This window comes from Hypomesus transpacificus, chromosome 8 (assembly GCF_021917145.1).
Source record: "Hypomesus transpacificus isolate Combined female chromosome 8, fHypTra1, whole genome shotgun sequence".
Taxonomy (NCBI): Eukaryota; Metazoa; Chordata; class Actinopteri; order Osmeriformes; family Osmeridae; genus Hypomesus; species Hypomesus transpacificus.
This window is the reverse complement of record NC_061067.1, coordinates 3413724-3666099: the sequence shown is the minus strand read 5'-3', so window position 1 is coordinate 3666099 and position 252376 is coordinate 3413724. Positions and strand designations below refer to the sequence as shown.

Here is a 252376-nt window from a genome sequence, read left to right as displayed (position 1 = left end):
CAGCTCTGTGTCAGCTGACCTTATGGCCGTGGTGGAGCTCCATCATTGCTCCACACCGGCCATGTGTGTATTTATAGCCAGAGCTCCTGTATGAGAGTCTTTAACTGTGTTCAAGCTTGATGTGAAGTGACAGCAGGAAGAGAGATATCTAACTGTGTTATTGTAGGACCCACCCCCTGTGTTCAAACCCATTAGCCCTGGTGTGTGTGCGTGTGTGTGTGCGTGCGTGTGCGTGTGTGTGTGTGTGTGTGTGTGTGTAAACTGAGGGAGAGACATAAGCAGTATGATAGAGTTAAACAATAATTGTCATGAAGGAATGAGAAGGCAGCAGCAGGATCCAAAGGAGCCCCCAGCAAAGTGTGTGTGTGTAGAATGAATGCCCCCCCAGCAAGGATTTGACTAAGACTCCGCTTTATGTCTGTATGGTGTGTGTGTGTGTGTGTGTGTGTGTGTGTGTGTGTGTGTCAGAGAGGGAGAGAGAGAACTCTAGTAGAGTAGTATCATCTATCAACATTACATTTAAACTCTATTTCTCCTGTATGCTCAGAGATAAATAAGAGCAGAGGAGGGATGGAATGAGGAGATGTGCATTTAGAAGAGGACAAATAGCGGGCTATCTCTCTTACTTTCACACACTCTCTATTCCTCCAACTCTATCTGCCTCCTATGTGTCTCTATCTTTCTCTTTCCCTTTCTCCCCTCACATCATCCTCTCCTTCATCTCTTCTGTTCTCCTCCACCTCTCTGTTATTCTCCCCTCTTCTCCTTCACCTCTCCTCCTCTCCTCCTCCTTCTCCTCCCTCCATCTAATCAGGAGTGATGTAGTGAGCAAAGTGATATTAGTGCAGCCGGCTCCATGAGGGTCGTAAGAGACTGCTGAACAAGAGCAGCCAGATTGAGCTGTCACACACACCACTGCTCTCTCTCTCTCTCTCTCTCTCTCTCTCTCTCTCTCTCTCTCCTCTCTCTCTCTCTCTCTCTCTCTCTCTCTCTCTCTCTCTCTCTCTCTCTCTCTCTCTCTCCACGCACACACACACATCAAAAGTCCACTCTTGCATACACTCTCACACACTAATGAAATATGAACCACTCTTTTCTTTGATTTATCAGAAGAGAACAGGTGGGGAAAGAGAGAGTGGCATTGAGAGACAGGTAGATGGAGATAAAGAGAGAGAGCTTGATGGGGGTGGGGGGTCCTAACACAGTTACAGGCAGAGTGTGATTGTATTATCTAGATTGACCTGTTCTGTTGAGGTGTGTTGAAGTGTTTTAGGAACAAGAACACCACCTGATCTGATGAACTTATGGAGACTGGATCAATTACCTCCCTTCTCCCTCTATCCTTCCATCTTTCCCTCCCCAAACATCCATCCCTCCCTCCCCAAACATCCATCCCTCCCTCCCCAAACATCCATCCCTCCCTCCCCAAACATCCATCCCTTCCTTCACAAACATTCGCACATGCTCAAGTCAACCCTCGGACACACACCACACCTGTGTATGAGCACCCATCAAAGCAAGGAGATGGTGGATTCTAAAGAGGAGGAGGAGGAGGAGGAGAAGGAGGAGGAGAAGGAGGAGGAGAAGGAGGAGCAGGAGGGGCAGGAGGAGCAGGAGGAGGAGTTGAATAGGTGGATGAAGAGAGGTGGTTGATAACAGAGAGGAGTGTAGAGTGAATCATTTATCGTGAGTCACATGATTTGTTGTGACCATTAGGTGAAAGGTTATTTTCCCAGAATCCTCTTCTCTCCAAACAATTTCCTCCGATTGTTGGATAGGATAACCTTTTAAGACACACACACAGACACACACACACAGGTGAGATGAGATAAGTGTCTTGGCTGGTAGCAGTAATTCAGCTGCCAGAATCCTTTCTGTACCAAACCTACTAATGTTCTGGACAGCCAATATAAGGATATGAACTAGCTGAGGGTACTGTGTGTGTGTATGTGTGGCAGTGAGTGTGTGTGGCTGTGTGTGTGTGAGAGAGCAGTCAGCCAGGAGAAACGGAATTAGGCTTCAGTAATAAAGCTGTCCAATCAGATGATCGTTAGATGGAGAGGAACAGTATTTATACACTGCAGGGCATAGAGGTGTGTCACACACACACACACAGACCTACTCCTACCAGTGTGAGTGTGCTAGGTCTAATGGCTGGAGTCCACCTTGTCATTATTCTGGCTGACTTCTCTGACACACTTTAGCAGTAATGGCATTCTGCTGTCTGTCATTAGATTAGCATAGATTAGACTCTGAGAGCAGGTGTGTGTGTGTGTGTTTCAGACAGCAGGGTATAAGTGGTGTGGTACAGACCTATTAGACATCGCTAACATGATTACAGCATGCTTCTAAGTGTTCCGGAACTCTCCTGGGGGCGTCAGGTACAATGATACTCTGTTATACAATTCCACACACACACTAACAAACGCACACCAACAAACACACACACACACACAGGTCAGAGGAGTGTAATAGTAACATATATAATCTCTGTGGTCTGCTAACACAGCCCAGCATGACGTCCTGTTCACCCTTTCTCCAATCCTTCCTATTCATCCATCTCTCCTTTATTGGGAAGGGCACAGGGGTCAAGGGTCAGGCGGGGCTAATGGGGGTCGTCCTGAATGCTGCCTGTCACAAAAGAAAGGACCCCTCGCTCAGGTGCTAGTCCTACAAGACCTACTCCCACTGCTGACACTGGAGGAGAAAACACCCACACACACACACACACACAGCTTTTCACTGAGGTCTACCTTCAGAATAATTTGCTTTGTGACCCTAAAAGCTGTATGTGTGTGTGTGTTTGTGTGATGTCTCTATTGTGTGCTAGGTCAGGGATTAGGACAAATAAATGACTCTTCCAGGTTGAAACATGAAGAGAAGACAGGAACAGAAGGGTTCTCCCCCGTCTTCAGCTCGTGTGTTGTACCTCTCAGGGCACAGTCAATACCTCCCCCTGTTGTCTCTCCCTTTCTGCCTCTATCCCTTTCTGTCTCTCCATCTTTCTCTCTTCCTTTCTAGCTCTCTCTATATGTCCTGCTTTATCTCTCCTACTGTCCCTCTCCTTCTCTCTCTCCATCTCTTTCTCTCCCCTCTCTCTCGCTCGCTCTCTCTCCCTCTTCCTTTCTCTCTCGCTCTCTCTCCCTCTTCCTCTAAAGTTTCTTAATTTGCATAGCTAATAGAGCTTTCACGTGTGTGTTGGTATGTGTGCTTTGCTGTGTGTATAAAAGTGTGTGTCTCATCCCAGAGAGAGATCCTCTTCTGGCTTCAACAAGCTGTAGCATATTCACAAGTATCTGGACACAAATTTCGAAATTGTCCACGGTCTTCTTCAATCTAAACCGTTTTTGCTCACACACAGATGCGCACAATCACACACACACACCCACCCACCCACACCCCCTCCCCCTCCTGTCTGTGTGACAGCTTGTCAGAGACCCAGAGGCCCCAGGCTCTCATTTGAATGTTCCTCCTTTATGATCAGCCATACATACAAATAGATAGCCTCCTACTCTGGAAACACACACACAGACAAACACACACACACAGACATAAACATACACACACACACAGACATAAACACATGTACACCCCAGCCTCTGCTGTACAGTAAGTTTGTCTAAAGTCAACAACACCTAATAAACTGGCTTAATACACTGTGCTACGTGTAACACAATAGATTTCACCAAGAGACACCCACACACACACACGCAGATTTCTCTCCTATTGAATAAAGATGGAGAGAGTGTTCATCTGAATAAGCGTGTCCATGCTAAAGACACGGCATGTTCTATGGTAACATGATGAATTATAGAGTCGTGTTAAACACACCAGCTATTCATGAATTATAGATCCAGGAGGATAAAACGCTCAGTGAGCAATTATCTCCTGGCTGTCATCTCTGGTCTCCTCCACCACTCTGCTCCCAGGACAGGAAACACACTCTACATACGCTCTGTACCCCAGAACCCTGATCTCAGCTCCCACCTCCTATACCATACTGTCAGTGTTACTGGGTAGCTCTCTCTGTTTGTCTGTCTGTCTGTCTCTCTGTCTCTCTCTCTGTGTCTCTGTCTGTCTCCGTCTCTCTTTGTCTCCGTCTCAGTTTCAGTCTGTCTGTCTGGACAGATAGCGCCTGCTGTAGACAGATGGACAGTCTGATTCATTGTGTTCAATGGTCCTGATAGAGGGAGGGGATGTGGGGATGGAGGTAAAGGGGTGGAGGTAGAAAGGTGGGCAGAGTGACTAGCCCGGAGGCACATCATCTCCTGCTGCTTGCTATTTTAGAGATGCAGGACACACACACACTCTAAAGGCTTTTATTTATGTGTTTGTGAAAAACAGGAAACTTTTCTCTTTTTAAAAGCCTGTCATGGTAGCAGCTCCATTCTCAGGTCCTGAGGTAACGTCTAAACGGGTGCAGATGGACCCAGCATTCACACATGAACACAGACGTAACAGAGACGGAAAAAAGATCTACCATTAGGAGGGACGGACTGAAAAAAAAGAGAGAGAAAGCAATTGTGGTCCATTGGGAGTGTGACCGATGGTGACATTAGGTATGCATGGAGCGATACAGGGATGGAGCGAGCGATGAATGTGGGGGGGGGGGGGTGGAGGGATGTGAGTGTGTGAGTGGGAGAGAGGGAGAGAGGGAGGAGGTAGGACGACACAGCAGGAACAGAGTGAGCTCCTGTGTCGTCCTGTCAGCTTCTGCTCTGTTTGCATGCTCGTGCGTGTGAGAGTGTGTGTGTGTGGAAGCGAGAGCGTGCATGCCAACAAAACTGTCACCAAGCCATCACAAACTGTCTCCCGTCTACAACTCTCTCTCTCTCTCTCTCTCTCTCTCTCTCTCTCTCTCTCTCTCTCTCTCTCTCTCTCTCTCTCTCTCTCTGTTTCCCTCTGTGCCTCGTCCCTCTGTTTCTCACTCCCAACTCTTGCACTTTTCCCTTCTTCACACACGCACACACCTGTACCCTCCCTCTCCCTGGGATGCAGAGCACGCACTACTTCCTGTTAGGATTGATGACGGCCTCCCTGTCACAAAGTGGAGACAATCTGTCGTTTGTCATCGCTCGCTCCACTGCCTCCCTCACACAGCCAGAGGCTCCCCCCCCCCTCTGCTACTCCCCTCTCTCCTCCATTATCTGTTTCCCTTTCTCTTCATTCCTCCCACCGCTCGCTCTTTCTCTCCGTCTCTTTTCTCTTTCTCTCACTCTTCTCTTCCCTTTCATCCTCAGGTCACACCAGTCGCACACTCATCGATCCATCCCCCCCGGCAACATCCCCCCCTTGTCTCTCTGACATTTGTCTTCTGATTGGACGGCTGTGAAAAGCAGTTTCACATTTAGGTTCCATTTTCCTCCTCAGACCAACCTGAAGTTGACATTTACCACAAAACAGGAAAGAAGAGTAGAGGACCCGGTCCCTCCTCTCCCCTCCTTTTCTGTCCGCTCCTCTCTCCTCTACTCCACAGACCATTAAACAGAGATTAGGCCTCCGTATTAAAGGAGGGAGAAAGGGATGAGACAGAGAGAGGGGGAGTAAGTGAAAGTGTATAAATGACATAATAAACGAGAGGAGCTGCTGCTTCCTAATAGACACTATCACAGACCTCTCTGTTTCTCTCTCTCTCCCTCTCTCTCTACCATCCTCTCTCCTTTCCTCCTTCACTTTATCTCTCTTCTTGTCTCCCACTCTCTCCTGCTGTTCCTCATATTTCCATCCATCCATCTCTTCCCCTCTCTTTGTCTCCTCCACTTGCCCCTCCTCCTCTTCCCTCCTCTTCCTCTTCTCTCCTCCTCTCCTCCCCCTCCAGCCCTTCTCCTCTTCTCAGTCACCCACTGAAATTGACAAGCTGCATTAACTGCTCCTTTCACAGCCAACAAATGTGAGGATCAGTTCAACTCTTGGGCTTCCTCCCCTCCCTCCTTCTCTCTCTCCGCTCTACGTGTTGCTCCAGCCCTCGTTCAGGGCTGACGGGGCGGCAGGTGTCATGTGGGAGGGGCCAGCGGGCACCATCAGAGGAGTAAATTGACGTGTCTCCTCCTGCAGTGCTGTTCATTAGCTCATAGACGCCTGTAAGCTAGGCACTTCGACTGCACTTGTTTTGTTATGCAACGTTTAGGGTTCACGCTGTGCCAGGGTGGAGGGAAGCAGCGGTGTGCACTGTAGAGACGGAAGACTGGACAGTAATCCCCCACCCCCTCTCCTCCTCCTAGGTACCTAACGCTGTGCTAAGTGGAGTCTGAACATTCAATCTGTCCCCTGACTGGAGAAAATCTCCTCTGCCTAGAACCCACTCTGCAGACAATCACACACACTTTGTCGCACTGGTACACATTCACAGTGTGTGTGTGTGTGTGTGTGTGCATGCGTACGCATGTGTGAGTAATCTTCCTGGTGGCTCTGAGGCTGAATTGAGACAAATGCAGATTTAGTCAACGACAACTGGCTGTAAATTGTAAAGCAGTTATTTGCAAAATGCGCACGCACAATGTGCATTTGTTGGCGTGTGTGTGTGTGCGCGGCCGGTACACCAGGATTGTGTCTTCTGGAATGTCATTACCATGGAAATCCCCCTTGTAGTAAATCAGATTGTATTAATTGAGGGTATATATTAACATCATCTTGAGATACGGCCTAATTTAAGACGGCAAACACAGCCAATAGGGGCTGAGATGGGGAGGGCTGCAGTGTTGGGTACAACCCTGGTTCATCTCATCTGGGCCTGTCAGCTTAATGAGCCTCATAAATGTGGTTACTGTCACATGAAGACAACCAGCAGCTGTGTCTACTGCTCCAGACCTCTGATAGGGCTCAGCTCAACACAAGCTGGAGCATGCACACACACACACAGACACACACACACACAGAGTTCTAGACAGAGATGTAGACGTACATGAATGTAAACGCAGCACAAGGAGGAAGAGGAGGAGGGAGGAGCCATCAGTCAGAGTAGCACAGAGTCAGCTCTCTTACCGGGGTGACAAGGTCAGCAGCCCTGTCACATCACACACACACTCACACACTCCCTCGCTCAAACACTCTCCTACACACACACACACACACACTCCCAGCCAGATAGGGAGAGGAGTGGACAGGAGTGTGTGAAAGGAGTGGTGCGTGTGTGTTATCAGGGGAGTGCAGAGCAGAGTGGAGCAGAAAGACTCTAGCAGAATGTGCCTTGCCTCAGTACAAGCCCTGGGGCTAGCACACAGAGAGATGGAGAGATGGAGAAAGAGATCCTGCATTTTCTCTTTTTTCCATTTGTAAAAAGCCAGATTGCCTGTGACCTTGAGGAGGAGGGGGGGGGGGGGGAGGAGGGAGATGATTCTCTTATTTATGTTTAATGTTGAGATGGGCAGGCAGGGTCTGTTTGGGCAGCGCCGCATCCTTTAGACCACTTAGTGGAGGATGGGGGGCAGGGGGGTTGTTTACTAGGGTATTTAGAGATGGAGGGTGGAGAGGACTCCATTAGAGTGACCTGCCTGTTCATCCAACACAGAGGTTGACAGACAAGCAGAGAGAGTGAGAGTGAGAGAGAAAGAGACAGAGACGGTCGAGGTACCGTTCCATTCAGATGTAAGCGACGCAGGATGTGTGGAGGGGGGTTCGGGACGGGTTATGCAGAGGAGCGCTGTGTCCTGCCAGGCTGCACTCTGCCTCTGCTAAAGACACACTGTCTAGTGACACACTTGACAGAGGGACTGGCCCCCTCTGTCAAACTAGCAGAGCACAAGCACACACACCAGGAGAGGAGAGGAGAGGAGAGGAGAGGAGAGAGCCTCATCAAGGTTCTTCTGTTAATGCCAGCTGGGCACCAACGCAAGCACACACACACACATGCGATTAGAAGGTACAAATGATAAATCTATCATTCACTATATGCATGAAATTTCTCTTTTACACACACACATTTACACGCACACTCACTCTTGCTCACCACACACAGATACATGCACACTCTAACACACACACACACTCTCTCTCTCTCAGGCACACCCTCACTCACCCAGTGCAGCTGCAGAGTAGAAAAAGGGCCATTGGAGAGCTTCTGAAGCACTCGTGAAGAGAGAGAGCAGAGGGAGGGCTGCTGAGAGAGACTGAGATGGAGAAAGATTGGAAAGGAGGTAGAGATGAATAGGGAGAGATGGAGAGAGAGAGAAAGAGAGAAAGAGAGGAGCTCTCCGAGCTGCTCTGATAAAACTCGGTTTCAGAGGGACAGACTGACTGACAACCACACTCACAGAATCATTTCGTACACTGCATTACTTAGTCCTCTACCATTGTCCTCCATTGCATAAGCCCTCATTGCTGTCTGACTCTCCAGCTCCTGGGAGAACAGGGGACCCGGCTGAGCTAGCCTACCCGAGTTGGGGCTCTCCTATTGGGGTAGAGCTGGCCGGGTGGCCCCGTGTCCCCTCCAGCCCTCCAGCTGGCTGCAGGCTACAGCCCTCCCAGGAGTACTCAAGCTGTCCATCAACTCAACTGCTGGCTCAGTGTTTGTGTGTGTGTGTGTGTTGCCCTTGCAGACGACAGGGGATCCCATGAGAGAACATTAGTGGAAAGAATGGAGAGCAGTAGAGGATGGAGGGAGAGATGGAGAAAGGAGAGATGAAGGGAGAGATGAAGGGAGAGATGGAGGGAAGGAAAGAAGGAAAGAAGGATGAAGAATGTTCCTGAATGGTTGTCCGCCCTTGTCACCAGGAATCTCCTTCAGTGCGGAACTGTCCTTGTGTGTGCGTGTGTGTGCGTGTGTGTGATGCATAACAGAACATGGCAGTGGAATGTACAGCCTGAATGACGAAGCGGTCTCTGCACTACAATAAGCAGGTGTCACTGCTGTCTGTCTGTCTGTCTGTCTGTCTGTCTGCCTGCCCACCTCCCTGCCTGCCTGCCTGTCTGTCTGTCACCCTGGTTCACAATGAGGGCAGGGTCCTTACTATCTGGGTGGAGTCTTATAGAACCACTATAGCAGGAATCTAGAGAATGTATAGTAGGGTCTAGCTACATCGGTAGGCCTTCCTCTTTCTCTGGAGATCATATAACCCAAACATTGTTTCTCTCCTGTGTCTGTCTGTCTGTGTGTGTGTGTGTGTGTGTGTGTGCGTGTGAAACAGGAAGCTGGCTAAGAAGCGTAAGGAGACGTTGAGCAGCACCAGGCAGGAGATGACCCTGATGGTGAACTCCCTGGATAAGAGTTACACCGAGCAGGGTACCAACTGTGACGAGGCCGTCTCCTTCATGGACACGCACAGCCACACTCTCAACGGACGCAGTAGGTTCTCAGGGATGGAGTGTGTGTGTGTGTTAATCTGGATGTAATCTGGCATTATCATGTCATCATTGTCATGTCAGGGTTTCTTCTGAGACCTGGAATCCCGCTAATCTGTCTGGTACTGAGACATGCAACATCAATACACACACAGGCAGGGTCATGTAAACATAAATACTGTTATATACAGTAAGCCTTTATGCTCATACCTTCTATCTAAATATATATATGGATTGTGGAAATAAATCATGAATTAAATTAATTGCATACTATTTATTAAGCAATCTTGTATGCATTGGTTCCCTTCCCCAGCACATACACACCTGCACAACAACTGCCCCACCCCACTCCCCCCTCCCACCCCACTCCCCCCTCCCACCCCTTACCCTAGTCAGCATGTTTTTGAGGCTGCCATCTGCCCCTCCAGGTACCGCCTTCAGGGGCTTAACACCCCACCCCCCCAAACGTATCCATATGGGGGGTATTTGTTTTTCTCAGGTTATTTCATGGCAGTTCCACAGTCTGGAGGACAGAAGGACAGAGCAAGAGAGAGAAACAGACAGACTGTCTCCTACTGTCAGTCACAGCAGTTTAGTGCAAGATTAAAACCGATTATTACAACAGCTCATTGACAGTGGTTACTATTGCAGCAGGAGGAGAGAGAGAGGAAGAGAGGGATAGAGAGAGAGGATAGGCCCCTTTGTAGAGAAGGACAGGTGTGTCACCCTGTAGACTGGTCCTGTCCTCGTTTCCCCCTTCCTCCCCCTCCCTCCTCCCCCTCCCTGTCAGTATAAATAAATAAACATACTTTTCTAACAGCCCTCACCTTACTGAACCCTCTCCACGCCCCCGTCACACATACTCACCGGTGACCTTCTCAGTTTGTCTGCCACCACAGCTCCGAGTGACAGGCAGGTCTACCCCCCCACCCCCCATCCCCATCCATAGTGCCTGACAGAGACCGCTGCTGCAGACTGACATGCTGCAGATAGATATGATGCAGATGGACAAGAAGCAGATAGACAGGAAGCAGACAATCTGTTGCCTGCCTGCCTGCTGCCTGTCTGCTGCCTGTCTGTCTGCCTGATGCGTGTCGACACGCAGCAGACAGACAGGCAGGAGGCTGGCAGGCAGCAGACAGACAGACAGCAGGCAGAAAGACAGGCAGGCAGCAGACACGCAGCAGGCAGACAGATAGCAGGCAGGCAGACAGACAGCAGGCAGAAAGACAGACAGGCAGCAGACAGACAGGCAGCAGGAAGCAGACAGACAGGCAGCAGACAGACAGGCAGCAGACAGACAGGCAGCAGGCAGCAGACAGACAGACAGACAGACAGTCAGGCAGCAGACAGACAGGCAGCAGACAGGCAGCAGAGTAGGATGTGTCAGATGTGTCTCTTGGCAGTATGAGTGTGGTGGCCAGCTCACCTCCAGCCTGACAGTGTCACAGTTCCCCCAGGGCCTGACCTTGCTCTGGGGCGGGTGGAGGAGGAGATCAGGAGGAGGAGGAGAGGAGGACTCAGGAGCTGGAGGGGCTGCTGCTCTGAGCATATAACCTCCCTCTCTGAGACTCTGAATTTCACTCCAGCGTTCCGTCCTTGGCTGCTCTGTCTCTGTGGATGAGTTACATGAGCAGCGACTTCAGGACATGTCTTTTCTACTGTAATGAAGTGACTCTCTCTTATCTATCTCTGTCTCTCTTCTTCTCTCCCACCCTCCCTCTTTAAAGCTGTCTCCTCCCCCTCGTCATTCACCATGAAGACTAACACCATCAGCACCACTGTGCCCAACTCCTACTACCCAGGTAATATACCCTACCTATTTTCTATTCTATCACTCCTACTACCCAGGTAATATACCCTACCTATTCTCTATTCTATCACTCCTACTACCCAGGTAATATACCCTACCTATTCTCTATTCTATCACTCCTACTACCCAGGTAATATACCCTACCTATTCTCTATTCTATCACTCCTACTACCCAGGTAATATACCCTACCTATTCTCTATCTACCACTCCTACTACCCAGGTAATATACCCTACCTATTCTCTATTCTACCACTCCTACTACCCAGGTAATATAGTGTCCTGCTCTGACCACAGAGTCCAGCCAAACCCCAGCCCAGGGACCTGAGTGTGAGCCTAGGGTCCTCTCGGCCTATTAGAGGCCTACTTGTACCACTGTCATATATGTCATGCTCGTTCTGTAGCCTCAGAACCCCATTCTCCTCCTCTAGCCCTTCAGAGGAACCTAGAATGCAAACACACACACACACCTGCACTTGTCTCTGTGTTTGTACAGCTAAACTGGGGGAAAGTGTCTAGATTGTGTTATTGTGAGAGCTAGCTGATTAAGGCCTCTGCCTAGCCCCTTAATGACTAATTGTTGAACTCAACTCTGCTGGGCGGTGATGCGTGTGTTATGACAGCCTGCTTCTGTATGTCTGTGTCTATGTGTGTGTTTGTGCGTTTGTCAGCGCTCTCACAACTTTTCTGTCTTCTTTAACCCTTCCCCCATGCTGCTCGTGGGCGTGGCCAGATCCCTTTGTGCCAACCGCCATCTTGGGTGAGACAACACTCCTGTTCCTCCTACACTACGACACTGTTACAGGGAGAGAGAGGGGGAGATAGGGGGAGAGAGAGACAGGGAGAGAGAGAGAGTGCAGGGAGTGATCCTGATGCCAGCTTCCATCCATATCTGCCTGCCTGCTTCTCTTCCGTTTAACAGACAAGGGTTGTTTATTGTGTTTGTTTACTAGTCCGGGCCTGGTTGTTTGTTTTGTTTACTAGTCCAGGCCTGGTTGTTAGTTTCGTTTACTAGCAGAAGATTGTTTTCTCTTTCTTAACTAGTCCAGTGTTGTTTGTTTACTAGTCCAGTGTTGTTTGTTTACTAGTCCAGAGTTGTTGTTTTGGGAGCTGAGGTGGGCTTCACTCCATATCATCACATCTCGTGCCGTGCGTGTGACGTCACGTGTGTCTGACCGAAGGCTGCTCCATGCATGGACACTGTAGACCGGGGGACCAGGACACACACACAAACACACACACTGAAAACACCCAAGCAAGCCAAGCACACTCTTACCTTAACTCACCTAACTTTTCCCATTTGGATGTAAACTCTCAGTAATGAAGACACACACACACACTCACATATAAAGAGTCAGAGCAGAGCAGGGAGAGGTAGTGGCAGGCTGGAATGTCAGCCTACATGTCAGCTATAACTCAGATTCGGCCAAACCCCACCGAAACCACAAATGGGTGCCCAACTGAGAGAGAAACTCTGGACAGGCAAACCGTTGGACAGAAACCAGATTTGGGACCATGCTAAATGCTGGATAGACTAAGACATGGGAGAAGGCCAAATGTGGGTCAGGCATTGGATTTGGGACCAGGCTATTGGCTGGTTAGACATGGGATCTGGGAGCAGGCCATTTGCTGGTGCCTTGCCCAGCTAGAGAGCATCAAACTGTACAGGTGCTAAAGGATCATGTTGCTGACACCCTGTCTCCTTTCTCTTCTCCCTCTTCTCACCAAACCCTTATGTACCTCTAATAAAGTGCCTATTAATGGTAAGTTGGCAGCTCACCTTGCTCTGCTCCAGGGGAGGAAGAGAGTGTGTGGTGTTTGTGTCTGAGTGAATGTGTGTGTGTGTGTGTGTGAGCGACTTGCAGGGGGAGGGGGAGTCCCCTGCCCCCCTTCCTCCTGTCTGTGTTGTGTGACATCATGCATGCGCCCTGTGTCCCCCCCTCCCACTATTCCTCTTCCTCCTCTTCCTCTCCTCATCCCCCCCCCCCACTCAGGCAGCCATTACCTAGCATGGCACTGTGACTCCTCTGTGAAATCGTGTGTACTACCTCATCAGTCTGTGTGCTGTGTGACATCACACACACACACTCTCCCCCCTCCATCCACCTGTGCCCATTCAGGTTTCACTGTGTTAGAACGCCTGATTGGTTGTCTCACCTGGATGTGCACCAATCTCCATCAGGCTCCATTTGTCATCCGTGCTTCCTCATCCAGTCATTGGTTGCATTGTGTGGATAGCGAGTTTCTATTGGTTGAGTTAGTGTGTGAGGACTGAGGGCTATCTATGGTAGCGTCACTAGAACTACACACAGTGCTCCACCCTCCCCCATCGCTATGGTAACACTTTTCTCCAGACCCAGGTCAGACACCTGCAGGTACCTGAGAGGATCGCGGCTGTTTGATTCCTATCTCACAGTTTGTTCTCCTGGGGCTCTTCTATTGGTCTTACTGTTGCAGGTGAACCAAATCAAATGCACCCCAAGTACCGATGGTGTTTGACCAGTGTGTGGTTGTGCAGCTCATGGTTGTGTTCTCCATGTGGTCCAGCCTGGTGTGTGTGTATGTGTGTACAGGTGACCCTCTCTCCTGGTCTCTCATTCTCTCACATCATGACCTTGTGACATCGTGACCTCGTGACCTTGTGGCCATCCATCACTGTGTTGACTGTCTGGCTGGGGGTGGAGGGGAGGGGTGGGGGGGGGGGGGGCACACTCCAACACTGACCTCTGCTTATGTGTCTCTGTTTCTGTGCGTGTCTGTTGTGTGCGTGCGCGTGTGTGTGTGTCCCTGTCCCGTCTCCCCGTCCCCCTCCCAGATGAGAACCACACCATGACCAGCGACACCAGCAGCCTGGTCCAGAGCCACAGCTATAAGAAGCGTGAGGCGGGAGAGGTGCCCTACCAGACGGGCCAGCTGCACCCGGCCATCCGCGTGGCCGACCTGCTGCAGCACATCACTCAGATGAAGTGTGCTGAGGGCTACGGCTTCAAGGAGGAGTACGAGGTAGGACGCACAGGCTACACACACACACACACTTACGTTCACACACACACACACTGAGCATGTCTTGCCTGGAACACTTTGTCTCCCTCATAACACACATTGTCCATACTTCCGGTACGCACACACCGTCTGTGTGGGTGTGCGTGCGTGTGTGTTTTGAAAGTCCTCTGGGTAATGGCATTTAGTTACCTAGCAACGCTAATCCAACCTGGTGGGAAAATTAGCATGCTGAGCTAAAGATCTTCCACACGCACACTTGCACACACACTCACGCTGGCAGAGTGAAAGGGAGAGAGGGAGAAGCACAGAAGTGAAGGGGGAGGGCAGAAAGAGACAGTTGGTGAGTGTTTAGCAAACTGAGAAAGCCAACAAGAATGTGTTTGTCTACAGATCTCTCCTATTTAAACTAACAACTGTTCCTTCACGTATGTGTCTGTCTGTGTGCATGGGTGTGTGGATCTTTGGTGTGTGTATGTGCATGTGCATGTCCCTACCCTCTTTTTCATATATTACAGGGAGAATCTACTGTTCCCAATATCTGTTTATTATTATTACCCTCCTCACCTCCTTCCTCCCCCCCTCACCTCCTTCCTCCCCCCTCACCTCCTTCCTCCCATCCTCACCCCCAACTTCCCCCCCCCGGCTATTTCAGCTGAGATCAATAATGTAGACTCTGGTGAGACTGTTTCGTGGATGGGGAGAGGGGGGGGGGGGCTAGGGGGGGGAGGGGCCTCAGGGTGATATTCATTATAGATAAACACTTAAGGCCTAGTTAGCTGCACTGCAGTCAGATACACAGCCTGCCCTCTCATATACTCCCACACGCGTTCTCTCTTTCATCCACACACATGGTCACAGTCCCACACGCTGCTCTCCAGGTTGTGGCCCTCGAGAACTCGTCACCATCCCAGTCTTTCTGTGTAACTGTTCACTGTAGATCAATGCTCTCTGTCACACGTGACTAGTCCATCACCTATCTCACCTCTCTAATCTCTAATCTCTCCCTGATCCATGCTTCTTGTTAATCCATAATGTAACTCTGGACAGATCAATGAGGTAAGAAGCCTTCTTGGTCTCCATCTCAGATGTTTCTACTAGTCTTTAGATCTGTTGTTTGTTGAAGATTTTCAGTAGACCCCACACTAGAACTACAGTAGAACCCTAACAGTAGAATCCCAATCCCAAGTACAGCCCTCACCATAGGACCCCATAGTACATCCCTGCAGTGAGGAAGCGAGGAGAAAGAATCCTAATCAAGGATGAGAACAAAGAGAAAGTACAGAGAAGAGGGATATCAAATGAGGTCTATTGGACATCTGATTGGACCTTTGTCTTTGTGATGAGAGCAGTGTGTGTGTGCGTGTGCGTGTGTGTGTGTGCGGTCGCTAGTACTAATTACTTGATCATCTGCATAATTCAATGAGCAAACGTGATTGAAATGATCAGGCTCACGGAATGTATTTCTCCTACCAATCCTATTAGGGCTTACTGGCAGGTAGTGCTGGATCCAGCCTATAGCGATGCCGGATGTTACTATGAGGAAGTGCTGAGAGATAGTGAGTCAGCCTGGGGCACCCTCTCAGCACCAGCCATGTCTGTCTCCTAACAGCCTGCCTCCATGTAAATAATACACCACCTAACCTTTCTGCCATCTTTCCTCCTCTCTCCTGCCCTGTCCTCCTCAGTCTTGCCTCCCCTCTTTCTCTCCCCTCTTTCTCTCCCCTCTTTCTCTCCCCTCTTTCTCTCCCCTCTTTCTCTCCCCTCTCTCCTGCCCTCTGTCCTCCTCAGTCTTGCCTCCCCTCTTTCTCTCCCCTCTCTCCTGCCCTCTGTCCTTCTCAGTCTTGCCTCCCCTCCTTCTCTCCCCTCTTTCTCTGTCCTCCTTCTCTCCCCTCTTTCTCTCCCCTCTCTCCTGCCCTCTGTCCTCCTCAGTCTTTCTCTCCCCTCTTTCTCTCCCCTCTTTCTCTCCCCTCTCTCCTGCCCTCTGTCCTCCTCTCACCTGGTTCATTAGAAGAGAGTGCAGAGATATCCCTTCCCTCTCAGAGTCTGAACTGTTTTCTGGGAGTGCTGCTTTTGTCTCGGGTTGCTGCCTGGTTGCAGGCTGGTCCCGGCCTGGCAGTTCTGACAGGGTACTTCCTGACACCCTCTTATCCTATCCTGCTGCTCTGACGGCTGTCTCAAACACTTAGTACCATCCTGTCATCGCTCTCTGTCTCCCTCCCTCTCTCTCTCTCCTCCCTTCTCTTTCTCCTCTCTCTCTCTTTTCCCTCGTTCTCTGTCTATCTCTCTCTCTCTCTTTGTAGCTGTCTTTCTTCTACATAAAAAGGACATCTGTCTGAAAGACTGAGTTGAAGAGCTGACTGGCTGCTTTAAAACACTAAAGAGAATTGGGGGAGGGAGAGAGGGGGGGGTAGATAAGACGGTAAGAATAGTGTCAGAACTTATCATACTGGAAGGGATTTCTCTATGTCGTCTCGTCGTCCCCCCTGCACACACACACAGATACTCCGACTTTCATCGTCACCTGGCCCCCATCAGGTCTCCTTGTCTGTAGAGCCTGGCCTCATCTCACCACTCACGCTATCATGACTGTCCTCACCCTCCTCGCATTCATACTGACACAGAGAGGAGAGGAGCGAGGGGGAGGAAGAAGGGAAACAGGGAGGAGAGGGAGGAAAGGGACAAAGCTACAGCTTCCTGAGTTAAGGAGCCTCCACTGCTAGCAATCAGGACTAATCAGATCAATTGTCTGTGTGGATGACTGGGATGGAGAGCAGAGAGAGAGAGAGAAAAGGGAAGGGAGAGAGGAGAAAAGGTGGAAAGAGAGAGAGTGTAAAGAGTGCAGACCGGAAAGAAAGACGGCCAGCCAAGCTCTGGATAACAATATATCATTATGATCTATCTGTGGCTCACCTCCTTCTGACAAGCTGGAGGGGAGAGGAGAAGGGGAGAGGAGAGGAGAGGAGAGGAGAAGGGGAGAGGAGTGGAGACGAGAAGGGGAGAGGAGAGGAGAGGAGAGGAGAGGAGAGGAGAGGAGAGGAGAGGAGAGGAGAGGAGAGGAGAGGAGAGGAGAGGAGAGGAGAGGAGAGGAGAGGAGAGGAGAGGAGAGGAGAGGAGAGGAGAGGAAAGGGGGGAGATAAGAGAAAAGAGAGTCTCAGAGCAGTATTTCCAGACAGCTGAGATTCCAACTCAGAGGTTTATTTTCATAATTAGTCCTAATTGTGTGGCGGGGCAAGATCAGAATGGCAAAACTCAAACACCCAGAATGCATTATTCATGAGGCTCTCGCTGTTCTGAACAGCGGTTTGATCAAGCTGGTGGCTGTGTGCGTGTGTGTCTGTGTGTGTTGGATGTGTTTTATTTCATCTTGTGGTAGTTCTAGTTCTCTGGAGGCTGGTTCTTCAGAGGACTGTTTTTCTGTCAGTGTAGAGGGGGCTGGGGAGAAGTGTGTGTGTGTGTGTTTGTGTGTGTGTGTGTGTAGAGGGTGGGAGATTTAGTTGACTTACTCTCCAGAGCTACTCCAGGTCTCCTTCTTGGAGCTGATCAACATGATGATGATGATGATGAAAATGGTGGTGATGATACTTGTCAATCTCAGTCCAGCTGTTCGAACTCCTGAACAGTTTATACTAAGTTCTCATGAAGCAATTTCACACGATCTTACTTTCTACCTCTCTCGGTCTCTCTTTTTCTCTCTCCAGAGTTTTTTTGAGGGTCAGTCCGCTCCATGGGACTCAGCCAAGAAGGATGAGAACAGAATGAAGAATCGCTATGGAAACATCATTGCATGTATGTACAAACAAACCAGTACAACACACACACGCACACGGTCCTAATGATTGCACATGTGTGATTATGCAAATGAGGTGTGACATAGGGACAATCTCAGTCCTCACACACACACACACACACACACACACACACACCCCACTGTCTCCCAGCTATGCCATGACAGGATGACCCGCCCCTGTCATTGGGGCTGCCATACTTCTTGTCTCTGCAAATGAGCAGCTGGCCAATTACAGCACCTTATTCAGAATGACATCCAATGAGCTAGAGGGCATGTTTGGTGTGGGCGGGGCTACATCAGTCAGGTTGAGTCAGTGTCGCCACGGTGACACACACAGACGCTGCAGACACGAGTCCTCTGTATCAGTTGCATGTTTAATTCATTACTCATATGCTTAATATGATGACACACATTGCCACTCCTATGATAACTAAAGCCCTCACACTGGAGTCATCTTGTTGTTTATTGTTGTCTGTCCAGATGACCACTCCCGCGTACGCCTGCAGCCTCAGGAAGGGGAGACCACCTCTGACTACATCAATGCCAACTATGTAGACGTAAGTACTGTGTGTGTGTGTGTGTGTGTGTGTGTGTGTGTGTGTGTGTGTGTGTGTGTGTGTGTGTGTGTGTGTGTGTGTGTGTGTGTGTGTGTGTGTGTGTATGTAATTCTCTATTCTGTCACTTCTCTCAACCCTTGATCTCTTCCCCCCTCTCTCTCTTCACCCACACCCCTCCCTTTCTCTCTCTCCATCTCCCTTCCTCCCTCTCTCTCTCCATCTCCCTTCCTCCCTCCCTTTCTCTCTCTTCATCTCCCTTCCTCCCTTTCTCTCTCTCTCTCTCCCTCTCTCTCCACCTCCCTTCCTCTCTCTCTCTCTCTCTCTCTCTCTCTCTCCATCTTCCTTCCTTTCTCCCCCTCTCTCTCCATCTCTCTTCCTTCCTTTCTCTCTCTCCCTCTCTCTCCTTCTCCTTTCCTTCCTTTCTCTCTAATCAGGATATTGAGATAAGACACTGATCCAGACTCCATGTCAGCAGATCTGCCTTTAGTTTCCAGTCCCAGACATAAATATACACCCACCCACACACACACACACTTTACCAACACCCTCATCTAACAGGCTGTCCTCCAGTCGTAGAGGGTGTTGGTGAAGTTGTTGTATTGTCCAGCCGAGCAGCGTGTTGTTGTGTTTGCGTCCAGCCTCACAGTGCTGCCCCCCGCTGGCTGGGGGCTGAACAGCCCTCTCCTCCCCCATGACCACCTGTAGGTGTGTGTCAGGAGAACAGGGACTCACTGCCTCTCTCTCTCTTCTACCACAGGGGTACCACAGACCCAACCACTACATCGCTACCCAAGGTAAGAACAGGACACACACTCACACACACTCACTCTCTCTACGTCCCAGTAGGTCTGCAGTGCTGAAGTGGCTCAAGTCTTAGAACAATTAATCAGCCCTGTTAGCAAGGGGAGGAGACTTGATTGGATAAGTGTGTGTTTACGTGTGTGTGCAGATGGTGTGTGAGAATCATTCTCCAAGGTACCTTGGGAGGAGAGATTTGATTGGTTGTTGGTTGTTTTGCTTCCTGTTTGTCCCCGCCGGGCCCTGGTGCTCCGAGATTGCTCTGCACATGCTCAGAGCAGACACACAAGCACATACACACTCTCTACTGTATTGTAATCATGTGAGGGGAACATTGCTCTGAGCAGAGAGCCCTTTGTTACATGTCCTTCCTCTCACTTTCTCTCTGTCTCTCTTTGTATCTGGTTCTCCTTTCTCTTAGTCTTTTGTCTCGTCTCTCTCTTTCTTTCTTCATCTCTCCATCCCTCTCTTTGTCTCTCCTCTGTTTACTTTATTTCTCTCTTTTTTTGTTTTTCCTGTTGTTATGCCAGTGTTTGCAATTACCTTTCAAATGAATTCCACCTGTGTGTGTGTGTGTGCATGCATGTGCGTGTGTCCAGCTGTAACAAGCTGAGACTAGCAGCAGATCCTTTGATCCTGTTCTGGGGCTAGAGGCTGTCTGTCACCATCACTCAGACAGACAGACAGACAGACAGACAGACTCTCTATTTATCTGTATTTTTCTCTTTTTTTCCTCTGTCCTCGTTCTCCGTCTTTGTCCACCCAGTCAAGACCCTTTCAGGGTCTGAGATTTTTCTTCTCTGTTCTCTTACTCCTCATCCCTCCTTTCCTCATCTCTCCTTTCCTCATTCCTCCTTTCCTCATTCCTCCTTTCCTCATCTCTCCTTTCCTCATTCCTCCTTTCCCTCATTCCTCCTTTCCTTATTCCTCCTTTCCTCATCTCTCCTTTCCTCATCTCTCCTTTCCTCATTCCTCCTTTCCCTCATTCCTCCTTTCCTTATTCCTCCTTTCCTCATCTCTCCTTTCCTCATCTCTCCTTTCCTCATCTCTCCCCTCCTCATCCCTGGTCCTCTAGTTCCAACAGCAGGTCTTCTCTCCAACTATAATTGGAGCCGCCTGACTTCCCTCCTCCACCAGCGAGACATTTACCACATCTGCCAATTACACCGTGTCACACACCCACACATGCAAACACACACACTCTCAGACTAACACACATACGCGTGTCACACACACAAACAGCCAGCCTGACTTGTTTTCTGAGACTCCAGGTTGTATAGCAGCTGTTAACACTGTCAATACTGATGACTGTTTAGCTTGGCAGACATAGAGGTGGGGGTGCTGGGGCTGGGGGTGGGGGTGCTGGGGGTGCTGGTGCTGGGGGTGCTGGTGCTGGGGGTGCTGGTGCTGGGGGTGGGGGTGGGGGTGCTGGCGGTGGGGGTGCTGGGGGGATTCTTAAAATGGAGAAAGTGAGTGTACAGACTCTGCTATTATCACCTGAATGGCAGCAACACCAAATAGAACAAGCACACGCATACATTAAAAACTCCTGTTTGCTGGTGTTCATGTTTGTGAATGCATGAAGATGGAGAGTAATGGAAGTGTATGATGTGTGTGGGCGTCTGTGTGTATATGAGTGTGTACTTGTTTGTGTGTGTCTGTGTGTGTGTGTGTGTGTGTGTGTGTGTGTGTGTGTGTGTGTGTGTTGCTCAAGGATGTAATTTGAACGTTTCAGCTCTTGAGGACACACATGGATTTGCATGAGCTAATTAGCTCGTCAAAAGTCATTTTGGAATTTGCCAGTTGATTAAAAACAATGCTAATTTGAATTAATTAAATGAGTAATTTTAAATTCCTTCCAGGTCTTCTTCATTGCGTGGTGCAATCTTAAATGAGCCTTGAATTTATAAAAGTTTGGGGGTGTTAAGTGTGTGTGTGTGTGTGTTTGTATGTGTGTCAACAGTACTTACAGAATGCCTAGTCACGCACCTTGTTCGGGGTAGAGACTGAAGCTAGTGAAGGTGTTTAAACATGTCACTAAGGATGGAAACAGGAAGCTGCATATAAACCAATCAGAGGCATGCACGAATCTGAATGAACCAATTAGAGACATACAGCATGCTGAATTAACCAATTTAGACATATGCTGGATGCTGAATCAACTAATCAGAGACATGCAGGATACTAAATTAACCAATCAGAGACATGCAGTATGCTGAATAAACCAATCAAAGACATATGCCAGATGTTATATTTGTATTATAGGTTCTCTGAACATTAAAATACAAGATGACATCAGTATTGTCAGACCTCTGTCACACCATCACATCTTCTGTCTCTCCATCCTCAGGCCCAATGCAGGAGACGGTGTATGACTTCTGGAGGATGGTCTGGCAGGAGAACACGGCAACCATTGTCATGGTGACCAACTTGGTGGAGGTCGGCAGGGTAGGTACACAAAACAGGTCTGGCTGTTCCTTTAGTCTGTGAAGCAGAGGCTAACAGACACACCACACACACACGCACACACACCCCTGTGCCATCTTCCCCAGCCCTATCAGCCATACCATCTGCTCTGCCCTCCTCCAATGATGAACTATGGGACTCCATCTCCCAGGGTGCACCTCTTCCTGCTGTCTCTGCTCCAGTCCTCTCACTACAAACAATCTGTTCCAGGGGAGGCTGGCCCTTTGTCAATGTGTGTGTGTTAGTGAGTCAATTATAGTGTGTGTGTGTGTTAGTGTTATCGAATGTTCGAATGAAGTGTGTTGGGTGGGTGTGTTCCCCCTTCGCCTCCCTCCTTCACCTCCCCCTCCTTCTCCTCCTCCACTTCCTCCTCCAGTGTAATAGCAGAGGTATCATCACTGATCTCACTGCTTAATACAGAGATGCTATCTGATTTGCCCAGCAAATTTGGTGCACACACACACACACACCCTCTAGGAGTGAGATGGTCTCTCAAGAGGAAGTGTATCATGCCCCCCAGCAGTGTCAGCATGTGGGGGAGGAGCCACAGCTCAAAGATGGAATCATCCATTAAAATGCAATTAAGTCACCAATTAGAACCCATCTAATTACCATGTTGCCACGGAGATAGCAGGGGAGGAGACAAAAAGGGGGAAATGGGCATGGAGTGCGGATCGGAAAGGAGGAGAGTGAAAAGGAGAGGGGAGAGGAGGAGAGAGGAAAGGACTGGATAGCAGAGGAGAGAAGAAGTGAGAGAAAAGGAGGAGAAATAACTGGGAAGAGGAGGAGAGGAAGAAGTAGAGAAGAGAGGTAGAGCAAAGAAAGCAAGAACAGATGGGCAGGAAGTGAGAGAGATGGAAAGATGACCCGAGGAGTCCGGAAAGCGTGATTGAGGGAGGAGACTGAAAGAGGGAGTTAAAAAAAGAGAAAGTGGCATCAGAATCAATATGATTATGAGTGAACACAAAGAGCAGAGATGGCTTGTATTGATTATCAATATGAGTCAAGCTACGGAAATAATTACACAGTCAATTATAAAGACAAACGCCTCAGAAGACAGAGTCATGAGTCACGGACGATACAATATCTATCCAGGAAGAAATGGATGAGTATGTGTCCGTGTGTTGGTGTGCGTGTGTGTCTGTTTGTGTGTGTGTGTGCGCATGTGTGTGTTGCCAGTGGGAGAAGGGGCTGGATAAGCCAGGCGATTTCCCAGAATCCCTCCTCAGGGGGCACGTCCCAAGGTGCCTCTCTTCCTGATGAGCCCAGATTCCAGGTGCATCCTGGGTAATGAGGTCAGGGACAGGAAACTGACTCAAAGGACACCTCCTATTCGGCCCCACCCCCCCCCCCCCCCCCCCCAACCCTACTCAGAACGCCAGTGACATCCCCTGTCCTGTGTGTCATACCCCTGTGCTCTGCTCTGCCCCCTGCAGGTGAAGTGCTGTAAGTACTGGCCAGATGATACTGAGATCTACAGAGACATGAAGGTGACACTGATAGAGACACAGCTGCTGTCTGAGTACGTCATCAGGACCTTCGCTGTGGAGAAGGTAAGGACACACACACACAAACTCTCCATTTGTCTTATCTTCATAGACAACCATACCACCTGTTCTTCTAGAAGTACTCCAGCTACCCTCTCTCTCTCTTTCTCTCTCTCTCTCTCTTTCTTCTTAATCCTTCTCTCTGTCTCATTCTCTCACTACTTCTCTGTATTCCCCTGGGCCCTAAAAGCTGTGAATATCACTCTACCCCATAGTGTTTGTGTGCGTGTGTGTGTGCGTGTGTGTGTGTGTGCGTGTGTGTGTGTGTGAGTGTGTGTACCCGAGGCTCTCAGACGGGTGTCCTCCCTGCGCTCAGTGTGTGTGTGAATCACCGCTCGTCCTCCTCCAGCTGTTATTCTCTTCCTCCCTCCCTCCCTCCTGCATCTATCCCCTAAGGACAGACTTTGTCTAAAGAACTAGATCAAAAAGCTTCTTTGATCAAAAAAACAACTTAAGTGATAATGAGCGAGATAGAGAGACAGACAGACAGATAGAGTAAGAAAGATGTTTGCTTTGGGTACGTAGTATTTTCTGGCCATAGTAAGCTTTGACATTCAACATTGATAGAAAGGCTGCTGTGGTGTGTTACTATAATACAGTGTGTGTGTGTGTTTGTTCCAGAGAGGAGCACATGAAATCAGGGAGATTCGTCAGTTCCACTTCACAGGCTGGCCGGACCACGGCGTTCCCTACCACGCCACCGGCCTGCTGGGCTTTGTACGCAGGGTGAAGACCAAGAGCCCTGCCAACGCTGGACCCATAGTAGTACACTGCAGGTACACACACACACAGTAGAAGACTGGAACGTTCTGGTTTCCTGTCTATTTTCTCTGGTTTACCTTGGGTTTTTGTGTGTGTGTGTGTGTGTGTCTTTAGTGCGGGGGCTGGTCGTACAGGTTGTTTCATAGTGATTGACATCATGTTGGACATGGCGGAGAGAGAGGGGGTGGTGGACATCTACAACTGTGTGAGGGAGCTGCGCTCTCGAAGGGTTAACATGGTCCAGACAGAGGTAAGCACACACACACACACGTGTCCTTGCTCACACCACCCCCACATACGTGATATGAAATTCCTGACATACACATTCCAGGACTAACTCAGACAACACATTCCATCACTAACCAATGTCAAACACACATCTATTACCCCACACAACACCCAAACCCACACACTCACACACACACACACATAATCCATAACTCAACACCCAAACACACACACATTCCATGTTTAATGACAATGACAAGAAGGCCTACAGCAAAGACACGAACACACACACACACATAATCAGACACACGCATGCCAAGACAGGCACACACACAGGAAAACACACCCTAATGCATGTGCAAACACAAACACACACTTGTTAGTTTACATTTTGTAACAGTGCTGATTAAAAACAAACATGAGCTAATCCTCCTCTGGTCGTTAGTCCCTCTGAGACCAAAGATGTGGTTCTGGGTGGGTCTGGTCAGATGGTCAGGATGGCGTGATCAGAATGACAGTGGTGGTGAGGATGTTGGTACAGTCAGGATGACTGGAAAACCTCCAGACAGTCCCAAGGACACAAGAGGCATCCTATCCCTCCATCCATACCTTCCCCTCCCTCCCCATCCCTCCAGCCCCTCAGTCCTGAGGTCTCCTGACAGTTCCAGAAGGTTTTGAAATGTCACTTCATAAATGATTTACATCACCCTGGGGGGTGGGGGGGTGGGGGGTGGGGGGGTCAGTCCTAGGGAGGGAGGAGTAGGGACCCCTCCTGGTCAGTATTGGGATGGAGGGAAGGGCAAAGAGGGGGGTTAGTTCTTCGGAGGGGGAGAGGTCAACATTAGTGTTCAGATGGAGCATGTTAACCTGACAGAATGTTGCCGTCTCTCTCAATAGGAACAGTATGTCTTCATTCATGACGCCATCTTGGAGGCGTGTCTTTGTGGAGACACCACAATTCCAGCCAATCAGCTGAGGTCTGTGTACTACGACATGAACCGCCTGGATCCCCAGACCAACTCCAGCCAGATCAAGGAGGAGTTCAGGGTACGTGTGTGGGAGGATATGTGTGTGATTGTAAGCGTGTGTGTGTGTGTGTGTCTGGGTGTGTCTGACCCTCTGCTCTCCCCCAGACCCTGAACATGGTGACCCCCACGCTGCGTGTGGAGGACTGCAGCATCGCCCTCCTCCCCAGGAACCACGAGAAGAACCGCTGCATGGACGTGCTGCCCCCAGACCGCTGCCTGCCCTTCCTCATCACCATCGACGGAGAGAGCTCCAACTACATCAACGCTGCCCTCATGGACGTAGGTGTAATACACATACACCATACACGAGATTAGACGAGGAAACTGCTTAAACGGTATTCTCAGTATCACAAAATAAACTGTCGCTCTTTTCTCCTTCCTCCTCTTCCTCCCCCTCCTCTCCTTCCTCCTCTTCCTCCCCCTCCTCCCCTTTCTCAACCTCTCTCAGAGCTACAAGCAGCCTTCAGCATTCATCGTTACCCAGCATCCTTTGCCCAACACAGTGAAGGACTTCTGGAGGCTGGTCCTGGACTACCACTGCACCTCCATTGTCATGCTCAACGATGTAGACCCTGCACAGGTAACACACAAACACACACATAGGGAGAGAGCAGGGAGGGGTGACAGAGAGGGGTGAGGGAAGGGGGAAGGGGCTGTTGCAAAAAGACTGTGAATGCTCCTGCCTGAGGCCCTGTCAAAACAACCAGACATCAAAGCTGGGCACGTGGCAGTTTCTCGCTGCTACGCACACAGAAACACACACACAGAAACACACACACAGAAACACACGCACACACACACAAAAACACACGCACAGACCCCTGTTGTGCAACTCCACCCTTCATTCAGTATTCTGACTGTAGCCAGGGAAACATCACTGTCTCTGACACCACCATCTGTCTGTCTGTCTTTCCTAATGATCTCTTACTATTTCTCTGTACAATTGCTATGTGTAGTTGTGTCCCCAGTATTGGCCAGAGAACGGGGTCCATCGCCATGGCCCCATCCAGGTGGAGTTTGTGTCAGCTGATCTGGAGGAGGACATCATCAGCAGAATATTCCGGATCTACAACGCTGCACGGGTAAGAATCAAACACACACACACACATAGACTCACGCGCACACAGACTCACACACAGACACACACACACATACACTGCCGTGAGCCTAACCCCCTCTCTTGTCGTCCCTCACCAGCCCCAGGATGGGTACCGCATGGTGCAGCAGTTCCAGTTCCTGGGCTGGCCCATGTACCGAGACACGCCCGTCTCCAAGCGCTCCTTCCTCAAGCTCATCCGGCAGGTGGACAAGTGGCAGGAGGAGTACGATGGAGGAGAGGGACGCACCGTGGTGCACTGCCTGTAAGAGCACACCTGGACACCCTACACACCTGAACACACACCCGGAAACCCTACACACCTGAACACACACACCTGGAAACCCTACACACCTGAACACACACACCTGGAAACCCTACACACCTGAACACACACCCGGAAACCCTACACACCTGAACACACACACCTGGAAACCCTACACGCCTGAACACACACACTCCTGTGGACCATATAGAGTACTGAAAACCACACACACACACATAAAACCTGTAGAGCACACACACACGCAGCACACTCTGGTTTTCGCCACAGAAACCATCCAACATGGCTTCAAAATGTCACAATGGTTCGAGTGTCACTCTCTGCCTCGCCCAATGCAACGCTGTGAAAGGTCACCAGCTCCGGGGCCCCGCCCACTTATTGTCATCAATCATAGGACCATCGCCCTAATGACAGTGGGGTGATCGCTACGGTGACAGATGACAGCAGAGCAGGCTGACACATCGGCCACTGCGGACCCTGTACGAGGGGCTAACGGTTCAGCCAAATTGCATTAGTGCAGAATGACCAGCAGAGGGCAGTGTCAGACTGATTCTCAGTGGAGATCAGAAGGGGTTTAGCATCATCTACAGCCCAGTTTGTAGAACTGCACACATACAGGAGTTAAAGACAAGGTCTCCTAACTTTCTTTGTTCCCCCCTCCCCCTCAGGAATGGTGGCGGGCGTAGCGGCTCATTCTGTGCCATCAGCATCGTGTGTGAGATGCTGCAACACCAGCGTTCTGTGGACGTGTTCCACGCAGTCAAAACACTGAGGAACAACAAACCCAACATGGTGGACCTACTGGTGAGAACCTCATCGTCACACACACACACGCTCTCACAGATACACACACACACACACGACACAAAATACACATCCCAAGCACAGTCCGACACTATCGCATTTCGGCCTTTCTAACTCTCCTCTCCTGTCTTGCTCTTGCACCTTCCTGTCCTCTCTTCTCCTCCTCCCAGGATCAGTATAAGTTCTGTTATGAAGTGGCACTGGAGTACTTGAATTCTGGTTAGCTGGGCTGAAGACACCCCACCCCCACACGGAGGCTCTGCCCCCGGCTGAATGTGATTGGAGGACACCTGGATGCCCTGCTGACCTCTGCTACAGGAGTCTGTCCAACTGTATATGAGGAGAAGGAGGAGGATGAAGAGGAGGAGTGTAGATGTCTGTTAGGAACCCTGAATTCTTTTGACTGCCCATTTGAACATGTATATTATGATGATAGCTCAGACACACACACACACACACATACTCACTTGCCCAGATAACCCTATCTGTATCCTCTCCTTTATTCAGCAGAACTTCAAACACACACACAACCGTTTGTACAGACCAATGCTGTTTCCTTCTCCCTTCTTCTCCTCCCCTGTCCTCCCTCTCTCCTCTCCCCCATCTATCTTCTTCTCCTATTTCCCTTACCATGGGAATACAATGATATAACGTAATGTTGATAAAATGTATTTTTTTTAATTTTCCATACATGTCTCAGTTTTATCTCTTGCTGGTTTTATATGATGATGTTTTGTGGATATGAACTTTGAAACAGTAAAAGATTAAATGTAGAAATGCTGAAGTAAAAGAAAATCTGGCATTAAGGAAAGATGAGAGTGATGAAATGTTAGCGGCATGGCGTTCGGCTGCTATGACTACAAGCGTGTTGGTGAGACAGAGGGCAGGAGGGCCAACGCCAGAAGTCCGGTCAGGTGGCGCCCGGCGCGACTGTCTGTTCATAGTGTAAATATTATCTGCAGATTATTTATTCCTGGAGTGTTTTTGTGAAGCACATCAAGTGACAATCATGTTTTTTTTTCGGTCATGATTTAAAAAAAATCTTGTTTCACAGACTTTTGTTGCATAATGTTGGCCAGATGTATTGTAAGCCTTTTATTTAACTTGTATGGAATTAAACAAAACAAAGTTACAAATACAGATCTATACATACCAACCTGGCTCAGACTATCATGAATCAACAACTCTAGCGCAAGGAAGCAAAATTTGGGGTAATCCAGGGGGGCAATTCAGAGCACCCGGGCCTACCATGATTGGCCCAGGCCTTTTTGATGAGTATAAATGTCCACTGTCATCTTCGATCAAAACCCGTGGCAGTAAAGCCAGTTCTTCATGAAATATACTGACTACTAAGTTGTGATGCTTAGACACATGATTTTACAATTGGAAGAGAAAATACGCACGAGAATTAGAGTTACCACAGCTGAATAAAAAAGAATAATCACGGATGTTAACACATTCGAGTAGCCAATAAACGTCGTGTTGTCATTATCTTTAGGCCAATGGCAGCGTGGGAATACGGTTACGATCCGCCTATTTACGAAAGCATGACAAATCAAAGACGCCCATTGATGAATTATTCAGATAGTTTTGCTTTGGGGAGTGACGCAGAGAATGCAGAGTACTTTTTCGTTAAATTTTTGTATTTAAACAAATCAACCAAACAAATAATTGTACAAACTGTCAACGAAAACCGTAGTTCCCAGCGTGGAACTTGAAACCTGTACTTTTCGGTCGGTCAGCGTCACCCATCGTAAAGGGCTTCCTTATGCCGATTCATGTGGTGTAGCTGCTAGGAAAAGATGCCGCAGCTGAAATCCAGAAAGATAGCCATTCTGGGATACAGATCCGTGGGTAAGTAAAAAAACTGACATGATTTCAATAACTATAGGCTACATCATCACGACTCTTTCACTCGTCGGTCGCACATTAGTGCTGGTGTACACGGTTATGAGATGGCCAAGCAACAGTAGTGAGCCCAGCTAAGATGAACTGTTATCAATGAGGCTATGTTTCTTTCCTTAAACTGCCTGTCGTCGACTTGGACTGAAACTCCTGTGATGAGCTTCAGCCTGTCGTATGCTATGGAACCATGTAGGCTACATTTGTTCATGACTAAATGTTCTTGGGGGGGATGGAAGGAAGGGTGGGCTTCCACGTATTTTAGTTCAATTGGGACAACTTGAAATTCAATTGATACTTTTCTGTACTTAAATCACTAACTAGTTGTCTAACTGGCTGGCTAGTGGAGGAGCTTAACAAGAGCGCTCATCCGTTAGGTGAGCAACACTAGGAGCAGGGGCTGAGCACGAGCGGTCCTGATGCTGCGGACAGGACGTCATGAGCGCACACGCATCATGGCAGCTCCCCTCTAGACAGCGTGTCCGCGGCCTGTGAATGATAGTCTTGACAGCTCGCTCCCTCCGGTCTGGGAGACCCATTCCAGCCATGGGCTTTCCTCCCTCCCCCTAGGAGTCTGAAAGTGGGGAGAGGGGTGCTGAATGACAGCACAGATGCTAACAGTGATATCACCCTCGCTCTCTCTCTTTCTCTCCTGTCAGGGAAGTCTTCTCTGACCATTCAGTTTGTGGAAGGACAGTTTGTAGATGCCTATGATCCCACAATTGAGAACAGTGAGTATGTACAGAACACGTATGTATGGACAGTACATGTGTCAATGAGATAACTACTATGTCTCCTCTGTTGGCAGCTGAGTACAGGGATCTGAATCAGAGCCATGTGGATGTTTGCATTCTCATCCAGTGTCCACACGCGCACACACACACACACGCATATCCATTAATGTTGTTAATTGTTGTGTGGGTGGACTGCCTCTGAGCTCCTCAGCACAGCCAGACAGGAGCTGCCAGCTCTCTCTCTCTCGCTCTCTCTCTCTCTCGCTCTGTCTCTCGCCCTCGCCCTCTTTCTCCTGCCTATAGAATATTGAATCTGATTTCTATCCCCTTTTCCCCCACCAGCGTTTACCAAGATGATCAGTGTGAACGGACAGGACTACCATCTCCAGCTGGTCGACACAGCAGGGCAGGTATGCTGTTACACCCTGCTGCTGCCGGTGTCTGTGTATTCTCTCTCCACATGCTGGTCTCTCTGGTGATGTTGTTGTCTCTCTACAGGATGAATACTCCATATTTCCTCAGACCTACTCAATAGACATCAATGGATACATCCTAATATACTCTGTCACATCTCACAAGAGGTACAACTCTCTGCCCTGCACCCCTCCTCTCCTCTTCCTTCGGTCAAACGGGTCCCAGAAGTAGAGCATGTGACTGATGGGTGTTGTGTCTGTGTTGCAGCTTTGAAGTGGTCAAGGTCATCCATGAGAAGCTACTGGATATGGTGGGAAATATACAGTAAGTATTGCACTCAGCTCCTCTTCTCCCGTACTCTCATTCTCTATTCTTCTCATTTCTGCTTCCAGACTGAATGTCTCTCTCTCTCTCTCTCTCTCTCTCTCTCTCTCTCTCTCTCCCCATTCAGAGTTCCTATCATGCTGGTGGGAAACAAGAAAGACCTACACATGGAAAGGTATGTGACCCTGGCCTGTGACCTGACCCAGCCCAAGGTCAGGACCCCCCCACCATAAAAACCCTAGTTCTCATCTTCTCTGGTGGTGGGATAAACCTATCTGCCCAGGGCTGCCAACCATGCCCTTCAAATCTTTATTTACACAGCAGATGTCCCTCAGCTGTGTGGTTCCAGGCTGGGACAGGGAATCCCTCTGGGTTTGCCTGGAAAGGTGCCAGAGTGCCTGGCCTGGCACGGCCTGGGAAACAGTCCCTCAGTCCCCTCTCACATGCACACTGTTGACCTGTCTGTGTGTGTCCGCCTGGCTCTCTACTGACCTCTCGAGCTGCTAACCTTTCTGTCTGCAGGGTAATCAGCTGTGAGGAGGGGAAGGCTCTGGCAGAGTCATGGAACGCTGCCTTCATGGAGTCCTCAGCCAAGGAGAACCAGGTGATTTCCTGTTGGGTAGAAATGCCTGTTTTATCCAGTCGACCCATCGAGAGAGAGAGAGAGAGAGAGAGAGCCCTAGGGAGAGACCCAGAAAAAGAGAGAGCTGCTAATTGAATATTTCAGCCTTACAATTTGCTTAAACCTAGCAGTCACCACCACACATCTTCACACACAGCACCCAAAGAGCATACCCTGATGGACATAGGGTTGATAGCAACTGCCGGGTCATATTGTTATCAGGCCTCTTGTAAGGTTGTAGTATGACATTAATTCTTACCTGTGGTGTGTGTGTGTGTGTGTCAGACGGCGGTGGAGGTGTTTAAGAGGACCATCGTGGAGATGGAGAAGATGGAGGGAGGAGCACCGCAGGGTCGGACATCCTGCTCCGTGATGTAGACCTGACCTCTGACCACTAAGGCCTCTAACCCACTCCCGGACTCTCTATCCCCCCCCCTCCTGTCTTCCAGACACTGGGTCATCCCTGTACTTGAACTGACTGGCTGCCTGCCATATTCCTTCTGTCAAAAATGATAAAAGAAAGAAAAGAACTTTGTTTTTCATTTTTAAACAATGTATAAAAAAAAAACATGAATATATTTGTTGTAATTGTTTTCCATTCTCCAGTCTGTTGTTTTTGGGGGGAGAGGGGGGGGGGCACTACTATGGCACTACTAACCTCAGCAGTGCGCCTTACCCTGTCCCTACCCTTCACAGTAGAACCTTCCATTTTACTTTACTACTGTTTTCATTAAAGGAGCTTATTGTTTCAGTACAGAGTTGTTGTCCTTGTGACGATGCTAGGGATGAAGTCATCCAATAAGATAACGCACAGCCTCTACCTGATGTTTTAACAGCCCTAACCCTAGCCTCTAACTCAGCCTCTACTCTAGCCTCTGACAGCATCTACCCTAGCCTCTAACATACTGTAGTAATTGCCCCAGCCTTTAACATATACTGTAGCCTCTATCCCGGTCTCTGGCACAGCCTCTATATCCTGGGTTCCGTTTTACTGCTACGTAGTATTAAGATTAAAGTATGTCCACCCCATTAAACTGCTGTGTAAATCAATCTGGTCTCTAAGTGCTGTTGCGGCATTGCCTTCTTCGGGCTCAGTAGAAGCACTAGCAGGGACAGAATCAGAATGTTTAATCGCCAAGTAAGTGGTCACAAACAAGGAATTTACTTTGGTGGGCAGATGCATACAGTAAACATTTAACCAGGTGGGTAGATTACCTGAATCTCAACATTATGTGCTACCTCCAGTTCACATATTTCATGTTCAAATATAATCACCTGCTGTCCATGAACACACATGCATACAGAGCATTTAGTCTGGCAGCTCATAGTAACTCCCAGATAGACAAAAAGTGTGAACATGTAGTATTACACCTGGTTACTATGGTTACATCACACACACCAAGCCCCCTCCATACAGTGCAGACACTAAACCATAGTAGAAGCCCCCCCCCCCCCTCTAATGCCACAAAGCCCCATCCCAGCAGATTTCTTTGTTGCTGCCGTGCTCTGTCCTGTGGGGGTCAAACCACCAGCATCAGCACTGGGCCTGAACAGAATGTGCCCACCCAGCACTCGCTTTAAGCCCTCCATTGTGGGCTCTTTGTGCCTCCTGCCTCGCGATAGCCCCATGCACGCGCTTGCCCGTATAAATTGAGGTGTCCAACTTTTTCGCTGTTACACTTTCTTACTTGTGGTTAGTTGGATAGCATCCAGGAAAATGTCGCAGTACTCTGGAAAGGTGAGTGGGTCTATATGAACACACACACACACACACACACTGCAGGCCAGTGGGACACCTGGCTCCACTAGAGTAGCCTCACTTACCTGTGGAGAAGCAGTGAAGAAATGAAAGGACAGAGGGAATGTAGTGAAAGGAGAGATGGTGTATAGGTCAGTATTGATTTATCCGACATTTATCTGCCTGTTGGACCACTGCAACACACACAGCAGAAGAGAGAAAGATAGAGGGATGTGAGCTGAAATGACCAGAGAATGGATGAGAGAGGGGAGAGAAAAGGGTCACACAAATGTATGAGTGTGATGGAAGAGTTATAAATGGAAAGACGGATGGAGCAATGATGAAATGGATGTTTTGCTTGGAGGTTCATCTGTTTTGTTTCAGAAGGGTTAAAAGAGGAAATTCTTAAAATAACATCCTTATCTTTGATTAGAGGACAGCTCTAAAAATCACATTTGAAGGAATGATACATTTAGTTTAGTCAGTTGTGAGATACTGTTGTGTCTGCTGTGTGAACAGCTAGCATTAAATCTCGGTTGCTCATGACCACTCACACAATACTGCCACCCAGGAGCAAATTGACAGCACAACACATATTTCACCTTAACCACCACACGCTAGTGTGTGGTGTGTTTGGTGTCTTTATGTGTGTGTGTTTGTGTGTGTACATTTATTCTGTTTGAACGTGAGAATTTACTAAACGTGTAAACTTAAACAAACCCTTCCATCCTCTCCCCCCTCTCCTGTCCTTCTCCTCTCCCCCATCTCCTCTCCTTCTCCCCTTCCTCTCCCCCCTCTCCTCACCTCCTCCCCCTCTCCTCTCCTCTCCTCCACCCCCTCTCCTTTCCGCCTCCTCCTACCCCTTTCCTCCTCCCCCTCTCCTCTCCCTCTCCTTCCTCTCCTCAGATCACCTTTTACGAGGGCAAATGCTTCACAGGCAGGAAGCTGGAGGTCAGAGGGGAGTGTGACAACTTCCAGGACCGTGGTTTCATGAACAGGGTCAACTCCATCCGTGTGGAGAGTGGAGCCTTCATCTGCTTTGACCACCCTGACTTCAGGGGCCAGCAGTACATCCTGGAGCATGGAGAGTACCCCGAGTTCCAGCGCTGGAACTCCCACAACGACCACATGGGCTCCTGCAAGCCTATCAGGATGGTGAGAGACATGGGGATCAGGCTGGGATGATGAGGCAGGAGTTGAAGCTGGATGGACCTCCTGAAATGACACGCACACTGTGATCCTGAATTGTTTCTTAAAAAATATATATTGTTCAAAGTAACACAAGTTGTCTCCCCCTCTCCCCTCGCTCGGTATTTGTCTGCCCGCCCACCAGCATGGAGAGCACTACAGGATGGAGCTGTTCGAGGCCTGTAACTACTCTGGCCAGTGTGTAGAGATCTGTGACGACTGTCCCTTCCTCCAGAGTCGTGGTTTCTCCAAGAACTGCATCAACTCTATCAGGGTCTACGGAGATGGAGCGTGAGTCACACACACACACACACACTGAATTATACACACACACAAACACAAGCACTGAATCATACACACATACACACAAGCACACACAAGCACTGACTCAAACACACACACACACCCAAAAACATGTACATTCATGCACACATAAAGCTCCACCAGCACGAGGTATGACAGATATGAACCATGTTACCATGTTAACTGCGTGCGTTCTCCTCTGCAGCTGGGTGATGTATGAGGAGCCTAACTTCCGTGGTCGTATGTACATTGTGGAGAGAGGAAACTACCCCAGCCACAACGAGTGGCAGGCCCAGAACCCCAACATCCAGTCCATCCGTAGGGTCGTCAACTACTTCTAAACTCTGACCTCGAACCCCCCTGCTCCCCCGCCACGGACTGTGACTTTTATCGCTATGATTTAAAATAAAATGTAAAAAAAAAAAATACTACAATGCTTTTTTTATTTATGAATGTAACATTACCCCGTGTTTGTTTCATGTGAGAGTGAGAAAGGATTGTGGGAGTGGGAGTTCTTCTGCACAGTTCTGGATGAACCACAATTGAGTTTCAAGAATTCCAAACACACCATCTCATCTTAGATCCTACTTGAGCACCTGGAAGCCCTTCAGTCTACTGGCTCAGGTGGCCGTCACAACCACACAACTCCCCAAGACTGGCTGCAAAGTCACTCAACTGTGGTGTAAAAGAAGGCTTACACATATTCCGATTAGCCAAACCAGGTTTTATTGAACATGAGAAGAATTCCACCAAACAAATGTGAATGAAATGAAAGGAAGCATGAACTATGACATCACTCATCATAATGGAACTGAAACTAAAACACAGCACAACCTCCATGAAAAACTGAAATTGTTGAAAAACACAAAAAAGCTTTAGATGTCAGGATATGATTATACAGTTTTATGAAATACCTGTATATATATATTTTTTTACTTTAATAATTTGACATTTTTTCACAGAGAACTGCAGCTGCAGAAACACAGAAGAGATCAAACCAGTTTACGGAGGGAGGGAGGGATAGGGGGAGGGATATAGGGAAGGGAGGTTTGAAGCATCTTTAAGAGTGTTCAAACAGGACCAAAGTCTGAAACAGGACAGAACAGGTGAACATTTAGATGTATTGCTAGAAGGCGGAGTCACGAGGTGTGTGTGTGTGTGTACATGTGTGTGTGTTCAGCTTCCCATCCTGTTCAGGAGGGATTTCATCTGGCCTATGAGGTCCATCTCCTCCTCCAGGGTGAGGTCCAGATAGTCCTCCTCATGTCTGGGAATGTCCTCCAGAACCTCGTTCACCAGGTCCACATCCATCAGGCTCTGTGACACACTGGTGGAGCCTGGAACACACACACAGTAGAATCCTGAACGTGCCAGGTACCTGGTGGAAGGCCTGTGTGTGTCTGTCTGACTGTCTGTCTGTCTGTTTACTCACCTGCAGAGTCAGTGGATGTGCTGGCTTCATCAGAGTGGGAGGAAGGGGGGGAGGGGGAGAGGAGCTCAGGGGGGATCACCCCGCCGTTGTCCAGCAGCAGCCTGGTGGCCTCGGGGATGTCCCCCCCCACCAGCCTTAACGCCGCCTCTAACATCTCCCTGCTGAAGCCCAGGTATTGGAGCTGGAACGGGTCGCAGGACGGGTCAAAGTCTACACAAGCACACACAGAGGAAGGTAAGGCAGAAGCTGGTTCTGAGGGGCGTGTCCTTACCTGTTCCACCAGGTCTTGACTGACAGGCTCCTCTGCGTTGTTATTCGTGGACTGGTCCGCCTGGGCGGAGTCAAGGAGAATCTGAGGGAGGAGCAGCAAGGACCAATCAGAATCATCAGGGTAAATACAGCCAATTGGCACAGAAGAAACACGACAGACACAGCAGAACAAAACACTACCGAGACACAATTGAAACACTATGCAGCCAGTGGACTGCATAGCTGTAGAGTCAGAGTAGAATCCTCTGCTGGCCTTCTAGTCATTAGAGAGGATAGAAGGCCAGTAGAAGCCAGGAGTCTGACCTGGTAGGCCTGGTCCACGTTTCCTTCTGCCTGCTGGAGGGCTACAGCTGCATCTCTCTTACAGTAGCCCAGCTCTCTCAGGGTGGAGATAGCCTCCACTCTCCTCCTCCTCTTCTCCCTCTCTTCCCTCTTCATCTCATCACGCTCCTGAGAGGTACACGGACACACACACACAAACACAAGGATGTAGTACACATCGAATAGGTGGGCCCAAAAGATAAAAGGTAGAAGAGGAAGTAGAAATGAGAGGAGGGAGAGGAGGAGCAGGAGGGAACACAGTAAGAGGAGTTGTTAGTTCTTGTAGTTCCTTGCCTACCTGTCTCCTGTTGCTGATGTGCATGGCGGCCTGGTTGACGTTGCCCTGGCAGGCCCTCAGGCCCAGGCGAGCCTCCCGCTCAGAGAAGCCAAAAGCCAGCAGCTGGGTCATCAGGTCTGGGTCCGTGACTAGACGGCTGTACAGGTCCTCCGCCTGGGGAACAACACGATCTGTGTTAGGGTGCAGTCTGGAGGGTTGGGTGTGCTAATGTGAGGTAATCCCAGTGCTTGGTAGTATGTTGTCGTGTATACCTTCTGTAGTTTGAGGGCAGCGTCTCGCTCTTGCCCATCCAGAAAGAAGAGAAGACTCTGGAGGAGGTACATCCTCAGGAACAACACGTCCTCACTTCCTGTGTTGCCCTGGAAACACACATAACCACCTCACTCATTGTGTCACTCTGCTATCCAGCATTAGGATGAATCTGAATGTGAGGGCAGGGTGTAAGGGTGAATGTGAGGGCAGGGTGTGAGGGTGAATGTGAGGGAGAGGGCAGGGTGTGAGGTTGAAGCAGAGGAATCTTCACACCTTGATTTGCAGCAGCCTCTGTTGCCGTTCTCCATAACACTTGAGGAAGCAGTCCTCTGCCCTCTGTAACCGCTGCCTGCCGTCATCCAGACAGCTCAGGGCCTCCAGCGCTCGATAGCACCACACGATGTCCAGCTGCAGTACTGCATAGTTATCCACTGTACCCAGCAGAGCGGAGCCGCACTGACTACAGAGAGAGAAGGTGAGAAAAGTAGCAGATTTTATAGCTGTAGCGACATACTACAGAGGTGACTGTAACACACAATAGCTGACTTTAACACTGGGTTGACCCAGACTGTGCATGATTGATGAATTAATAACAGAGACTTACTTAAACTGGTCATCGGCCTGCAGCAAGTGGCATAGTGCAGCTTCATACTGCTTCCTCTTCAACAGCGCTCGGCCCTTTTCATGGAATCCCATGGCCAGGATCAGAGCCTAGACACACACACACACTCCTCATAAACATTTAGCAACGGATCCTTATGCTAAACCATTCAATCGTGTGTGTGCGTGTGTGTGCGTACCTTCTTCTCGCTGTGAGGGATGTTGAGAGGGTTGCCCTTCTGGTCTGCTATCTCCAGGAAAGGTGTGGTAGCTGGGTCCTCACTGCCATCTGAGGACAGCACACCACAAGAATACTGACACACCTCCAGACACGCCCCCTAACTCAGGAGAACGCTGCTGATCTCACCTCCCACTGGGGACAAGTTAGGAGGTCGAGGTGACCCTTGTTTGGACTCACCTCTCTCCGAGAGGATTTGGAAGCCTTTCTGGGTCCTCTGAACGCTCTCGTTCTGAGTCTTTTTCTTGTCCTCCTCATCAGCCATCTGTTTCTTCTTCTGTGGTTCACTCACCCTCAGTACCATCACCTTACTGTTGTTCTTCACATTCTGCTCATTCAGATGCTTCTCTGTGGGGGTTGAGGGAAGAGAGAGAGAGAGAGATAACTTAACATTGTATTATGTATGTACATCTTCTGCAAATGCTATTAGTATAACAGTGACTTTACCCGGCAGCAGTTCCTTCCCATTTAAGATCAGCTTAATATACTGTAGGCCGTGAATCTCAGCAATCCTGCAGGGAAAACAAACCATATAGAGTAACAGAATAGCTGTGACACTGACCACACACTGAGCTGACAGTCTTCTGCTGTAACTAGGCCAGCTGTTGCTCACCTGTCCATCACAGACTGGGTCAGGACATCCAGTCTGGTCTCCAGATAGTTCTTTTTGGAATCCTGAGTAGGGGAAACATCAAATAAGTTTGGTTAGTTAGCAAGCATATGACTCTCTCACACACACACACAGAAAACGGTATCTCTCTTCAGTTTATTTTTCCCTCATCTGCAGCTGTCTTCTCCTTTTCTTTGTTTTGCTTTCTCTATCTCTCTCCCCCCCCCCCCCCCCCCCCCCTCCCCCCCCCCCCCATTGTCTCTCTTACACAAACACCCCACCACATCTTCATTCAGTTTTTCGTTTTCATTCTCTCACCTTCCTGGCATCCCTGGGTAGCTGTAGCTCCAGGGTGGCCACACAGGTCTCTCTGTAGGTTCTGTTCCCCTTCCCTCTCTTCACGGCTTGACCCCTGACGTACTCCAGAGCTTCCTCTACCTGCTCCACCGAAAAACACACAACGGGAGCATAGCGCTCGGCCAGCTCCTGGAACAGACATTTACACACACGGAAAAGACCGACACATTGAGTTAAAAATATAATAGTGCTTAATCGTATATGTTAGTCGGCAAATTTGATTAATTGAGGCCACTTCACCCGACCTTCAGGACGGATAGCTGAGGTACATGGCTAGCTACCTTTAGCGGCTGTAGTCCGGGTTTGTTGTCTTCGGAGGTGTAGGGGGGATTCCACAACTGTATTTTATCTTGCTTCAGATGGTTGATCAGCTTTGCTTGGATGTGTTGCTCCGCCATTCTCCAAACTGTGTAAGACACAAAAGAGAAACTGAAAATTAACCATGAGAAACCCGGAAATTCTGCTGACGTTGTTAATGGGAGATATAAAAAGCACCTGTTCCCACTTAACTGAAGCGTTACACTTACTAGCCTTCGTTAGCATGGAGTTAGCTAACTGGGACACTTGGTTTTCAGAAAGGACTCAAACATCATAGTCATATAGTTATATTCTAACTATTTGACATTTGCTGACAGTGATAGTTTTAACTGAACATAAGTCTAACAAAGAAGAAGGAATTGAGTACACGACGAAATGTAGCTGAATGACTGACTACATTACCTTTTGTCGGAAGAACGTGCGTCTATGACGAATGTGTTGTTTTGTTTTTGTCGCACTGACTTCTTCCGCAGTACGGCATTTCGCATGGTCCAATCTTCCTCCTACTGGGAACAAACGCTACAACATGCAGATGCGTGGTTCTAGTACAGTTCTTTTCTAGTATCTTTCTAGCACATTTCTATGGGTTTATGGATGTCTTAATTTTATTCCTGAATTGAAACAAATTATGCCCGATAAATAATGTTTGATTCCTATGTTTAAAAAATAGTTTCTCTAACCCCATAGTGAGGGTATTTTGCACGCTAGGCTGTTTGGAAAGTATACTGGTGCCTCAACTCAGTGTGAAGGATACAGAACCTATTTTCCCTCCATTATTAAAGTTGTCAATCATCTTTTCAGCCCAACAACATGATCATCATGACAACATGTTAAATCACACCTATAACAATGCAAGTTAAACAACTTCACGATAGAGGTGAAGTTGTTTAACTTGCATTGTTTAGATTAAAACGTTTAGATAAACGTTTAGTCTGGATCAGAGGTCATGATAACTTCCTCGACAAGCCAGTTGCGGCGGTACGCATTCCATCAGTCTCCATGACTACCTGTGTCTAAGGTACTACCAGATAGCATACCGCAACCTAGCAGGACACAGAACCAGGAAGTGTTATGCAACTGAAGCGGTGAAGAGTCTGACTAACAAAAGCAGTCCTACACCAGCGCTTGAACCTAGATGCAGTAATATTCATGTGGATATTTAATACAGAACAGTGTTTACAGCAGGTTACCAGTGGTGTCTGTGTGTGTAACAACATGAAGCCTGAAACCAGAAAGGTCCAGAGGTCATAGGTCACAGTTCAGTCCTTTAATGGAGGTTAAGTGTGAAACGTACAGTTGTAATACATGGATTTATTCCTATGAGAACCTGTTTGAATCATATGACAACATCCAACAAGCCTAGGTAATCACATGACACATCATAGAGACAGCTACATTGGAACCTACCAGCTACAGACAATGGCTAGTCCAATTTATATAGTATTGATCTATAGAGCAAGTGCATTCATACATATATATACCTACATTTATATACACATATATGCATACAGTTACATAAGGTGCTTCGCCACACGGTCTTCCACTGGAGTTCTCCCCTTATACGGTCTTCCCAGCAGGTAGAATTCTCTGGTGAGCGGGGCTAAAAGGAAGAGTACAATCCCAGCCTTTTAGCTGCCTCAGACTTGGTTAGTGTCTTCCTCTGTGGGAAGGGGTAATGGTGGGGGGAAGAAGAGGAGGGGCCGAGGGGGTGGGCCCCACCACCCCGAGAATGATGGCTGCCGAAGCTCAGCTGCCTGGACAGGACAGCCGGAGCAGAGGACTTCCTGCTGGATCCCCCTGACACCCCGCTGTCCAGCTCTTCGGAAGATCCAGAGGTTGAAGCCCCAGAGGGAGTCAGCTCCCCAGCCGAGCCCCGGGACTGACCCTCTGACAGGGGGGACGGGGAGGAACAGGGCGTGGAAGAGACAACGCTCGGACAGCTAGGATTGAAGGTGGTTTGTGGCATGGGGGCGTTGTTGACCAGGCAGGTCCGTCTGTGCATGCCTAGGTGTGAGTGCCAGGGGCCCTTCTCCATGTGGACAGAGGAGGGAGGCTGGGAGTCCTGGTTTGGGAGCCCCCACCTCTCAGGGGAGTCCTCCCCACTCCCGTGGCTAAAGGGGACCACACTGACCATGGAGCAACCATCTGTCTCCACTACTGGGGCTGGGGACAGGGGGAATAGAGGATGAGGGATGTGTGCAGAAGGTGGGGGCAGAGGATGATGGATGCGTGCATAAATTCAGGAGTGATGTGTGCAATGTGTGTGTGTGTGTGTGTGTGGGGGGGGTCAGACAGATTAAAAATAATTTGCATCCCAAGCTTCCTGTTTAAGACGCGAAAAGAATGACTTACACAAAAACGTAAATTTGCAAATCAATTCGACATCATTAATAATAACACAGCAGGATTTAGGCATGTCATGTCAAATTTGATCTGTGACACCTTCCTACGTTAAGAAGTTCATTTTGTCAAGAACATACATTTAAAAAATCATAAACGCGATAACTGCTTTTTGTAGCGTTTGCCCTATGCTACGCAACCTGGAAATCGACGCCCAACTTTCGGACACAACATGAAGTTGCGCACAACGTGCTAAAATCACACACTTAATTAAGTAAATACCCCGCTAACAGCAAACTTACCTTGTCTAAATAAAACCACCTGAGTTTGTCGCTTTTGCTTTTCTCTGGTGCAACGGTACTGTTCTCTGAGCAAAGCTATATCCATTCTGCTCCTCTCCTCCGTCGATTCAGTTTGGTTGTCCTCGTCCACGAGGCGTCTCACGTCCCCGGTGGCAGTTTCACCTCTAATAACATTCCGTGATCTAATAGGTTCCCAGGAACACGACGAATCTGAACAGCAGCAAGACATTATCCTGTTTGCATTGGCCCAAGTATAGATTTTATTTCACATCTGTAAAAGATAAGGCAAGTCAGTTTGCAGAATATGTTGTCTTTAGCTCTGTCTTCAGCCAGGCTCTCTTTACAGTGTGGTGTTTTGGACTGAATGATGTGCAAACATCTGAGGACAATTGAAGGTTGGCCTTTCCTGTGAAAACAGAAACGTTTACAGTTTACTCGCTAGTTTACTCTCTTGCAAGAGGTGGAAACAGTTATCTAAAGGATGGAGGGAAAATTATCAAGATATCAATAAATCTGCACCTTACCTCAGCCAGTTTTGGTATAATCCTAATGCGTGCCAGATAAAGTAATTGTATTTGTATAACCTGTGTTTAAAAGCTGTCTTACCTAAAGGCCTGTGGTTAATGTGGTTTAAAACGTGTTTGATGATTTAATATTAGAGAGGAAAAAAGACAGAATTAATTAGAGAGGGCAGACAAGAAAGAGAGAGTATACTGGTGTTGCTAGTTTGAAAGCCATATGTTGACACAGCAGGATGTTGAAGTAGAGGGTGAGTCCTGATACTAAATGTTGACAGGAGAGCAAGTGACATCACTCAGGTGTGTGTAGGCCATATCACAAGTGTATAAGGTGTATAACCGCCCTGGAACAGGTTTTATACAGGCTGTAAAACATCTGTTCTAGGTGTTTAGACCTGTAAATTATAGGTGTATCACAGCCACCTGATCCTGAATGGAAGGTATGGATAGCTGTGAAGCGTTCTGACAGTTGTTATTAAAGACGCAATAAGTAACATTATAAAATACATCAAAATATGAAAAATATGCGCCTCCAATTCTTGTCTGAACTTCAGCACTTTCCTACAGATGGAGTTTGATTGACAGTGGTTCAAGAAGCTAGCCAAGGAAGAATACCTAAAGTCAATTGGCTGGAACAGAATTGCTAGAACATAATTGGCTGGAAAGTAGGTGCTGCAAAATTAGAAATTGACATTCCAGTGTTGCTGGACAACTTTAAGAGGACATCATTACACAAACGTTTATAGGCGACCAAACTTTTCATTACAACAAATCTTACTTATTGCACTTTTAACCCTGTAAGACCCAACCCTATAATTTCAACATCACCTTTAGCGCTCCAAAAAAATACATTAGCAAATAAGATTTTTTTGGAACGACTACATTTACCAATGGGTCCTATTGTCTTGCCTTGCAATGCTATTGGATACATTTGGTCTTTCAAAAAAAAGAAATGAGCAATTAAAGAGCTAAAGGTGACATTGTAATTTTACAACAAGTGGTCTTAAAGTCCTTATGAAAATGTTATCTGATGAATCAGACTGTTTTGTATGGAAGTGTAAATCGGCAAATCCATGGGATTCCTTCATTTCCATGAATTGTTCCACGGGTTTCCTGTTGCTGCCAAGAGGCCTGTAATCTCTCTCTCAGACAGACTGACAGTCTCTCTCTATCTTTCTCCCTCTCTTTCTCGCGTTCTCTCTCTCTTTCTCTGTCAGCAGTCTAGTCTAGTCTGCTTTTCAAGCTACGGTCTCTTTAAAACTTTAACCCATCACGTCCCGTGGGGAAATCATCGCGGATTAGTTCACTGTTTTCATCGGTGTCTGCCATGGCACATAATTCGGATTCTCTGTACCTGGGATTTGACTTCAGCACTCAACAGGTAGGTGCACACTGCTGTTCACCTGCTGGGTTGATGTTGGTCAAATAGGCCACTTCACAAGCACCAAGTCGAAAATGTGCAGAGCATGCGGAAAAAGTACGAGAGGAGTCTGACTAAAAATCAGCTATGAGTCTAGCTGTATTCATTTGCTGGGTTTACACTACGTGAATTTCAGCAGTGACACTCCGTAGTACAAGGGGTGTTTTCATTAACGTTTTTTTACGGCTTCAACTTTTCCAACCCCCCCCCCCCCCCCCCCCCCCCCCCCATATTCAGCACACAGCCCAAACAAACCAGATAGTTGTTGTGTGTCTTGTAAACTAAATAAACAGACATCATTCATTTTAGGTTGCTAACCCCTATGGTGTGACTGTCTGCAGCTCAAGGTTGTGGCCATTGACGGAGGGCTGAATGTGGTGTACCAGAACAATGTGCAGTTTGACAGTGAGCTGCCCGAGTTCAGGTAATGACTAACTTGCTGCAGTTTTAAATTGATGTTGACATATTGTTTCATAACCTCCTTTCTGCCCCTCTCTCTTCCAGGACCCAAGGAGGAGTCCATGTCCAGGCTGACAGACTGACCGTCACTTCCCCAGTCCTCATGTGGGTGAAGGTAGGGTCGTGTCTTCCATAAAGTTGCCCTCCAATCTCTTGGACGCTTCATCTGTCATGACCTTTCACCTGTTACCTCAGGGCTCCTCTCCTCACAAACAGTATCTCAGACCTAAAATCGAGGTATGAGTTGGTAAAATATTAACTTTGGGATATCACCTATTTACTGTGTGTCCTGCTGCTCTGCTGTCCCAGGCCCTGGACCTGCTTCTGGAGAAGATGAGAATCTCTGGATTCCACTTCTCCCGTGTGAAGGCCCTCTCTGGGAGTGGTCAGGTCAGTGTGGGAGGTAGACCTGTATGTGCGGCCCCTTCCCCCAGGACGGCCATTTGACATCCCTTTAATGTCCCTGTGTGTGTGTGTGTGTGTGTGTGTGTGTGTGTGCGTGTGCAGCAACATGGCAGTGTGTACTGGAGGAGAGGAGCCAGCCAGGCCCTGAGACAGATGAAGCCTGGAAAGAGTCTGCATCAGCTGCTGCAGGTAGACTTCTGTCTGTCTATCTGTCTATCTGTCTATCTGTCTGTCTGTCTGTCTGTCTGTCTGTCTGTCTGTCTGTCTGTCTGTCTGTCTGTCTGTCTGTCTGTGGTCTATGTGGTGTGTAAGTGTAGAGTTATGTGTGTGAGTGTGTGTACAGTTGTATTTGTATGTGTACAGTTATGTGTTTCTGGAGTTGTGTGGGTGTGTGTGTGTTGTGTGTGCAGAGCAGCTTCTCAGTGGCAGACAGCCCAGTGTGGATGGACTCCAGCACCACACAGCAGTGTCAGTACTTGGAGGCAGCACTAGGGGGCGCTCAGAAGCTGGCTGATATCACCGGCTCCAGAGCCTATGAGGTAGGCATGCATGGAGACATGAGTGAGTGAGCATGTGAACATGTGAATGTATCGGGGTTGGATTGACAGTTTTGGAGAATCATCTTGTTCACTCATCTCTCTCTCTGTCACAGCGTTTCACAGGAAATCAGATTGCCAAGATCCACAAAACCAAGACTGACCAATACATGGCCACCGAGGTAACATTGTGACTATTGTATCTATTAAGAATGCATGAGGGCCCCTCTCATCGGTCTAAAGTGTCTTCTTCCCTCCATTATAATTCCAGAGAATTTCATTGGTCAGTAGCTTTGCTGCATCGCTGTTCCTTGGAGCCTATGCTGCAATAGATTACAGTGATGGTCAGTCCAGATAACTATGATTAACCTCCTATGACATCAGATTAGATCACATTAGATCCGACTGTGTGGAGTTGGCCAGCTAACTGGGTTTTGTGTCCAGGTTCCGGTATGAACCTGATGGACATCACTACCAGGACCTGGGCTCCACGCTGCCTGGAGGCTGTAGCACCAGGCCTGCATGACCTGCTGGGAGATCCACAGTCTTCTACTGCTGTTCTGGTACCTGGGGCTGGGGGGTGGGAGGGGCGAGGGGGTGGGGTGTTGAAGGGTTGCTTGTTGTTGCTGAGGTGTGTGTTGTCTCTGTTCAGGGCTCGGTCTCGTCCTACTACGTGTCTCGGTACGGCTTCACACAGGACTGCAGGGTGGTGGCCTTCACTGGAGACAACCCAGGTAGTAACCCTGTGGCCCTGCATGGTGTGGTCATGTCTCGGCCCATGAAAGCTATGAAAGCTGTCTTATGTCTTGTTTCCTGTTGCTCTGTCCTGTGCAGGATCCCTGGCTGGGATGAGACTAAAGGAAGGAGACGTTGCTGTAAGTCACATCCACCTGTCTGGTCTTACAATTATGTGCTGCTCCCTTTGTGATGTAATTTTCCTTTAAGTGGTCCTCTTACCCATCTAATACATATATATATGTGTGTGTGTGTGTGTAGGTGAGTCTGGGCACCAGTGACACAGTGTTTCTGTGGATCACAGAACCTCATCCAACCATTGAGGGACACATCTTCTGCAACCCTACAGACTGTCGGGCCTACATGGCCTTGATATGGTACAAACACACACGCACACAACACACACACATACTCACTCCAAGGAGTTACTCGTGGAGGCTGGTGTGTGTGTGTGTGTCTCTGTTTCCAGCTTCAAGAACGGCTCCCTGACCAGAGAACGAATCAGAAACGAGTGTGCTGGAGGATCATGGGAAGCTTTCTCCTCTGCCCTGCAGTCCTCGCCTCCGGGTAACCATGGAAACATAGGTACCGGTGATGGCATTTTGGTGTACTGTATATTGCTCGTGTGTTTTGCCATTCAGGCTGTCTAATGTGATTGATCAGTGGTGTGACATGGGGAATGTGTGGCCTGTTTTCAGGGATTTATTTTGACACCATGGAGATCACTCCATCAGCAATGGGAGTTCACAGGCTGGACAAGGACGGCAATGAGGTGGGGCGGGGGAGGGGGCGGGAGAGGAGTTATTAAGGAAGGATGAGGAGACAATAGACCAAACCATATTTCACGAGTCAGTTAAGAGCCTGTGACCCCCCCCTCTCTCTCTCCTCCGCAGGCTCTGGGGTTCCCCCCCCAGACAGAGATCAGAGCTCTCCTGGAGGGTCAGTTCCTGGCAAAGAGGCTCCATGCTGAGAGACTGGGCTACAGGATCAGTTAGTTCTGCTCTTCCTCCAATCCTTGCTCTATTCTCTCTGTCTCTCCCCCTCTCCATCTGTCTCTTTTCTCCCTGTCTACGGAAACACGTGGAGAAATGCTATGGATTTATACTACTCTCTTTCTCAGTTCCAGGTACCAGAGTTCTGGCCACGGGAGGTGCCTCCTCCAATCAGGATATCCTGCAGGTCAGTGATGTCACTTCCTTCCATCTGGACATATACTGTATCTTGGTGTACAAACACACTTTGTATTTCTCTCTCTCTGTCTCTCTGTCTCTCTGTCTCTCTCTCTGTCTCTCTCTCTGTCTCTGTCTCTCTCCCACTCCCACCCTTGGTGTATGTTACTGTCCTCCCTCCACAGGTCTTATCAGATGTTTTCAGTGCACCAGTCTACACCATTGATGTGGCCAACTCTTCCTGTCTGGGTTCTGCATACAGGGCCCTGCATGGTGAGATCTGACCTATGCATCTATCAGGAGGCTCCTCAATTTCATATAAACATTAAATTGAGGAGTATGCGTGTGTGTGTGTGTTCAGGCTTGGTAGCTGACCAGGGTGTTTCGTTCTCTGATGTGGTCCAGAAAGCTCCGGAACCCAAACTAGCTGTGACGCCCACACCTGGCTCACAAGAGGTACCGTCCACTCCTCTCTCTCTCTCTCTCTCTCTCTCTCTCTCTCTCTCTCTCACGCTCACACTCACGCTCACACTCACACTCACACACACACAGCCAGCAATCCTAGATGTGTGTGTTTCAGGTGTTCCAGCTACTGTTGAAGCGCTACGCCGAGTTGGAGAAGAAGATTCTACAGACCCTGTAGAATCGCCCCTGACCCAGCTTGACCAATCGGCTCAGCTCAATGTTCTGTCTTTGGCCTGATTGGAGATGTTGTCAAGGGAAGAACAAAACACAACAGTGTCTTTCAAGTCATTCCAACTGCCTCCTTAGATTGAAGGATGTTGTTAACTTGACTGTTTTATTGGTTGTATGATTAATTGATTGATGCAGTCTGTACATGAGTCTTGTGAGATGGACCAACTCTTGTCATTTCAGGGTTGTGTGTGTGTGTGTATGTTTTGAATGTTCTACGTCTATATGAGAACACTGATGTTCTCACCAGTGTCCATGATCCACAATTACTAGTGTTAGGATGAACCTGGTGAACCACACACCTGTATTCTGCAGCCTGGATATCCACAAACAAAACATGTATGTATAAAAGCACATTGAGCTGCAATTCTTGTATGAAATGTGCTATGTAAATAAAGTCTTATATGAGATGCACCTCCTTTCAGTAGGCTATTGCGATAGTGATATGGACGCTCATGCAAAGGTCAAAGGTGACTTGCTCTATTTAGGTGTACTTTATACCCCAGAAATGTGCCTTGTGGGAAGGTTTGAAGAGATTTATAGGTGTTGGTCTTTCTTTGCCTGTTTGTGTTGATGTGTGATTAAAATATCATAGAGTGACAGAAAGAGGCAGGAAGAAAGGGAGATGTGAGAAAAAGAGATCAGATTGCAAAGTGAAAAGTAGAGATGGACTGATGGCATACTACATCCGGTGGCAACAACATTGGATGCCATCTGCAGTTAAACACCGCCGAAGAAGAAGAAAACACGGAAGAAGGACAGGGACTCAGATGTGGGCATGGTCCACAGTCTGGAGTTTGCAAACATGTCGTCAAGCGACGACACGAACGTTGTTGGAGGAGTCCATGGGCTTCTTTTGAAGCTTTATGCTTCTCTCTCTGATAGTGACTCTAGAAATGCAGCTTTGAAATGCCATGATATTATCGGGGATTTGGGGCAGGAATGCATGTTAACACAAAGCGAGAATGAACTTGGTAAGATTTCAGCCTTACCCCGCGCGCGGGACCTAGCCTAGCTGTTTGACTGTTACCTGTCTATCTTGCGTGTTAAAATAAGTAATATTATAGCAGTTTGCAAGATGTATATCTTGAGTACCAGAAAATAGCCACTTGCCAAATAAGGTGACTAACCAGTGCTTCGTGCTAACGATAGCTGACCGATAACAACTCTAATGGTTAGCTAAATGGAACTAATCAGGCAATACAATATATATTTTTCGGAACTTTTTCACTTCAATACAGTTTCATGTGTTAATTTACAACGATAACACTGCCCTGTCATATGTGAACAGCGCCACGCTGCGTGTCATTCATTTGTCCAGAACGTAAACAAAGCATGAGTTGATCCACTTGATTCTTGCGTCACATGGCCTCGGGCATGTTCTTCAGCTGATTGCTTATTTTGGAAAGAATATCGGGTACATTACTTATGCAACGTATTTTCCTTCTAAGCTTTACAGACATCCCTGTTGCTTTCAAAAGAAGAGGGATTGCTCACTTTCCTAAAAAAATCTCTGGCATGTGACAAGGTATGCTTATGGATCCAGATATGCACCAATTTCATGATGGAACATCGCTGGCCTTTAAACTTGTATAAACCCATGCATTTTGATTTGCAGCTGGTGGACACAAGGGTAGAAATCCTCAGTCTTATTGAGAAATTCTTGCAAAGGATCACAGCAAGTGTCAAGAGCTGGAATAATACATATGCTATTGATATAAGGGTATGGTATTAAGGGTGTGATGTTGCTATTTTACATGGGCTCTTAGGAGCTTTGTAAACAGTCCTCTTAAATAACATATTTACTCAGTCAACAACATTCTTTAGAATGTGGTATTTTCAAATCTAATTGTCTGTCTTTATCATTGTTTGGCCCGTCAGGATACGTGTCTGAATGTATATACAAAGGACAAATCTGCAAAATGCAGGGTTTCATCATTGGACCTCCTTATCAAGGTTAGTCTTGGTTTAAACATAGAATTTGGGACAACATCGTCTCCTTCCACCTGAGGAAGAGTGAGAGACATATTCTGCCCAAAGGTGGCCAGCACACTTCCAGCACATTAGTTACATAACATGGGCACAAAACAAGTTATAATTGTCTACTGTAACAGCTGACTCCAGGTTCTGCTAGCTTACTTCCAGTCTTTCCACTTAAGCTTAAATTACTTCCAACAGCTACTTCAAATACATTTTTGCCAACTCATGATTACGTTATTTGATACTGTAGCAGTCTTTTTTATTCTGTCATAATAATGCTTCTTCCATTAAATCCATTTACCTGGTTTGTAGGTTCTTTATTTAACAAAGGACTCCAGCATTGCACAGGATATGAAAGTTGGTGACATATTCAACAAATTCTACAGTGAGCTGTGTCAGAAGAATAAACTTCCTGATACAGGTACAGTAACTATTACAAAATTATTTGTAATCTGACCTTCCAAGTGTTCCATTTAAGGAAAATAAATACAATCAGTTTTTGGATATGTTTTGTGATACAAGGCAAACATGGCTTAACTATGTGCCAACTCTCATGTGCCACCTTGAAAATAATTCAGACTGCGAGGGGGAAATTCATGGCTGGAATTTAATCGGCTTATTACGTTGTGATTAGCAATTTAGAACTACAGATCTTTCAGAACTTTTTGTTGTACACTGACGTAAATGTAACCCTAAGACCTGTTGTATTCATTTCAACAGTTCTTGGGAAAATCTATGAGCTGCTGGGAGTTTTAGGTGAAGTTCATCCCAGTGAAATGATCAACAACTCAGAAAAACTCTACAAAGCCTTTCTAGGAGAACTGAAAGAGCAGGTACAGACACTCAGTGTGTCAGATTACTGCATCAGCATTTAGGCCTTTAGTTATGAACAATGCTATTGATCCCGGATTGATTTGATTATTTGAGAGAAGTCTTATTTGTTGGTGGGGAGCATTTTTGTACTGTCTTAATTGAGTTCTCTTCATCTGAATTTCAGATGACCTCATTAACAAAGGAGCCAAAGCTGACAGTTGTAGCAGGATGTTTAAAAGGAATCACAGCTCTTCTGGTTAATTTCACCAAATCCACAGATGATGGTTTGTTATCATAATAACATGTTTTATATGCTGCATTTCCGGTAGCATTTTTCATCATTATAACGATGCGTACCTTTTCCTTGTTTAATAATACTTTTCTGTGTTTCTTTCTTGCTTGTGCAGACCCTAAGACATCGAAGGAAATATTTGACTATGCCATGAAGACAATTAGTCCCCAGGTACTCTTACAACAAGCCTATGCAACAAGATTTGAGATGCATGCAGTGCAACTCAGAAAGCCTTTAGTCATTTTTGCATCACAAACTGTATTCTTGTTCACCAAACTGTAACAGTAATATCTTTACATACTTCAAATGTTATTGGTTCTTTATTTTGAATATTATTTCTGTCAATCAGCTCATCCATTTAACTTTCTTGTGTTTCTCTTGTAGATGGAAATGACGCGTTATGCTGTCACCATAGGTAAGATTCATCATCATGTCAGGGTTTGAGCAAAGCAGCCATGTTTCTCCACTGACCCCTGAATTGCCTCCTTGAGGTTCATGAATGTTTGTTCACTTGTTAGCCGTTTTTGTCTTTTCTCACAGCTGGGCTCAAGCTGTTTGCCAAGCATTCTAGTCAGCTAAGTAGCAGCTTCATGGAGCATTATAAAGCTTTGTTTGAAGTCATGTCCAAGCTTTGTGGACACATCAACGCAGAAATTAAGAAGACAAGTTATTATGCCTTGGAATCCTTCCTGAAACAGGTAGGCATGGTTATTGTTGTTTTCGAATTGCACCAATGTTCAGTTTGTGTGACTTCTGGATAAATATTTTCAGGTTGCAAGCTTGGTGGCTGAGAATGTGGAACAACATAAAAGCAAACTGAAGTTCTTCATGCAGAAATTCTGTTCCATAATCAAGACAATGGATTCCTCACACAAGGAGCTCTCCATCGCTATCCGAGGATATGGTTTCTTTGCAGCTGTATGTTTGTTTTGCCTCCTAATCCTTTTTTGACTGAACTGACAACTCAAGTTGCATGGCTACCGCCACAGTCTAGTCCAATTTAGATTAAGACAATTTCCGACACAGATTCTTAATGAACGAAAATCGCTTTCTCTAACCTGTTACCTTGTCTCAGATAACTTATTTTAAGGATATAGTAGTCAGGTGGGCATTTTTTTAAATAACGTGTGTGTGTCCCCAAGTTTAATGTTGCGTTTTAGAAGTAGATGTACACTCGTTGAAATTGAGGTATGATGTATTGTTGCCTTTGCAGCCGTGTAAAGTTGTTTGTCCTCAAGACGTGGACTTGATGTATGTGGAGCTGATTCAGCGGTGCAAACAGATGTACCTCACAGAGACTGACAGGGAGGATGAGAATGTTTACCAGTTGCCCAGCTTCCTGGATTCTATTGCCAGTGTTCTCATTCACCTGGAAAAGGTATTCTAACATTCTGGCTGTTGTTTAGTAGCCTCGGATGAGGTTTCATATCATAACGATGGAAAAATATATTTCTCTTAATTTTGAGGGAGTGAATTAAAAAGATTTTATTCGTCTATTGAAAGTGAAAATGTTGGACGCACTTATCTAACAAATTGGTCGGGAACAGTAACTTGCTGTTCGTGGCCTTATTTGTTTGAACTAAAATGTTCTCACAGTGTGTCCTTGCATATAAAATGTGAAGTTATTCTAAAACCAGGTGTGTGTGAGCAGGTCCCAGAGGTGTACACGCCTGTGCTGGAGCGCCTCATGGTGGTTCAGATCGACAGCTTCCCTCAGTACAGCCCCAGGATGCAGCCCACATGTTGCCGTGCCGTCCTCAAGGTGTTTGTTGCCATGGCATCCAAGGGTCCCGTGCTCTGGAGTTTCATCAGTTCAGTGGGTGAGTGTCTGATTGGACGTCCACATCATGCTGTGTGAACATGTGGCTCTTGAATGTGTGTTGAATTCAATATGATTGTAATTTGTTTGTCTGAAATAGGAAAAAAGTAGGCTATGTTTGGGGTCTGCATAGTATATCCCTGAAAGCCTTTTTCCAAAATGTGTAAGTTCCTTTTCTTTCTCAGTGCACCAGGGCTTGATCCGGGTCTGTTCAAAGCCAGTCCATTTTCCGGAGGTGAGCTGATGTTTTGAACAAAATGTATTGAAGTTGAAGCAGGTTTTAAAACTTCAAAGGTTTTGGTTTTGGTTCTGTATCAACTTAAAATTTGTCTTAACTTTATGGGAAAACGTTATGGGAAAATATCAGTGCTTTATTATACCATTGTATTTATCAAACTGCATTATTACAAAGGTCAAAATGTGATTATACTTCATGATACCTTTAAAGAAGTAGCTGTGGGCAGATTTCAATTCCTGGTCAGTCAAAGTACAGTCAATGAACTTTTGAACTTTTGATAATGAACACTTTGTAGGAGGGCAATCTGCAGACTAGGAGTAGCAACAGTTCAACATCCTCTGATGCCCAGACCGGAAGATGGAAAGTTCCCTCTTGTTCAGACTACCTTGACCTATTCAAGGGTCTGTTAGACTGCGATCGGTTGAAGGTATGTCCTGGTGCCTGTTTGGTTGCAACAAAGTATGGCACCAATCTGCTGTCATTTAACCATTAGTTCATTTAATAATAAATGATGTCTGCTTGATGTCAAATCTGTATGAATCAGGGAAACAGACCTCATTAAATAATTGAGAGCTTTTCGTGTGTCACCTCAACCCTCACCATAGGGTTGTCCTCCTGGTGACTGTGTTGACCTTTTATTTAGTTAGCACTCTTACCTATAAATTCGAACTATATTAGTAAAAGGGGCTAAGTAAGTGCACATTGTTAATTTCTGCAAAATATAAAGACTGTCTTTTCCTTGTATTCTGATGTTTTTACTACATTTAATTGTCATATGATGTGATCATGTTTTGCTGTAGGACTCCGGGTTTCTAGATGGATCGTTTGATATCCAGAACAGTGCTCTGAAGTCTTTGAGCCGTCTCCTGTATGACGAGCTGGTGAAATCCATCCTGAAGATCGTTGAGAAGCTGGACCTCTCTTTGCAGAAAGTCAACATGGACGATGAGGTACAGGACACAGAACTGAAAGTGTACAAGGTGTACTTCATTCAAGATTCAGTTTGGTAGTTATTTACATTTGCTTTATACATTGTACGTTAATACCTGAATTTAAAAGAATCTTTCTTAAATTCTATCAAGAAACATTTAAAAAAACTTAACAGTTCCTTACAAACCACTGGTTTGTCATTATTAAATACTTAGTTTGAAGTAAACAAACAATTATTTGTAAATGTAGATTTTGTGTAGTTATTAAGTGTCACACTACATGCTTTTAAGTCTAGCTCTTTGCCTGTTTCCCAGGGTCAGAAGGATGTCAGTGGTTTGGCCTTGCCCTCTTCTGACCCCTCTGCTCACCTTCTGCCTAACAAACCCAAGGACTTTACTGCCTTCATCAATCTGGTGGACTTCTGCAGGTACAGCTGGACTGTTAATCAACCACATTATGTTCCCTTGTCAGTGTCCAAGACCCTAATGTTGATCATCTTTATATAGTTGATCATCTTGATATGGTCAGCTCTGATTGGTTCTCATACTGACTGGTCCCACCTTTCATGACTTAAGCCATAATTCTGTTATTGCAGTGAATTGCTGCTGAATAAGCACGTGGAGTATTTTGAGCAGTGGGTGTACCCATTGAGCCATGAACTCATCCTCCAGTCCATAAGATCCCCTCTTGTCAGTGGCTTTTACAAGCTTCTCTCTGTCTCCATGGTAGTGGCCAAAAAAATCCAGTATTTCCAGGTAAGAACGTCTTTGAGTCATATTGCCTTGAATCTCTGGCCTTGTTTTGTCTACCTGAAACAGATCTTCACTGGTCTGCTGTATTTTCCGTATTCTTATAGGGGGTTGGTCCCAAAACATTGAAGTCCGTCGAGATAGACCCTTTGAAATGTGGCAGTTTTGCCCTTTTCTCAAAGTTTGGAAAAGAGGTAGGATACAATTCTTTGCTTTAAAGGCAACCTTTATATCTCATTCCTTTTAGAGTGGCTGTGTTGCTACATGCGCCATCATATTGCACATCAAGTTTATAATGGTCTCTCCTCAGGTGTCTGTAAGAATGAAACAGTACAAAGATGAGCTGCTGGCATCCAGCTTGACGTTTGTTCTTTCACTTCATTATGACATTGTTGCTCTTGACATCAAAGTGTATGTCCCTGCGCTACAGGTATGTAGCTGGAGTGTGTTATGTAGCCTAAATGAGGTTCTTTGTCATTAAATTATTGAACATTGAGTAAACCATAGCTTACAACAGGTTTAATTCCTTAGGAAAGTAGATAAGATAAGATATACTTTTTATGTTATTCCCAAAACCTTTCAGAATCATTTTCAAATTATGATGGGGTATTGTGGACAAATTTAGGACACCTAAATATTGTTCTGTAAGTAATGCTAACTTAATCCATGTTTGACCTTGTAGGTAGCTCTGAAGCTTGGCCTGAGCCACACCCCTCTGGCAGATGCAGCCCTGGATGCCTTGGAGGTGTGGTCCAGACGCATCCCAGCTGAGACCATGCAGCCCTTCTACAAGGACATCCTGCCCCACCTGGATGGATACCTGAAGACCGCTGACACAAATGGTCCTTTTACCTGATCCCATTGTAATATCTGTACTTTAGCAATAATCCTATTAAGAAGTTAGTAATCTTTTAATTTAAATCTGCAAAAATGACTTGACACAGCTTTGTATGAGGTAAAGAAGGAAGTATTTAAACAGTGTAAACTATTAGACTAAATAAAAAATATTTTTGTCATTGTAGATAATGATGAACAAGGCTTGGAAAGGATGTCTCTCTCTGGAACTGGAAAAGAAAAAGGCTATGGAATCATGATGAAGAGGCTGCTGAAGATGTCCAAGAATCTTACCATGGTAACGCTGCTCCCAATCTTACTATGGTAACGCTGCTCCCAAAATCGCTTGAAGCAGTACTGGTTTGTGTGTGCTATCTGTGTAAGAAGGAAAGTATAGAATAGAATTAGGCCTTTTGACATGTATGTGTGTGTATGTGTCAGGAGGAAGATGCCCCTCTTGCGATGGTTAGGCGCAGAGTTGTGCGTCTTCTGGGACACCTTGGAGGACAGCACAACAGGAATCTGGTCACAGGTGAGATTCATGGTTCAAGTATGAAACATGTAGTTATGTTGTATTGTATATTACATGTATTCATCTAAATGCATCTTACACATTAAACAGTCATAAAATGTGAGAAAAGTGAAGCTACAGTAGGACTTCCTTTACCACTCAGTCAGATGGAGCAAATCTGTTCAATTTCATACCCAAAAAGTGCTTCTGAATTAGAAGATATTGTGTTTTTAATAGTGTACATATTAGTTACATTTTGCTTAAATGTCTTTCATATAATTCATTTTTATCCAGCAACTTCAGCCGAAGAGATGATGAAGAAGTTTGTGGCCTGGGACAGCCAGCAGAGGCTAAGCTTTGCTGTGCCTTTCACTGATATGAAGCCAGTTATCTACCTTGACCCTTTCCTACCACGCATTGCTGAACTGGCCTTGTCTACAAGTGACAGGCAAACCAAAGTATGTCAAAACACAAAGACATTGCAATATTTGGGGTGTCACAACTCGCTATTAATAATTTAACTATCAATTAAAAAAACATGCATGTTTTTGATGTAGGGGGAAATTAACAAATTCTTCGAACAGATTTGGAACCCATCTTTGAATGCTAAACCCTGAATCCACTGCACACTAATGCTGTTGTGTTTGCATGTGCACAGGTGGCAGCCTGTGAGCTGCTTCACAGCGTGGTGATCTACATGATAGGGAAGGGCTCTCAGATAGTGGAGGGGGAGAACTCACCGCCTATGTACCACCTACACAAGAGGATCTTCCCAGTGCTTCTCCGTCTAGCCTGTGATGTGGATCAGGTCAGTAATGAGGGGGTCAGATGGCTGAGCGGTTAGGGAATCGGGCTATTAATCACAAGAGCGTCTGCTAAATGATTACATGTAAATGTAATGACTATGGAGCTAGTTTGGCTTGATGAAAACTCGGGGTGAAAATCACGTGTATAGAGTTTTTATCACGTTGGCGGTCCTACATCGGTTGTTTCAGCCAACGATTTTTGATACCCTGATGTGCTATGATGCACTGCAACGGGAGACGCTAAAACGTTTTCTTAGCAGCTACTTTTCAGATGACTGCTAGACTGCTGCTGCATCGATAGGCGCTTTAACGTGAACTGCTCTGACTTCTTATGTTTTCAGGTCACAAGACAGCTCTTTGAACCACTGGTGATGCAACTCATCCACTGGTTCACTAGCAACAAGAAGTTTGAAAGTCAGGACACAGTAGCTGTTTTAGAAGCCATTCTGGTAAATGTTCCTTTTTATATTTGGCTTTTGACATTTTGCAACAATTTGTCTTAAACCATCTTGTCTGTATTAGAGCACTCATATAGATATTTATTGGTTCAGGATGGACTGATCGACTCAGTAGACAGTACTCTCAGAGACTTTTGCGGTCGCTGCATTCAAGAGTTCGTCAAATGGTCCATAAAACAGACGTCACCCAAGCAGCAAGAAAAGAGTCCAACCAACATCAAGTCTGTCTTCAAACGCATCTACAGTCTCGCCTTGCATCCGAATGGTTTCAAAAGACTTGGTGCAGCCTTGGCATTCAATAACATCTACAGACAGTTCAGGTCGGGTCTTGTCGTACTGTTAACCAGGCTTCACTATCTGTAAAATGTCATCTACAGAAAATATAAAAGATGTACTGTGGTGGGACATTTGAGTATCAGAGACACATCTGTTTGACATTTTAAACTATGGAGGAAGCTGGTAATAAACATTGTCTTGTCTTTACAGAGAGGAAACCTCCTTGGTGGAGCAGTTTGTCTTTGAAACCCTGGTCATATTTGTGGAAAGCATGACACTGGCCCATGCAGATGAGAAATCATTGGGTAACAAGATGGCCTCATAGTTCCCACTGATGTTAAAGCTACTGCTGTTATGTGGTGTTTCATACATATTCCTCTATCTCTCCAGGGACCTTGCAGCAGTGTGGGTCTTCCATTGACCACCTGAAGAGAATTATAAAAGGCAAGGCTAACAGCCTTAACCAGCACAATGCCAAGAGACGCATTCCTAGGTTAGTTCGTCTGGATGTTTCCCATTTTCTTGCTTAATTTTCATTAAAATGGTTTGAACGATATTCCCCAAACATTTCAATTTTGGAAGAAGCAAGTATAATAAATAGTTTTATCTTTCCCTCCAACAAGAGGATTTCCCAAGGATGAGCGAGTGTGCCTGTGTGACGTGGTCATGTGGCTGCTGGAGCAGTGCGGTCGGCCTCAGACTGAGTGTCGTCACAAGTGCATGGAGCTGTTTTATGAATTTGTGCCGTTACTACCAGGTGAGAGGTCCTCTGTGAAATGTTGTCTTGAATGTGCGTTTGCATACGTCTTTCCTGAAAGAGGAAAGATGTGTTGACATGTACAAGCGAGCTGTAGTATTCTCACTTCCCTATTTCCATTTTCCTGCTTTAGACGGGGTATTAGGCTTTTTGACACCTCAGCAACCAGTCGCCTGCAGGTGCACGTAACTAAGTGTGTGTTTTGTGTGTCGATGTGTTTTAATTTCAGGTAAGAAGTCTCCATCTCAGTGGCTGGAGGGTGTATTGATGAAGCAGGATGATGGATTTCTCGTGGCCAGGTTTGAGGGTGGGGGCCTCTTCTTTCAGCCCACACTTAGGGACCTCTCTGGCCCCTTCAGTGTGAGGGCCACCCTGCAATGGATGGATCTGCTGTTGGCTGCACTGGACTGCTACAACACTTTCATTGGGTTACACATCGTCAAGCCTCATCAGATACTAGGTGAGTTCAAACTGCCAAACTACATCTTCTTCTGATTTAATATACTGTATTTGTTTGTTCACCGCATGTAATTTGTTGTCTTATGTTGTTCTTAAGATGAACCTAGTTTGCGATGAGGCTGTTTCATCATAAGATTGGATGGTATTATATGGAAATGTTATGTACGAAAAAAAAGTGATGTGTTTAATCTTCTCTGTTCCAAGGTTCCAGTGAGAAGTCCAGCTTTCTGAAGGCTGTGGGCTGGTTCTTGTCTACGCTGGCCACACAGGGACTGGAAACAGCAGAGAGCTGTTTCACAGTTGGACAGAAAACTTCCTTTTTCAGTCTGAGTGAGACAGACCAGTACAACTACAGCAAATGCACCATTATTGTACGACTGTTTGAGTTTGCTGCAATGGTGTTGGCCAAATGTCAGCAGGACTTTTGGAAGGTACGGAAGACATGTTTAGAGTTATTTTTTTTACATTTATGTATTCATTTTGTCCTGTTTACAATGTGTCTAAGTAGGATCAATTCTGAACAGGATTCTGAATTTCGTCTAAAGTCCTCAGTTTTCAGATCAGACAACCACAGCTTGCTGCCTTCTGACTAGGTGCTGGAGAAGGACATTTTGAATCCCAGCTTCTTTGAGCTGGCAGCCTTGTGTGTGTGCCAACCCTCCTCTGTGGGTTTTAACATGGCTGACTTGGAGGTGATGACGCGCCTGCCTGAGGTGTGCGTGCTTCTGCTGAAGGCTGTGGTAGCCACTACCTACCGTACCAACATGGAGGACAGCATCTCTAAGAAAATATCCAACCAAAGGTTGTTTTTTTTTTTCATCCTAGATTCAAGATAATGTGATTGTTTAAGCAAAGGCAGAGGGTAATCACAGCTAAAGTACTTTCTTTTTGGAGACTATGAACTGGTTTAATTTGAATTGGCTCTATATAATTAATTGACTGTGTATGTTTTGTGTTTGTGTTCATTAGTTTGGAGAAGCTGTGCAGTGTGGACCTTTATGATCCTAATTCCCACACCAGCCATGCCGAGGTGGAGATGGTGCTGTCTGCCTGTAAGCAGATCCACAAAGCTGGCTTCCTAAGTTCGATTCTGCAAAGCCAGGTACTCCAACTTAAACTCTCTTCTTGTCTTGTTCTTTTGCCTAAACAATTAATAAAAAAATCTGTGTGTTATCGAGTGTGTTATGAGTGGAAGCAGACGACACTGAAACCATGTTATTATCCCTGCTTGAATTGATGTCAGCTACTGTAATGTAATCACCTTTTGTGGTGCGGTCCAATGAAGGATCAGAGTTACGCTAAGAGCCTTGGGTCTCGACTCCTCATGGCCGTGTACAGAGGCATCGCTCCCGGGGAAGAGAAGAGGGCTCTGCCTTCCATGGACGTGAGGAGCAGGAGGTTAGCAGATGGACTCCTGCAGCTGGCCTTCTACCTCGGTGGACAGGTTTGTACTCTCTGTGTGATTGGGAAAAAGTATTTTAGCTGGACTGAACACGTTTTTTTAATTTATATTTGTCACACAAAAAGCAGATTACAAAAGCATTCTGAAAGTGTTTGTTTAATTTCTGTCTGTTTCATGTCAATCAGATGCCAAATGTTTTTTGGTTTTTGGTTGCAGAGTGACCAGGTGGTGGACTTGTTGTTAAACACGATCATGCTATCCGTGCCGCTGTCGGAAGGCCACAATCGCAACTTCCTCAGTTTCTCCCACGGAGAGTACTTCTACAGCCTCTTTCAGATGACTGTCAACTCGGAGCTGCTGAGTAACATAGACAACACTGTGCCAAAGCTAATGAAGGCTGCCACCCACAACCCCAGCATGGTACTGGAGACACCCTCATTTATTATTTAACTTTTAATAAATGATTTGGTTGTATGCAAGTACATGATACAGGTACCAGGTATACAATATCATATACTGTATGTCAGCCAAATAGCATTTTTTCCATATTTTCTCACATGGTTTGGTGTGTGTTTGTGTCTGGCAGGTGAGCGTGCTGTTGAATGGCATGCTGGACCACAGTTAGGGTTAGGGTTACATTTTTTCCATATTTTCTCACATGGTTTGGTGTGTGTTTTTGTCTGGCAGGTGAGCGTGCTGTTGAATGGCATGCTGGACCACAGTTTCCGGGAGCGTGTGGTTAGGAAGAACCACGGAAGCAGGCTGGTTGAGCTTGTGCTGCAGAGGTGGGACTGTCTGCACCCCTGGTGGGGCACGAGCGCCTCTACTCCCGAAAGCAAGACTGCCACTCTCGTTCTCCTCTCCAAGCTTCTGCAGGTGCAGATTCACACCACTCAGCGGTTCATTCGCTTTTCCAGTTACTGTAAATGTTGTTTTAATCTCTTTTTTTTTTCTCTCCTCTCAGATCGATTCATCCGTGTGTTCGAACACAGACCATAAGGCTTTTCATGTGGTCTTCACCACTTTCACCACACTCATAGTAGACATGACACTCCCTTTGAATCTCAAAGTAAGACATCTTAATCAACATACCTAAATACATAGGGGGTGAATGATAGGTTTCAGAACGTGAATATCAGCCACGCACAGACCCAGACAACACTCAAAGCGTTCCGCATAACTACGTAGATACAAAAAGAAATCATATCATATTTGCCATGTCTGTCGTTTGTGTTGCCTGTCTGCAGAGTCAGGCCCTCATCATCCTGCCCTTCTTTACCACCCTGCCTGAGGAGCCTCTGGCTGAGCTGCAGAGGGCTCTGGAGGCCCTGGTGGCCTCTCACTTCCCCATGCAGTCAGATGAGTTCTCCAGGGGATCACTGCAGCGCAATAACTACATGGAATGTATTCGCAAGGTAGAAGGAAAGTCTTTGAACAATTGACAACTTTAATTATTTTAAATTCACTTCTTTGGCCATAGTTTGGTTAACCGTTTATAGACGTGAGCATTTTTGGTGATGGAGCGTCTTGTGTTTAGTTTCTGGATGCCTTGGAACTCTCTCAAAGTCCGCTGCTGTTGAAACTGCTGGCTGAAGTTCTGTGTCGGGACACAGTACACATCATGGAGGACCTTTTCCAAACCTGTTTCCAGAAGATAGCCAGACAGTCAGTGTCCCACAACTCTCACGATTCATACATGGAGCTACACAGTGTTGCATTGCGTGTTTTTTGTCACATTGTTGTGTTTTTACTCACTTTTACTCTTTTACGTGTGTTCCGATGTGACCAGGTCCAACCCTGAGCGGCAGGTGCTGCTCCTATGTGCTGTGTACAGAACCTTCGAGAAGGGGGACGTTCCAGTACCGTCCATGGTGCAGGCCATGCTGGATAGGGTCCTGCTGCCTCTGGCCTCTCACTGTGACCCAAAGGCCCTGGATGACTTCTTTGTCGCTAACATCTCGACCATCATGGCCTCTTTACACTTGCGCTTCACTAAGGTTAGGCACTGAGCTGGTTAGGTCTCATGTTTTGCATGGATGGATTAGAAGGGCAGATCAGCATAGCTTGACTTAGTAACCAAGGACTATGGTTCCTGGTATTTGTCCAAATGTATGTCCACGTATGTGCATGTTTAGTGTATGATAGTGTACTGTGGCTTGTGATGCACCCTCTTAGGTATGGTTCTCTAGTGATAACTAAGGAGTCTATCCACTTGCATCTGCTAAAGGGGCAAAAATGTAAATGTACCTTAGAGGAACTATTATGGTATGTTTAAAGATTCACATTTCCCCCACGTTTGTCCTTCTCCAGTCCAGTGAGGTGGTGTTTGAAGCCCAGTTGATGAAGAAGAATGGCTGCTACAAGCTAATGGAGCTGCTGTACTCGAGGCTTCCCAAAGAGCAGCTCTATTCTAAGAACTCCCAGATCAACCAGGCCTTCTGTGGCACAGCCAATACAGAGGGCAATGAGCTGTCGAAAGCACTCATCAAGTAGGTCAACTCATCAGTAGATCAGAACAGATTGTGTTTGGACAAGAAGTTGAAACAGTTTACTATATTATTATTTATTTTGCAGTTTTTCGAGTCAGAACTTTGCTTTCAAAAACAGCGGGACATATGGCAGCAGCAACTCTACATGAGAAACTTGGGGAGACACAGTGGATAAATGGTTAATTAAATTTGAATTTCCTTCAGGTCCTGCTTTGAAGCCTTCACTGAAAACATGACAGGGGAAAGCCAACTGCTGGAGCAGAGGAGGCTGTACCATTGTGCTGCATATAACTGTGCCACGGCAGTCATCAGCTGCAGTTTCAATGAGACCAAATTCTACCAAGGATTCCTCTTTACAGAAAAGCCTGAGAAGGTAAATATTAAAGTCTGAATTCAATACACAATAAGACGAGTATTTGTGGAAACAATTATAGGGCTTTCAATTGGATGAATTCAATAGCAAGACTACAATGCCATAGTTCTCCCTAAATGTGAGAGTTTCAAAATGTGCAGACAGCATACGTAACTGTAAAAGAAGACAACTACCATGCATTTACTCCTATTAACTTTTTTAAATGTATTTTTTATTCTTTTCCAGAATCAGTTTATTTTTGAGAATATCATCAATACTGAAAGGACATACAGATTCCCAATTGAAGTTGAGGTATGTTCATTTTTTATTATTACCTCCAATTAAATAATTTTAATTGGTCACTCAGAACTAGTCCTTTTCTTTGGTTTCTGTAGGTACCTCTTGAGAGAAAGAAGAAATACATAATGGTTCGGAAGGAAGTGAGTGAAGAAAACAGAGGTAAGCTTACTGTTGATCAAACCAGCCACCCGTTGCAATTACCATTTGAAGAGATACTGTTTTTGACATGGTCTATAAACATTGACCATGCTGTTCATTATTACCTTCCCTCAATTAGTTCAAGCCTCAGCAATTCTATTGTTCCCCTGCTCATGCCTGGTCAGTAGCACACTCTACTCTGCATTTTTGTACTTTGTGTTCAATCCAGAAGACCCAGTCTACCTATCCTCCCAGTCCTACATGGCTGACAGTAGCCTGAGTGAGGAGATGAGTCAGTTTGACTTCTCAACTGGAGTCCAGAGTTTCTCCTACAGTTCCCAGAGTGCTGTGGGGCAAAAGCGGACGAGTAGGAAAAGGGTAAGTAAGGCTGAAGTCCTCAACAACGTCTCGTTTCTCTTCTCAGTAACGTTGATTATGTAGAAATGGAGGGACCCCTTTGGACAATTTGCAGGACCTTCACACAGTTCAGTCTGTTGAACTTAAATGAACTGAAAATGTGTAGAACCTTTGATCATCTGAATCGATGGGATAAATACAGGAAGGTATTGACTGTGCAATTTCCCCTCATCAATCAAGTGGTCAAAAAAATGTCTGTCTATCTAAAGGAAGCAACGGAGAGAGTAGAAGATGTGGCTGTGGATCTGGAAATGGATGAGTTGAACCAGCATGAGTGCATGGCCACTATGACGGCCCTGCTGGGCCACATGCAGAGGAACAACATCACCCCCAAAGTAGAGCAGGTGAGTGTCACAGGGTGGAAGTGACATGTACTGAAACGATCAAATGGAAAGAACAGAATGAACAGGAGCATGATCATTTATGTTTTGTTAGTGACAGTGGTAACATTAAGTCAAACCATGGTATTGCAGAATGTTTACCATATATGATTTCTATTGAAACATGCAATGTGCAAAGCACAAAGGTTGTTGTTTTTTTTTCTCTGCACTAACGTCACATTATACATTTTTTGTTTGGTAGGGAAGTGTTCCCAGTGAACTCCCACCCTGGATGAAATTTCTGCATGGGAAGTTGGGGAACCCAGCAACACCACTTAACATTCAACTTTTCATTTCAAAGCTCATCATCAACGCGGAAGAGGTGAATGATCCTTCACTCTACACTTTGTCTATCCCTCCATCCAAGCATCATCCATGTTTCTATCCATACAGTGCTTCATCCATCCTTTGATGCATGAACTCCATCCTGTAGTCCATACATCATTGCTCACCAAACGTGTCAATCATGTTGAATAATCCTGCCTGAACCGTGTCTCTTTGCTCTTTATTTTTCTAGGTTTTTCGTCCATATGCCAGCTTTTGGTTGGGGCCACTATTACAACTTGTGGTGTCTGGAAATAATGGAGGTGAAGGTATTCACTTCATGGTGGTGGATATAGTGGTCACAATCCTCTCCTGGATCAGCGTAACCACTCCCAAGGTTCTTAAGCATTTTAACATCCGAAATCTACTTAAATCTACTGTCATGTTATATCACTTGGAATGGAGTTTGGGGTGTGATAAGAATGTAGAAAGATAAAATAAAAAAAGACTTATCATAGATTATGTTATTCCTTTTCCCAGGGTAACACAAGAAATGAAGTACTGGCCAATCGTTTACTTGAGTTCCTAATGAAAAACTGCTTCCACAACAAGAAGCCTGTCTTCAGGAACAACCTGGAGATCATTCGCATAGTGGTGGAATGCTGGAAAGACTGCTTGAATGTACCCTACAAGTAAGGACATTTGAGGCCAGGGGGTATGGCAATTACATTTGTGTATACGTAAACTAAGTATATTTGTTCACTATTGACCTTATGAATAAAACATTGGAGGGAAACCAGCCACTTTAAAATACCACTTTACTAGAAAGGTACAATTTTATACATGATATATTTTGTGTTCCAGCATTATTTATGAGCGCTTCCGTGGTATGGACCCAAACAGTAAGGACAACTCTGTAGGGCTTCAGCTCCTGGGGATCTTTCTTGCCAACAGCCTCCCTGCTTATGATCCAACATGTGGAATAGAGTATGACAGGTAAACAGTTGTGCGTCTCACTTGGTTAAAATTGAAATGACAATATATTTAGCTTTGATAAAGGTTTTGATCATTGTACTTTTTGCACTGAGGACTTTGAAGACTGAAATAATTTGTGTGGGGTAGTTGGATGTTTAAAGTTGGACATTGTTGACATGTATTTTCAGGTACATCCAGTCTCTTAGCAACAATATTTCCTTCACGAGGTATAAGGAAATTTATTGTGCTTCTGCTGAGATTATCGGCCTAACACTGAAGAACCTGACTGAAAGGGATGTAAGTGAAGTTTAAATTATGATCATGTCCTTTGAGTAAATGCTGTTACACATAAGGAACACTTTGAGATAGATACAATACAGAAAAAAAAAAACACAATTATGAGTAAATAATAGAATAAGTTGATGGTATAGATTTGTCTTGTAGGGAAAGTTTTCCTTTTTCTTAATACTTTATTTTGAACATGTAATTCAACCTACTGGGGAAACTCAAAATAGTAAAAAAATGTAACTGTAATAATTAAATGTAACATTTTAGTTCAACTGATTCTTAAACAGCTGGGGATTTTAGACTCATCATTCAGGTAACATTAGAGGTTTGTAAACTTCTATTTACACAGTCCCTTCATAATTTTTCTTTTAGCTCCCTCATGAATCATTGCTGGAGCTCACTGCTAGCAAGTTAGATGATCTGAAGAGAAAAAAGATGGAGGACAAATTCATTATTTGCTTGAGCAAAGTCTCAAAGCACTTTCCTCCATTCATTGACCGGTAGGAGTTTACATTTGTTTTAATTCCTTTCCTATCTTATTACATCATTTACCATACTATACTAGGAAATCTTGATGCTGAGGAGTATACTACTTACATGTTTGTATGTGATTGTGTTTTTGTATCACCAGGTTTGTAAACTCAGTGTTTTTCCTGCTGCCGAAGCTTCATGGTGCTTTGAAGACTCACTGTCTGGAGTGCATATCAAGCCGAGCAGAGGTCATCCCTGACATCTACTGTCATCTGAAGACCAAGGGCTTCACTCAGATCATGGAACAAAGGTATCTTTCACTCGGTAACGAGGGTTAGCCAACACTTTACCAGTTGTGCTGTAATTTTGTCCTATATTGTGACCCCTCCATAGCTGTTCCTTACAGGGATTTTGCATCACCAATGGCTGAAAAATCTTTAGGACATTTCGCCCTCTGTGTTCCACCCTCCCAATAATAGTAAAAGAGGAGCTGTCAATTATAGCTGGAATGGTGAAAACAACTAATGTGGTTGGAAACCTTTTTTCTTCCAGGGATGAGGCTAGGCAGAGAGTGTGTCTAGACATCTTGCACAAGATCCTGGCCCTGCTGAAGCCACAAGAGCTTCAGGAGTTCCTGGGAGGAGTCACCTCTTTTATCTCCCATCCCTCCCCTGCCTGCCGAGAGAGAATGTACGATATCTTCATGTGGATCCAGGATAACTACAGGTTGGGCTCCATCATTCATCCACTCTCAGCCTTATGAAAAACATGAAGAAAAAAAAAAAGATATATTTGTAAACGACTTTGCTTTACATTTCCTTAGCGTTGGTGTGAGTGTCTCTAGCTTTAGTCTTGTCTCCTGGTGCCTTTGAGTGCTCAGGGACGGAGGGGTTAGCAGTTGTAAATGATAATGCAGGAAATAAATATCCGATCCAATATCCGATTAGTCCGTTTATCAGCAGCACTGGTGATGAAGATATTACTGCAATAAGATGTTAAGGAAGATAACAATTTCTCTGGACGATATTACTAAAAATATAAATTGTGGCTCGAAATAAGTTTTGGACAATGTGTTTGCAGTGATGCAGAGAGTATGTCTGACAGCACCTCAGTAGAGGTGCTTAACACCGCAAAGGAAATCCTCCTTCAGGGACTTGTTGATGAAAATCAAGGCCTTCAGTAAGTATTGACATCTAACAGTCTTAGCATTTCAAAATGAATTATAATCATAATTTAACCATACCTAGAAGTTGGTTCAATTTCTAAACTCAAAATGTGTCAGTGCTGACAGTTTTGAAAATTGTATCTACTGTATGTATCACAATCAGGAATACATTATTACATCAAGAATGTGTGGGTAGTGTAATAATGTCATTTGTATTACCTTTACCAGACACATATTTTTGAAATATAGCATTGTAATGAAATCTTAACGGAAACAGAAATGTCCAATGAACAGCCGTTTGCCCCAAACTGTCTACAGACTGTATGTACCCAAACTGTCTACAGATTGTATGTGCGCAATTTCTGGTGTCATGAGAAGCGTCTGCCCACTGTCACCCTGGAGCGCATGCTGGTGCTGCTCGAGTCCCTGTACTCCAGCCGCATCGAGCGCTGCTTCTTAAGCCTGGCAACCAACTTGATGCTCGAGATGACCAGTCAGAGTCCAGACTTCACACGCAACATGTTTGAGTACCCCTTGTCCGAATGCAAATTTCAGGTAAGTATATAAATATCATATAAACCCGTTTCAGTCAGATGCTGTACCAAGTAGATTGTTACCATCAAAACACAACACTACTGCAAATACCATATGGCAAGTTTATCAAGGGCTTTCATAGAAGCAACGCATTTTAATGATTTGTGTGAGCAAGATGACTGCTGTGCTACTGAGCACCTCTTCCTCCAGTCCTTGTGCAATAACTACAATACCATTTTAAATAGAACTGAACAGTGTGTAACTGTTCTCTCTCTGAACCGCTTTTCTCCCAATCTTTTTGTATTTTATCAGGACTACGTGATCGATTCCAACTGGCGGTTCAGGAGCACTGTAATGACCCCTATGTTTGTGGATACCCAAGCTACCCAGGGCCAGGAGAGCTTGGGGTCTCAGCAGGGGGGCACACTGGGTGGCCAGCTCAGAGCCACACAGGCCTCCCTGGAGTTCAGTCAAACTCAGACTTCAGGTACAGCAACGCTCTAGCTATGAACTCTTATTTAGTTATGAAGATACGACACATAGGGTTAGGGGTTTGTGATGCATCCGATCAGGAATGCACCGGAATGAAAAGTGCTTGGCCAAAATCGAACATAATCAAACACTTGGCTGAAAGTCGCTATTGTTTCTTTGCTTTTGTTTTGTGGTGTGTTTATTGGGAATTTTAGGTCGTCGAACAGCATTTAACTGGTTGACGGGCAGCAGTGTGGACACTTTAGGAGAGTACACACAGTCGTCTGACACATCATCCTCTTTGCTGGGATTTGGAAAGAAGACTGAAAGACATTCAGCAGCTTGGAGGCAAACTGGCGAAGGCTTCGGCACCAAGCACCTCGGCGCGCCCTCAGACGAGGGCAACAGTCGCAGTAAAGGCCAGTCACTTTTCTTGTCAGTTGGAATTAGTTGCTATGGAGATTTCACATGAACTACTGCTTCTTAAGAACATCCTTCCCCAGCGTGAAGTTTCTATACCGAGTTGCGCCTGGGACTTTTAACCGATCTCTTACAGAATTGACCGTATTTGTAATTTTTTCCCCAACAGCTGAGAGTGAGCGACGTGCTGACATACTGAGACTAAGGCGCAGGTTCCTCAAGGACCAGGAAAAAGTCGGTTTACAATTTGCAAGGAAAGAAATCCGTCTACAGAAGCAAAAGCAGGTATTAATTTTGTTGTGCTGCACCTCTGAGATCCAAAACTATGTAAAGTAAAATTTGTTAAAAAAATGTCTGTTTTCACACCTGTGTGTAGGAAAGCATGGCTGAAGAGAGGTTAAAAAGGGAGTCCCAGGTGACTCTGTATCGCAGCTACAGAGTTGGAGACTTGCCGGATATCCAGATCCAGCATAGCAGCCTCATTGCCCCACTTCAAGCTTTGGCTCAGGTTAGTCTGCCTGTTTGTATCTACAATTAATCCATTACTTTTGCACTAAGTTTTTAAATTACAGTACAGTCTTACTCAATAGGGAATTAAGTATATTTTGTCCTCAAATCTACACACAGAACCTCACGATGATTAAGTAAAAACTGTCTTTTTTATGTATGGAGATTTACTTAAAATAAATACCACCAATACCCTCCGGCAGGTGCAGATTCACCATCTAACAGAATATTACCTTGTCTGAGTTCATCTTCTTTCACATGTTTCCTTAGAGAGATCCCACTCTTGCCAAACAATTGTTCAGTTCTCTGTTTGCTGGTGTCCTGCGGGAGATGGAAGACCACAGATCTACTGCTGAGAAGAAGAGGATCTATGAAAAGCTCCAGACAGATCTGAACAAGTTCCTGAGCAAGAGCATAGGCTTCTTTCCCCCTTTTGTTGCATGTGTTCAGGTTTGCCTCAACTAATTTTCATTTAAAGTATTTACAGACTTTATGGATAAGGGTATTAGTCAGTGGTAGAGCATTTGCCTGCAGATCAAAAGGTTCAAGGTTCAAATTTCCCCCTTGATGTTGTGATAGATAAAAGCTTCTGCTAAGTGAATACAAAATTATTAATATTTGTATCACACCCCTCAAGTTGAAACATCACGTTTGTTTTCAGGATATGTGCTACCAACACACCGAGTTGCTTCACATTAATCCTGCAGTCATCAGCTTCAGCTGCATTGCCAGCCTCCAGCAGCCATCAGGCATCTTGCTTCTGGAGAAAGGCTTGCTGCAGGGCTGCAGCTCCCAGGAGCCCCCTACCAAGCGGCCACGCGGACACAAACAGATCCCCCCTGACACTGAAAAGTGGATCCATCTTGCAAAGTACTAAATAATCAGAAGGATTTTATTCGCCATGAATGTTTGCACAAACAAGGAATTTACTTTGGCAGGGAGGTGCATACATTAAACATATAGGAATATTGAAACTTAAATATGTGGACTAACTATACAAAAGGAGCAAAGTCTAGCTAATACTAAGGGGGGTCTCGCTAATACTAAGGGGAATAAAAAATAAAATATAAGTAGCCCTAATTTACAATCTAACCTAAAAATACAGATAGTGCAAACGATACAATAGGAACATTAAATAATCTGATTGGTTGATTGTAATCACCTAAGGATATCAATAAATATACTATGTTTTTCCCCAGGCTCTATAGGTCTTTGGGGGACTATGATGTTGTAAGGGGTATCTTTGGTGGAAAAATTGGAACAAAGCCCATCACTTCCACAGCTGTGCAGGCAGAAGCAAGGAGTGACTATGCGGAGGCAGTGACACTTTACAATGAGGTAGGGTATTGACTAGAATGATCAATCCCTTGCATATTCTAAATGACTTGAAAAATACACAACATCGGGTATGTATACTTCCCCACATGTGGTTCTTTTCAGTGTAATATTTTGTCACCCAATATGGCAGGCTCTCAACACTGAGGATTGGGATGGTGCTGATCCCACTGACTCGGAAAAAGACTTCTGGGAGACTGCTGCTCTGGAAGCCTACAACCACCTGGGAGAGTGGAAGTCTCTGCATTACTGCTCCACCGTCAACATCGATGAGAACTCCCCAGTTAACCTGGAGAATATGTGGAATGACTCCTTCTTTCAGGTACTCTGCGCTATACTGCCTCATCACTTTTTTGTTTTACTTATTGATGTTAATTTACTTTTTGTTGAGGTGTTGTGAAATTGGGCTTGTTTATCATCAAGTTTAGATGAAGTCCATGCTTCAGAGTGCAGTAGAGGCCACAAAATCTAGTTGTATCAAAGTGCTGGAAAATGCTATTGTTGTGCACCAAAGTACAAGTAAAGAATATACTGTTAACCAGGTAAATGGGAACTGCAAAAATGACATATATTTCATAAGATACGTGTGCGTTTGACAGGAAACATACTTGAAATACATGATGCGCAGCATGCTGAAACAACTCCAGTTAGGGGAGAGGAACCAGGATCTCCTCAGTTTTGTGGACAACAGCATGAAGGTGCAAGAGCGCAAGAACCTCCTGGAGAGTCAGTACAGCCAGGAGCTCAGTCTACTATACATCCTGCAGGAGGACTATGACCGGGCCAAGTATTATGCCAATAACTGTATGCAGATCTTCATGCAGGTCAGTGCGTGAGCAATGGAAACAATGCTAATATCTTTCTTTTTTTCTCTATCTTGTTTTTATATATTATATATCTTTTTTTATATTTATCTTGTTCCTGTCAGATTGTGCACCTATAGTGACTTTATCATCTGTCCAAATGCACTGGTCTTATAGAAATTATCTGTGATTTTATTTAACTACATACTGGATTAGGCCTGGTTGCTTATTGGCATATTGTTATTCATCTAGTGTTGTTAAAGGAACTGTATGTTTTTTCACTGTTACCCAATCATTTAAATTGTACATGTTGGTGAAGCATATACATTTTCTGTCTCATGAAGGATTACTCCAGTGTTGATACTCTTTTGAACCAAAGTCGGCTGACCATTCTTCAGTCGGTTCAAGCCCTGATTGAGGTCCAGGATTTCCTTCAGTTCATCACTGGAGACGGTGAGTGGTCTTTTATTCTCAGTTTGACGAACTTTAGCCATTTCAAGGCACGACATGGAATGATGAATGACATATTTTTACATATCTCTCAGTTTCAATAAACTCCCTGAAGAACCTCATCAAGTTATGGACTGACCGATATCCGGATGTCAAAATGGATCCAATCAAAGTATGGGATGATGTCATAACATCTCGGTAAGTTATAGAAACGTATTGTTGGGTTCTATTTCTATTTAATGGGCATGAGGTGGGGAAGTACATTAAGGGAATTAGTACATTATTGACTTAAAATGACGTTGTTTGTTGCAGGTGTTTCTTCTTGGATAAGATATGCGAGAAACTAAATGGCACAGAGAGAATGGAAGTGGATGAGCCAACAGGAGACGATAACCTCAACCAACTGGTGCAGGACTGCAAGTTCACCATGAAGATTTGCATGGCTGACAGTGCATGGAAACAGGTGAAAAATCCAAAAGAAAAAATATTGTGATGATAAATGCTGAATGTAGAACCACTTGGTCTTAACTGAAACTATTGATTGGTTGTTTTTACAGAGTAACTTCCCTGTGGCCACCAAGCTGCTGAAGGAGCTCCACAGGGAAGCAAAGACGCAGAGAAGCTGGCTCATGCGTTGGGTCCACAGCTTCACTCGTTTCAGCCACAAACGTAGCCTGTCCCAGGGCCCACTGGAACAGATTAGCACCACACTCAAGACTATTCCACTACTAGGTAAGCAGAACTCTTCTTACTGCCTTCCCTGGCCAAATGTTCATCTCACTTAAGTGTCTAGTCTGGCTACATACTGCATTATCTTGTTTCTGTAGAGATTACAGAGTTTTTCCCAAATTTACACCATCATGGTTATACCATCAAGTCATTGTTTTCCATTATCATCTTCCTGTAGATGACCTAAAGGCAGATTTTCAAGCTGCTTCACCCAAAGTGTTAAGAGACCAAATTGTGCTGCTGGGAACCTCCTACCACATCCTGGCCTCTGCTGTAAGCAAGAGCTCATCTGTCCTGGAAACTATCGACAGAGAGAAACTAGAACGACTTACGCAACTTGCTGGGTCCCCCGAAATCACCAACCATCCCAAGGTATTGTAATAAAAACTTATGAACTTAATGTTACTTACGTCCTAATTATAATCAAATAACAGTAATTTACTTAAAGACTGGTCTTGTTTAACCTTGCAGATAGTTGTGGGATTGGAGCAGTCTGCGTTGAAGTGGTTCTGTGAAGCCGTGAAGGTGGCAGACCAGGAGCTGCAGTCGTACTCTCAGGACTGTGTGGACACAGATGGCATCGCAGGAGCATACATGGCTTTGTCCAACTTCTGTGACAAACAACTGCGTAAAGAGGAACAAAGCGATAAAAGTGAGTGTTTCTGAACATCATGTTATTTATTTCTAGCAGTCCACTTATAAGTACTCATATTGTATTATTATAGTTCTGATATTGTGATAGAAATACTGGAGATCAGTAAAAAACAAAAAACATTTGCAATAAAAGTTGAGTTATCAGCGAGACTTGCTAAAGTTATCCAAACGTTTTTGTGTTGCAGTAAGTGAATTTCCTGAGCTGCTGTCCTTGCCTGTGCACGTGGTTGAAAGTGGACTCAAAGCCCTAAAGATGAACTCTGAGGAGGCTCGTCTCAAATTCCCTCGTCTCCTGCAGATCATTGAGCTCTATCCAACAGAAACACTGGACCTTATGGCCAAAGAGGTTTGTGAAACAGAAACTAGAGATTCTTAGATCTTTCTCTTGGACAAAGCTGATTAACGATCAAACACAAATATAAGGAGGTTACTTTACTGTTCATTTGTTTGTAGATGGTGGATGTACCTTGCTGGCAGCTGATTGGCTGGATCAGTCAGATGTTGGCCCTCTTGGACAAACCAGAGGCTGTGGCGGTGCAGAGCGTCATTGTTCAGATCGCAGAGTGCTTCCCTCAAGCGCTCATTTACGCCTACATAATCAGCAGTGAGAGCTATGTGTTTGAGGAATCTGTTACTGGACACAAGCACCGGGAGTTTGTCGACAGGTAGTCCCTTTCCATGGACAGCTCTGAAAAGAGCAATCCAACCATTCACATTTGTTATAATTACCACACCTATGTTTAAAGTTCCTACCCTATGATTGTTTGGGTCCAGTCTCAACTGTTTCCAATAACATTTGATAAGTACTTGAGTTTAGTGTAGCATTAGAGACATTTATATTATCATTTATATTATTACTAGGCATATTATGGATATTGACTGTATTTCTTTGTGTGATTGTAAAAACTGTTTGGAATGGTGTTCGTCTGTTGGCCAGGATCAAATCTGTATTGGATGATGGAGGAGCAGTGCAGAACTTTGTTGATGCCCTGCAACAGTTGACCAACCCTGAAATGCTTTTTAAGGTACAACTTAATATTTTTTTACTTGAGCTTTCCGTAACTGTCTAGTGTTATTAATATAACTGAAAGTAATCACATTACCACAGCTTTTATTGTAAAAAAAAAATATATATATATTTTTAAGTTAATTGACAAAAAATAAAGGTAGGTTATGATGCTTCAGTCGTAGTAACCATAGATAGATACTGGTGACAGTTTAGCAATACCTGCAGTGATTGTTTTTGGTCATGGTTATGGCGGGAAAAAAAATCCAAAGTTTTCTAAGGTAATAGTAGTTGTTTAAAAGGTGGTTTGTTTTTGGACTGGAATAGGATTGGTGGGATGGTGTGAAAAACGAGTTGGAGAAACCGAGCTTTGATCAGAGGATGATGAAGAGGCTGTATGATGAACAGCATTCTGCTCTTGGAGATCAGAAGGCACAAGGAGTTGGAGCATTCCGCAGGAAGTTCATTCAGGTTAGCAACCTCAGTACTTGCTCAGTACCAATGACCATATCATATTCAATATGTAAAATAGGATAAGTATTCATCTTTACGAAACCTTAATATTTTTAAGGGTTTGGAAGGATTATTCTACTACATTCAGGGCACATTCATTCAGCATAAATTGATCTTATTTTTTCAAATAAAAGTACTCTGATAACATATACATTTTACATATGTTAAACCAAGATACCAAAGAAGCATTCTTTTGTAACACTTGCTGTACTTGACATTACTTATTTTTTGTGTTTATTTATACACACTATAGAAATTTGCCAAAGAAGTTGAGAAACTGTTTGGACCTGGTGGCTCCACACTGTGGAAAAAGAGGAAAGAAAAGAACTTCCTGATTGAGGTGGATAAGCTTGTAGACTCCATGCGTGGATTTCAAAAGGAGCCAGGAAACCTGAAGGAATACTCACCCTGGTTGAGTAACTTCAAACCGGACGCACTCCGTAATGATCTGGAAGTCCCAGGTCAGTCCTACATTCAAACCCTTTCTAGTTTCAGTATGTAGTGACAGGTGTCCTTAACCTCATCACAATCTGTCATATATACCTTTCATGAAACCAAACTAAACTAAAGAAAATGTCTTATTTTTGACGCTGTACTTTTTGTTTTATTGCAATCATTTTCTTTTTGTGCTACAGGACAATATGATGGCAGATCCAAACCATTACCAGAATACCATGCTAAAATTACAGGATTTGATGAGAGGGTGTGTGTTTCTCATCTTCCTAATGAGATTCTTTACATTTTGTTGTTGGACAGTTTTATATAAAAAATATTTTCCTCAAGGTGAAGGTCATGTGCTCTATTCGCCGACCCAAACGTGTTGTCATGCGTGGGGATGATGAGCGCGAGCACCCTTTCCTTGTGAAGGGTGGAGAAGACCTTCGTCAGGACCAGCGCATCGAACAGCTATTCATAGTGATGAACATCCTTCTCAGCCAGGACACAGTCTGTGCCCAAAAACACCTGCAACTTCGTACCTATCAGGTGGTTCCTATAACTACCAGGTACTATTGATGTAATAATGGTTTTATGATTTTGGTGATTATGCATACATTGAAATCTCCCTGGGTAATGGGGAAAAATAAGATGAATGTGCTGCATAAAGTTGAGTTGCAATTGAGAAGGTACCTGAGTGGTTTGATTAATTGGATATATGCATGTACACTTACAGAATTGGTCTGATTGAGTGGATGGAGAATACCTGTACACTGAAAGACTTCTTATTCAACACAAGGACAGAAGAAGAGCAGAAGGCAACAATGAGGTACATCAATATAACTGTGAGGCTTTTCACTAACAACATCACATACGATATATTTTGCGGAAATCTTCAGTTAAGAAGACAACATTTTGGGTGTTTACATTTTGTCTGTGCCTATTCTGAATATGATTTTATTTTAGACCCAATGAGGAATACGATAAATGGATCAGCAAAGTTTCACCATCAAGTGTGCAGGGCATTCGGAGATATGCAGAGGTTTACAAGTAAGTACATTTGTGATGGAAAAAATACAATCCTGTAAGTGTAGTACATTACATTAACATTTAGTCATTTAGCAGACGCTCTTATCCAGAGCGACTTACAGTAAGTACAGGGACATTCCCCCCGAGGCAAGTAAGGTGAAGTGCCTTGCCCAAGGACACAATGTCATTGGGAATCGATCTGGCAACCTTCAGATTACTAGTCCGATTCCCTAATCGCTCAGCCATCTGACTCCCTGTAGATCCCTATGCTGACCTCCTGATCTTTTGTAGGAAGGCCAGCCGGAGCGACACTGTCAACAACTTCATGAAGATAGAACAGCTTGTCCCAGCAGATCTTCTAAAGTAAGTTGAGAAGTCACTCCTCACCAGATCCAGATGAGAGGTTGGCCACTGTAGACCACACTTACATCTGGTCTGGTGATTTCTTTCAGGAGAGCGTTTCTGAAGATGAGCCGTACCCCAGAGGCTTTCCTGTCTCTGCGCTCTCACTTTTCTACCTCCCATGCCCTTCTGTGTGTCAGCCACTGGGTCCTGGGCATCGGGGACCGGCATCTCTCCAACTTCATGATCAATATGGAGACGGGAGGCATGATAGGCATTGACTTTGGTCATGCTTTTGGGTCAGCCACACAGGTAGGTTTACTTTTGTCTTTCTCTGTCACTTGGGATCCAGAGACAACATTCTGGTTTCAGCACATTCCTGGATTTTTCCATTCTTATCTCATTGCTATTTTACTCCTTAATCCAGACACCCAGACAATGTTTGATAGTAATGGGATACTGAGTTCATTGACCATGAGTGTACGAGTTTGATAGAGATCAGTTTGGTGTGTTGCTATATTATTATGAATATGATAACTTACTAATTTGCGTGACCAAGGAAGTCATAAAACAATTAGGTCACCTGTCCAAATGTGCTGATAAGGGAAATTTACAGTGGTACAAAGCCATTCATTTTATTTGATTCTTTTTCCACAGTTCCTTCCAGTGCCAGAGCTCATGCCTTTCCGCCTGACAAGGCAGTTTGTGAATCTAATGCAGCCCATGAAGGAGTCAGGGCTGATCCAGAGCGTCATGGTGAACACTGTACGAGCTTACAGGAATGACCCAGACTTGCTACTCAATACCATGGACATCTTTGTCAAAGAACCTTCTTTGGACTGGAAGGTAGAGTTCTAACCAAACCTAAAAATGCATGCATCGTTAGTTATAAAGGAATTTAGCAGATTCAAATTTGCACATCCTCATTTGCCAAGAAAATTTGAGCCGTAGTCTTTTGTGACATTGGTTTCCATTTTACTTCTGTTTGTGTGGTTGGTTTCACCCACAGTAGTTGTTGGAAGGTGGTTGTGTTGAACTTGTTAGGTGGGTAGGGAAACAGGCTCTGAGTATAACATAAACAACTATGCATAGTGATGAAGATATTCTATAACCCCCAGAACTTTGAAATGAAGCAACTGAAAAAGGGAGGCACCTGGACAGAAAGTGTGGACACAAAGGAAATCCACTGGTACCCTTTACAGAAGGTGAACTTTATGAGGAGAAAACTTGAAGGAGCAAATCCTGCCACTATAACCAGGTAAATCTTCCATAACAATGCATGGGAATTTGCAACTGTAAATTCAAATAAGAATATTCTTTATGACCCTTATGCTTTATTGTCTTAATACAAACCCATCTACAGTGCAAGTTTGATGAAATCAATCTAAGTTACGGTCTTTGTGTGTCCTAGTGAGGAGTTGAAGTTGGGCTTTGAGAAGGACCCTGCCTTTAAACATATGCTGTCTGTGGCTTTGGGAAGTGAAGAGCATAATGTACGTGCCAGGCTTGAACCTGAGAGCCTGTCAGTGGAGAGACAGGTGGATTGTTTGTTGGACCAAGCCATGGATCGCAACATCCTGGGAAGGGTTTGGACGGGTTGGGAGCCATGGATCTGAGCCACACTGGCTATGTGTTAGAATTAAACTGAGAAGTTGTCTGTCTGTACCAGGATTTAACACTTTAATGTCCTCCGAGGAATACAGCCTTATAATCTGATGTTGTTTTGTCAAATTAGTGTCTATGGTGAAAAGCTAAAACATTTTTCAAAAAGGACCATTGGTTTCAATCGGTTGTAGAAATTCAGTTTTCTCCTCTTGTTAATACAAGTCTTATAACCTCCTTGTGTTAAGGTAAGGAATTATAATAAAATGACAAAATAAAGAGCTTTTGTAGAGTAAGTCTGCCTTTAAGTTTTTCAATTACCTTAGGGTTGTGACCCCTAATGTATAACATCAACTTGCTGCAATTCACAGGTTTGACTGCAATCTTTAAATCAAAGAGTGATTTATAATTAGAAAGCAAACAAAACATTGACATTCGTCCATTTTTATTTGTCATATACTTTAAAACCAAACAACTGAAACAAAAGGGTTGTTCATGAAAGGGTCTGTATTCCACAACAGAAGTTTCACCCATGCCTTATTCTATCCTTAGTAGAACCCAACCAGTTACTATCATCTGTGTACTTTTCCATATTATGTAGGTCTAGATTGTAATCAAAAAGCTTGACTTTTCACTAGTCCTTCAAATTAAGTTGACAGATTTCGATAAAAGTATATTTTGTGGTCACATACTTAAGTTCCTACGGGTGAGTAAAGCACAAGGTGGCATTTGCTAAATTGTGACTACAAGGTTTAATCCAAGGGCATATTTAATTTCATACAATTTAGTGGAAATGTAATTGTGGAAAAAAGGGGCAGCTGATAATCCAATATCAGTTTCACAAAAGCATTTGTACCCGTGTTGAGGTGAATTAATTTAAATCAGTAATGCAATCAATACAACATGGTTAGTTTTGATGTAGATCATTGTTAGATAGACAATCTTGAGTTTTATTTTTCACATTTAAGTCTGAGCAAGGACTTCAGTAACCAAGCACCAAATTAATCAAGGAAAACAGATACATCAGTGATTGTTTAGAAAACCTTTGATGCACTTGGTTATTCTTTTTTTCTTCACTTAATTTTTGCATACACTTTAGTTTATGAATTACATTTTCTTAGTTGCATTTTAGGCATTCTTTGCATAAGACTGTTTTATGATTGAAAGAAAAACTTGACCAATCATCAGGTGGCAATACTTCTGAGACATCAATTTAACTATAACAATCTTTAACTTTAAAGGCAATCCGACTAAAGGAGTATTTTCTTAATACACTACTGTACATTTTTTTCACTGTGTATCAAGTTGCATATTAATATCAGTCCACCAACCTTATTTGTATAAAAGTTTCTTGTGGAAAAATAAAACTTAACAGAAAATTATGATCAGTAGGTTAAGGCAGACAAAAGGCTTGTTTCTTGCATCACAGACAATCTTTACATTGACCTAGAGCCAAACTCAGTGGTTTCACAGACAAGGATCAAGACTACTAGAGTAAACAGCTTGTTCTTTTTATAGCTATTAATATGACATTCCTAAAACTGGTCTTCATCATAAATTTGACAAACGTGTGACTATTACGTCTGAATTTACTACTTACCCAGCAACACAACAACTGGTCAGTAATCCAATTGAGGAATTTGTTTAACCAAACAGGATTGGGATGACAGGATTAGGCCCAAATGTAATCCCTGTCTGGGAAACCACATTAAAATCTAAATAGACCATTTAGAAAACAATGGCATTTTTACGTTTCTCACAATGACAAGTTAATTAGTAACTAATATTTACCCACAGGGTAATGTTTAGGACATTCTTTGTATATGGGAGAAAAGTAGATCTCATTCACAAAGATTTATTTTACATTTTTACTGAGGTCAAAAGAAGCTTCATTTTCTATGAACATGAGTGTTTATGTGGATTAAACGTGGCTTGTGGTTTCTAATAATAAATAATTGTGTCCCATTCTTAAAGTCACAATTAAATCAAAATAACTCTGAATATGATTCCTACTTTAAAAAGAGTCAATGGCAATTGTGAAACAAGTACTTGACATTTGATACCAGTGCTTGCTGCAATGGCCTGCCAATAAACTGTAGTGTACTGTATATATTAGAATCTTGTGCGATTTTCAACATCAAATATGTAACTTCAAAGTAGTTTTCAACTACGTACTATTGCCACTCTTCTTCACAGGATCTGATCACCAGATCCATGTGTATCCTTGGCAGTCCAGCCAAGACATTTGTAACAGGTGCAGCAGAATGTTTTGTTCATATTTAAATAGTATTTTTTTCTTTCATTTGTATAATAATTCTGCTTTATAGAGTTAAAGACTAAGATTGTATAAATGTAAATAATAAAACTTGGATATAGATAATCGCTATAATGTATATTATTTACATTTATGACCATCTTGCCTTTTTTTGTGGAATTTGGAAGTAGAAAGGTTGTCAAAAGTACCATTTTTCTCAAACCAGGAAAAACACATGGAAAGAGTTGTCACAGATGTGTACTAAGGCAGCAGTTATGGTCCCTAAGCTGCATTTCACTTCAGAGGTTAGGCTGCTTTATCTCTCAGAAGAGCCACTGCTTTCTGTTTACTCAGATTTACATAATAATAACAGTCATAAATGCCCTGTTCTTCCATAATGTTTGTCAATATTTAAGTCCCATTATATTTGTGTGTACCTGACATTTATTTACAGGGTATTGCAAATAGTGAGCCAGACTTTGTCATATTGCAGTCCGAAAGGTATGCAATTCCTTGCACAAAATCCCATTGCATTGTTTTAATGTATGTATCTAGTGTTGAAAATATGGTGCCAAACCTAAAGGGCTCTCCAAGTCATCAATTGATATTCCAATATCAATATTTAGCACTTGCATTACAGGAAATTAGGCTTTTTCTTGAGAGAGAACTATATCTTCGGTCTCCAACCATTGATAAACTGCATAAGTTTCTTCACTTGAAGTTTGCTTAGCTTAAAGTCCTCAGACAAAATCTCCTCAGTGAGCTGCAGGAGTAGACTGCCATCAATCTTTTCTTTGGCAAACAAAGACACAATGTCATCAGGTAGGCCAATGAATCTTAAACACTTGGACACTTCTTCAATAGAGAGACCAGACAGGTTGAGGGGAGGTTGCCAATATTCACTTGAGGCAGTGAGAGGATTGTGGGCAGAGAAGGGAAACAAGCTCTCTGTTGTAGAGTCTTCGTGTTGGGCACTGAAGTGACACTGAACAGTTTCCTTTATTGTACCTTGGTCTGCCATAGCCACTAAATCTGTACCTTTGCTTCCCTCATTTGATTTCAGTGTTCTTGGTGGTAAGACTGGACATGACAGGCTTTGTTTTGAATTCAATTCTTCTACTGACTTGTCTCTGTACATTTCTAGGTTGAAACTGGAGGATTTAGTGCAAAACTCACTCATATAGCTCTTGCATGACCTGAAGTTCTCTGCAGTTTGATTTGTGTGCTCCCTCCCATCAAAGTCATAAAGGCTGGAAGTGCAGGTTTTAGGAGTACCAGGGGGTCTTTTCCGAGGATAGCTGTAGTAACTTCGACAATGGATGGGTAAAAACTCTTCTGTGACTTCAGAATCCCCTCCGCAGACAGAGTTGGGCCAGGAAAGCCTGGAAGATATCAGTGGTGTGCTTACAGGAGACACCGTGTGGCTTTCCAGATTTGGACTGGCCTTAACCCAGTCACAGGGGTAACACACACTGCTTCGCTCTTCTTGCTCGCTGACTTCAGCCTCATCGCCTCCACTGAAGGTTTCAAAATAGAAGGCAGAATTATTATCATTAAATGTGTAAACTTGTGGGGGGTTTTCTCAGTCAACAAACTGACCCCCTCCTGTATTGATACATGCAGCATTTTTGTTTGAATTCGTGTTGGTAAGAGAGCCACTGGCATTATTAAAATGATCCCTTTTAATTCAATTTTAGAACAAATAATTAAAATTTAAGTGTGTGAAAATCTATAGAAACCTTTTCTGGCAAAATAATTTTGCTCTGATATAATTACTAAATGTGACTATGCATATTTAAAACACAAAGCAAATATATAGTTAACAATTGCAATAAGCTTAATTGCTCATGGAATACTGTATATTTAGTTTTGTTGTGATGTTATACAGTCTCAAAGTTTTTTCTTTGGCCGCATTCTCTTTCAGTAATTATGATCAACAGGCTACATGATCATTATTTTTAGTCCCCTGGCCCTGTTCTAGCTTCACTTACATGCTGTGGAGTCCTGATGAATAATAGGAGAGAGTAGGGCTTGGAGAGCGGACTTCTTGAAGTTTTGGAACCAGGAGTGCTGTAGACATTTGTTTGGAGGTGCGTGGGGGAATGGGAGGGGCATTCAGAAGACGGCATTCTTCCTTCACCTGAAAGAAACACGTTTGATAAATAAACGTAAGCCATTGTCCTTCCCATTATAATTGAAATCAATAATTGTGCAATAATTATGCATTTCTACTTACAGCTTCAGACTTTGGTGGGACTGGGGGTGGCGGAACACAGACTTCAGGGCTGAACATTGAGCCAACATGACTAGCTGGGAGTGCAAGGACTGCGGTGGCACTGGGTGCATTATTGATGCTGTTCATGCCGTCACTCAAACAGTGCCGGGGGCCTTGTGCTCTCATGTGATCTAACCACAGCTCCTCATATGGAACATCGGAACGCAGCAGGCCAGACTGACCCACGTTCTCCCACAACTCTGGGAAGAGATGTTCCGTGTCAGCCGTGTCCACTGGCGCGGCATCGGTGGGTAAAAGCGCCCAGTCTCCAGTAAGTGTCATGCAGCCCTGTAGGTTGACCTCGCTGTTACCATGTAGGTTGTTGCCATAAACGCACACTGACAATCTATGAAAGGACTGGGTCAGCTCCTCCCTGGCATACGTTAGAGAGCTAGGCACATGCATGTGAGCAGGGCACCCATTGCTGCTGCTGCTGCCATTCCCACTGCCACTACTACCACTGCTCTTCTTGGGACTCTTTCCTTCTTCGTTCCAATCAATTCGCACATCCCGCACAGCACGGGAATAGTCATCAATGTCAAACTGTTCCTGACAGAATGTGAACCAGCGATGCACCATAGTTTCCAACCACAATTCACTCTGGAGCAGACCCTCTGGGATGATCAGCTTAGGCATGGACATATGAAGGGGAAAGTGGATGGGAATGATCTTGTTGCTACGCAGAACGCAGCAAACAACAACAGTCTTGGTCTGAATGTTGACAAATTTGTAGCGATGCCCTTCACGGATGAGATGAAGATCGTGCTGGTTGCGAGGTGGACTGTTGGGCACTATCACATTCACTGGCAAACGGGTCTTCTCGACAATGTTGCGGATAGTGTGTTCTCCCTCCTGCATCTGGAGCTCCAGCGGACTGCAAGTGCTGAATCTACCTTTGCACTGAAAGGGTAGGCTGATACTCTCATTGGTGCGGTGATTCATGCAAATCAAGCACGGCATCTTACCTCTGCCTATTTTACTTATGGAGTTGAGCTTTCCAATCTTCTTGAAGATGGTATTAAGTCTGGATTTTTCTTTCGATGTCTTGGCATAGAGGATTTCAGCCTGGCCCATTAGGGTCAGTTCATCCCCAGTGCTTAATCTAATGTTGTACACCTCAGTGTCTTCATTGCTTTCCCCTGAAGCCATCTGTAAAATAACAATTTACTTCATGTTCAAATCAACATTTATATGTATAGCCCTTATTTTTAATTTTTTATATACAAGTAATGTCATTAGAGGGCTTCACATATGCCCACAGAACTGCCCCTAATCTAACTTAAACCCTCACAGAAGACGAGGAAAAACTCCCATGTAAATGGATTGAGGAAGAAATTGAAGAAACCGTGAGAAGAGTATTTCAGTGAGGGATCACCTCCTCCAGAGACAGCATGTAACTTGTAAAATTGTTTAAAATGGAAAACAAACTCTTGAAGTGTTCCATTAACATTTGTCATTGCTAAATGTATGGCTTTTTCAGCTATTAAAAACATAAATGTGACTTTGTAAAAGTATTCTGACTCCTTCAGTTTTTCCACATTTTATGTTATTGATTACATTTATAATGGATTACAATCTATTTTTTTGCCATTAATGTACTCACAATACCCCAAAGTTTTAGGACTTATTAAGAGAAGTGACTAGCACTGAACTCAGTGGCCAAGATGCCAAGCCCTACATCTGGCAAAAACCAGGCTTGCTCACCTGGATAATACCACCACTATGACAAAGTATGGTGGCAACATCATGCTATGGGGATGCTTCTCATAGGCAGGGACTGGGAGACTGGTCTCCATTAAGGGAACGATGAACCAAGCCCAAATAGAGAGGTTGTTCAAGAAAACCTGCTCTGGGCAAAGAGTCACTTTTAAGCATTAGAACGACCGGAAGCACACAGCGCTTTATTCTCTGAATGTTTTTGAATGGCCCAGCCAAAGCAAAGACTTGAAAAGAAAATGTGTGACCTGAAGATCAATTCTTCGAAGCTCCCCATCCAATCTGACAGCTTTAGAGGATCTGCAAGGAAGAATAGGAGAAACTGCCCTAATCCAGGTATGTAGGACTGATAAAGGCGTACCCTAATAGACTTGAAGCTGTAATTGCTGCCAGAGATGCTTCGACAAAGTCCGGAATAAAGGGTTTTACTACTAATGAAAAGTGGATTTATTTTATGAATTTTATGAAACATTTAAATATGTCTTTTTATGCTGTACTGTTTGTAGATTGATGGCAAACAACTACAGTATACTACATTTTGAAGTCTATAACACAAATGTGGAAAGGTGTGAATACTGGAGACTTTCCTACAATGTTGCACATGTAAATTGGGAATGGGAACACATAAAGACTGACCTTAACATTAAATGTGATTTCCTCCATGACATACACCCTTTCAGGAAATGCTTTGGCAACTTCTTCCACACTACTGAAGTACTGCACCGGTTCCTTAACATCTCTGTCTTGCTCCAGCAACTTAAATTGACCTGAAGCACATGACAGGCAAATTGCTGTGGTTAGGTCTGTATTCACAACTATCCATGTATTTTACTAATCTTAAATCAATTTAATAATCATTCGTCATTATTAATTTTTTGGGATTTGTTCCTAAATGTTTTGGCCATTACACAGCAACAAGCTTGTAAATTAACAAGACGTTCGGTTCGTTCGGTTCCAGTATAGGGGTGGGGGGAAAAATCGATTCACATTGAAAATCGGGATTCAGTCTTCTAGCGATTCACAATTTAACATTTTTATTATTATTAATGTAAGCATATATTGAATCAAAATTTCATAAGGGCAAGTTTTATATATATGGAAATAACATATATGTTATTTACATGTACGCTCACAGTTCCACTTGTTGTGGTAGACAGTGTCTGCCAACATTTCAGCAAAAACCATTTAAATAAACCAACCGTGTGGTCCTCACCTTCATAATGCACTGGGATCTCAATTTTGGGACCTATGACATAATGGCCCTCTTCTAAACTGTGTGCGGTGATGGTTGTCCATTGTCGACAGGAATGAATTAGGAGGTAGTCATTGTCTCTCAGGCCTTCAACCAACTCACCTATAGATAGAAAATACAACTTAATTGCCTTCTAATGTTGCTACCAACACCATCGAAAGCAACTTAGTCTACAATAATGGAGCTCAACTGACAGCAATTCTCATCAAACTTCTTCTACAGGCAATACACAAATACTGTTGAACAATCTCTGAAAATAAGTAAGTAAACAAATTATTCATGCATTTCTCTACGTGCATACATGCATATTTTTAACCAAGTTCCTAAAAAGGCAAGAACAACAACAGAAACCCTCTGACTAGGAATGCTTGGGAAATTAAAATGATTCTCCAAGCAGCCTTGAACATTTCAGAATCAGAAATCAGAATCAGAAATGTCATCATCATTTGTAATCATTTGATTACAATCATTTGTAATCAGAATGCTCTCTTTGACGCAAGCCAATGTTGAAGTAAAATATCAGTAATTATTTTTAATGTCAAGCCACAGCCTTTCCCACCAACCTAATAACATGAATAAGTCAGGTGAACAGTTGAGTCTGAACTGGTCCCCATGTCCCCATGTCCCCCCCCCCCCCCCCCCCCCCCCCCTTAACCATGTACACGCTTTGAGAGGTGGATTCAACCTTTCTCATACACAGCTGGGCTTGTAAACATCAAATGTGGGTTATGGATATCACAATCATGACTTCATCTCTGCATTTAAAGTCCCTAAAGAGCCTACTGCGATTTATACTCAAAACGCCAATGATTGGCATGGGTAGTTGGTACAAATAATGGGGTTGGAAGGTTATTAAGACTAAATACTTTCTATTATGTAACTTCTCAAAATGAGTGTTTTTCTTTTTAATCACAGTTTCGACTAGACAAGACTGAGAAAAGTAGGGACAAAACATGATTAATGTCTTAACACTCGATTTGCAAGTTAGGTGACCAGTCAGTTAGCTGGAGATAGCTAGCATTAGCAGCTATGTTTGTTAATGTTAGGCCCAGCTGCTATCTAGCTACTGAAGACCAACAGTGTTGGCTTGTTTTTACAGCCTCAAGCTAGACGTGAGTCATGATGTCAATCATTTCGTTATAACAAGTTAACTATCGGAGTGCTCGCACTTCCCCTTCCCCCCTAAATATGGCTGATGTTAAATGAGCGATTAGTTAGAGCTAGCTAGTTAACTACCGTCATTACACTCACAACACTGGACAAATAGTTGTTTTAGCTCCAGTTCTGTAGCTAATGCTAGATAGCCAGCAGGTTTCTGTAAAGATCATATGGAAATCTGATTAAAATAGTTTACTTACCGCTGTCCAATTTCACAATTTGCGGCAGTCTATATACACTGACTAGTCTATCTAGTGGTAAAGAAGTCGTGCTCCATGTTACATCTTTTAAATTGTTGAACAACATTGATCCAAGGTCCATGTTGTAAAAATACCCGTTAGCACTAGCTAGCTGTCTACCGATACAACAACGCAGAAAGTATTGTGATATCCTGTGGCTGAATACTTTAGCTAGCCTTTCTTGATTGTATTCATGTTGTCTCCTAGCTGGTTAAATTAAGGGTCTATTCAATATTTCTTCCTGACCAGCTACCCTGAATTCACTGTTGTTATTTTTCAAGCTAGCTAGGTAGCTAGCCAGCTGTATGGAAAGGTAACTAGCTAACTTGAGCAGAGCAAAGCCAGTCTAATTAAGGATTCCTATTTCCGGCCATTTCTTTAATGATTATTATTACTCGAGTTATACTCAAAATAAAGATCACAAGAGGTAGTGTATTCTTGGTTAGTTCTCTCTGAAAAGTACACTGCTTACTTATGTCACATAAGTATCACATAATCACTTAGACAAATAACCTAATGATGAAACTGCCATATTATTATGAATATGTAGTAAAAAATCATGTAAAAGTACAGGGAATGTAAAGAATGTAAAGAAATGTTTACATTGGTTTGCACCTTGTGTTTACAGTCTATGAGCCCAGCTTTGTATAAACAACATGTTTTATGCTCACTTGAACTTTGTTTTAACCTTTAATGTACATGTAGAATTGTTATGGGGGTTTAGATTTTTACCATAGAAATTAGGTCAAAAAAATTCAGAAGGAATTTGAATAAAAATACTGCAATGTTAAGAGGTGTTTACTCACACATCTTTGGACCTTCAAGTAGTGTGGCTAAAACTTCAGGTATACTGAGGGAACACATTATCCATAGCAATGCAATCTTAAAGAAACAGACATTTACAAACCAAACATGCTGCACATATTAAAACACAACTTGAAGCCTACTTCAACATACACCTATCAGTGTAAAGACAGTTTTTTTGTAACCTTTTTCGGTTACAAAAAAGCTACTCTATTGAAAGACTTTCACCACATTTCCTACCAAACTGTGGTGAAATGTGACAGACGGTATAAAAAGAAAGGTTTTCCTCGACTTCCTCTGTCAGCGCATAATCTGTGAATCTCACCATGTCATTTGTGGATACTCTACGACAGTGGGACAAAGCAGTAGCTTTGGTAACCAGTGGGGACTTAACAACTGCACTAACAGTTTTTATGGACATTCAGGATAAGAACTCAAAAATCTCATTTAACATTGGTTGTCTCCATTTGATCAACAATGACCTAGCCGCTGCTGAGAAGGTAGGACAGAAATGTTGCCAAATATTTATATAAACAGATGAAACATAAACAGCATTTCTCTACCATGTCTATTTTGCTTCAGATCTGGACTTTAAAAGGTGATATCACTGTATATAACATGTTACTTTCCAATACAAAAATGCAAGTCATAGCAAAAGGGGAAGCTACCCAATTTCTTGTAGAGGAAGCCAAGCTATGAGCTTTTTATAACTAATTCTATGTTTCAGGCATTTGACTGTAGCATACGCAAGGATGAACATCTTGCCATTGCCTTCTTTCAAAGAGGAATAACATTCTACAAAAATGGCAGGCAAGGCATATTCAATATTCAGATACTATACAAATTACATTATATGTTACTGTAATTGATACTACTAACAAGACATGTAGGAATTTCATGTTAGCATTATTAAATGAATTCATATTTTTCTATTTGCAGATTTGAGGAGTCTTTTGCAGATTTCCAACTTGCCTTTAAAAAGCTGAGGGGGAACCAACTCATAGATTACAAACCTCTTGGCCTTAGATACAAGTTATATGCTTGTGAGGTAAGTGTGCAAGAAGATTGTGACAGCATAGATCAGATAGATATTGTATTATCAAACAATCACTGGGAAAATATATTCTATCAGATCAATTGGATTAAGGCATAGTTGGGAGGTGGGAGACTAGTACAGGTTAGATAAATGTTCATCTTTTCAGAATATTGTCCTTCAGGCTCAATAACCACTTTTTAACTATAAGGCTGAAATAAAAAGTATCAGTTTTCCATCACACTCAATCATGTTTTTGTGAGTAGAAAATCATTTTGACATAATTCTGGTCAAGGAAATATTGCGTGGGTCCTTGTATTACCTCACTATCACTTTTTGCTGCAAATGATCTGCAATATGAAGTGTCACAGTGATGTCATACAAATGTGACATGTACTGGCTATTTTGTCCTAGGTTCTACACAACATGGCTCTGACCCATGCACATTTGGGACAGTGGGAGAAAGCTCAAGAAAACCTTGTGAGTGCACTGAATCTGAGAACAGAAGCCAAGCTCATCCACATAGACAAGGCTCTGGAATGCATACTGGTCAGTGGTCTGTCTGTTGCATTTGATTTTTGTTCATTACATGTTTTGTGTTTGTTTTTTGGGGGGGTTGTAAAAATCTGTTATTGAATAGTTCTTAGAACTCAATTTAGAAAAAAAAAAAAATGTATTTGGATTATTTCGTGTTTTTGTAATAACAAACTATCAACCGAACTGTATGTAACAACACATTGTAGTAATGTAGGGAGTCTTCTTCTTTTTTTCAGAAGCAGAAGCTTTTTCAGCCTGTTGAAGTTCCTAAGAACGTTCTCTTCAGACCCAACCAGAACTATGTTGCTGAGCTGGAAAAGAAGGACTATCTGGGCAAGGCCAAGGTCTCCCTTTAATGTCTAATTCAATGTACTGTACATATTATGGCTAGACGTTGATGTTGGGGATTACTGTTGAGTCTTGTGAGAAAAATGTGGGTTTCTTGTGTTGGCTACAAGTACTTAGTAAGCAACGTGTCACATTGTTGTGGCAAATGGTAGCTGCCTTGGCTACCCTTCCTTCACATATTTCTTGTAGTGGTTAAGGTGACACTAGCAGACTTGTGACCTTGAGGTGTAATGCAGTGTTCCTGGATGTTACTGTCTTCAGGTTGTTTCCTCCATTGTGTTTGAGGACGAGTTTTCAGGATTTGCTCCACTGCAGCCACTGGTAAAGATGGCCACCAGCAAAATTATTATTTTGACTTCAATCTTCCACTCTCTCTGTGTCTTGTTGTGTACATTTCTATTTAGCATTAATGCTCCTATAATACAAAAAAAATTGTGCTTATATGTTTGTACTTGTGTATGCATACTTTTCAACATGTTAAAACTGTTCTCTGTATTATGATATATGTATCATGTTTTACATGATCACTCTGTAAACAGGTGGAAGATGCTCCTGTTGCTCCAAAACCACCAGAGGTTCTAAGGTAAGGTTGACTAATGTTAGATTGTGTATAAACCCCACTAACCCTAACCCGACTAATTCCAACGATTGGGACTTGGTAATTGGCCTTATAAAAGCGGCTTGAATTGGTCAACAACCTGCATTCAATGTAGTTTGATCTTCCGTTTCCAAGATTCATGCACTATTTCCCTTTTCACATTGGATTCAAGACCTTTCCATCTAATACTTTTCTAAAGATTTTGATGGTAAAACTACAACTGCTACCATAGCAAATAAAAATCTACATGACTAGACCTTTGCATGTTTACCTGTTGCACCCTACAGGGCTCTGGAAGGAGAAGCCCACACTGTCTTGTTTAAGTTTGTACCTGAGACAAGTGATGAGCTAGCTGTGGTACCCGGCAACGTAGTATTTGTGCTCCAGAAAGGGGCTGATAACTGGGCCTCGGTCATTTTCAATGAGAGAGTAAGAACACCACCCCCTCAGATTAATACTATTACACATATCGACACAGAGAATATACATTTACATAATCAGTGTTAGAGTCCAAAGCATTACTAGGTGTTTTGGCTTTACTTTAACCTTGATATTTAATTTTTTCTAGCGGGGACTAGTTCCCTACAATTACCTGGAGCGTCTTGAAATGAACTTATCACCTAAACAAGCCCCGGTAAATGTCTTTTCTCCCTACTTTTCTTCACATACAGTGAATGCAACCATGGCCATGCCTATGATAAAATTACACTTTCTAATTAAGGAGTCTGGTGCAGTCATCTGCAATGTTATTTAGTATTACCTAACTAAAATCAATGAATCCATGCAAGGTTATGATGAATAAACATTGTACTTGTTGGATTTTGTTGCTATTTCCTGTTACTCTGTTATTATAGAATGGTATTGATGATCAAATCCCAGGACCTCCCAGAAGGGAACCACCAAGCAGACCTAAGAGAGAACCTGGTAAACACTATGGCTGTAATGGTTCATACATTCCAACCAAAAGGGTTGGGTACATTTTAGGTTTGGGGTCAGTTTGTGATGTGCACCAACCATATTTCTTTTCTCAGCAGAATACATGATTTTTTAAACCCAATCATTGGGTAAAACAGAATATCAATAAAACAGCTCTAGTACTCAAAATCAAGCGTTCATTCAAACATACCATAGTACATTACTTTATTTGAAAAAATCTCAATAAATAATCTTGACTGTTTCACAAAATGTACAGTAATTACAAAACTCACAGTTAATCACCCACAACATATCACCAATAAATCTCTCAGAATGACTAAATCACATGTAGTTTCCTTCTCTCTTGTGATCATTTACAGCTTCTTGGGCTCCAGAGAATCAGACTATAGATCACCCAGACTCTGAGGTATGGCATTTGACAATGACATCCCATTCATCTCTATTTGACATGTTATAACTTTTAATTTCATCCCTTGTCTTTTCTAACGTCAGGTTGGTGTGTCCCAGGAAGATGACGAGTGCACAGTGAAAGTGCACTTCACGTACACATTCACAATCAGCGTGGAACGAGGCGCGTCATACACCTCACTTGTTGAAAAAATTGCAAGCAAACTGCAACTTCCTGTAACATCCATAACCCTGAGGTATGGGGCCGACTATATCAATGTAAATCCAATTAGAAGCCATTGCTTGGCCAATTCTGCTATCCACCACACTGCATTCAGTCAGCCAAATCTGGCCCAATGTCAGTCAGTGAGTCATGTCAATAGGCAAAGGCTCATGGGTACTCAGTTTCATTGACCAAACCTCATTATTCAACCTAATCTAGCCTGCGGCAAAAATAATTAGGAAAAAATGTATTTATTGTATAATAGCACTTTCCCACTGCGCACACTTGTTGTACTAGATCGTTTGAGGCCTGTAACATCTGTACAGGTAATGTTTTAACTATCCAGGATGACTCATGGACATGTTACCATAGGTGTAACTTTTTGGCATCGTAGCCAGAACCAAGTATTAAGCCCGAAACTTACATCATGTTAAAGGCAAGCTTTGTGTTTGTTTTAAAGCTATTCCCTTATGAGAAAAAAAAGGGCAATTAGTCAGGACACACAGATGGAAGATGTTTGGAGTCAAGTCAAGGATGGTCATCTCACCCTATGGTGTACCCTCCAGGAGGTAATACATTCATGGTGCAAACACTGATGCAACAATCAAAATTGTAAAAACTGGTCCAGCAACTTCACATACTTTTTTCTAATCTTGCACGAACAACAATCAAAAACTTAGATTTTATTGTGATCATGTATATTAGCTATCAATAGACTAAAATAAAGCTGATGTTTCTCCAAAGGACATGAGTGAACATACATTGCTGGCAGCTGTTCATTCTTTTGAATCTTCAAACCCTGAAGATCTTACTTTCTATAAAGGGGACACCATCATACTTCTTGGTAAAGGTGAGTAGAAAAAACACAAATTACCTGGTTTAAGCATACATTACTAGAATAAAATAGTCCATGTAGACAGTGACCAATTAGTATTTACTTAGGATTTGGGTGATCATGGTCCTAATTTAAGTTTCAAATATGCAATATCTTGTCATTGTAGCTGCTTGAGTACATACCCAAAACTTGAGAACCCTATGTCATGTGTATGCAATTGAGCAGTCACTTTTCCTTTTTACCCTCAGTCAACGAAGACTGGTTTGAAGGGCAATGCAAAGGCAAGATAGGCATATTTCCATCAGCCTTTGTGAAAGAAGCACCTCTGAAATCAAGTCAAGGGGAGTAATCAGCTGAACCATGGGTACTAAGTTTTGCTTGAATAATAAACAATTTTTGATTCAGTGTACATTTATTAGTGTTAAAAGAATGAACCCTCAGTATGTGTGCCTGTTTTCTAACATTTAGATGATCAGAAGAATGTTTATTTGAAGTCATCTGTTGTTCCTATATTGTAGTGCAAACAGGCCAAGTCTTGCTTAAAGTGATACATCACATTAAAGAAATAACTTAACCCTGTGCTCTTGCTATTCCTCCAATTTTTATAAATGATGCAATCAGGAATTTTATATATTTTTTATAGTATGTGCATAACATATGCACACGTTTTTCACTTACAAGAAGCACGAAAGCATTGTCACCTTTCTAGTTCTTTATCTGATCTGTACAATGTAATATAAACATAACATGATAAATACATTCACGTGAAAATAATTCAAAATAGAAAATGTGATCTTGTTATAAATATACACATGCATATTTCACCTTAAGTCTCTAGTTTGATGACATTAATTATGTTGCACTTTGGCCAACCCAGTCTATATCTTCTTCATAGGCGATTGCGATACCTTTCTTCCCCTCCAGAGCCTTCGTCACTGGTGTCTTTCCCAGTTTCTGCTCCAAGCCCTGCCAGCTACGACCCACCAGGAATGAGGCTGAAATTGACACAGGCACCATCAAATGCATTTTAATGTTGGGTCATTTCACCATTTTGAATTATTTGAGGAACTCCTACTTTTTTTTCAGGTTACAATAACACATTTAATTGCATATGGACTAGTAATTTTTGCTATGAGCCCAACTAGTTTGTGATCACCTAAAAGGATTGACGTTTCTGACCAATACTCTTTGGATTGTTCTCATGCCTAAAAAGGTGGCATGCTAACCGGATTCTCTTACATATATGAGTTGATATATTCTTTTTTTCCCCCTGCAGCATTTCTTAAATATTTTTATTTCTGTTAATTCTGTTGTGTGTTAATGCTATTATGTCAGCTTTAGTTTGCTTTGCTAATGTCATTATGTTCTGTACCTTAGGGATGTATCTGCAACACTCACAGTAATTGAAAAAACAAGATGAATGCTTAAAATATTCAGTGCCTTGTTTGGAGTCATTTGTGTGTCCAGAGACTGTACTGAGAATGGTTTGTGACGTACCAGCTGTGGTAGTGTTTGCCATAGTAAGCGTCTGGTTCCTCAGCATGACAGAGGACGAGGCAGAGCTGTAGGAGGGGTGATGCATGGTGCGCATAGCTCCAGTGATGAGCGACACATCCGTCTCATCTGAGTCCTCTAGCTCTGCAGGACTGGGCAATGGAACATGACTTGCTCCACCTGAAGAGGATGGTTTAGGGCCAGGCCAAATATGTAATAAAGTGAGTAAACTTAACCCTTGTGTAATCTTCGGGTCATTCTGAACCATAAGTCATTGTGACCCACCGTCGTATTGCGACAACTTTACCGCATACAAATATTTGTTTTTGTATTGGGCAAATTGGGTAAACACAATGGTTCGTTGTGAACCTTTGGGTCATGTGACCCGAAGGCAGCACAAGGGTTAAATCAAGCATTTCAGAAAACACAACACAGTAAAGTCAAGACATAATATGCAGTGATAAAAGAGAACAATGCCATTTAGGAAAAAACACCAGATTTAAGTGATAATTCAACATTTGCACTACCCAAGTAAACTGTTATTTAAGGATAAATTAGTGACTGTGAAAACTACCTGGAAGGAGTTGATTGAAGTCTGTGACATACTGTCCCGTCCACTCCCTGTTCTTGTTGCAGGCCATCTCCATCTCATAAGGGGTCACTACAGGCTTGTAGAAATCACGCGAATCCAGCAACGAGTTCTCCGGACAGGCGATCAAAACGTAAATGTCAATCTCCATGAAGTTGGCCAATTTGGCCACATTCAGTTTTCCCATGGCAAACATGTAGCTCTTCTTCCCTGCCTTATGGATGGTCTCTTTTAGCTGCTCAATGATTGTGAGGTAGTTTGCCACGCCCAGTGTCCCAACAAGAATCCCGATGACCTTCGCATCTTTAGCCCTCTCAATGGCATAGAATCGCTTCATCAAGGCCTTGTTAATACTGATGGACTCTGACCGCCCTGACATTGTTACAGGGTCAAATGAGCAAAAAGAGCACTTGTTCCAAGTCATCATGAAATTTGTTAAAGTTGAACCTTCGTGTCCAATGAAGAACACATTGTAGTCCTCTATGCTTAGTCCATTTTTTAAGACCATTTGCCTGCCAAACTGATTAATAATTTCAGCATTGTTGTCAGCCAAGTGACTTGTGTCATTTGTTTGCTTTTGAATCTGTCCATGACCATGGCAGAGTTCACCATCTACAACAAGTGTTGAGTTCACTATGTTTGGATACTCAAGCAACAGGAGCGCTAAAAGGTTGTCTAAAGGAGAGAAAACTTCATCAGCTTTCACACTTCAAAAAACTTTAAACTTAAGTTATCATTGTTAATGGAGCTACTAAAAATGATATAATAATACTCAATAATATCACTGTTGAACTGAAATTGCTGCCGAGGGTTCAAGGTACTTACCTATGATATGGGCATAGTTAACGTCATAGAGAACAATGACATGACTCTGTCTGTCTGTGTAGAATTCTCTGAAGGATGAAGCACACTTCTTCAGGTCCAACGGTCTCCTATCAAACACGTACATTAATGGAAGCCTTTTGGAGGGACTAAGGCAAGCACTCCCGTAGTGCACGATGCAGTCTGCACCTACATGTTCTGCTGCCACTTCGTCAACACAGCAACTAGTGGACAAAGAAACAACTGTCAAAACATTGAACCTAAACTGGATAACAATGATACTTGGTAATAAGAATAATGATACAATATACATTTATGTGTCCATTTTTACAACATACAATTACACTGCATCCAAAACGTGTACAATTATCTAGTCATCAATCCTTTACCTTCCATATGATGTGTCTCCTAGTATGAACAGCTTAGATTTGGTTCTTCTCTCAATCTCTGCAGCAACTGCAACTGAATCCACTAGGAGCTCATCTGGGAACTGCAGGGCCACCTACAGACCATGTGTGATGTTGATGGATTATTGTTTTTTGCAGATTTATAGTGAACCATTGCTGCTTAACTTCAATAACTTCAAGATGAGTTTACACTTATTTCGCAATGAATCACTCCAATTAGACGGTATTTAACAACTTGAAGTTCTAATTTAAAAAAAAAAAACACTACCCCATTTCACTGTACTGTCTGACTATGAGGTGATAGGAGTAACATACCTTGGTAAAAAGGTTACTGTTTATAAATTGACAGGTTTCGTCAATCTGATAGACCTCCACAAGGTTCTCCCGATGAACGTTTCTCTCTGACGTAACATTCACGCTCTGTTGAAGAACCAACTCACAGTTGCTGCTGAATGCCTCAGTCATCCTTATCTGGGCTAGGTTGCTATATGGAAACATAAGAAAAACCCTATTATACAACTGGTCCTGACGGGCAGACTAGTCTGCTGTCTCTCTGAGAAAAATGACAGCCAAGTTGATATGTATCTTAACAGTGCAAATGCTGAGGCAAAACCTGGTCAATTACATTCTCAGACACATGTATTTATTGATCAACAACTGTATGTTTGTCAGGATTATACATCTGTAAACACAAAGCACAGCATCTTCCATAAAGTCCCAGATCGGGTCTGCACACTGCTTTCCTGTCAAAGCGGGTTGTATGGGGACATGTTTGCTAACGCCAGTTAGCTCGCTAGCTAACTTGTCTACCAAATCATTACACTGACTGGAAGCATCATGGCTGATTAGTCACAAATGCTTATTTGGCCTGTCAAACATATGCTACTTCCATTTCATATCAAGCGAACTTATTCAGTTGTTATACAACATCAATAAACACACTACATAGCTACTTACATTAGGTACACGTGAAGGAATTTCTTCTTCGCTTGAGTTGTATGGCAGATTTTAACCAAGTTTAATAAGGTGCTGCGTTACCGCCGCCTTCTGTTGTGGAGTGTGAAACCAGTGGCCGTCGCAAGACGATTCGTAGCAGTCATTGACAAAGAAAAAAGATTAAGACTATTAAGAATGTATATTAAGAAAGTATTAAGACAATGTTTATTCTGTTAAGTTTACACTTATTTCATCCATTTCAATGGTCCATTGAAATGGATGAAAATAAAGTTACAGACTCAAAACCTTTTTGATTTTTTAAAAGGTTTTATTTCTGTTGCAGGTAAGAACAGTTATTGTTCTCATAATTTAATCTGTTGAAACATTTCAATCTTAGCTTTGAACATGTTGTATGCTCTTGGTTGTGTCTTTTTTAAATTTATGTGATACTGTTACAGTTTTTACAGTCATAAAACTAAAAAGCCAAACCACCTCAGAAAAACACAATGATACATTCAATACTTTTTCCTCACATTTACATTACATTTAGTCATTTAGCAGACGCTCTTATCCAGAGCGACTTACAGTAAGTTCAATTTAACAAAATATTATTATGTACAAAGATTTTTTTCCAGCTAAATGGCTGTAGCAGTCACATGCCCAACATGCAGAATCACATCCAAAGTCGATAAAATCCAAGAACCACTGTAAGACAGGTGAAAACTGAACCTGTAGAAGAAGAGGGCACTTGTTAGCTACATACCCATTTATTTAAATTCATGTAGTTCTACATGTTTTGTATTGGAAAGTTACATATGGTTGGGAACAGAACAACCACATCAAAAGAATCTTGCAAATACTGTAAATTAGGTATATGTGAATTTATTAATATAGTACAAACTTTTCATGTTTTACCTGCAAGGTATTTGATTGTGTCAAGTTTGTGAGATACCAACATGGTTTTTAATCCTGCCACTTCTGTGTCGATTTTCATGTTGCTTTGAGTCAAATGGCGATCTTGCTCTGCATTCTACAACAGCCAAGACAAGCTGTTAGACTAAAGATACATTAACTAGGAGCTGTTTAGCCCTATCCTGTAAGATATAAAATAATAAAACAAGCAAAGCAATCTACTGGTATTACCATGATTTATTCAAGTATTCCCTTATTTTATCCAAAAGCATGTAGCTAAACTTGCTACATTTGCTAGGTAGTAGGACATGCTAGTAAACCTGCCTGAATGGTCTGCTAGCAGACAAAATATGCCGGTGTCCAACTACTACCCTTCGTACACTACTAACCATTTCCATGATATTAGTTTGGGTCTCCAGAAGCCTTTTGTCATGCTCTGCTTTCTGAAAAACAAAATATCAGAAGGATCTAAATTATTAATTTATTGACTCTATTCTTATTGGTTGGACTGAAACTATACATATTTCTTTTTTCTAAAGATACAGTAATATACCCTTTCAGTATAATTCGGGACACATTACCATTTCTTTAATTCTGCTCTTCTCCAAATGCATATTCAAGATGTTGTCTAAACGTACTTTATTCATCATGTCCTGAAAAGTTGGGGTGGAGCATCAGATAGTTCTACATTTCTGCTCTTATAAAAAGGTAATGTAAAGTGATTATAACTAACAATTATGGTTAATAACTGATTAACACTTACAGACAATTGAACTTTCAGATGCAATAGTTCTGTCTTAACTTTCTGTAAACAATAAATAAAAAAAGGTAAAACATTGTTACATGGAATTTTATATAAAATGTTCCACCAAAAGAACCAAATTTTAAGCATATCTTTTATATTTGTGTGAATAATTTGAATCATAATAATACACAATTTTTGGTCAATTAGATTCAGTATACCTTTTCAGCTTGGGAATGGGCTATGTGTGATGGCCATGCGTAAGGATGACAAATGTTTAGATAGAACCACTCACCTCATTCTCTGCCAACAAAGTAGAAAACTCACTTTTCTCAAGAATGATCATGTCTTTTTTTACAGATGCAATTTGAGACATCACCCTCTGCAACAGAATCTCCTGCCATGCCAAAGATGGGTAGATGTTTTTTTTTTTAATGACTGTTATAAGTCTATGAATGATGTGAAATAGCAAACACACAGATTCTCACCTGCTGCACTTTGGTAACTATATCATTATAGATTGTATCCATGTTGGAGTTCGTTGTCCTCACCAGGACTTTCATTATAACCTCAGCTTGCTGGGGGCTAAAGCCTGTTGATGATATGTAAACACATTAAATCCGACATTAAAACAAATCTTGATTAGATATGTGCGTGCATATGTAAAAACAACTCAACTTTTTTTTTTATCAATAGAATAATACTTCAGTTAAAGAAACAAACCATTGTCTTCAAGAAGTCGAACAACTGCATGGGTATCAAAAAATAGTTTTCGGCTACCAGACTTTGTCATGTCCGTTTTCAAATCGTACTGCAGGGTATTGATCGATGTGGTCATTCCTGTAATCAACAAAAATATCCATATAAAAACAACATCAAAGTATATCTATAAAAGTGAATTGGGTAATATTACTATTAGGAACTGGTTATTATTAAGAGGGGAGGGCAGAGCATTAGTGCCTTAAATGCTCATCATCGTTAGGTTTTTAAACAAGTAGCCTACGATGAATTGTATATAGGCTAATTTGAGATTTGAATTTAATTAGAAATAAAACTTCCATCCTGTACTTTCATTGCTATGGGCAGCTATTCTTTTTGGTTGGCATTGATAGTGTTGATGGCTATTGAAAGCATAACCTAATGAGGCTAGGTCACTGAGACAAACTTTAAAAAATAAATAAATAAATAAATCTCAGGTCACAAACCTCTTGAAAACGGGATCTTCGGGAAACACTTATTTGCTGTCAATCGTGTGATTACTTTTAACTTCCAATGTTGTTTGAAGGCGATGAAGGCAGGATCATGTCGTAAGCTAGCTACAACTTCAGGAGCTGTCCTGAACGTTTTGGATGGAAGTGCAGGTGAAGTTATATTTTTTCTACATATGCGTTGATGCTCCGAATACAATGCATATTTTGTATATATCCGCGAGTTTAACCCAAATCTGTGTTTCAGTGACATGTCAAAATTCTAACTTGCGCTATTACTAGTGTTTCCTCTTACAGCAGACAACAGTAAGTCTCAATGGCAACATTTCTTGATTATGCCTTTCGGTTACACTTACGAAAACTTCCGGGTTACGACCTAGACCAGGGGTCCCCAAACTTTTGTCTGCGAGGGCCATATAATGTTCCTTTCTTTAATGTGGGGCCGGTTCGGAACAGAAAACTACTTGGGCCGGAGTAACTACCAGTATTACTGTGGAGTTTTTATTATGATTTTAAATGTATTTATGCTAGATTAGTTTATTACTATGTTATGCACCGTAGGCCCTACATTCGTACATATCACAGCCTATTAAAAGAGCATTATTAATATTGTAAATAACTTTTTTCATATTCATTGCTATTGAAATCAAAACATCTACTTAATAAAAAATAAAAAAATACTGGCATTGTTCAGAGGGCCGGTCCAAATGCGTTGGCGGGCGGGCCGTAGTTTAGACGAATCAGAGTATTTTCCGTGTTTGTTCATAATGAACGATCGCCCAAATATTTATAAAAAAAATGTCAATGCAGGTAAACGTTGTAATTTTCAAAACCTACTGATTTAATATTCACAACAGTTAATATGCATGTTTGTATGTATACTCTAACAATTGTCCATTGTTGCTATTCAGATATTACATATATATATTGTGTTACAATTAAACGTATGTCATCTTGTGTAAACTGTACAGTGTAGTCCCCTAAGCACTCAGTTGGCTGTGTTACCCTAACACATTAAATTGTCAATGAAACCATGACTATACATAGAAAAAAGTGTTTTGCTTAGCAAAAACGTATCTACATTATTTAATATTTATGTAGATATGAGAAATGCCACTAAGTGCCAGACAGATGCGGTTTTAGAAAAGTACAGGGATACTGTAGTTTTTCTACAAAATCATATCATGAGAGAATTAAACGACTCAAGAAGCAAAGTACATACAAGTAAGCGACAAGTCTTAAGTGAAGTCATTACTCTAGAGCATTAACTCTGCAGAGGTGCAGGAGTTAGATAGGTGTCCCTCTCATTTGAGCAGCTCTAGCAGGTGGTCGATCTGGCTGACAATGTAACGTGTTACATCATCACAACAAGCATTCCTGTTGGCATGCACAATTTCAGCAGAATTGGTCGAACAGTGTGCAAAATACATTGAAAAAAGCTAAAATAGAAAAGGTTTTATGGATCGTATGCCACCCCGTGGGACTTAAGGAGTTGTTAAATTGGTGTATACAGTACGCTTTTCTATTTATGGCAGTATATGGTTCACACACACAGCCTTTTGAGGCTTATACTGTAGAAATGATGTGATCACTTTGTGATGATCCTCAGGAGAAATAGACCACGCAGACAGACAACACGGCTGCTACCACGGCGACAGCGCACAGCAACAACAATATAAAGATCTGGCTGGGCTGGCAGAGGCGCTGATGGCCAGGATCCTCTTCGTCTACAGAGAACATGGTCAGCGAGGCGCTGTCAGTGCTGACTGGGTCGGCGTACTGTGGTCCACGTGGCTCCACCGTCCAGCGAAGAACGTTGACCTTCAGCTCCATGTCCTCAATCATGAGGTCCACCTGGGATATCTCCTCCTCCAACTGGCTTTGTTCCACTTCCTCCACATTCTCAGGAACCTGGGAATCGGTTAAGTCTGGATGACTGAGTGCCCGAGCTGCCACTCCATCGGTCTCTCCTGGACAACAAGGAACAGATGCAATAAAAGCAGAAGTGAGGTCATAATCAACTCTTCATTTGGAGTTGTAAGCCGATGACAGTAGTATAGACATGTGTGATAGCATAGGGATAGCTTGAGTCAATATAGATGTGCAGACAAAAAGGAAATATGTACTACAAAATGAACATGTACAAAACCTCCTGACCTGTGTACTAAAGCTAAATCTTGACAGTTTTCGGTTATTCAATGATATTACATTCACATTTACATTTATGCTAAATGCATAAATGTAAATGTGCATTTAGTTATTTAGCAGATTTATATCATGTAGCTATGTTGATAAGTACTGGTTCTAAGGATGAACTACCAAAAACACTATGTCAGTTCATCTTCAAATACTGATAAATTGGTTAATGCTTACCTTGAAGGCCAGTCTGCACTAAGCCATTGCTTTTGGATAGGGGAAAGATGTTACCCATGTTACAGACTTTACACATGTCAGCATAGAGGAGCTCCAGACTGGAGGAGAAGGCCACCCATAACAGCTCCATCTCCATTCGCTCCTCTGGGGTCAGACCTTTGTCCCGTAGTCGTGCTGTGAGATGCTGACGGTTTGCCACACTGAGATTTTGGGCCTTCTCTCTTGTTTGCCTCAACTCCTCTCGCAGTTTCAAGTCGTCTGTGCACCCGCCCACACATGAAGCCAGGTGCCGATAACATGCCACCACCTGAAGCAGAAAAACAAACAAACAAAACAACGTGAAAAAAAATGTGGTCAAAAAGTGTAAATTAATCAAAAAGCAAAGGATTCAAGTAGATTTATTGTACTGTTAGTATAGCTTTCTAGGAGGATAAAGATTGGACATATGAACTATGATGAAAGAAAGGAAGCCTATATATCATCAGAAAATGAAATCCGATTACTGTTTTATTCATAAGGCTTCACTATATTCTCCTATGAGCTATTGTTCTTTTTTTATTTTGGCAACTCAGTTTACATGCACAATAACTGGCCATTCAGAATCAATTCATTACAAATGAACAGTCTGAAATAATCATCAATAATCTGCATTCTATTAAGACGAACATATTCATAATCATAAATAATATAGTCAATTGAGAAACATTGGGGTGATGTTTCAAACAGATCCGAATCATCACTGTTATTAATAGACCTTCAGAGCTTATAAATGACCATGTGGTTAACATGACAAATATGACTAATAATCGGATTGTCATAGATCTATATTTGGATAAGCCCAAGGACTTTGTAAGGACATTGTAATCAAATTAACCTGCAAGAGTGGGACACTTCATTGTAAGATGGATCAGAATTGGTTGCAAGCAAAAATCACGGGGAATTTAAATTAATTAACCATATACAAACTTCACACGCAAAAGCTGTTTCTTAAAAAAAAAAAAAAAAAGAAATTACAAATACAACAATGTTCCAGGTTCAATCTTGGTAAGAGTATGAAGATGCCTAATTATGATATAGCCACACTTTCTGATAAATGGGCCATTTTATACATTTATAGTCTTTATTGATGCTAATATTTATTCAAACTAAAAGGAAAATGAATGAATACTTTTGAATTAACATTAAGAATAATTCTAATTGGTTAAATTAGGACTATACCCTAACCTGAAGATACCCTTTAAATCAACAACTAAAGAAGTGAGAAAGATGACCGCCACTCTACCAGCTAACAAGCTCATACAAAGCAGCTAGTGGATACTGGACCTGATGCAATGAATCAGGTCAATTCTTTTGCGAGTGCTTTTTTTACCCACGGGGATATGTAAGTGTTTTGTGTCTGCTTTGAAATGTGTAACAGAAAAAACGTTCTGTTATTACACCGCTAGTATAAACGTGCACAACCTTTTAAATACTTACATTAACATAAGTTACATATATCTACAACAATATTGAGATATCAAAATGTAAATTATATATATCTGCAACATGGCTATGTACACCTGCACCATGTTCTCACCATCATAACACATTTTGTGAAGATACTTGGTCCCATTTCCCCATTTACATATGTCAAATCTCCCAAGTCAGATGTACAAGTAATACCACTGTTACACATGACAGTGAGACATACGGATGTTGTGAAATGGTAGTAAAAATTATTATTAGCAATGTTGTCTACAGTATGTGGTTTAATAAGAATCTGAGAGTGTCTTACCTTAATCAATGACTCAACAAGAGCCTTCCCTTCTTCCAAGGTATGTGGTGTTCTGGCAGTGCCATCGTCACCCACTTTGTTGTTTAAAAGAGGCATTTGGGCTGATTGACAAGCTCCGTCACTGCAGGGGAAAGCAAAGCCCACCTGCTCTTCAAACCACCAGTTTTCTTCTCACTACCAAGCTGGACCCCTCAGTTGTTGCTCCGTGGTCAGGACAGGGAAAAGCCCATTGCTCGTCTACTATTTGTACACTACAAGTTCTACTGCATAACTTCTCTCCAAACACTTGTAAACTCAAAGATGGCACACATGAATGTTTTCTAATAAAATCCTTTCGTAATTATTCCCACAAAAAATATGGGTGTATAAAAGATTTGAAGGTGATAAAAAAGAGTGCATGGGATACTAGAGCTAAGTCCTAAGTATGAGTGATAATCTAGCGATTGACCCCTTTGCAGTGATGCAGGCTTGCCCCAACTGCTAATCACATTATCCATGACCCTTAGGCATTGCACACGCTACTGTGCAAGAACTGGTAGCCTTACCATCACCAACATCCCTTTCAGTGAATGTTGAATGCCGATGGTGAATGTTGGAGAAAAAGCTGGTTTTGTGTCCTTACAATTTATACTATCAAAAGAGATCTGGCTGACTGAATGCAACCAGATAAAAGGACTATTGTATTTCCTTTTGCAGTGTAGAGGTTGTTATATTTCAAATATATGAACATGTTATTAACTGAAGCATGGTAATGTACAGTAAGACTACTTGTGACATCCCTCAGTAAACTAATGGACTCGCACAATAGCCTTTGTGCCATCTTTTGAGAGCATTGTCCTCAGGCTAACTTGAGGTTCATTTAAGGTTTACAGTCCATTGACCATGCATTGACCGTCAGGCACACAGTTTTGCTAGACATTTTAAATTATTATCCTTTGATGTTCTTGTGAAATTCACAGTGAAAACAAGTTATATTGCAAGCACAGAATGGCCCACCTAACCCGTTTAAAAAAGGTGAAACAGATCAGCCATTGGTCCACAGTTTAGGGTTCACTCCTAGATTCCACATGTTTACACCCCATGCACACATTTGGTATCCTTAACTGGCATTTGTACCACAAGGTCTGCTTTAGTTTGAGAGACAGAAAATTATCACAAATGATTAAATTTTATTTCAGTTCCAAGTTCAAAAAAACATTCACATCAGAAACATTAACATTTAAAAAGATAAATTCTACTGGGAGGGTTTCTTCAGCAAGGAAGTGGTCTTGGAGGATTTCCTCAGCGTCTTACAGACGGTGCTCTTCCGTGGTGACGTCACGGCGTCCTTAATGTTGGCAAGCAGTCCCCGTTTGGTTCGGATGGGAGATTTCTTGCTCGGCTTGGCCAGCTCCGCTTTTAAAAAGGCAACTTCCTCATCCTTCTCCATATTCTCTCTCCGTATCCCGTCTAGATGGTGATCCTAAAGGGGGACATAACGGGTTTCTAAAATGCGTTTGGGCAAATGAACCAATTTTCTGAAAAGTCACATCCTATCCACCACTTCACAACTGAAATTGAACTAGTCTCACTCATCCAAAATTTGACACTTTTGGAAAATACCTTCTAAGTTAAAATAAGAATAATTATTATTGATAACCACTTTCAGTCAATATAAACAGTGTGTTAATACCTGCTCCTCCAGCTTTTTCTGTAGAGCTGACGAATTTGCTATTGCCTCTTCAAATGTTTCATTCAATTCCATCAACCTCTTTTGTATAACTGAAATTAACTTGGAAACAGACATACAAAATTAATCATGAGTGATTGCAAAGGCTCAAATACAGATGGCTAAATATGAATGTAATAACCACCGAGGAGACTTATGTTTATTACTCTGTCATATGGCCAAGTACATTACCAATACTTACTTGTTCTTTCTCTTCACAGAGTTTCTCTATGGAACTTTTTTCTTCACAAAGAACTTTGTATCTCTCTGAATCTGTGAAAGTGAATTCATTAGATTGGAGTATCATTTTAAATGTTAACGGCTCTCAACTGTGAGGCACCTTTCTGTAGTACTACTGAAATGCTTGATGGTGAGCTCACCCATTTGAACATCTAGTTGTGAGGGGTCCGGTGTCTGGCAGGAGTTGTCTTGTGTTGAAACACAGGATGGCACCATTCTGGTTGCTGCCAACTTGTTCTCCATCTCAGCCATCTTGTGATTCAGCTCCTTCACAAAATGTTTTACTTGAACACATCTTTGACACCGCATTCAGCATTAAGAGAAAATGTTGACAACTTGCTGAATGTATGTTTACAGGCCATGTCAGTAGTCTACAGTAGCCGTTTAACCATAGCGAGCGTACAGTACCTCTACTTTATCCTGTTCAGCAAAGAATACAGCCAATGGGACATAGTCATCTTCCACACGAGCAAGAGCACACTGGTATGCATGCTCCTTAAGGGCATCCTTGTACATCTCAAACGTGTTTTCCATCTTCTCCTGGTAGCTCTCCTTCATCTCTGCCATCTGACGACTGAACAATTACACCCTCACAGATACCAGTTCCTATATGGGTTCACATTTAGAACATAGACATCTTACAACCTTCCAGCTAAGGAGGGTGTCCAAAGAATCAATTTAACCGTGTTGTGACTTTTCTGTGGCTCTTCTAAAACAACACCCCCCCCCCCCATTGTGTGATGTTTTCACCCCTTACTTTTGAAGTTCTTCACTCTCCATGAGTTGCTGCAACATAGCATCTCCCATCTCATTGCGAATTTCAATCTCCTGGATCAGGTTTTTTTTCCGCTCAGCCAAAAGTTTCGTCTTGAGGTTCTCAATCACATTCAATAGCTCCTGGTGTGTGGAGTACACAAAAAAAACTTTTTACCCAGTATGTGGACACATTTTACATGAAACATTTTTAAAAGGATTGGAAAACTTAACTAAAAACATTTTTCAAAAATTTAAAAATACCTATTTTCAGGTCATCACAAACCCAACTGGATTGGTCACAGCAAGCTTTCGATAATTATTTAAAAAAAAAAAACTGACAAAAGGATGGAAGAATGCATTTCATTGGAGGCCTCAGTGAGAAGTGTGGTGACAAGCTGTGGTTGTACCTCCTGGGGCAAAATGGACACATCTGCCTCCTCCTCTTCATCCAGCAGCTCATCCTCAGACAGGTAGCTCTCCAGAGCTTGGTTATCGATGACCCCATTCTTCAGTAGAAGCTTGCCATCCCATCCAACCAGTCTTGGGGCTAAAGATTCCAGGGATTTGGTTGGAATAACCTGCACCACCTAGAGGGCATTCAAAGTAAAGTACAATGCATTAATAGTTACGTTTTAGTAAAGGCAGGTTTCTTTTGTTCATGTCCGTGCTTCTGCATCTTTTGACAAGCCAACGGTGACAATTGTGCTCACAGAACGCAATGTGAAATACACAAGCAATTGTGATGTGTCACACAGCAAAGTGTCTGCCTCAGAGGGTACCAGCTAGGCAGAACTAACCTGTTTAGCAACAGCAGAGAACTTCATGACGTGGAGAGTTTCATCATAGGTAGATGCACACTGGTTTATGTTGACAATCATAGACGTTTTTCCCTTCCCACACAAAAAAGACTGAAAGAGCCTTGTTAGTTTACTCTCTCTGAATGGAATGTAGCTGGTCTTTACTCTGTCAAGAGGATGAAATGGAATTGCATAAACATATATATATATATATTTTTATACATATACATATATACACACACACTTAAAAATCAAACTAATAAGCTAGCGTCACATGATATTGCTGCTGTGATTGGGTCAAATATGCTACCTGTCACTTTGTCTGTTCTGCATGGCTGCAATGCATTTGCCAAGGATAAGCAAGGACGTGTTGATGTTTCCTGCCTCTTTCAGCCTCTCCCCAAACGTCTTGGTTTTATTGCATCTTTCAGAGCCAGCCAGGTCACAAAGAGAGAGTCTGGGGAGGTTGAATGCTTGGTAAATTGTCATTATAAAAAAAAAAAACTCTACAAGAAATGTTTGCATGTGAACTGTAACCAAACTCACTCTGAAACCGTCTGAACCTCAGTGCCATACATCTTGAGCAACTTCATCGTAAATATGCTGTGGCTTTAACAGAAAGTTGTTTTTCAATTCTCAGCAACAGAACATTTTTTGCTGTAAAAAATAGTATTCACTTATTTAAGTCTACCTTCTGCTTGAAGACTGGTTTATTTTGGTGGAAGCAGCAGATCGGTTTTTATTTCCAACTCTGAGAATCTTGCGTGCCTCCTCTGAATTCTGGACATTAATCCACTTTAAATCTGAAATGTGAACTGAGATTATTCTGCATTTCCTGCTGAATCATGGGATATTGTATGCAACTTGAGGGAAATGTAATACATTTTTGAGTAATGATGTACTGTAACGAAAATGGATGAAAAATTCCCTGTTTTTTATAATTTTTCAGCAGAAACACAGGGATAATTCCCCACCTCTAACGTAAGAGTTCCCAACACTGTCTTCACACACTCGCAAAGAAGTACGCTTCTTGTTCCTGGAAGAGGTAGGCTGGACCAGGTCAAAAATATTCTCGTTGTAGATCTCATAGAATGCCACCCACAGGGCAAACTGGCAGCCATCCCTCTCAGATGTATTTGCCAAGTCAGCTTAAGGAAAAGATTAAAACCATAGTAACAATATTATTTTCATGAGGCATATTGTAAAAAAGTGATTTGAGTGAGCAGTTAAGTGTGGATGTTATATCCAGTACCTGTGTGATTGTTCCCCCCTGAAGAGGAGTCCAGGCTTGTGGTGGAGTAAGTAAGGCTGTCTGATGAACCTGCCCTGACTCTCACAGACTCACTGTCCTGTTCGGATGTGGAGAGAGTCAGAATTAAGTTGGACCAAAAAAAAGGTGGAAATGTTTAATTGTTAAAAACAAAAACAAAAAAGTATTTTACCAATTCAGTCAAGTCATCGTGGTAAAAAACATTAGTCTATCTTAGCAAGGGTTTGTGTTGTAAAATGACTAAATGGTTCATGACCAGACTGGCTCCACCATCATAGTTTAGATCTAGGCTCACATGAGAGGGCAGACAATTCACTGATGCACCCAATTGAGCAGAACTTTGCATTTCAAAGTGAGCTACACTAGATATCACAATCAGCATAAAGACACCTCACCTCTTTAAGAAGTGCAAATATGGCTGCTTTATCGTTAATCTCTTGTTTGACCTGGTCCGGACATAAATGTTGGACATCGTTGTTGAGATATGGTTTCAAATCCAGGTCCTCATACTGTCTCCCGAGAATATGTTGGAAGATGACATTGAGTGACTGAGGCAGAATTCCAGGGTCGATCTGTGTTCCTAAAACAAGAAAACATTTTGCATATAGAATTGCTCATCATAGACTATTATGAAATGTTCCAACTTACCTTGTATTGTGTGGGTTTTGCCAGCATTGGTCACACCATAGCTAAAGATTAAGGCATTCTTGCCCTCCAGATAGTGGTACACTTGGTCTTTAATGGTACCTTCAAAGATTTCAGTTTGTTTCGACTCGGGCCCAAATATCTAAAAGGAGTTTTATAAAAAGGTTATCTGATATATCTTGATCCTTTGAGGTAGTGTCCCACATTGATTAAAATGTTCAAATTGGCAGCCTGAATTTCGGGTAACTTTCCTGTCAGTGTCTACAAAACATGCATTGCCAATGTATGTGTGTGTATGCATCTATACATGAGGCATCTATACATGAGGCATCTATACATGAGGCATCTATACATGAGGCATCTATACATGAGGCATCTATACATGAGGCATCTATACATGATGCATCTATACATGATGCATCTATACATGATGCATCTATACATGATGCATCTATACATGAGGCATCTATACATGATGCATCTATACATGATGCATCTATACATGAGGCATCTATACATGATGCATCTATACATGATGCATCTATACATGAGGCATCTATACATGATGCATCTATACATGAGGCATCTATACATGATGCATCTATACATGATGCATCTATACATGATGCATCTATACATTGAGGCACATGCTAGGGACATATTGTTAGCCGTAGCTTTATTACTACTAACATTAAAGTGTGGTGGGCGGTCAAACGCAACTTCCCAGCACATTGTTTTACATTACATACATATATTTGGTTCCCACCTGAGAGAAAGTGAATTTGTGAATGGCCTGGCCAATGCCTTTATCACTGTTCTTCATAGTGGAAGAGCCCTTAGGAGCATGCAGGGAGACAGTCTGATCATTCTCAAGCACCACACAACCCTGGAGACAAAATTTTTATGACATGCATGTTAATCCAAGCTTCTATGGGTAAATTAAGTGTACACGTGATAGCATTTTCAACTAGGCCAATACATGCCATCAGCCAACAAAAATGTAAGCAACCTTGAAATCACAAATGTACCCATCAGGTACTCAACAGCCCCATAATAACAAAGACTGCACTAAATAATCCAATAATAATCCAATATAGGGATAAAATGAGAATACTATGACTAAAGTATAGTAGAATCTATTGTAGTGTACCTGGTCCTCATTGTCAGAGATCTCATCCTTAGAGAAAGGCCTTATCCTAAGGTAGACTTTCAGCGGTTGTTGATGCCCAGCACTCTCTGCTTCCGCCATCTAAATCAGTAAACAGTCAGACATGTGAATTACATTCTACCTCTTGGTGGTGGTGGTGGTGGTGGTGGGGACACCAACATGTGGACAGCACAACCCAAAAATCCACTGCTACCTTGTTCAGGGAAAATCTAACAGACGTAACTCTCGCATTTGAGCCCAGTGAGGGTCCAGAAATACTGACTCAAGTCCTGCATAGACTAGAAATTCTGGATGAAGTTTAAACGGTGAAATTGTGGTGGTAGTAGTAGTATTATACTGATTCCCGAGAAGAAATTGCTGAAATGTGCATGCGGAGAATGGATGATGGGCTACTAGATTAGGGCAGTAAATTGTCAAAGTTTGCCAAATTTATAGAGATTTTTAACGGAAGCACTGGAAAGTCCATATCATTATTCTACAGCGTTGTTATAGATTAATTTTTCAATGAAACATTCTTGCACTTTAAGGAAATGTGGGTTGAGAAATGTTATCCAAGCTCTAGGTATCTTCATCTAGAAATAACCAATTTACTTTAAACTCATATGCCACTGCATCCTGCACATTGACCAGACGATTATGATAAAACATGTTTCGAATTCCAACGGAAATACCTCTGGGGGCAAAATTGTGGACATTGCAGAAAGTTCGGTCATCTTCTTCCTAGATTTGAATTCGATCATGTCTTGTTATCATAACTCACCGGTCACTTTATTAGGTACACCTGTTTAACTGCTCGTGACGCAAATATTTAATCAGCCAGTCACATGGCATCAACTCTACACATGTTTCTCGATCATAGGTAGATCTGCAAGGAATCAACTTTAAGGAGGTCTGTAGGGTTCTTGTCCCTTTCCTTTGGGAAACGAGTGGGAGTAAGGATAGGTGTTTATTTATTTTGAGGATTTATTGTAAAATGGCACTGGTCTGGCCTACTGACCTCACTCCTGAACAGTAGATGGCAGTGACGCACGTCAGAAAAGCAAGAAAAAAAGGGCGAGTGAGAAGACGGTCTGCTTGTTGCGTTATAGTAACTCTATGGCTTGTTGCAATCCTACACAGCTGACAAACATGTACTATATAAAGTTAAGGCAGGATTGCAATATATCGTTGGTTCAGAACTGTATTAATATTTGTTCCTATTCAAACTTAACCATTGAGCTGCAAAATAGTTAATTGAAACAGGCTATTGGAGAAATAACTGCCAGTAAGATTTTACAACCAAAGACAAACCTTAGATTAGCATTAGTTCGTTCTTTTGTGGTTTTTACAAAACTGACCCTTGTTTGAGACCATCACACAAATTAAGATTGCACATCCACACATTGTTTGTCGTGTAGAAATAGTTGCCGTTCCTTCAGAAACAATCTTTGTCAGATGTTACTGTTGCACTGGCTAATAATGTCTGGGGTCAAGTTTAATTAAAGATGCTGAATGCACTGACAGTAGGTCCCTGCTACTAGATTGACCAAATGGCTAGTGCAAACATCCATCTTTAACACTGCATGCCATTGTAAACCAAACTAACCACTGAGATATACATAACCTACTTGGGGAAGGTAATTTGATCAAAGTGGCAATTTTTACACTGTACTTATGAGTTCTCCCTTTAAGAACAAGACAAACACATACATGTCATTTCAACTTTTTATTGCAGCTGCAAAATAGTCTATGCGTCAGCGATGGTGACCTCAACCTCTACTCCAGGCTCAATGCTGATTGAAGTGATCTGCTTGACTATCTCAGATGGACTGTGCAGATCAATCAGACGCTTGTGGATCCTCATCTGGAAGCGGTCCCAGGTCTTGGATCCTTCTCCACAAGGTGTCTTCCTGGTGGTGATACGCAGGGTCTGGAAAAACAAAGTTTATTAGAAACATGCCTAAAAGTGCCCTTGTCCTGCAGTACAAGCAGGGAAAACTGACTAATGAGCAGGGAGTAGAGACAATGAACAGCAGGCTCTGATTGTACAATGTTGCTGAATTCATGTTGTGATTTTTAATGTATGTTTTAATGTACATGTGCAAACAGCTTCATCTAATACATCATGAAGATTAAAGGGTAACTACGGCGTATATACTGTCTTACTTATATATACTTATATATATATATTACTTACTAAATCTGACATTTAAAAAGCTACCTGTACATGGAGGCATCAAAACCCATAATGACCACAATACCTTGGTTGGCATGCGGACTGGTCCCTTGACCTTCAGATTCTTCTCCTTAGCACCACGGATCAGATCTGCGCACACTAAGGACACACAACAATATTAAGACGAGAAACATCACTATGATCAACAAGTGATGATTACAAATGCTTGGCTCAGAATAGCGTATTTTTAATCAATATTAATCATACAGTGTTTATCCTCATCACCAGTTACGGTTTTCAAGTAAGTTCGACAATCATGACTATTTACCTTTCTCCAGAGACTTCACGTTGCGGCTGGTCAGAGTGATGCGGATGCGATGGATCGCTACTTCAGCCTCAACGGGCGCTTTACCAGTATCCTTAAATGCCTGCGGGAAGAAAAAGTCGCGTATATTCATTATGAGCAAGACGTTTGATTCACAAAATATTTTTAAAACGTTTTAAATACAGCATTTTCAAATACACTCCCAGCATGCTTTGCGTTTGGCGTGATGTGCCGGTGCGTTAAATACACGAGTTTGGCGGTCTCTGCAAGGGACCAACAACTCATCAGTAGGCCTACGAATCTTGTGAAATGCATGTTATATTTGATGTTCAACCGATTCAAAACTGTGGCAGCTGGGGAACTCAAAATGAGATCGAGCCTGCCTTTGCGACAACTATCAAAATCTAAACGTAGCAATGTTAGCTAGCTTGCTAGCTCACAAAAATGAGTGTATACCAACATGTGCGTGACTGTTTTAGTATTACTTGGCCAGAATTGGTATAAATAAGTGTGTACTGTAATCAACCCGTCAAATAACTCTTACCATTCTTGAAAAATTCCTGACCGACTTATTCGTTAAAAAATCGTAGCGAACAGCGGTGAGCCAGGAACCTGTTATCCTCCAGCCCTATCCGGTAACAAAGAGAGATAACCATGTCCGGATTTAACGTTTATACAGTCACGAAGTCCCTCCCCTTCTACGTAATGACCCGGAAACATTACTGCTACATTACGTAATAAAAATAAATAGTTTAGTTGATTGCTAAACCTGAATTTAGCAATATACATGTTCAGATATCTATGGAAGCAAATCAGTGACCAAATGTTTTGAATTTAAAAAGACATGGAATAAAAAATTAAAGGTTTGGAAAATTCAGGTTGCTCTACGAACAGTAAAATTCAACCCCCCCCAAATACAAAAACAAATCAAGCTTTAGAAATTCAATTAGATCAAAATTCAGTCAAATAAAATTGGAATGGTTAAATTCAGATCCCAAAACTTTGAACCAAAACTATTTGAAAACAATTTTCAAATTGCAACATCCAGGATACCAAGGATAGATAAGAGAAGGGTCCACTGGATCTTTTCTGTTTTTACTACATTAAGCCCTATAATGCACCAGCATCACCATCATCAAACGTGCGCTTTTGATCACAATCACAATTTTCTTATGTATTTGTCCTATAGAACTAAAGGTAGATGTCACATTAGTCACGGTTCTTTCAGGACAGTGAAGACATATTAGATAGTAGAAGTTGAAAGTTGATAGTACCCAATTGCTCTGAAAGTGCCAATTCAATGAAAGGAATAGTTAATATGAGTTCAAGACAAGTTCAAAACAAAATCAATGTATTTATTACACAAATGTAAGGTGCAGGTGTATGTTACACTCAAGTTGAGTATCACAGTATCAAAAGACTGGACAACGAATACAAGAAATCAAAAGAGTATATGGTATCACAATATGGGAGGATACAACATGATTAACATTGCCTTTTGCAGGCACTGAAAAAGGACACAGAAGGCCAGATAGCTTTTGTTCAGGTCTTTAGATAGGGCTCCTAATATCCTAATATCGCTCCTTGTATTTTCCTCATTCAATGTTGCATGGCATTATACACTGGCAATATTGTGACCTCTTGACTTACATCAGCGACACAGGCCTTTCATAGTCCTTACAAAGACCCAATTTATGGCTATGCAAGCAGAATAAAACAGAATAATATAAGTTTATCGATGATACAAGAAACAATTAATAGTTATATTTCTCTCCTGGACATAACCAAGGGTTATGCGCTCATGAGGTTAATATTGCAAGGTATGGATCAAACATCGTTTATTATATTCAGAACATTTCAAACAGTATAGAAATAATAAACTTATCATTATCTTTAATTGTTGTTAACTGATCAGTGGTTTAACCACAGACCTCTTCAACAGGAAGAGTTATTCACCATCTGTTGGAAAAATTGAAGATGTAACACATTTATCCTGTATAAGAATGATTCTGTGTTCAGAATTCCTTGTGTGTAGGGAGAGGCCATAAAAGATGTCTGGCCTTATCTGTGTTGGGTGAATCATGTGGTCAAGCTTACAGGGGTCAAAAGGCACATACACGCACACACTCAAACCCGTACGCACACCAGGTCTACGTAAGGAGCCAATGAAGAAGAACCATGGAACATTTGCATGCCTTTGTCTTAACCAATGACTGTAAAGCTAGCACAACATACCAGCAGACAAACTTTGTAGCACAATGGCGTGTGATGTTTTTGTCTCCTTGTGGGCAATAAAGCTTTCTTAAACTTGTTCACCGACTGACAATGCTTGATAGATTAATATTTCTGACACCATCCAAGGCAGTAATAATGACCTTTGTCTAGAGATAAATGAGGTGTCTATACTATGTCATTGTACAAAGGTCAGGAAAAAACTGTATTTTGCTCACGCCTATAAAAGCCATTTACGTTTTCGTAAAGAGCCATCTCCTGCTCTTGCTCTTGTAAGTATGTTATTTTGATGATTAGAGCACAGCCTATGATCATTGATTTAGTACATTGATCAAAATGTACCTGTCAGAATAACCTGGTTCAGGAACAAGACATTATTAACTACAGGCGAATAATGATGACCTATCACAGCCTTAAACTGCAGTTTCACTGATTAGACTAACTTTTAATGCAATTTATACAGGTAGGTTGTCCAATTTTTAAATTCTCAAGATGAATTTCTTTCTGGAAACACTACAACTACTGGTCTTATCGATATACTACAATCTGGAAGCATTTCTAATGCTTTTCATTCCTTCGCGGAAAAAAAGCATAGCTGGAGAGACTATCTTGATCACAGGGGCAGGCAGTGGTCTTGGAAGACTAATGGCACTTGCATTTACATCCATGGATGTCACTTTGGTGCTGTGGGACATAAATGTGGATGGACTTAAAGAAACTGCTCGTCTGGTGAAGGAGAAGGGCACTTCCCAGGTGTACACGTACACCTGCGACTGCGGCAACAGAACGGAGGTGTACACAGTAGCTGACCAGGTATAAATTCTTTTTTGAAGTAATCTACCTAAATCATCTCGATTCTTTTAAAATCCTCCCTTTTGGGAAACATATGTTTTATCATTACTAAAGGCAACAGACAGTTACTGTTACTGCATTCTAAACATTTTCAAACTTGTTTTGATTGTCAGGTTAAAAGGGAAGTTGGAGATGTAACCATCCTCATAAACAATGCAGGAATTGTGACGGGCAGGAAATTCTTGGATGCCCCGGACAATCTCATTGAAAAGTCTGTTGAAGTGAACACTATGGCACACTTCTGGGTGAGTAGAACTAGTAGGCCTTCCTCAGAAGTCAACTTTGATAAAGTTTTACCACAGGGCTATTATTAGAATCCCTTTATATGTGTATTCAGTTTTCCCACTAAGTACTCTCGAGCTGGCTTGTTAAGTCATGAATAACCACTAAAGTCTAATATGAGATAACATGTATTGTGTAGCCTATACATAGCACACTTGTGTTAAATTGTAAAGACATGTAAATGCAAATACAAAACCAAGTTTTGTTCACGTTTCGAGTGAATCATAGCAGAATAGTGGCTTTCTTTTTTCCAACTGAATGTTGGCTTAACAGTTCAAATGCTGCTTTTTCAACTGTAGTACCAGGTTGACTGTTCATGAAACAATTTAAATATCACAAAATGTAGTTCTGTTTTCAGATTCTGCTTCCCCCATCTGCCACCTCCTTGACAATAATGATTTTCACTTTTCACTCAGACATACAAAGCATTTCTCCCAGCAATGATAGCCAATAACCATGGTCACTTGGTGAGCATCGCTAGTTCTGCTGGACTGATTGGAGTTAATGGCTTGGCAGGTTTGAAACTCTTTGTTTGCCCTACTGTATCTATCAAACTCTGTACGTTAACAATTCAGTTTGTAGGAGATACAGGAGTGACAGTTTGTAGTTTGTTCACTTTTCAACATCATCCACAACATTACAACTCATAATATTTTCTGTTTACCCAGATTACTGTTCTAGTAAGTTTGGGGCTGTAGGTTTTGCCGAGTCGGTGGCACTGGAGATGCATGCTACAGGGAAAGAGGGAGTGAAGACAACCATTGTGTGTCCCTTCTTCATCAACACAGGGATGTTTGATGGTTGCAGTACAAAGTATGTTTGTTTCCTGTCCTTCCTAAACCACATTCAAAGCATGAGCTGACCTCACTCAATTTATTGAATATACTGTATTCCAAACTTTGCTCATCTCTTTTCTTAATTGCAATTATTGTGTGAGCACAGTAGGTGTGAACTAACAAAACGAACTGTACAACTCATCCTTAAAATAAGTAATATGGGTAATGTGATTATTATGGTTTATTGCAGGTGGCCAACCTTCCTTCCCATCCTTGAGCCTAATTATGTGGTAAAAAAAATTGTTTCTGCAATCCTGACCGACCAAGTGTACCTCTACCTACCTCAGAGTTTGTACCTCATCATCTTCTTAAAAAAGTAAGGGTCAAACTAAAACAAGTCAAAGGATCAAAATAAATCATTCAGATTGGGAGTTTCACTGGGAACATACCATTGTATTGGAGTAAATGTCAGTCACTAAATGGCCCAGTTTCCCAGGCATGGATTAAGCGTAATCCTAAATAAGATAACATTTTTCTTTAGATCTCCGTTGAAAATGGTTTTAATCGGACTTTACTCGGACTAGGTTTGATCCATGTCTGGGAAACTGGTATTACAAGTCTTTGTTGTGCTTTCTTTTGACAGCATCTTACCCACCAAACTGGGAGTTCTTTTAGGAGACTACATCGGAGCATTCAATTTCATGGATTCTTTCAAAGGCCATGGGAAAAAAGACTGAGGGCATGCATTAAGTTTGGGTTCAAGTTCTTAAATGAGGGTCAGTTGTTCAGTACTTTGTGCATCAAGCATTACATTTGAGTTATTTTATGACCCATCTTATTAAACGCAGATTCAGTATATTACAGATATAATATTGTATTATATAGTTGCAATGACATCAGTATTGGTCACATATTAAATCTGTATAATATGTAGACTGATATGATATGTACTCATTGCATGTGTACATTTAATTAAGCTTGCACCTTTGTTTACTTACATGTTTGTGTTAAATACATTGTGACTTGTGCTCTGTCAAGACTTGTGACTCCAGGGATTTCAAAAGCCTAACTGAGTTTTATGGTACATCATTATTTTAGCTTGTATAGGTCTTACAGAGTGTCACAATGACTTTGTTGATGCTATACTGTCCCCCCTACCAACTGTTGGAGCTTGAAATTGGGTGATTACACCTTCATGTGGGCACACAAGAAACAGGTGGAGTAACAGAAGTAAAAGTAACTGCCTAAAGAAGGGGTAATGACTGCAAAGGCTCATCACCTGGTATGAGAGATGATGCGGTCATGGGCTGTACGCAATTTCCACCTAGAGGATGAACCAAGTACTCATCTAATCTATATATCAGGACAGGTGTACATGCAAATGTTAGCCTACAGGGGCAGAAGAACACAGATAATGTAAAGGTAACTGTCTACACTTTGATATGATCACACTGGTGTGAACACTCCAGACGGGCTCTGAAGTACCTGTTTGACCATGGGGGGCGGGAAACTATCTTGAACAAACCATGTAATCTAAGGTTATCATGCATCATATACATAGCAGTGTCACCAAGCTTTCTCAAATAACCTAGCTCAGAGTCAGCCCATGGAGTTATGTCGGCACAGCCTTGTCTGTTTTTTGCTTTCATTGTTAGTGTACTACTTGTAATAGATGTCCGCTTGGGAAAGCAAAACATCACCCTTTGCAAAAATAATGACCTTTAATGATTTAATATATATTCAAACTGCTTTTCTTCAGGGACAGCAAATTCCCCCAGGCACAGGTCACAGACATTTTTCTTCTTCTGAATTTGTAAAAAATGTTTTCAATTTTGAATTTCCACTACTACGACTTCTTATACATTGTCTTTATTTTCATATGACATGTATTATGGTCAAAGTAAATGTAGCTTAAGTTATTTTGTCAGGGTACCAGTTAAAAAATCTGGCCAGATTTTTTCCGAAACTTTCCAGAAGAAACTAGACTTGCTTGACTAACGTTGTATTGAGTCATTGAGCATCAAGAATAACTTAAAAGCTGCTTTGAGGTATGATGCTTGGTACATGTTCCACGATGGCTGCCTCGCCTCTATGTGGCACTGGTATTGAGGTGTGGTGAAAGGCAGGAGCGTGACAGTTTCCATCCATAAGAGCATGCCACAAACTGTCAAACACATCCCTGTGTTGCCTTTATCATGTGTCAGTAAGGCTTTCCCCCAATCGAAGTCAAGATCTGCTGTCGTTCCTCAGCAGTTGGCATGTCCGGTTTCACGCCACCATGTCTTCTTTCTATCATGATGTTGTGCTGGGGGCAAAACAAATGTGAAATAGGTTTAAATCAATAGAGGTGCAAGCTTTGCCCTCAATAGTTTGTTTATAAAGACTATGAAAATGCTTATTCTCTACACAAGATTGTTTTTATTTATTTCAGACAAGACTTTGGGTTGAGGACTTCGCACAACTTTATTTTAAATGGAGCATAAAAGCTATATTAAAGAATACTGAGCTGCCATTTTAGTTGTTTTCCTCTGTGGTGGGAGAGTGGGAGAACACTTACCCAGTATTTCCTGCAGTTTTTATATCTCAGGAAGTATACAGTACACATACTCTTATCATAGTTGTTGACGTCCATGCACTTCTGCGATCCATCGCTTTCCTGCAAAAGATGAATGACAAGTAAGTACATGAATACTCTAAACACCAGCGTTTCTAGTCAAATTCTCCCAGTCAATTCTATACTAGGTCCAACAAGGAGCTTAAGGCAGCACCAATATTGGAGCAAACAATATAGCTGTACAGGAAAATAGAGTGGGCTGGACTTCTTCAGGATGAAATGCTGGATGTCCAGTTGAGAGACAAGTGTCCTTAACAACCAGAATAATCTAAGACATAAGTCAGCAGAGTTTGGCATTTAATGTTTAGATCCGGTCTTATGACAGACTTTAGACAGACTTTATTTATATAGTACTTTTCATACAAGAATTGCAGCTCAAAGCGCTTTACATTAAATGAAAATTGACTTCTCAAACTCACACCTTTAGGGACAGTTATTAAAGTGACCTTTGCGTATTTGACCAAATCCAGACTCTCATCTCCAGACCTGATTGGGCAGTTACAATTTTGTACAATCTGTAATCTTACTTCAATGCATGGGTTAATGTCTTGATTCCGTACTTTGCGTGTATTTTTGTCCATTTGAATCTGTGTGAAGACAACAAATTACCTTTGAGTTCAGAATATACATATACATGCTAGTTCTCCAAAACCTTTCACTTATAAATTAACTGTTTCCATGTTGCTGTCGCAAGGCCAAATAAGGGGGCATGTACAAGTCTACCACAGCTATAATCCAGAAATCCATGTGTTGGATTAGCACAACTTCAAATTTCTGCCTGGCCTACGACATTATGGAGAGCGCTGCCAGAAAGCGTGTTGAGTGGCGTTAAATAGGTGTATCTTATCTGACAGGACATGGGGTAGAAAGTGCCCAAAGATCTAAAAAATAATAATAATAATTTGATGAACTATTATTTGCCATTCATGTTTTATAGGATACATATAATGACCACACACTCCTGACTCAACAATATGTATTGGATTATCACCCTTTGAAACCATAAATATGACTATAGCCCTACTTGTAGAGAACGTATGCTAAAGAACCATCTAATTGGTTCTACCAACGCCTTAAACATATTTTTCCATCGTTCTATTCATATCCTTACAATACATGTTTTTCCCTTTCCTCATTTTGTGACAGCTAAGTGACTTAGATAATGTCAAACTTTAATGTCGTAATGCTAAAACAACATTAGTGAAACTGTCCAATGGGTATTGGGTGCCAACATTGCATGCTTTTAGAAGCAATTGTTTTTCAATACTGTCTGAATTTAACTGTATCAAGCTTAACAGGCAGGCAACTACAACTCGCAGCAATCTAGTAAAACCGACATTGTTGACCTTCGCTTTGTGATGAGTAGTGCTAGCCATGCTTGTCTGCTAACTAGCGCAGAGCTAGTGTTCATGGCATAGGCTTCTGTACGGAAGGTTGGCTAACAATTGTTAGCTAGCTAGCTAACTAGCTAGAGCGAAATGTAACGCTTTTGACGTTTTTGATAATGCATCCCTCTTAACAATTTCATTTTCTTGTAGATAAATAAAGTAGGCAAGCTTACTGATCAGCGGGTTCCTTATTGTTTCGGTGTTGTGCACACTATATTGAATCCCTACCGTCTGGCCAACTATAATAATCTCACTCCATACTAGTATCAGACTGCCGTCATTTGACAACAACGCACAGCGACTCACACAAATATGGGCACAGCCTAGCCGTTAATAAATTGACAGCACATGTAACCAACAGGAAACGAATCAGAGAGGCAACTGCAGACGGGTTCAGTTAACCGACACCCCAATACACCAATAGAACAACGGTAATGACATCTTATAACAAGGTATTGTTATAAATGAACCTTAAGTGTAGTCATTAGGATTGACACTAGCAAGTTGGGAAATTGATCTTTATCGAAGAAGACTATAATTGACGTTGAAATATCAAAGTGACAGAACTTTGCTCAAATCAAAAAGAAAGAAGTGGGAGTATCGGTGAATGGGCGTGGCTAAATTGTAGCCTATGTTTGGTTGCATCGCAGCGCATACACAATGGCTGCTGGAAAGACTGGAAAGCAAACAATTTTCAGGCCCGCCGCGTCTAGCAAAAAACATGAGAAAAAATGATTAAAAATTCGAAAAATAGTTACAAGTCAAGAAAAACACAGTAGAAAGAATGTTAAGACACCTAGGGTAAGTTTGCCGTGAATTGAGTAAATTGTTACTCACTTCTTCAATTAAAATTTCAGGGTTATTCAAATCATGAGAGCGGGGTGAGTTGGGGGAAAGGTTTCTGTTAATCAGCACCTAGTTTGGGACTTCAGAGGAAACTAAAGATTGATAGCCTAAATATTAACAACATTCTAATATATAGTGTCATTAGTTCTAGTCACGTCAACTTTCTGCTTAGGTTATATGTCAACAACCAGTTAATAAGAGAAATCATAATAAAAGTTATGAACTAAGTTCTGAGTAAGCTATTATAACAACAGTTCAGCAAAGACAGCTGACGCGAACACACGCGCACCATCGTTTGATAAAAAATATTATTAAAATGCATGCTTTACACTTATCCTAGTTTTACTTTTGACATATGCGTGCACGAGAAAGAACTGTAAACATGACATCGATCGAAGCAAAGTTGCACTCCCTGAACGACAGGAATCACTGCCTATGGGTGCAAGATATGTTTAAATAGGACGTAGCCTACTCTATACGTTTTCGATGAGATGATGTGAAAATGAAGAAAATAACAGACAAAACAAAAACAGTAATACTAATTAGAAAAGTTCTATAAATATTTGCATGTGCATATCCCCAAAACCTTTGTCACACTTAACACACTTAATTTATGTTGTCATAAAACATGCTAAACTGCCACTGACCGAAAGGCTAGCCTAAATGTGATTTTTTTGTTTCAGCTCCATCCTACTGACAATGTGACGAAGAGACTATCGTTAGACAGTTGATTGCTGGATAGTTGTTATGTGCTCACATTAATTCACCAGATTTCCATGATGAAGTTACACAAGGCCATGTCTTTAGCTGTTGTTTTGAGGTTGCTGCATAAATTATAGCCTACATTTGCAGTGTGTGTGTGTGTGTGTGTGGGGGGGGGGGGGGGGGGGGTAACGGCAAGTTTACATAGCTGTATGCACATGTAGCCTAGACATGCAATAGCCCACTACCCAGCTGAAAATGTGTTTTGTTAGGGTTGGTAAGTGGCTGTTTTGCCTAATATAACATGCTGCATGTTACATGTTGTTAACATCAATGACATCCTCAAAAGACAAATACAAAGATTTTTTTTAATTCAAGTGTTCAGATAACTCAATTGCCAGTTACAGAATAAGTAATAAAATAAGTAATAAAAATAGATAACAAACACAATTGAATATACACAATAGCAGCAATTTACATAAAAAACAAAGTAACTAACCCTACCTAGGAATATAATGTAGAGTGAGGTCTGCACAAATATTTAAATATAATAAAAAGCTGACAGTGTGCTCTACTGTTTACGAGTTTAGCTATATAGTTATAAGACTAAGATCAATATGACGAAATCCCCTTGGAACCTCAACCCAGTGTGACCATGGCTATATCAAGAAACAAGGCCTACAATATACCTTTTTGCAATGGTTTCAATAAAGAACTTATTACTTTGTGCAAATAATAATAATACATTTCTCACCCAATTCTCATCTCTCTTCTTCTCTTTGCTTCAGGCACCTCAGTCCTGGCGGTGTTGACCACTTACAATTGAATCGAACATTTGCATCAAGACTAGTTGGGGACTGTGCCCTTATTTACCAAGCAGGTCTGCCCTAGGGTGCCATGGCCACAGGAATCCAGGGGCACCTTGACTACGTTCCAGAGAAAGTAAGGCTTGCGGTGGCCACAGGGAAGCGCAAGAGAGCTGAAGGAAAACCCAGGAAGAACTTTTCCTGCCAACTATGCGAGAAGGCCTTCAATAGTGTAGAAAAGCTGAAGGTGCACTCGTACTCACACACAGGAGAGAGACCGTACCAGTGTTCCCATCAAGACTGCACCAAGGCCTTCGTCTCCAAATACAAGCTGCTACGGTACAGACAATTGGACTTATTTAGCAAACTGTAGCATGTTGGTTCTCTCTGTACTCCACTAATAGTTAAATAAACTGATCTTTCATAGTATATTTTATAGAAATATGTTATTGAATCCTTGTTTTAAGATCACAAGATCAGTGTCTTGCACAGCATGCTAACATAGACGCAGGATTTCATTCTTCTGAAATTCATGAAAGTACTCATGAAATGTATCTGTGTTCAAAGGCATATGGCTACACACTCACCAGAGAAAACCCACAAGTGTACATACTGTGAGAAAATGTTTCATCGAAAGGATCACTTAAAGAATCACCTGCACACTCATGACCCAAACAAGGAGGCATTTTCCTGCCAGGAATGTGGTAAGAGCTACAACACTAAGCTGGGCTTCAAACGCCACCTTGCCCTCCATGCAGCAAATAGCGGAGACCTCACCTGCCAGGTGTGTCTGCAGCTATTTGCCAGCACAGGGGTTCTCCTGGAACACCTTAAAACACATGCAGGCAAGTCCTCGGGCGGGACCAAAGAGAAGAAGCACAGATGCGAGCATTGTGAGCGACGCTTTTACACCCGCAAAGATGTGCGGAGGCACATGGTGGTGCACACAGGGCGTAAGGACTTCCTGTGTCAGTACTGCGCCCAGCGCTTCGGTAGGAAGGACCACCTGACACGCCATGTGAAGAAGAGCCATGCTCGGGAGATGCTGAGGGTTAAGACAGAGCCAACCGATTCGCTGGAACCCTTTGTCAGTGACCTAGCAATGGGTGATCTGCCACCCATTCTGCCCTCGAGGCAGCTACAGCTCTATGGTTGTCCTGTCCTTGCCCTTCCAACCCCGGATACAGAACACCTTAACAGCCTTCCACACTCTTTCTCCTTAAAGTACCCTCTGGGCTCCAACTTTACCTCATATACTACCACCGTGCCAGAGAGGGAGCAACATTTGAAGGGAGACCTGGAGACATACTTGATGGAAATGCAGAGCACCATGCCCTCTTCCTCCACTCAGTTCTCTGCCTCGAAACTGGAGCTGGACCCCCAGGTGGACCCCTTGGATGAAACAACCCAGGAAATGTCCCTCTCCAAAATGTCTGCAGTGGCTGCAGCAGCAGCAGCAACAAGTGACACGCTGGCAACCTCTTCATCATTGCTTGATTTCTCACAGCTCTTTAACTTCCTGCCCTTAAATGGCCCACATTATAACCAGACAGGAGCCATGGGCAGCTTGGCAACCTCGTACCTGCCAGAGGAGACCCTTTCTCTAGTTCAGTTGTCCCCCCAACCACCTGATGCCCCGGAAGTATCTGGAAGTCCCCTCCATGGTCTCTCTTCCTCCTTCACATCTAATCTGAACACAACCACCACACTGCCCCGTTTTCACCAGGCTTTTCAGTAGTTAGTTCAGCACTAGGTCAATGCAGAGTTTATGAAATCCATTCATATATCTGAATCCAAGTTTTAGTTGAACACTCGTCTGGAGTGATTGATCATTAGGACATATAGAATGAAATTTAGTGTTAGAAATAACATATGTATTGAATATAAACACCTCATTGTTAAGGTAAATTGACTTACTACAGAATCTATACGATTGATAATATAAAGATATAGTTTGTATTGGGACATGTACTACATCGTTGAATTTTGAGCAAATAAGTCAGTAAAGAATAATCATAATAGAAATGTACAATTTTGTTATAAGAGCACAGGCCAGGGGAGTTGCAATGGGCAGTGGACCAGGCAGCCGCCTTACATGTACTATAAAAACTATAGCACACCCTGAAGTGCCTTGTTGTTACCTAAAAATGCCAGACAATTTAAAATGTTTTAACACACTAGCAATAAGCTAACTTGTTGGTTAACTAGTTGGTTAACTACCTCTAGTTAATTCCTCTACCTCTAACTAATTCTAGAATTGAAAGTATGTTAAACAGCAATTGTTTACTTAATCATCCCCACACAATTTGTCTTAGACAAACAAATATGATTCCATGCAAATGCAAATAATGTCAAAAGCTAGAAAGATTCAGGACTGACAAAAAGAAAATTGGTACAGAACTACAAGATTTCAGACTCGTTCAATAACAAACCCCAATCCAGAGTACTAAAATATATTTTTAAATAGATTTAGACGAGGTTGCAGTGTTTTTATTTTTGATTCTTAAAATATTGTGCCTTATAGTTAAAACATAGTGTGCCTATTTTACAATGTTTCATAAAGCACTTTGAACTTTAAGTGATGTTGAACATCATCACATATCTGTCTCATATCTGTGTGGGCGGAGTTCAAGCAATACAACTATACATACAGTATGTTCTCACAATTGGGAATATACCATGGAATGAAGGTTATGTAAATCCTGGATCCCTATCAAAACCAAAGCCAACCAATTATCTAGCAAGCAGTTGAGTAGCATGCTATGATGTTTAAGGTTTTATCGATGCTGCTGTTTCATCCCTGTTTTTCCCACTGAGACATACACTGTTGTTCTCTATCATCACAATAATTATATAAATTATAAATATATTTGTAATCATATATGTAATTATCTATATTTATCTATTAAGACGCATTGACACCCTAGGTTAATATGAACAAAAAAGGCTGTGAAAAGATTGTCATTGTTGTTTTCAGCTTGATCTTACTCTCAAAATATTATATTAATCTAACCTTTGAGTTACAAATGTTTGAAGAAAAATATTATACAGAAACATGCATGTCACAATTATTGGCACCTACTTTGTGTATCCCCACTTTTGAGAAATAACAGCTGTCAGACGCTGTCTCCTGTATTGTTTGAGAAGGTGGGAGAAGATTTTGGAAGGAATTTAAGACCGTGCCTCCACACAGAAACTTTACATATCCTCAGTCGTAGCTTATTGACTCTCCTTTTAAGCCCACCCCACCGGTTTTGATAGGATTTATGTCAGAGGACTATGATAGCCATTGCACAAGCTTACATCTATGGTCAGTGAACCATTTCAGTGTGGATTTGGAGGTATGCTTCAGATCATTGTCCTGCTGGAACATCTAACAACTCAGGGTTAGCCATCTGGCAGAGACAGACAGGCTTTGACCTAAACTCTCCCGGTACATGATGGAGTTTATGGTGCCACATATCCTAACAGGTTTCTAGGGCCATTGGAAGTAAAGAACAGACCCACAACATCACAAATCTGCAACCATACTTTATATTGGGGATTAGGATTTATTCTGCAATATTACGGTTCCCACCCCTGGTGTTTATTGGCAGAATAACTGATTTAAATTTAATTTACAGTGAGATTGAACTAGCTCTATCTGTTTATGTTTGTGGTTTGGTGACAGCTGAAGTTATCTTCTGGTTACCCTTGCAAATAACCCTTGTTTTCTTAGCCATTGGCTGATTTGCAAATGCATACCATAATTTGTGTGTCCTTTTCCATGTAGATAGATGACTAAGGATGCCAATGACTATGACATGCATGTTTTAAAATGAAGTTGTTATTTTGTGGTAAAATGTAGGTTAGACACATACAATATGGTTATGTTTTGAGATTACATGTTGTCTTAATTGCTTTAGTCAACTTCAGTTATTAAGGAGAAATAGCTCAATCATGTATGAGTAAGGAAAATGTCTTAACAGGAAGGGAAACATCAGCCTGGGTTTGTGTTACATTTAGACTCAACAGCAATAACTCTATTCTCAAATATTTCACTCCATTCCTTAGAAATACAGATGTATAGTAAAGACATGGTCTATGAAGGATTACACTCTATTTGAGGAGTGACAAGATCAGAATGTACCACAGTTAGATTGATTTGTCTGAACCTAAAGTACATACAAGTTTTATTGCTTGAGTCAAGCAGTGATTTAGCAAAAGATTCCCCAATATAAGTTACATTTAAATGGTATTATGGTTAATCATGTCAGACAGGGAGTGAGTCCAACCTGAAGAGCTGGTTAATAACCTTTAAATTGGTTTGAAACCTATGATAGTGAAAATGTGCCCTTTGACGGTTTTATAGCTGAACCAAGTAGCCTTGACTGAATTTCATCCATAGCGAAGTCCATTAAGAAGATTATTCAATAGATGTTTCAATGGAAGTAATGATGGCTGAATCGCTTTCAGTAGCACACCAGACACATTTATCATTTTAGAAACCATCATGTTCTCTGCTTTAGAATAAAAAAACATCCCTTTTTATATGACAATATTTGGTGACTATCTATAATGCACATTCACAATCATTTGTGTCACCTAGTTATTTCTGTGGGAAATTAGGCCTACTCAAACTAGACTGAAGGGAACTGGACTGTGGATATTAAACACATTCTAGAAAAGATGTGTTTAAAGCCATTGTCATAATTGGTTCACAACTGAGAATCACCTCCTTGGATGTGTTGCTATGAGACGTTAGGAAATGCAATTTCCTTTGTATTTTTAGGGCTTACCTTTTTATATATACAATATTTTACGTGATTAATCATAATGCTCTGAAGTGGTTGCAAAACATATTTTTCCCTTTCTGTTTTCAGTTCTGTACTGTACAATGTTAGAATGATAGAGAAATGTTGGTGATGGTAAGACAACATGATACCTGTATGGGTGCCAGTATTTATGAGCTAAGACGTGTGTCAGATGATGGGTTTTGTGTTACCTAAGTTTTTACTGCTCAATGCAATGATATAAGGAAAGACCAGAAACTCTTAAGTGGCTAAATTGACTCATATGCTAACCCTAGGAGGTGACATTCCCAGGGTTTTTCTTTGTCTGTGCAAGATGCTGTAACTGAAAGCGGTTGAATGATGCACACTTACTAGAAGAGTGTACATGGAGTGAATTGACGAGATTATTGCTATTCATTGGATTGGTAGATGCATTTGTAATTAATTCAAGAATCCCTAACTGTACCTTTCCGTGAGGTCGGATTTGCACATGCAAATGTCAAGCTTACAAGGAGAGATCTAGAAACCAGGCCTCAATATTCAACTTTCAACTTAATTTGCTGTTTGCCCACTGTTGCGCTATTTTCAGGCGTTATGTGCCGCTTGCACCAAAGAAGTTGAAGTTAATGGTACTTAATAATATGTCCTTTAACCCCCCCCCCCCCCCCCCCCCGAGAAATTGATCAGAGGCCCTTTAGAAAAGAAGACAGTGTATTTGTAACAAGGGTTGTACGATGACACTGAAATGAGGACATGAATGTTTCAAAGCATTATGAAATATATGTTTTATTGATGAACCTGAAAGGTCTTTAGTTTCACATACAATGTTTGGTAGTTGCTATATTGGGCATATTCATTTTTAAATCATAGCACTTTTAGGAAATGTAATGCTTTTGTTTCCTATACAACCGTCTTGTTTAAAAAGGAGTTTTACCTAATAGAAGAAAGTTAATGTGTAAATACAGTATCAAATGTTTTATTTTTACAGGTACAGTTTTACAGTGTTGTAGTATCAAAATGTCATTTTTGCTTTACTTGCACAAATATTCAGTGTCTCTCATAGAGGTTTAACATGTCAATGAACAATAACAGAAGATATAAATTATTGATGGAATTGATTACCAGTACAGTTTACAAAAACAGTAGATTTTGTTCTGAATCCAAGGGCAACTTTGAGGTAAAATACCCATTGCAATTTTACAACAATTTATTTATCTCCACTGGATTTTGACTTCTTTTATATTCTTTTAATCTCATCATTTGATTGACAAGCACTTAACAAAAAATGCTTTCCATAACCAATTTCATATACCTGAGACACTAATGTTCCTTTATTGAGAGACACAGAACTTTAGTATTCATGTCAACCCTTCATGTTAAGCTTCAGTGGTACCAGTGAACCATGTTGAATGTGTATGTTAGAAACACTGCAATACTGCAACTTTCTGGTATTGGATCAAGCTGCTAACAGATACTTCTGGTGCTGCAGACCTCTTTTGTAGGATTTTTATTTTATTTTGACAAAAGTATCAAACTGAGCTGAACAGTTGGCATGTGTGTTCTACATTCTAGAGCTAGGCGTGTGACTAGTTTTATATACCTTCTTTTTACTGTGACTTGCTTGTTGTTGTCCTCTTTAATGGATTTTGCTTGTCAATACTCTCCATTACTTTTGTATTGTGGTATCGGAGAACCTTTGTCAGGGTAATCATTATTGGCAAGTTTTTGAAGGGAGGAGGCTCACTCAACGTCTGACTGGGAGGCAAACGTTGATGAGGGTAGACATAAAGTCTTCCCAGGTGGAGACGCCTCTGCAAAGACGAGGATGTACAGAGGCCTCTGTTTAGAGGCAAACTGCATTCCAGCCATGTTGGTTTTGTTGTTCAGTGCATTTCAGCAGTGCCATCCTGTAGTAATAATGGACTCATGTTGCTAATCCTGTATATTTTACTTATTCTACAAACTACTGTTTTATTTGTATAAATATAGGCAAATAATTCATATATCTATTTTGCATAAAACTGAAATTAACGCAGCTTTTATCAATTATTTTTTAACATTGACATCATCCAAAGATACAGATTATTTATTGTCTGGCAGAATAACCTGATTTTTTTTCTATAAACATACCTTGCTGCTATGAGAGAGACGAGCTGCAGTCTTCAACTCCAGTGTTATTACACAATGTAATTAAAGTTTAATAAATAGAAAACAAATAATTAATGGAAGACTGTTTGTGTTTGTATGTGTGCAGGGCGTACAAGGAATATTTGTTAGGTGTCAGCTGAGGTATCTCTCTACTGTCCTATGCCTCTTACAACATGCTAATGAGATGGACCTCCTAAACCTATAAAACTACAACAGGTAGGCTAATTATAAAATACATTTGAATATCAGTAACAATAAGACAAACTGAAGCCCGCGCCAACCTGGCCTCGCCATAGGCGAAAATTGAAACAAAAAACTTGAAATTGACTTTCCACTGGCACTGAGCTGTCTTGTGTTGATAAACAACTCTCAGAAGGCCTCATCAGCTTACCCTAAATGTTTATGTAAGACAAAACTTCTTAATTTACTGAAGAAAATATTACAGATTGTACCTTTAAGGGATTCTCCTGCCTAAGGAATTGTATTCATAGCCACAATAGCCAGGCATCAGACAGTGATTTACCACATATTTACAAAGTAAATGTTCAGAACCAATTAATTGGAGTTGTTACAGTACATCATGTTTGAAGTCAGTGGCTATCATGGACATAGCTAGATATTATCCCGTGTTCATCCATCCGTTATTCTACTACAGTCTTGCTTTAGGAGAAACTCATTAATCCCATCAACAGTTATCTAGGGCCTGTTTAGACGCCTTATAGGCTACTAAATATAAGTAGCATAAGCCTAATTGCTCTGCGGCCAACAAAAACATGCCCACCAAAAAGCCTATTAGTCAATTGACTTACCTTACCATAGGCCTACTTTCAATCGTTGTTTCAGCTAGCAGCTGACGAAGCAATTAGCTCATCTAGTGACAGCCGTGTTGTAGCCTATGGCTGCAGCTCATAACTTTAGGATGAATCGCACACGAAACTAGACCTTCTAGGCATGGAAAGAGCGAACAAGGGAAATGCCTTCTCCAATACCCATGACACGCTTGTTGTCCAGGGAACTTTATCAGTGTCTTAATTTCGGGGCTTGCAGCAGTCCATTGGCAAAAAACGCTTCTATTTCAACCTTGCGAGTACCAGCTCAAAGATTACATGGAAAGATTGCAACCAGGCTTTGGTCGTCCACGATCCTGTGGAAAGAACTACATTCTATGCAATCAATTGGATCGGGCGGCTTTGGGTCCGTGTACAGGGGCGTGTACTTTGGAGAAACTGTAGCGGTCAAAAAAGTAAAGAAGCGCACCAAGAACAAGCTTGCATCCAGACAAAGCTTTTGGGCAGAGTTGAACGCTGGTCATTTGCGACATAAAAACATTGTACGCATCATAGCAGCGACAACGTGCGTGCCGGTCAATTTAGAAAACGAGGACAACATTGGAACCATTCTGATGGAATATGTTGGAAATCGAAATCTTCACCAGGTCATATACGACTGTGCAGAGGAGCTTGGAGTCGTTAGATGGACTAAGTTCTCCATTGATATTGCTCACGGGCTTGATTTTCTTCATAAGAACGACATTTTGCATTTAGATCTAAAACCTGCCAATGTATTGGTTTCGATGGAGGATGTTTGTAAAATAGTTGATTTTGGCTCTTCACTGAAACTGGATCAAAGGAGTGATATACCAGAAAATAGGCCCTTGTTGAGTCATGTTGGGGGTACGTATACTCACAGAGCACCTGAACTGTTGAAAGGAGAAGACGTATCTCCTAAAGCAGATATCTACTCCTTCGGCATAACTCTTTGGCAATTAATCACAAGAGGGCAGCCATATGTGGGTGAGCGTCAACATGTTCTATATGCAGTTGTAGCTTATGAGTTACGACCTTCCGTCAAAGACGACCCTTTCTTCGACACTCAGGAGGGTGATAGCTGCCGGTCCCTTTTGTGTCGATGCTGGGGCAGCGAGGCCAAGTTGAGACCAAGTGCACAAGAGATCATCGTTCATCTGGAAACGGTTCAATCATTTTCTGACATTTTTATATTGGAGGTGGAGGTTGACCTACCCGTCCATAATGAAGTGACCTGAGTGCAAACATAAGAGAGTATTTTAATCATTAAAATCTAACTCAGCAATTGTGCACAAGTAACCGTGTTTGGTTGCCCATACCGTTTTAGAAAAAAAGGGAATTGTGTCATCAGACATTTTGTGGAATTATACAGTAAATTTGTAAAACTTTTTACATTTAGGAAATGTTTTAGCCTACCTCTGGCCACGTAAAGTATGAATTTAAAATGTATTTGTGATTGTTTTCCAGTGTCTGAACTAAGCAATATTTAAGATATCATTAAAACATTACTATTTTAAAGTTTATTCGTTTGTTTATCTTGGGTAGCCTACACTTTGCAACCTTCTACTTTTTGCATTGGTACACTCAAAACGCTATTGTTAACACATTTACTTTTCTGGATCCCTGTTTCCACAAGTTTCATTACAACTATCATTTTGAGTGGTCTGTTGCATAGCCTATAAATGTAATTACTCTGAGAATAGAATTAAGTCATGTTCTAACAGAATTTCAACATCAAACCCTCACTGCTACTAATATTTGCTCCAGGTATGGACAACATCAGCACATTTATTACCCAAGCCAACTCCTCTAGGGAGTTACGCCTGCTGCAAAGCTTAGAAGTTTTTATTTTTACAGATGACGTAGACGGCACCACCATGGTTCAAGTGCAATACGAAATGAGAAGGGATGTATATATGATGTATAAATTAACACATTTGGTTTCAAAACATTGGTGGTACTGAAAATAGTGATCCAGTGGAATTTTGTCAGGACATAACAGCACTGGGTATCCTCCTGACTAGTGGCATCTAGAGGTTTACTTTCGATTATGTGAATAAGCCAGTAACAAGTCTCTGAGCCAACCCATGGATAACTACTGTTATCCTGTATACTGTACTGACCTCTGTTGGTTGGCCTCTGCATGCACAGAAGTCTCAATTTGTCAGTTTCTTTACTTTCCATTTACTGCGTCTCTGACTTTTCTCCATTATCTGTTCAAGGCCTTGATGTAATCATTCAGCCAGAGGCATGTAGCGATGGAGTCAATGTCCAGACAAATGTTAAAATCTTTCACTAGCTGCTTGTTTGTTGCAGGTAAAACTCCCTGCTAGGTACTGGAGCTTTTTGAAATGCCTCAATAATCTTCCTTTCAGGAGTAAAGCTACTTTGTAAGTATAGGAATGCAAGTTAGTGCACTTCGAATTGTTATAGAATGAGGCAGAAGTGCATTAAAAAGCAATAGCCTAGCTTTGTGGTCAGACATGGAGTCATCCCTTATCTGGACATGTTCAAATTTGTTTTTGACATGTGGGGGATCCCTAACAGACTGAACCTCATAAAAAGTCAGCAGGTTGGGTATGACAGAAGCAGTAGCCATGTATATGAACATCTCAGAGATCGCATTCAGGCATTCAGAGAATTCTTGGATCATTGTTTTCAAGCAAACAGAATCTAACGACAGCAGCAAAGAGGGAGTTGAAGGAATGATCAAATGAATTGTAATTTTTCTCCACAGAAACACTCATACAGAAGCACTCATAATTAGATGGCATAATTTTGTATCAGAGTTAAGCGCTTCATAACAAATCAAACATGCTACTAGGAATAATGCAGTCATACAGTATTATTCTAACAAATATTTGCCACCGTCTGCCCTGTGGATCGGGCAGATAAACAGTCGCAGTAGAAAAGTCATGACTTTTCATTTCAATAAGGAAGACAGCTACAACATGCCAAACAGCAAAGGATCAGGATCTCTCCATTCCTATGAACTAATGTGCTTCACTAGCTGTCAGGGAAAATCACCATTACAGTGTCAGTACTGTCAGACATTTGCCTCATGTAGGAGAAGCCACTCTCAGGGCAGTGACAGCCTCAAGAATAGAAATACCAGGTCCTACGTCTTTTTGACATTTCATGTTTTTTTGTAGTTCTGTGTCCTTTTACATGCCTGGGGTCAGTTTTGGCTCGTGGATACCTGATGTTATTCTTCTGCATGGCTGCTTAATAGTCTGCCACTGACGATTACATGTGTCAAATCAAGTGGGAAGGGAGTGGGTAGTGCACTTTATGTACTGGAATATATGGAGGCCTTGCCCCAACAGATAAGCAGTGAAGATCAACATAGTCTGTATGTGTAATTGAGTTTTGTGAATTGAAGAACATAAAAAAAGGGTTTAGGTTGGTTCAGTCCTCTGTGACATTGCTTGTAAAATGGCCTGTATAAGGGCAACACAAGTCATATGGATTTGCTTTGATAAAAAAAAAGATGTGTGTCCAGTATAAGCTACTGGAGAAAGTTGACCTCTGATGTCCATCAGGTGTGAATTGTTGATGGTGACCCTTCTACACATCTACTTATTTAGGGGGTAAAGGTACACGCGTTTGTATTTTGCAAGTATTTTGATGGAAAAAAGATGAACTAAAATGAACTGCAGTCCTATGACCACTGGGTGTCGCACAAGTCTTTCTGTTCATACTTCCGCAAAAAAAACAGTTTTGTACTCAAATTAGTGGCATGCATCCCGAATCCGAATAGTGCCAAATACACGCAGCCCTTCTTACCCTTTCATCTCATTAATCAGTTTGCAACAAGAAAACAGGCAGCATATAAATTGCTGGTGCACTGGAGGAAAGTCAACTCTCCAATCCCGCGAGGGATGAGCTCACAAATTCAAGTGGTTATTTAAAACAAACACATTCATCTGAGCATATAGTCTTTCTTAGTTGAGTGTTGAAGAAGCTCTGTCGTGGTTATACGTTCAGATACTTTTAGAGTAGATGGGCGTGATGGGCGTGAATCGTTTCTCTAAACGGAACCGAGAGGGGCTTCATCTGCACAGACGACCATGCGCTCTGTTCACCTGCGCTCTGATGAGTAGGCTACTGTAGGCTACACGAAAGAGATACCAGGGCTATGGATAATACAGGTACGTTGGGTGACTTTTCCATATGCATTTCTTGGAGACTGTTTTAATAGCATCTTGTAGAGTAGGACATCATGTTGTGAGTTGAACAACAAACCACTTTTTGCGACTGACATTAACAACCATCATATTTAATTTATCTTTGATTACGGGCACTATGAATGGATTTATTATAGCAAGAAAAGACCAGAGTGACCAGCTAATACCGTTCATTATGCCAATCACTCATCGTTTATCTTGAAGCCCTTCTGTTATATGCCTTTTACGCATACGACTGTTAAAAACATGTTTCGTCATCTTAAATGGTGGGCCTTTAAGGATCTGCCATAGCCTAACTCTAATTCTTATTTTGTCTCTTAAATCACCAGGATATAGAGCCTCAACTGTCTGAAGACTCCCTAAATCTACAAACAGGAGGGAGGAGAGTAAGAAAGAGAGTTTTGGTGCATGTGTCAAGAGGATGTGTGTTTGAGAAAGAGAGAGAGAGAGAGAAAGAGAGAGGGGGAGCGAGTGAAAAAGAGAGAGGGAGAGAAAGACGAGGAGAGCAAGTAAAAGAGGAGTATACGGCTGGACCAGGTGATCGAGTCCTAACAAACCTCCAAGGGGCTGCCGGGTAGTATCAGTGTGCACAGGATCAGTGTTCCGACCATGGTGCCAATGCGCTGCCTGGGACACTGTGCCATGCTGGCACTGACGCTCCTCTTGGGATGCGGCGTGGTGCTATGCCTCGGCCAAAACGACACGGAGCCAATCGTACTGGAAGGCAAGTGTCTGGTGGTCTGTGACTCCAACCCCTCCTCGGACGGAGGAGTCACCTCCTCGCTTGGGATATCTGTCCGCTCCGCTGGCGCCAAGGTGGCTTTCTCCGCGGTGCGCGGGACTAATCACGAGCCGTCGGAGATGAGCAACACGTCCATGACTATCTATTTTGACCAGGTGAGATCAGTCCGTTATTTGTCCTTCTTGACGAATCATTTGTACACAATTAAGGCTTTTTTATTGAGTTAGTTTCCACATTTTGTTGATTTGATTTGACAGTAGCCTAGATCTACAGGTTACTTCCTGAGAGCCTGTAATAAGTTTTTGTGGACTGCTTTGTGCGTCTGGCCACTATGCAAATGCATATTAACTCGCAAACGCATGGTCAGTGTTTGGAAGAATAGTAGGGCCTACATAATTCCAAAATGATTCGTGTTGTAAATAGTTGTAAAGATTTAGGTATGTATGTATTTAGGTTTCTGGACTGATTAGGGCCTCCTCAATCTGCGACACTGACCCCCTTGTGTTCACAATCAACATGAACATCTTTTCTGAATTGTCGATGTAAAAAAAATTATGAATCGAAATGCTAATTTAAGTAAAACAAAAGGTAAAAGTAAAATAAAGAAGCGTTCTGAATGTACAGGCAATCGTGACACAGTCTATGAGAATGAGATATATTGTTCATGCAGTAAGCTATAAACCATGTCGTAATCTCTCTTTCATGGCAAATCCGTTTGTGGACCTATTGGTGGATTACACACTATCGCTTTTATTACAGGTATTAGTGAACATCGGCAACCATTTCGATCTTAAAGCGAGTGTGTTCCTGGCACCACGCAGGGGAATCTACAGCTTTAGCTTTCATGTGGTGAAGGTTTACAACAGACAAACCATACAGGTGAGTCACGCTTCTTGCATTCCCTCTATACTGTAAAAACCGGATGGAAATTATTTCAGTTTACATGTCTAACAATGGAACTAACACTGCAGCCTACGGATTCAGTGAATCATTTAATGGGAGGCACGGTTGACATTCTAAATAAAAAAATGCTCGTCCTCCGTTATCCCAGGTCAACCTGATGCAGAACGACTATCCGGTTATATCAGCTTTTGCCGGTGACCAGGACGTTACGCGGGAGGCGGCTAGCAATGGGGTTTTGCTGATGGTGGAGCGCGAGGACCGTGTTTATCTGAAGCTGGAACGGGGCACGCTCATGGGCGGTTGGAAATACTCCACTTTCTCAGGCTTTTTAGTCTTCCCACTATAATCAAATTTGAGATCAGTTTATTACCACGTGACCCTCCTTCACTCGGGGAAGAACAAGCAAACATTACATTTATTTAAACACAGCCGTCAGCCAAGGACGCCGACACAATGTGTACCTACACTCCTTATATATTGGCTATACATATATATAAGTAAAGCAACGTTTCCCTGGAATTCATATCCAAATCCAACGACCAACGCAATCTGGATAACAAATCGATCGAGCTGTGACGTGCACATATCGATTAAACCTCCTTGGATATTATCGCTGGGGAAAAACTTTTTTTTCAACAGACAAGTCAGTGTACCTGTGTGTACCTGGACAACAGGACAAATCAGAAGATTATATGAAGAACTAAGTGTATTTACGAGTGTTCTCTATTTTATGTTTGTATAGCGTTTCTGTCTAGTGAGATGTATGGATTATGGACATCTAGAGAAGTGCTTTCAAACCCAAGGCATTTTTTTTGCAGGAATGGAAGATTTTTTTTGTGCTGTCCATGGTGTTGCATTTGGATGCTCTACATAGCCTATTGAAAACAAGCCAAATGGAGGCCGCATACTATTCAGAGTTTATTAAAAGAGAAAAAAAACTACATATTTCTGCCAATGGAAACAACTTTAAACTCTTTTATTAAGAATTTATCTAATTTATAAAAATACATATTCACATGATGGTGTATTCTACATTTCGGATCTGCGTAGCTTTGACTGATTTAGTGTTCAGTGCTCACAAAATGTACTTTGTGAAAATAACATAAAAATCCCTATATGTCCCGCCTAATAAAATATATTGTATTGTATAAGCTACGCATCTATTTACTTGTATTGTATAACATTTTACACAAAATAATAGAATGAAAAGACGTCAGGCCTGCCGGTGAAGTGAGCTCAACCTTCACAGAGTCATGTGCGGCTGTATGACATGTACGTGGACATGTTTGTACGGCTACTTCAGGTTCACTAGGCACAGTCAACTGGTGAAGTTGATGGGGTTGAACACAGCTGCTGCTGTACAAAGAGCAAAGAGCTCACATCTTTCACCACCGTAAATTAAATGATAATAGTAGATAGTAGATAGATCAATAGTAGATTCAAATAGAATTTTCACAAAAAAATGCTTAAATCACGTGAAGTTTTTCTTGCTTTTCTTCAGAGTTATAAAATGCACACACACACACACACGCACACACGCAGGCACACACACACACACACACACAGGCACACACACACACACATGCACGGATCACACGCACCACCTACAATACTATTTATGCTTGGTATGTCGATTCATTTATGTGATTATAATTACCAAAGTATACATGTCGACAAAACTAAGTGTGGCCTGATTTTTGGCCCTTAAAGCCATAAATATATATATATTTTTATTATTATTTGTTTTAAACATCCTCGGCAGACATGTAAACAATGAAACAAGATGGCTAACCATCAGTATCATTGACACAAAGTAATCCAGTTTGTTTTTGTAGGATCAACATGTCCTGAAAATCAACAGCTATTGAAATGAGAAGGCATTGTATTTTTCAATTTAGAATTATGCACATTTGTGAACACTGACAGTAGGTGATCAGACTGGTATGTGTAATCTGAGTGAACATTTGACTTCCGTGTTGTGCACACATATCCTCCATGTGATGTCAGATACTACTGCATTGAGTAGAATGGGTCTGCTAAGATAACCATCCATTGAGTGGAACGGCACTGTCATTCCAATGTTCATTCCTCCCTCCCAGAAGTCAATTCATTTTCAAAACAAGTAGTTGAGCCAATACTGCCTTAATAATTGGGTAGTTATTTTGTAAAGTGGTAAAGTAGTTATTTTGGAAATGATTCCATTTGGCATTTTTGAGTATAGTATTGGGCTGCATCTGGGGAAAAAACATCTTTAAATATTTCAAATTTAGTCAAATGGTTTGTCCATCTTTAGAGGCCTTCAGTTCATTTGGATTAACTGTTGTTGATGTAAAACATTTCCAACGTTTAAAAGCTCAAATTGCAGTCATAGTCCAAGAAAACAACATTGATAGTAATATCAGAAATGTGCTAAAAGTGTCACAATCGTGGTGGCACTCCTAATAAGATCACACATTATACCGTTTTTGGTGTTTGCCTTGGGAACAGTCTCCAAAGTATATATCAAATATGCAAGATGATAAAAGCACCATGTGTCTACCCCAAACTGTAATAAATCCTGGTATATGGATATCATTTTATGGATGTCCAGATGGCACGGTATACTGCACTTTGTGGTTCCATATAAATAATTATAAAACTGGTATGGCCAATTAAAAGCCCTGAGGTAAAATGTGTTTTCAGTCTTTAAAAAGCACCCACGTTCAAATTGGGTACAGTTCAATGCTATAGGAAAAATCAGCATTGATAACTCTATCTACTTTAGTCTTGAACATCACAAACAACAGGATTTTACATTTGAGAGGGGCATCAGAGTGCAAGAAGATGCAATACTTTATGCATTAGACTCCAAATTACATATTACAGTTATTGGAAGGATATTATCTGTAGGTTCAAGCTTCCATATTGGATGTCAGTTTCATTTATTCAGGAATCTGAAGGTTTAATGCGCACACACACACACACACACACACACACACACACACACACACACACACACACACACACACACACACACACACACACACACACACACACACACACACACACACACACACACACACACACACACACAGCTGAGACACCTGTAATACCTGTTCGTTCACCCTTCAACAAAATGACACAGATCATAACATATCAAAACAACTATAATTAGGGCAACAGATTTAGTTTTTTCCTGGTGTTGGTGTAGACAAAATTGTCGTCTTATTGCATACGCAAATAGAGGCTACCTTCTTGGAGTCTACATTCATTTCTAATAAAAAAATTATATACATTCATTTTTACAATACAAAAAAGCCATCAACTTATGTACAATGTAAATTAAGATAAGGTATGTGTTGAAAAGGGGGTCTGCCCCTTTATTTTTCAGTATGTATGGCCAATGGTTATAGCACAATGTGCTTTTTCAATTGTGGTTTTAGGCTGAATACAACAGACTCCTGCTCTCTAATGTGTTCTTCTTTAAAGATGGACTGACTTGCCTTGGAAATACTAGTACTTTTCACAATTACCTTGCTAACTTCTTCACAGAAATGTAGAGAACCTTGTTGATTGCTGCTTGGGAGCAATTTAAAAAGCCTGCAATGCCAAACACAAAACATTATATAACCCCATTAACAAATACATTGACAAATTGATGGGGTTTAAAAAACCAAGATGCAAGTAGATAAAAAAAATAAACCAACCGTATGCTTTGAATGTTAAATACTTTTGTCACTCATGGACGATTACTGTTTGAGAACTAGCCAGTTGACCATGACAAGCTGATCTCTTCTACATTGTCTGACTGCTTATTCCATCCAGTTGATCATGAATATCCTCTCTTTACTATGCTATAGTACCACACACAGGTGCTGGGACCAGACAGCTATTTAAATAGCATGCTGCTTGTATGGTGTCCTGTGGGGTCTTTTATGAACACTGTGCAACCTAAGGTTCACTGAATATCTCTGACTCTGGACTCATTTCTGTCCAGGCTATGTTATTTGAGGACCACTTTTGCATGAATCAGAATCAGAATCGGAAAGTTTAAATAAAACTTTTTAATAAAATGAAAGTTTGCACAGACAAGGAATTTGCTTTGGCAGGAAGGTGCATACAATAAACATATAGGAACCTAAAATTTAAATATGTGGACTATCTATAAAAAGGTACATAAAGTAGCAATACTAAGTGCAATTAGAATTAAATCAAATATACAATAAATAAAATATAAGTTGCCGTAATTTACAAAAAAAAAATGCAAATGTAAAAGATACAATTTTGTAATGCAGTGCAAAAAGCAGTGTGTTTTAAGCAGAAAGTCATTAGAGTCAGTGTGGACCCTTGGCCTTGTTGAAGAGGCCAACAGCGGAAGGGAAGAAACGTTGTTTGTGGCGTCAGGTATTGGTCCTGATGGACCGCAGCCTTCTGCCGGAGGGGAGTGACTGAAACAGGGAGGGTCCAGGGTGGGAGGAGTCGGCCACAATCTTCCTCGCTCGCCTCAGGGTCCTCGAGGTGTGCAGGTCCTCGAGGGGTAGGCAGATTGCAGCCAATCACCTTCTTAGCAGTGTGGATGATACGCTGCAGCCTGCTCTTGTCCTTGGCAGTGGCAGCAGCGTACCAGACGGTGATGGCGGAGGTGAGGATGGACTCAATGATGGCTGAGTAGAAGTGCACCATCATTGTCTTTGGCAGGTTGAATTTCTTCAGCTGCCGAAGTAAGTACATCCTCTGTTGTGCTTTCTTGATGAAGGAGCCGATGTTCAGTTCCCACTTGAGGTCCTGGGAGAGGACAGTGCCCAGTAAGCAGAAAGACTCCACAGTGTTGATGGGGGTGAGTGGGGCTGTGTTCTTCCTGAAGTCCACAACCATCTTAACTGTCTTAAGAACATTGAGCTTTAGGTTGTTCTGGCTGCACCAGGTCACCAGGTTGGCCGCTGATTATATTTCACAGTCAACTTTTTCAGGTGAACATGTATGCAGCCACAGGAAGCTACAGCAGTCTCAGAACATTCCACATGGAACTCAAACATCCTAATACAATTTTTATTTATTTTTAGTCATTTAGCAGACGCTCTTATCCAGAGCGACTTACTGTAAGTAAGTCAAAGTTTAAGTACTATTTTGTTAAAAGGAACAGCACAAAAAAACTAAACCATTTGAAAAAGACAGATCAACAGTTTATTCAACCTCTTTTATGACCATTGATCATTGTAAATCAAGCACAGAAAAAAGCCGTCCACCAAACTGGAATCCTCCACAGTGCCCTCATTTTCCCAAATGTCCTGGTTGTGGCAAAGATTGCCGAAAGTGTGATTCTGGGTGATAATAAGCCTTTCACAACACTATTTTTATTCAGGGTGCTTTGAGGCAGACCTAGAGGCAGTTCAGTTCCTGTACAGTTTGAAAATGACACCTAGGCCCACCCAATCTAATATCTAATGTGGCAGCAAGTTAAAAGGAAATGCATACTGAATGTCATCTTTTATTGCCACCTTTAATGGCCCGACCCTTTATATCATTATTAAAAGCTCTTTCCATAGGTTCCCTTCCGAACGAGCTCTGTTAATTTCATGGCCTTTAGTAATAGTAGCATTTTGTCTGCATATCAAGAGACACATTACCACCGGTGCCCTTCTATTCCAGGAAATAAAATTAAAGACTTTAAAAGGTAAAGGAAGGGCCTCATCATAGAGAAATATGTCCCTTCTTGAAACATCTATTTTCTTTATTCACAAATTAGTGGTGATCCTTTCTCATACATCTCAGACCTTGCTATTACAGTTTGCAGTAGTGAGATGACCAAGCCCATTTGTGCCCTGAATGGAAAGACGTCGATGAAAACATAGGACATCATGTGGCAGTGGCTTGTTAATAATGCATTTGTTTTGCCTTACAAATTAGGAGAGGCATATCACAGACTCACATCAGTCCCAGAAATGCCTCCGTGGCAAGGGCCCAGTGTCAATCAGATCGCTGATGAGAGGGAGAAACAGAGGAGAGAAAAGGAGTGGAATAGAACAATCATTGTTTATTCCTTCTGCTTTTGCCTCAGTCTACAATATGCGTTTTGCTAAAACAGGCAATTCTCGAAAGACAGTACACTTCACCAACCCAACCCAGCCCACCCCACCCCTAGCCCTCCTATTTATACAGACAGCAGGGGGATATGCAGAGCTAGGCACCCGAAGCTTGTCTTAGATACTCCATGATATGATGGTTTCCAATATATCCCCCATCTACACAGCCACTGTCTGCCCGGGTGGAAGAATGGGGAAAACAATGCCTCATTACTACTGTACCTACAAGACTAGAAGACAGATACCGTATGTGAGATGTATATGATCTGATCACCAGAAATAGGAACACAATATACCCACATGCAGTATATAACACACACACATGTATATACATACATGGTTAAAAGCAGTAGTCTTCTTGAACTTGAACTAGTCATGAGTTTTTAACAGGATATATACAGGTCATACTGTACTAATAATAATTGTATAAATCATTTGGAGGCGGTTTTAACTAGGTTTGATGAGGTCAAACCTGTTCTGTGTTTGTCTTCTTAGCATGTCTTTTTCCGCTCAGGACAGTTCAGTGAGGGAGTTATAAAGCAGAGAACGGATTTGTATATTTAATAAATGCAGTAAACCTTACACATAGAACTGGGACCTATTCTATGTAGACCAAAGAGAAGAGTTAATGAGAATACTGTAGTTCTGTCTCTGTGTCGTTCCAGTACATTGCTCATTAACACGTAAACATATCAGTTCTGACAGAGGCTGGGAAACCCACATTGGCTCTGCAACAACAATATATAATATATCACAACTGTCTTTTTATCTATTATATACAAACTCCTATGTTTAATATACGCTAGTTATTTCCTCATGTGGTTATATCTCAATTAAGATTTTAAGGAGGTTTATTTGTTTAGCATTGTATCAAAAGCCCTTTAGAAAACATGATGTTATGGATGAGGTGTAGTGAGGGGTCAAATCAATGTCTCTGAGGTAAAAGAAACAGGAAAGGAAAGAAACGTGAGAATGTCAGGCTCATCATATCATAAACATGATGCTTAACAAGTGTGGATGAAAGATTTGATTAAGTCTGTATTCACTGGTGGCACTGGAGCCTGTGGCATAATGGGGGACCTTGAGGAGCGCTACAGGCATGTTTGAGGGCTAAATAAAAGAAATCCTGTTGAGAACCCAGGTTGACCTGCAATCAATCTGTTGCAGTGAGCACAGAAACCTATCCCTACTTCAATAGTCTTTGACTATTGATTAATGATGTGACACACTACCCTTCCATCATAGCCAAAGAAAGAAATAATCACCTGTGTTCATTTTGTTATTGTTTTTTTAATGAACCTATGAGCCTCTTTTCATAGTTTCACTGCACGTTGACAAAAAGTGCACGTTGACTAAAAGTGCATGTGTAAAGGATTGAGTGGAAATGGGGGGATGGGGATTACCTTCGGCTGGATAGGAGTGACTAAAGGCTATGGATCTGTGTGAAGAGTGAAACCACAACTGTACACTGTCATCTTTGGGTATGAATGCACACTGACTTGTGCAATGTTGTTGTACTATACCTCACACAAAACTGAATCTAACTATATAACTATAATTTAATGCTACAGTGGTTATGCAGAGGGATTGGAATAGCTATTTTGTATTGGTAAGAAAGGGAAGTCTCTGTGTTGAGAAAAGGCACATTTGCCCAATCAAAGCGTCTTCTCATTCTGCCCCAGTTCCGGTGAGATCCCCGTCTGGTTTGACAATCTGTTTTGATGGAAATCAGTTGTTTTTGCTCCTCTCTCATCTTCCCTCTCGCTGCTCTTCAGGCCTCTTGAAGTTTCCTGTGCTGTGAAGCAGCTTTTGAGGCTGGAAACTATCACAGAACATCAACACCACAAGATCCAATGCACACCAACCCAGGGGAATGGCACCATATAGAATCCAATCAACTCCACCAAAAATAGTTCTTTAAGGCAGAGGTGTTGGGTTTGGCTTGAATGATGGAGGAAGACGATGTAAATGAGACATACTGTCGTTACTACATGGTCCTAAAGTATGACCACTTCCTACTTGCAGTCAGAACCTGCACCTCTTTATTTTGCTTGGTCCTAAATCACAGTCAGTTACGTCCTTTCCTCTGGCTTCCTTACAGCCGTCCTTCCTAAAAAAGGACAAGGGAAATGTGAAATACAAGGGTAATTGTACTAGAGTAATACTATTGTTGTGAGAGGATGAAGAGATAATAGGCTCTATCTTTGTTATGCAGATGTGAAAGGCATGCTCCTGTCAAAAGCCAAATGTCACATTACTAATGTGACAGGCAAAATGGAGAGAAATTGGTTGTCCGTCAGTGAGCTGTGTTAATCATACAAGTGGTTAATTGAATAATGCAATAACTGAAAACTGTGTATGTGGACCTAGTGGTTCTGTGTAGACACAATACAGGCCTTTGGAGGCAATTTAAAATTTTGGCTGTTAAATTCAATTCATCGAATAAAAACATTTCAACTATGATACTGTGTACAGTACACTGTATAAATAGATAAACGTACACAGTAATTAATCTGCTATTTGGACAACAGTCTGTTTTTGTAACTAATAGATTCTGTTGTAGCCATTTAATTGATCGTGTCTTCTGATGCTTTCTTTTGCATTTCTGTTTTGTGAGTATGTGGCCTCTACAGGTCATAGGTTATACTGTATAGTTAGAAGCCCTGTGAGGACGGTTGATTGGGAGCTGAGGAGGTCTGTCATTATCCACTGATCAAGTAACAACAAATAAAGATAGGGTACAAAAGAGTCTTATTCAGAGCACACAGCTTTTACACAGCAGTTGCTGGTTTTTTTCTCCGAGCTTGAACATTTTCAGTTTGTCTCATATCTCCTTTGTTTTTACTTTGCTGGTTAATCGACCTGCAACATTCAAGTATGTAATAATCCGGACCTTATTCTTAAAAATCATGCTGACTGTAATTATTTTCAACAAACAAGTGTCGAGAGAGTCCAACACCACCAACACAAATGGTGACCCACAAAGTTTGGATAGCGTTTTTTGTTGTTGCTTGTGGTAAAGTTTCATGGCTACCTCATACTGCTCAATGTCAGAGATACTGTTGAAAACCCGGTTTAGGCAGAGTGAGGAGAGGGGTGGATGAGAAAGTTTCTCATCCTTTTTTATCCATTGCCTCTGCACTTCCCTTCTTTTCATTTTTCTCTTTTTTTCTCTCTGGAATACCCATGCTCAGTCAACAACTGCCAATTCATCGTCTGACATTGAAGGTATGATCAGCACTCTAAAAGTAACACCAGACAGAGAAAATAAGTTGAGAAAACCTAGTTTTTCCTGGGCACTGGGACATTCTTTTTCTTATGTGTTTTTTTGTACTTGTGTTTTAAATTCCAAAGTTTAGGATTGTTTTTAAATGCAGTGTGTTTTTTCTGCTCCCAATGTGGGACCCCCCCCCCCCCCCCTCTGCTTTCCTTCTCCTTGGCTCTTTCATTCTTTTTTTCCTTTCTTTCTATCTTTCTTTCTTTCTTTCCCCTCTTTCTTTCTGTCCCATGAGTTTTAAAGACACCTTCTTCACTCTCTTTATCCTTCCTGTCCCCTCTTTCCACACAACTCTTACTCTTTTTGTTTTACTCGTCTTCTGACAAGTTCAAGAAAAATAACTCTACTGACAACCCATTTACTGTGCAGTGTGCAAAATGTTCTGAACTCATAGTGTAGCTGGAGTCCTCGATACCATTCCTCAACACAACTCCCACCAAATTAGGAAGCTTAGCTACATTGCTCTCCAACCAATCCTACATCAAGTGCAGCCCCTCCATCAGATGTGTTCTGAGTGTTGTGAAGGAAGCTATAAAAGGATATTTTATCTGCAATGTAAAGAAAGGGCTGTGCTCGAAACACGCTAGAAAGAGTCAATTGAAATTATGTTAAAATAGGGCAAAGGCGTTGTGTTTTGTGAGTTATTTGAGTGCTTTCCCTTCTCTCTGCCTTTGCTCCCCCTATCCACCCCACCTCTCCATGATCTGTCCCAGGTGTTCCATCACTGTTGAGATTTAATATTGTAAAAAGAACATGAAAGACAGGCCTAGGCAACCCCGCTCACCTCAGCCGCAGGCTGCTGTTACTTTATAGCTTTTACCATTCTGTTTTAATATGTGATGCGATCCTATACTCCTCTCATGGTCGGTTCCCTTCAACTAACAACCCACCCCGCTGAATCAAATCAGGAGAATATAAGAACATGCAAACAGGCCAAATTGGCTTCCAGGAGAGCTAAAATCAATCTAAACTGAAAATTGCAGAGAAAGAAGCCTTGGGATATTTGGGGAAGAGAGAGAGGAAGAGAGTGAGAGAGAGGAGAGAGAGGAAAGAGAGAGAGAGAGCGAGGTGAAAGAGAGATAGGAGAGAGAGAAAAAAATCCAATGATGTTTTGGGTAATACGAACATAAAATGCCACAGCATCAATTACTGAATGATTGAAGAGAATCCGACAGCGGATGTTCCCGCTGCTTTTGAGAAGAGAGACAAAGCTGATGGATACAAACCATTTATTCTGACTTAAGAATATTCCTAAATATTTACAATATATTCAGAATGCTCCGGGTACAACAACATCTGTGCAAGAGTCTGGATCGTTTTGTTGTTCATAGTCACTTATTGGTTGTTCAGGTGTGGAAAATTACACACTACAAAATAAATGAGTCTGATAAATCAAGTATCGGAATTCCTAAAGCATGAGTCTGCATAATAGTGTCTCCCTTAATGGAAAGAGATAAGAATCTGGAGCTCTCGACTCGCAGGGCAGCCCTGTGTTAGAACTGTTGGAAGCAGAAGAGAGGTTTTGACGTGGCATGAAGTTTCTCTTGGCCTTCTATGTCTCTCTATCTCCTCTCTCTCCCTCTCTCTGTTGGTCCCTGCCTCTCTCTTACACTCTTTTATCTTTCTCTCTTTTTCAGTTTTTTTTCTTCTTTTTAGCCAACGTTCTCTCTCAACCACACTCTCCCCTCGTGTGTCTGTCTCCGGCTCTCTCTCTCTTTGCTGCTTAGTTAAGCTAAGTGATAGGCTATGGCAGGGCTGCTCTTCTCTAAAGAGAAAGGGATCATTAGAGAGGTACAGAGAGACACTACTGCCCCCAGGGGAAGGATGACAGTTCGTCACCGCCCTGGGGGTTATACCTTCCTTTTAGAATATGGAAATCAAAGAGGGTGCAGAGAAATTTGAATAGAATAAGATGAAACTCTTTCATACCTTTTTTCCCCTCCTCATACCGATAATTATTCTCTGAAAACAGGGAAATCATGTGAAGAAAAAAAATATCTAAAGCTTCACACCATTTTGAACTGATAATGATTCATCATACAGTGATGATCAGCTTATTTCAAAGTGAAAGTATGTGTTTGAGGATGGCGGGAGAAAAAACTATTAAATAAATGGGCGTGATAGAAGATAGAGGTGAAACTACATGAATGCGAGAACGTTCACTCCAAACAAATGCACAGGGGTTCTCTCACAGCAACACCCCTCTCAAGGTTAACCAGGCATGACCACAGAAGAGAAAACATATCAATAATTCTGATTCCGCTTGCCAAAGTTCTCAGACGTGTTCCTTGAAGTACCGTTGAGATAATGTTCTGTGTTCTAGAATCTTTAGGTTGTGCCAGTCACACCGATATTTGGAGCTTATTTTAAATACGATGGAAATCATATTTTGATTGGGTCTTTGCGGTTCATCAGAACAGTTTGATGCCATTCTGAAACTGTGACCTTGTTCTGTCAAAGCCATGGTTTTTTGAGCATGCTCCACCTGCGATGTATGGGTTATAGGTTCACTTTTTTGATCTATTCATGCAAAGGCCCAATTTGTTTCTGAACTACAGTGCCATTGTGTTGTGAATGACAGTCTTCAATTCAACTGTGGATCACAGTACTTGAATCATTGCTTATTGTAGAGCACCTCTCACTGCAACTACATTTGAGTAATTTACTAGAGAGGTCTATGCTTTTGTGAATATTATGCATATGAGGACACACATTGTCCCTTACACACAGTTGTACACACACCCTCTCTCTCTCTCTCTCTTTCTCTGTCTGTCTCTCTGTCTCTCTCTCTCTCTCTCTCTCTCTCTCTCTCTCTCTCTCTCTCTCTCTCTCTCTCTCTCTCTCTCTCTCTCTCTCTCTCGCACACACCTACACTCATTAAACATAGTCCATACTTGCACAGTCCCACCACAAAGGCAAAATGGCATATGGCTACAGCACACAGTTTCTTTATTTGACACATTAGTCATAGAAATTGTTGGGATGAAGAACCCCCCACAGTGCGATCCATTTTGGCTCATGTACAAAATGTTCAACCCGGGCAAAGCTCTGCCTGTCTATACACATGGGAGTCTTTGTCAATGCTAATTGGCCAGCCTGCCCACCAGTGAAGTGGAACACTGTTTCATGCGCACACCCTGCCTTGTTTGTCAGTAAGTAAATCCAGAGTCTATGTTATAATAGAGCCCAGGCTGAATCACAGTCAGTTTGAGCCACAGTCTACCAGGGAAGCTCATCTGTGATTTCCTACCCAGGGACCACACACCAGCAACGGGAAGGAAGCGTGAACAAACCCTGGCTCTAGCGGTGGTCTGAAGATGAACACCTCAAAGGCTATCTCCTCAGACACACCTTCCCCCGCCACTAACCCTCATACTGGCAGAAAATCCAACAGAGAAACTCATCTCCCCGATAATACATGAATCTCTATCTGTGGAGAGGCATGTGGAAAGTCTGTTTATTTTCCCCATTGTGGTTGAGTGGAAATGAGTAGGATCTTTGCTTGGCTGGTGAATGCCCCCATTACTGCGCAAAGATTCGTTCGGTGGAGTTTTGCCTTGTTGTCTAGCTTCCCTTATTAACATTCACTTAAATTCCCTTTGTTCTCTCAAGTGCTCATTAAAGAATACAGTGCCTTCTGATGTCTATAGTTTTACATAATTAGAACCCAAGAGGTTTTTACTGCACCAAAGTTCTTGGTTTGTTTAAGTCTGCATTAGAAGAGCAATTTGTTTAATTTCTCAAGAGTTTAACCTTGATGACTATGATGGGAAAGCACCTGAAACATTCATGTTCCCGTGTAGGGAAAATACATTTGTGATTAAATGTAGTTGGTGATGTTTTTTTTTCTTCAATAAGTGATGTGTTTTTCTTTTGTGCCAATGAAAGATAGATATGTCTCAACCTCCTCTATGTTTATGATGTGTCAATAGTAAAACAAAATGGACTCCTCATTGTTTCATGGCTCAAACAGTGTTGCGTCACAGTAAACCACTGCAGTATTTACTCTGGCTCTAACAGAAACAGTCTTCCACTGCTGGCCTTCTTGGGTGGCACTGCCATTTTAATGCCAGACAGACATTCTGCCTGCTGAGATTCTGTCAATCATGCTAAGGTTCGAAATGGTCTTGTCCCTTGCTTTTCCTTCATTGACTACCCACCATCTCTGAAGGGTAACTGCAATCCCTCAGTCATTTTGATGCACTGTGCAGAAACAGTCTTCCTTTTCCAGGTCCATCCAGTTTTACTAGAAGAACTTGGCAGGTCCCCTCCAGGGAGTCACTCTCTTCCTTGGCCAACATCCCAACCTTGTTCCCTGGGCACTGTCCATGGCAGAATCAGACAGACGGGGGTCGTTTACCATATCTCCCCCTCCCCCAATATCTCTCTTCCTCCCGTCTGCTGCAACACAAAGCAATATATGACACACATGGTCATACAGTTGTTGGCACTTGAAGAGGTAGGGACAATTACAGGAATTTTATAGTCCGTGCCCAATCTATATTAGTATCTATCTTTGATGACATACATACCTTAGATCCAAAATGCCCTACGCTGCTCCCAACAGCAGAGGGCAAGGCTGTGAGTAAATCTGGGGTGTGGGGAGGCAGGAGAAGGTTTAGGGAGGGTGTGAGGTGATGAGAATAAAAGAGAAAGGGAGATGATGTGGTGCCCCAACGTAGCAACCTCGCGAGAAAAACAATAAAGCACAAGTGACAGGAACAGATGGTCTTCTTTATTGTCTCCTGAAATGCAAACACTGAATATCTTTACTGTCTGTGTGTGTGTGTGCTGTGTGCTGTGAGTGTGTGTGGATTGTTTGGTTGGTAATGACCTACTAACTGGTTATGACCTACTAACTCTTTCCCATTGTTAACTCTAAATGTAGCAGTAACATCGTAGGTCCTGGACTGACTGGGGTTATTAAAAATCAGGTGTCCATACAGCTACAACGCCACGGTAACCACTGAATGTTTACGGGGTTTATGTAAGATTATGGAAGCATCTGTTTGTTTCTGTTTACCTAGCTATCTAAAGTGTTTTAGGAAATAATTCAGTCCAACTCTTTCTTTGTGTCTCTGAATGTATTTAAAATACATCAAATGTAGCATCTTTTGCAATAACATTTATTTACCAAACATTTTGTTCCTACAGAGAAGCAACTTTGATGCCCTTCCCAGTGACAGGGACAAAGAGACTGGTCAAAGGAGACATATAGACCCTTGATAAAACCCTGCTCCAGAGAGCACACAACCTCAGACTAGGGCATAGATTCGCCTTTTTAGCACTGGCAGTGACCTGAAGCATCTAGCCAAGACAATGCCAGAGTGGTTTTTGAAGAAGTTTCTAGATGTCCTTGAGTGACAAAGCCTGGAGTTGAATCCCATACACAATTTATGGAGAGATTTGACAGCAGTTTATTGACAGTCTTTATCCTGAAGGTGGAACAGCAGAAACTGCCCAAATGTTCAAAACCTTTAGAGGAAGTTCCCAAGAAGACTCAAAACTGTAATTGCTGCCAAAGGTGCTTCTAAAAGGTACTGCATAAAGTGTTGCCGAAATGAGATCTTAATACATTTTTCAAACAAGTTTTTAATTCATCCCATACTGCAGCTATGTGTGCTAGCTACCTATCTACTTACGTATGGTACTACCAGGAAACCAACTAGCCAACAAATAACTATAATGTTTGATTTAAAATTTGCAATTTAATCTATTTTTGACAAATCATTTTCTTAATCCTATGTTTATTTATTCATTTTCATAACTAAAGTTTAAATGAGAGTTAATTAAAAAAAATGCCTCCCAAAGATAGTACTGACCCTTTAAACTATGTTAGGTCTCAAAGACAAAAGACATCCCAAATTCCCAAGAGCCCTCTGCCTCCCACATGACACTATTAGCCATTCCATCTAATTATCTCTCCTTATCCTCAACTCACCCAAGTGTTAATGGATCCTGCTCTCTTGTCTCTTTCACATTTCTCAGCCTTTCATTTCTTTTGTACAATGTTTACTATTCTACCCCCTATATCTCTCTTTTTAAACCCTTTGCCCCACATATTTCTCTCTTTCTCCCTATGTCTCTCTACCTCTCTCTCTCTCCCTATGTCTCTCTACCACTCTCTCTCACTTTCTCCCTCTGTCTCTCTACCACTCTCTCTTTCTCCCCCTGTCTCTCTACCTCACTCTTTCTCCCTATGTCTCTCTACCACTCTCTCTCTCTTCCTCCCTCTTTCTCTCTACCTCTCTCTCTATTTCTCTCTCTGGCCCCCTCTGGTCTCACTCATCCTCGTCCACCATAATACTGCCGCCCCAGTTTTTATTCAGGGTTCATTGCTCTTCTGTCTGATAATTCCCTTGTATTAACTGGCTGGAGTTATTACCCGTTTTGAGATGTCTATGTTGAGAGCTCTTTATGAGATCCTGGTCCCAGTGGATAAGATGATGGAGTCTGTGTGCTGTCATCCTCTGCTCTATAATAGCATCAGTTGGGAAATACACAATGCCATGGATTATTGATAGAGCCATATCTGCACTTCTCCTGACAGATTCCAGGCCTGGATAGAAGGGGCATGTAATCCTGAAGAATATATTTGTTAATATGCCCGCCCCATGCATCTCCTAAACTCTCTTTGGGGTACTTTGGGCTTTCCCCTTTCTGTGTGATAAATGGTGCTCGTTTCTTAGTGATTCAAATGAGAGGGTGAAGATGGATCCCTACAGAAGGTTCTCACGTGGTCCCTAATGACCTACAACACCCGGATGAATTGTGTTGCCTCGACTCTCACTATACTACTAAAATCATGTTTGATAGGGGTGTTTAGGAAATTAAGACACATGAATTTTCTTGGAAAAGCCTTTGTGTGAAGCAATACCGCAAAACTGGGAAATAGTTTACTGCATAATATAATAATTGCACAATATTTAATCTTATCAACTGGCAATATCTGATGAAGTGATGCTGAAATGAATTCACATTTCACTTATTGTCGAAAGCAGTTGTAAAGCAAACAAACAACAAACCTCCTTATAAATAGATCAGAACAATTGTCTCCTGACTCTCATTAAACTCTCAATCCAGTCTTTCACTCGCTTCATGACTGCAGCAGCACGAGTATTTACTGTGTAAAGGCCACAGGCTTTCGCTCTTCTTTGTCACTTTGTTCCTTGATTCCATATTCAGGGGTAACAGTCAAATGTCTTGGGGAGAGGAAAGGAAAGCTGATCAAATACAGAATGTTAACCCAAGTCTACCAAGGGATCAATTCTACACTACTACTAACCCTACACAGCCATGTTGTTTTTCAGAGGAATAGGAATTTACAATCACATTCAGAGAAATCAAATTGTTTTCTGGTGTAGTCCTCTGGGCTGTATTGTGAAATGTTACTTAGAAAAAGGCATAATTGGTATGTGTGAGCCAAACTTACTGTAACTTGTTGGCAACATGTTTTCAACTATTTAATTCTAAATAGCTGACCCAAATTGTTTGAATATGAAGTCTGTGTGCATCAACGATGCCAGTTTCCTTTGCAAGTGACTGTTAATAAACCAGAAACATTCAACAGCCTGAACAAAACATTTTATTCAGTCCATAAAGTCAACCACACATCTTCCAGATCAGTGTGTTTCTGTAGTCCAGAAAGGGAAAGAGAGGCTGAATGATTAACTGTGACTAATATGTGACAACATGTATTTGTGTCTGTTAGGTCAGTATAGACTGGCAACAAGCCAGTAAAGCATACAAAAAAGTAACATTAAGTCACCTACAATTTACCTTCCTGTAGTCAGAGCAGGAAATAGACAGCTGGTGAACGTATGATTCATGCGGTGCATATATTTTTGGTGTGTATCTCTGATGAATGTGACAGGGGGGCTGGTCTACCATGAGCATCATCCACTGCATATTAATATATCCTCTTCAGAGACCCCCCTGCTTGCTAGCCTACCTCCCTGCCTGACTCCCATCCTCCCTGTCCCTCCCTCACTGCCTAACTCCCAACCTCCCTGTCCCTCTCCCTGCCTCACTCCCACTGGAGGCTATAAATGAACAAAGTGGAAATAATTGGAGTGCACATGAGTTCTCCTCCTGTTGTCCTGCTGGTCTTTAAGCACACCAGTAATGTGCTGTTCTTACCTCCAACGTGGTTGTTTCTGAATTAGCTTGCGCTGGTAAGTTTTCCAAAAGCACCGCGGGGGAATATCACTGAAGCAGGAATGTGATTACAAACAGTAAGTTCTCGCCATGGGCACAATTAAAAACTTTGCAGACAAGCGTTGTCTGATTGCAAATTGAATCAGGTATCGCAATGGTGGGGGGTGTTACTAGTTAATTACAGAGGAAAGCTTGCTAAACAACTATTAACGGGTCTATCTGCTTAGAGAGACATTACCTTGATGTCCCTCAGTGCATGGAATACAGGAAGGGGCATTCCTCATCTAAAAATAAGCTCATCAGCATTTTGAAGCGGTGGTGTTCATTCAACATGAGTGGTTTCACGTAGATTCTCAGATGCAAGAATGAGCCCTCAGTCACACGATTTTATTACTAGAGTAGCAGGGATAAATCCTAGCCAGACGATTTATAGGTGTAGTTGCTACTGTACTACTGTACTGGCAACAATATTATCAATCGATTACAAAGTATACAGGACAAACTAAATCATAGCAATAAATATACACGCTCAAATTATAGATGATGCATCATTTGGATCCAAATCGAAAGCAGAATTTTTTTGTTATCAAATGAATTCAGTTTGACCATTACACAATAAATAACACAGAATGTGTCCAACCCCAGAGAGTGGTTATGTTTCAGATGGATGGTTTCACACTTTATGTTGCTGACAAAGAGGAAAGCAAGGGGATGCACAATCTAGAATAGCCATGAGGAAAGCCCACATATTCACCTCAGGTAGAAACATGATGTTTTCTTAGTCAGTGCCCTCAACTCCACAATTCAGAAGGGTCTTACTCAAAACCACTGCTCAATGTTGCTTGAGTAAATCAGAAGTGTGTTTCATGTCGACTTCAGCTGGGTTAGGTTTGATTAAAGCTAAGCCACAGGGTAAAAGCTGTCCACATCTTTTTTATAAGCATGTTATTTTGACCTTTCTTTTCAGCAAAGCTTCTCGGGACAAAGGACCTGACACAACATGACATGTTGCCAGGTCACTAAACATGGTGTTGCTTGAGATAAAACAACTAGATATTGCATCGCAAAACAACATGTTTTTTTGATTTCCATTGCCAGATATAAGCAGTCCCATATTTTAAGTAGAATTTATTGAAGAAAAATTACTGATTGTTTAAATGGATTCAGCTCCAATTTGTCCCAGAAAATGAATCAAAATGGACACAAATTACAGAACAATGTAGAATTTAACCTGCACCATGAAAGTCAATTTTTAATAAAATTGTGTCACATTGTCTGTAATTTTTTGTTTGCTCTTATTGAAAGTTTTCTGTTTGCTATTGACAAAGGTGGGCACAGCAATGGTAGTACCATAGGCTCAGTAATGATTCTGCTTATACAGGCTTTGGGTGAAGCTCAGTTATACTGTCTCTATACTTACTGAAACATCAGTGCCTAGTATCACTGACAGATACGTGCTGCTTGGCTCACATACACAAGTTTACTGCCAGATAAAACTCATTTTACTGTCAGCCTATGCTCTGGTGCCACAAGAATGTACCTTAACAAATCCCATTGGAGGAGTACACTGTCATTGCATTATCCTGAAGTCACATTCTTCTGGTGCAGAGAAATAAGAACACCCTCTATAAAATAACATAACATAAAAAAACATTGATAAAAATAACATATAAGTTTATGTAGAGTAAGGGGGACCATCGGTTTCTGTCATAAAATGCTAATATGTAAAGGGCGAAATTATATAACTGATATATCAGTCCATTTCTAAAGCACTACTCTTTTCTATTTGAGTTTGCCAATGTGGAGCACAGTTGCTGTTGACCCACTCAGAAACACACACGTCAATGAGTTTACGAGTCTTCAGAGAAAGCAAAGAAGTAATGTTTGGAACAGGTGAGCAAGGAAACATCGAAGATGAACAGAAAAATGCCCTGAGGTAGAAAGCTTTACACGATGAAACAGAGACAGTGAAATTTGGCAGTTTACTTTGTTATCTTTCATTTAGTGGTGTACACACTGTCTTCTTTTTGTTTTCCCACCCCTTCCTTCCTCCTTTACCCCCACCCTCACCATCTGTTCCAAAAACAAGAAGCTTTGAGTTTCACCCAATATGAGCTCCATGCCTGAAGTCATGTTCTGGTGTGTTCCTCTGAGAGTGTTAACTCTGATACCTGCCAATAATACCAGGTTACACAATGAGCCAACTGCTCATCACACAGCACACGGCCCCAGGCCATATTGACTGGTGCCCCCAGGCTGTTATCATATAGATTGCTGTGCACTATATGGTTCTCTGAGCTTTTGATGCTTCTTGACAGCACCTGAGACTTCTAATTGAGCTAAAAAAAAGGGTAATATTCAATCAAATCTGGTATAACGTTCTGATGCAAATGCTTTCATGGTGTTTTAAAATGAACTTTTCAGCCCATTTCTTCAGGTACAAGAGCTCATGCCAAGAAGAAAGTGAAGGTGAGGGCCATTGTGAATGAGGACGCAGGACAAACAGATGGAGTGAGAGGAAGGAGGAGAAAAGGTGAAAGTAACATGCGTCCCCACGTTACTATCTCCTCTTGGTAGATAGTGACTGTGTACTTGTGACTTTAGATATCACGTCCAGAAAAACTTCAAATGAAACAGGAAAAGCAACAAAAAGCAGGCCCTGGAGTTTAATGCTTTGTTGGAACAGAATGCCCATTTTTCCAGTTGAAGTGACTAAATGAGGGAGAGCATGACATGTCATTGAGTCTAGAATTCTGAATAAGAAATCTGACAAACAAAAAGAGAAGAACCTCTAAATGAAAGTTAATTTCAGCTGCTAATGATTGGTTTGCATTCAGTGCAAGTCCAACCCTGTCTAGGTGGGTGTGCGCTCAGAACCCTTACACTAATGAAGACGTACTAAAGCATGTGTGTGTGTGTGCACAAATTGACATCTAATGTTACTAACTCAGCACTTTAACATTTCAATGGCCAGCTATCATATTTTTCCTATACTGTACTGGACAGTTTGTGGTCTTACCGTATCGGTATTTGCATACTTGAGTTATGAAATGGCTTTCAGCCTAATTGTTTCCAAGGATACAAGCTGTATAAGAACTCTCATGTTTCAAAAGTTCAATAAAATATTTGAAAAGAAGTAAATTCATAGAATATGTAGACAGTAAAGCTACCATTGGGATCTATATCGTTCTACAGTATTACATGGTAAATGTTATAGCTTATACCTATTGTAGATGGGGGATGAGCGATGAAAACTGTTACAGAAACACAGACACACAAACAGTCACACGAACACAAAGAGTCACACACCTCAAACATGACTAGAAAAATAAATAAATGAACATCTCCGGTCCCACTCCACTCATAAAATATAACCCACAACCCTTCCCCAGGTTGTTGTGATTTGGAAACAGCTGTTGTTGTGCTGGATGCGCCCCTCTCTTCCAGATTACGTTTCCCCTCCAGCTCCCCAAGGAGCCAGGCTTGGGAAGTGTTTTGTGGGGGGTGCAGTGGGGTGCAGAGAGGCCGGGGGTGGGGGGGGGGGATGCTCTCCGTCACAGCTTTCATTCCCATGGAGATACTTTGAATAATGGAGCACCTGTACATATTGTCAACACATATGTGTACACACTCCCCGCTTCATCATAAAGTATATGCACCCGCATCGTACGTCTGTGTGCGTGTACGTGGATATGTGTGTACGTGTGTATGTGTGCTTGTGCTGTCCCAAGCATACGATTACCCTGGTTTTAGGGACATCATGGCTATCATCTTCCTCAAATTGCAGGTGGGTTCTGTGTTTTCTGATATAATCATATCAAAACATTATCCCAGTTGATCCGTCTTTAATGAGGATATCTCTCTCTCCCTTCTTCGCCCACTTCTGTCTCCTACTCTCTCTCTCTCTCTCCCCACCCTCTCTTTCTCTTTCTTATACATGCACAACAGGGGCGGGTTCAGGGAGTGGCCTGGGGTGGCATGTGCCACCCCTGGAATCTGATTGGCCAACCTAGGTGCCACCCCGCTATCTTTACCTATTATCATTATCTGGCAGGACTTTTAATTTGAATTGTATGACGGGTAACCAACCTTTCATTTATAGGTGCATTTCAGTCTTAAACCTGAGCGGCAGTAATGCGCCAGAGTAATGTCTTGCCTGCCAAAAACCCAGAGAAAGTTTTGGATTTTGAGCAGGGTGGTAATCCAACCGTAGAATATTCTGTTTTCAGACCTGTCAAACCCATACATACATGAAATGTACATAATGCTGGGGTAAAAGGGAAGAAATGTATGCGGATGGAGAGCATTTCGTGGCAGGCCTTGTTTTCCATGTAAATGCAATGGACCCCCTGCTAACTCTGACTAGGAAAGCGTCAGATGCATGACACTTAATCTGGTTACTCATACCAGTCCCCTCAATATACAGTAAGAATAATTTGATGCTGGGATATGCAGAACAGAAATGTCATGGGGGGTGCATTTCAGGGTGTCTTGCAACAAAATGCACCCCCAAATTGTTTATCAGAGAATTAGATGAGGTTGATTCAGTATTAAAAGCCAGATTCATTGAGATGTTTATGCACACATTATTAATTGTTATGCTATGTTATATCTCAAGGTCTTGTTGCTGATACTAGTGGTTAATTTGAAAATCCCCGTACAGACACTTAACAAATTAAAACTTGCTTATCAAGCTTTGAAGGAAATGTGTGTGTGTGCGTGTGTGTGTGTGTGTGTGGGGGGGGGGGGGGGGTCTGTGTGATAAAACAGTACATTTACAGTAACTGTGCACATGGCATTTCCCATTAATTCAGAGTTTATGGTTATGGGTTGAAAAAAAAAACATTTTCTCTCCCCATAAATAAGTCATTTTGGATTCTGCGCTCTGAATGTTTATTGCCATTGTCTGTGGAATGAGAGCTGCAGTTTTTTAATAGCCTGCCCGATGTTCATTCATCAATCACAAGCAGGAGCAGCCCTCACCCTCTCCACAGTCGAACACTAACCAAGTTAGGGCGCTCTGAAACTAACTTCAAGTTTTGAAATGTTATGAAAGTAATCACATTTTCTGAGCCATGATCCTTACGGATGTGAATCGATGACAATAATTACTGCATCTCATTACAGTGTAAAAAGCATTTTCTTTCATTGTTATTTATCAAAGAGGGGGCGCGACCATTAACCAGAGGGACAATGGTGTTCTCTTCAGGATGTTCATAACCCCCCCCCCCCCCCCCCCAACACTCCCAAGCAGATCATCATCCAGCCCACTCAGCCCATTTCTCCTCACATCAATATGCAACAATCTAAGACGAGACAAAACAACATGGAGATGGAATGTCCTGATGAGTTACAAAATTGAACTTTTTCATTATTCTTGTACTACAGAGTATAAATCTAAAATCTGTTTCTATCTGGATAATGAGATTTCATTGGAAGCACCTGCATTATATAAGATGGTGCATGATTGGCATTTCAACAGTGCTACCAAGCATCTTGGACTGCTGCTGTGTTTTCATAACTACTGTGAGTGGCTTGTTAAGGGTGTGTTACATTTAATGGTCATGACATTTTATGTAAATTAACATTAGGTTTAGATCCAAATAGTTCCATAGTTGCAGGAGGTTTCATCTAAGAAATAATGTACCAGATACCTGAAAACAAAACAGAGCATGGCAGTTGACTACATAGACTTATACAGTGTTGATGTATTTTCCTTGTTAATTCTTTCAACGTTACGAATCAACTTGGATTACATTTCTGACAGTATCTCCTGCTTGATCGTCATAAAAAAAGACATAGACCCCTTAACTAACCCTAATTATCTTCCTGCTTGCTGCTCTTTTGAAACATGAATCCTGAGGCCATGTTACACATTGGAAATAAATCATAACATACCGGTTGCTTGTTGCATGATGCTTCTCACACACTCTGAATTTGGGAAAAAAACTCCACATAGGTAAGCCAATGGAGCTAGGGCAAAGTAAACACAGAACATGGCAGTGGCTTCAACTTTTTTGCAGGGTAAGCAAATCAACGGATCAGGTGACTAGAGGTGGAATTAGCAGGTGAAGAAGGCAGTGGAGAGAAAAAGGGAGATGGGAGAGGGGTCTGGGTTGTAAGTGCCACCGTCTGGTTGGCATTCTGCAAATGCTGGTATTAATAGGGAGGGCTAAGATGAGCTTGGGGATGTGGATGACTCAACATGTGCTGCTGCTGCGGATGGGCAAGTGCAAATTAAATTAATGGGTAGGGGAAATCAAGTGAGAGAGCCCAAAATCAAATTACCAATACAGCTTCAGACGAATTAGTTGGGTGCCAAAGTTGTAATTGATAGCAATGCAGAAGCACAGTATTGGATCAGACAATATGATCTAGCATGCATTACATCTGATGTGATTTGGTGCTCTGGCGTCTTGATTAAATATTAAAGAAGTGTGGAGGACATTGTCCCTTCAGTATGCATGACTTCACAAGATGCCACTCAGGGCGTCGCCTGAGGAGATGAGCTGAATTCCGATTGGCCGCAGGGTGAGGAAGCAAAGCAAGGTGTGAGATTCTCTGCATGCAGGCTTAGGTGTAAAATTAAGACATTGGCCTACCATGTGTTTTTCAGATCAACCCAAATGAAAGAAATAATAAATAGTAGAGGGAAAAAAATAACAACTTCGATTATTTAGCATTCCTAAATCTAGAGCAGAAAAGGTTTAGTCTCAAGATATAGAGTTCATAATATATCCTCCAATCTAATACCTTATACTAAGATGCAGCTTGGAGATTTTTCTGAAATGAGTTCACAACCAATGCAACTGCTACATTTTACACAGCTTTTTTGCTGGGTTTGAACAGAAACCAATTCCTCTATTAAATCAGATGTGCTCTTTGCACCTCTGGACATGTCTAGATATACAGCTATTCAAACAAGTGGGAAGGGAGGTTATATGATGAACAGAGGTGCCTTTAATAAGACATAATGATCTGCTAAAAATGGGTTTGAAATCAAACAATATGCCGTGCCTCAGCAAAACGCATATCTCAAGGCACATCCACTCCGCCTGAATAAGAGATGAGATTTTATTTTTGATTTTTTTTTTACTTACAAACCTTCAAACCTAAAACATCCAACATCAAACCTTTCCAGCACCCTAGACTTCATGACTTTGTCCTCTTTGACAGCACTGAATAACGGACAGTCAATTCTTTAGCAAGTGTTCCCATAATATTATAACAACAGCTTTAGGCTTTCCTAAACGTTACACAAACAGGAATAGTTAATTGTGGGTTCTTTAGAATGTAAAATACAGACCTTGGACTGAATGACACAATGTCCTACATCTTTAAATAGAAGTGTAAGTGTTGATCAATGAAAATGTTTTTAACTGGAGTGAATTCCTCCTTTTGAATGTGTTCATGGTGTGCTGGTCCTCTCAGGGTGAGAGAACTAGCAGTGGGTAGCTTCTCAATTCCATATGTAAGATTTCCCTTACCTGAGTAGTGAGTACTATGTGTGTGTGTGTGTGTGTGTGTGTGTGTGTGTGTGTGTGTGCGTGTGTGTTTGAGTGTATTTGCGCGCACGCAGAGGTGGTTCCCTTTGAAGTCTGTTTACCACACTGGAGTCTCGCTGGGAACACTGGGATGGCAATCTGTGACACCACTGACACCTGGCATGTAAACATCAACAATAACCCCATCTTAAAACCTCCCACTGACTTGCCCTTTATTACCTTAGAAGGCCTTAGCTGTTCATGCTCAGGTCCCTTTGTCACTGTAGGACCATCTCTAAGTCTCTCTCAATTTGATCTCTTCTTTTGGTTTCTATGGCACTTGCAGTTGTACATCAGGTAGATAATATCATTCCTAAGATGAAATCTTATATATTGATATGATAGTATCAAAGAAGTAAGTTCCCATATGTTGAGCAAAATAAATATTTGTTCAATCAAAGGATTGTGTCCGGGCAATTGTTCAAGTTGTTAGCTTTTCAATGTTGGAAAAAAAACCTATAATAATAATAACAACAATTTCAACAATTGCTTTCAACCGCACAGACTTTAGAAAAAACAAATTACTTTTTTTTACCATGATTTGTTGAGAAAGCTTATTAGCATATACGTGCTAACGCTTGCTTTTGTTCAAACAGATAGCTAATAAGTCACCACTGAAAAACCATAGATGGTGGTTTCAGGTTTTTCTGTCACAGAGGCTCCATCTGTTGTTATGGGCTGGGATTTATTCAGTAGCATCATTCTCCTCCAACTAGCAATAAAAGTGTTCTCTCTGTAGAGCTGGTCCAACTCTAATTTGGTTCCTTATGACGGAAAACCCAATCTTGTGAGAAGAGTAGTGTTGCTACGACTCATGGTGGGGTTGCAGTTCTCAGACGTTACTGTGTCATTGTATGAAGCGCACACTATGACAGTGCATGTAATATAATAAGTAGATTGAACGGCCTTCCTAAACTTTCTTTACATTCAATATACCACTTACATTCTTAAAAATAAATTGAGACATTATGGCTGTGGATGTCTATTTTTAACTGTGTAACAAAATGGTCTGTTGGAACGCAAAACGGTCACCCAGGGTTCTAGGGACTTTGATCACACCTGATGAATAGATGGTTAAACATATTGTGACATATGCCTTGTATCTATCATTGACTCTGACACGCATAGACTTGAATGAAGCTTTGCAGTCAAGAGATTGTTTATGATAACCCACAACAGTCATTAGGGATGGGATACAATTGTTCTCTCAAATCAAAATAAATGGGTCACAAGTGGTTTTGATATCATCAAATGTGTTTCAGTCAAAAGCCAGCTGTGCAATATTGCCTGTATAATTCAATCTTGTCAAAGCAGAGTTGATTTAGAAGAATAGATTTAAAGGGCTGTGGAAAGAGTCATGCAACACAGTAAGCGTTTCTTCACCTCTGTTGACTCTAACAATAGTTTCACAAGTATTTCAAGTATGGATTGGACTGTTGAGAATAAACTTCTTACACAATGTATGTAAGGAAAGACTTTTTCATGCCAATATATTAATTCATGTATATTGAACCTAAACTTTTACACAGTAAATCAAATGATGAAACTAATGATGAAGATTTTATGTATAGAGCTGTCTAAAAGATTATAGTGTATGCACTGGAAACTTTATCTATTAAATGTTGCTACCCCCCCATCTTTAAATTTTGCCCAAATTGTCATAACCACTTTCCTCTGTTCTGTCATTTATTTATCTTGAGTGTATCAAGCCCTTCCTGCAAATGTGAGAAATTGCTTTTCTCTGCAATTTAATCTCTCTGGGTTTAATTGTAAAAAAAGTTTGTGTGGGACAAGTTGCAACTATGAAATCACTCTGTTATCAATCAACAAGCTTTACGTCTGAGTTTTTTCTGCCATTCTGATAACATGTCATTTATTTCATTGGGAACTGAGTCACACTTGTACAATGTGTACAGTCTGGGAGGAATGAGTCGAACCTACAGGTCACATTACCGAGTAATACATCAGTCACAAACAGCTCATTCTGTAGAGCCAGAACCAGCCAGAACCAGTTGGAACAAGCCAGAACCAGCAGGTTATAATGTAAGTGACTCTTATTGTACACTTGATACAATAGTAGGTCCTTTTGATGTTCAGTCAGATGACATCAACAGGGTACTTTATTCCTTTCAAAGAAGGGAGTTTAACTGACACAATAATGCTATCCTTAACTACAGAATGACATTGTACTTGCTTGTTACGTTGTCATTACTTGTATTTTGTTCTTGACAGAAAGTAAAGTCATATAATTTGCTATAAGGTTTCTGACAGCTACACTGTGTACAAAACAAACTGACTGACAAAACACTGTGTTCCAAATCCACATTGATATGTGTTGTATATGAAACTAGTTGGATGCATGGGAGTAGAGGTGAATGGTGAGAGGAGGGGAGGGGTGTTATGGCATGGTAACACACTAATGTGTGACAAAAAGACAAGAGAAACACGTCCAGAACTTCATTAGCAACATCAGATCAGGCTATGAATACATTACCATGTGAGAAAAATGTCACAAATGATCGCCATTCTTGTTCTCATCACAGTTCAGCAAGTCCTTGAAACTGACAAGTCCTACAAACCCCAGCCTCTCTTCAGATTCAAGGCAAGGTTTCTCCATGAGCGAACAGAGAAATGTTGTAGGTTAAATAATGAAGCATGAAGTCTGCTATAATTTCAATAATTTCTTCTAAAGCTTATGTAGTGTGCTTGTTTGACCCCTGCTCCTGCTCTTGGGTAAAAGCCCAGACAGTTTATATTTTTCATGACACCTCAGGAGCATTTGTGTAAATTTAAGTTGTCTTAATTTCTATGTACCTCATTGGTCAAGGAACCAACCAAATTGCTCAATTATGCAATTATTCCACCCATATGGATTTCTGGATTAATTGGGTGAACAAAATACCAAATTATTTTCATTTTGAAAGTAAAACTATTAAATTAGACTATGTCCTGGTGAATTAGACAGTAGCCCAGTGCCTGAGTGATTCTAAACTCTGCCAGAATGTAGAAACCCTTCAGGAACAACTGCTTGTGGAGGCAAGAGAGAGAACAAGGGTCAGACATATTTCTGGCTCCTACCAGGATTGTTTGTGGACAGATTAGACAGGTGACTGGGGTTGAAAAAGGATTTGATCACACCATAATGAAAGAAACTCAGCTGACCTTCTGTCCGGCTTGACCAAAATGCTACATATTCAAATCAATTCATCAGCACCTGCACCTCAAGCAAAGACATGTATTAAGCAGTGAGGTTATTGCAATGAAAAGCACGATTCTCTGAATGCAAATTGTGGAACCTTTGATCATATCTGAAGGATATCTGGTAAAGAAATATGTAGAGGTAGATCTGCTGATGTGAAAACATGATATTTGCCATATTTAGCAATTACATTGTACAGCATTGTTGATAACTGGAAACTGAGAATCTTTTCTTTTTGAACACTCAGTATTTTAACTGAATTCCGTTAGGAAAACAAGAAATTGTCTTTTAAATCTGTGAATTTCTTCTTGTCTAGACAAGCGTTGTGTTCTCCTGGGACGCTGGAGGTGCTTTGTCTTTCACGGCGTGGTTATACAGTAAGACATGGTCAAATGTGCGGCCTGAGCAGGGCTTTTCATTAAATCGCAGCCCTCTGTGTTTCTGCGCCCCTCGTCTCTCACATCATCAGCGCTAGACTCGACCGCCTGATCTCCAGGATAATTTGTTGGTTTCTCTCTACGGGATTATTGATCCGCGAGTGATGAAAAAGAGTGTGCTACAACAGTAGTCCAATTATGGTTTAAGACTCAGGTAGAACAACATAATTTGTTTTTGATCATTGTGTCTAGTACATTATTAGCTATTTGCCATCCATCAGCAACCACATAGTTCTATATGCAAGAGTCAAATAAAGATCAATTGAACAGCTAATTTATGAGTTACCAGATGGTTATAAATGTAGATTCACATATGTGGACTAATTGGTCATTTCTTGATGGTGTGTGAGGGTTCCTAAAATGGGGAATGTATATAATACTGGTAAATCCATGGTCGGAAAGTCAAGTAGAGAAGGCAGGGAAACAACGATGTCATCCCTGTGATAATTCCTTAGTTTCCCTCTGGTAATATCCCTGACACTGATGGTGGTCACACTTACATTTAGCAGACGCTCTTATCCAGAGCAACTTACAGTAAGTACAGGGACATTCTCCCCGAGGCAAGTAGGGTGAAGTGCCTTGCCTAAGGACACGTCATTTGGCACGGCCGGGAATCGAACCAACAACCTTCTGATTAATAGCCCAATTCCTTAACCGCTCCCTAACCGCTTAGCCATCTGACCCCCGACACTTGACTCACTGTGACTCCATCATGATGTTTGTTTGCCTTAAGAGCATACCAGTCATTGACTTATTTTGTACAGAAATTGTACAACATTCGTTGTAAATTGTAGCTTTGGACATTGTGCGTGTGTGTGTGTGGGAGGGAGTTGTGTGGACGGGTTGACGGGAGGGCTGGAGTGTGTGTTTGTGTGTTTTTCCATACATATCTGAGATTCTAGCGTTGCGGAAAAACTATGGAGCCACACGCACGGAACCCATTGGACAGTGGATTCAACTCTGAGGTAGTTGAGGGTCAGGGCCAGTTGAGATGATGATGAGCAATCTGGTTTCAGGAGACATCTCAGGGGTAAGCCAGATTCTACATACAGAGGAACGTAAAAATGTTTATATACAGTTTGAAACTGTAATAATTCTATCTTGACATTTTATCCCTGCCAATCAATCATGCAAAGGAGATGCCCTTAACATCTCAGACTCTAACTGAGTCATCTTGCAGTGTTAACATACGGTCTCTGTCAGGAATTCCGCTGGCTCTGCATTTCAGACCATATAGAGTGCTTTTTGGAGAGGAATTGCCAGCAAAGAAGGGACTGGAACCATATGCCACCCTGTTATTCTTCTGTTTTTGCAGCCCACAAGCAGCAATTTAGATGCAGCTGCATCATTTACATATTGGCATGTCAGACAAGTCGTTAATTACATCTGGTGGAAGATGAGTGTTTGTATATCAAATCCCTACAACTGCTTAATGACACAACACTAAAGCTTCTGTTTTCAGTGGACTGGGCACAGATCTAAATAATTTTTTGTTGGGGTAAGTTTGTAATGATCAGGTCCCATGGAAGCCAACCGTAATAATGGAATATGGACGATATGACTATAATACAGCTATTGCTTTGTTGAATTCCGCAAAACAAAAAAGAAAAACTTCCTCTCACTTCTTCTATTTCTCTGTGTCTTTTTCTCCAAAGTGCACCTTGGCTCCTTTAGAATTCACACGTGGTTTTATGAACTGGTATGAGGACATAACATTACATTCACATGCATCCCTATTAAACTCAAATGTAGACAAAGTGCAAGTCATAAAAAACATCCCCAATCACATTCAATCTATTACGCACAACTGAGCGAACGCACAAATGGGCCCTTTAATCTCACTTTATTGCTGCAAAGCATATCTGATGTCAAATGTAGGCATAAATATTTAAGTAAGTCACACATTGGGTGGCCATTAGTGCTTGGCACTATTTACAAGGACCACTTCCTGTGATGTTACAAGCCCCCCCCTCCCCCTTCCCCCCCTCCCGAGAACAGCCGGCAACAGGTCAGGTTGTCATTAGGTTGTGGTAATAATGCTCAAAACAATTAGCAAGCACTACGTTTCATTTTGTTATCAATGTTTTCTTCCACTAAAAAAATGTCTGCCCTTCACCTACCTATTGATCCCAGCATGATTAAAAATGGATTGGCACTTAAGTTGGTTGCCAGGTCTTTGGGCTTCTGGTTCATCTCTACGATCTCCTACAGTACCTTGAAGCATTAAGCGCAATAAAAGTAGATTGCTCCAGAGCCTTGCAGACGACACCCAGGGCCAAAGGTCTGGTTCAAAGAGGAAGAAAGAGAGTGAAGAATAAGCAATTTATCTGGGTTCCACTTCTCACACCTCCCTTGGCACCCGCTCAGGAGAAAGGTCTGTTGCGCAGACGTTATGTACCCAGGTGTCAAAACATCTCTGTAGCATTCTGTACTGTCATGGACATATTAAAGCCATAGTTCACCCTGTATATAGTTTGTCAGTTGTTTTTATGGTACCACAGTGGGCATTTGCGGATGTGGATGCGGGCTACTGGCACGCTTTTATGGCTGTTGATGTGTGTGCATAACATAAACTGTTTTAATGAGCCACACATTGACACAAAGTCTCACAGTAAAGCACAGCAAATGCCAGAGGTCATGTGAGGTGCTAAGCTTGCGTGTGTGCTTTGTGCTTATTGCTTGCGTGTGTGTGTTTGTGTTTTTAATGTGTGTGTGTGTGCTTATGTGTATTTATTTTTTGCTCAGGGTCAGATGAGGTGTCACAGGAAGGCAGGAGTGTGCGACACAGCAGAGAAGCAGCTTACAGGGCTGGAAGACACACTGCCAGTGGAGGTGGTCCACCATGGGGAAGGTTACACGCACAGACGTGACTGAGAGACAGCATGGATAATCACTGCAGTGGTTACAAACGACTTTAAAACTGACAAGGCTGCCATTTCCAAGGTGAAACAGTTGAACAACTTAGGCAAACAACATTCTGTGAGCAAGTAACACAAAATTATAAAGACGTGTGTGTGTGTTGTGTGTGTGGCATTCATGTATGACTATATTTGTGGGGCCATTGACCACAGGCCACTGTGAGAGCATGCAAGTGTCATATGCCCACAAGCTGACTGCATTAACTAAAGACGGACAAAGTGCCACTCTGATTACTGTACTTGTCTCCATTGATACTCATGGCTGTGTGTAGCCCTGGGACCATACCGAGTCCAGAGTGAGGTTAGAGGTGTGGGGAAGGTCTGCGGGCCAAGCAGAGGGACTATGATGAACTCATCCAAACTACTGTCAGGACCAAGGGCATCCCTTATGCTTGTTGTATGCCTGCGAGTGATCAAACTGTGCTGTTAGACTCCTGACTCTCATGCACCTACCATGCACACTCAAACCACTTCAGCTATGTTTTTCCGTGCAGAGTTGGGGTTTGTGAAAGCCCACAAAATAAAGGGAAATTCAAATGACCTTCACAACCTTAACCCAATCAATACACACTATGTATACACATAGCACTATTACTCATTCTGAATCTTTCTTAGAAATACAGAGAATTAAACATCCATGCAATGAAGAGTATAGAAATCACACATGAAGCAGTACACAATAGATTACGACCCTGAATAGAATGAATTGGGCTGTTACTAAGCAACTTGCCCAGTGGTGGTACAGCCTGCATTTATGGTGTTGTAAGTGACCAGGAGTTATGGGGGAAGTTTTGGGAAAGGCACCTGTTTTCTTCGGTGGAGTAGAAAGCAGTAGTCAGGTGAGCAGCCCTGCAGTGATATTCAGCAGCCCTGCAGTCTCCTGTGTATGAAATCTGCCAGTTGTTTTAGGATGAGCCTTCGTCCGAGAACAAGAGCAGCTGACACAGGGTAAAGAGAGAGACACGGTGTGTTAACTGGGCCAGACTTTCTGACAGACTCTACACATAAAGGCTTCTGTCTCCAGCCAGTGTGGTTTCCCCCCCCCAAAAAAAATACACACACACACATACACTTCTACAGGAGAGAGAAATTCCCTATCTTGTAGCTGGTTCAAGGTTGACTGCAATTGATGACAGTTGATGACAATCCTACAGGGATGGAGAGAATATCACCTGTTATGGGAGAGAATGAGATGAGGGGAGAGAGAGAGAGCGAGGTGGAGGAGTGGTAAAGTGAGTGAAGGGTGAAACCAAGGCAATGTTGTTTTTTTTTATTCAAAAATCTATTTCTTTCTTTTATTAATGGTATTTATAAATGACTAGTAAATGAAAGATTTGTGCTTCTTTAGCCAGCTGTTATTGTACACACTGCACATAGTACCACCATCAAACATTCACTTTCCACATTGGTTCCCCTTAAAACCACATCATTGTCACCATAGGTTAGACATTGGAAGCTTCTGGAATATATTACATATTCATTACTGCGAAGAATCAGACAATCAACAGAAGAAGAATCAGTGTTAATGATTGAGACCAATTTGAAGCAGACAGATAAAGGTATTGATCTGTCTCACTCCAACTCCTGTATGAGACATTCCCCTCAATAATGCAATGTGATCCACCGTCTCTGTTGAAAGCCAGGTCTCTGTATTTTGCTGCTGATATCATTTATCAGATTTCTGTGGATGAGGGAAATCGATAAGCTTTAGTTGGGAGAGCCCTATAACCAATTCTCAAGATTTGGCTTGGACTAATGAGCGAAACATGTAAATGTTATGAGTCCTTGCCCAAACCTTCTCATTGTGTACATATTCAAACTCTGAGATCCAAACTCAATTCTTGAAATACTACTACTTCTACTTCAATTTAAACGATGCACAATCAAATGAAAAAATGCTCAACTCATGACCCTTCAGAACACCAGCACTGACACAGGATACATAAATAATACTGCTACACACACAGATACACACACACAGGAACACACACACACACACACACATACAAACACACTAATGACTCAATTGACCGTTGTTTGGGACTCTAATTGTATAAGGTCTGATGCAAGTATGGGGCAATAACCAGTGCAACTTCATACAATATGTGATGTTTTTTAGACCATGGTCCATATTCAAAATAAAGTGCCAAATCTAAAGTAAAGTGTGCTCAAATAAACAGTCTCTAAATAATAGAAACAATAATTGCAGTGGTATTCAGTCACATTCTACTTGTTAGTGTTAGGGTAAATCTTCTCCAGACACGCTCATTCTAGAACACCGCTTGAATGGCTCTGACTAAATAGGACCCTTTGCGTTTGCTAGATTTGAATTGATTTCAGTTTGGTGTTTCTTTAAATCTAATCCATGGCTTTTTCTCAGTAGATCTAAAAGCTGCCTACAGGCAAAAAACTGCCCGCATCCAGAAACACGTCAGAGACACAGAACACAAACTGTCACAGTGTAAGACAGGAGACAATCAGTGTAGCAAATAATGAGTAGAGCGAAAGGAGACCACAGAAGATTCTCAGATTTCAAGCACTATAAAAACAACTAACCAACCAAAATCCAGAGACCAGACACTGAGGTTTCCTATCATCAATCAGAGGTGTACCGTTGAATCAGTTTTTAGGTTTGTGTGTATACTTGTGAGTGTTTGTGTGTGTGTGAGGGTCAGGGTTGTGCGAGGGGCGTGGGTGGTAGTGGGAGAGAAACCATGGAAGACCAGTGAAATGAACATAACAGGGTGGGGTGGGGATGATAGAGGGGGTGTAGGGAGCAATGGGGAGGTCGGAAGCAGTGAGAGCTTAATCTGATGGGGGGTTCATCCAGGCAGACAGGCTGGAGAGTCATGCTGAGATACTACAGGGTTTATCCACAGCTCACTCAGAAGGGGCTGAAGAGCAATGAGCATAGAAACGCGGACCAAAAGATTTACCCATGAATAAGAAGGTAACATTTATGCCAGTGAAATCAAACCCAAAAGCCTTGACACCAGGCTATAGCCTTAGTGTTATACATTCAATTGTGGTTAGAAGACACTGTCCCATTATTCTATATTTTCAAGAAAAGCATGTTTCTCAATGTTTTTCATCTAAAGAACTTCCCCAAAACAAGGTACAGTAGGTGTATTTCTAATAATTTCGTAATCAAATGGGTCTTTTTGATCCATTTGTTGGCTTGGAGAAGTGCATTTCTCTGAATCAAAGGACGAGAGAGAAAATTCCAGGAAAACAAGAGCAACTGCACCTAGTTGTGATGCTACGTCGGCGTAAATGCAGGATGTTGTGTGCGTGTTAACTCTCCTTGATGTTACAAAGTCTCCGATACTGTAGCCGTTGCTTTGAGGTTTACAATTGACCTAGATTTCAGAATATGAATTGTTTAGCGCAACAAGAACTTCAAGCACCTTGCAACACCTACAATCTTTTGGCTACCACAAAGGAACATGTGCAACAACCACCCACATGAAGGTTTTGAAGTGCACACACACAGACATGCATGCACACCGTGTGAGACAAAGCCCTGTGTTGTTTTTCTGTTGAAATTGACCAGCCAGAGCAGGCTGGTCTTCGCTGGCGCAGAGCAGTCATTCCTGGATGAGGTGATGTTTGTTATTCTGCTGTGAGACTGAACATTTCCCTCCATGTCATGCTGGGGTTACAGGTGTTAACGGCTGCCAATGGAAGTATTGATTAATCCAAAAGGCAGTTTGGCTTGGGTCTTAGCACTAAAGTGGCTGATCAGAATTCTGAAGCTGGAGTTCTAAAGTCTCTCGCTGGGCTGGGAGGGAGAGGTAGCGCAAGAGCAGCAAGAAAGAGAAAGGGAGAGAGAAAGCTTTTTAGAGTTTGAATTGGAAAGAAGGAGAGAGAGACAGAATAAGAGACAGAGAGAGAGAGAAACAAAGAGAGAGACAGAAACAGTAATGGATGAATAGTGTTGGAAAAAAACAGATGAGAATTGACATATCCAATGCCTGGCAGTGTGGGTTACCATATCCAAGCGGCAATACATGAATTTCTCTCCACCAATAAGTGCTGCATTCTGTTAAGGAGCAGCTGTGCCTGCCTAAATGTATGTCCTACCACTGAGTGCAACCCCTTCCAACACCTGGAGGGGAGAATGGGTTCCAATCCACAAATAGATCTGGATCAAGATCAGTTAACACATGCAGACTAATGGACTTGTGCATGACTCTTCAGAACACTGTCCCAGAACGCTCGCCATGTTCTCTCAAGTCGCGAGCAAATCGTACAGCGATGATCATTAGTCTGGTGGATGTAGATGAGAGTGTCTGATGCTATGGAAACCCCAAATCCATAGTTTGATTTTAAAGGGGAGTGCTGCTCTTAGATTACGCATTTGTGTTTGATGGATTGGACTTTCATGACACACGCTTGAAGCACACACTCACTCACACACACTCACTCACACCACTGGAAAGTGTTCTTTTTACATTAGATGTAGATAATGTGTGTGACGTCACATTCACTCCCTCTGTCTTCGTTCTATCCCGGATCCTCTGGGTTTCACAGGAGCCTCACTCGTGCTCTTTCCAAGCCCACTGAAGACATCTGTCTTTAACACGTCTTCACCACCCAGATGCTCTGAGGAGTCCTCCATAACTCCCTTGTATTGCATGTCTGACGTGAACCTTCCTCATTAGGCCTTGTCATCAACAGATGCTGAGGACACATTCAGTAAACCCACCAACTCAAGCATTCAGACCACACACACACACACGCTTTCACACACTCTCTCTCTCTCTCTCTCTCTCTCACACACACACGAACACGCACACACACAATACCAGTGTTATGCTGCTACAGCTCTGCTTCCCCCAAAACTCCCAGTACACAAAACAAACGCTCACATCGCAGACTGCATCTTATGGGAAGAGTAACAGGTTTGTGTATGTGAGTGTGTGTGTGTGAGTGAGTGTGTGTGAGTGTGTGTGTAAGGCTGGTGATAGACTGGGGGATGACAAGCCAACAGACCAGGAATGGTAGGGATTTCACGGAAGCTTAAATTTAAGCATGCTGTTTGGGATCCTTATCGTTCCTGGGAGACCAAACTAGAAAAGTGACGCAGGCCACTGGGGAGTCTTAGCAAGAACAACAGGCCCACCAAGTGCAGCAGAGTGAGGAAAGGTAGACATCTGCAATCTGCCAGTACTACAACACTACAGGTACAGCAGCCCCCACTGACGCGTCCAGGATGACATGAATCATCATCACATGTAACGTGGCCTATGAATGAGAGGAATTAGAAACTGGACTTAGAGTAGGTTTATGAATCTGTCATTTCAGGTGAAAGGAAAATTACAAGTTTGACAGACAGTTTGATGGGGAACTCTGTCAAATTTGACATTTTGGATTGTAGGTGTAGATCTGCGTTGTGTGTTGTATTTGTATCACACACATACAAAGGCACACACACAGTCTCAGGACACCTGATCACACACCGTCATGATCATGTTCATTAATCTCAAGTTCACAATTCACAATGTCTCTTCACTCAATACCGAATGTTTTGGGGTTTATTGTGCATACACTTATTACTTCAACCTATGTATCTGAAGCAAACACAATATGCACAGCAGGCTTTTCTAAGAATCTCCTGTGTGTTTAACACCCACATCAGGGGAATGTGAAACCAGCCATTGAAAGGTGAGAGGAACCCAATGGGGAATGCAGGTAGCATCGACTCATGACTTACAAGCTGAACTCAAACACACATTTCATGCTTTGCGTTGCAGAATAATTCGAGGGATAGTGGTTATTGTTCCCCTCCACCCTCTCCCCGATCCAGGATCCTATCAAAGATTTTCCTCTTTGAAGTGTTAACCCTTGGCTGTTTGGAGATGTGTGCCCTTCTCTGAACCAGATGGTGCCTGTTGCATGCTGGGTCCCACCTGTGGTTTTAATTAACCAGGAAGACGAGGGGATGCATCCAAGCGTGTGGCAGAGGAGTGCAGCGGTGACCCTCTCTCTGTTTTCTTTCTTGGGGATCTGGAGAAAGACCGGGATTTATGTAGGGAGGGAGGGGAAAGGGGTTATGGGTATGGACCACAACCAGGGGATCTCTATCTTGACATATCTCTTCGTCCCTCCCTCCCTCCCTCCCGCCCTCCCTCCCGCCCTCCCTCCATTTCTTGATATTTCTCACAATTGATCTAACTGGCGCTCCCCACTCTTCACAGGTAGCCTACTTCTGTGTATACTTCCCACACGTGTGTCTTCCCATCATTCCAGATTTTCATATCACCCCATGCTGCCCTCTCTGCCCTGAAATCATTTAAATTACACATGTACCTCTCCAAACTCAGCCTCTTTGTGTGGCTCTCCATCTTGTCTGCCTTGAGGACGTCCTATCTGATTAAGAATACTGTCCTAGACTCTGACCTCCCTGCACCTCCCTATGAGTTCTCTCATCTGGCAACTTCATGCTCCACCACAATACGGTACCTAGGGTCCAGCAACAACCTCTCCTCTTCACTCTCTCCTTCTTTCAATATTTTGCCTGCATCCTCTGTCCTGCGAGGCTCCAGGGTATTTCAACGGCTGAAAAGCAAGCCTCCCAGGAGTCGCCTGTGACCTCACAGATCAGGGACTGGTTACGGAGGAGTTAGCATTCTGCTACAGCATCACAGCAAACAAATCGTACATTGTGTTGCATTAATAATAATTTCACGCCAATAAATATAAATACCATATTGGTTAAAACTATGATCATTAAATAGTATGTATTTCAATGATCAAACAATGATCAAATCTGAAGAAATTCCATGTTCGTTTTGTATATTTTCTTTTCTCACAATTCAAACAGATATGTAACTGCAGGAATGCTAATCAACATGTTTGCAATCTCAGCCATGGTGGTTTTATCTTGCTCCACCACACATTTGGAGTTTTTACTGTTTACTGACCCTGACTCAAAAAAAAAAACGTCGGAAAGTTAGTTTTTGCTCTGTATTATATGCTGCCAGGAATCTTGGGGGTCTGTTTTTTCTTCTTCATCTTACTCTCTTCTCTTTCCCCCTCCTTTCTCTCTCCCTCTCCGTCTCTCGCTCTCTCTCGGTCTGGTGTTTCATGCCGCTGCTGCTGCTGCTGTGTGTCAGATGTGTAGGATGCCTGTAGGCAGCTCCCAGGAGAGATGCAGTGCGCTCATCCGACACAAACAGGGTCACAAAACAACCAGCACCGCAGCCTGCTGAGAGGAGTTTACTTCAAATTAGCCAAGCGCTTCGTTAAGTACATCAGAGACAAGCAATCGGTTAATAAACTACCATCCAACACTAAACAGAGTCCACATTGATTCACTGTAGATACAGTAGAACATGACAAAAGCTTCATTTCTTTGAGGTCCACAAGGCAGGTTGCTACCATTGGAAAGAAGGAAGCACAGGCTTCCAAGATCCCTTAGCTTATGTTTGTTATTAGGAAGACAAGGTCAATTGAGGTCAATTCCCATTGCCAATTAATGAACACAAATGTGTTTCTTCACAACCAAACATCCTGAAATGCATTAGTGGTATTATTTTAGCCTCAATGTTTTTCCAAGCACTGGCTCAAATATGATGTCTACCATAACCCCCTTGACATCATCAAATAACAAAAAACCTGATGGGATTGTCCAGTGAATGTTCATGTGAGATATCACTTATCATTTTTGACAAGCACATTGCAGGACTCATTTAGCGTTCTCTGCACCACAAACAAGTCTGATAAGCTGTATTAGCAGCACAATTAATATTCTGTCCATCTTTTCAGGGTTAAAACCAGAGGGCACAACAGCTGCTCCCACATGCAGACCTTGCTGTTCCAACAGAGAGGCGATGTCTCACTGCCCTTATCCCTCCTCTCCTCATCCACCTCACCACTCCCCTACTATTCTGTTTTCCTCCTGCTAACCTCTTCCATCCCTCCCTCCTTCAGCCTCCCCTTCCTCATCCCCACATCATCCCTGTCTCACCCCTCCCCCTTTATCTCATTCAATTAATTCATTTAGCCAATTTGATCCAAAACGACTTCCAAGAGAACGTTTTACAAAAGTGCATTGGTCACTGATCATAACAACGAGATAGCCCCAAACATTAAGGGTAGCCAAACATGAAACATTCATTGTGAAACCAAATAAGTCCCAAAGGGAAGAACAATATGAGCATGTTGTTAGACAAGTTACAATTAAACAGCAAGAACCTCAAAAGTGAAGAGTTTACCTGTGGAAAAAGCAAGCAACAATAATATATTTCACAGCGAGTACAATAATTTAAAGACAATTACAACAAACCAACACGTCTCTCAATAAGAGTCATTGTGATCCTGGAGGAAACTAACATCTGGTCCAGCCAATCACTCCTAAGTGCCATTGTACTCCCGGAACAAGTGCGTCTTGAGCCCTTTCTTGAAGGTGGGGAGACAGTCAGTGTCCCTGATGGAGGAGGGGAGTTGATTCCACCATTGGGGGGCCAGACACGATAAGAGCTTGTGTTGGGACCGGGCGCTCTTGAGCGGTGTGACTATCAGACTGTTTCTTTTTCTTTATTCTCTCTCTTTCAGTTTTATTTTTCATCACCCTCCACATTCATCCCCCTCTCCCCCTGCTCCTGACGCTTGAGGAGTCCAAAGAGGAACAAATATGTGCGTGTGTTTGTGCATGACCGTGTGTATACTGTGTGTGTGTGTGTGAGGGGAGGGGGATAGGCAGTAGGGAGTCAGGAAGTAGTGTAATAGTGCCTGGTGAGTTTGTTCTCTGATACCTGGTCACACCTGGACAGGGGGCAGTGGGGAGGATAGTGGTGGAACAGGAAGCTCCAGACGAGCCTCTAATGGCCTCTAACGGCCTCCAATGGCTTCCAACGGCGAGTTTCTGCTCTGGACTGTGAGGATGGCTGTTGTGGCTGTTTGACACTATGGTGTGACAGTCATCCATTAACAATTTGTGTATGAATGTTTGAAGGAACAGGAAAGGTTGACATCAAATTCACAGTATGGTACCATAGAACACTGCATAGTGTCAGCAGTTTCTAGGATAGCAACTTTCTCAGCGTGCTACTGATTTAAAAAACAATTCAAATGTAACTTTTCTATAAACTTTTTGTTTTTTGTTTGTTGAATCAAGCATTGCTGTATTTGCAGGTCTGTCATAAACATCATCTTAAAAAGATTTTTGGGGGAAGGCACATGAGGTTATACTGAGAGTGATGGAGAAAAGTAGAGTGATGTGCATATGGATAGGAAGAGAGGAGAGAGAAAGAAAAAAAAGAGGAAGAGGTTGAAGGGAGAGAGAGGGGATAAAAAAAGAGAGATTACGGAACAATACATTTAAAAGAGTCTTTATAGCTGGGGCCATTAGAAAGCTGTGAAGTCTTGCAAAAGAAAAATTCAAAGGAGAACGAAAAGAAAAATGTATCACTATCCTTTCACACTGAAAAGGGAACTTTAAGTTATTCTGCCATATGCCATGAGATAAGTGGGAATCAGAGCTGTCTAAAATTACACCAAGCAGAGTGGAAGCCCTTCATGTGACAATCACCGTTGATTTCTAAAACTCTGGCATGAGGCAGACGTGGCTGTAGGGTTGCACTAGACTTCACAAGGCTTCACCAGTACTCACAGACATTCCCGAACCCTTAACATTGGCTTTCTCTTGCAACACGTTCTTGTTGATTTAGTATCAGTTGATGGATTTTTCTGTGTGTGAGAAATATCTGAAGTAGGTGAGACCACGAAACAATGATTATTTCCAGTAAGCCTACATATGGCCATGGGAACCATACTGAGACCAGCTTTGACACTAGACAGTCTGCTTTCTGTTATCAATGTGTTTGCAGGGGTGGATTTGCAGAAGTCTCAGAAGAAGACACTTCTTCTCTTCTTGCAGAAGAAGAACAATAGGAAGAGAAGAGCCTCACCAGAGTTGGAGGGACAGAAAAACATATATATCGCCAAGGAATATAATTATGAATGGAAGGTAAGTAGCGAAAATAAAACACACAGATTTTGTCAGTTTTTGTACTGTACTGTATGTCTTGTGTCACAAACAATGCTGCATTGGCAAAGAAAAGATACCTAATTGATGTAGGATGTATGATGGTAGTACAGTAAACCAACATAGCCAAAATAGGTGTTATAGTTGTGTAGTCTCAGGCAGAGCAGGATGACACTGTCTATCAGTCTTAAGGAAACATACTCCACATCCTAAATTTGGACTGAGAAGTGACAAGTTCAAAGAGTTATGAGGAGAGATGGCAGCAGGAAGGGGGTCTTTGACAGCAGATCTAAAACGAGGCAGGGTCAAAGGGCACAGCTGGCAAAGCTGAGGACAGCACAGAAGTGTGCTCTGGGACTCAGTCACATGGCGCTCACTGCCAAGCAGGCTGGAGACACACATGAATCTACAGACACACACACCCCACACACACACACCACACTCTCACCACACACTGCACCACAGGTCATGAGTCTCTTCTAGGCCTCCAATGTTAACTGAATTCAGCCTAATGATGCTGGTGTGCAGCTAACCCTTAACTACCATGCCAGGGTTTCATTTGAAACTGAGGACTGCTGTGGGTTTTCATCACCACAGCTTGCTTCTCCCCAGCCCGTCTACAAATTGAACTCAACAAATGAGACCATGAGGACGAGAAGGAGAATCTCTCTCACATTGCAACTAATAGTGACAAATGACGCCAGTTGATAGTTACAACGCCATATGTGCTGCTGTTTTTGTAGGGAAGAAAAAAAACATTTGAATCCAACAGTGTTGCCTGCTCATCAAAATTAAGGAATGGATTTTCTGTCAGGCATTAAAAAGACATTACATTCAGGCAGGTCCTAGGCTCATGATCTGACAAGAGGGAGGGGAAACAATGTGCTCTCCTTGGTCACTAATTGCAGTCGGTTCTGAGTCGCTGCCTCTTTTCCCTTGTCAGGAGTGTTAGTGGGATATTTGGAGAGGCTGTTGATGCAGTCAACATAGGCAGGGCTAAATATAAAATGGCTGCCTGTATGCTAATGGAGGATACTGAATAATTCAAGCGTGGATAATAATAAAAAGAAGGGATGAGGGGACCTGTCCCACTATACTACCATGTGTCAGGGCAGGCCACTAATTTGCTGTCAGCCTTCATATTGTGTTTTTATTCCTGTATATCTTTTTTTCTGTTTTTGTTCCTGCAACGAAGAGGAGTAAATATTGTGTCTGTCTTCTTCTTGGTTGTTTGTTATGAGTATGAGGCAGTTGTAGAGTTTGGTGCGCGTTCGCACAGGCAGGCAAGCAGGCAAGCAGGCAGGAGGATGAGGGCTTTTGCAGGCTCTCTGTCAGGTGTAAGATCAACAGAGAGCCCCCGCCCCCCTGCTCTCTCTCCTAGCCCCCCCTTTACAGGCCAGATCAGGCCAACAGAGGGAGGTGAAGGCCAGTTCCAAAGGCACAAAATTGACAGCAGAGTGCAGCCAAATTGGGAGATATTGTTCTCGAACACTCACTCTCTACCTACCTTTCCCCCCCCTTTTCAGCACAGTCTCCTGCTCACCATTTTCCCCCACCCTCCTTTTCTTCACTCAGTATTCTCCTTTCCTTCAGTATGATTAGGGAGAATATGCCAAAAACACATATTTTCACACACCTTTCTTGAAATGATTGCACACAAACACACTAAAAACGCACTTAATGTTGTTCCTTCTGTTACCTGAGCTCTTGCAGCTTTCCTGGTGTGTGTGCCATGTGGATAATGAGATGTGTTTTGGAGTGCTTTGGTGTGTTCTGTAATTAATATAAGGGGTGAGAGGTGTTTTCAAGCATACAAATGCTGACAGTTGACTTTCAGACACACCTCAGGATGTGTTGAATGTAACTGACACGTTACACAGAGACACTTTCATTTGACTTGTTTGTTTGCTTATAATAATCATCCAGTGTGATTTTGTCCTACTTTCTAACACCCACTAGCCAGATCCTGTTCTTCACATGGTTTCAGCAGAATTCCTGTCTTGGGAACAATCTGTCTCTACTCAGCACTGTCCCCAGGTATGCCTTCCATATTTCCTCCTTGTTCATCCGGCCTGTTTGTTTTCCTCTCCATTAATAAAGGTTTTTCTTCCTGGCTTTCCATCTAATTCCCAGCTTTCCACAAGGCATGTTGTGGCCTCTCCCCACCTCCGCTGTTCCACTTCCTTATCCGGAAATTGAGCTGCATTTGGTTCAACAACCCTTATTTCCAATTCAACACTAATGGTGCTGTTCCATTAAAATGGCTTAATGATAATGGAGACCTCATGATTGAGGTAGTGATTACATGTAGATTATATTAGCATGGGGGTAGTGATGATGCTGAGTAATTAATGCCCACAAGAATACTACTCGGAAGATCTGTGCACATTTATGAGTATGTCATGGTTGTAAAGATAATACATTGGTCATTGGCAAGGCTGTGTTAAATCCTGTTATCTAGTTTATACTGTACACAACTTTTCAATTGTATGCTTTATTTCCACTTCATCACTTACAAAACAAGTCATTCACTTTGACATTAAGTTTAAATTGGGGCTTCACCCTGTTAGGAGACAATAACACTGTTAAACAAGCCCTGATATATTATCTCAGTATATACTCATTACAGCCATCTGTTCAAATTGGGGAAAGGTCTTCATGCTTACTCCCTAAATGAGAGATGGGTATGATCCATTATAGGATCTGGGAAGCCCAGTGTTTCTTTAGGGGCGGCTGTCATTATTTTACATTATGCCTCCTCCTGGAGGCATTTCACTGAGATAAAAAAGAAATATGCAAGGCAAGTTGAATATTGGTTCATAATTTAGTAGCGTTGAATCCTGCACTGAGATACATAACATTTTATTATAGATTTTGCTGCGATAATAAAATAAAAGGAATGCACAAAAAGAATGCGATTAACATTTTCCAAAATACCTAATGTTAAATATTAAATAATGCAAGTACTGGGAATATTTGAGAGTAGGTTTTTCCTGTCTGGGAATTTGTATGTGACAGATTGGATGAATGTACATTTACATCTTGGTGGTGTCAGAGTTAAGGCTGTGTTACGGAAAATCTCTCACACAAAACATAATTGCTGAAGAAGAGGAAAAACAGAGATGTTGTGTGGATTAAAAGGAATAGAAATACCAGAGAACCGCCTGGAAAGTATCATAAGGGAAAGTTACTGACATGGACTGATGCAACAAGCACAAAGTGTGTCAGAGACTCTTTGTGCCCGCAACAAAACAGTTTTATTTGTTCAAGTTTGGCGGTATCAAGGCCCCCCTCCTCATCCTTTTATTCTTGCAGTCCTCGTTTTTAGATTTTCAAACAAAATTCATTGTTCCTTTGCTGTGTCTGTTATTTAGTAGGTGCTCTTAGAATTCTGTGGTTCTCAGCTTTTTTGTCAAAGAGTTTTGTTCCTCTGAAACATATTTTTATGGCACTAGCCTAATGAGACCCTCTCACCGTTTCCATGGAGACACATTCACAAAACTGTCAAGTTTAAACTCTTTTTAAAATCTTGTGGCATGTCTTCTGCAACTGTCAGGGACACATTTTCAACACACATCATCTTATCTAAAGTCGTTTCATTCAGACGTTTCATTTCTGGTGAATTCAACCAGCGTATGAACTGTTTTTATTGTTTTCTTTAAATGTATTTCCCTAGCCCCTATGACAGCAAGTACAGAAAACAACCACACCAATACTTCTACAATGACTGAATCCTAACTTAAATGACATCTGATAATATGCTGTCACCCCAATATCAGGAAAGGCTGTTTCTTTGATTTGTGTTGTTTGACCCATACTCAAGAGCCTTGAAGCCACTGGCCTTGAAGCGACGTGTTAAGTGTGACTGAAGAGCAGGAAGAGACCGTTGAAGGACATCAAAGCTGGGGCCAGATTGGGCCATAATGGAAGACAGAGTAGAGACTGTGCTTCAGCCTTTAATGATTGAAGTGTAAAGGCCTGGTCCAGGATCAATCACAGATGAAGATGTATCGATTGTGCAACTGCCCTCCCGGCACGTGAAGCGGATGTTGAATATACTTGACCGTAAGGTGTTCTACAGATTCCCTCAGGTAGACCGCCCCAGGCGTGTTCAAGAGTGATAACTTCCTCGTACCTGCGGTGGTGGCAGGGCTACCCTGTGGCAATCCAGATCACGGCAAACTGGAGAACATGCCAACCATCTGCAGGGAAAACATGATCCTAAACCTCATTCATAATGTCATCTTTTAGTGGATTCCTCACTACCAGTTGTGTTTTTCACCACCCTGTACTTCTTTAAATGTGCACATGGGCACAGTGAACCGTGAGAGACAGACCTTCTCTTCACACTGAACCAGCCGTCAATCAACCAACACGGCTGTGAATGACAGGCCATGCAGAAGCACATTTCAGTGAGATGAGTCGGAGAGACATGGCACTGCTGGCAAAACAATAACGACAGGAGAAAGTCTAGTCCTTGTAGTGCTTTTATTAAACAAGATGTGGACGTAATTGGTTGAAGAAGTCGTGATGGATTTATAGTAATTCATAGGAGTACGTCATACTAACAAAGACTGTGTTTAGATTACGGCAGATAATGTCTGGCCTCTCATGAGATATTACCCACAGCCCATATCCATGTGTCCCTCAACCATTTACAAGAATCGTTTTTCCCATGTGGCCAGGTTACTTGGGGTTAGCAGTTTTTTCTTAGCATGGTGGAAAAAGTCAGAAAAACAAACTACTTTCTGAAGATGTCATGACTTTGAGCGGTGGGCGGTCGGTATGAGAGATGGTTAGTACTAGTAAGCCCCTTGTGCCCTGCTGGGAAGGGACTGCTAGGAGGGAAGGAGGAAGGGGAGGAGGGGTGAGACAGTGGCTGTCCCCCGGCGGAGGGCCGAAGGGCAGGTGAGAGGTGAGGCAGCAAAGCGCGAGGAGAGCGAGGGGTAACGGCTGACTCAGTCTGCCCAGTGCTCAAGATCCCTTACAGCATCCGTGCACACACACTGGTGCGTATTATTCATGCACCCTCTCTCTCACATGCACAACACACACACACAAAAATACTTTAGATACAACTTTATTTACCCTAATAATGCTCAAAAGAGCACATTATAAAGTACTGCCAATTATTAGTTTTTTTTTCTTTTTGTTTCACAAGAATATAATAATAGTAATGAAAGGTATCATAGCGTAGAACTGAACAATTCAGCGTTCAGGTCACACTTGGGTAGAATATTAAAAACTCATATCTCCACACTTGTTAAAGCAATAACGTTTTTGAGGTTGGTATGTATCAAAATGTCAAGGACTGCAAAAAACTCAAAATATCAGAGAAATATCTGACAATGATGACTCAATGATAGTAGAAGTGGCTCCACTCCAAACAGAAGCTCAGCAAGAACATGAAGGGGGAGCCAACATAAAGTGTCTCGGTCAAGACATAGCTATTCAAGACATAAAGAAGCTATTCAAGACATAAAGAAGGATATCAATGACGGACAGAGTTGAGGCTGAGCATCAAACTGGCAATACTGAAGACAACAGAAAAACAAGTCACACCCACCCCTACTCTGCTGAGGAAGACAGAACAAAACATAGGTGTCAGTTTGGACCTTGTCAGTTGTTTAGAAAAAGAAAGCGTTTGGCTAGTTGGGCCATCAACCTTTCCCAAATACAATCGTCATTAAAGAACACACCGTTTACCAGGGTGGTAAATATCCTCATTCCTCACTGCGACACAGAGTGATGAAGGATGTGAGACAAAATGAAACCCTTGATGTAAAACGATAAGAAAGTGATGTTCTTGCCGAATGTTCTTGGAGCTGCGATGCAACGAAAGCTTTTTGATGGGGTGAAGAAGCTAGAGACCTTGAAGATCGACTGAAGATACTTCTTCCCAACTAAGTTACACACAAAGGGCAGACAGCTGATCTTCCACATTTTGTCAGGCAGAGAAATTCATCAGAGATCTTGAAAATGGGAACAAGAGGGGCAGCAGACAAATACAGCTTTTGTGAGCTACAGCATGTGTGGGCTAACCTAGACTATCTACTTGCACTCACAAACCCTCCCGTTAAACCTGACCAAAATGTATTGAACTAATGTTTTATACATGGTATACTTATAAAATATATGCTCACAGGGGAGCTGCCCTGGTCCTCTTGCCGGATCAGTAATGGACACTTGTGTCTTCATGGTTCTGGGAGTGGAATGGAAAGCTGCATTTTCTAGGTTGAATGCGTCTTAACAAGAAGAAATAAATAATTGAAGTGAGAAGACCCAGTGAACATTGTTCTGTGTGTTATAGTCCATAGCAGTTAGAACAAGGGATGTACATGGAAAAGTTTTTCTTCAACGTCTGTTTAAATCATGCAGGTTTCGAGCGTCGCAAACCCATTTTTGAATAGCCCCCATAGCCTATTCCTTCCCTTACTGAAGACACCAAAATATTGTTGTGTGGATGCATCAGTATCGTACATCAGACAGAAGGAAACCCAGAAGGAGACCTAGGGTTAGGTAACCCTAACAGGGAATGTGTGACAGGATTATTTCTTAAGTGCAAGAAAGATTGTCGGTTTACAAGAGAATCTTACAACACAACCTCAAATAAAACATGCAGAAAAGGGACTGTTTCACAGGTATCACACGATGTAATGTAGGCTATTGCTAAGTACAGTTTTGGGTGTGGGCTCTCAGGATTTGGCAAGATGTTTTAACATTTATTAGCTAGACTGGATATTCATAACTATTATCTACTCCATCTTAATTTCATAATGTCACTGGCTCCAGCATCTCCCACTTTTGCAAGACTGGTGGCCTACTCGGCTTAATCTTTAGAAACAGTAAGTCATGCTTAGAAACGACACTTTAGATCAGTTCAGAATGGTTGCAACTGAATACACTGTCTCTGATTAAAATGAATGTGCTCTCAAAATGTTTGTATTTGTTTCAATTGATCCCACTTGCAACTTGTGTATTTTTATGATGATTTAGAATGTTAGTATGACAATACCGATGATGGATGCACATGTCAGGAACCGTATCCAAATGTGTTGCCAGACATCTACTTTAGTGGGCAAAATAGAGTATCTGAATCGACACACCTGGCCTCATTACTGGGGTCATACGCCCATGTTAATCACCATGTCAGACACGTATTTAGTATGTCTGATCTATGGTGCCCTATGTCCAATACAGCATGACTAAACTGCAAAGCTGACTAACTGCATCCGGCAAAACTTTTGCGATACTAACACAGCGTGTATTTCTGCCTATTGTTCTACTGTTCTTTTGTTTTATTTTTTACTTTCTGTACTTTAAACGTGGCAAAAATGTAATACCTTTAAGATTGCAAAAAGAAGTTTGGGGAAAGTTGATGTATAACTTCAAATTGGCAATTTAGAGACTTAAGAAAACTGATTAAAATATACAAAAACCTGACAGGAAACTGAACAGAAAATCTAAATGCTTTGCCTCAGAGTAACACAGACAAAAACATGTTTGTCCTTGAGAATAGTTATTTTATGTTTTTCACTCTTGTTCTATTACTTTTCAGTCAACAGAATAATCCACTGACATTTCAGTTAAGCAAAATGTCAAGGTCATAAGACTTTGTCTTTCTAGATTTACAGATGTACGCATCATCTTTTCAGTCCAGCTGTAACAGTGTCCACTGCTTTTTTTAAATCCCAGAACAGAAGATTAATGAGAGATTCCAGATGAATATGCGTCTAATATTCCCCCTGTCAGAGTGGCTCTGAATTTTTAAATTAGATACAAAGCACAAAGAAATGAAAAAGCGTCTGGGAGTTTTGGGAAACAAAGTATAACAGTAAAGCATTTGCAAATCTGGATTGCAGTCAAAATCACACAAATTAGGGAAGGGTCTAGATGGGGTCTAAATGTAAGTGTTGCAACAACCTGAACATTTACATAATCAAAACAATGGACTTCATTGATGCATGTGAACTCTGTTTCAAAGAGAAAGCTTTAAATAGACTTAACAGCAAATGTTTGTTTAAGGTTCATTTAATGTGATAAAATGTCTTTTTTTAAGTAGCTGAGAGACTCAGATGAGACATTCCTATCACATTCATGATGAACCAATGGGCTGTGATGTCAGGAAAATGTGTATCCAACCATTCAAAATGCATTTCCATCCCAATGTCCATTCAGTCCCATAAGAGGTCAAGTCATGCCCTCTTCACTGTCCCATGAGGTGTTAAAGGCATATTTACCTGAACTGCAGCCCTCTGAGTGCCCTGATCGTTCCCTGCGTCACAAGCAATTCGCCAAGGCCAGCTTTCCCTTTAATTAAAAAGACAAGGTTTACTCAACATTACATCCCCCAAGCGTTCAGCTTACATTTCAATGAGAAGCCTCATTTTTTTTCGCACCTTGCTCCGCAAGGAAAGCATTTACATTTTAAATGGCAGCATAATTATGGTGTACTTTACCACTGACAGGAAATCAGTAGCTGGTTCTCCAGGTGAAACCAAGATTGGATGTAGAGAGCTGATTAGAAGACATTAAGGGACAGATCACCCCTAGAAGCACTGTGTTGTTGAGCTGGGAGAGGAGCCTTCTCTCTGGCATTAAATTTGTCCCACATATTCACATGACCATTGATTCGAGCTGACGCACGTATATACATATATCACCAGCTACAGATGTATTTTCTGTGCAAACAAAGTTTTTCTTCCAAACAGTGCTCCTTCTGCTATGTTTACCTCCACTGTGAAGATTCTTTGTCAGGAGATGAGAGATTACCAGGCGTGTTTCCCCTTCATCTCAGCAGTGAGGTGTTGATGTGGGCTGTGAGGTGTGCTGTAGCCTGAGGCTGCTCTCCTGGTCAGGTGATGACCAGCGATAGCTGTTCCCTTGATGTCAACACCCAGGCTCCTCCCCTTTGTGAGTGCTCATTGTGGCACATGGCCAGGCCACCGTAGAGGGCAAGCGTGTCTCTTTTGCAGCAGGCTTCGGATTTCATCTCAAGATGTCTTTGTGTTTACGAGCAGTGTTGTCTGTGTCTGATCCTCTGACAGGATGCTAGCCATCACCGCAGCACTTGTACCTGAGGACCTGGGAAGTTAGATATGGTATGAGACCTCAATGCAAAGCAGAGTGACTGCTTGTCAATGGGACAGTGGAGTGTTGTAGGGTGCATGTAACTACCGTAGGGTTGATGTGGAAATAATTGCGTATGGGTGTGGAAACAATTGAACTGTTCTCCAGGATAGAACCTGCTACTATCAAGATACCATGGGAAGACTGACACACAGAAAGGACACATCCAGCACTCAGGACACACACAGATCTGCATGTAAACATGAACCTAAGCATGCAGAAACACATTCATAGGAGCCAACCAAGACAGACATACTCGAGGCAATTAAATCAACACTTACTGTAAGCACACACACAAACAAAAAAACATTAAATACCATGTGTTTCCAAGGGACGTTGTGTCCCCTTCGGCGTAATACACAACTACCTGATGAAAATGTCTTTGTTATGGAAATGACACAGGAGGCTTTGTCACCTGTGAGCTCACTAGAATATGCAAGTGGCTCCGAATAAAATTGAGCTGCTTGACTTTGTCAGTATAGATTTTTTTTCTTCTTAGATTTTTATTTTTTTTTCAAGACGAGGTGTGTCGACCACTTGTGTCGTCGTTGCTATGAGCGATCAACAGAAATGTCACTTGACTCAGCAAGCGATGAGATTTGACATATGGCATCAAAGAGTCATTAGACCAGCAGCTGCTGCAGACGGAGCTGAATCTTCTAAGAGCTCCTCCACGACAGGGAGGCCTATTCTCAATTCGGGAAGGGCAAGCAGACGATTTAAAATGCCACCGCTTGTACACATCTGAAAGTGTTTGAGCACTGGAGGAGACACATTTACTGGGTGTGGGTCTACTGTAGTCTTGATGGTTATTCGGAGTCAGATGGCTGAGCGGTGAGGGAGTCGGGCTAGTAATCAGAAGGTTGCTGGATCGATTCCCCGCCGTGCCAAATGACGTTGTGTCCTTGGGAAAGGCACTTCACCCTACTTGCCTCGGGGGGAATGTCCCTGTACTTACTGTAAGTCGCTCTGGATAAGAGCGCCTGCTAAATGACTAAAATGTAAATGTATTCTCTTCTCACAAATAATGGAGAGCACATGGTCTCTAGAATAATAAAATCATGGCCTAGATTTTGGGCATACGTATGAGAATGCTTGCTATCCGGGAAGAAATTGCACTGTTACAAGAACATTGACAGGCACAATACAAAATAGCCATACTTAGCCATAATAGACGTGGCAACATTTTACAAAAACCTTTTTAAAACTACATAATGCATTCAAATGGACTGTGTTTAACAGTAGTCCTTACTTAATAAGTGCAACACATAGCCAGGTGTTGTATCTGTAAGTGTCCATATCCCAATATAATGGGTGCATTTGTGTTTGTGTGTCTATGTGCAAAATGACTACTGGGAAACTGTTGACCTGCAACTTAATTCAGTTTTAGCAACATTTTTATCTCTCGTTCCCTGGGTCCAACACCTCTCTACACGGTCACTGTTGTGATGTATTTCTGGATGAAGGGCCAGCCTCCCAGTTGGTGGTAACAGCATTACAGAGCTTTACCAATCCCAGTGTGGACAGAGACAGGGATTTAGTCTCACCATTAACATTTATCACCAAGAGATTATGTCCTAATGAGGATACACATCATAAATAGCCATACACAAGCAGCTCAGATAACACACTAAGTTGATTGTCAATCGCCCACCCCACACACACACACTCTCTCACACGCACACTCTCTCTGTCTCTCTCACAAACCCCCACACACACATTCTTCTCTCTCTCACACACACACACACACAAACACACGCACACACACACACACACACACACACACACACACACACACCACGCACACATACAAACAATGAGGGTGGTGGTGCAGTGGTGAGGACTGAGGTATGAACATTACTGTGGTTTGATGTATGGCTGCTTTCCCTTTCTTCAGCATTGCAATATGTTTTCATACACTGCATGTTGCGGTGTACCACTCTCAGCTCCAACTGCCTTACAAGGAATCTCTTCTTCTTTATTAAAATCCATAAATTATACCTGACACGAGTAATGGGTAGGAATGTTGTGTGAGGAAAATATTATAATATGATCATTATTAACAATTATTTAAAAGAGTCACTGAGTATGGCATAGCCTAATCTTTAATAGTAGAAATACATTATATTTAACAGCAACGTTTAACAACTTACACCTCACCGACACATCCAGTCCCATGAACCTACTCCCCTAAATTCCTGCAGAAAAAAAGATGCTCCAGAAATCTTATGGAATGACCTTTGAATAACTACAGACTTTTGTTTATCCTGAATGCTTGCCTAGAATTAATGGAGTTTCATCTTTTTAAGGCCAAAAAATGAACACATTTTACAGTAAATACTTGCTATATTACAATAGAATCTACCCACAGCTCCAACCAAAATAATACTTCTGAATTGACAAGGGACAAAGGGATAGCAATTGGCATGATGCAACTTGCCCACAAATATACTTTTTTCTTTGTGTTTACCACTAGGGCTAACTTGAATCCAGGATTTAATCCATTTTAGAGTAAGGCTGTAACTACTCAAATGTGGAAACATGAAGGAGTCTGAAAACATTCTGAAAGCATTGTATGTGTAAATTCTGCAGTCTGATGATCTTTGCTTTCTGATGGGAGCTGGCATTGTGTATTCCAGTATTTCACTTCCCTTTCAACCACTCCAGTAGCCCAAACATGACTGGCTGACTCACGTCTGATGTAAGAGATGTTGAGTCTGCAGGGACACAACAAATTGCCAGCTATTATCTTAAACAACCAGAGAACAATTGTGTATCTCTGAGTTATTTGCGGAGGTCAATTTCTCCACTGGGAATAATACACCCTCTGCTAAATCAATATAGGCAGGTATGTCAATTATTCTTTTTCCGTGGGATTTGTGTGCATTTTGATTTGACTATGACAATTTGGTTTTATTGATCCCATTGAAATCATAGAATTTTTGTTCTGCTTTTCTTGCCCATCCTGATTAATCGTAATACATTTACTAGTAGGGAAAGGGAAGTGGACAAAAATATATAGATAAAGGTGAAGAAGAGGAAGAGACAGGGGGATGGTAGAGAGAAAGAGAGGAATAAAGAGTAAAATCATGCTAAGAGAGGAATATCTTTCGATCTTTTCATACAAAGTTCTATTTTTAGATATTGGTCCTGTGTGTACCTTTCCCTGTGTACTTGAGATTTCTACTTTACCTTATTCCTCCAACACACACACACACAAAGCCCCCCCCTCCACACACACACACACACACACACTTATATTTCTTATCAATTCACTCCAGGGGATTAGAAGCCCTCCATCACTGCCCCACCTATTATGGAGTCTTCAGAGAGCATTCACAGAAGGGGAATGAGAGGAGAGAATCTGCTCCACGCATCATTCTGAAAATTCATAGAGGTCCTCCGGAGGGAAATGAGAGGGATAATTTTTATGTGTCCATGGAGGAGTTCACAGTAATATGTTTCCACTCTATTCTACCTCCCAGTGGTGTTTTGGCGTCATCTTGGACAGTATAGGTGGAGGCTTTCCGTCCTTTTGAAAGCTGGTGACTGCAGATAAAGTCAGTGAATACAAAAAGATTGGGTGCTGGAATTCAAATAAATCTGGACTGCATGCATGTGATTTTTCCAGGGAATCTGAGAATGCAAATGGAAAACCAACAGGAAATTTGGCTTAGGTAGAAACAAAAGAAAGAATTCCTTGTCCAGCACACGTGAATACATTTCCCTGGCGAAGCCACAAACCAATGGTTTTTACATATTCAGGGTATTCTCCACCCCTCAGTCCAGCCTGTATTGCTTAGTGATACATGCGTTTTGACTCCAGGGAACTGAGAGATTACAGGAATTTGGGCCACTATTACTGCCTCATGGAATCTAGTTTTAGTGTCAACACCAAGCTGCATTGAGCTGTTTACAGAGTTGAAATGGAGGAGGTTGGCACTGATGGCCTTGTTGCTACATAACAAGAGCCCTGCTATTAAGGGATGGCTGCTTGGCCAGCTGTCTCCATCTTCAGCCTCAGCCACCAGTTGTGGGCTAGTAATAGGTTTCACTGGGAAGGGGTGATTTTCTTCTTTGATTACATCTGAGTCCGTAAAACCCAGTATTTCTTTTGTTTGTTCAGCTTTTTTTTGGACACTGAAGTTGTTCCTTGAAAACGGCATTTAATTGTGTCATTCAGTTCTCTGCCTGACCGTCTAACTGGATTCCCTGAGGTGAACACTATGGCAGATTCTGGCTGACAGTAGGGCTGTGTCTTCTGTCTGTCTGCTTCCAGTTGTGTGTTTTGCAAGTGACCTTCCGTCAACTTGTGCATGCAGCCATTTCAAAGAAATATGTATTGGAAAGTAGCTGGTGGGAAGGACGAACAAGAGAAGGGACAAGGACCCACACACAAGCACAGAACACTGAGAACAATCCGATACACACACAAAGTGCCCCTAGATTGTGATGAAGACGAAGGGGAAAGAAAGATCCAGAAGTACAATCTGCCCTTAGGGCACAATAACTCACAAGTTGCTTCCCCAGCAAGTCCCAAGATTAGGTCTGAATCACATTTCTCCGCCCGTCATTTCTCCCCAGCACTGATTAGCATGAAGCCTGAGCTCTGGAAACCTACAGCAGACATACACTTATCACCCACCATACCACTGCCAATGTAGAGGGACACAGACAGGCAGACAGACAGAAAGAGAGAGAGGGAGAGAGAAAGAGAGGGAAGAGAGAATAAAAGAGAGAGAGAGCGAAACAGAAGAAGAGGATGAGGATGAGAAGAAGAACTTGGAAAATAACAAAAATACACAACTAAACAATGGAGGCGTTCCCTATAGAATGGTTATGGAATATATGGCTCAAATTGCCTAGTTCAGAAGAACTGAAGGATGAAATTACATGGAAACATGTTTTAGTTTCCTTGAATAGTGTGACCTGCCACTCCTGGACTTGATAGACACAGTCTGGGTGTTTAATTAGCAGGTTCCAGACTGTACACTGTCTGATGCTGACGTTCAGGTGATCCGGAAGCTTCCTGTTTCTGTCATCACTGGCTCTCTTATGTAACCGTATAGTATTTCCGTCCACCCTATATTTACACTTGACAACGTGTCAGAGAGACTAATGGGGGCTTGTCTGTTAGAGTGACATGAACTGAAACAGACGCTTCAGAGCAAACTCAGTAACTTGTGAATCATGACTCATATCTGGACTGTATAACTCCTGTGTGTTCTCTATTTTGATCACAGTTAGACCAAAGGACTCAACGTGACAATTGTCAATCCATTGAAATGGAAATACATTCAAGCAACAACATTTAACATTGTCATCATTGCAGGATGGGAAAAGTCCTCATGCCTCTTTCTTTTTTGCCAAACGCAGTTTTTGTTGTTGCTGACAGTTAAGTCAGTCAGATAAATGACAAGCAAATATCCCTCCTCCTGTATTTTTCTTAGTATTACACTAAGAGAAATACACACAATTGTTATTATTACTCTAATTGTTCTAAGATTTGAATTTATTGTTATGAAATAAATAATTTTCATTCGAGAACTGAAACTTATCCTGCCTTGAAATAAAAGACATGTTGTTTGCTAATTTCAAGCTCCCGATAAATGTGCTTTTACAATTTTCTTTATTAGTTGTGATTATGAAATTATTGACAGCCTTTATGGTTATCAAATGTCAAAGTTGCTAGTTAATACATCAGTTTACATCCCCAATCAATTTCTTTCTTTTCTCCCATTTCGATAAATGAAGCATGGCCTTCCTCTAAGGAAAAAGGAAGATTCTAACTACTGGGTGGAACCTGTTTCACTGCATCAGGGTTAACAGCTTTCACACAATAAGACTCGGACACTTTAATGAATGCACAGAGAACTTTTCTAGATGGCAAACACAAGTCTTGAGTTAATAATTAATGATGCATTTGGTGGCATGTGTCCCTGGTTTTAGCCTGTGCCTGAATTAAATATTCACACAGGGAACACAAACACTCAAATACGACTGTGGAAGTTCAGTCGATGATGATGAAGCGGTGAGGAAATATGTCTATGTGTGTGTGCATGTGTGTGTGCGATGTGTGTGTATACGTGTGCATGCATTTGTTAGTGCCTGCATGGTGGGACATGGGGCCTTTTATAGCCCAGGCCATTTCCTTAGTTTGACTCATGAACCAGAATCACTAAGGGCTGCAATGAGATCATTATCCCTGTTTTTGTTGCTGCTTTTGTACAGTTCTCCAACGTCCAGAGGAATTAGAGAAGAAAAAAGGACCTGCTACTGAATATTTAGCAGATTTAATCTAATTGACGTCACTTTTATGACGTCTTTATTGTTTTTTAATGGCCCCTATCTGTCACCATGTACGTTATTCATGTCTGGGGTCAAGATTAGGAGGTACACACTTTCTTCATCAAAGGATGCACACCTCTATTATAGAGATGTCCTACAATTAAGGCTCAATCAGTTAAGGTCATCTTATTCACTGGAGTTTTGAAAAGAATTGTATAAAAACACAAGTGCGTGGGTTTTCCTATTTGTTTTCTGTTAACTATCAGACCAGCTCGACAGTGTTCACCTCTACGGCACGACTTGTGAGGATAACTCTAAAACCGTCTAATGGTATCCACTTTTCCTTCATAGTTCTTTGTATAATGGATTTTCAGGAGCAGTAAGAATGAGATAATGTAGATGAAGGTGGTGAGTGAAGAGGACCCAGGCATATCTCAGTGCCATTGTTCAATTGAAACAGAGCTGGGTTATCTGCCACTATTCTGGGATTTTCTTAAGAGGCTATTAGCACCCCCATGCCAGAAAAAACACAATTATTTCTGCTGAAATCTGTAGTCAGGAAGCTTATCGGCCCCGGGCATGGTTTGAATAGGGACTTTGGTGTAGCACAGATAAATCTATTATGCCTTCTAATCCCTCAAACTCCCTGCACTAACATACAAATACACGTCTTTGAGTCATGAGCAAACAGTAGGCCAGGATCCCAAGCCAGCATTTAGCGGCTTCTCGCTCTGTCTGAGTGAGGATTTCTGGAGAATATCAGATCTCGGTGGAAGTTGGAACCTGTGAGAGAAGATCATCTGTCACAGGCAGGTGGTGTCTGTGGGCTCCACTTGTGGAAAATCTGTTTTATTTTGTGAGGGTTATAAAACATCCCCTGGTTCTGTGATGTCACGTGAAGTTTGTTTTGAGTCAGAAAAGATGCAGAGCTTACAAACCATATCCAACTTTAATGTAATCAAGCACTATTGTAAGTCAGTTGGGGAGTTCTTTAATTTTCCTTTTTTAATCATTTGGAGAGAAAGAGAAATATTGTTCTATTCCAATCGAATAAACAAAGCCATAGATATACATATTTAATAGTATGCATAATAGATGGATTTTTGCTCACAGGGAGTCCTCTGCAGTACAGTGTATGCTGAACGGTGAAGACATCAAAATAAACCCGAAGGTGAGGAGCCATTACAACACTGCAGTTTGGAGAAGTATTTAAGTTGTACAGAGCTCAGAGGACAGACAGTATGTGCCAAGGAAACCCCGCCTCCGTGTCTAATTAGAAATAATTCATAATCTACACACTACATGACCAATTAGTGGACTCGAGGCTGCTGGGCTTGTTGAGAGTGTTTTGGGGTTCTTTCCCGCTCTCCCTTTCCCCCCAAAACAACTCAGCCAGCATGTACAGCATCACAGAACGCCAGTCAATCAGTGTAATTTTATTTGCGTTTTGGATTCCTAAAGAGGTCCCAATCTAGTATCAGTGAAAGAGAGAGATAGAGCTCTAAGCCCACCTGGCAAGGTTTATGTGTAGTTTAGTGTGTAGTCTAGTCACTACCAAGGTCATAGAATCAACAGAGTACATTCACATAGCAAAGTGGGGAAAAAGGCCTTAAACTATGTGACATGCTCACCATAGCTGAACATGAAATATTTACACCAAAGAGTAGCCATTCGAATCCCAGGGCCAGTCACTTAGGGCTTAATTACTTATTAGTGCCAGAAAGCTTGCCAGGGCACTGGCTATGAATAATGGACAATATTTTTGAAGGTCGTTAAGGGGAAAGCAATTCTGTGTGTGTACGTGTGTGTGTGTGTTTGTGCGTTTCTGTGCATGTGTTTGTGCGTGTATGTATGTGTATGTGAGGCAATTGTAGACTAAGAGTGCGCGTGTTTGTGGCAAGTTAAAGCAAGATGGAGGTTATTCATCAACTTTTCCTGTGGGGGCATCTAAAGAACAGACTGACAAATGTCTCCCTTCTTCTTCATAAGGACACGCGTCTCACCAAGCCCACGATGAATGCTCTTTTCACAGCATATTTATTTGTCACTGGTGTTTATCCCAGCAGACACTCACACTGTATTATCATCCCTGACAAGACAAGGAGCGATTTCTTTTCTGTCCTCTGAGGAGAGACCAGACCACAAGGCACCACCCCGTGTGCAGCACGCACTCTCTGCATGCCAATGGATCGACTCTTCCTCTTTCTTCTCCTGCTCACCTTCCCACACTTCCCCCCCTCTCCATCCACTGTTCCTCATATCTTTCTCTGCTCCTCTCCTATGTCACTGACTGCTGCACACATCGTCTGCCTTCACCTCCTCTAATCGTCATCTTCTTCTGTTCACCTCCTCCCTCCCCCTCTATCAGGGGTTGGGGGGAGATATAGAAAATGTTCATAACTGTTTAACATGAATGTATTTATAGTAAACAGAAAAACAGAGATGGAAGAGCTGGTGGAAGTGGCCGGGGAGAGGGAAGTCTGGGCCTCCCTGCTTAGGTTGCTGCCCCGGCGACCCAATCCCCGGACAAGCGGCAGATGACGACGACGACGAGAAAAACAGAGATGGTGGATGGGGAATGAGGTAGGGGGGGAAGAAGGTAAATTGTGTGTGCCCACACACTACTTTGTGCTGTGTGCACAACCGGTGAGTTAAAATCTCCATATATTGACACTATCGAGTAAAATCACATGCCTAAAACATCAGTCCCTACACAGGCCCCTGACCGCCCTAACCAGCCCCCAGACCCTTACCGACCTCCTGATAGAGAGCTCTAGGAGTCAGTGATGAAACCTCTTGTTTGTTTGCTCTGTGTTATGAGCAGGCGGGCAGCAGGGAAAAGGTGCCACTGTAGCACACCCTTGAGGGCGTATGGCTTTGTTGTCACCAATCTCTATTCCATCTTCTGCTGTCTGCCGTGCCAGCTCCAAATACCATTTGGTAAATATGACGGAGTGGCATTAGACAGGGTCAGGGCCACTAATCTTGTTATCTCATCACGGCAGTGTCATGTTTTCTCTGTGAGCCGCCCCAGTCCCTGGCCCCTTCACCCGATAAAGAAAATCTAACAATTTATTTTCAAGAGGGCTCTCTCCTCAAGAGATTTGTTCAACCTTGATCATTACACACACACGGAGGGGAAGACAACCTGACGTGCCATGTATGGGCTTGCACCAGGGCTTATTACGGCTTCCCTTTATGTACTGTATTTCCAGACAGGTACTCCACAAGGAAACACTTCACCTCGGAAAATGTAATCCATTTGATATCATTATCATTTTTGCCTGCACCTGCAAAACATACCCCCCTGCTGCTTCTACTATTATAGAGCCAACAAGATGTTTAATGTATCACGCAGAAACATGAGAACAGACAGGTATTTGTGCAATTAAGAAAATAAACGGCTTTAGAAGAAAAGAAAAAAACATCTCTTATTGCCATCTAGACCTACAGATACAATACTCTGGTATGGAGTCAATAGCTAACTGGGGACTCGGATTCAAATACAGTGTGGTTCCTCTATCAGCAGAACGAAACTGGCATTAGAGCATGACGATGTTGAGTTGCAGAAGCAGGTATCTCCCTCAGCATTCCTTCAGTGTTTTAAATACATTTGCATTCATTCAATCCACCAAGTCTTGGGCTTTACTATTACTGCATTACTGAAGTATCTGTACGTGTGTTTCTGCAGGAGTCCTGCAGGGTAGGAACATGCTTTGATTTTGAGAGATAAAAAGCCGCTTCTTGCATACCATTGCACACAAGCAAAAAAGTAGAGTAGGCAGGTGTGAGTATGAGTGTGAGAGGGGGTGAGTATCTGCAGGCGGCAGGCGTGTGTTGCTTAGGCGGCCGCCTTAACTGAAAAGTACTGCGGGAAACCCTGATCTGTGACCGTGTGTTGTTGTGTGTGCGTACAGCACGTGTGTGTGTGTTCTGTATGTTTGCACTCAGGTGTGTGTCTGTGTGCTCTCCAGCAGTACTAATCCCAAACCAGTCCACTTGTTCTTCCCTGGCCAGCACCTCATTTGCTGAAGCCTGATGATTGATTCTTGTTTGGGGCCATGCCTTTGGGCCTTATTAAATCAAAATGTAAACTCACTCTCTTATAACAAATCACAGAGAAAATGCCAGTAGCCAGTTCTCCCTTGGGGGCGTACACCAGGATTACTCTGACAAGTTAAAAACCCAACCAGCCAGCCCCAATTTCTCTTATTTTTACTCAGTGGGGACATATTTAATATCTCTCTGAAAGTTACTAAGGTTAGAAGGCTTTGTGGTGTCACCATCTCTCTCTCCCACATCCATCTGTTCAGTTCTTTCATTCTTTTACATGCTACACATTCTACATTTGAGTAGGTCTAATAAGTGAGATTCAGAAAAAAAACAACAGATCCCAAACTGTAACCCAACTGAATTAGATGATTGTAAATAGGCCAATGGCAGAACTTTATAATTGCTGGAGTGTTTGATTGCTGTACTTGTATTTAACTGTCCTACATGCGTACATACAAACATTTGCATGGTATGCTAACATAGACTCACATACATACACACACACACACACACAAGCACACACACGGGCACACACACACTGTCAGCACAGTGAGGCGCAGGGGGCTCTGAAAGGGCAACCCAGCCAGCCATCTGTCCTGCTTATCAGCAGAGGTTAATGTGTGGACATCATCATTACACGACATATTGGTGTTTAACAAAGGTTACAGGCTCTAACCACAATTATGTACTGTGGCATATGTATGAAATGGCAAAGTATCCAATTAAGAGGTAAAACATGCCATAATCAGTGGCAATTAAGTGTGTAGCATGTGTGAGTTTCAAATGCAGAGATAATGTATATTGTACTATACAGTATGTTAGTTAACATTTGTCTATCTATCTATCTATCCATCTTATATGTAATTCCAGATAACATATGAGTAAGTGAAACCCCTTGGAGTGTTGCTTCCACAGTGAGAGAATGTACTTTTTCGAGGTGTTTGAAATTCACTCTCGTGCGGAAATTAATGTGATAGCTCTTTAGACTTTGAGACCATGGTTTTTATAGAAAGGTGAGCTCAAACTGAAACCACACAGCACCCTGATCAAACAAGAAAAAACATAATAGTTGTCAGGGACCTTCTATGGCTAATGCCTTTTTTATGTTGAGAATGATGTCATTAAACTTCCATGTGTCAAAGATGAAATGCTCAGTAAGAGAGAACTTAAATTAGTTTAGTGTCTGGCTATACCGTTTACAAAAATGCAATGCATAATTCCTGACCAAGACAGAGGGGAAAAATGTAATTGTGACGGTATGATATGTAACAGACGGGGTCTTGCAAGTTCCGTCAGAGTTCTCCGGACCGTGTTCATCCTTCACCGAGGATCGAAAGACACGCCATCTCTGACTTCCCAAGCGCCACCACTACCAGGCAGCTACGCCAAAGAAAAGCTAGCTATTCAATGACGCGGGTGGCCTGTTACATACTTGAGGAGTGAGTTTCACCGATTCACACTGGCTACATAATAATACGGAGTTTTACCATCATACTTCTGTGTACAACGCTTGTTTGAATAAGCCCCATTTTGGGGTTTACAGGCCCCCTGTCAGTCCTCCCAGGACAGACAGCCAAGCAGGCAAGAACGGCTCACTGAGCATGTGCAGTCCCAAGCCATGTGCCAAACCACAGCTCTGCCTCATGCTCAGTCCCCAGCAGTGTGTGCAGGACCACAGCACTTCCTCGTCCTCGCCTGTAATTAGAGCACTGATAAAATGTTGATTTAAACCCAACATCTTATGTGTTTGTCTTTCATTTGGGAACAGAGACACAAAACTCAAGGCAGATGGAGGTGGCTTATGTCTCCTTGGTACCAAACTGTGAAAAGACCAGGACAGGAGCCAACAACACAGACACACACACACAACACAGACACACACAATACAGACACACACACACAAGGCCCCACACACAAGACTCCTCGCATCTGCCAATTACAATCTAGAGCTGATATGAAGGATCACTCAGTGGGCTAAATTTAGCAGCTTTCCATACACACACTGTGAGTCAGTCATGCAACATAGAGTTCCATTGAAGCCTCAGGTGAAATCTCAAAATAACTGATGATTTCAATCTTACGCTTTGTTGGGGGGGGTTTTGCACGTTTTTACAGTAATCATCATGTACCATTGCCAACTGTAATGGCTCTTTATGGATGGCACTGTCAAGTCCCTGAACCTCTGATCTTCAGATCAGCTTGATTGTAACATGGCCTTTCTTTGTTTCTCTATCTTGGAAAAAGACAATCTTTCTATCAGTAGGGGTAGGTACCACATGCTATGAGGAATCAGGGCTTTCCTAGGTGATCATTTTCTTTATGCTGGACAGTGGAAAATTCGATAAGCACTGAATTTTAAGCCCAGGATGTTACTTCGACCCTGGTGTGTCCATATCATTATACTTTAAAGCCATAGTTTTTTTCACACTGGAAAAACATAAAAGTTTGAACAGTTTATCCCCCCACTCTAAGCTCATGCAGTTTTGATGCTTTACTCTTAGAGTTCCCAAGACATGGTCACATCTTGACAACTTTGTCAACTTAATTAGCTAGCGCTAGCGTTAGCTAAGTTCTGAGCAGTAGCGACTCTTAAACTTTGACCCTCTGACACGAAACAGCGCACATACAGCATTCGGCCTACCTGAAATTGTGTTGGTCATTACGCATTATTTGAGCCAGCATGTGCGGCACTATTTACGGTAATTGTGCATAATTACATTGCGTTGGTACATTTAGCTTACAGATTGACCGGTCATTCTGCACATTATAACACATATGCTAGGGCTACAAACTGGTAGCGGCAGCCTTGAATAAAAAAGTTGGCACGGCGGCCAAAAGGTTTTTAAATAACATAGCATACCTTTGATGAGCTTTGGTTTTCTGCACAAAATTAATTCCTGGTGTAGGTCTTCCTTTGCCAATTAACCCAATTCTCATTAAAAGTTAACATTGAAAACGGCGCATATAACAAATGTGAACAAACGTCCTCCTCACTACCGGGAACGTTACTCGCGGCTCCCACTGAAGTGAACGAATAAGCTAACGAGCAGGTTTAGGCCAAATATAAGTTTTTGTGGCGAACAGTGAGGTAACGGTAGCAAACTAACTAGCCACAGTCACAAACGTCACAAACCCGCGCGCGATTACCTATAGAAAATCAGTTTAGTAGCGTGTTAACTTATGGGAGATAGTTAGTGCTAGCTACCTGAAACTGCAACACAGCTGCAGAAACGCCACAGGCGGGTGATAACGGCGCCATACCCGCCATAGGCGGGTGATAACATGTAGCTAGCTTTATTTCCAGAGTGTGATCAACACCGTGTATTTTTGTACCCCGTTTGTACTGGTTAGCTCCTGCGATACCCACACAGCGGTAGTCTAGTTAGAAGTGTAAATGAGCAGCAACAAATGTATGCTATTCAATCTTCGAAAATATTAAGTATGAATACTTATTTAAAATATACAGTTAATATCAGTTCAAATTTAAGTAGCCTACACTCATGAAAATTCGCTGGATGTTTGCTATTTAAACAATAGGTTTGGAGCAAAGCAAGCACACCTCACAATTTACCCAGAAATAGTCTATTGTTATCTTTTGTTATTTCGCATGTAAAAGTCATTCATTTTCACTGTTGCTGTCGCTGCATAATCATAGTTTATTAAAAGGAATTCATGAATCTAACAGATAAGGCAGTAAGACAGGATCCCCACTGGAATAACTAATAAATATGTCAAGAAGACTCAAACAGAAACACAGTTTAGAGAACACAAATTTACTATGCACTTGTAGAGAATGGCAACACAACGTGGAAAAAAGAAAGGGGGAAAGAGACAGAGAGAGAGAGAGAGAGAGAGAGAGAGAGAGAGAGAGAGAGAGAGAAAGAGAAAGAGACAGAGAGCTTTCAGACAGACAGACACAGAGAGAGAGAGAGAGACAGAAAGAGAGAGACAGAAAGAGAGACAGAGAGCTTTCATTAATTCCATTTGATTCTGTAAAGGAGGATTATAGTGTGACCTTTACAGAATCTATCCCAGCTCCATCATTTTTACTCATTATGCAAGAGGCCGATGAGAGGGGAGCTGACACCAGCCTCCTCAGGGGGCAATTAGACAGTAAATGAATCCTCTACAACTTTGTAAACTTGTTCTGTGTGTCTGGCTGAATAAGGGTGGGGGGAAACAACACAAAAAACATAGAGAGCCTATTATGACTTTAGGGCATTTCAAAAGACCTTTAAAGCAACCATTATCCCTAATGGATTTAGGTACAATTAAGGCAAAAGGGGCTCATGTGAATATATTTAGTGTTACACATTTATCTTTAGAATGTGTTCTCAGACAGGAACTTTGTACTCTAACCTGACACATTAATTTAACCACTTACTGAGACTGGATTTAAATTAAACTCAGCTGACGATGAAGTGTTTTTGTTCGGATATAGAAGTGCCAACCCTCAACCACTGGATCTCCATGGACTTGTTAGACTGAAGAATTTCTAACGTCTCTTTGGACCCATGTTCACCGGTTGAAAGACAATCCACTATACTTTTACTCACAGGGAACAGAGGAGCTGCACAGATGCCTGCTTTTCACATGTTTTAAAGTCTTACTGCCACTTAAAAGCCTGCTCTAAGTTTACTTCAATGTTTTGAACACAGGAGCTAATTAGGTATTAGATGTTAAAATTACAAACTGTTATGTTTGTCTCTCTGCAACTCTACACAGCAATGTTTTTGTTCCCCAGTTGAATTGTAATCACAGGCAAAGTGTAAACGCATCCATGCAATCAGCAGGCTAGAGATTGTGCATTCTACATAACACAGGTACCAAAACATGTGTCACCTTGATTTAGTTTTGGATTCGGAAAATGTTTCTATGACCAACCTTCACACACTGCAATTGGTGGGATTTGTGATCCAACAACACTCCTCGATACTGTAATGCAATGAACACATTGTATGGTTTCCTGTCACACTATATAAGTGCCCATCTCACATAACTGCCAGTGTCACTATGTCTCTGCTGGGGCAGATTATAGTACGGAATCCTGGGAAGGGAAGTTCTACCTCACAGCTTTGCACCTTATTGGAGAAGACTGTTTGTACATCCTCTAATAAGAGAGTGTGCCTTGTGCATCATTTTCATTGCCATTGGTTGACAGCACAGGAAGTGGAGGATCTTTCAGAAAACAGTGGGAGAAACAGTATGTCTGATAGGGTTGAGAGCTTGTCAAGTGTTTATTAAACAAACTGCCCCAATATCCACAACATGTGTCATTGAGATGTAAAGTTCTGAAGTGGACTTCCAGACTCTCTGACATGTAAGCTTGGCCACGTAAGAACAATTGTATGGAAACCTATTCCCTTTCCTATTGTCTTTTTCAGGTTCTCTCATGCTTCTCCAGCTTCAGCCAGCCTTACAGTAACTAGCTGAAAACAATTTCCAGGGAACCAGTCACCCCCTTTGCTCTGTGCTGCTCCTTTGAATTAAAACGGGAGGAGAAGAAGTACATTCTGACTGCTCTGAAGCTCACAATAGGGGCTCGCTCATCTCTAAGTGAGGAGGGGACACAGTGGCCCCCCTGAGCAACTGTAACCCCCCCCCCCCCCCCCTGCCCCCGCCCAGTCTGAAGTATCGGCTTTCACATTAGAGCCTAATAAGGAAGAGCAGCAGCAGCATCGGCGCCCACCGTGTGTCTTTCATCTGTCCAATTACTGACAGGTTCCAAAAATCATATTCACCTTTTACCATCCTTAATTACTTCTTTATCTTCGTTGGTTTGCCTGAGTGTCAGGTCCGGGTCCTGTGAAAGCCCGGCCGCCCTCCGTCACCACACTGGGATGACTGCATTAATCAGGAGCTGATGTCCCCTGAAGAAGAGGCGGCAGTTAGGTTATATTACAGACACATTGTCTCAGCTTTCCCTTGCTCCACGGGTGTCTCTGGGCTCTGCTCTCATCACTGGGACACTCCTCTCCGTGAGCCCGCTACACAGTATTGTGTACTGTTATGTAGAGGTAGCCTAGTGTTACAAAACACTGTAACCATAAATAGGATCAACTGTAAAAGTGATAACAGCAAACAGACAGACAATACTGTTGGCGATCGTGGTTGTTTCAAATGGTGATAGTTTGTGATTTGAGAAGATGGCATAAATGTTATCATAGTCTGCACACACACAACTTTCTAATGTAATTCTGGATGTAAGTGTGGATGCAATTACTGTGAAAGAAAGTGTCAGCAGTAATTGTTGCATTTAGTCTTCAGTTTTAGGTCTCATTGGAACACTGCCATTAGCATTCATATATTTTGCCTTAAGTCTAATTAAATTTGAGAGGTAATCTAACTAAGGCTGTAAATTAAAACGTCTAATTTCCTAAATGTTAGTCATTCATCATTGTCTTGAAATCCCCATTCAATGTTTATTCTATCTGTTTGTGGCCAATGTGATAAGACATTTTGGCATGTGGATTTGACATGAAACAGCAACATATGATTTTGATGAAGGTGACATGTTTTTAATTCAGTATTAGGGGCTTCCTTGCTGAGGCAAACAGAGCTGCTATTAGACATTCATGACATTTATCTAAGAACACTGTGTCTCTTAGGAACATGAGTTTTCTCCCCTTTTTGTCTGGCTGCTAATTATTTGAAAACAAGATTTGCTTCTGATTAAAGCAGCGGATCGTTGCACAGACACACACACAAAACACCTGAGGTGATGGTGCTGGGGGGAGGAAAACGAGGTGGGAGAAGGGGGTGGGTCGTCTATCCTTAAGCTTGTTTAGAAACAGATGCATGTTTCACATCAGCTGTTCTATCAAGGGGGATTAAATCAAATCAGAAAAGTCTGGGTTGTTTATTGTGAAAGACATGCTTTTAATTCATAGACTGACGTAAAGAGCATGTTTACATCACTGGGTCAAATCCCTCACAATGAGAATGTCCATGTGCCCTGATAGTCTTTGAGTGACTGATGGAGTCAGTGATGTTGGAAAATTGCTAACAGTGTGTCTTAACTGGATGCAATTTTTGATGCTAATCATGCATGAAGCTCTTTTTCTGCTTACCATGTAAATCAACAAACATTAGCCAGGCGTCTACTTGTGCATCAACAAACACTACTCGAGAGGTAATGCTATGAGCTTTGGTCAATCTATGTGCCAAGCTGTCATATCAAGTGTTGTTACCAATGAACTTTATGCCTTTTTGTTTGGCATAAAATCTGCATTTTCTCCTCATTCTGGCAAATGTAAATATCCTTGGTTTTCTTTAGCATTCACCTGAGAAACGTTGTTGACCTTTCCCTGTTGCTCATTTTCAGCTGTCTCCTATGGATCTTGTGGATGTTGAGTCTTCAGAGTTCTGCTGGATTTGGAGATGAGTCAGATGGACATTAATGGAAAGGGCTGAAATATTGCTCCCTAATAGAAAGTACAACAAATATCGTTTGTGGAAAATGTATAGATTGAGACGGCCTCTAAACGACGACAGATTGTTAAAAATCTATTTGAAAGGTCAGGAGAGACGATGTTTAGTATCGCAGTGGTATCTCCATCTGTGGTTTAAAGTCCAAAGAATTATTACCACATGTCTTAACCATATGTTCCCTGAGGGTTGTCAGCCAAACAGCTGTGTAAAGTATAATCAGGTTTCACATGTGTAGTAACCTGTTACAGCAAATGTGAATTTTCACCTAATAGGACATTCCCAAATGTAACTAACAGTTCAGGACCTGAGCTGCCTTTCCAGCATTACCAGTGTCTTGCTTGTGGCAGTTGGATTGTGTTGTTGTCTTTTTATACGGATGCTGACTCTTCGGTCTGTGTGGTTTCCAAGTAAAATGAAATGACGCAGTCAGTAATAGAGGGATTTGATGTAGGTTGGCCTGAAGAGATCCTCTGGCCTTTGGCCCTTCTGTCATAAACAGCTTCTTGTCCCAGGAGGGGTGAAGTAATTGCACATTTTGTAGATACAGCACCTCCTGACCAAGTGCCCACTTAAATATTTATATTTCTCCCTGGCTATCTGCCTCAGAGTGGCAAGTATCTCACAGCGATATTGAAGTCTGATTCACAGGGTTTAGGATATCTTCCCTTCCCTCCTCCCTCCACTTGGTTGAAAAAGGATAATTATCTATGTACTGTATGTTAATACTTTGATTTATAAAAAAAAAAAAAAACACAGATTAGATGTAAAGATTCCATGGTAAAATGTTGTTTTACTGTGTTTGTGTATTGCTAAGAAGGTGGTTGTGACAATGTTGGAAGGTAACCCCACAGCTTGAGGTAGATGCAATGTGTGACTGCACACACCAGAACTTAAGTGGTAATTGATCTTGTTGCTGTCTATTCTCGGTTTCACAGCAATATTTCTTCAACAAGGGCTACAAAACAAAAGCTTGATCAACATGCTGAATCATTACATGCCATACTCTTGCTGAGTCATCAATCATATCGGATAGGAAACCAAAGAGCCTTTTTTTTTATATGTCCCCGACAGCATATTCTCATATTTAAATGTTCAATGTCTTTGTTTTTACTCACTAAAATTCCACTACATGTGCCCTTCTGTTTTGAACTCTCGATGCAGAAGTGAGGCCTTTAACTTTTCACCTACAACTTATTCCACATGGAGAAAAACAGACACAAGAAACAATTACATTTGTGAATGATTGAGTAGAGGAATTCTTTGTCTTCACTGCTGTGTCTATGGGAAATATTGTGCAGACCTTTTATATTCAGACTTTTAGGGACTATGAATAATGCATCTCCCATTCACCTTCATCCAGGTTGTGGCATATAAGCATTAGGATGTGGTAAGATAAATGAAGAGGTTAGAAATGGGAAGTATTTTGCACTTGGTTCTTTGAGTGGTTCCATTTTGTCAAATTGAGACATATTCTGTAAAACCTGCACTTACACGTTTATGAATAGTTGTAAATAAGTAACAATTTGCCATCAAAACATGAGTTGTTGAGAATTAAGAAGTTGTTCTCTACTTTTCTGACTCGCTTTTATGGGATACTGTATGGAACTCTGAGTACAGAACATACAGTACATGACGACAGGAAGGCAGACAAAGAGAAGTGGAGTAAAGAAAGCAAGAAATTGACAGAGACAGGGAGGTTGAGAACTAATAGACAGAGCAAGAGAAAAGAGATGGAGGAAGCTGAATGGAGCAGGGAGAGAAAGTGAGAACAGGGACAATAGTGGTACCTCAGTGTTTATCTGAATCAGGTCACAAATTACCCGTCACTCAGTAGACCCAACACAGCACCTTACGTCACCTGATCCATCTGGTCCTCGGAGGGAAACGGATCACATAACACCAGCCGTTTATCTCAGATGCTGTTCAAGTACACCACAGTGTTTGTTAAACACATTATCACAGGCTGTAATATATTATATCACAGCAAACAATATCAACGCAATCGTCTGTGGTGTTATTTCCTACCATGCCCCAGCAGCATGGCTCATGCTTTTATTCCAGAATACAATAGGCTAGATAAGGAGAAACACACTAAGCCAGATGTTTTATTCCGCGGTGTGTTCGGGAGGCTGGATCTCTCATCTCTTGGTGCTGAGCTAAGCTGTTTGGAGACAAGCATCCTGGGAGCTGCCACCTTGCTGAGCTGCAGATGAAATCAGGTGTTCCTCACAGAAGGATGCTCAATTTAACCAGGAGCAGACCTTTAACAAAGCTCAGCAAAAAGTTTGTTTCAGGACCAAAATACTAGTCCTCCCTGTAATAATATTTGTCGATAAATGCTTCACTTTCTTGGGAAATTAAGCTATTTTTTGCAATTTTCTTTTGTGCACCCTTGGCAGAATTTTCTCCAAACTGAATTATGGAGCAATTTGCTTTGTCTTTGATGTGATAAATATGAAGCCCTGCTGAAAAGAATGCAGACTGCAGGGAGAGTGGGAAACGCCAGCCCAGGCTGTTAACGTGGGGATGTTACCTCCTCTGCCTAAAAACACTGATGTGGGCCTGGAGCTGCTGTGCTTCTCTGGTTCAAAAATGCTTAGTTCATAGTCCAGAGGAGTCTCATCTGGGCCGATTATACCGCTGTGGATAGGAATCTGATGACTATTCAGGAGACGAGAAGGATGCTGACTGGTACTGTACTTTCAGACAGAGGACAGTAAAATAGAGTGGAGTGAAAGAGAGAGAGAGAGAGAGAGAGAGAGAGAGAGAGAGAGAGAGAGAGAGGGAGAGAGAGAGAGAGAGAGAGAGAGAGAGAGAGAGAGAGAGAGAGAGAGAGAGAGAGAGAGAGAGAGAGCTGTAGGGGGTCTCGTACCCATTATGACGAGGGGGCCTGGTATTAAGAACATTTATCTGAAGTAATGCTTCCAACCATATAATATGATTAGGTTGAAAATGTGTTCTTCCCCCATTTGCAGCTCACTTATTCCAGCACACTCATTTGTTTTTCTGTTATCTCACCATGTCTGCATTTTTTTATGATTTTAGTTTTCTTTGTGTAGTTCTGTGGGGAAAATCTGTGGAAAGTATGTTGTTAAGATCAAATCGATAGCGTAGCAACATTGAAGAGTTCCTTGGAATGGGTGACACAGCTTGGCAGTCGTCTGGAATTAGATTAGGGGTGCTGGGGAGAGAGGCCGATATGATGAACAGTATCAATCATTCTCAGCTTCCTCTCGTGTGAAGTTATTTGTGGGAGTCGACAAAATCGGCAATAATGAAAGTTCACTTGTTTTCAACACTGAGGGTTTGTGGGTAAATTGGGGTTCCTCCACAGTAGCCGGTCACAAACAGATGAGTCTCAACAGCAGCAGAAGAAGAAAGAGAACATAAGTGGTGTGAGGAACGCTCTGCGTGCTTGGTCAATGCTCGATCATAGTGCAGCAGTTGTCAGGTTGTACAGGGTTACACAGAGGGTTATTACTGTGCTTATCTCAGGGAGTCTTAAACACACATCTGCTGACTGGAGATGCAGCCTGCTGTGGCAGATCTGATGTATTACCTGAATTTAACAGAGCCAGAGCTTCTCTTAGGAGTTTTTGTCTGTTCTGGGTCTCAACACCCCCTTGTCACATGACCAGCTTGTAACTGCCTCACTGGAACCAAAGCAGAGAGCAGCCTCCTCTTTCTCTCTCTGTCCTCCCTTTCTGCTCAAGAGTGATCATCCTATCTCGCCTGAAAAGATCTGATAACATTACAGGAGAATTGCCCTCACTGTTGTCTCAGCCTCAAAGACAGTGAGGTGATGAGAGAAGTGCTAAGTGAGATTGATTGAACCCAGGTGGTCAGGAGTCTTGGTGTGTCAGAGGCATTTAGGCATGGATTGACTCATAAACTGCCAATCCGATGGATGGAGGTACAGCCGAGATCTGAGGGGGTGTGTCTGGGGAGGGGCAGAATGTTGTAGTTCTCTTGCTCCACCCTGAGGGGAAGGTAAGGACTGCTGTTTGATGGCAGGGCTTGACAATTGCTGGAACAGGCCTGGTGACATCATGACTTGAATTTACCCAGGTGGACTAAGAAAAATGTAGAGAAAGTTCTTTCAGCACTTCTCATGTTAGTCATCAATTTCTCTTCTCTAGAAAACACTGTTCTGTTATTAAATAGTTCAGCAGCATGAAAGCTAAAATATGTAATTTGGATTTTGAAAAATCACAACAAACTTGTCTGCTTATTGCACAGACCTATAATCCGGGTGGTTTCAACATAATGAAACAACTTCTACAATCCACATCTTCACAAGGCTCTGCAGGAGGAAAATGGTCTGGATAATTTGCATAATATTTCCATAATACATATATTATTTCATGTAATTGCGTAGCCACCCCACTCAGCTCCCCGATGTCAGTAGGGGAATCACAAAACCGCAGGTTATTCATCACAATTGTGCCATGTGTTACGTAACAGGTTACAGTAACTCCATCCTGGTCCCTGAAAACGAGAGGATTTGCATATTGATGGAATCTACTGTACCTTAGAAACCCTTGCCCTCTCCCTTCACAGTAAAATTCCCACTAATAACCAGGTTTATTTGAATACCTAGAGACAAAGATACATTTGATTATTTCATTATTTAACCGTTCTTAAATATTATCGCAATCATGATCTGATATGTTTTCATAACATTGATCACTAGTCTCTGCCATCTTTAATACTTTATTTCAATAGTCTCTACAACGCAAAATACACAAACTCCTCTGTTTTGAAAGTGAAACGGGGTGAACCAAAAAAAGGACTTGCATACTGACACTGTTAGTTCAATGTGGCAACCACCGAGATGGTGGGGCTCCCTCTCACTGGCACCGTGGGTGGCGGAGGTGGGTGACAGAAAAGAAGGAGGGTAGAGAGTGGAGGAGGAGAGAAGGGGAGGGAGAGAGGAAGAGACAAAGAGAGAGAGAGGGGACAGAGAAAGGCAAGATATGGGTATGAGAGTCACCCGCTCTGACAGGCGTGTGCATGTGGGCACCAGTGGCTGATTTCATCCCTTTCAGCAGAAGGTGAGGCTGTGCTGATAATGATGCCACATCTATGCAGCAGAAGGTGAGGCTGTGCTGATAATGATGCCACATCTATGCAGCAGAAGCAGCCGTTTGGCAGAGTCTGGACAGACAGACAGACAGACAGGCAGGCAGGCAGGCAGGCAGGCAGGCAGGCAGGCAGGCAGGCAGGCAGGCAGGCAGGCAGGCAGGCAGGCAGGCAGGCAATTTAACAATTTAACAATTTAAATGACTGGGCACATTGTTCAGTATATTGGAAAGGTCCTGGAAGATAATTTTGTTGGACAATTACATGTGTGTGCACATACGTAAGATAGGCTATGTTTTGGTGTTTATGTGTGTGTGTATAGAATTGTGCGCTTTTGCTGTGTGCATTTGCTTGTGAGCGTGTGGGTTCGCTTGGGGGTTTTAGATGTGAAAAGGGGGCCCTGGCAGAGCTCAAAGACACATGAGGAGAGCAAGGGAAGTCTGGGGAGTGGGGCTGACGCACGCTGAGGCTCCATGAGCGGGCGGGACTGGCTTGCAGATAGGCACAGCGGGGAGTGTGTGTGAGAGGTGGGATAAAGAAGAGATCTGTGAGGCACGACTCAAGCACTCCACCAAAGTAAGAGGCCCTCATCAGCTCCCATCCCACCTCACCGTATGCAAATGAGCTCCCCCGAGCGTGTGCAGACGCATCGGGCTGTCATCACATGCGGAGTAGAGGTGTCATAATATTTCCCCCCTGTGAGCTATTGTTGATAAGAACAATTATCTAGGAAAGAAAAAATAGACCAGCGTTTATTCACATATTCTATACCAGACACTGGGTCATTTCCGGCTCTCTAGGAATCTAGTAGCTGTGCATGGACCCAGCTACAGGTTCAAAAGAGGCATGAAATGATGAGATGCCTACACTGTCAATGCAAATAAACCTAAATGTGTGTGTGTATTGTAAGTATGTATGAGTTCTGCACGTGTATACATTTGAGTATTTGTGTTGTGTGCATTTCTTTGTGTGCAATGTACTGTATGTGTTTTCTTGTGAGTGTGTCTGTGTCCAACAAGTTAGAATACCTGAGAACTGTTGCCCTCTGACATGACTAGCCTTTCTTCTTTGGTGCTCGAGCCAGGGCTGGAACACATCCAGACTGAAGTTTCTCTTATGTGAATGACATCTGTCTGTTTTCTTCCATTGGAGATATAAATGAAGAGCTCAAGGCAAGGTCTTCATCCGTTCTGCTAGTAATAGTAAGAGACAGCAAGGTGATCTTGGCACGATGCTTCAAATCTGTTCCAGGAATATGCCTCAACAATGACAAAGAGAAAGGCATTCACACAGCACAAACCCAAACCTTGTACACGCTCATAAACGGAACATAGAGGAACCTTCATTGTGTTTTATTTGTATGCAATCTGACACAGGGGAAACGTTTCAGAATTCCGTTTTTAATGGGACAAGGATAAATAAATGAAGAAAAGGGTTTAGAAAATCACAGACGCAGTCTCTTTGACAAATGTGCCCCAAACCTAATCCTTCACCTTCTACCCGTCCCCTCAGGCCCCATCAGCCAACACCAACCCTCTCCGAAAGATCTGTCATGTCATTGAACTGTGTTACCGTGCATACCAGAATGCATATTCTCTGATGTCAACATACAAGCAGCCTTGCACACAGAGGAGCATGTGAACTGGGTTCTGGTACGGCCCGTCCTCATCCCTGGGCTGCCCAGACGAACACAGCAGAGCCGCAAGCCTCCAAAGCCACCACGGCCGCTATCAAACGGAGCGCACAGAGGCAACGAGAGCCTGCATCGCTAATTGAAAGCCAAACACTGGCAGTCCTTTGGGAACGGTCCCTTTTGTACACGGAGCGTGTGAAGTGCTCTGTATTTACAGGAAAAATCGGATTCTACAAACAACATGGAGCCCCCTTGAATGCTATTGGAGCCTCCTTGTGATTGAGGCGCGTGTTGGTGAATGCGGGAGGAACAGCTCGGTGTCTCCCCAAGGAATGGAGCCGCCGACTATCTGCAGCTGGCGCTAAGAATTGTCATTTCTAAATATTCACATATTTAATCAGCTGAAAGTACTCTTATGACAAACACACACTCTCAGCCACAGACTCCACATGGGCTGGAAGAGAGGATGAGCTGGAGAGGGCTTGTGGAGTAAATGTTGATGCTTGTGCTGTTTTTGGTTTTATTCTGTGACACATTATTAAAGAACTGCTCATTGTAAGAAAATTGAATCATCAGAAAATATGAGTGTAATGTGTTCTACAGTGGCAGTGCATTAAAGTGTGCTATTGTGCAGCAGCATTAAAGTGTGTGTAGCTCTTTTTATCCTCACACTCCAGTCATCATAAGTGTGTTTAATCTAAATGAGAACTCTATGTGTAACTAGACTAGATAATAGACAATTTACATAATTGGCATTGAATGATTTGGCTTCAATAATATCTGTTATTTGACACAAAAACATGGGATCTTTATCTTTATGTGTCAAATTAAATATACAATTTTTATTTTTTCCCAGTTTGGTTTCAAGTCATTGTCAATTCCTTTTTTAAATTATTATTATTCTTTCATTTCTTTGGTTCAGTTGCCACAGAAAGATGATTGTTTGGCATTTGGGAATGACCTTGATCGCTCTTTCATGCCTTTGTAGAAAATACACCAAACTGTGACCATGTGTTTTCATGCAGACATACTTTGCTTATTTGAATACCTGACATGCTGTGAGCTCAAATAGAAAATGCAGACTATATTGCCTACAGACAAAATGTTCATATTCAGCATAACCGAGCAGACCACATGTGACAATACCTGCTCAATTAACAATATATGTTGACCTCATTGCGATAGTACAAGAATCACCCACAACTGACAGCTAGACTAAAACACTGCAATTGGTATGTATTCTGCATCACACCTTGGGGACCAGATTGTGTGCACTACGAAATGAAACTGGGTAACATTTCGATGCTGCAGAGAGATACGGAGGCAGCAGCGTCAATTAGCCTGGCGTGTTGCTTTAACCTGTCACCGGGATATCTAAGCCCCTTTTATCATGGTGCACACTGTGGAGTGGGAGAGGCATCATCTTTAATCATGGCTTGTGTTTTTTCTTTTTTTTTGCTTGGGTAAAAATATGTCCCCCCGCCATACACAGTCTCCAGACAGACATGTTGTTTACTGCAGATTAACAAAGGGAAAGGAAGTCAAGACTCTGACACCAGGTATATACGTAAACAAAGTGCCACAGTACCCCAAACTAAGCTACTCCAGCAGAATTCTATTTGTAGTCTGGAGGAAGGAGAGAGGGAGGAAAGAAACTAAAAAATGGAGAGAAAGAGAGAGAAAGAAAAAGAGAGAGGGAGAGATTTTGGGGGACATTTTCCAACTGACATCATTTTGAGTTCATGATGTATTTAGTAAATTCAAGATGAACATCCTTCGTCACATTGAATCTAATCTAAATTTATTTTTTTAAATTCAACCAAACTCCAAACCAAAACCTAACCAAGCCCAGGTGATTGTTGTCAAGGTAACCCACTGGCAGCAGCTCAGTAGCTTCACGGGACAGCGGTATCTCAGAGAGGTTGACTTAGATTTGTTACCCACCTAAGTGTGACCACGCATATGTCATAAACGTTCACACATAGACCCAGAAGAACGCACCGTGCAACTCTGGTATCTGGAAATATGTTTTGAGGAATGAACAATCACCCAAATGGGGAATATCAAATCAACACAAGGACACATTGAAAGTCACATCCTGAGCATCAGTGCTTGTTGCTTCACTTTTAGATTCAACGACCATCTGAAAATATCTTCCTACAGGGCAGGTGACTGCCAGAAAATCTAATAGGTTCAAGTGGTTCACCAGTTAGTTCTGTATCATGAGAAACACTTCTGGTAATGTCCACGTGGTACCTGCTGAGTGTGGTTGCACAGGTCAGGGGAGTTCATGAACTCATGAACATGGAATAATAAGCGACGGATGCATTTTTCTGCTAGTTGCAGAACATTACGTAAGACTGTTTGTCCCAAATCTGTTCTAAGTGAAGAACCATTTCGAGTTGTGTGTATTCAAAAATAATTATGTGGTAACCTTTTCTGGACAAGCTTTATGGTGTCCATATAATCATGTCACAATTTATTTGCAATACAGAGGCCAATAGCAGGCCTTTAAATATGGCTATTGATTTACTGCATCCTGGCCAGTGATCCTACCCCTCTCATTGGGTATCTGGTTACAGTCGACACCTAGATGAATGACAGCCCTGTCATTCATTGTAGTTCCTCCAGAGACCATTTTAGGTAGGGACCAGCATACATGGCACATTCTAAAACAAATGACACATATAAAACTCTCTCATCGTAAAATATCTCATTATCAGAAGGGAATCTTAAACAAGACACTGCTTACCAAGAGTACAAGCTCCTGCCAGAACATGAGCACATGTTTAATGATTTGAATTGTATTAATAGTAGCACATTACACATATTTACATTTTAGGCCTAAACGAGAATGTATACTTGAGGGACCTTTTACTTGAGGAATAAAATATGATTTTTGAAACGTTCCACAATACCAAATGTGACAACTGACTGATGTTGACACATATTTTATATTTCTAATTCTGAATAGCAGGGAATATTACCCTGGAGCACTTATACAGAAATAGCCACCTACCTGCACAGATGAAAGGAGACTTCCAGTTTTTTCTTGAGTGACAAGCATTGGGAAAGCGAGCACAGAATTGAAACATTATATTTCAAAAGGAGCCAAATCAATTGAGATAATATTCTTAAAAGTGTGGCTTTTGTAGCTAATATGCACATTATCTACATTACTGAGAACATTTCCTTTAAAATGATAGAGAGAATTGACAGTAATAGTTATATAATAATCATCTTTTAACACTACTTCTCAAAGTTTAGTGAAGTAGAAATACTTGACAGGGTGCTGAAATGTGTCACAGAAAGTGCACCATTCTAAACGGTCGGAACGAGCATAAATGTCACATTTTATTAGTGTCACACTACAGGAACAAACTCATTCATAGAGACACAAACCCGTAGACTAATTCAATGGTACCCTTCCAATGAAACAATCTTTTCTTTTTTCTTTCTTTCCTTTTTTCTTTCTTTCTTTCTTTCTTTCTTTCTTTCTTTCTTTCTTTCCCTCTCTCTCTCTCTCTCTCTCTCTCTCTCTATCTCTCTCACTCTCTCTCTCTCTCTCTCTCTCTCTCTCTCTCTCTCTCTCTCACTCTCTCTCTCACTCTCTCACTCTCTCTCTCTCTCTCTCCTTCTCCATGTCTCTCATCCTGTCAATGAACTCAGCTCAGTAAGAGAATAGTATTTCTTTATATATTTTCACTTTTATTTTATTCCTATTTAGTTTTAAATACCACCCACGTTTGCTCCAGATCTCCTGTTGAGACACCGACTCCCCAATGCTGAGGCTGACAGATCTTTAGCTTCATGATTCATAGATCCAAACACTGCACATTGTGCATATTTTGTGTTCTAAAAGCGGGTTTGTAGACAGACAGGCTGACAGAGAGTTTGTGTATCGCAGCTTACTTTGTAAAACCTTGGAAGAGCTGTTTAAATGTTATACAGATGGCAAATCAAATATGTGCTGTTTTGAAATCCCTAGATCTAGCTGTAACAAAATATTGAACACTTATAGAATAGTAATGTTGCTGGTTGGCTCAATCCATTAGAGAGGGGCTATTCTTGAGGAAACCAAGGTTTATTTAAATGAGTGTGCTCTCTATAGAAGGAGTCGTCAATGTAGGTTATTCCTTGTTTATCCCTATAATGTAACTGTCAAGCAGAGATGATTTACTCTTACAGTCTCAGATTGAGAGAACCAAAGGGGGTGTTAGGGAATACGATCATTTTTAATCCGGTTGGGTATGGTTACATTTTGTCCACACATCCATGATGATTATTTGAACACGTAAGGGTTTTAACTGATTCTCCCCCTGCTTCTTTAATGCCATGTTTGCACGTCCTTCTTGTGTCTTTGTCATCTCTTCCCTGTTGCTCACCAAACCGTTTTCAATGTTTTGAAATATCTAGTTTTCCATCAGAAAACATTTCCTCTGAACAATATAGCAATTGACTTTTAAAGCCAGGTTCAGAATCACTTGCTGAACAAGGACATCTAGGGGCATTTCAATGCACTGCAGCAAAGTAAGTTCACTCTGGCAAACATCTACTATACTACAGTAATTGGAAAAGAACAAGTCTTTGTCTTAGATTTAGTCACAATCAATGGGTATTTTTAGAGAGCCAAGTGAATGAAATAATGGTCATAGAATGCTTGGGTTCAGCACATTCACAGTATTTAAGTGAATTTAAATGACCCCCCAACAGATTGGATGTACTCACAAAATGTACTTTCCAACATTCAGGGGCATTGATTCTTTTGATTTAACTTTGAAATCAGAATACATTTTTGACCTTCAAAACTAAGAATGTTAGTGGAGACCAGTATCTAAAGACAGCACAGGTGCCTTTAAAAGTAGGGCCTCCACCAAACTTTTTCAAGAAAATGCCATGCTTGATCTAAAAAAACAAATGTTTCATCAGATATTAGATATAATTTTAGTACTAACCTTCGCTTTCACCTTCAGACCTCGAACTGTAACACGCCCTAAGTGTTTCCCATAAAAACTCACAACCACACTCAACTTTGATCAGTTTAGCTCCCTCTCTTTCACATCATTGTGCTGAAGATCTGGCATATGACTTGTCTTACATCAAACATCTAGATAAATGTTTGTTTGTGCTATTAGAGCACTATAATTCACAAAGACCTCCTACTCCTTGATTTAATTATTAGTTTCTTTTCTTTTTCCTCCTTTTATTTTAAGCTGACATTAAACCATCCACAGTGTATTTCCAGCTCCTGACACTTTTAGAAATGAATAAATAAAGAACACATTCTTTTATCCAAGTGCATCCCTGCAGATCTGTGCTACGACAGCTGTGGATATTTAACCGTTATCCTCAAACAGAATTATTTCAGTTCTGCTTTAGTCTGCTCCCAATCTTCATTACTATTGCATGGCCCACGGTCATTTTTACTCATCAAGACTGCGCTGCATTATTTACTAACTGGAAACAATTGCAGGGTGACTGTAATACACGACTGGAGACACTATCAAGACCACCAACTCTGAATAATAGATGAATGTACGTCATTAACAGTACTGTCCCTCATTAGCATCAATTTAGGGGCCTGCCATTGTGTCAATCTGGGATGCATTTAAGAAGAAGGGAGATGGACATATTTAGGACAGCCTTCCCTGCCAGGCTCCCCTGTTCTGGAGATGTTAGGTGAAAGAACAGCGCTCCTAGGCCTTGGAGTTCCCTCAGAGTGGAGAATCTAGACCAGACAGTCTGTGTGACTGAATAAGGGTTGGAGGTTCAAAGAGGCAGAGACAGACAGAGGAGTGACTCAATAGCTGTGTCAATCAGATGGACGTCTAGAGAACAAAGTCAACGTTAGCTGACTTAACAGGGATCAGTAAAAGTAGAACTAACTGGAAAGAAAGGAGTCCGGGTTAGTGGGCAGCTGTTGTCAGAAAACTGGGATTTAGTTATTTGAGAAATGTAAATTTACCATTAAGTATAAAGCTATACCAGATTTTGCTTAAGAATGTCCTTACCATGATCATCCTAGAATAACACTGGGTTTAACTGAGTTGTTTATAAATGTAACCAGCTGACCAACTGACCATTAAAATTGTTTATATAGATATAAAGCTGGTTAAAGAAATGTACATTCATACACCACCTGTCTCCTAATTCCTTAGCTCTGGTTTTGCCGTTGATGCTGGCTACTAGTATTGTCCCCTCCAGGCACCCTTCCAAGCCTACTGCCCACATGTGCTCACTCTAATATCCATCAAGGTTATAGATGGGTCCACTCCTTAGATCTTCCCCATCAGAGTGAAACTCCGCTGTGTGCAGAAAAAACATACAGAACATACCATCCCAATGATTAGCTAATGACACCATATCTGCAGTGAATTATTTTTGGATCATGTACCGTAGCCTCGTGTGACCGTGAATGACCGTGGTCGTGACATTCCATGAAATAGACAGGATCATTCTTTTCCTGCTTTTTTATTTCTAGGCATCAGTTGAACATTACTGTTCTTTGAATCTCAAAACTTTAATTGCACTTGAAAAAGGGCAAAATCTAAGATCTTGCAGAGCAAGAGGAGGATACAAAAAAACATGAAATCTTGTATCCCAACAGCTCTTAATCAGACGTCTAAACACCATTTAGGACTAAATCATGGTGGGATCAAGCACAAAGTACTGTATTCCCCCTGCAGACTGTCAGCCTTCCAACATCATGCAGTGCTCTCTAGATGTTTATGAAAGGAACGCCAGTATGCCAAGAATGCCTTTAGGGAAATAGTGACTCACCAACTCCAGCATTGCAGGCATTTTGGGAAGCGTTCAAAAAAATATTTTCGTTTAAATGTCTGAACCAGGGCAGAGGGGAAAGTCTGGAAACGAGGGCCCCCCAGTCTTAAATCAAATTACTTGCTAACAAATCTGATCAGTCAGTTAAGACATAAACACACACTTAGCCATTTAAGTGTTCACATGGAGCCCCAACATATGGTGTCGCTGACTGTAATCAAGGTGTAAAACGGTTGGTTCTTCTGGTGGATAATTGTTAGCAAAACCTGTCAACTGTAAGTTCTGTCGGTTAGAATGCTAACAAGCTAGTCAGAATCTCAGGACCCTAAGGTTTGACAATCACTAGTAGGATGGGGGCTGGTGTTGAGTGGGGTTTGTGTGCATGCTAATGTAAAGAAGAAAATACAATTTTTTTTCTTAATGATCTTTGCCTGGGTAAATAAAGGTTAAATAAAATAAACTAAATAGAATAGATGGCCAGTGTAAAATGTGTGAAATGCAAAGGTGGCTAATGCAAACATTTGTCAAGTAAAATATCCATATCAAGCTGTTGATTTGATAAAGTGTAATGTTCCTTTAGATTGCCTTCTGTTCATTAGCCACATTGGCCTGAGCTGTTGCTGGGGAATTTTAAGCACTGTGAAGTTAACAATGACAGTTAGACAGGCTCAATACTTTACAAGCGAAGAAGAAAGCACAATTTAAGGCAAATTAAATTCCTTTATAAAAATTCACTTGTACAGTAGATGCATTTGTTACTCTGAAACAGTAGTCATCAAGACAGATGAGGTCAAACATATTGACTTGCCTTGATGTTTCCTATCCTTCCCTGGAGAGACGGAGTGGCGCGATGTGATTTTATTTTCGATTTGATTTCATGATTCATGTCCGCGGGTGATGTGAGGCAGACCAATTAGCATATCTCTCAGAGATGTGTGCATATCAAATCAAACCACCCTGAAGCGGTGACTTGCAGAGAGAAAGGCACAGGCTTCTCTCGGTAGAAGATCGTAATGATGAATACTCATTCTCCTTATGATGCGCTTTTCGTGTCGGGGGCAAATAATAGCACTGGAGTCATTACCAGGCTTCTACTCGCAAATGAATGCACCACAGGCATATACTGGCATCCATATGGCGTGAGCCTAGCTATAAGTAGCAGAGCCCTTTCACAGCCACAACAGCAACAGACTGGGACGCAGCTTGATTCATGCAGAGCATGTCACTATGATGGCTGTGTAGGTGGGTTCTTCAGGTGCTCCGACTCAATTCAGAGAACCCTTGTTCCTCTCATGCCAGAGGTTGGCAGCACAGAAGTAAAGTAGAACTGCCGCACAGCAGAAAAGCAACGTGTTTCTTGAGCGTGCACAGGAAGCGTAACTAGCTACGGTACAGTAGTTTATCTTGGTTGGCAGGGAGGAGCTACACAGAATGATGCCTGGATACATGAAGGTAAAGCGGCTCTGAGGACTGGAGCGATGTTCGCTGGAAGGAGTGCTGTTGGTTAATTGCCATGCGACATCTTGACTGTGGGAGTGGCAATGGCCTCTGGGATGGCAGTAGTTCAAAGTGTGAAGGATGAGGGGGAAACTCAATCACAAAGCAATGGTACTTTGGCTCACTATTAAAAAAACAGATTGGACATGTCATCAATTATAATTTTTTCCATTTTCCAAATTAGAGTGAAATCTTGTGTTGATGCATTTTTGCTAAATATCAAGCTGGCAGTACAGCAATGCATTTGTAGCCTAATACTCACTGCTGCAAACTGCAAAAGAACACAGAAACCAAATGAAAGAATGATTCGACAGAACCAACTGTCAAATTAAATGGATTACTGAACATACTATGTGGTAACTGTTGGTTCATGTTCCTGAACTAGCAAACACCTGTAGTGTATAATGTGTCCTGGGATTTCAAGTTTGTGCTGAAAGCCAGGGAGCCAAACTGAGGAGGCAGGCCAGCTGTAGTCCCAGAGCAGCACTGACAGAGACCTAAGGGAGGACTCCCCCTCTTCAAACACCACACACTAACACCTGTTCTAGTTTCATCTCCCCGTCCTTACCGTGCCACTTGGACCGTCAGTGAAGGGCAGGTAGCAAGGTGCTCCTTGAGGAATGGAAGCGAGGCTCGTGTTCAAAACACTTTCCATCCATTTCCTGATGGCCGCCACCTGTTCTTCCTCCCGCGTGAGGGATGGGAAGGTTGCTAAGGGGAGGAGAAAGCGTTGTCACTGTCACCGGGCGGGGTAGGTGTGTGTGTGGTGTGTGTGAGGGTGGCAGAGCAGTGTGTCTTTTACCTGGCTGCCCCAGGTTTCCAGATGTCACTCCTTTTAATGGTGCAATTATGGCTGTTCCTATGACTCCCCTTGGCCTTCATCCTGCTCCTTATGTTAATCACAAATGCCAACACGCACACACTCCCTCAATTAAGCGCATACCCAAACCACATGTGCAACACCATTCTACAAACATACCACCTTGTACTGTGGCCTTGTGCAGGAGTGCGTACTCCTATGCCATGCTAAATATAACAAGACAAATAGTGCTCAAGGCTACTAACTAGCTACATGGAGTAGTGGTTGCATGACTACTGCTCTCCACAATAAAGGTGTGCATTTCATTACTGTAATGAAAACACAATCTCACCACCACTTTCTCTTGTCAAAATGTTTTAAGAGGTAGATGAGACACAACTGTGGCCAGATTAAGCTTCAAACTGTTTTATCTGTTTACCTCATTTTCTCCAAAGAGATAGTGCCAGATGGCCCCATCGTCTACTGGCAGTTAACAATGTCCACTGCCAGGTACTGTAACAGAGTCTCTTTACTGAGCAGGTGCTGCAGGTAGATAAATATGCTGTGTACTGAATATTATGGCCACAATTAGGACCACTTTGTTCCAACAGGGTAGTGTCTGGAGGAGCAGCAATGACTTCTAAAATGTATTAATTCCAGATGTGTACTTAAGTAAATCAATAAAATAATGACACAATTGAACCAGCTGAACTCACCACTGTGTAGAGTGATCACAGCCCTGGTCATGTCAAATGAGTCTTTCAACGGAACGGGAACTTGATAATTATGGACACAGTCTGTACTCTAACAGGGCTAATTGAAGTTCAGAAATGGCTAATGCATGATAGATGTGGAAGGAGACGGTCTCAGTGGTGTATGGGCCTGCTGGCATGAGATCACAAGCACCAATGGGGCTGAACCTTTCACTCAGAGCTGAGAGACATCTGTTGCCAGCAGGTAACCGCAGCTTTATCATTACAAGCCAGACCCACCAATGCTTTCCTGGCATGTCGATTTAAAAGGTTATATATGTTCACCCACTAATTCAAGCTATCCTCATCATCCTTGTTTGCTAGTGACAAATGGGTGCGCCATGCAGTGCAGCAGATGGCAGGGCTAGATCATCAATCCGGGCACCCAGAAGTTTGATGGATTGGTCCTCTGAAGTCAGTAGTCTTTGACTGAAAATCGCACAAAGAAATTAGCTTTAAAATGAGAACCCCATTGCAAACAGTGAATTGTACTAGGAGTATTGTGGAGTAATACTCACACAAAGGACCCACAATACCATCTCAAGCTCTCCTTTTCTCTGCTTCGGCTGATCTATAAGCAGTTGTTGTTTTATTAACATTTTGATCCATTGTAGTGAATATGTGGGTAAGTAAATTAACCATGGAGATAGAACTCTCAAGCTGTTCTCTTGATAGTATATTTGCTAGAAAGGCAACAGGAACAGCGATGCTTGCTGCTGCCAAATTAACAACAGTGTTCCCTCAAAGCAAACTGCTCCTAAATCATAGTTTTAAGGCCTAACCTCAATCAATATTGTAGGTATTCAGAGCACGGAAAGTGAATGTTCCTGGCGTAGACATGAGCATCCTACAGATACCGCTGAAAAACAGAAATGCTGTTTTATATCATGGCAAGTTGCACTACAGAAGGTTGTACCAGCAGAGCAAATATAAGTTATTCCAAATTCCCAAATAAATATATATTTTTAAAGCTACAGAAAAAAAGAAGCCAAAAAGGCTGCGATGAGCCCCTTTCATGATGGGAGGCATCTCACTATGACATGCGACCACCAGTGTATGCTATGAATAAATCATCAGGAGCTGAGCGAAGAGAGTAAACAGTTGTGTATCTTCACCTCAGATGCCTGGAGAGGGCTGTCAGACACCACAGTTAACAAGGCTCACCTCCTCATCATGATGCAGACGGTGTAAAAGGAGATCTGAGGTCCAGGCCTGACACCAGTACTCCCCCCTCTCCTCCTCCCAACAATCTTTTCTCCTCTCTTTAACACTAACTCCGGTCTCCTGCATAGACTTTCTTGACTGTGTTATGGAACAATGATGCTGCTCAATTGGACTAACTTGCATGTAGGGAGTTCTCACACATGAAATGGACAACGGTGAAGTTGAGGGTAATGTTGCTGTGTTTGTGATAATTTTCCCTTAAGGTTTGAGCAGATACAAAAACTGTAAATAGAACTTTCGGAATATAGTGTTTATTTATAATTTATAATCGGCAGATACAAAAACTTCTTGAACTGTATCCAAAATGTGCAATAAATCACTTGATTTTTTCCAAAAGAAAAAAATACAAAAGACGAAAACAATCTACTTTGGAAAATTGACAGTTAACAACCAATGTAAACTGGAGTGATGCATTTTCTACTGAGGATTTCCTAAATAGATACCAATGCTGTTTTTACTGACTGAATCTTTTTCTTACAAATTGCAGATGTATTGTTGCTTTCCCAAGATGATAAGTCATTAGGTGTACATACATCTAAATTGTGACATTCTGTTTTCCCATAGTTAAATATAAGAAAGGCAATCATATCCATTAAGCAGCACAAATGTGTATAACACATTAAATAAACTGGGGTTTTAAATTGTACCAAGATATTTGTGTAAGAAAGGAAAAACTAAAGGAAGAAGGGAAATGGTATTTACCACCAAATATATCATTGTAAACAATTACCTTCATTTGCAGAGATGCATAACATAAAACACAAATTGATGGAGCTTGTTAAGTGCTAAACAACCATGGATTCAAAATGCAGCAGTTTAACCAAGCATCATCCTCACACATTAGAGGTAATATGACAATGAATTTGGGAAACAAAAAAAAAAAGTATTTGGAAAAATCACAGCAGAAATACTATATTAAGGTGTATATCATATTGGTTCCTGTTTATCAAAATCAAACAACAAATGGCAATTAAAACAGAAACACACTTAATAATTACTAATGTAGTCAAAAGACTGACATTATCAATTCACATTTAAATTCTCTTCAATTTGAGTCCACATTCTAGTTCTCTAGTTCCTTGATAATCGTCATGAGTGACATTGTGGTTTTACAGGAGCCTTACCCTTTGTATCCCATAGACATGACACATCAAACCAAGGATTTGAACGCAATACAAACAGTTACACCAACACAGACCACACCTGTGCAATCAGGTGTGGGAGTTTGGACCAGTTGGGACCCATTTCAACACTACCATATGGAGGACAGTATTTGTACAGTGCCTTGTGAAGGTATTCACCTCATTTCAAACCATCAACCTTATTTAATTGACACTAATTAGATTGTAATACCAGTCTAATCAAAAAAACATTCTATTGAAAAAGTATCTTTCTAATTTGTTCAAATGGTCTCTGAGAAATCAGTTTTGGCCTGTGCCGCTCACTCGTCTCTCCCATATAGAATACTTAGTTCACTAAATAACCACAAGTCATCAAGGGAAGTAGGAATCCAGAAGCAAACCATCACACTACTGAGGTTTGTGGAAGGCATGGATCATAATGATCCTGACAAAGTTCTCCGATTGAAACATCAGCCAGAAGAAACAAATGCACTATGGATCTATACCCAACACCACTCAGCAGAAGCACCTCAGACCCTTGGTCACTTACTGTGATTTAGTCAACTAAATGAAATCAAGGCATGCAAAAAAAGTATATAACACGACTACTTTATTGCACATGTAACCAGGGGTTTGAATACTGAGGCAAATGATGACTGCATTTCATTTTCAATAAATTTGAAAATATTTCAGAATATTGGTTAAACTTGGAATATGGGTTATTGCGTGTAGACATTAGGCTGATATGTGAAACTTTTCAATAGATTGAAAGAGGATAAATACCTTTGCCAGGCACAATAACAGAGAATAAAGTTTCTAGTAATGTTTCAATTTTTTTAAATACATGATGGCTACCATCACTAATATAATTAATGTAGTGGATGTACATGCCTCCTGTAAACAAATGAATTACAGGCAAAGTAAGATACAAGCCAATCATAAACACTGATGTAACCTCTAAACAAGGCCTCTTTCTAGTCCTCCAAATGGCAGATGTCACCAAGATGAAAACAGAAAAGAAAACTTCCACACAAATGTTCAGCTCATGATCATCCAAACCAAGAACAAAATCCCTCTACACCCCTACATACAATCTAGATCCTTCATTTCTATACATTTCAAAGAAATAAACTGTTAACAAGTCTTTATGCTTTTTAAAAAAAAATTTTTTTACACTTTTCTTTTTTTCATGCAACACCATTCAATGTTCCTAACTACGATCTGCTGCCTGGCGCTGTAGTTTCCTCCTCTGGCCCCTTCCCATCTCGCTAACTAAGCCTAGACTATATGCACAATCTACCAACATACCAAAGTACTCTGAAATCAATTTCAAAATACTTTCTAGGACACCAATGACAAAAGATGCTCTGACTTGCGTGAAAACATGATTCCCTGTCGAAGTATACAAATAAACCACTTGTGTCACATACTATGTGCTCTTCCCTTTGCTCCGATATACAAACTCATATAGAGAAACCGAGTATGTGGGGTAGTATTGTTCCATCAGGGACAATGATGATAAGCATGATACCATATTTATTGTAAGGTTATGATCATTTGTTACTTATAGTTGCATTCATAAGGCCATCATACTGGCACACTAGAGTTGCGTGTGCAGCAATATAGAAACCAGCATATTCTAATAGTACCTTTATTACTTGAAACAGACATGGCTACACACTGCTTGTTTACCTACTTGCAAAGTCGACCAAGTTGCTTAAAATTATTTAAATCAACGTTAGGCCTAAAACTTAGTTAGCCTAACTTGGTTGGTAAACACCTTCAACCTACCAATTCTTTTTTTATGAGGCCACTTTAAATATGTCACAATGAATTCTGAATAGTTGGAAGAACTTCAAAATGAATCATGAATTAAGAAAATTACAATCCCAAATGTAACATTTCTTCACTGCAGCATTTTCGGATGTCATGTGTAGTGAAACCATATTCTTCAATTGGCCCTAGTTTTATACAGAAAGCAAACTATCATTTATCCTCACCGACACAACCTGCAATTCTTCCATCGTCCTTTGCCGTTACTGGGAAGAACTACCCATCTCCAGTACAGTCCTATTTAATGTAAGAATTTACCTTAAATCTGTATAGCCTAGCCTTAACCCTTAGCCCTCTAACAGATTCATACATGGGTTCTATGCATTTGTGAAGGGTAGGCTGTACACACCTACTGGACACTGAAACAGTCATTGCTGGACACAAAGAGCCAATGGAACCAATCATCGCAAAAGTATGGATGTCTGTAAACCTTGTTAAATCTCTTAATTGAACCCAAAAGTGCAAGTTGCTACCATGATCCTATCTCAAGTCCTCAGTAGTGCTTCTCCTGCAGGTAATCTTTCATTTTGTTGGGCAAAGGCAGTTTCTGAATTAGGTCTATCCGGGTGTACTGTCTAATCACAAACCGACACAGATACTGCAAAGAGCGCACTTGCATAAACCTCGACACAGGATTGGTCAGTCTGACAGGGTAGGTGGCAGATCCTGGTAAGCGGGATCTGGAGTAGCAGAACGCTCCGCTCTCCGAGTCCTTGATAGAGTGTTCTATCAGGTCCACAATGGACGTGTGGCCCTCAACATCCGGCTGCTCGTAGAAGCTGAACCGGCCGTTCGAATGTTCTATCCGTGTGTGGAGAGTCTTGACCTGGGACCGGAAGCTTAGGCTGAGGAGATAGCGGTCGTCCGAACTGTCCCTTACCAGAAAAGAGCCATCAGGCAAGTTGATCAGCTTTTCCTCCGCTTCCCAGCGGGTTATGGGGCCCCAGTACCAGCCCTGTCTGGCCAGCTTCTTCAGCTCCTCAGTCAGGCTCGTCACCACCATGGGGCCACTGCTTTGCACCGAGTCATACACCCGGCTGACCCCGGGGGCAGAGTTAGGGTCGAAGTTCAGGTGGCGTCTCATCCTCTCTGCCACCTGACTGTCAGCCGAGCCAAACCCGGAGAAAGTCCTTGGAATTTCGTTGCTAGGCAGCGGAGGTAAGAGAGGGGAAAGAGGGGGCGGGGGCTCCACCCTGGAGTTTCGAAGCATCACTTCAGCGGAGCCTAGGAGCAGCCCATTCACTGACTGCTCCATGAAAATGTCTGGGGGCAGGTTCACCAGGTCGTGGTCTACCTGAACCTGGTCCGTGTGCAGGGAGTCACTGTCTGCCTCTGCCACCACCTCCATGGGAGAGGAGCTATCCAGGCAGAAGGAGTGGGACCCCTCAGGGTACATTCCCTCATCTAAAGGCATCGTATACTGGATGTAGTCCTGGGGTGTGAGGCCTAGGACCACAGGCACGTGTTCGTCAATATTTAGGTGCATGTCTCCGTTCTGCGGCTGCTGCATGGTTTTCAGGGATTCTGCCTGGTCCTGGAAAATCCCCTCCATTTGGAAGTCGTGAAATTCCTTCCTGACCCCATTGAGGTTGGGACTAGGGCTTGGAGAGTGTACCATGGCTTTAACCTTTACCTCCATCTTGATGCAGGCTTCATCCGAATTGACCGGCCTCAGAGGCCATGGCGAAGGGCTGTAATGATGGCTACGGAGAGACGCAGACCTCAGGGGCCGCTGGGCTTTGACCTCATTGAAGCTGATGGGAACCGAGGAGGAGGAAAAGGTATCGTCGTCATCCGCTGAGCCCATGGCTGACGAGCCTCCCTTAACCTTGGCCTTCTGCTTAGCCGACAGCCTCCTCTTGAGAGAGCCCATCAGGCTCTCGCTCTTAGAGCGGCCCTTTGGACCCGTTTTGTCCTCGTCAACACCTAGGTCGCAGCCCGAGAGGTCTTTGGTATAGCAGCCCCCAAACAAAGAGTCCTCTTTCGAGAAATCAGGGGCCAGTGAAGGCTGCTGTAGCATGACAAAGTCACCCTCCTCTTTGCCCTTGTTGATGTTAAGGGACTTGCGGATGGTCTTAAGGCTGATTTTCTTCATTCTGAATGGTCCGCCGAGGTGGGGGCATGGGATGTGATGACACTCCTGATCTCCTGATGAAGGTGCTATCCACAATGTCCTCCCATCAGGCTCCACACAGCTGGTCATGCATACACGTTTGCTGGCATCCCCTATGAGGAAACAACAGCATAAAACAGACCACTGTTAAATGTAATGTCAATGCTTATAGTAACCATCACAGTTGATCATAATTTTGAGTTTGTTTAAAGGGTTTCATCAATATCAAAACTGCAGTAATCATGTTTAGATACTACAATAGTAAATTTGCCAGCCAACTAAAGAATGATACCTTTTCTGTATACCCAGTTAAAGCTACAAATTAACTGTAGTTGCTAGCTTGCTTTCAATTTTTTTTTACAGCTGTCAACAATCTAGCAGAGTTGTTTCTGAACCATCGTGAACGGAGCTATCATTATCAATAATATATATTTTAACATGCAATACATCTGTTACCAATTATACATTTAACAATTACTTCTCTGCGCGCCAGTTAAAATGTGCCAGACATGATGCTAGTAAGTAGGTAACTAGCTAGGTGCCTGCCTTGCTACTTCTCTACTGTTTGATCAAGCAAGCTAATATTAGGCCTTGCTTTTAGGTAAACGACAAATGCAAAAGCAGTTAACTTTTTAGGCTACTCATGATGAGGTCAACTTGATATATGGACACGTAACGCAGTGGTAAGCTTTGTGGGCCTGTTGAGCTTTTGACGATGATTAATAACTCACATCTAGCTAGCAAGACAACGGCGTAGCAAATCACTAGACTAGCTGTCAGGCTAAACAAACAATGCTACTAGTGGCAATGCTAGTATATGTGTGGACTAGAGGTACTGATTTGCTACTTGCCACAAAGCTAGCTAGGTATAACCAAACTATCCAGCTGGCTGTGTCGAGATGGCTAGCTAGACATCAACTCCGTGTTTGGAAAGGTGGCTAGGCTAGCTACTTACTCTTAGTTGAACATCTGCATTTCTGGTTTTCCGAAAAATGGATTAGAATTTTCCAATAAAAGAAGACGACAGCAACCAGGAATGACTGATTAGCTAGCTAGCATCTAGCTTTGTAGCTCGCTAGCTAGCAAGCTTAGCCTATTAGCTAGCTAGCTAGCTTTAGCTGTCAAAAACATCTCTTGCAGGATCACTTTTCTGTGTTTTATTCTGGAGATAAAAAGCAGCCAACCATTCAAAGAGTGTTCTGATGTCTGGTCTACATGTTAGCTTCTTCTCGTTTCCTTTAGTGACCTGAGCAAGGCTGTTCTTTCTTGTAATATAGCTACTTCCAGTCGAACCCTTCCTTTCTTTGTTGCCTGTTGAATTGTGGGAGAACAGGATTCTGAGAATACAGCGAATCACACGCTGAGGTCGTATCGCAACCCCCCAAAAATTGTTGTCAATACCCAACACTGACAATGATTTACTTACCTAAATACATTTTTATTAAGCAAATAATATAATTTTACGTATCTGTGTTTATTAACACAAAGTTGTTATTTGATCAATCTGTCTCGCACGCACAGAGAGAGATACATTCTGTTAAACTGTATCTGATCACATAATGCATCCAGCATTCACGCAAGGAATCAGGATTGATGGACAGTTTTGATTAATGCAATATTTTACAGTGGAAATGCATGAGACAATCTCAGACAATGCACTCTGCCACTTTTAAAAGTGTCATTAATATTAAAAAGCCGGTTAGGCTCAGAAATGGAAATGCGTGTAAATAAAATATTAATTCTGTTTAGTACAGAAGGATGGGGGAAATACATTTAGCAGGCAAATGTTATTTTTAGATTGCACAAAATCAAACAGTCAGCTCTGACAACACCGTTTTTTTTTAGCACAAACATGCGCCTGCAATCCTCTCACAATAGCAGCTCTTCTGTAGACAGTAAAGGCCTGGCTTGTTGCACCATTGCACAAGGAGTTTCAGAAAATAAAATGTATATATGTACACATGTTGAAGGCTGTTTTCCCCTGGTTCTGTTACACCCAGGACTGAACTGTTTAAAGTACCTTGACTTGGACCCTGATTTTTCATTCCAAAGCATGGTTCTTTCAACCTTTCAACCTGTCAACCTTTCTGTGAGAAAGGTTGACACATTATACAAAGAGATAGTTATTCTAGCTAACTATTTATTAAAAATATTTTTTTTTGGTATACAGTTCTATAAACAAAATATCTTAATGACATCCTAAAATGCAATGAGGGCTTATACTTATTGACTTAATGTAAGCATTTACATATACTACATACATAGTAGATCTGTACATGAAGCAGATCTACTATACAGTAAGGATATCAATGCAATGAAAATGTTTAATTTGTAATGTCTTAGAGCAGATCCTGATTCAAGAACCAAAATAATGATTCCATTCATCTTACAAACCACTTATATGGTTCTCCTTAAGGACTGAAATGCAAAACAATGAAAAAAAGGTCTGATTTGCATTCTATATACATATCATCCTGGCTGTCCAAGTGTGTTTTCCAGTAACTTTGTATCCCAGAAATGAGCAAAGAACGTGAACTCTGAAATGAGACATTGGTGGCCTAATTAGTGTCAGTATTGTTTTAAAGTGTGTAATTGTGTTTACTGCTGCCTGGCTAATTTGGGCCATACACTGTACATTATATTGTTTTTTTCCACACTGTTAAACTGTCAAGTGTAGAGCAACCATGGAAAGCCTGCTTAGGGCTGCAATGTGACAAGCAATGCAAAATCTCTAATTACCAGTCCCTATTAGGGTTGATCAGGCTGCCTTCACTTGATGTGTGGGCAGAGAGGAAGGAGGGGGAGCAACAAGAAGTTCTTAGAAAGTACCAAAGACACTGGCAAGCAAGGGTGCAATGTTTTTACTAACCAAATTGGACCAGACAAACAAACTTTAGTGCGAAGGATATTTGCTCTGTCTGTTAGTTTGAGTAAAAATTATATCTGAGAAAGGTTGAGGTAATTATTATTACATTATATACAACATCAACATTGTTATGTGTCATTGCAATTACAGAGCAAAGAAAAAAAGAGCATTAGTTTTGACATATATATGAATTACTATATCAACGGTTAACATGTTAAATGTTTTAAAAGATACTGTTCAGTTCCAGTTCTTCTGTCAACAAGAGAATGAATAAATCTACATTTCAGAATTTCAATTCGGAAACTTTCAAGTCAAAATGGGACCAGGCAACCAGTGAACCTGTGTTTTAATGAGATACCCACACACGTGGGAGGAATTATTTTATTTGTCTCTATAATGTCATGCGAAAGCCATATATTCTTTGTTCAACATGTCCACAGCATCCTTCAGGTTGACTCAGTCCTTCAACTTGACTGCTCTGCCGAGGGGGGTTTGTCGAGGGTCCCAAGGTGCCCACCCTCATATCCTCAACACTGGCAGTGGAGCGTAAGACGGTGCTCAGAAGGCATGTCAAGCAGTGACAGAGCCGGTGGGACCACTTGTGTTTTTGTCCTAGCAATGAATGTAGGATAACAGGGAGAGGTTTTCCTCTCAACGTAGAGGGGACATTTATAGAATGGATGATGTTTACCTCTTTTACTTCACAGTCTGACACTCCCCTTTGCTGTTTAAAGGAGCAAGGTTTGGCCATGTTTAAGATTCAGAGGGCAGTCCAGTCCTTTAAGTCACCCTGCAATCCACAGGGAAGAGATTGTAAGAGGTCTTGGAGGATTGTGCATTAATTACACTTACAACAGCTGTATCCCTCGCTGAATTTAATGAGTCAGCTATAGTGGAACCTGAGCTGAATGCTAATGTATTTTCTGTGAATAAAGGCAGTTATATATTTCAAATTTTTCCACAAGCTTGTACTAAACAGTAGCACAGTGCTTGACTAAGGTTTAATATCACCAAGACATGACTGCATGTTCTTTTTATGATTTCAAGCACCAACTTATTTACAAATATTCAAAATCAGTATATTTTCTTTTTGAGTATATATGACCACTTTTTCAGTTACCACTTCACTGGGCGTGTGACACTGTTACACTGTTAGGAACAATATGAATCCTAACGTGTGGAGAGTGGATGTACTAAGAACAAATGTGCCTCTATCTATTTTGCCCACCTTTATTTATTTACTTAATAAATATATTTGTGGTTGTAAAACAGCCCCAGATAGGAAAAGCCACGGAACCACCAGGATATCAACACTATAAGTATGCTATACCTTGGGGGCTATAACACTGGAGTCATTTCAATGTAAGACATCAAATGGTACTTGTCACCTAGCAACATACCTACACTTTATCTGGCTGAATTCCTTTCACATACCGTGGGTGAATATTTACAATTTCTCCACACTGATCCTATCACTGATGTGATAACATTTAAAATCTGAAGCATGATGCTTCTAGACCACATATGGTCAGAATCTGGCTTCAAAGGTTCCAAACATGGATTTCTTTCTTCTACTTTTGAAATGTTGCCTTAGGTTAAAGAGCAGATCCAGAGAAGAACATTCACCTGTCCTTTTAGAAAATTTAACTGGTTTGTAGTCATGTATAGATATTCAGAAATGTGTTCACAGAGAATTAAGCTGAAAACGCTGTGAATTACAAAAAAACACGATAACAATTGAGTTGGACTGGAGGCTTTTCACAATGGGCCTCTTCTCATGTATTTGAAGAGAAGTCTTGTTTTTGACAAGAATAACACAGCTAAAAGCAGACTCATGGCAAAAAAGAGACTGCACGCTTTGAAACATTTGAACCTACTCAATAGTCATGGGTAACTCTCTCACACAGTATTGTTCAGACAGATGAAGGGCTCTGGTCACAGGAGCTGTCCCCCAGAAGAGGTGCCATGTTCTTTGAAATCTGTCAGAGAAGAGGTTGTCTTGTATTCTCATTGGGGATCAGTTGAATGTCAACATATTTCTTTGTGAAGTTTAAGTCTCAGAGCCCTGCTTTAAGATATGTCTGATGTCGCATCAGTTTGAGGTGGATGGAAACACAGCTAAGAGGCTTAACATGTGACTCTTCAGGCTACATGAGAGTAGAATAGTTTGTATAACTTCAAGAGTAAACAACAGCAAGCAGAAGAGTAAAGGTTTGATTAAAAAAAACGTAATTACTTTTTAACGTCAAAGGGAGGAGGGTATGTAATTGCCCATTGAAGGCAGTAGACTACACATTCCCCAAACAGCAGCATCAAACCAGAAGCAAAGGTGCACGTTCAAAAGCTCTTAATCCCCAACAGGGTTCTCAAGCACTGCGTGATTATATAATTATCGCGTGAAAGTATAATTTGTTAAGGTTGTTAATTATCACCTCTACAGACTAATCATATTTCTGCATCACCTGTCAAGTGTGAGAATTCAAGCAATTGAATTATTACAGTCAGATAACCTCTGAAATCAGGCCTTTGCTTTTTTGGGGAAAAGTAACGTTGAGCAGCTGTGATGCTTTAGAACACTGGAGATTAATTGAACGGAATGATCATTTGGATGGTCTCAACATTTCACTCACAATGTGTCAGAAATGAAAAGCCTTTTAGATGTTCAAATGCTTCTCCAAACATTGAGAATCTGATGGGAGAGGCCTATAATCATATTACGGTCTTGTTTATTGACAGTATGTGGAGTGGCATTTAACTGGTGTATCCTAGAGGGGAAAGGCAAAATTGATAATAAAGGCAGGATGGTGGGCATGTTTGCTGCCATATTGTTTATATATATAAATATAAAGAGAAAGAGACTTGAACGTTTAATACGACCCTGCAAATGTGTTTCTTGAATGCACCCCAAGATGCACTACGACTACCAGGAAGCAACAAGAACTGACACTGGCGCGTACATTGAAAACGAACCCCGGGCAGTCAATGTTGTCAACAACAGAAAAAACGGACGAACTGCCTAGGCTAATGAAAATATAGTTATCAACCCTTCGTTTGTTGGGTTATAATCATACAGCGGCCATGGAAATACGCTCTCTCATTAGGAAAATTGGTAAGAACGACGCAGTTTGACAAATTAATTCCCAAAAGCTACTGTAGCAAGCTTTTAGCTTAAGTTGAAAAGTTTGAAAACAACTAACCGCAAAACAATGTGCTAGCCTATCTGTAGACGCCCTACTAAACCATATATTAATATATTTACTATCTAACCAGACTATCTAAGAGTACTAAGAGTTGGTTACAGATATCTGGTGCTGAGTTTCTTTAGGCTAGCTGTTCAGACTTTACAGTAGAAGGCACTTGTCAATCATGTCTGCCTCTCAAAACAGGTCATTCTTTGTTGGAGATCAGAGTTCGTGCTCTGAAGAGCATCATATGTAAACTGGACCATTGCCTATTGTCCATTTCTGATGTGGTACAAGAGAGAATGCTATTCGTCCTTCTTCTGGAATGGTTTAACTTTCCTGAGGTGCCAATGCAAGAGGAGGTCCTTCAACTGCTGAGAACACTATCTAAGGTAAAAGTATAAATTGTATCCAACCTACTGTACTGACTGGTAGTTTTTCAGGTCTATACTCTATTTTGAATACCTTGCCAAATAAGGTAAGCTAAACACAACATATATATTGAATGTCAACTGGACACTTCATGCAGTTATAATCTACACTATATGACAGACATAGCCATGTCTGTACGAAACAGTGAAGAAGACACCACAATGCTTAAAGAAGTTGGATGTATTATTGTCCAAATGTCCTCAATATGATCTAGGTATTGGTTTGTAAGTTCACTAGCTACTAGCTAGACACTTAACATGTTCTGTCCCCAAAGCACGAGACGGGAGCCCAGATGCTGAGAGATGTTGGGGCAGTGGAGTTTTTCACACAACTCTCCCCCAACGTGGAGCCTGAGTTAAGGACTGTTGTTGATGGCATCGTCGACCAGCTGTTTCATCTGCCTGAACTGTTCACTGCTGGTCCGACTGTCTACTCCCAAGAACAGGCTGTAATGACATCTACATGTGAGGGGCATTGAATCTTTGTTGGTGATTTGTTGATGAATATAATGATTTCAGTATTTTGCTATGTATGCTACACATCTTTGATGGCAAATAATACACACACACACACACCTAAATATTTATTGACTATGCTAGGCCAGGGCTACTTACTTATTTGGGCCTAATTCATTGGAGTGTTCTCTAGTTGGAGTACAATTTCATTACATCCAATATAAATGTTGTTGCAGTCCCCGTAGAGCAGAGTGCTCCTACAGTTGGTTACTTCCAGAGCGGCAAGCCAAACCAGGCAGACATTCCACAGAGCAAAGCAGGTATGGAACCACCTGCTCTGCTTTTGGCCCCATCCACATCAGTAGTACATAGGAAGGAGCAGTCATCATCTGTAGATGGTAATTATGTTGTGAAACACAATTGGTGTTGATCTATTTGTGTATATCTACTTTTACAGTGAGTAACACTGTGAGATGCTTAAAGTTTTCTACATTCCCATGGCTGACGTTGACCACTACAGACCGACACATACTGTCATCTAATGAGAGGTGAGTGTTTATCAATCTCTAGTTTGCAGATGTCAACATAACACAGGTACATGTGTTACTACAAGGAGTCAGATGGCTGAGCAGTTAGGGAGTCGGGCTATTAATCAGAAGGTTGTTGGTTCGATTCCCGGCCGTGCCAAATGACGTTGTGTCCTTAGGCAAGGCACTTCACCCTACTTGCCTCGTTGGAATGTCCCTGTACTTACTGTACTTACTGTAAGTCGCTCTGGATAAAAGCGTCTGATAAATGACTAAATATAAATATAATAATATAATAGACGAGGCTACCCACCCAAAGCGGTTCATACTAGCTCAGACGCAAACATCCTGTGTGTTTTTCTGCTGTTTCACAGCTCTTTGAGGAGTAACAACCACAACCTGGTCCGTAGCACATGCGAACTGCTGCGTGATGTCATCATGCAGGACTTCCCAGCTGAGATCTTCCTCCAGAGACCCAGCATAGTCCAGGTAACACCACTTGTTTATCCCTTTCTGCTTTTTTTACACACCTTGATCCAAGATAGGTGTCATAGTTCCTCCATTTTGATGCAACAGTCATTATTGGCCTTCCTACTGCCGCTAGACCTGCGTAGATCAAAGGACTCTGATTTAGAGGCATGACGTTACTGGCAGGAGGCAGGGAAATTCATCTTGCATTGAACAAATGGCAAGTTGAAATGGTGATACTCCAAGTGCCCTTTTTTGGTGCCGATCATCCAAGTTCTGAAGGATACTTTTTTTTTTTTCTTCTCCAGTATCATGTGGTCGAGCACCTTGTGGTGTTGAAAATGATTTATGATTATGATTTGTTCTGTAGCCTACATGATTCAGTGTTTGCCACTGTCTCTCCTCAGAACCTTCTGTCCCTCCTAAGGCTCGGTCCAGGTGAGGGGGAGGCAGGGTACTTACGCCTGCAGGCGGTGTCCTGCCTCCAACAGCTCAGTGGGGCTCTTAGAACCAGACTGCGCTTCCATCAAGACCCCAGCTTCTACTCGGCAAAGCAAGGTTTTAAAATGTTACCTTTTTAAAAAACAGCAGCTCCCAACTAAAGTGAGATCATAGATAGAAAAAGCAAAGCTATTATCCTGACGGCAGCTGAGTTTCTTAATTCATGTGTCTAAGTATAGAGAGAAAAAAGCTGATGATTCACATGGTAGTCTTATTGCTCCTAATGCATTAATTATGATTCATTTGCATAGGTATCAGGCTGTTGGCACACCAATTATCTCACAACACCTCTATTTATAGATCTATTCACTGTTAAATAGTCCAGGGACTTGAATGGCCACAAAGTACAGTATCAGGGAACATCTCACTTAGACACTCATCTCCAACACAAAATATAGATCATACCCATTCTGTGCTGCCCACTCTAAAATAGCACGTCTCCCACCTACATCTTCATAGGCGTATTGTATCAATTCCCAAGTGGGATGGTGATAAGGGAGTCAAGTGGCTGAGCGGTTAGGGAGTCGGGCTAGTAATCTGAAGGTTGCCGGTTTGATTTCTGGCCGCGCAAAATGACTTTGTGTCCTTGGGCAAGGCACTTCACCCTACTTGCCTCGGGGGGAATGTCCCTGTACTTACTGTAAGTTGCTCTGGATAAGAGCGTCTGCTAAATGACTAAATGTAAATGATAACCAGTTTGAGTCTATCCTAGACCCAGTGTCCCAGAACTCGTCCCTGTCCTACTCCCAGGACGTCCGTGGGACCCAGGTCCAGCGCTCCTTGGCCTCCTCTCCTGGGGCAGAGTGCTCACCCAGGCCCTCCGTCGTGGGCCGCACAGGCCAGAGGGCCAGCGGGGACGGCCAGGACGGCGATGCCGCCTCCAGCAGGTTTGTTTGACTTATCTGGGCTTGTTTTTCCTCCACAGCCCCCTTTGTTTCTGTCACACCCACTTGTTTCGTGTTTTTTTCCTTTAATTCCTCGTTTGTGGCCCTCCACAGCGGCAGCTCCCGTGGAGCTGGAGGAGGGTCCCAGGCCTTGAGGCAGACCCCCCACTCTCCTGCGGACGCTGCCCAGCTGGAGCTGCCTGACCTGGGGGCAGAGGACGTGTTGGAGCTGCAGCTGCAGCAGCTCAGCTTGCCCCAGTTTGCAGTCACCACCATGGAGCATGCCATACCCCTGCTCAGGACAGGTGTGCGTTTGTGATCGCGTCATAGTTTCTTTGTCCCTTTCGGTTGACACTTCAATCATATATATTTTTTGTATCTACTCTGCTCTCTTACCACTCCCCCCCACCCCCCCTTTTCTTTCTTATAGAGAGTGATTGTGAAAGTGTCCCACTATGTGTTCCTGTAATTCCTAACAAATGAAGGTGTTGCAGGGTGTGTTTTTTAAATGACGAGTGTACCTTCATTATTCTCACTCTTTCTCGCCTTCTTTTTTCTTTCTTTCTCCCTCTCATCCTTTCTCTCTCTCTCTCTCTCTCTCTTGTTCACTTTCTCTTTCTCTGACTCTGTGTGACTCTCAGATGGGGTGCGTGTGTTCCAGCGTGTGTTGGAGCTGTTGTGTGAGACCTTAGTGCTGCTGGGGGACAGTGTGCTGCTGGGGGACAGTGTGCTGCTGGGGGACAGTGTGTGTGAGCTGGTCTGGGAAGACCACACCCTGCTGGGAAGGGAGCTGGCAAGTCGAAACAACAACAACATTTATCTTTATGAATATTAATTGCTGTACTTCCCAACAAATGGGTTGTATACAATGCAGATTGCAGTCACCTAGGGCATGCTTGATATGGAACACAGTGTGTTATGTCAAGGGTGTGTTTAGATGTGCTTAGTTTGTACATGCACAAGCACACACATGCTCACAAAACAAACAGCCTATTTAGATCATTATCCTACAGAAGCCAATGGTATTCACATGCACAATTAACTTCACTTTGAAATGGATTCTTGCTAGCTAAGGTTTTATAGCTAGCAATATATAGAGTGACTGATTTTCTGGATATGTTTTTGAATGTCTGATGAATGTAGACATTTTGTGCCTCAGGTTTTGTAAATAGCATACCGTTCGTTGCCACTGCCCTCCTGAGAGTTACAGTGTATAGGTCTGGCACAGGAGAGCAACTTCCAGCCCTGTTCCTGCAGAGCTACCTTCCTGTTCCTTTAGGCTCCAACCAGAATGTAGCACACTGGGTTCTAATAATTTGTTGGGCTACCGTATTGAACCAGGTATTGAACCATTGAACTGCAAAAACGTACAGGAAGGTAACTCTTCAGAAACAGGGTTGGAGAGCGCTGGTGTTGAGCTGTTTGTCCCTGCTGGTGTCTACGTGCTTTGTGGGGAGATTTGTAGACTTGTTAAGCCCAGTACCCCCCCCCTGCTATGAAATGTTTTACACAGGCCCAGAGTATCCTAGGATGACGACTGTTTTGTCATGTTTATCTGAAGACCAGTGTTATGGGATGGACCTTTGGGTTTGTCCTGTGAGTTTGTAAGCCGGTATATGGGAAGGATATTTGCTGCCCCCTGCTGGGCATTACCTGCTGTTGTAGCCTTGAATTATGAGGCTGTCAACTCTCTTGACTACTATAAAAGATTGGTTCAACGATTCGCCACTGGTAGCAGTCATTTCTATCAATCAAAAACCTCAAGTGTTCATTTTTTTTTTTATGACTCTCGGTAAGTCAGCTAGATTTAAGTGGTGACCGATTGCGACTTCAATTGCTTTCCAGAAAGAGAAGCTGCAGAGCAGTGTTGCCGAGATGGGAGAGATCCTGAGATATCACCAGAGCTGTCCAGCCGATAGTCCTCCCGGCTGCCTGCTCCACCACCGGATGGCCTACGTAGGCACGGCCGTGTTCACCATCAGGCTCCTGCAGACCGTCCTGCCTCTGGAAAAAGTGTGTGCGTGTGTGTGTTTGTGTGTGTGTGCGTGTGTGTGTGTGCGCGTGTGTGAACTCCCTGTCTGTTTCATCTCAGCCGTGTGACTTCAGCCTCTCCCTCTTCTCCGTCCCAGGCCAGTGAGAACCTCCCAGAGAGCACTGTGGCCGTCCTCCTCCCTCTCTCCCTGGACAGGCCCTTCAGCCTGGTGTTTCCCAGCATGCACGAGGCGGCCGTAGCGTACCTGGAGCAGGTGAATTCGGACGGCCACGCCCTCTACCGGAGGGTGACCCGTGCGGCTCTCTGGATGGAGTCCACCTGTGCCTTCCTCAAAGACACGCAGGCTGAGGTACCCAACCCCCTGAAGAAGATTCAATTTGATTCTTGGTGTCACGATTCGATAAAAAAATCGATTCACGATTTTCCAAGATAAAAAAACAACAACAAAAAACATAATAATAATCGTTTTTTGAAATTTGTGAATCGCTAGAAGACTGTATCGCGATTCGAATGTGAATCGATTTCCCCCCCCCACCCCTACCAAACACGTTTTCCTACACGAGAAGGGGTTCCGGAACGATCCTTGTGTTGCACATGTTGGGATGCTGCCAGCAAGGGTGTGCACTTGCATGTATAGAGCATGTTTCCTCTCTTCTCACAGGGGGAGAAGAACTGTCCGGAGCTGCTGGAGCTGGCAGACCAGGCCGTAGACGGGCTTCCATTTCACCAGCACCTCCCCATCATCAAGGAGTGCATCAACATCTGCTCCAACCTGTAAGATCCTACCACTGTGGACTGGAATCCTGCCAGTCCATGAGTTGTCATGATGAATAATGGAGTTTTTCTTTTTAATGTGTTGTATAGATATCATTTTCTGTTATGAGAAACAGTCAAGCTACAAGGTTTTGATTGGCTTGTTTCCAGAATGTAATTGTTGCTTCATGTCCCTCTGTTCCTGTTGCGGGGGGGGGGGGGGGGGGGGGGGGGGGGTGTCTGCCAGGTGGAAGATTGAACAGGCCAGCCCTTTCCTAAAAACACACAGTCAGAAGGTGTTCCTCAAGCTTCTGTCCCACCCCCTTCTCCCGGTGAAGACTGAGACGTACTCCTGCACCCTGAGCGTGGTCAAGGTGAGTGCTGCCTCTAATGGGGTTTGTTACGGTCATCCGTGCAGCGCTGAGTCATGACAGCAAGTTTTATATCCTCACATTTGCCCCCTGTAGGATTGTCTGGGGGTTCAGAATAAGGCCAAGCCTGGGTCATCAGTCTGCACTGGGGTCTGCTTCCTGCTTCATGCAAGAGTCCTCTATGAGATCAGTGCCTTTGGCCTCCAGGACCCAGCGGAGAAGGTGTGTGTGTAAAACATATAGTTATCATCAGTCAGCTATCATTTTGTCCTAAGTGACTGCTTATGGTCAGGTTAAACTGAGACATGAGGCCGATCTACATGCACATAGCCATAAAGCATCCAGAAGCATCCATGTTGGCTCTGTTAGCGCTTGTGGCTTGATTTATACTGTAACAGCTTGTTTAATGTTTACTGTTGTGGGTTCAAAAGTTGACGTGTGATCCATAGGTGAATGCGGCTGCCAAGGATATCCTGCTGTTCCTGCTGAAAGGGAGATTGATGATGACAGCCTCCACCTGGGACAGATTCAACGAGGCACTTTACCCAGTCATCCCTATACTGCAGGTACAGTGATGTGTGGGCCTGTGTACTGTGCTCTGATGGCTGGGGATCACCAGAGTAGGAGCGTACAGCTCAGAAAGGGAAATCTCATTTGGAACCTGTTATGCAGCCACTTTAAAGAGGATTCTCTTAACAATAAAAAAAGTAATCAAAGGGTAATTTTGCTATTCCTGCAGTGCAGCAGCAGCATATTGAACCTGGGCCAAACTATATTTTGTAATTTTCAAATTTACATATATTGTGATGTTGTTGTTTTTCATGTCAGAAAAAAAGCTTTTATTAAATGCTTGGCAAAAACAACGTCAGTACTGAAAAAATGGGCATGAATATGCAAAAGATCTTGACTTGGTCGTCAAGTTAGATTTGATTAGACTAGCCCACCCAGCACTGTGCCTGCCAGGTCAGCAGAGGATGGATCAAACCATCTGTAATCAAAATTATGCATATTTATTTACTTTCCTGCTCAGCTAGAATTCCCATGTGTTACCCATTGTCTGTTCAAGCAGCCTGAAAACAGTGTGTGTGTGCCTGCCTGCGTTTGTTTTTCTGTGTGTGTGTGTGTTTCAGAGTTATGCAGACACAGAGGATGCTCTGGGAAACTATGTGCTGCTGATAAGTGAAGTGTCAAAGCTGGGGAGAGATGACATGGTGCCAAACACCGCCAGGTTGAGAGCTGCTCTCCGGCTCCTCTTCACTAAACAGCAGACGTGAGTGTGTGTGTGTGTGCGTGTGCGAGTGTGCGTGCGCGTGTGTGCGTGCGTGTGTGTGTTTCTGAGCTAATTTGTGTAGTTTGTGTGCATGCGTTGAAAGGAAACCTGCTTGTGTGTCTGGTTGGCTGTCTGATGAGTTGGACATCAAACCTCGTGGGGTTTGCTGAATCAGAGAAGTGTCTAGGAGTGGAGTGTTTTCTGCTCTATAACAGTTCTGATGGACGTGTTACAGCTGGCTCCTGCTGCATGGTGATGTTCTCATCAGCTAACCTGAACCTCACTATGCTGCTTATCCACACAGCCATGCTGAATATGTAGACATCAATCTGCTCAAACTGGAACCTCTGACAGTCCTTAGAGGGTTAGACAACATAGGCGTAATATGATTGATTTAATTGCTGAATCAAAAATAAGTCCTACGTTGATTTATTGATGGACAGGCAATAGACATGGATTGATTAATCGATCGTTGGTTGGTTGGTTGAATATTTGATGCGTTAAAGTAGATAGATAATAGATTATTTATTGTGTTGTTGCGTTATGTCTTACATAAATCTGTATCTGTTAGTATTGCTATAAATGTGGATTTATTCTGTGTTTTATATTAGAGATTGGAATATATGATGTATTCATTCAGGCCCTCATTTATGGGTTTCACATTCATAAGAAATAAGCTGTGCGTGTGCAGGGGAAATTTCTGGGATAATTGTTTCAGCTCATTAAACGTGGGATCAACGCTTTTCAAGTGGCATTAATACTTTTATTACAATTTTGTCAAAGCTGCCTCTTATTCTTCAAAGGTCTCTTTTTGCAAGGAAATTCTAAATTGCATTAATAGTGTTTGCTAGACATAACAAATGAATAGATAGCTGTTCTAGTAGAAACAAGTGACCGACTCATGACCCTGTCTTTGTTATTTCAGAGTGAGAGTGAAAGCGGTGGAGCACCTGGTCTCCTACCTGGCCAGTGATCAGGCCCTGGCCCTCTCCTCCCTGCCCTCCATCTTCTGCCTCAGCAGGACCCTGGATATCACCCTGGACAGCAGCGACAGGTCTTTCCTTAAGGTTCGGCTTCATTAACGCATGGACTCAGTCTCACACACACACACACACACACACACACGCACGTACTCAGAGGAAGACACACACACACACACACTGTGCTCACCCTCCTCCTACTCCTCCGTTGGTGGTGTGGGTCTCAGGTGGAGTCAGTGGAGAAGCTGTTTGCCATCTTGACCTCTGACACCGTAGCCTCCTCCCTGCGCAGGTCAGCTGCCGAGCAGCTGGCCGTCGTCCTGCAAGGTAACGTGTAACCCCCCACGCTTTAAAGAGGCTTCCGCTGCACCGCGGGCTCACCTGTGGCTAACGCGTTTGTCCGTCCGCTGTGTCTTCAGACACAGCCATGCACCCTGTGCTGAAGAGTCTAGGAGTGGCCGACACAGTCACGGCCTTCATCACAGAGAGCGTCAGCGGGGACGTGAAGGTGAGACCCTGCACACACTGGGGAAGGGGCCGCCCTGGGAGACATACACCCAGCAGAAATACAAAAGCAACATGCAGCCATTTTTTGGATTTCTGACTGAGTTACAGTTCATGTAAGGACATCATTCACCCTACAAAGGGAAATGGGAGGGTGAAGGTGAGGCCTGAACGTCAAACCTAAATCAAGATGGAAGTCCTCCATCACTGGAAGGAGACGGCTGCCCTTGAATCAACCAGTAGAGTGGACGGTTGTGTGTCTGTGTGTCTATGATGTGTGTGTGTGTGTACAGCTCTTGAACATGGACAGTGTACTTTGAAGCTTGTGTGTGACAGGGATGAAACTGCCAGTCAGCGTTAATGGTGCCCAGCATGAGCCAGTCGAATGCAATTAGAGTTGAGTTCTTAATCCAGGGCTCACCGAGTGGTAATCCGCTGATTCTATGGGATTGAATTTCATTCTGATAAAGGGAAAGTACTAGTCCAGCATTGCTGGTTTTGCTAATTACATACAAGCCTGAGTATACCCATCTGTTCATTCAAGTTAACACTATAGTGTGTGTGTTTGTGTGTGTGTGTTCCCTCAGAGCCTAGGCAGCCTGCTGGAGCCCTGTGTGTGTATCCTGAGGAAGCTGGTGTTTGCAGACCCCTCCCTGAGGCACAGGCTGGCGGAGCACAACGGTCTGCTCCTCGCTCTGCTGAGGGGTACGTTCACCACACTCAGGAAGGGACGCTCACAGCCCAACACAGGATGTTGCTTAGCTTTTGAGGCACACTCGCAAGACGTCCTTTGCTAATCATCGTATCAGGGTAGCACTGCCCTGAGCATCTTTCACAACACTTTCACAGTCACTTAGTTACATTTGCAGCTAAGTACATCTTGTTTACCACTTTTGCCCAGAGCTTCTTTGACAAGACCTAATTACATGCACCGAGCAGTGGTGACCTAAATGGCGGTGTTTTCATAGCAGGCGGTGTACAGTGAAGCCCCTTCCCCCAACCTTACATTTGTATTTTAATAAAGTGACTGGGTGGTTTTAATGGTTGTTTTGCCTCCCTGCTAGCTACACTGCTCATTAAGGAGAATGGAGGAGATGTGCGCGAGTTGGCTACTTTAATGTGCTTGCTGCTCTTTGATGAGATAGCCACGGTAGACACATGGTGAGTACTCTCATCTTGCGCTACGGCCTGTTCATAGTCAGCTGTTGTGATAACGTCTGGGTTCAGTCTTTTACTCTCTGCCTTTTATCTCTCTCTCTCTCTCTCTCTCTGTCTCTCTCTCTCTTTCTCTCTCTCTCTCTCTCTCTCTCTCTCTCTCTCTCTCTCTCTCTCTCTCTCTCTCTCTATCTCTATCTCTGTCTCTCTCTCTCTCTTTCTCTCTCTATTTCTCTCTCAATTTTTTCTCTCTCTCTCTCTCTCTCTCTCTCTCTCTCTCTCTCTCTCTCTCTCTCTCTCTCTCTCTCTCTCTCTCTCTCTAGGTGTGACAAAGCTGGCACGTCGTCCCTCTCGCCCTTCTCTCTCCCTGTGTCAGTACTACGCAGGTAACGCACTCTCGCACTTTCGTCATACAAAATTATATCTCAGTGTGTGCTCATATGATCTGAAGCCTCATTGTGCACGGTACCCCCCCCACCCCCTCCCTATTCTATTCCAGGTACAATCTCCCATTTAAATCAGCGTCCCATCATGCGGTCAGCCCCCACTGCTCAGTCCTGCCCCCCTCTGCCGACCTGCTGTCCCTCCCCCCAGCCAGGCACGCCCTGCAGCTGGCCTGGAACTCTGCATGGCACTCGGGGATAGACGCCCTCCTGGAGGAACGCAGCAGCGCGGCCGAGTAAGACACGTTTCAGGCTAGGAACAGGCTTCAGCCATGTCTGGGGAGCTGAGCCTATGAAAACCATAAAACACTCCTTATCCACAGCACAGTGTCTTGCTAGCGCATGACTGTGACAGAAGTATTTTGGAACACTAAAGGGTTGTTAACAGCTGACGCACCTTCTTCAAATCAGTCAATTATCACACCAACCGGTGATTGCCAGTTGGTCATGATCATTGTATTTGTGCTACTGGCATTGTGCTTACGTAATCAATATCCCACAACTTCACCCTCTCCTACCCAGCTTCCACAGTGACCTCATCCTCTCAGAGGCACAGGTACTGTTGCTCCGGGCAACGCACCTCCCCAGCGGCCTGCGAGACTGCATCCAGGCCATCGTCATGGCGGCAGGACACAGGTCTGTGACCTCTGCTGTGTCCAGGCTCCTCCTCTACCGACTCACTGATAGGCTGGCCCTCACACAGGCCCACACAGGCTTCCGGAACACACTGCGTTCAGTCACCTGGCAACCGGCCATCGCAAGGTACACAATCCCATTTAGTACATGGGTGTCACAAACAAAACGTGTCTCAAAAGTTTAAGTTTAAGGTAGTCCGACATATTATTAATGAAATGTTGTCTTTCTTTCTGTCTGACCCTCTTCTCCCTCCCCTTCTAATTCTCTCTCTCTCTCTTTCTCCCTCTCCCTCTTTTTCCCTCCATCCATCCCTCCCTCCCTCCTCCCCCCCGCCTTTGCTCAGTGCAGGTTTCTGCAGGTGCGGCCAGCTTGCATGGAGGACGAGAGGTTGCTGGTGGACATTGTAGCGTTTCTGAACGGCCACTTCGATCAGCCTTGTCCTGAGTCTGAAAGGGACGACCAGGATCTGCGCTGGATCATGGAGCTCCTCCTCAACCAGGTAGGCTGGCGAGGCTGGGCATGGGGCACACATCAGACACACACCCCCAACATAGGACTGGGTCTCTATGTATATTAACTAGCATGTAGTAAAGCAAGCACAGTATGAAAATATGTTCTTGGCTGTGTGTGCACGTGTTTGCTTTTTGTGTGCGTTTGTGCTGGTGCACGTGTGTGTGTGTTTCCATGTGCAATGCAGGAAACACACTCCCTGCTGGCCCCTTTGCTGGGCACGCAGCCCCACACGCAGCCCCACACACAGCCCCACACCCAGCCCCACATGCAGGCTCAGACCCAGGCTCAGACCCAGGGGGAGCCTGAGGAGCTGAGGAACCTGCTTCACCAGAGACTCCAGAGAGAACTCACCTCCTTCTTTAACACACTGCTGCGCCGCCTCCAACGCACCACCGACAGGTATGTACACAGCATATCTCTATGGAATTAGGATTCCTTGTTGAAAATGGATGAATCAGTGTTATGCACACTGATATGTGCTGACTTGTGGTATTATTTAGATGCCTGTAGGGCCAAGATGAATGTTTAAAGTGCTACCACGTCTAATAGAACGATGCCTATGGCTGCATGGAAAGATGTTTTCTCAAGTCTAAGTTGCAAACCACCTGATGTCTGATAATGTGGAAGTTAATATCCAAAATCCTAGGCGATGACTCCTATAATGAAGACAATAAATTCAATTGGAATTTAAGAAACAATCCATACTTTACTTTCAGTAGCACAGCTGCCCATCGATCCACATAAACTCTCTCATTATGCCTTATCTGTGTTCTGTCCAGGCTGTGTCTGACCATGGCGGGCCCGTTTGAGAGCCAGCTGGCCCTGCGTTTGCTCCAGAGCCTGCGCCTGTCAGACGCCCCACGCTTCTATGGCCTGCCCAGCCTGGAGAGGACTCTGCTGGGCATGGTCCACCTGACGGCCCGGCCTGGCTGGAGCTCCCAGTGCCAGTCACTGGAGCCCCACGCTCTCCGTCTCAAGTACCTCAGCGGCCTGCTAGAGGTAGCTGTGTGTGTGTGCGTGTGTGTGTGTGGGTGGGTGTGCGTGTGTGTTTGTGCATGTGTGCGTGTGTGTTTGTGCGTGTATGTGTGTTTGTGCGTGTATGTGCGTGCGCTTGTGCATGCATCTGTGGTCTGTCTTTATGTGTTGTGCTTTAATGTGTTTGTGTGTGTGTGTTGTTTGGGGGAACTCTTTTCCAAGCAGAGACAGATGGAATTTGCAGTGGCAGAATTTTGTTCTGCCCACCGAAATTAATTCATGTCCTAGAAGTATTGGCCTACCTGTGGAATTAATTAAAATCCCCCCCAAATATGGCTACGAGATACGAATAGATAAAGTTTTCATCAATTAAATATGCAGACGATGCCGTTAAGCTGCTGATGAGATATCATCCCTGCAGATTCCATCTGGCGCTCAGCACAGCCTCGCCTGGCCTCGGACCAGCTCCTGCAGAGTGCCAGGATGTACGAGTCCTTGTTCAAGCTAACTCTAATACACTTTCAAACGCTTGGCCAAGGCATGTAAATTAACCTGAGCTCACCCCAGCTACACCCCTCTCCCCTAGCCCTCACCTTTCCTCCAACAGCCCTCCACCCTACGCCCTCTCCGCTAGCCCTCACCTTCCTCCAACAGCCCTCCACTCCTAAGCCCTCTCTCCTAGCCCTCACCTTTCCTCCAACAGCCCTCCACCCTACGCCCTCTCCGCTAGCCCTCACCTTCCTCCAACAGCCCTCCACTCCTAAGCCCTCTCTCCTAGCCCTCACCTTTCCTCCAACAGCCCTCCACCCTAAGCCTTCTCCCCTAGCACCCACCTTTCCTCCAACAGCCCTCCACCCTACGCCCTCTCCCCTAGCACCCACCTTTCCTCCAACAGCCCTCCACTCTTAAGCCCTCTCTCCTAGCCCTCACCTTTCCTCCAACAGCCCTCCACTCTACGCCCTCTCCCCTAGCCCCCAACTTTCCTCCAACAGCCCTCCACCCTAAGCTTTCTCCCCTAGCCCTCACCTTCCTCCAACAGCCCTCCACCCTAAGCCCTCTCCCCTAGTCCTCATCCTCTCCCCCACCTTCCACCCAGTCCTCCCCTGCCTCGCCCTCTGCCGTGTAGCCGCGGGGCTCATCTGGCCTTGGCCTCTCACGTCTCCTCGGAGACGGGGCCCGCTCCCTTTGAAGGGAAATCAAAGCAAAGGCACAGTCTGCTTTCCAGCTGTACTTAACCCTCATTTACATGCAGTGAATGAGGATACTGTAACGGAGTCAGACTCTTTACTCAGAAATGCAGCGCAAATGACCACCATCTTGACGTGAGGGACGCCTCCTCTTGCCGTCGTTGTTCAGACGGACTCTCACCCCTGTGCCTTCCCCCCCCTCAGGTCATCTCCTCCTTCTACGTGGAGTGGGGGGGCAACTCCATGTCCTTCATGGGGAAAGGGGTCACCAAGAATGCAATCATCTGCCTGCTGCATCTGTCCCATGAGATGATCGCAGAGGGCAAGGACAAGGACAAGGACAAGGTCAAGGACAAGGTCAAGGACAAGGACAAGGACAAGGTCAGAGCGACCAATGAAATGTCTCAGCCACAATGTCTCAGTGCTTACTTTACGTTATGTAAATATAACAACGTGCCAGTTGTGGCTTTAGGAATGTATAAGGATTCAGTCTGTCCTCTGTTTGACTTCTTTATTTATTCTGGACTGGTCTAGGACTTCATTTCCCAGTGGTCTTTGGGGCATGATACGGGTTCTGAGGAGCCCAGTGGGTCTCAGTTGGGTCTGGCTTGGCTCATTCCTTTGTGGGTAGACCGAGACCCAGAGGTAACCATGACAAAACACCACAACAACAGCAACCTAGCAACTCACAGACACTCGTGAACACTTGTAAAAAAACAAAACAAAAAGAACCTGATTTGAGGGATAATCCAATTTTCTGTTGGACCTATGCTCCAGTTCCCTTGTAGTGGCAGTGAAAAGCAAATGGCAGATTGATAGATGCTCATTTGCAGACTTATGTTCTGTTTTATTTTCAAAATGTAAGTCCCCGTACAAGTCAATCTGAGGGACTCCCTAGACAAGCAGGATCTGTATTTGCATTCCTCACTGTAAATGCCACCAATGCCAGAACAAATAACCAACAAATTCAAATATGCATGGAGAAGCTCTCAGGGGGCACTTGAGGGACAGATGCTGAGTCAGGTGTCCATCACTTAATAATCTGCTGTCCCCACACAGACACACACACACACACACATGCACACACAAACATGTGGTACTTGACATTATACTGAGTATTACATATAACATCTCTCTCTTTCTGTCTCTCTCTCTTTCTCTCTTTCTCTCTCTCTATTTCTCTCTCTTTCTATCCCTCTATTTCCATCTCTCTCTCTCTATCCCTCTATTTCTCTCTCTCCCTGTTTCTATTTTTGCAACCCTATCCTCCCTTCTACGCCCCTCCTCCTTCCTCCCTCTCCCCCACCAGGTGAGGTTTGCCAGCCTGGGGGTGGGCTCCTCCCTGTCCTGTTTGCCCAGTGGGTGCCATGCTTTGTGTGCCAGCTGCCACAACATCAGTGGGGGCCTGTGGGGCACCCTGCTCAACATCCTGCTGGACCGACAGGAGAGCAGCATGGTCCGCAGAGAGGTGGGGCCAGGCAGGGAAACATCTTACACCACACCACTCGAAATCACGCCACAGAATCAAATGGTGCAACACAATATATACCACGCAGTAGAAATTGCCAGGCAGGATTTCAGCTTCCAAACGGCATTCAAGTCAAATAACTGGTGTCAAATGTCTAGTCCTCTAAGAGATGTGTGTCTCTTATAAATAAATACTATGTTCTCTTTTAATCAAAGTAAACTTGATCAGATAGTAATGCTTAACTGTCCTCTTTGATCTGCACAAACATCAGGAAATCTGCTGCAAAACCCAAATTAGTTTTAGACTGCAGGCTGACTGCTGATGCACATCAGTTGGGTACCAGTAGAGGGCAGTGTTGCTTGTGTTCTCAGCTCACCTTGTGTGTATGTGTGTGTTTTTATGTCTCCAGGCAGCATTTATCCTGCAAAATCTGTTGGTGATGCCCATGCCTGCCAACGCAGACGAGGCCAAAGACTCCCCCTGGCAGGTCACTAAACAAACCCCACAATGACTGTGAAGGAAAAGAGTGGCTTCAATCTTTTACTTCCACCCCTCGCTCTTTCCTAACTCTCTCTCTTTCCCCTCTGTTCCTGCATATTTTGTTTCTCTCTCTCTCTCTCTGTCTCTCTCTCTCTCTCTCTCTCTCTCTCTCTCTCTCTCTCTCTCTCTCTCTCTCTCTCTCTATCTCTCTATCTCTCTCTCTCTCTCTCTCTCTCTCTCTCTCTCACTCTCTTTCTCATGTCTTTCCCCTCCTCTTTCTGTCGGGCTGTTATTTTTTCAAGGCCTCTGGTCGCTTCATAACTCAGTTATTTTGTAGTCCTGCTGTCTTGTCTCAGTCGGGTGTTGCATGAGTTGATTTACTTTTCCTCCTCCCTCCCTCTCTCCCTCTCTCTTTGTTCTCTCCTCGCCCTTTCTCTCCTTCCTCCCAGCAGAACCCGTGTGTTCATGACGAGGCGTCTGGGGTGTCCTTGGTGGGCCTGCCTGCCCTTCAAGCCTTGCTCTACCACTGCCAGTTCTTCCAGCACATCTCCCTTATGGCCTCCACGTGCTACCGTGGACGCTACACCTTCCCCCTGCAGCCCTCCCCCCCTGCCCCCGCCCCGAGCCCAGAGGACGGGCGCGAGGCGGAGGACTCTCTGAACCTGTGGAGGTCCTATGCTCCTGCTGCCCACAACCAAAGCAGGGCCTCTGGCTCCATGTCCACCTCCAGCACTTTGGTTAGCATCACAATATGTTCAAAATGTTCTCCCAAGATATGGAAGTGCCATAGGCAATCAGAGTGGCTGAAAATACTGCTCCACTGGAAGCCAGTCTGCCATAGAAAAACACCACGTAAAGCTTTAAGATGATTTAAATGTTTTGAATACTCCTAAAACCATAATTCACCAAGTTGGTAGCCATGTTGGGAGGTGGGGTCTGACGTCTGATTGGTCCTCGTGTTTTGTCCATCACAGCTCCTACCTGGGGGGTCCAGACCTCTCTCCCCTGCAGGCTCCTCCCCCTCTGGGACTGCCCAGGACACACCTGCCAGCAGACTTATGGCTCAAGGTAGTGTGTCTGTGTGTGTCTGTGTGTGTGTATAGCATGTGTGTGTCTGTGTGTGTGTATAGCATGTGTCATATCTAAAACCAATCACATTTTGGGTAAATCCAAACAGTTTTTTTATTATTAGAATTTTTTGGCAATTATTTGTTTTATTTTTACCTGTAAATCTCATGTGTCCGTACAGGCCAGAGTGACACAGATACCAGCAACTCTGTCGTGTCCCAGGATTCCCGGCTAGGCGACCCCTCAGCCGAGGCCTGTGCCATCGTGACCCCTGACCTCCTGTCAGCACTGTGCAGCCTCCTACACAACCTGCTGGCCGTCCTTCCCGACTTCACCCTCGGAGCGCTGCAACACAGCCAGCTCCTCCAATCGCTGGCCAGGTTAGACCTTAAACACACCCACATTTGGACCAACACTGAAGCTCTCCTCCAGTTGCTGGCCAGGTTAGACCTTAAACACACCCACATTTGGACCAACACTGAAGCTCTCCTCCAATCGCTGGCCAGGTTAGACCTTAAACACACCCACATTTGGACCAACGCTGAAGCTCATGTGAAGTACACCTGAGTGCTAATTGTTATGGTTTGGTCAGCATCTCCAGTCCAAACGTCCAAAATACAATCGCTAAAAATACAT

General features: G+C 42.6%; 21 protein-coding genes and 1 non-coding gene across 37 annotated transcripts in view; 11 read left to right on the top strand and 11 right to left on the bottom strand.

Annotated features, from left to right (window-relative positions):
- Nucleotides 1-9097: 9097 nt before the first annotated feature.
- Nucleotides 9098-28602, top strand: si:ch1073-391i24.1 (receptor-type tyrosine-protein phosphatase mu). 2 transcript variants are annotated; one of them, XM_047024322.1, is made up of 19 exons: nt 9098-9280; nt 11007-11081; nt 11821-11847; nt 13903-14090; nt 15138-15146; nt 17789-17876; nt 18358-18434; nt 19192-19228; nt 21583-21680; nt 23135-23251; nt 23867-24021; nt 24122-24257; nt 25133-25282; nt 25369-25542; nt 25712-25843; nt 26220-26345; nt 26461-26624; nt 27311-27446; nt 27617-28602. In XM_047024322.1, the coding sequence occupies exons 1-19, from the start codon at nt 9172-9174 to the stop codon at nt 27668-27670; spliced, it is 2052 nt and encodes a 683-aa protein (XP_046880278.1). In that variant the 5' UTR covers nt 9098-9171; the 3' UTR covers nt 27671-28602. The 2 variants fall into 2 exon arrangements, with proteins under 2 accessions (XP_046880278.1, XP_046880279.1); XM_047024323.1 differs by lacking the exon at nt 15138-15146.
- A 407-nt stretch (nt 28603-29009) lies between these two features.
- On the top strand, nt 29010-32193 carry rheb (Ras homolog, mTORC1 binding). The gene is made up of 8 exons (XM_047024405.1): nt 29010-29300; nt 30008-30079; nt 30425-30492; nt 30581-30663; nt 30764-30820; nt 30948-30995; nt 31343-31424; nt 31728-32193. The coding sequence occupies exons 1-8, from the start codon at nt 29249-29251 to the stop codon at nt 31818-31820; spliced, it is 555 nt and encodes a 184-aa protein (XP_046880361.1). The 5' UTR covers nt 29010-29248; the 3' UTR covers nt 31821-32193.
- A 924-nt stretch (nt 32194-33117) lies between these two features.
- crygn2 (crystallin, gamma N2) lies at nt 33118-35099 on the top strand. Its single transcript, XM_047024406.1, has 4 exons — nt 33118-33180; nt 34087-34335; nt 34514-34659; nt 34877-35099. The coding sequence occupies exons 1-4, from the start codon at nt 33160-33162 to the stop codon at nt 35010-35012; spliced, it is 552 nt and encodes a 183-aa protein (XP_046880362.1). The 5' UTR covers nt 33118-33159; the 3' UTR covers nt 35013-35099.
- Nucleotides 35100-35372: 273 nt separating this feature from the next.
- On the bottom strand, nt 35373-39872 carry nub1 (negative regulator of ubiquitin-like proteins 1). Of its 3 annotated transcripts, XM_047024329.1 has the most exons (15): nt 39577-39758; nt 39331-39455; nt 39011-39178; nt 38696-38757; nt 38530-38594; nt 38263-38430; nt 38045-38133; nt 37849-37955; nt 37518-37704; nt 37244-37351; nt 36993-37145; nt 36677-36823; nt 36375-36455; nt 36104-36284; nt 35373-36008 (listed from the first exon to the last, which is right to left on the bottom strand). In XM_047024329.1, exons 1-15 carry the CDS (start codon nt 39590-39592, stop codon nt 35848-35850), a joined length of 1818 nt encoding a protein of 605 aa, XP_046880285.1. In that variant the 5' UTR covers nt 39593-39758; the 3' UTR covers nt 35373-35847. The 3 variants fall into 3 exon arrangements, with proteins under 3 accessions (XP_046880285.1, XP_046880284.1, XP_046880283.1); XM_047024328.1 differs by lacking the exon at nt 39577-39758 and adding an exon at nt 39770-39872 and having other exon boundaries at nt 36104-36455; XM_047024327.1 differs by having other exon boundaries at nt 36104-36455; nt 39577-39759.
- A 731-nt stretch (nt 39873-40603) lies between these two features.
- LOC124470483 (uncharacterized protein C9orf152-like) lies at nt 40604-42762 on the bottom strand. 4 transcript variants are annotated; one of them, XM_047024396.1, is made up of 3 exons: nt 42534-42762; nt 42010-42415; nt 40604-41530 (listed from the first exon to the last, which is right to left on the bottom strand). In XM_047024396.1, exons 2-3 carry the CDS (start codon nt 42236-42238, stop codon nt 40968-40970), a joined length of 792 nt encoding a protein of 263 aa, XP_046880352.1. In that variant the 5' UTR covers nt 42239-42415; nt 42534-42762; the 3' UTR covers nt 40604-40967. The 4 variants fall into 4 exon arrangements, with proteins under 4 accessions (XP_046880352.1, XP_046880353.1, XP_046880354.1 ...); XM_047024397.1 differs by having other exon boundaries at nt 42616-42762; XM_047024398.1 differs by having other exon boundaries at nt 42010-42280; nt 42616-42762.
- Nucleotides 42763-43478: 716 nt separating this feature from the next.
- Nucleotides 43479-48351, top strand: xylb (xylulokinase homolog (H. influenzae)). Of its 3 annotated transcripts, none has more exons than XM_047024345.1 (19): nt 43479-43908; nt 44289-44371; nt 44452-44521; nt 44716-44796; nt 44914-45000; nt 45222-45350; nt 45464-45529; nt 45619-45691; nt 45792-45910; nt 46000-46081; nt 46182-46222; nt 46344-46459; nt 46552-46667; nt 46781-46854; nt 46976-47072; nt 47203-47261; nt 47437-47524; nt 47613-47707; nt 47832-48351. In XM_047024345.1, exons 1-19 carry the CDS (start codon nt 43855-43857, stop codon nt 47892-47894), a joined length of 1593 nt encoding a protein of 530 aa, XP_046880301.1. In that variant the 5' UTR covers nt 43479-43854; the 3' UTR covers nt 47895-48351. The 3 variants fall into 3 exon arrangements, with proteins under 3 accessions (XP_046880301.1, XP_046880302.1, XP_046880303.1); XM_047024346.1 differs by having other exon boundaries at nt 43483-43908; nt 44257-44371; XM_047024347.1 differs by lacking the exons at nt 43479-43908; nt 44289-44371; nt 44452-44521; nt 44716-44796 and having other exon boundaries at nt 45227-45350.
- A 339-nt stretch (nt 48352-48690) lies between these two features.
- prkdc (protein kinase, DNA-activated, catalytic subunit) lies at nt 48691-78671 on the top strand. Its single transcript, XM_047024266.1, has 86 exons — nt 48691-48918; nt 49396-49472; nt 49563-49667; nt 49826-49900; nt 50237-50345; nt 50645-50757; nt 50922-51021; nt 51145-51200; nt 51414-51444; nt 51570-51727; nt 51801-51947; nt 52243-52407; nt 52681-52849; nt 53034-53083; nt 53382-53513; nt 53887-54036; nt 54331-54443; nt 54612-54771; nt 54873-54959; nt 55076-55195; nt 55448-55607; nt 55788-55897; nt 56041-56131; nt 56405-56568; nt 56769-56918; nt 57258-57365; nt 57468-57694; nt 57861-57955; nt 58041-58143; nt 58274-58407; nt 58637-58867; nt 59071-59297; nt 59460-59668; nt 59836-59968; nt 60152-60310; nt 60485-60688; nt 60956-61144; nt 61233-61337; nt 61516-61683; nt 61806-61933; nt 62058-62265; nt 62579-62757; nt 62962-63130; nt 63356-63421; nt 63505-63568; nt 63777-63925; nt 64174-64308; nt 64547-64666; nt 64862-65005; nt 65149-65300; nt 65473-65604; nt 65772-65880; nt 66244-66371; nt 66503-66652; nt 66895-67068; nt 67423-67521; nt 67852-68062; nt 68354-68528; nt 68728-68931; nt 69102-69217; nt 69309-69440; nt 69710-69889; nt 70101-70309; nt 70639-70777; nt 70908-71096; nt 71374-71598; nt 71922-72030; nt 72123-72225; nt 72340-72490; nt 72585-72759; nt 72935-73128; nt 73228-73408; nt 73596-73756; nt 73864-74075; nt 74348-74435; nt 74744-74887; nt 75183-75390; nt 75565-75632; nt 75713-75933; nt 76101-76193; nt 76331-76414; nt 76685-76756; nt 76846-77047; nt 77393-77581; nt 77854-77993; nt 78147-78671. Exons 1-86 carry the CDS (start codon nt 48723-48725, stop codon nt 78349-78351), a joined length of 12366 nt encoding a protein of 4121 aa, XP_046880222.1. The 5' UTR covers nt 48691-48722; the 3' UTR covers nt 78352-78671.
- A 130-nt stretch (nt 78672-78801) lies between these two features.
- On the bottom strand, nt 78802-88179 carry garem (GRB2 associated, regulator of MAPK1). 5 transcript variants are annotated; one of them, XM_047024304.1, is made up of 7 exons: nt 87193-87984; nt 85796-85936; nt 85219-85349; nt 84831-84882; nt 82828-84015; nt 82583-82731; nt 78802-82108 (listed from the first exon to the last, which is right to left on the bottom strand). In XM_047024304.1, the coding sequence occupies exons 2-7, from the start codon at nt 85799-85801 to the stop codon at nt 81259-81261; spliced, it is 2376 nt and encodes a 791-aa protein (XP_046880260.1). In that variant the 5' UTR covers nt 85802-85936; nt 87193-87984; the 3' UTR covers nt 78802-81258. The 5 variants fall into 5 exon arrangements, with proteins under 5 accessions (XP_046880260.1, XP_046880259.1, XP_046880258.1 ...); XM_047024303.1 differs by lacking the exons at nt 84831-84882; nt 87193-87984 and adding an exon at nt 88038-88179; XM_047024302.1 differs by lacking the exon at nt 84831-84882 and having other exon boundaries at nt 87193-87979.
- Nucleotides 88180-88277: 98 nt separating this feature from the next.
- ncf2 (neutrophil cytosolic factor 2) lies at nt 88278-94480 on the top strand. Of its 3 annotated transcripts, none has more exons than XM_047024357.1 (16): nt 88278-88535; nt 88763-88845; nt 88975-89083; nt 89483-89617; nt 89842-89949; nt 90215-90274; nt 90493-90536; nt 90839-90980; nt 91120-91185; nt 91406-91475; nt 91847-91893; nt 91980-92131; nt 92558-92666; nt 92842-92947; nt 93181-93296; nt 93857-94480. In XM_047024357.1, the coding sequence occupies exons 1-15, from the start codon at nt 88362-88364 to the stop codon at nt 93279-93281; spliced, it is 1506 nt and encodes a 501-aa protein (XP_046880313.1). In that variant the 5' UTR covers nt 88278-88361; the 3' UTR covers nt 93282-93296; nt 93857-94480. The 3 variants fall into 3 exon arrangements, with proteins under 3 accessions (XP_046880313.1, XP_046880314.1, XP_046880312.1); XM_047024358.1 differs by having other exon boundaries at nt 93828-94363; XM_047024356.1 differs by lacking the exon at nt 93857-94480 and having other exon boundaries at nt 93181-93348.
- Nucleotides 93773-97294, bottom strand: dph2 (diphthamide biosynthesis 2). The gene is made up of 7 exons (XM_047024359.1): nt 97202-97294; nt 96560-96728; nt 96227-96339; nt 95841-96061; nt 95001-95690; nt 94430-94606; nt 93773-93927 (listed from the first exon to the last, which is right to left on the bottom strand). Exons 2-7 carry the CDS (start codon nt 96707-96709, stop codon nt 93785-93787), a joined length of 1494 nt encoding a protein of 497 aa, XP_046880315.1. The 5' UTR covers nt 96710-96728; nt 97202-97294; the 3' UTR covers nt 93773-93784.
- Nucleotides 97295-97370: 76 nt separating this feature from the next.
- Nucleotides 97371-100405, bottom strand: mcur1 (mitochondrial calcium uniporter regulator 1). Its single transcript, XM_047024381.1, has 9 exons — nt 100040-100405; nt 99558-99674; nt 99323-99426; nt 99130-99231; nt 98856-98897; nt 98674-98745; nt 98482-98535; nt 98096-98210; nt 97371-97909 (listed from the first exon to the last, which is right to left on the bottom strand). Exons 1-9 carry the CDS (start codon nt 100293-100295, stop codon nt 97854-97856), a joined length of 918 nt encoding a protein of 305 aa, XP_046880337.1. The 5' UTR covers nt 100296-100405; the 3' UTR covers nt 97371-97853.
- A 1242-nt stretch (nt 100406-101647) lies between these two features.
- On the bottom strand, nt 101648-104285 carry LOC124470333 (regulator of G protein signaling 9 binding protein). Its single transcript, XM_047024173.1, has 3 exons — nt 104190-104285; nt 102416-102722; nt 101648-102012 (listed from the first exon to the last, which is right to left on the bottom strand). The coding sequence occupies exons 1-3, from the start codon at nt 104283-104285 to the stop codon at nt 101648-101650; spliced, it is 768 nt and encodes a 255-aa protein (XP_046880129.1).
- A 1138-nt stretch (nt 104286-105423) lies between these two features.
- zgc:56231 (uncharacterized protein LOC406257 homolog) lies at nt 105424-111531 on the bottom strand. Its single transcript, XM_047024172.1, has 18 exons — nt 111445-111531; nt 110756-110854; nt 110372-110491; nt 109609-109747; nt 109356-109540; nt 108943-109039; nt 108665-108838; nt 108382-108493; nt 108237-108299; nt 108001-108147; nt 107691-107856; nt 107301-107480; nt 106895-107034; nt 106546-106711; nt 106278-106404; nt 106100-106170; nt 105862-105960; nt 105424-105651 (listed from the first exon to the last, which is right to left on the bottom strand). Exons 1-18 carry the CDS (start codon nt 111511-111513, stop codon nt 105424-105426), a joined length of 2382 nt encoding a protein of 793 aa, XP_046880128.1. The 5' UTR covers nt 111514-111531.
- A 934-nt stretch (nt 111532-112465) lies between these two features.
- Nucleotides 112466-113909, bottom strand: rps20 (ribosomal protein S20). The gene is made up of 4 exons (XM_047023835.1): nt 113798-113909; nt 113257-113356; nt 113014-113087; nt 112466-112682 (listed from the first exon to the last, which is right to left on the bottom strand). Exons 1-4 carry the CDS (start codon nt 113798-113800, stop codon nt 112500-112502), a joined length of 360 nt encoding a protein of 119 aa, XP_046879791.1. The 5' UTR covers nt 113801-113909; the 3' UTR covers nt 112466-112499.
- Nucleotides 113153-113215, bottom strand: LOC124470561. Its single transcript, XR_006956425.1, has one exon. It is a non-coding gene; the product is annotated as a small nucleolar RNA U54 (small nucleolar RNA).
- A 1768-nt stretch (nt 113910-115677) lies between the features above and the next one.
- sdr16c5b (short chain dehydrogenase/reductase family 16C, member 5b) lies at nt 115678-118464 on the top strand. The gene is made up of 7 exons (XM_047024422.1): nt 115678-115757; nt 115949-116298; nt 116451-116582; nt 117036-117135; nt 117288-117432; nt 117646-117771; nt 118039-118464. The coding sequence occupies exons 2-7, from the start codon at nt 115978-115980 to the stop codon at nt 118130-118132; spliced, it is 918 nt and encodes a 305-aa protein (XP_046880378.1). The 5' UTR covers nt 115678-115757; nt 115949-115977; the 3' UTR covers nt 118133-118464.
- A 784-nt stretch (nt 118465-119248) lies between these two features.
- On the bottom strand, nt 119249-121694 carry chchd7 (coiled-coil-helix-coiled-coil-helix domain containing 7). The gene is made up of 4 exons (XM_047024423.1): nt 121571-121694; nt 120537-120596; nt 119953-120051; nt 119249-119700 (listed from the first exon to the last, which is right to left on the bottom strand). Exons 2-4 carry the CDS (start codon nt 120588-120590, stop codon nt 119596-119598), a joined length of 258 nt encoding a protein of 85 aa, XP_046880379.1. The 5' UTR covers nt 120591-120596; nt 121571-121694; the 3' UTR covers nt 119249-119595.
- A 356-nt stretch (nt 121695-122050) lies between these two features.
- On the top strand, nt 122051-128249 carry plag1 (pleiomorphic adenoma gene 1). Its single transcript, XM_047024044.1, has 3 exons — nt 122051-122198; nt 123734-124090; nt 124319-128249. Exons 2-3 carry the CDS (start codon nt 123843-123845, stop codon nt 125487-125489), a joined length of 1419 nt encoding a protein of 472 aa, XP_046880000.1. The 5' UTR covers nt 122051-122198; nt 123734-123842; the 3' UTR covers nt 125490-128249.
- A 3344-nt stretch (nt 128250-131593) lies between these two features.
- Nucleotides 131594-132809, top strand: mos (v-mos Moloney murine sarcoma viral oncogene homolog). Its single transcript, XM_047024009.1, has one exon. The coding sequence runs from the start codon at nt 131645-131647 to the stop codon at nt 132713-132715; it is 1071 nt and encodes a 356-aa protein (XP_046879965.1). The 5' UTR covers nt 131594-131644; the 3' UTR covers nt 132716-132809.
- Nucleotides 132810-135397: 2588 nt separating this feature from the next.
- Nucleotides 135398-138426, top strand: LOC124470167 (cerebellin-2-like). Its single transcript, XM_047023930.1, has 4 exons — nt 135398-135628; nt 135994-136561; nt 137166-137285; nt 137458-138426. Exons 2-4 carry the CDS (start codon nt 136274-136276, stop codon nt 137653-137655), a joined length of 606 nt encoding a protein of 201 aa, XP_046879886.1. The 5' UTR covers nt 135398-135628; nt 135994-136273; the 3' UTR covers nt 137656-138426.
- An 85378-nt stretch (nt 138427-223804) lies between these two features.
- LOC124470198 (suppressor of cytokine signaling 6) lies at nt 223805-229949 on the bottom strand. Its single transcript, XM_047023968.1, has 2 exons — nt 229585-229949; nt 223805-228742 (listed from the first exon to the last, which is right to left on the bottom strand). The coding sequence occupies exon 2, from the start codon at nt 228717-228719 to the stop codon at nt 227010-227012; it is 1710 nt and encodes a 569-aa protein (XP_046879924.1). The 5' UTR covers nt 228720-228742; nt 229585-229949; the 3' UTR covers nt 223805-227009.
- A 4486-nt stretch (nt 229950-234435) lies between these two features.
- Nucleotides 234436-252376, top strand: part of rttn (rotatin) — a 25191-nt gene continuing 7250 nt past the window's right edge. Inside the window, exons 1-35 of one of the 2 annotated variants that reach the window (XM_047023638.1) lie at nt 234436-234604; nt 234882-235069; nt 235384-235573; nt 235801-235884; nt 236022-236112; nt 236466-236580; nt 236967-237117; nt 237773-237947; nt 238059-238249; nt 238586-238737; nt 239790-239957; nt 240074-240286; nt 240599-240711; nt 240938-241064; nt 241158-241283; nt 241511-241627; nt 242192-242331; nt 243257-243398; nt 243539-243638; nt 243731-243819; nt 244403-244520; nt 244880-244976; nt 245294-245356; nt 245470-245649; nt 245936-246175; nt 246398-246548; nt 246747-246961; nt 247342-247561; nt 248929-249069; nt 249259-249369; nt 250034-250192; nt 250602-250679; nt 251125-251409; nt 251647-251740; nt 251922-252120. In XM_047023638.1, coding sequence (XP_046879594.1) covers nt 234574-234604; nt 234882-235069; nt 235384-235573; nt 235801-235884; nt 236022-236112; nt 236466-236580; nt 236967-237117; nt 237773-237947; nt 238059-238249; nt 238586-238737; nt 239790-239957; nt 240074-240286; nt 240599-240711; nt 240938-241064; nt 241158-241283; nt 241511-241627; nt 242192-242331; nt 243257-243398; nt 243539-243638; nt 243731-243819; nt 244403-244520; nt 244880-244976; nt 245294-245356; nt 245470-245649; nt 245936-246175; nt 246398-246548; nt 246747-246961; nt 247342-247561; nt 248929-249069; nt 249259-249369; nt 250034-250192; nt 250602-250679; nt 251125-251409; nt 251647-251740; nt 251922-252120 — 5054 coding nt within the window. In that variant the 5' untranslated portion in view covers nt 234436-234573. Of the gene's footprint in view, nt 234605-234881; nt 235070-235383; nt 235574-235800; nt 235885-236021; nt 236113-236465; nt 236581-236966; nt 237118-237772; nt 237948-238058; nt 238250-238585; nt 238738-239789; nt 239958-240073; nt 240287-240598; nt 240712-240937; nt 241065-241157; nt 241284-241510; nt 241628-242191; nt 242332-243256; nt 243399-243538; nt 243639-243730; nt 243820-244402; nt 244521-244879; nt 244977-245293; nt 245357-245469; nt 245650-245935; nt 246176-246397; nt 246549-246746; nt 246962-247341; nt 247562-248928; nt 249106-249258; nt 249370-250033; nt 250193-250601; nt 250680-251124; nt 251410-251646; nt 251741-251921; nt 252121-252376 lie in introns of both variants that reach the window. The other variant, XM_047023637.1, reaches the window with a different exon arrangement.

Coding starts and splice junctions, on each gene's coding strand:
- si:ch1073-391i24.1 (XM_047024322.1), top strand. CDS start 9,172: ATGACCCTGATGGTGAACTCCCTGGATAAGAGTTACACCGAGCAGGGT. Junction 25,844..26,219: donor ACGATGTAGACCCTGCACAG/GTAACACACAAA, acceptor TGCTATGTGTAG/TTGTGTCCCCAGTATTGGCC. Junction 26,346..26,460: donor GGATCTACAACGCTGCACGG/GTAAGAATCAAA, acceptor GTCCCTCACCAG/CCCCAGGATGGGTACCGCAT.
- rheb (XM_047024405.1), top strand. CDS start 29,249: ATGCCGCAGCTGAAATCCAGAAAGATAGCCATTCTGGGATACAGATCC. Junction 30,493..30,580: donor TGGTCGACACAGCAGGGCAG/GTATGCTGTTAC, acceptor GTCTCTCTACAG/GATGAATACTCCATATTTCC. Junction 30,664..30,763: donor TCTGTCACATCTCACAAGAG/GTACAACTCTCT, acceptor TCTGTGTTGCAG/CTTTGAAGTGGTCAAGGTCA.
- crygn2 (XM_047024406.1), top strand. CDS start 33,160: ATGTCGCAGTACTCTGGAAAG. Junction 34,336..34,513: donor CCTGCAAGCCTATCAGGATG/GTGAGAGACATG, acceptor CCCGCCCACCAG/CATGGAGAGCACTACAGGAT. Junction 34,660..34,876: donor AGGGTCTACGGAGATGGAGC/GTGAGTCACACA, acceptor TCTCCTCTGCAG/CTGGGTGATGTATGAGGAGC.
- nub1 (XM_047024327.1), bottom strand. Junction 38,134..38,262: donor CCAAATCCTCTCGGAGAGAG/GTGAGTCCAAAC, acceptor TGCTGTCCTCAG/ATGGCAGTGAGGACCCAGCT. Junction 36,456..36,676: donor ACGTGGACCAGGCCTACCAG/GTCAGACTCCTG, acceptor CTCCTCCCTCAG/ATTCTCCTTGACTCCGCCCA.
- LOC124470483 (XM_047024395.1), bottom strand. CDS start 42,238: ATGTCTTGCTGCTGTTCAGATTCGTCGTGTTCCTGGGAACCTATTAGA. Junction 41,531..42,009: donor GGTGGTTTTATTTAGACAAG/GTAAGTTTGCTG, acceptor CCCTGTCCCCAG/CCCCAGTAGTGGAGACAGAT.
- xylb (XM_047024345.1), top strand. CDS start 43,855: ATGGCACATAATTCGGATTCTCTGTACCTGGGATTTGACTTCAGCACT. Junction 45,911..45,999: donor AGTCTTCTACTGCTGTTCTG/GTACCTGGGGCT, acceptor GTCTCTGTTCAG/GGCTCGGTCTCGTCCTACTA. Junction 46,082..46,181: donor CTTCACTGGAGACAACCCAG/GTAGTAACCCTG, acceptor TGTCCTGTGCAG/GATCCCTGGCTGGGATGAGA.
- prkdc (XM_047024266.1), top strand. CDS start 48,723: ATGGTCCACAGTCTGGAGTTTGCAAACATGTCGTCAAGCGACGACACG. Junction 65,006..65,148: donor TCAGCGTAACCACTCCCAAG/GTTCTTAAGCAT, acceptor TCCTTTTCCCAG/GGTAACACAAGAAATGAAGT. Junction 65,605..65,771: donor TGTGGAATAGAGTATGACAG/GTAAACAGTTGT, acceptor ATGTATTTTCAG/GTACATCCAGTCTCTTAGCA.
- garem (XM_047024302.1), bottom strand. CDS start 87,313: ATGGACCTTGGATCAATGTTGTTCAACAATTTAAAAGATGTAACATGG. Junction 84,016..85,218: donor AAATCACATTTAATGTTAAG/GTCAGTCTTTAT, acceptor GTTATTTTACAG/ATGGCTTCAGGGGAAAGCAA. Junction 82,109..82,582: donor TCATCAGGACTCCACAGCAT/GTAAGTGAAGCT, acceptor TGAAACCTTCAG/TGGAGGCGATGAGGCTGAAG.
- ncf2 (XM_047024357.1), top strand. CDS start 88,362: ATGTCATTTGTGGATACTCTACGACAGTGGGACAAAGCAGTAGCTTTG. Junction 88,846..88,974: donor ACATTCTACAAAAATGGCAG/GCAAGGCATATT, acceptor TTCTATTTGCAG/ATTTGAGGAGTCTTTTGCAG. Junction 89,950..90,214: donor ACTATCTGGGCAAGGCCAAG/GTCTCCCTTTAA, acceptor TACTGTCTTCAG/GTTGTTTCCTCCATTGTGTT.
- dph2 (XM_047024359.1), bottom strand. CDS start 96,709: ATGACTGAGGCATTCAGCAGCAACTGTGAGTTGGTTCTTCAACAGAGC. Junction 96,062..96,226: donor GGAGACACATCATATGGAAG/GTAAAGGATTGA, acceptor TTTGTCCACTAG/TTGCTGTGTTGACGAAGTGG. Junction 95,691..95,840: donor TAACTATGCCCATATCATAG/GTAAGTACCTTG, acceptor TCTCTCCTTTAG/ACAACCTTTTAGCGCTCCTG.
- mcur1 (XM_047024381.1), bottom strand. CDS start 100,295: ATGTCACTGAAACACAGATTTGGGTTAAACTCGCGGATATATACAAAA. Junction 98,746..98,855: donor ATCTGAAAGTTCAATTGTCT/GTAAGTGTTAAT, acceptor CCAACTTTTCAG/GACATGATGAATAAAGTACG. Junction 98,211..98,481: donor AAACTAATATCATGGAAATG/GTTAGTAGTGTA, acceptor TGGCTGTTGTAG/AATGCAGAGCAAGATCGCCA.
- LOC124470333 (XM_047024173.1), bottom strand. CDS start 104,285: ATGCCTCTTTTAAACAACAAAGTGGGTGACGATGGCACTGCCAGAACA. Junction 102,723..104,189: donor TTGTTGAGTCATTGATTAAG/GTAAGACACTCT, acceptor TTTCTGCTTCAG/GTGGTGGCATGTTATCGGCA. Junction 102,013..102,415: donor AGTGCAGACTGGCCTTCAAG/GTAAGCATTAAC, acceptor CTTGTTGTCCAG/GAGAGACCGATGGAGTGGCA.
- zgc:56231 (XM_047024172.1), bottom strand. CDS start 111,513: ATGATCGAATTCAAATCTAGGAAGAAGATGACCGAACTTTCTGCAATG. Junction 109,541..109,608: donor CAAAACCCACACAATACAAG/GTAAGTTGGAAC, acceptor TTCTTGTTTTAG/GAACACAGATCGACCCTGGA. Junction 107,035..107,300: donor TGTCCATTTTGCCCCAGGAG/GTACAACCACAG, acceptor TCCACACACCAG/GAGCTATTGAATGTGATTGA.
- rps20 (XM_047023835.1), bottom strand. Junction 113,088..113,256: donor CGTGAAGTCTCTGGAGAAAG/GTAAATAGTCAT, acceptor GTGTGTCCTTAG/TGTGCGCAGATCTGATCCGT. Junction 112,683..113,013: donor CAGTCCGCATGCCAACCAAG/GTATTGTGGTCA, acceptor TTGTTTTTCCAG/ACCCTGCGTATCACCACCAG.
- sdr16c5b (XM_047024422.1), top strand. CDS start 115,978: ATGAATTTCTTTCTGGAAACACTACAACTACTGGTCTTATCGATATAC. Junction 116,299..116,450: donor TGTACACAGTAGCTGACCAG/GTATAAATTCTT, acceptor TTTGATTGTCAG/GTTAAAAGGGAAGTTGGAGA. Junction 117,136..117,287: donor TGGAGTTAATGGCTTGGCAG/GTTTGAAACTCT, acceptor CTGTTTACCCAG/ATTACTGTTCTAGTAAGTTT.
- chchd7 (XM_047024423.1), bottom strand. CDS start 120,590: ATGGACAAAAATACACGCAAAGTACGGAATCAAGACATTAACCCATGC. Junction 120,052..120,536: donor ACATTAACCCATGCATTGAA/GTAAGATTACAG, acceptor CATCTTTTGCAG/GAAAGCGATGGATCGCAGAA. Junction 119,701..119,952: donor AAAACTGCAGGAAATACTGG/GTAAGTGTTCTC, acceptor TTTTGCCCCCAG/CACAACATCATGATAGAAAG.
- plag1 (XM_047024044.1), top strand. CDS start 123,843: ATGGCCACAGGAATCCAGGGGCACCTTGACTACGTTCCAGAGAAAGTA. Junction 124,091..124,318: donor TCCAAATACAAGCTGCTACG/GTACAGACAATT, acceptor CTGTGTTCAAAG/GCATATGGCTACACACTCAC.
- mos (XM_047024009.1), top strand. CDS start 131,645: ATGCCTTCTCCAATACCCATGACACGCTTGTTGTCCAGGGAACTTTAT.
- LOC124470167 (XM_047023930.1), top strand. CDS start 136,274: ATGGTGCCAATGCGCTGCCTGGGACACTGTGCCATGCTGGCACTGACG. Junction 136,562..137,165: donor TGACTATCTATTTTGACCAG/GTGAGATCAGTC, acceptor CTTTTATTACAG/GTATTAGTGAACATCGGCAA. Junction 137,286..137,457: donor ACAACAGACAAACCATACAG/GTGAGTCACGCT, acceptor CCGTTATCCCAG/GTCAACCTGATGCAGAACGA.
- LOC124470198 (XM_047023968.1), bottom strand. CDS start 228,719: ATGACCAGCTGTGTGGAGCCTGATGGGAGGACATTGTGGATAGCACCT.